Source organism: Periophthalmus magnuspinnatus, chromosome 12, assembly GCF_009829125.3.
Source record: "Periophthalmus magnuspinnatus isolate fPerMag1 chromosome 12, fPerMag1.2.pri, whole genome shotgun sequence".
NCBI classification, from domain to species: Eukaryota; Metazoa; Chordata; class Actinopteri; order Gobiiformes; family Gobiidae; genus Periophthalmus; species Periophthalmus magnuspinnatus.
In genome coordinates this window covers 16,690,356-16,916,252 of record NC_047137.1, presented here as the reverse complement: position 1 = coordinate 16,916,252, position 225,897 = coordinate 16,690,356, and the positions used below count along the sequence as shown (strand labels likewise).

The 225,897-nt window shown below is 39.7% G+C and overlaps 9 protein-coding genes across 13 annotated transcripts in view; 3 read left to right on the top strand and 6 right to left on the bottom strand.

Moving 5' to 3' along the window:
- LOC117379316 (fibulin-1-like) overlaps positions 1 to 22,646 on the bottom strand; it is a 28,536-nt gene extending 5,890 nt beyond the window's left edge. The window contains exons 1-15 of the mRNA XM_055225588.1: positions 22,589 to 22,646; positions 22,061 to 22,166; positions 17,111 to 17,246; positions 16,377 to 16,563; positions 13,948 to 14,229; positions 12,377 to 12,466; positions 12,157 to 12,294; positions 10,820 to 10,957; positions 8,983 to 9,126; positions 7,771 to 7,893; positions 6,153 to 6,278; positions 5,381 to 5,500; positions 3,945 to 4,076; positions 3,724 to 3,847; positions 561 to 914 (exon numbers count right to left, since the gene is read on the bottom strand). Of these exons, the coding sequence (XP_055081563.1) occupies positions 561 to 914; positions 3,724 to 3,847; positions 3,945 to 4,076; positions 5,381 to 5,500; positions 6,153 to 6,278; positions 7,771 to 7,893; positions 8,983 to 9,126; positions 10,820 to 10,957; positions 12,157 to 12,294; positions 12,377 to 12,466; positions 13,948 to 14,229; positions 16,377 to 16,563; positions 17,111 to 17,246; positions 22,061 to 22,166; positions 22,589 to 22,646 (2,258 nt within the window). The remainder of the gene's footprint in view (positions 1 to 560; positions 915 to 3,723; positions 3,848 to 3,944; positions 4,077 to 5,380; positions 5,501 to 6,152; positions 6,279 to 7,770; positions 7,894 to 8,982; positions 9,127 to 10,819; positions 10,958 to 12,156; positions 12,295 to 12,376; positions 12,467 to 13,947; positions 14,230 to 16,376; positions 16,564 to 17,110; positions 17,247 to 22,060; positions 22,167 to 22,588) is intronic.
- A 2,742-nt stretch (positions 22,647 to 25,388) lies between these two features.
- trim24 (tripartite motif containing 24) lies at positions 25,389 to 45,898 on the bottom strand. Of its 4 annotated transcripts, none has more exons than XM_055225610.1 (19): positions 45,221 to 45,878; positions 44,221 to 44,339; positions 43,547 to 43,694; positions 43,324 to 43,456; positions 42,272 to 42,388; positions 42,059 to 42,173; positions 41,848 to 41,994; positions 40,901 to 41,015; positions 37,118 to 37,257; positions 36,602 to 36,829; positions 35,345 to 35,407; positions 35,121 to 35,244; positions 34,990 to 35,047; positions 33,864 to 33,981; positions 30,793 to 31,079; positions 29,175 to 29,286; positions 28,571 to 28,645; positions 28,101 to 28,262; positions 25,389 to 26,970 (listed from the first exon to the last, which is right to left on the bottom strand). In XM_055225610.1, exons 1-19 carry the CDS (start codon positions 45,492 to 45,494, stop codon positions 26,302 to 26,304), a joined length of 3,204 nt encoding a protein of 1,067 aa, XP_055081585.1. In that variant the 5' UTR covers positions 45,495 to 45,878; the 3' UTR covers positions 25,389 to 26,301. The 4 variants fall into 4 exon arrangements, with proteins under 4 accessions (XP_055081585.1, XP_033832157.1, XP_033832156.1 ...); XM_033976266.2 differs by having other exon boundaries at positions 25,626 to 26,970; positions 36,602 to 36,850; positions 45,221 to 45,898; XM_033976265.2 differs by having other exon boundaries at positions 25,648 to 26,970; positions 28,565 to 28,645; positions 36,602 to 36,850.
- Positions 45,899 to 50,631: 4,733 nt separating this feature from the next.
- LOC117379379 (aldo-keto reductase family 1 member D1-like) lies at positions 50,632 to 56,953 on the top strand. The gene is made up of 9 exons (XM_033976080.2): positions 50,632 to 50,778; positions 50,866 to 51,033; positions 51,120 to 51,236; positions 51,314 to 51,391; positions 53,179 to 53,301; positions 55,067 to 55,176; positions 56,242 to 56,407; positions 56,479 to 56,561; positions 56,643 to 56,953. Exons 1-9 carry the CDS (start codon positions 50,686 to 50,688, stop codon positions 56,683 to 56,685), a joined length of 981 nt encoding a protein of 326 aa, XP_033831971.1. The 5' UTR covers positions 50,632 to 50,685; the 3' UTR covers positions 56,686 to 56,953.
- Positions 56,954 to 60,231: 3,278 nt separating this feature from the next.
- kdm5a (lysine (K)-specific demethylase 5A) lies at positions 60,232 to 93,415 on the top strand. The gene is made up of 29 exons (XM_033976361.2): positions 60,232 to 61,257; positions 62,951 to 63,028; positions 63,571 to 63,693; positions 63,762 to 63,932; positions 65,538 to 65,726; positions 66,130 to 66,208; positions 67,056 to 67,147; positions 67,961 to 68,119; positions 70,252 to 70,371; positions 72,080 to 72,238; positions 74,121 to 74,302; positions 75,539 to 75,701; positions 76,870 to 76,989; positions 77,146 to 77,340; positions 78,754 to 78,935; positions 79,128 to 79,252; positions 80,196 to 80,346; positions 80,792 to 80,912; positions 81,172 to 81,348; positions 81,924 to 82,102; positions 82,207 to 82,345; positions 82,430 to 82,609; positions 82,698 to 83,258; positions 83,340 to 83,498; positions 83,723 to 83,851; positions 83,977 to 84,124; positions 85,357 to 85,577; positions 86,425 to 86,892; positions 90,844 to 93,415. The coding sequence occupies exons 1-29, from the start codon at positions 61,111 to 61,113 to the stop codon at positions 91,147 to 91,149; spliced, it is 5,223 nt and encodes a 1,740-aa protein (XP_033832252.1). The 5' UTR covers positions 60,232 to 61,110; the 3' UTR covers positions 91,150 to 93,415.
- Positions 93,416 to 100,340: 6,925 nt separating this feature from the next.
- On the top strand, positions 100,341 to 159,914 carry LOC117379315 (sodium- and chloride-dependent GABA transporter 2-like). 2 transcript variants are annotated; one of them, XM_055225612.1, is made up of 15 exons: positions 100,341 to 100,519; positions 103,852 to 103,986; positions 104,055 to 104,195; positions 104,999 to 105,086; positions 105,260 to 105,392; positions 106,528 to 106,662; positions 108,265 to 108,368; positions 110,309 to 110,433; positions 112,213 to 112,325; positions 113,113 to 113,250; positions 114,278 to 114,380; positions 114,703 to 114,803; positions 115,331 to 115,501; positions 116,837 to 116,997; positions 159,890 to 159,914. In XM_055225612.1, exons 1-14 carry the CDS (start codon positions 100,402 to 100,404, stop codon positions 116,978 to 116,980), a joined length of 1,749 nt encoding a protein of 582 aa, XP_055081587.1. In that variant the 5' UTR covers positions 100,341 to 100,401; the 3' UTR covers positions 116,981 to 116,997; positions 159,890 to 159,914. The 2 variants fall into 2 exon arrangements, with proteins under 2 accessions (XP_055081587.1, XP_033831901.2); XM_033976010.2 differs by lacking the exon at positions 159,890 to 159,914 and having other exon boundaries at positions 116,837 to 118,861.
- On the bottom strand, positions 121,979 to 125,835 carry LOC117379314 (calcitonin gene-related peptide 1). The gene is made up of 3 exons (XM_033976009.1): positions 125,756 to 125,835; positions 124,123 to 124,248; positions 121,979 to 122,153 (listed from the first exon to the last, which is right to left on the bottom strand). The coding sequence occupies exons 1-3, from the start codon at positions 125,833 to 125,835 to the stop codon at positions 121,979 to 121,981; spliced, it is 381 nt and encodes a 126-aa protein (XP_033831900.1).
- LOC117379312 (solute carrier organic anion transporter family member 1C1-like) lies at positions 137,717 to 162,175 on the bottom strand. Its single transcript, XM_033976008.2, has 16 exons — positions 162,065 to 162,175; positions 161,734 to 161,807; positions 160,486 to 160,603; positions 157,217 to 157,358; positions 156,401 to 156,533; positions 155,817 to 155,938; positions 151,038 to 151,187; positions 150,043 to 150,141; positions 148,776 to 148,988; positions 146,849 to 147,013; positions 145,693 to 145,888; positions 144,134 to 144,296; positions 142,939 to 143,123; positions 140,309 to 140,373; positions 139,058 to 139,175; positions 137,717 to 138,184 (listed from the first exon to the last, which is right to left on the bottom strand). The coding sequence occupies exons 3-16, from the start codon at positions 160,579 to 160,581 to the stop codon at positions 137,833 to 137,835; spliced, it is 2,199 nt and encodes a 732-aa protein (XP_033831899.2). The 5' UTR covers positions 160,582 to 160,603; positions 161,734 to 161,807; positions 162,065 to 162,175; the 3' UTR covers positions 137,717 to 137,832.
- A 2,189-nt stretch (positions 162,176 to 164,364) lies between these two features.
- Positions 164,365 to 190,077, bottom strand: LOC117379382 (solute carrier organic anion transporter family member 1C1-like). Its single transcript, XM_033976084.2, has 20 exons — positions 190,040 to 190,077; positions 189,345 to 189,452; positions 188,884 to 188,929; positions 187,492 to 187,600; positions 186,659 to 186,795; positions 184,899 to 185,422; positions 184,261 to 184,347; positions 181,803 to 181,944; positions 181,103 to 181,235; positions 179,701 to 179,822; positions 179,238 to 179,384; positions 179,059 to 179,157; positions 176,652 to 176,918; positions 174,813 to 174,977; positions 173,086 to 173,281; positions 171,578 to 171,743; positions 169,753 to 169,937; positions 168,074 to 168,138; positions 167,112 to 167,229; positions 164,365 to 165,660 (listed from the first exon to the last, which is right to left on the bottom strand). Exons 7-20 carry the CDS (start codon positions 184,309 to 184,311, stop codon positions 165,447 to 165,449), a joined length of 2,070 nt encoding a protein of 689 aa, XP_033831975.1. The 5' UTR covers positions 184,312 to 184,347; positions 184,899 to 185,422; positions 186,659 to 186,795; positions 187,492 to 187,600; positions 188,884 to 188,929; positions 189,345 to 189,452; positions 190,040 to 190,077; the 3' UTR covers positions 164,365 to 165,446.
- Positions 190,078 to 191,297: 1,220 nt separating this feature from the next.
- On the bottom strand, positions 191,298 to 222,893 carry LOC117379242 (mucin-2). Its single transcript, XM_055225587.1, has 39 exons — positions 222,848 to 222,893; positions 222,704 to 222,748; positions 221,945 to 222,173; positions 220,857 to 220,986; positions 218,608 to 218,677; positions 218,434 to 218,519; positions 217,395 to 217,590; positions 217,200 to 217,319; positions 216,210 to 216,330; positions 215,322 to 215,457; positions 214,662 to 214,739; positions 214,501 to 214,570; positions 213,300 to 213,431; positions 212,645 to 212,797; positions 211,203 to 211,297; positions 210,105 to 210,237; positions 208,843 to 209,086; positions 208,128 to 208,168; positions 207,894 to 207,988; positions 206,978 to 207,126; positions 205,522 to 205,660; positions 204,934 to 205,038; positions 203,652 to 203,843; positions 203,431 to 203,503; positions 203,192 to 203,361; positions 202,091 to 202,247; positions 200,714 to 200,824; positions 200,468 to 200,586; positions 199,323 to 199,522; positions 199,203 to 199,270; positions 198,520 to 198,723; positions 197,134 to 197,369; positions 196,670 to 196,856; positions 193,078 to 193,279; positions 192,426 to 192,586; positions 192,276 to 192,345; positions 191,670 to 191,779; positions 191,465 to 191,496; positions 191,298 to 191,390 (listed from the first exon to the last, which is right to left on the bottom strand). Exons 1-39 carry the CDS (start codon positions 222,891 to 222,893, stop codon positions 191,298 to 191,300), a joined length of 4,998 nt encoding a protein of 1,665 aa, XP_055081562.1.
- Between the last annotated feature and the right edge of the window lie 3,004 nt (positions 222,894 to 225,897).

Sequence of the window (225,897 nt, the reverse complement as noted above, 5' to 3'; positions counted from 1 at the left end):
TAGCTAAAGGACCTGGATTAAGCTCAGAAATAGACCTGGAGTTGTGTTTTTCTGTTTCATTCTCACATGTTTAACACAAAAATCCTGCATATTTAGGCTGAGTTCTGTTCTCAAACTGAGTTCCACCTTGTGATGTCATCATGTGGCGATACAGGAAGTAGGAAGTGCGCCGCTGTGTTTTTAAACTCCGCACGCCTTCATTTCTAGAATCATTCCAATCATTTTCAGCCGTAGAATTGCCGATTTCTACTGAATTAAAGGTAAAACGTAGGCGTTCACTTGAAAACTACCACTTGATGACATCACGAGGTGGAACAGAGCGTTTTTGAGCTTTGGAGATGTAACAGACAATAAACTCAAACATAAATGAAACAAAAACACAACTCCAGGTCTGTTTTTGAGGAGGAAACAGCATTAAAACATGGATTAAAGCTCAAAAGAGTCAATTTTGCGTAATATGGGAGCTTTAAATTTAAAAAAACGTATAAAAGTTAAAAAAAAGAAGAAAAAAGCAGTAAGATTCTTAAAGATGTGCTGCTCTCGTGGGTCTGAAGCGTCGCTCGGGAGTCACAAACACCGCGATCTTGGCCATGTACAAATGCGACCTCCCGTATCGCACCAGCCTCATCTCCACCGTCAACAGGAAGTCCCGAGGTCCAGCCGGAGCGCGTCGCAGTGAAATCACTCCCCCGTGGGTCTGCGGCTGCACCTCAAAGTACCCCTCCTCATCTCCGGACGCGATGCTGATGTCCATCTGGTCCCCGGGGACGGAGTTGGAGGGCCCCATCCGGAACACGTCGGCCGGGACGGGGGTGTCGGCGGGGAAGGTGAGGTTGTAGTGGGAGATTCTCAGAGGGAGCAACGAACACGACGCGGGGCTACGTGTAAACTCACAAGTGACACGCTCGCAACGGCTGCAAAGGAGACATAGGGAGGTGCGGGTTCAATCCAGGAGTTTTAAGTGTAGAAAAATGGACAGACAAGTAGAGACGGGACAATACGCAGAAATATCGTTCGGGGGGGCCCATGTGAGGCGTCTTGCCCAAGGGCCCCCGAATTTCTGTGGACGGCCCTGCTCATTTATAATATTCCCGCTGGATCCTAGTTGTTTTCACTCGTAACAAAGTATAATCTTATAACAGTTGTTTAAACATTTAACTTATTCATAATATTTAAATTATAACGATTTACGGCCGTAACGTTTTAAAACTTTGATCGTTTTCGTGATATAATTGTTAATCACAGTTGTTTTATAATAATGGCTTACACGTGCGAAAATGCTAAAAATAACCAAAAAAATTAGAAAATAAACACAAAAAATAAAATAAAATAAAATAAAAACAACTAAAAATAAATAAATAAATAAAAATATTAAAAAATGATTAAATAAATAAACTTAAATATAAACACAAAAATGAACCCCAGGATCATGTAGAGGGTTAATACGAACATTTAAGACCAAAATGAGTCTGACAGCAGCAGAGACAGAGAGAGGACACAGTTTATCAATAAAAACAAAAAATAAACTCAAAATGACAAAAAAAAGAAGCTAAAAATAACAAAAAATAAAGAAAATAAACACACAAAAACAAAAAATAATAAAAACATCTAAAAAAAATTATAAAAAAAAAAAAAAAATCATTGTACTGCTCTTGTCAAAGCTCTACACTATAGTCATTATTCATTCATTTCCACAGCTGCCCTGGGGCAGACTGACGGAAGCGAGGCTGTCCATCTGCGCCATCGGCCCCTCCAACCACCACCAATCATTCACACACACCACTTTCATACTAGGCAATGTGGGTGAAGTGTCTTGCCTAAGGACACAACGACAGAACTTGGTCCAAGCGAGACTCAATCCCCCGACGCATTTTCCAGATTATAAATCGCACTTTTTTCAGTTTGGTCGGGGGTGTAACTTATACTCAGATGCGACTTATATGTGGAATAAATGTTTTTTTTCTTCATTATTATGCATTTTTTGGCTGGTGCGATTTATACTCCAGAAAATTCGGTACTTTTTCTTTTCCATCAGTCAGACAAAATATCATAGCGTTATAGTTTTACTCTCCTTGCACAGTGTTGCATTTTATGATTTTTTTTTACACCTTTTTGTATTTTTTAATTTTTTTTTACTATATTCTAATAATCTCATTGGGTTTAAATCTTTTTATACAATAATTTATATATTTTTTTATTGCACTTTTTTTCTCTCTTGCCAGAATTTCCCCCATTGTGGACCAAATAAAAGCTGGATTGGATAAAACTTAAGAAAAGTGATTCAAAAACACCTCCTTTTTGAATTTTATTATATTTTTTACTATATTCGAATAATCCCGTTAGGCGTGAGTCTTTTAATATAGTAATTTATATTTATTTTTAATTGCACATTTTTGCTCTCCTGCCGTTCGTTTACTTTACTGGAATTTCCGCATCGTAGAAGAAATAAATGTTCTCTCATCTTATTACATGATTACAGAGCCCCGCATAGGACATTTGCGAAATATAATATTAACGCGTGGCCACGAGAGAATATCACGAGTTAATTATCACGAGGGAACGAGATGTAATATGTCATTGTAGCTCATCCCCAGCATTTTTATTTTTTAAGTTAAATATCTCGTGCGCTCGTGAAAATATATGTATAGAAATTATTATTACATATTTTTGACAAGCAGGTGCAGCAGACGACCTCTTGGTGGCGCACATGTGCTAGAAGTACAGGTAGAAAAGGAAGCGTGGTAAAAAGAAGGGAAGAGAGGCTTGTATGCGATCGGGACAGGACGTCAAAATCAAACATTATTTTATGCTGGGGATGAGCTACAATGACGTATTAGCAACGCTCGATTTGGACGGTTATATTTTAAGCTAAAGATAAACGAATTATCTCGTTCCCTCGTGATAATTATCTCGTTCCCTCGTGATAATTATCTCGTTCCCTCGTGTTAATTATCTCGTTCCCTCGTGATAACTATCTCATTCCCTCGTGATAATTATCTCATTCCCTCGCGATAATTATCTCGTTCCCTCGCGATAATTATCTTGTTCCCTCGTGATAATTATCTCATTCCCTCGTGATAATTATCTCATTCCCTCGCGATAATTATCTCGTTCCCTCGCGATAATTATCTCGTTCCCTCGCGATAACTATCTCGTTCCCTCGTGATAATTATCTCATTCCCTCGCGATAATTATCTCGTTCCCTCGCGATAATTATCTTGTTCCCTCGCGATAATTATCTCGTTCCCTCGCGATAATTATCTCGTTCCCTCGCGATAATTATCTCGTTCCCTCGTGATAATTATCTCATTCCCTCGTGATAATTATCTCGTTCCCTCGCGATAACTATCTCGTTCCCTCGTGATAATTATCTCGTTCCCTCGCGATAATTATCTTGTTCCCTCGTGATAATTATCTCATTCCCTCGTGATAATTATCTCGTTCCCTCGCGATAACTATCTCGTTCCCTCGTGATAATTATCTCGTTCCCTCGTGATAACTATCTCGTTCCCTCAAGATAATTATCTCGTTCCCTCGTGATAATATCGTGTGGGAACATGGTATTATCTCGTGGCCACGCGTTAATATTATATTTCGCAAATGTCCTATGTGGGGCTCCGTACTTGATGCTTTGTGATGCTCCAGACTAAACCAGGATAATAAAACAAACAAACAGCAGAGACACTGGCCTTCGATTCAAAAACACAGTCCCGTCGCTCTCACCCTGGTGCTGCTTGGCGGAAGTTCACGGGACACTCAAACGACAGACAGCGAAACCCTCCCTGGACGTTAAAGCAGCTCTGAGACGCCGAACACGTGTGGCCTCCCGTGGCGCACTCGTCGATATCTGGAGGGAAGAAAAGATCAAATATTACACTAATGTTACGTACGATGCGTCTGCTCCGCTAACAAAGACATGAGCGGTAAATAGACGTAAATCCTACCCTGACACGAGCGTCCGTTGGGGGCGAGTGTGTATCCCGCAGTGGGGCAGGTGCAGTAGAAACTTCCAGGAGCGTTGGCGCAGCGGTAGGAGCAGACGTGACCTCCAGTCGGCAGAGCGCACTCGTCGATATCTGGAAAAAAAAACAACTAAAATGTGTGCAAAAAAAAAAACCATAATTGGTGGGAGTTGGAGTAGATACGAGTAGAGAGGAATCATGTTGTACTGTTTGATTATCCAAGATGGCGGCAGGGGACTAGCGTATTTTTGGGATTATAAGTCGCACTTTTTTTCGTAGTTTTTTCGTAGTTTGTTTTAGATTTATACTCAGGTGTGACTTATATGTGAAATATGTTTGTTTTTGTTTATTTTTTTCTTCATTATTATGCATTTTTTGGCTGGTGCGACTTATACTCTGGAAAATATTGTGTATATTGAGCATCTCCCTGTAGAATTAACTATTTTCATACGATTAATGAACGTTACAATATTTATCTCTTGGGTTTTTTGCTATAACTTATGAAAAATTACATAGATAGATAAGTCAGACTGTGAAAAGAAGTGGACTGAGTGACAGCGTTTAGCTCCAGTCAAATGAAGCTAATCGAGGCTAGCAGTTATAGCGGCTAATTTGGAGCAGAGTTTCATATTTGGAATCACGACCGTGGTAACATAGCAACCAAAGAGCCAATCCAGAGCGAGGCTGTTGAAGGTAACGCCTCTTCCCACACCACAACACTGGTTGAACAGGGAGCAGGCGCTTAGCAACGCTGTCAATCAAACCTGTTGCTAACGCTAACAGGAGCGACCTCAGGGAAAGAAGGCGCCTGATTTGTCTGTTATTAATGTTCAGATCTTGATTTACAGACACAATAGTGAAATAAAAAACCCACGGTCATGTAGAGGGTTAATACGAACATTTAAGACCAAAATGAGTCTGACAGACGCAGGTACAGAGAGAGGACACAGTTTATCAATAAAAACAAAAAAATAAACTCAAAATGACAAAAAAAAACAGCTAAAAATAACACAAAAAAAGAAAATAAACACAAAAAAAACAAAATAAAAACAACAAAAATAAATAAATAAATAAATAAACTTAAATATAAACACAAAAATGAACTCCAGGATCATGTAGAGGGTTAATACGAACATTTAAGACCAAAACGAGTCTGACAGAAGCAGAGACAGAGAAAGGAGACACAGATTTTCAACGTAAAAGGAATTGGAGCCAGAGTCGATGGAGCCGAAGTGCGCCCGTGATCACTTCCTGTTTGGAACGCGGCGGCTAGCAGGTTAGCTACGTCCATTTATATAAACAGTCTGTGGGATAAGCAGCTATTTCCTCTCCATCTCTTTTCAAACTATGATATGATCTGACGTCACGTGAATTTAACCCATTGATGATCTAGAAAGTTTAAACAAATGGATAATTACCGTCACAGGTGGTGCCATCGATGTCGCTGAGCTGGTAACCGCGGCGACAGTAGCACTGGTACGAGCCGTAGACGTTGGCGCATTCCTGACCGCAGGGGTTCGTCTCGCACTCGTTCACGTCTGTGCGTTCAGGACAAGGATAAGGAATAACAGCGTTTAAACTGTAATGTTCTCGTTCATAATGTGAAGTTGCGTAAATGGCACGTTTTTTTTTTAAGATTTACCCTAAAACACGCCCCCAAATTAAAGGAACACTTGTGTCTCGACCATTTCCGTTTCAAACTGACTCATTGTTTCTACTTTTACTTCACTACATTCGATCGCAGTATCTGTACTTTCCACTCCACTACATTTATGAACAGGACTGAAAACTAAAAAGCACTTTCCACCTGGTTCGAGGGGTTATTTTTACCGTATTCGTGGAAACATCCTGACTAAAGTTTTCGAGATCAAGAAAATGTATTCGTATTGTTACTGTCATCCAAAATATGTCTCATTTTACACTTTAATTAACCGCACTTGTGTGAAATGTTGTTGTTGACGTAGCTGCTTTTGTACGTGACACTCTGTTGCTATGACGACGAGTTATGTGAAGGTTTGATTGGTCAGATACTGGTCAGTTTTGTTCTTGTTTTGCCGTGGGTTATGGACTTTGTCGTGTTTCCTCACATCAGAACACTACAATTAGTACAACACTTTCATAAAGGGAACAAAACTTTTAGGATTGTTGGATAAAATGTCGTAGTTTAAACTTAAAACCATCTTCATTTACCTTCACAGCTCCTTGCGTCTGAGGCCAGTTTGAATCCTGAGGTGCAGCTGCATCTGTACGACCCGTCTGTGTTTTCACATTTATGAGCGCACAGTGTCCCGGGGTAATGTCTGCACTCGTTTATATCTGAACAAAGGTAAAAATAATAATAAATAAATAACTAAATAATAAAAACAATAATAATAATAATAATAATAAAAATACAAAAAATATATTAAAAAAAATAAAATAATAAAAAATAAAATAAAAAATAAAGTAAAAAAAAATTAAAAATAATAAAATACAATAAATACAATAAAATTATATAAAAAATAAATACAATAAAATAATAACAAATAAAATAAATAAAATGAAAAATAAAGTAAAAAAATAAAACAAAACAAACTGTCAGAGCAATTACATAAACATAAAAACATAAATTACTGTATTTTCCGGACTATAGGTCACTTTTTTTCATATTTTGTCCGGGGTTGCGACTTATACTCAGACGCGACTTATATGTGAAATTATTCAAATATATAACTTCACATCTTTGTTATTGTCACATCTACTTCCGGAGTTGGTGGAGTCGTTCAGAAGCGACACCAAGGATGAAAAATTCAGTGGATTTATTGATTTGGAGTGAGATCCAGAGTAAACGTGTTGCTTGTTTTTTCTTCTTTATTTATCTGATTAACTGTTAATATCTTACGTGAACAAACCAGACACGTGTTCAGTTCTGTCTGTGCTTCAGCTGAATAAATATAAATGTGTTACGTTAGCGTGATGTACCGATATTCAGCCTGTTGTTCCACATTTTATTATTATTATTATAACTTGACTTTAAAGATAAAATGTCTGTTTTTGGTCTCGGATTTTGCTAAATAAATTTTCCCCAAAAAATGCGATTTATATATGCGTTTTTCTTCATTATTATGGATTTTTGGCCGGTTTACCTTATACTCTGGTGCGACATATACTCCAGAAAATACGGTACTAATTCTTTTCCATCAGTCAGACAAAATATCATAGCGTTATAGTTTTACTCTCCTTGCACAGTGTTGCATTTTTACTCCTTTTTGTATTTTTTATTTTTTTCACTATATTCTAATTATCTCATTAGCCTTAAATCTTTTAATATAATTATTTTTTTTATTTTTTTATTGCATATTTTTACTCTCCAGCCGGAATTTCCCCCATCGCAGAACAAATAAATTGGATAAAACTTGAGGATTGTGTTTAAAATGGCAGAGAACAGCCACGTTTGATTCAAAAACACAGTAAAAAAACGTCTTTGTCACTCCTTTTTGTATTTTATTTTACTTTTGACTGTATTCTAATAATCTCGTTAGGCGTGAGTCTTTTAATATAGTAATTTATATTTATTTTTAATTGCGTATTTTTACTCTCCTGCCGTTCGTTTACTTTACTTAAATAAATGTTCTCTCATTTTATTATGTGATGGATTGTGATGCTCCAGACTAAACCAGAAAAAACAAAAAAACAGTATTGACACTGGCCTTTGATTCAAAAACTCCAAATACTCCAGAGCGACATAGACATAAAGATTAAAAACAGTGAGGGTTCAAAAGAATATCTAAAAAAACAAACGTGATCTGTGAGTGTTCTCGTTTCTCACCGTCGCAGAGTTTGCTGATGCTGTTGAAGACGTATCCCACTCTGCACTCACAGCGATAGGATCCGATCAGGTTCACACAGCCGTGACCTCCGCACACGCCTCCTGCTCGGCACTCGTCCACATCTGCACAGACGACAGGAAGCGGGAAAACACGGTCACGTCATAATCCCATCGTCAATACAAACGGACGTGCAGAAATAGTGTGTTTCTATGACGATGCTGCGGTTTATTTCCGTTAAAGAGTCCGATCAGACGTCTACAGCCTCCGTCCTCTTCCGTATCCCTCTTTTCCGTAATCACCTCAATGTGTTCTGCTCCTCTTAAGATTCCCCTCAACGCTATCACGAATTTAGCTAAAAACGCCGCGATCATCTGCCAATTCTTAAGCGACACTCGGTCATTGTGACGCTTGACCGACTTTAAAGGTCTTATATCAGGCAAAACTGACTCTTAAGAGGTTTAAGTCACGTTATAATGTTGTTACGTCATCAAAAACAGACCTGGAGTTGTGTTTTGTTTCATTCACGCATGTTTGAGTCGCACTTTATGCTCTGTTGCACCTTGTGATGTCATCAAGTGGTAGTTTCCAAGTTAAAAAGCTACGTTTAACTTTAGTTCTGTAGAGATGAGTGGCAATTCCAGAGGCTGAAATGATCCAAATGATTCTAGTCCTGTTACCTTCCCGTTACCGCGTGACATCACAAGGTGGAATTTCGACTGAACTAAAAATAAATCGCCCCACGAGTTGTTTCCAGAGGAGACTTGGAATGATTTCAGATTTATAAAAAAAAAAGTGGAATTGAACAGTAGTTGCATCTAAAACGTTCTTAGTAACAGTTTACATGCTTAATAATGTCTCTGTGGGATCAATTTGACATAAACATCATCAAATCATTATGAAAACACTCTGTTCCACCTTGTGATGTCATCATGTGGTGATACAGGAAGTGTATTTTAAGTATTTTTAAACTCCACACACCATTTCTAGAATCATTTGGATCATTTCAGACTTGGAATTGCCGCTTATCTCGACTGAACTAAAGGTAAAAGGAGGAGGAGTTAACTTGAAAACTACCACTTGATGACATCACAAGGTGGAACGTCGCATTTTGAGCTTTGGAGATGCAACAGACTAATAAAGTGTGACTCAAACACGTGTGAGTGAAACAAAACGCAACTCCCGGACCTTAAACTCCTGTGTAACGTCCGTACCTTCGCAGCGCGCGCCGTCCTCCGTCAGGTGATAGCCCCGCCCACAGGTGATGGTGTTTCTGCGACAGGTGAAGGAGCCCGGCGAGTTTATGCAGGTCTGACCGGGCGGACACGGGCTCGTATAAACCACACACTCATTTATGTCTGCGGAAACACAACGGACGGAGATGTTATTGCTTTAACCTCGATTGTCCCGTAGTACGGCATTAAACGTGTCCTGTTTCCATGGAGACGAGCACCCGACACCACCACCGCCAATAAACAGGTCGGATTCATTAAGACAGAATGTTTTATAGGTAGGATAGATACGATTAAAGCCATACTGCGGAACATACCGGGCAAAGCAATACCCCCCCCCCCCACACACACACCAGAAAAGTTACACAGTGCAGCTTTAACTCTGAACCCTCACACTCACCTCAGACTCACATTAATATGACATAAAGAGAGAATGCATTATGGATAAGATAAATACAAATAAAGCCATACTGCGGAACATTCCAGGCCAGGGGTCGATAACCTTTAACCCCCAAAGAGCCGTTTTTACCCAGTTTCCACGGAAAAGAAAACACTGGGAGCTGCAAACACTTTTTGACAACTAAAATGAAAATAACACAACATTTTATTTATGTAACGAACACATTTTGAACATTTTGAACTTCTAAAAAAATAACAAAAAAAAACAAAAAAAAAAGTTGAGTTGAAGGTCTGTTTCAAATGAATTAAAAAGCTGAACTTAAATTATCCATGTAGCAAAAAAAAAAAATGCCGCGAGCGTCGTCCTTATGTCGCCTTTGGGCTTTTGGAGCCTGGAGGAGCCTAAATACACGAAGTTATTTTAATATTTTCAAAATCACAATAATCTCCCAATTTAAAAGTACAATAAAAAAAGAACTAACACAAATAAAATACACTTCAATTAAATACTATTACTATTTTTCCAAAGTCATGTGGAGCCGCAGCGTGAGGACGAAAGAGCCGCAGTGTGAGGATGAAAGAGCCGCAGTGTAAAGACAAAAGAGCCGCAGTGTGAGGACAAAAGAGCCGCAGTGTGAGGATGAAAGAGCCGCAGCGTAAAGACAAAAGAGCCGCAGCGTAAAGACAAAAGAGCCGCAGTGTGAGGACGAAAGAGCCGCAGTGTGAGGATGAAAGAGCCGCAGTATAAAGACAAAAGAGCCGCATTGTGAGGACAAAAGAGCCGCAGCGTGAGGACAAAAGAGCCGCAGTGTGAGGACAAAAGAGCCGCAGTGTAAAGACAAAAGAGCCGCAGTGTGAGGACTAAAGAGCCGCAGTGTGAGGACTAAAGAGCCGCAGTGTGAGGATGAAAGAGCCGCAGCGTAAAGACAAAAGAGCCGCAGTGTGAGGACTAAAGAGCCGCAGTGAAAAGACAAAAGAGCCGCAGTGTAAAGACAAAAGAGCCGCAGTGTGAGGACGAAAGAGCCGCAGTGTGAGGATGAAAGAGCCGCAGCGTAAAGACAAAAGAGCCGCAGCGTAAAGACAAAAGAGCCGCAGCGTGAGGACGAAAGAGCCGCAGTGTGAGGATGAAAGAGCCGCAGTATAAAGACAAAAGAGCCGCATTGTGAGGACAAAAGAGCCGCAGCGTGAGGACAAAAGAGCCGCAGTGTGAGGACAAAAGAGCTGCAGCGTAAAGACAAAAGAGCCACAGTGTAAAGACAAAAGAGCCGCAGCGTAAAGACAAAAGAGCCGCAGCGTGAGGACAAAAGAGCCGCAGTGTGAGGATGAATGAGTTTACCAACCCCTGGACTAGACAAATCAATAACTCCCCCCATCAGAAAAGTTACACAGTGCAGCTTTAGCTCTGACCCCTCACACTCACCGATGCAGTTGCCGATGGCGTCCTGGACGTGTCCCGGGGCGCACGTCTCCTTCGGGCGACAGCGGAACGACCCGGCCGTGTTTGTGCAGCTGAACTCGGGTCCACAGTTATGAGAGCCCAGGACACACTCGTCTATGTCTGAAAAGAAACGTCAAATGATTCAAGACAAAAGACGTGTACAAACTGTAGTGAGGAGTACACGGGGATAGTACTGTGAGTTTTGGCTCGAGTACTTTAGAGACTGGAGGTGGATGAAGTACTCAGTGTTGTTATTTAAGTAAAAGTACAAATACAGAGGGGAAAAGTTACTTAAGTGAAGCTAAAAGTACAGTCCTGTTAAAAAAATGTAGTGCAGTAGAAAGTACAGGTACTGCTCTCAAATGTACTCAAGTAAAAAGTAAAAAGTACTTTAGAGACTGGAGGTGGATGAAGTACTCAGTGTTGTTAATTAAGTAAAAGTACAGATACAGAGGTGAAAAGTTACTCAAGTGAAACTAAAAGTACAGTCCTGTTAAAAAAATGTAGTGCAGTAGAAAGTACAGATACTGCTCTGAAATGTACTCGAGTAAAAGTAAAAAGTACTTTAGAGACTGGAGGTGGATGAAGTACTCAGTGTTATTTAAGTAAAAGTACAAATACAGAGGGGAAAAGTTACTCAAGTGAAACTAAAAGTATCACATGAAAAAATCAACTTATGTAGAAATATTAAAGTACCTGTTAAAAAATGTACTTTAAGAGTAAAAAGTAAAGGTGTTGTTCATTCGTTAAAGTGAAAATATAGAGATACTGATTAAAAATGACACCAAAAATGACACATATTTTGTTCAAAAGTAACAAAACGAATCAATTTGTTAATTTTTCTTCTGAATTTTGTGTGTTTATTTTTGTTTTGATCAAAGTCAAAGCTTAAACTCGGAAACTTTATTCAGGATGTTTCCGTGAACACGGTAAAAATAACCCCTCAAATCAGATGAAAAGTACTTTTTACTTTTCAGTCCTGGTCAAAAATGTAGTGGAGTAGAAAGTACAGATACAAGTACACACAGTAAAGCACAAATACAGTACTGCTAAAACAAGAACATAATTATATTCAAGATTTTACTAAAAAATGTAACTGGTTTATGCTAACGAGGCGAGTTTATACTTTTACTTCCTGGTTGGATGTGGGCGGAGTCTGAGCCAAATTCGTGTTTTATTTATATGTGAATTTTCATTTTAAAATCCCCAAATATTTACTTTTTCTGTATTTCTTTGTGATTAAACCTGTTTCCCCAGTAAACCGCACATGTTCCGTCGTGTTCCGTCGTGTTTACTCGTCATTTCTGTTTGTTTTTCACCTTGACACCTGTTGTTGTCGGTGAGTTCGTATCCGGTGCCGCAGCCCGTCTCCCTCTGACACCGAAACGACCCTTCAGTGTTTATACAGAACAGGCCAAAGATACAGTTGTGGTTTCCGGTCAAACACTCGTTCACGTCTGAGGGGGAAATAAACCTGATTTTAAAACACGTCCACCTGCCGTTTGTGACGTTTGTCACGTTTTCTTTGACACGACTCACCCTCACAGTTCACGCCGTCGTCTTTGAGCCGGTACCCGTCCTGACAGCCACACGTCCCGTTGCCCAAACACAACTGTGAGCAAATGGACTCTACAAATACACACAACAGTTACACAATATAAGAGACAATCAGTTAGACGGGCTGGATGATATCACAAAAAAGATCCATGTTTTTTTATTATTATTTTTTTTATTTATTATTATTTATTTTAATTTATTTTTTATTTATTATTATTTATTTTATTTTTTTATTTTTAATTTATTATTATTTATTTTAATTTTTTTATTCTTATTAAAATCTAATAAATATAGCTTTTTTAATTTTATCTTAATAGGCTCTTAAAAAAAAAAAAAAAAAAACATAAAATAAATTAATAAAAATACATTTAATTAAAAATCAAATTAAAATAAAGACTATCCAATTAATTTTATGTGTAAAATACTTCAGTTTGTGGAGTTGTTTAAATATTTATTCTGCCTCAAATTTAGCAGTTAGCTTCACTGTCTGCCCCTAACCCCCTGACCTCTGACCTCTGACCCCTAACCCATCCGCAGCTCCCTGTCACTGCCTCATCTTTAAGTATTTATTCATTTTAGCCTGACTCTGTAAAAACCTCAGATAAAACTGGACAAGTAGTGACATTAACAGAGAGGCAGATGGCGCTGTTGTGCACGACACACATTCAACCAGAGCCAATTAACACAAAATAGTCAAAGTTATTCCTTCAAAACCTAAACTTTGCTAAACACAAAAAACAAAAAAAATTTAAAAAAAATTAATAAATAAAATAAAAAAATAAAACATATAAAATAAAAAATAAAACATATAAAATAAAAAATAAAACATAAAATAAATAAAACAATAAATAAAACATAATAAATAAAACAATAAAATAAATAAAATAATAAAATAAATAAATAAATCTTTAACTGACAAAGTTTTGGCTGTAAATGTTACAGTGAAAAATCCCGTGCTGATCACTGACAGTTTGAAATGATCTCAGTTTAATTAAAATAAAACTTGATTACTTACCCCAGCCCTAATTGTTAGTTTTATAATAATTATCTTGTGAAAAATGAAATTACTGATCACATTTTATTTCACTATTAACCTGTAACAACACTTAATGCCATTGTGATTCAGCTCATTCACACATTTAACACACAAACCCTGCAGATTTAGGCCGAGTTCTTCTGTCAAACTGAAAACACTCTGTTCCACCTTGTGATGTCATCGTGTGGCGATACAGGAAGTGCTCCGCTGTGTTTTTAAACTCCACACACCTTCATTTCTAGATTCATTTGGATCGTTTCAGCCGCTGGAATTGCTAATCTCTAGTGAACAAAGGGTAAAATATAACTTAAAAACTACCACTTGATGACATCACAAGGTGGAACGTGGCATTTTGAGCTTTGGAGAACATGTGAATGAAACAAAACACAACTCTAGGTCTGATTTTGAGGAGGAAACAGCATCAGAACATGACTTAAAGCTACGAGAGTCAGTTTTGTGTAATTTAGGACCTTTACTTTTCTAAAATCCTGCTTTAAGAGACACTTTGTCCTTGTACCTTTGCAGACGTGTGTGTCGTCTTTGGGCTTCGTGGTCACGTTGGTTCCAGTTTTATCTTTCTCCGTGTTCTTGTGCAGATCTATAAAGAAACCAAAGAGCACGTGGTGAGTAAACGGCGCCGCTCTGGCCTGATTCACACGTTTTAAGTGTCTGTGCAGGTCCGAGCCAAAAGGCAGAGCGTTTGTCCCGGCGGTGACATTTGGCGAGGTGTTTAACGCTTTAAGCCGATCTCCCGGTGACCCAGACTCCTTCAGTCCGGCCCCAATCTGCTCCTCAGCTGCTGCGGGGACATTTGTGCGGAGGAAAAGAAATACTCAGATTACACGGGGCGTCCTTAAAGTCTATTGTCTCAGTGGGTTAATTAATTAATTAATTAGGATTTGAAAAGGTCGGACGCTGATTTGAGTCGATTACACAACAACAAGACGATGAAGAAACAGCACAAAAGACGAATGAAAAAAGAAAAAAAAAAGAAAAATCTAATCTGGAAACTGGACAAAAAGTTGTAGGAGTTGTAAAGCGTCCTCCACTCGCTTCCCTCTCCTCCTCGCCCCGGCTCTCCTCCTCCTCGCCCCGGCTCTCCTCCACCTCGCCTCCCTCTCCTCCTCGCCCGGCTCTCCTCCTCCTCGCCTGGTCTCCCTCCTCCTCGCCTGGCCCTCCTCTGCCCCCCTCCCTCCTCCTCGTTTGGCCAATTTTTCTTGTTTTGTCTGATTTTCCTGTTTCCGTGTGTTTTTGTGTGTTGTTTTGTTTTTGTGTGTTGTTTTGTTTTTGTGTGTTGTTTTGTTTTTGTGTGTTGTTTTGTTTTTGTGTGTATATCTCGGTGGCTGAGTGGCTCATGTCTCACAGCAGAGGGTTTGGTTCGATCCCCGGGTCGCCCAGGCCTTTCTGTGTGGAGTTTTTCATGTTTCTCCCCGTGTCTGGATGGGTTTCCTCCGGGTACTCCGGTTTCCCCCATCAACCAAAACATGAACGTGAGACAAGTGTTGTTGTGATTTTGGGCGTTACAAAAATAAAATGAATTGAATTGAATAAGAGTGAAGACCCAAACCAGGTCTAGACCAGGATTAAACCAGGACTAAACCAGGTCTAGGTCAGGACTAAACCAGGACTAGATCAGGACTAAACCAGGTCTAGATCAGGACTAAACCAGGTCTAGATCAGGACTAAACCAGGTCTAGATCAGGACTAAACCAGGTCTAGATCAGGACTAAACCAGGACTAAACCAGGTCTAGATCAGGACTAAACCAGGACTAAACCAGGTCTAGATCAGGACTAAACCAGGTCTAGATCAGGACTAAACCAGGTCTAGATCAGGACTAAACCAGGTCTAGATCAGGACTAAACCAGGACTAAACCAGGTCTAGATCAGAACTAAACCAGGACTAAACCAGGTCTAGATCAGGACTAAACCAGGTCTAGATCAGGACTAAACCAGGACTAAACCAGGTCTAGATCAGGACTAAACCAGGACTAAACCAGGTCTAGATCAGGACTAAACCAGGTCTAGATCAGGACTAAACCAGGTCTAGATCAGGACTAAACCAGGACTAAACCAGGTCTAGATCAGGACTAAACCAGGACTAAACCAGGTCTAGATCAGGACTAAACCAGGTCTAGATCAGGACTAAACCAGGTCTAGATCAGGACTAAACCAGGACTAAACCAGGTCTAGATCAGAACTAAACCAGGACTAAACCAGGTCTAGATCAGGACTAAACCAGGTCTAGATCAGGACTAAACCAGGACTAAACCAGGTCTAGATCAGGACTAAACCAGGACTAAACCAGGTCTAGATCAGGACTAAACCAGGTCTAGATCAGGACTAAACCAGGTCTAGATCAGGACTAAACCAGGACTAAACCAGGTCTAGATCAGGACTAAACCAGGACTAAACCAGGTCTAGATCAGGACTAAACCAGGTCTAGATCAGGACTAAACCAGGTCTAGATCAGGACTAAACCAGGTCTAGATCAGGACTAAACCAGGACTAAACCAGGTCTAGATCAGAACTAAACCAGGACTAAACCAGGTCTAGATCAGGACTAAACCAGGTCTAGATCAGGACTAAACCAGGACTAAACCAGGTCTAGATCAGGACTAAACCAGGACTAAACCAGGACTAGAACAGGACTAAACCAGGTCTAGATCAGGACTAAACCAGGTCTAGAACAGGACTAAACCAGGACTAAACCAGGTCTAGATCAGGACTAAACCAGGACTAAACCAGGTCTAGATCAGGACTAAACCAGGTCTAGATCAGGACTAAACCAGGTCTAGATCAGGACTAAACCAGGACTAAACCAGGTCTAGATCAGAACTAAACCAGGACTAAACCAGGTCTAGATCAGGACTAAACCAGGTCTAGATCAGGACTAAACCAGGACTAAACCAGGTCCAGTTCCACATGAGAGCTCAGTGTATTCGACCTTTGGCTGGTCCTTTTCCGTTCTCCGTGTCGTTGTTGTTTTTGTTGTTTTTGTCGTCGTTGTCGTTCTGGAGGCAGCAGGCTCTGGCCGTGACCTCACACAGTTTCCCCAGAATCATCCCGTCGAGTTCACAGCCCAAACCCTGACGAGCCGCCGTCTGCCCGAGCACACAGCACTCACAACACACCTGAAACACACACGCAAAGTAACACACACAAACGCAAAGTAACACATCTGTAGTGTGCGTTCATCTAAATAAAGACGCTCTTATGTTAAATACTGAAGTACAAAGTCAAATTACGTCTCTACATGTGTCAATAAAAACACTGTGGGTGACGTCACACTCAATTAATCCACTTTTTTTTAACATATTTTATGATAAACGCTGATGTTTACAATGAACAAAATGTAAAATGTGGATTCAGTTACACATTAAAACACCCTGAAAAAAGCATAATTCGTTTTTGTCATTGTATAACCCACAAACTAAACAAGATATTTGTTTATTTGGCTAGAAATTTACAACTTAACATTGACTTACAAGTTTAAATACACCTGTTTATTAAAGATTTTGATTTGCAGATGGACGACCAGAACGTTTTTACATGTTTGTTCCCAATATTTTGCATGTTTTGATAATATAATAATGATTAACGCAGTTTAAGACGAGAAAACCCGCCTCTTCTCCCTGGTATTTAACACTAGATACAGCACATTTATGGACATGTTTTTACCTTAGAGAGCTGAGTGTCCAGTAGCTCCCCCTGGAGGTAGGGTCTGTCACACGCCCCCTTCTGTTCGGCCATTTTCTTCCCGGCGTCACAAAGTCGGGCTTCGACAGTCGCCGCACAACACTGTTCTTGGGCAATCCTGAGTGATTTAAAACATAAACAAGTATTTAAAAACTGTAAAATTTCAGGTGGATTTGATGTTTGTAAAGAGGAAACTGTATTTACGCCACTGGTTTAAAAATATATGTGAATTTTAGTCATTTCTGAGGTTGATTTCGTAATTAAGAGAAGCAAGTTTACACCGTTTTCGATTATATTTATCTTTTTTCATATAAATGTTGAAAAGGAATGGGAAATATGAACAATACAGACTCTTTGTGCCACCTGGATTAACCAAAAAATAACCACAAACAGAAATATAACTTAAAACCGTGATTATTATCGTATTTTCCGTATTTTTCGTACAAGTTGCATCAGCCAAAAATGCATAATTATGAAGAAATAAAACATTTCACACATAAATCGCATCTGAGTATAAGTCGCACCTCCGGCCAACTATGAAAACTGGAAAATATACTTTTTTTTTTTTTTTTTTTCAGATTTTTATTGTTGCGGCTCCATCGACTCTGGCTCCAATTCACTTTCTATTGATAAACTGTGTCCTGTGTAACCTGCTCTACATGATCCTGAGGTTCATTTTTGTGTTTATATTTAAGTTTATTTATTTATTTATTTTATTATTTGTTTTTATTTTTTTGTTTTTTTGTGTGTTTATTTTCTCTATTTTTTTGTCATTTTTAGCTGTTTTTGATTTTTTTTTTTTTTGTCATTTTGAGTTTATTTTTTGTTTTTATTATTTTGGTTTTTTTGTGTTTATTTTCTTTATTTTTTTGTTATTTTTAGCCGTTTTTTTGTTTGTTTGTTTTTTGTCATTTTGAGTTTATTTCTTGTTTTTATTATTTTGGGTTTTTTTTTTGTTTATTTTCTTTATTTTTTTGTTATTTTTAGCCGTTTTTTTTGTTTGTGTGTTTTTTTTTTGTCATTTTGAGTGTATTTTTTGTTTTTATTATTTTTATTATTTTGGGGTTTTTTTTGTGTTTATTTTCTTTTCTTTTTTTGTTATTTTTAGCAGTTTTTTTGTTTTGTTTTTTGTCATTTTGAGTGTATTTTTTGTTTTTATTATTTTTATTATTTTGGGGTTTTTTTGTGTTTCTTTTCTTTTCTTTTTTTGTTATTTTTAGCTGTTTTTTTTTTGTTTTTTTTGTCATTTTGAGTTTATTTTTGGTTTTTATTGATAAACTGTGTCCTCTCTCTGTACCTGCTGCTGTCAGACTCGTCCTTTTGGTCTTAAATGTTCGTATTAACCCTCTACATGATCCTGGTGTTTTTATTTCACGTTTGCGTCTGTAAATCGAGATATGAACATTAATAACAGACTCATCGAGCTGAGAGCCTCGATGAGCTTCAGTCGACTGGAGCTGACAGACTTTGGTCTTAACCCAGGACAAAACAAGAGCAGAACCACATCAGTCCAAACTCGCTCGAGCCGGTGTCCAAAACAGACCAGGAACTGACCAATGGAACCTTCACGTCAACGCGTCGTCATAGCAACCATGTGTCACAAACAAAAGCGGCTACGTTAGCAACAACATAAACAGAACAAAGAAAGGAGTAAAGTCTGAACTAAACTCAAAATATCAGATTATTAAAGTGTTTATTCATATTCTAACCTGGATTATCCTCCACACGAGTCAGGTCTGGAGTTTGTGGCTGTCGCTCCACAATTGAACAGATCTATGTGTTTTAACTATTCCAGTATTTAATATATCGTCTGTCTCTAATGTTACATCATTTTAGTGTATTTTGGAAAAGGCGAGTTTATTTGTGCAGAACAATCAGTCCACGAAGTGATTCAAAGAGTTTTACAGAAAAAGAAAACTGCAGAAAACTGAACCACTGATTCACCTGGTTTAGTCCTGGTTTAGACCTGGTTTAGTCCTGGTTTAGTCCTGGTTTAGACCCGGTTTAGTCCCGGTTTAGTCCTGGTTTAGACCTGGTTTAGTCCTGGTTTAGTCCTGGTTTAGTCCTGGTTTAGTCCTGGTTTAGACCTGGTTTAGTCCTGGTTTAGTCCTGGTTTAGACCTGGTTTAGACCCGGTTTAGTCCTGGTTTAGTCCTGGTTTAGTCCTGGTTTAGTCCTGGCTTAGTCCCGGTTTAATCCCGGTTTAGTCCCGGTTTAGTCCCGGTTTAGACCTTGTTTAGCCCCTGTTTAGTCCTTGTTTAGTCCATGTTTAGTCCTGTGGTTTAGTCCTGTTTTAGTCCTGTTTTAGTCCTGTTTTAGTCCTGTTTTAGTCCTGGTTTAGTCCTGGTTTAGTCCTGGTTTAGTCCTGGTTTAGTCCTGTTTTAGTCCTGTTTTAGTCCTGGTTTAGTCCTGGTTTAGTCCTGGTTTAGTCCTGGTTTAGTCCATGTTTAGTCCATGTTTAGTCCTGGTTTAGACCTGGTTTAGTCCTGGTTTAGTCCTGGTTTAGTCCTGGTTTAGTCCTGGTTTAGTCCATGTTTAGACCTGGTTTAGTCCCTGTTCAGACTTGGTTTAGTCCTGGTTTAATCCTGGTTTAGTCCTGGTTTAGTCCATGTTTAGTCCATGTTTAGTCCTTGTTTAGTCCATGTTTAGTCCATGTTTAGTCCTTGTTTAGTCCTTGTTTAGTCCCTGTTCAGACTTGGTCTAGTCCTGTTTTAGTCCTGTTTTAGTCCTGGTTTAGTCCTTGTTTAGACCTGGTTTAGTCCCTGTTTAGTCCCTGTTTAGTCCCTGTTTAGTCCCGGTTTAGTCACATTTTTATAAAGCTCTTTACATCAGGACACATTCACACACTGGGGTGAGGTGGGTTAAGTGTCTTGCCCAAGGACACAACGACAGCATTCATCTGTGGGAATCGTAGGAATCACACGGCCTGTGAGTCGATGGACAAACGCTCTACCGCCTGAGCCGCTGTGGTCCTTCATTTCCTTTCACATGTGTGTTTCAGGAGCTCAAGTCTCAAATAACAAACGTCAAACAGGACACGGAGGAAAACTTTTACGACGGCTCCAGCGTCCCCCCAGCGTCCCCCCCAGCGTCCCCCCAGCGTCCCCCCAGCGTCCTCCTCTGACCTCCATGTGCGGACCAGGTGTCAAACTACCACCTCCGAGCGTGAGGGTCAAAAGAGGCTCTTTACGCGGGACGCCCCGGGGGACACTTAAGGCTTGTAGTTCCTGTGTAGTTTTTATGTGGCGTCCCCCGCGGCGGGTTAAGTCTAAGGCTCGGCTCATGATTTGGGGTTTGCTGCTCCGAGGACGTTTCCTGCTTTTTAAAGACGCCGTCAGTAGAGCTTCAACTGGAACGGGATAATTACACGGCGTCCCAGCAGCGAAGACGACACGTTTAAGGTTCATTTTTAGGTTTGAGCAAAAAAAGAAAGGAAAAACTGAACTTGTTAAAGGTGATTTCTCGTTTATATTTTAGAATCAGTGATGAGAAAATATTAAAAACTAAGCCAATAAGTGTCAGGATCTTCTCTTCTGCGGTTCTCCCTGGTGTCTTTCCGTCCCATCTGTGTCGTCTGTGTCTCTGACTCCTCCCACCTGGGCGTCGGCTCACCTGACCTGACCTGACACACCTGGACAGTTTCCCTCGTTCACCTGAAGTAAAACACGCCTGGTTTTTCAATCTACTTTTCACCAGTTTGTTGTTGATCCTTCGTTGTTTCTGGAAGCTGCCTGACTGTCCCCCTCGCCTGTCCCCCTCGTCCGTCCCCTCACCCGTCTCCCTAGTCTGTCCCCCGCGTCCCTCCCCCTCGTCCATCTACCTGTTTGCTTGCTTGCCCGTCCCCTCGTCCGTCCCCTTAGCCATCCTCTCATCCGTCCCCTTCGTCCGTCCCTCTTGTCTGTCTACCCGTCTGCTTGCTCGCCCGTCCCCTCGCCCATCTACCTGTTTTCTTGCTCACCTGTCCCCTCGCCCATCCCCCTCATCTGTCTATCTATTTGCTTGCTCGCCCGTCCCCTCGCCTGTCTCCCTTGTCTGTCCCCCACGTCCATCTACCTCTTTGTTTGCTCGCCCGTCCCCTCAGCCATCCTCTCATCTGTCCCTCTCATCTGTCCCCCTCGTCCGTCCCTCTTGTCTGTCTACCCGTCTGCTTGCTCGCCCGTCCCCTCGCCCGTCTACCTGTTTTCTTGCTCACCTGTCCTCTCACCTGTCCTCTCGCCTGCCCCCCTCGTCTGTCCCCCACGTCCATCTACCTGTTTGTTTGCTCGCCCGTCCTCGCCCGTCCCCTCAGCCATCCACTCGTCCGTCCCTCTTGTCTGTCTACCCGTCTGCTTGCTCGCCCGTCCCCTGGCCCGTCCCCTGGCCCGTCCCCTGGCCCGTCCCCTGGCCCGTCCCCTGGCCCGTCCCCTGACCTTCTGCACTACACTGATTAAACATTGGGCTGTAGGTCGTGAGACGCCTTTTAGGTCGTCCCTGAATCTGGTTACAATTATTATTATTTCCAAGTGCTGTTAAAATCTGAATTAAAAGTAGCCGTCACGGTTGCTAGACGACGTAACGTAAGCGCAAAGACAGAGGTCGACGTCCGCTCTGTGGGGCAGGACTGTCCCATTACGGCTCGGTCTTTGCGGTGGACAGAGGAGGACTCTTTTGTTTTTGCCGATGAAGAGTGGAGCTGTTGAATCGAGACACGGCAACGGTCAAAAACACCTGCGGCCATTTTCCTGTCGCTTTTATACCTGGGATTCCACTTAAACATGTAAAACCACAGCGCCCCCTGGAGGCTGGAGGAGCACAGAGGCAGTGAGAATGTTTGAAGAGGAGAGTTTGGACGAGACAAAGTCATAACTAACAGCGTCCAGAGGGAACATTTGCACAGACCGGGTGTGTCGTGTCATGTGACGTGTCGTGTCATGTGACGTGTCATGTGACTTACATACAGGTGTGATCCGACGACATGAGCGGCAGGACTGTGCACTCTTGTCTTTTAAGGCCTCGGTTTGTGCCGTCCTCGCAGCACTGTCTCACTGTGGGCTGCCTCTCTGCAAAACAACGCGACATAATCATAACGCTATACTATAAAGCTGCACTGTGGAACATTTCTGCTCGTTTCCATGCCGATATTACTCCTTTGCTTTGAACATTCCACAGTTATTGATCCACACAAACTTTAGTCTGTCTTTTGTTTATCCAGTTACAGATTTTTTTTTTTGTTATTATTCCTCATAAATGATCTTTAAAACTCCTCCACGCTGCCTCTCCACAGATCTGACCTGTAATGCGTCATCAGCTTGCCTCCATGTTAAATGCCATATTGTGCAACATTCTAGGCAAAGCAATGACATCTCCACGGAGACAAGCAGGTTTAAATGTGCAGAAATGAAGTGTTTGTTAAGTATTTCTCAGCTCAGACTCATCACAGAAAAACATCCACAGATTGAGTTTTGTGTCTGTTTTTTCTTACCTTGTCCCAGCGCCAGTGCGTAAAAAGCGCACAGAGCCACGGCCCAGAGCGCAGCCATGTGCGGGAAAATGAAGAGCCGCAAGGGACTGCGGGAAATCCAGCGACAAATACAAGATTATTTAGTTGAGAAATGCGCAAATTGAGAAGAGCGCAGCCCGTGGAGAGAGAAGAGAGAGGAGGAGTGCGCAGGAGAGAGGAGAGTGGAGGAATGTGGACAGAGAAGAGAGGATGAGAGCAGAGAAGCGCGCAGGAGAGAGGAGAGTGGAGGAATGTGGAGAACAGAGAAGAGAGGAGGAGTGCGCAGGAGAGTGGAGAGTGGAGGAATGAGGACAGAGAAGAGAGGAGGAGAGCAGAGAAGCGCGCAGGAGAGAGGAAGAGAGAGAAGGAGGAGAGCGCAGGAGTGTGGAGGAGAGAGGAGGAGTGTGGAGGAGGAGCGCGGGAGGCTGTAGCGCGCTCGCGTGGAGGGCAGAGGCGCGTGCCCGGGGACAGGACCGGACGTGGAGAGTGACACATGTTCAACTCAAGAAAACAAATATAATACTTTTTTTTAAATTTATTAATTACTTTTTTAATCCCCCTGTTAATTTGAATTATGTTGAGTGACTTTCATCTTTTCCCACTTGAAAACTGCAGATTTCACAGATGGATGGAAAAAATATACTGCAATATAAGTACAAGTAGAAAAGTACTGGACTTAAGTACAGATACGTAACAATTCTTCTTAAGTACATTTCACAGTAGGTACTTTTTACTTTTGAGTACATCTGAGAGCAGTATCTGTACTTTCTCCACTACATTTATGAACAGGACTGAAAAGTAAAAAGTACTTTTCATCTGATTTGAGGGGTTATTTTTACCATGTTCGTGGAAACATCCTGAATAAAGTTTAAAAGTTCAAGCTTTAGGTTTGAGCGAAACAAAAATAAACACAAAATTCATAAGAAAAATTAAGAAATTGATACATATTGTTACTGTTGAATAAAATGTGTCATTTTTAATCAATATCTCTACATTTACACTTTAAAAATGTACTTTAAGATTCAAAAGTGTTGTTCATTTGTTAAACAGGTGCTTAAATAATTTTACTTAAGTAGATTTTTTCATGTGATACTTTTACTTTAGCGACTTTTTACCTCTGCATCTGTACTTTTACTTGAGTACTGCATCGAGCACAGATAAACGGCTTCATAATGACACAGTAAAGAGGATTTGAGGAGTGACTGAGCCAAAGATCAGGGTTCACTGATCTAGGTCACAATTTTGGTTTCATCTCGACTACACACTGTATATGATCGTGACTCGTGCTACAATCTGTTATTTTTAAGAAGAAACCTGCTTCCTTGATAAAAACGTACACTTACTGTGATTGGTTGATTCCATCTGTCACTCACCCAGAGCAAGACACAGACTGAGCTAAAGGAAGAGCCAGCGATCTGAGGTCTGGAGTAAAGAGCTGTGCATCAAAAACAGACCTGGAGTTGTGTTTTGTTTCCTTTATTATTAGTCTGTTACATCTCCAAAGCTCAAAATGCAACGTTCCACCTTGTGATGTCATCAAGTGGTAGTTTTCAAGTTAACTCCTCCTCCTTTTACCTTTAGTTCAGTAGAGATAAGTGGCTATTCCAGGTCGGAAATGATCCAAATGATTCTAGAAATGAAGGTGTGTGGAGTTTAAAAACACAGCGGAGCACTTTCTGTATCGCCACACGATGACATCACAAGGTGGAACGGAGTGTTTTCAGTTTGAGAGAAGAACTCAGTCTAAATATACAGGTTTGTTTGTGTGTTAAACGTGTGTGAATGAAACAGAAAAACACAGCTCCAGGTCTGTTTGTGACGAGGAAACGACATTAGAACAGATCAGAAAATAGAGGAATATCGCTCTTTAAAGAAGTGAATCATGACGTGACGAGATCATCAGATGAGCATATTGTCACACTTGTGTAACAGTTATGGAAGAAGAAAAAAAAACAACAACAAAAAACAATCCCTGAGGCTGCTGAAGTGTCATAAATCCATGGTTAGTTTGTATTTTGTCCATTCTGTTCATTTTTATACAACACTTTTCCACCTTCAAGTCACTCAAAGCTCTTTACATCAAGGAACCACACACACATTCACACACCAGTGCACACAGACACTGGGGCGAGGCGGGTTAAGTGTCTTGCCCAAGGACACAATGACAGCATTCATTTGTGGGAGCTGGAATCGCATCGCACAGGAACTGATCATGGGCTGCGCTTACGGCTCAAATTCACTTTCTATTGATAAACTGTGTCCCCTCTCTCTGTCTCTGCTGCTTCAGACTCGTCATTTTGGTCTTAAATGTTCGTATTAACCCTCTACATGATCCTGGGGTTCATTTTTTAGTTTTTTTTTTTTTTTGTTATTTTGATTTTATTTATTTTTTTATGAGTTTTTTATTTATTATAATTTTTATTATTTTTTTGTTTATTTTCTTTAATTTTAAGTTTATTTTTATTTGTTTATGTATTTCAGTTATTTAGGTTTTTTTTGTGAGTTACATTTTTTTTTTTTTTTTTTTTTTGAGTTGTTTTTTTTTTTGTTTTTTATTATAATTTTTGTAGTTATTGAGGTTTTTTTTTTTGTTATTTTGACTTTAGTTTTCGTTTTTTTGAAAAACTGTCCTCTCTCTGTCTCTGCTGCTTCAGACTCATTCTGGTCTTAAATGTTCGTATTAACCCTCTACATGATCCTGGGGTTTTTATTTCACTATTGTGTCTGTAAATCAAGATTAAACATTAATAACAGACAAATCAGATGACCTTCTTTCCTCGAGGCTGCTCCTGTTACCGTTAGCAACAGATTTGATTGACAGCGTTGCTAAGACACTCCCTGCTAAACCAGATGCGCGGGCAGGAAGGGGCGTTAACTTCAACGTCCTCGCTCTGCATTGGCTCTTTGGTTGCTATGATACTCACGGTCAGAATTCCAAATATGAAACTCTGCTCCCAAATTCGCCGCTGTAACTGCTCTAGCCTCGAAGAAAAAGAAGAAATTAGACAAGAAAAGGGGACAAGGAAAAACAAATCCGGGTGTATTTCATATTTTCAAACAAGCAGCATATAATAATAAAAATTACATACAAAATAAAAAGATAGCAAAGACTATTCTGCATGCAACTCATCCTATGCCTCGTGTGCGGCGTTGGTGCGTCTGCCGAGCGTCTATGTACAGGTTTACACGCAAATACTAAAATTTATATTATTTTATGCAACACAAGACTTTCATCACCAAACAGTATGTCCTAGTTACATTAAACTTACATGGTACAAAGTGGGTTTTTTCTACTTATTATGTACAAAACGGCTCCTATTTGAAACATCGTACAAAAACTCAGGGTCCTATTGCAGCATTTTAAGTGGAAGACTCAACTAACTCACACGTCACGAACTTTAAAAAGACATACTATGGAACTTTCCCGGGGACAAGGTTTCGCCGCCCGCTTCTTTCCAATCCCGTGGACGTAAAATTATTCGTTTCTTTGCCTGGAATGTTCTACGTGGCGACATTAAACCGTTAAAATCGATCTGCGGCGAGGAGACGTCCGCTTGCATTAAGGTGTTTACTGGAAACACCTGTGGGTTTAATGCCTTAGTGTGGAATATTCTAGTCAAAACGTCTGCTGGAGACAAGCGGGTGGCGGCGGGTTCGTCAGAAAACACGGCGCTCCTTTGAATGACGGATTTAGACTAACTTTTTTCCTCTTCTTCTTCTTTTTTTTCTTCTTTTGGTGCGTTTACGTCGCTGGATTCCTCCGTTTCAGATTTAACAGCAGCAGGAGGAGGAAGAAGAGAAGGAGAAGGAGGAGGAGGAGAAGAAGAAGGAGGAGGAAGAGGAGGAGGTGTTGATGTTTCCTCTGGTTGTGCGACGGGAGGAAGTTCGTCGGTTTCTTCGTTTTTAACCTCAGGAGAGCATTCCGCATCCTTCATTTCAGTTTCAGTTTCAGTTTCAGGTGCAGGTTCAGCCTCTTTTATCATGGATTCCTCGTTTGAAAGTTCCGCGTCTTTTTCCGACACGTTTTGACTCGGTGAGCTCGGCTTCTCTTCCGTTTTCTCATCCGCTGCCGTCGTTTCTTCTTCTCCTCCTTCTTGTTTCCCAGCTGCCACGGCCTCTTCAGGAGCCTCTTTTTCTGCAGGACTTTCTTGTTTTTCATCACCGACCGTTGCGCTTTTGTCCATTATGTCCGCTTCCTCTTTTTCCGGCATGTCGGCGTCTTCCTCCTCGATCTCGTCCTCTAAAGGCGGGATCATTCCTTCTTCTCTTCCGCCCGGGAACACTTTGTCGGGGTAGACGAGCTTCAGCTGCTCCTCGAAGTATTCCTCCAGGTACAGCCCCGCACTGCCCACCTCTGAAGTGGCCTGTTAAAATGATATAATATATTTATTCTAAGTATTTATTAGTATTCAGTTATTAAATACATGTTATTCAAGTGGAAGGTCTGTCTGTGTAATCCCAAAGGTTGGATTTTTCCATATATGTTACGTGAAACGATATTTTATGGGATCAGTATTTATCACGTGTATAATTTCTTTGCATTTGGAGGGATATTTTGTCATTTTTTCTGCCCTGCGATAAGATTTGAGCTGTGGACAGTTGAATAAATAACTTTTATCATAATAGACACAAACTGATACTTAAACGCCAAGTCCTGTGGCTCAGAGAATAGACTGAGGGCTAAACCAGGACTAAACCGGGACTAAACCGGGACTAAACCGGGACTAAACCAGGACTAAACCAGGACTAGACCAGGACTAGACCAGGACTAGACCAGGACTAGACCAGGACTAAACCAGAGCTAAACCAGGACTAAACCAGGACTAAACCAGAGCTAAACCAGGACTAGACCAGGACTAGACCTGGTGAATCAGTGTTTGAGTTTTGTGCAGTTAAAAACTGGCACATTCTTCCTGAAGATGTGACTCAGACCTCGCTTCTGTTTATCTGCTGCGACTGAAAGGCTTTTATTCTGCCTCTTCTCTTTTATTGTCCCTTTTATGTTGATTATTTATGTTTTGATTCGTTGTATTGTGATTTTAATGTCTTTCTTATTCTGTAAAACACTTTGAATGACTTTGTGGACATATTATTGTGCCGTTTATCTGTTGCACCTCATCTTTTTTAACAACCTGTACATTTAGAACAGTTGCTCGGGGAGAGTTTCAATATTACCGTTAATTGTCTATATTTTATTCAGCAATATATCGTACTTCAAAATTATCTGGACAGGCCTATCCACGGGAAAAGAAAAATTCAAGCTGCTTCTTTAGTTGTGGTCAGATTGCTGCTGGACACTAGATTTGATTTTTTTTTCTTTTACTATGGATCAGACTTGTAGGACTGAGGGATTACACAGACATGTTGTGATCAGTCAAAGTAGTAATTATCATGACAGGTGGTGGAATACGCACAGACGCACATAACAGACTTAAACATATACAGAACTTTGACTGGTAGTGGTAAATGAACGTGAAAAATGAAAGTGAAATACCTTGTAGTATTTGGCGCAGTTGTTGAATATGAGCCTCACGTCTGAGACAAAACCCTCGGGACAGGAGTAACAGTCGGCGTCAGTGGACTTGGCCTCCAGCCTCTTCTTCACAATCGACAAATCCATGGGCGTCGTGATGAGCTCCTTGTATCTTTTACTTTCCTAAAAAAAAAAAAAACAACAAGAACTCGCTTTAGTTTTAGAATATTTATTAGGGACGGGACAAGACACAACAACCACAAGACTGTTCACAAGACAAGAACAGGTTTTGACATCATCAGGGTGTCTATAAAGTCTTTTTTCTTCTTCTTTTTTAAAATTATATCTGCTCAACCGCCTTTTTAAGACATATTTTAAACTGTAAACACTTTATGAACACCCTGTACATCATAAATAAAAAGCTCTGTTCTTGCGAGATCTTTTCCGATCCCGTAACACAACTGATAATTTTTTATTTTTCAGACCGTTACCGCTGGAGACGCCGGCTGCTGGAAGTCCGTGCTTATGTCATTGCAGAACATCCGCAGAAGAAGCCGCTCGCATTTCTGCAAAACAAGACTCAAGTTTTCAGCATAAACAATAGACTCGCATGGTAATGGTCACTTTTATTACAACTGGAAAAACATTAAATAAACAAGCTATTAAAATAAAGACTACCCCATTATTTTATACGTTTCATGGGACATCAAAACCCTGCAGAATCCCTGTAGTTTAAGGTCAGAACTGTGGGAGAATTTGTCATTTCACATTGTACATTTGTTGACCTGGTTTATGGTTGATTTTTCTGTAATTACTCGACCTACAAATTGGCACAAAGTTCAAAGTATTCACTGTTAGCACACATAATAAAAAGTGAAAAAATTCCCCCGAACAGCCTCAGAAAGTGGAGCTAACAGCCACTTTGATAAAAATCTGAAAAAATATAAAATAAACTATTACAATTCAAGTTAATTTAAATAAATACTACCCGATTAGTTTTATACGTAGAACACTTTGTGCACAACGTCGCCCAGAAACCTCACTAGAGTTTATTACAGAGCAGCAGTTGTAAGTTGTGGTAAATAATGATCTTACCCTTCTATCGACGACAGGGAATTTGTCGGTTCCGGGCTCGCCTTTCCGATCGCAGACGTATTCCATTTCCGGAGCCTCCAAATCTCGACAAAAAGAGCAGTACCACTCACCACTGCAGAGAAGCACGAAAAAGTTATGTTCAGACTCGTATAATCATCTGAAAGTGTTGATTATATTCACTCATGTCATGTTGTTGTTGTTAATCTTGTTTTGGATGTGAAGAACTTGGTGCCTCCTTGTGGTCAACCCTTGTAACAACACTTAAATTTGTTCCCTCAGCAGCTGGTTATAGTCGAATATAATATTTGTCAATGTTCAGTTTAACTTTAAAGGCATCAAAATTGTATAAAAAAACACAGTAAACATATGCATTCTTTACAAACTGTGTGAAATCCAGTCAGACATTTTTCATGTAATTAGACTGAGGTTTATACTACAGTTCTCTATGAAGAATTATTATTATTATTTTCATCTTGTGGGAGTTAGTGGGGAGGTTGAATAAACTGTATACTTTTTACTACTTAAAAATGTTCAAAAATGATCAAATGTCACTATTTACATCATTAGTAACAGTACTGCTAATTAGTGTTGTGTGCAAGAGTTTCACAGAGATGAATACAAACAAAAATGGGAAAAACCAAGACATACACGGAACTGGGAATAGTTTGTTTCACGGGACATCGCGACAATGTAGAGTCTCTATAGTTTAAACCTGGAGACAAGTCAGAACTGTGGTAGAATTTGCCATTTCAGATTGATTGTTGATTGTTGTTGACCTGGTTTATGGTTAATTTTTCTGCAATAACAAGACCTAAAAATTGGCACACAAGTTCAAAATATTCACTGTTGGCACAAAAAAAAACAAAAAACTGAAAGAACGTTCTCCCCCACTAGCCTCAGAAAGTGACAGTTGACAGGACTTTGAGCCGTATTACTTCTATCTTAGTCCTACGGCTCAGTGTGTGTGACGCCATAACATTAATATTACTGGTTTGTCGACCCAAAAACTATTTCTGTTTTGTATATTTCTTTCCAAAGCAGTAACTCTCCCATATAGAGTGACATAGGCCCTTACCCACCATCAGTCAAACGTGAACTCACCCCAAATTTTGGTTAAATTACCCCCAATGAGGCCGGCAACACCAGGCGATAATTACATTTAAAGAAGCCCCACTGTCCTTGTGTCGCTGTATAGTTAAAATCTATTACATTCTGTTATAATTTACACATTTTAAATCACAATATTCATCTAAAACGACTTAATAAAAGAAACAAATCCGCTGACTTCCTGGTTAGAAAACTGTGGAGCTGTCATTTGTACCAAAATAACGCTGCTGAATCCTACGCGTATCACAGATTAAGAAAATAAAACTGAAGAACGAAGTGCGTAAATCACAGTGGGTGTGTCCCGGTAGAGGTGAAAACGGGGACTGATTGGCAAAATGGCGTCTTGAAAATAAACGGTTAAAGATTACGCAAATATGAATCACTCCAAATACGACTTCAGAGGGTCAATAAGAAGAGAAAACGACGATAACACGGCTAAAACCTCTGAAAAGTCGATAGATCTGCGTTAAATTAAAGATTACAGTGACGTTGAGCGCGTTGAACTTGTTACCTGGGAGACTCGTTGAGCGTCGGGATGTGACAGTTGAGGTGAAACACTTTGGGGCATTTGTCGCAGCAGAGCAGTTCCCCTCCGTTCTGACAGACGGCGCACCAGTCCTCGTTGGGGTCGTCCTCTGGCTCCGCCCTCTTCTCGGTTTGGGGGGCGGGCTTTTCCGAGGCTTTACTGGACACCGGGAGGGTCACTTTCACCGAGGGACAGGTCTTCTGCTGCGGACGAGGTTTTGACTTCGCCGCCGTGCTGCTGTCGGGAAGACTGGAGCCTACACTGGACTGGACCTGCAGAACAAACGCAGGAACGTGAGGAGAACGTGAGGAGAACATGTTACGGAGCTCAACAGTTACCGTACGTTTCTCATTATAAGAGGCTACTTTTTTCCCACGCTTATGCAACAGTGCGGCTAATTTAAAGATTTTTACCGGCTAACGGCCACCGGGGGGCACTCTCCAGCAGTAAACGCAAAAGTTAGACAGACGTGGGGAAAGATTATACGTTGAGAACACACGAGTTTTGGGTCCTGACTAGAACCAGGAAGTACTTCACACATAAGTCCTGTACTCAGGTCTCTGCACTGACTCCTGTGGCTCAGAGAATAGACTTTAAAGCAGCTCTAAACCGGGACTAAACCGGGACTAAACATGGGGAATCAGCGTTTCAGTTTTATGCAGCTAAAACTTGGAATATTCTTCCTGAAGATGTGAGACAGACCTCTACTTTGACAATGTTTAAATCCAGGCTCAAAACGGTTCTGTTCAGCTGTGCAGACGACTGAAAGGTTTTTATTCTGCACTTTTCTCTTTTAATGTTAATTTTATGATGATTATTTATGTTTTGATTTGTGTGATTTTAATGTCTTTCTTATTCTGTAAAGCACTTTGAATTACCTTGTGTACGAATTGTGCTGTACAAATAAACTTGCCTTGATTTTGAACTGTCATTTTGCACATCCTGCCACGGCCTCATCATGGAAAACACACGAAGAAACGTAAATGACGCAGCTTTTAAGTTAAAGGCAACGGATCTGATGTCAAAGAAGGAAATAGAGCCACCGCACGTAAGTTTGGCGTTAAGGAATCGATGGTGCGATGTCGGAAAGGGCAGCGGAACTTAGTCAATGTAAAAAAAACAAAAGAGGAAATAAAAGCAGATGGCCTGTGTTGGTGCTGTTTTATTTTCTAAACCTGCAGGTGTGTTCATCCCGTGTTGATGCCGTACTGCCAATTTTCAGGCACAGTTTTTAAAAAAAGCGTTCTTAAGTTAAAAAAAAACAACAAAAAAAGCTTTCTCTGTAAAAATCTCATGTTACTTCTCACCACTAGTTACTGCATATCTTTCAAAACTTTTAATATAATTTTTTTCTGGAAAGTCTATGGGAAAAATAAATGTGACGTTTGCTTCCGGGACCAGGAGTGAGCGGTGACTGTTCCATAATGATGCAAAACTACTCACTACTACTAATATTATCGAAATCACAATTTGAACAGACACGACTTACAAATCTCAGGCTGCAGTTTTTGAAGTACTAGAATTTCCTCCACTATCAACAAAAATCCTGTCTTATTCTTCATAAAAAAACTGCTGACCCTGTAGTTTAGATCTCTACAAACATGTTCTGAAATACACAATTCTTGTATCAGTTTGTCAATTCACTGTTTTGCCGTTTTGTTTTTTTTCAGGAAGTATTTCAAAAGTGAAGTTTAAACAGAATCCCGCCGTTAAAACGCAAAGCTTGTCAGAAAAAAAACACAATTAAATATGGGTTTTTTTCCCTAAATTGTTCAGCCTTAACATATTAACAGTGCAAATTTCCTGGAACTTTATATAAACTGAGGGAGAGGAGACTGTTGCTGTGTCCTTCAGCAAGACACTTCACCCACATGGCACGGTATGAATGTGATCTGTGGCAAGTAGAGTAATTAACACCACCGAGTATGGAGTGAATAATGCAGTGGAAAGTGTTTAAGGCGTTTTTAAATCCAACACACCCTTCTAGTCGCCATGGAGATGTTATTTTTAGCCTGAAATAACCCGCAGTATGACTTGAAACTTACCATCTGCACGTAGACAAACAGGTGTCAATATTGGACACTGTGACAAAGTGCGTCTTTGTCCCTTTTTTAATATTACCATTTGGTTTGTTCACACTTTCACACGGTCATTTTCAATAATTTTGCAATACAAAACTAAATAGAACTATCCCGGGTTTGTTTTATTTAGTTTTTCATTTAGTTAAAATCGCCACACACTTGTTAGTTTAAATATATTTTATTTAGTTAAACGTGTCAGTTCGGTTTAATAAATCAATCCGCTTACCTGCATCTCCACATGGTCCAAACACAGAGGGGGCGTGTCCTATGTCGGCCATTTTTAAAGCCTTGGGTGTGGTCACGGGCCGGACCATGTGGAGGGAGAACTGTTTAAGTTTGTTTTTCTTTGTGTGTGTCTTATGTGTTTTGGTTTCAGTGTTTTAAGAGTTTATGGTTATTTTGTTAAACACTTTAGTTAAAGGACTTGGGCCTGAGAGATGGTTTTACATTTAAGATTCTGTTAATGTTACACCCACAGCACCTGGGGAAGAGATGGAGTGGACCAGGGGGAGGAGCTTCAGGTGGAGGAGGGTATTTTATCAGGGCTAATTCGACAGAGGGAGGCATTAGTGTAGTCAGGGCACATGTGGCTTTTTCCCTTAGTTGTTTAAGTTCTGTTGCACACCGTTAATTTTTGTAAATATATATGATTTTTTTTGTTCACGGGGGACCACAACGCTGGAAATAAATTTGGTCTAATGGGACTTTTTTTTGAGTCTGCCTCCTACTTCCTCACAGACACGTAACAGATCAGATCAGTGGCACATTCTCACAGACTAAGATTTGTTTTAGAATTTTCGTTTTAGACCGAAATTGGATGCGGCTTTGGGACTTTGGGGTTCGTTCAAAGTGTTAAAACCCAAACAATAAGCTCATACTAGGATTAGGTTTAAGGCTCGAGTTGCCGTATATATTAAGTGAGTGATCTCTGACACATTTACACAACATTTTAAGCATTCGAGCGCAGTATCTTACAAAGCTAACTTCATCCTCGTCCTCCGGCTCGTCCTTGATGACGATTATTGGCCCGGGCGATAACCTCCTCCGACGTTTCGCGGCAGGAGACGTCTCCGCCGGCTTCCATGATACGGTTCTGTGAAGAAACATGAGAAATATAATAAGACTGTAGGACAAGATGCTAATGCTAAAGGACAAATAATGCATTTATTTCGTTATTTCTTTTTAACTCGTCAAATAGCGATGACCAAGAGTGACGGGTTTTTAATTCATCTCCTGTTATGAAACGAAGAGCTGAGTAAAAGAGTGAGTCTAAAGGGCAAAGTAGAGGCTGAAATATGTGTGTTTATTATACCTCCGTAATCTGGTACAGAAAGAAAGACAGTTTGAACAGTTTCTTTCCTGTAATTCAATGGGACACACGATTTGTTTCTATAATAAAACGACAATTGTACATAATTCTGAGATATGTATTTTAAAGGATAAGTTTTCATCAAGCAAAAACCCAAGATCAATCAATGTACCATTTAGTGAATAAAGATTTGTAGCTTGTACATCACTTAAATGTTGTTTTTACTACACTTATTTGCATTCAGTGATAATTTAAGATTTTTAGGGACTTTTAGATTTCATTAAAATCTTGCTGCAGTTTTAAAAGCACCAGATCAGCAGAGGAAGCACTTAAATACAAAACAGCCTCATCTGCACATAAACATACGAGGCTGTGTCTTAAATTGCAACCAATGGAATAAATATAGTAAAAAGTAGTGGGCCCAAAATTGAGCCTTGGGGAACTCCTTTCCTTAAAGTTAAGAACTTTGATATAAACAAATGTTCTGCTATTGCCTGGGTTCTGTTTGAAAGATAATTTTGGAACCGATTACATGTAGCATTGTTAAATCCAATAAGACAAGAAATATGACGACATGCGCTTGAATGATTGGGGGTCAGAGAGGTCGATGGCACAGATTGGCAGCCTTTGTTCTGTCAGTCTACCCCAGGACAGCTGTGGTTATAGACGTAGCTTATCCCGACTAAGCGTGGGATAAACAATGTGTATACAGTATAAAAACATTATTATGATTAACTCCTCATTACACAGTCAACATTTTGAAACACTTTTGTCCTCGGTGATGTTTCTTACCCCGTTTGTCGGTCTGTCGTCGAGGGCTTGATCACCGGTGAACTCTGCATTCCCTGAACTACGGAGAAATCGACGAGTTTTACGTCTCTCATTATTAATACATGTTAATAGATAATAGATTTAACAGGTACCTGTGTTGAGAGCGGATGTATTCAAAGACTGGGCTGATAAAATACTGGGTTTTGGGACTGATATGGTCACAGAGGGAAGGGAGGCGCCCGGTTCACTCCTCCTCAGATAGTCGGCTTGTCCTCGCTAGGAGAGATCCACACAGTTAGATGTAAATAAATAAGAGTCTTACGAGACATCTAAGCTTGAATCGTGTTAAGAGAGGACCCGTAAACATGCTTTTCACCTGCTGTAATGAAGCCTGGGTTACTGTACCAGTTTGGAGCGGCTGTGTGTACCGGGGAAGACTCTGAAAATAACACAGTAGTTTGATTAGGAAGACGACTAGACACTTGTATAAAAGCTCTCGGGGATGGCATGTGAATAAAGTCGCATTAATAAGTCAAATCCCAAGCAGTTTTATAAGAAGTACGCACAAATTGGATCATTAACCAGGTGTAAATACAATATGTAAAATGAAATGAGGAACCAAAAAGCTCAAATCGGATTAATTACCGTTGTAACTGACTTATGCACTAACACTGGATAATGGTTTATGATTTATAGACGTCCAACTGTGCCACGTCTAAAGCTGTGGCTCTTATATTTACTACATTTCTTGAAACTGCTCAAATTAGTAGCTCTCTGGCATTTTTGTTTCGTAAAGCGGTAAGACAGCTGCAGTACAATCAGAACGCTGCTGCTCGGGTCCTGACTAGAACCAGGAAGTACCTCACACATGTGTCCTGTGGCTCAGAGAACAGACCTGGTGTCCTCATATGTGGACAACACATTTTGGGTTGTATAGGCCGCAGTGCAAATTTTTAGAAGAAGAAAAGCAACAAGAACAGCAACAACACAAATACGTTCAATTTAGAATATTTTTAAGAGTTTAGATTCTTCAGAATATTTTTTTTCCTGCTCCTGTCTGCAGCTCTTCACATGAGACACAATTATTGTTTCTCATTTTGTTTTTACTCAGGACAAATGTTGCTGTTTCAGGCTCTTGATAAACAGTTTTGGCAAATCATTACTCAAATGTTCTATCAAAAATGATTAAAATGTAGAATCTCATATGTGGACATCATTTTTTCTCAGACACTACATAATGTAAAAAGATAATTATTTGTTTTTACAATCACCAAAGTACATCTCATCATGTTAGAACAAGATAGGGCACTAAGAACTTCAGGGACCGGCCTCCTGCTGGTGGCCAGAGTTAGGATTAAACTTGGGGAATCAGTGTTTCAGCCCCTGTTTTAATGTTTAACTTGGACTTGTATACTTGTTTATTCTGTTTATTTTTCTGCTTGTATTGTATTTTAAGCAGGACGTCCATGAAAAGGAGCCTAAGTGTTCTCTTTGGGTTCCGATGTAAAGAAAATAAAAGAAAGCTTCATATTCCCTGGACCATTGACGCCATCAGCTGCAACGTCTCCATAAATGACACACATTTTGGACACTAAATGATCTCAAATAAAGCCGTGTTCATGCGTGCACTTACCTGAGGCGGGGGAAAACTGTTGCTGTTGAACATGGTGGAGGTGGGGCTCCTCGTGGCAGTCTGGGCGCTCCCGTACCTCCGTCCCATCTGAACTAAAGTGGGAGCTGCTCCGGACTGGGACGGGGAGCTGCCTCCGTGGACAGGTCTAGTGTTTGGAGAGCCGTGGGGTCCCGGGAGGCGCATATTTTGATACCACGGCCATTGGTTCGGGGCAGGCTGCCTAGGGGGCTGTTGGGAGATTTTGTCCACCTTACACATAGGAACAGGAGACATTGTATTCGCGAAATGTGCACAAAACCGTCAGAGTGCTTTGTCCCAAATAGGGCTGCACAATCTATCTGTGTTTAAATAGAAAACTCCAGTAGTTTAAACCTCAACAAATACGTTCTGAAATTCATAAGATTCCTGTATTAGTTTATTTTATTAATCTAAATGCGATCACAGCAACGTTTTTTTTACCAAAATCGTGCAGCCCTAGTCCCAATAAAGGCCAGTATTCCAAATGTAGACTTGTACCTGCATCTGGAGCTGAGCGAGCGTAGTCTGACGTTGCTGCGCTGACATCGCCAGTCCACCAGGGGGCGCCTCTATTCTGGGGCCGACTGTCGGGTTTGACAGAGGGGGACGAGCCGTGCCCCTCTCCACAACCAGAGTACCTGAAAAACAGTGGAGTATTTTTTAGACAGAATCAAAGTCAAGGCGAGTGTATTTCTGTAGTACAAAGTCATTCAAAGTGTTTTACAGATTAAGAAAAATGTTAAAATCACAACTGTTTCAGGTTTTAGCTGCACAAAACTGAAACACTGATTCATGTTTAGTCCTGGTCTAGTCCTGGTCTAGTCCTAGTTTAGGAGCCAGTGCAGAGACCTGAGCACAGGACACATGTGTGAAGTACTTCCTGGTTCTAATCCTGACCCGAGCAGAAGTTCTGGATGTTCTGTTCTGTCTTAAGGCTCGTTTGGAGAGTCCAGTGAGCAGGACGTTACAACCTACTAGACACAAATTAATGAATAAGTCTCTCTAAGTCTGGGTTTGACAGTTTACCTTTGATTTTTGACATGTTTTTAGATGGTAAAAAGCTGCAGATGTTACAGGATTTGATGTGGTTGTCAAAAGTTCAGTCTGAGTCCATTATTAACCTTAGATTTCTATCCTGATCTGAAGGTTTTAGAGAGAGAGAGACTGGAGGTGACTGCTGATACATTCTACACGGGGGATTGATGAGGGGCGCTGGCAGTTCTTTCTTGATATACTTCATGCCCAATCGCACCAATTCTGAAACGTACCGACGCTCCGACCAATCCCTTAAGGCATGAAAAAAAATCATGGAAAATCTGCCTACTGGCTACTAATGAGGCTCTGTGGACGGCCCAAACCAGGTATTATTCAAATTAAATAGAAGTAAACAAAAACAACAGCAGGTTTCTGTTCAGTGCTGTGGACAGACTGACAAACTGCCACAGCACAGATGAACCATCAATCACCGCTACGCTCAGCTGCCATGACTTACTTCAATTTTTTAACAACTAAATCACAACCGTAAGAGATAAATTAAAGAAAATGACTCCTACAGTTAATATTGACCAAGGCCCAGGCTGTAAATCTAGCATCCCACATCAATCCACCAGTGAGAACTTCAGCTTTTATGTCCTCAAAAACATCAACTTGTACGTTAGACCCTATTCCACTCCACTCCTCAAAGAAATCCTCCCTCTATTTATAGATCCTACCCTTAATATAATAAATATCTAATCAGAAAAGTCCTTTAAAGATGCAGTGATTAAACCGCTTCTGAAAAACCTCATCTTGAACCTGATCTTTTAGCCAACAACAGACGCATCTCTAATTCTCCAACTACAACTTTTTCACGGATTTTTGAGACGCAGCTTCGTCACCATCCATAGGCTAATCATTTATTTGAAGTTTTCCGGATTCAGAGCTCACACAGCATAAAAACTGCACTGCTTAAAGTCACGAATAACTTTTTATTAGTTGCTGATGATGGACTGGTCTCGGGGCTGGTTCTGTTGGACCTCAAGTGCAGCGTTTGACACCGTCGACCGCGACAATCTCCCGCAGAGGTTAGAATGACAAAGGTGACACGCGGCGTTAGCTTCCACCGCTACACCGATGACACGCAGCTGTTTTTAATCAATGAAACCGGATCAGACTGTTCCGAGCAGACAAACGTAGCGTCCGCATGAAGGACATAAAAACACGGATCATCTGCTTCTTCACCCTTCCCCTGGGACAGTTCGCCACGTGCTTTTCTGTTAATGTTGTTCAATCTTTCAGTTATTGACCAAAGCCTCATTCACTGTTGGGAGTCGAACTTTCTTTTAAAACAATGATCTTGTTCAGGCCTAAGAGGAAACTGCTGTTGTGATTTTGGGTTTTACAAAAATGAACTGAACTGAATATTGGTTAAAGTCAATTTTATATATGAAAAACTAATAAATACAGCTTTTAAAACCACTAACCAAACGAGTGTGAGTCCGTGTGGTTTGATAATTGCCATGTTTTAAATGATGTAATACTGATTGAATGATGTGATCTACTCCATTCAGTGTAGCGAAGACTTCTGTGAGCGTTATAAGAGAAACAAAACCGCCACTTCATAAGAGAACGTACAAACGCTGTCGCAAGAGCAGCTCAGGACCCCAGTCGGCTGTGCATCTCTTAAAGCCACGAACTGCTCATTTGAACATAGTGAAGTTCAGATTTTAGCCAAAGAAAAGAAATGGTTTGAGAGCAGAGTTAAAGAAGCTATTTTGTTTAGGAAAGACAATCCATCTTTGAACAGGGGGCTTAGACATAATTTAACTCCTATTTATAACTCCATCCTCAGACCTAAACCTAAAACAAGGAAACAACGGGGCTAGCCAGTATGCTAATAGGTGTCAGAGCGCTTATTAGGAGCTTCAATGATTATGTTAAAAGACTCAAGACACAGTTCACGCGTAAGGTAGTGCAAATAGACCTAACTAACAAACAAAAAGTGTAAACAAACAGGTGTGTTAGCTTCGGTGTAGTTAGCCGCGCTCTTCAGACAGATTTAAGGCAGCGTCCGACAGAAATCTGACCGCAACTAAAGAAGCGGCTTGGATGAGCAGCCAAACGTCTTCAACTTTTTGTCTGGTTGATAGATTTGAATACTCTAATACTGACGAACTGTTTAAAAGTGGATGTCTTGCACTGTACCTGATCAAATAAATTCAAATTCAAAGTGTTTGTGAACATAGCCAAGATAAACAGTTTTACTTTGACACGATTAAATCACAAAAAGATTCATTTGATTTGATGATTTGACTTTGATTAACTGCACAACCCTAGTTTCCCTTTTCACCACACGTGTAATCAATGGGTTTATTTTATTTTAGGAGGTTTCTACAGTCATTTGTCGAGTCGCCGTCTTCAAAGTTAATCTAAGAACCTCACACACAATGGAGACATGATCATAAATTAAAGTGAGATTATAAAAGGCTAGATTAGATTCATTTTTCAGAACCAGAGCAAAAATATGAGTGTACGACTAAGAACGAATAAAAAGTCAGATAAAGAGATAAAACAGGACGTGACAATGAGGTCATTTTTGTTCGTCAGCAAAAACTATTCACGTAAAACACCAACTCAGGAGCTACAAGACCCAAATCCAGAGGTGTAGAGTAGCAAAAAAAACTGTACTCCAGCAAGAGTTACTTCAAAATAAGATTACTCAAGCGGAAGTACAACGCAGTGGTCGAAAGGAATTATTTGACTAAGAGTAAAAAAGTATTTGGGCAAAGTACAACGCAAGTAAGAGTAACTTGAAGAGAAACTGTTGGAACGTAACATCTGATTTATAATTAAATTAAGTGTACCGGTAATAGGAGCCATAACCCAGCAACTGTGGAACAATATTCTTACTTGAGTAAAAGTTTTGAGTTATTTTTTCTAGAGTAAATGTAGGAGGAGTAAAAGTATGCAGCTATAGAAGTACTCTAGACCCATATCTAGTTACTCAAGTGTAGTATGTCAAGAGTACTACTGATCTCTGCCCAAATCAACAGAATTAAATTTGCGTTAATACGTCAAAAGAAAAGACAAAGTGTGACTGGAAGTTCAATGGAGCAACGATGGGATTTTTAGATACATTTTTCGATTTGGCAGAATTTCTCAAACAATTCTAGATATTTTTTGATGCGTTAAGTAAATTTAGCGTAATATTGTGCCTTTAAACAAGAATGAAAATGCTTCTTTGTTAAAATTATAACTGTCCAAACAAACTAACACATTAGTACTAAAAAAAAAAAATCTTACCAAGATCTACATTTGTGGCCCAGAAACCAGAGCGACACTGGAATCGAACTGAACTCTGCGGGATTAATGACGGGCTGCAATTAGATCGCATCAAGTAATGGATCTGATACAAGATCTGGGGAAGGAAAAAGAGAAAGATTAAGCCTGTGACTGAATTAAAAGGTTAATATAATTACTTTAAAGGTCCTATATAAACGCAAAATTGACTCTCATGAGCTTTAAATCATGTTTTAATGCTGTTATCGCCTCAAAAACAGTCCTGGAGTTGTGTCGTTTCATTCTCACATGTTTGAGTAACACTTTATTATTAGTCTGTAACATCTGCAAAGCTCAAAATGCGACGTTCCACCTTGTGATGTCATGAAGTTTTCAAGTTATCAGCTCCTTTTACCTTTTGTTCTAGTGAATGTTCTAGTGAAGATCCTAGTGAAGGTGCGTGTTGTTTAAAAACACAGTGGAGCACTTCCTGTATCACCACATGATGACATCACAAGGTGGAACAGAGTGTTTTCTGTTTGAATCTGGAGGGTTTGAGTGTTAAACATGTGTGAATGAAACAAAAAAACACAACTGCAGGTCTGTTTGTGACGAGGAAACGACATTAGAACAGCTCAGAAAGTGTAATTTAATGTTTAATACAGTGGTTCCCAAACTGTTTTTTGTTTTTTTTATTTTTTTACATGTGTGCATTAAACCTTCTCACTCTCACTCCCACAGTCAAACTTAAGTGTTGGCGCTTGCGGGACTGAGCCTTCGAAAATGCTGCCCCCACCCTCTAGAAATTTCTCCCCCTTTCGCATCAGAAACTCACTACAATCCTTCAAAATACTGTTTAAAAACTGACTCGTTCCACATGTTTGCACATAAATAATCATAATACATTTAAGAAAACTACTACTACTATTTTGAATGTTTTACAATAGCAAGATTATTGTAGCAAGTCTCACCAATCTTTTGCAGTAAAGCAGAGCTGTTCCGCTGTGACTGGCTGTGGCCCATTTGGTAAACCTGATCACATGGTCTAAATGTCGGCTTAAAGAGGCCACGTCGTCCTGCTGCTTTTTCAAACCCAGCTCATGATCCTTGGTCAGTGCCTGAGGATAAAACCAATGTTAATGAACTATTTATTTTTAACATTTCTAATAAACGTGGACTTACCTCCAGCTGGTTAATGAGTATCTTGCCCTTCCGGTTAATCTCCATTATGAGGTTACAGATGGATTTCTTTATTTCATTAGTGACGCCCTTTCGATTTTCTTCAACCTGTTGAAGTCTACAAAGAGAAAAAACACATATATTTGAATCAATGGAGGTAATATCCACACTTTTTATTAGTTTCATCATCTTCAACACCGTTATGTCTGGCCTTACCCATTCGTGATGTAGTTGGACACTTCCTCAATAGTTTTCCTTTTCTCTTGTAACTGTTGTGTCATATGTTCAAGATACTGCTTGTGGTTTCTGTATGCGTCTTCCAGGAACTGATAGCTAAAGGTAAAAGGTATAATAATTAACAATTTCAAATATATTTAGAGACAGAAGAAGTAGTGAATTAGTCTACAACTGTCTACAACTGTTAGAAGTAAAACAGCTTCAGCTACTTTTCCAAAAATTGCATTTACACCTAAAAGGGACCAAACATTAAACCTTGAACTAAACCTGGGCTAGACTATGACTAAATGAGGACAACTAGAGAAAGACTAAACCAAGTCTACATCAGAACTAAACTGGACTCAAACCACAAACACCAAACGTGCTCCTGCGCTCCCGTCAAATACTTTTTATCGTTGTTCCACAAAATGATGAATATTATAAAGAGATTATGTTTAATTATCATTTACAAACAATGCAGTAATAAACATCATGTATTGTGCTAGTGTGTCCCTCTCTATAGTTATAATCTCTGACACTCGTGGATCTTTCTGTTACAATTTGCGCATTTTAAATCACAATATTCATCGGAAACGACTTAATAAAAGAAACAAATCCGCTGACTTCCGTGTTAGAAAACTGCGGTGTCCAATGGGAGCTGACGTCGCCGTAAAAACGTCATCGCAACAAAGAGCCATGGAGCTGTCGGCGCCCCCTATGGACAGCTGCAGGTCATACTAGCGAGTAACAGATATTTTGTTTTCATCTTTACCAAAATGACTATGCTGTCAAATCCTGCATAAAGCACTGATCAAGAAAATCAAATTGGAGAACGATGTATGTACAGAGCAGTGGGCGTAGGCCGGTGACGGTGAAAATGGGGATCGAACTGCAAAATGGCGTCTTGAAAAATTGCTCAAACATGAATCACTCCAAATACAACTTCAAGTGTTCAACTGAAAAGGGTAAACAACTACACCATAATTAAAAGCTCTGAAAAGAATAGGTCTGCGTTAACATTTGCAAAAAACATCCATCCACTTTTGCCTTACTTGTGATCCTTGTGTCTGAGGAGCTGACAGTCTCGACATGTGAGCCGGTCACATGTTTCACAGAAGAGTTTGAGAGGTTCCTGTTTATGAATATCACAGAACACGGGCCGCTGTGTGGAAATGTCTAAAGACTCTGGGAAAAACGGATGTACAGGTTTTTGATTATTACAGTGTTTGAAAAATACACAACAAAAAAAAAACAAAAACATAAGAATCACACTACCTGGAGACATGTCTTGCTTCTGGCGAATTGTGTGATCCCTTGTAAATTTGACTCTTTGATGAGCCTCAATGCACGTAACACACAGAAACTCCACACACTCAATGCAGTAACCAGTCGCCTCTGTGTTGTCCTCACAGCTCATACACACCTACACAGAAACAAGGCGAGTTTATTTGTATACAATTCATACACAAAGTAACTCACGTACACAAAGTCAAAATTAAACATTTAAGTAACTCTTTATAATACTCCCTCTCCATTTTAAAGCTCCAATATTACACAAAAATGATTTGGAGTTGTGTTTTGTTTCATTCACACATGTTTGAGTAACACTTTATTATTAGTCTGTGACATCTCCAAAGCTCAAAATGCTGTTCCACCTTGAGATGTCGCGTAGTAGTAGTTTCAAAACACAGAGCATGACATCACAAGGTGGAACGGAGTGTTTTCAGTTTCAGAGAAGAACTCCTAAGCCTTAATATGCAGGTTTGTTTGTGTGTTAAACATGTGCGAATGAAACAAAACACAACTCCGGGTCTGTTTGTGATGAGGAAACAACATTATAACAAAGATAATTAAATAGTCTAATATGGTCCTTTAAAGAGGACGATATTTTATAAATGAAAACTAATACTGATGTTACAGGAAGGCAAGAGATGAGACAGTTATCTAACCTGGCTGTTTTTTTCCATCGTGCTGCTTGGTGCTTCTGCAGAGTCTTTGACAAAGAAGTTATCCAACACATCTATTTCCCAGCATTCCTGCTTGCACACAGGACATAGGATCGCACCAACTGAAACAAAAAGTTGTAGTTTGAAACGGTAACTAAGACGGACTACACCACTTTAAACACGCTTAGTCTACATGAATCTAATCCAGTGCAAATTGATTTCAAATGCTAAAGGTAATCATGTGTGTAACTGATTTTATATTACACTTACAATAATCGTTCCTTAATACACATAAACTCTTTAGATTCAAAATGCCTTTGACTGTTGATGTGCCCTCAGTCACATCACATAACACAATAACACAGGTCTTTGTTGATGTTATGGACTTGAAAATAGTGGTTTTCAAATTTGATTAGCACCTAACACCAAAGTACATCTCCAACATGTTAGTGTCATGTGAACCTTTCACACTTGGAGGACGTCAGGGACTGGCCTCGTGCTGGTGCCGAGAGTCAGGAGTAAACCAGGACTAAACTGGGGCTAAACCGGGGCTAAACCGGGGCTAAACCGGGGCTAAACCAGGACTAAACTGAACTGAAAGGTTTTTATTCTGCACTTTTCTCCTTTAACTTTAATGACGATTATTTGTGATCATTTATGTTTTGATTTATTGTAGTGTGATTTTAATGTCTTTCTTATTCTGTAACACACTTTGAATTAGCTTGTGTGCAAATTGTGCTATACAAATAAACTTGCCTTGCCTAGATTGTTTTCTTATTCATTACATTGCCCTTTGCCATGAAGTTTTCCAAAAAGCCTCTAAAACTCACTATATTATAACAGGAAACTGCATTTTAACAATATTAATTTGATCTACTCCCATCTGTAGTGCACATTATTGGCCTAGAGGAGCAGTTGTGGTGCCATCTCAAACCCAGTAACACAAAGTTTAACCCATCAGCTGTTGAAATGTGTTTTATGTGTAAGATGAATGACTTCTCACGTGGTTTGCTGTTCTCGGGATGAGTCTGCAGGTCCCTCCTCGGCTCTGCGCTTCTGTATGGGGCTGGGAGACATCTCTTGCAGAAGGAGTGAAGACACGGGAGGAGTTTGGGCTCTCTGTTGTGAAAACTCAATTTGCAGATGGGGCAAGTGTCCATCAGCCCAAAGGCTCCTTGCTGCTTGAGCCTCTCCTCCTCTGCGGGCAAACTCTCCGCTTCGTTCTCCACAATGATCACAATGTCGTCGTTGTCAACAGTCTCAGTCTTTGCTTCCATGTTTGAAAGGTCCCAAGGGTCCTGCTTCAGCCTTTGAACAATTAATATCTGTCTGAGGAAACGCGTCAGACAGTGGCTAATTTAACCGCTTTTACATGACATAATCCTGCATCACTTTATCCCGAGATGTGCGCTCCAAAGTAACAGCTGGATGTTTTCCTCCCGAAGCTAACTTAGCCGTTAGCTATGTGGCCATTTGCACAAAACTTACACAAGAACAATGACTTATCCTCTCGGAATTCTTTGCCGATACATATTTACAACTAATTAACCTTTACTTTTGAAACTAAAATCAAAATCCTTATTCATTCTACTGTTAATAAACCGTGACTGTTAGCATAAAACAGCTACCGTTTGTGTTGTTACCCAAACGACACCGCGGCCTCTCAGCTACGGAAAGGCGAACAGGACAAACATGAGGATTTTTCTTCTTCGCGTGAATTTCGGCGAAGGAGGCGCTGCAACCGGAAGTGGAGAAAAACGCCTGGAATGAAATGTATTTTCTTTTATTAATATTGGTAATAATAATAATAATAATAATAATAATAATAATAATAATAATAATAATAATAATAATAATAATAATAATAATAATAATAATAATAAAAAAGGTTAACAAACATTTGTGTCATAGTAGAAAGTCCGTTTTCTTTTCCATAAAACTTACAGATGAGAAAAAAAGACAGAGAAAGAGTTCTTTATGAACACCTGGAATCAAGTTTTTTCTTTGATTGTTTTTTTTGGTATTATTATTTTTTTTCAATTGTGTCACTGTAGAAAAGTTCCACAAGTAATAGTCAGAACAAAGTATTACGGCAGAATAAATAAATACATAAATATATAAATAAATTTTAAAAAATACTAGGGATTGTCCATAAGATTTAGATCATCTAGTTTTCATGAGAAAACTCAAACACTGATTCACCAGGTTGAGTCATGGTTGAGTCCTGCTTTAGTCCTGGTTTACTCCTGGTTTAGTCCTCATTTAGTCCTGGTTTAGTTCTCATTTGGTCTTGATTTAGTCCTGGTTTAGTCCTGACTCTGGGCACCATCAGGAGGCCGGTCCCTGAAGTCCTTAGAGTGCGACATAGTTCATATGGCACTAACATGTAGCGATTTTTAAACCCTAATATGGATCATTTTCAATTTTAGTCTCATTTTGAACACTCTGTGGCAGCCATTTGCAACCCTTTCTGAACACAAACACTTTATTTAATATGAAAAATCAGGTCTGTTCTTAGATATAAGCCGCCGCTGCAGTTGCTCCTGGTGAATTTAGGTGAATAGATGAATAGAAAAATAAATATGATGCTTTAGTTTTTTTTTTTTTTACGTTCAACCATTACATTTTTAAAAATCATTATTATTATTAGTATTATTATTAAATATTTATCAAATTATACAGGAGTTACAGCTTTTTGGAAGGCATATAAAGAAGCACATATTGTAAAAACAAAATTAAACTTGGACATTGATAAAACGTTCTTGGCACAGTCATATTTAAGCAATTTCAGGGAGTACAGTAGGGCGTAGAGTAGCTTAAATTGAGTCATAAAATGCTCAAAGTAGGAGGTAGAATCTCTCCATTTACAACAATGAACGTGGTATTTAGTCAGCAGGAAGATTGGTAAATATTCACACTGTCAGATACATTTTTATCCACATTAATCACAAAATATAAGATGTGATTAACATTTAAATCAGGGGCATTTGGGATTTTGGGGGATAATGTCACTCTAGAATTTCTTAGACACAGGACAAATTAAAAAAAGAGGCTCTATATTTTCTTCAGTTAAATCAGAAAATGCATGAAATGAACTATGGCATTTTGGATCAGGTGTATTAATGCTGCTTGAAAGACTTTACAAACTTTGATGTTCTCTGTAGGTACAAACCAAATGTATTCAGTCAATAATAAAACACTTTTTGATCCATTTAATCACTTACAAAATTCTCTTGTTAGCATTCCCCTGTTTTTCCATAGGACCGACCCATGCGGAGTGAAATTATTACTCATGGGACTTTCGGCTCCTTTGTGGGATCCATTCTTTTCAAAGAGCCGTTCAAAACTGGCTCTTTTACTGTTTGTTTATACGACAGAAGCCAACGTGAGAACTCACTGTATCTAATAACTAATCTAATCACAGAAAGAAATGACCGAGATGTGATTAAAATGGTTCAAACTGAGAGTGAGAAAGTGTTTATCCTGAGTAAATCATCAAAATCAAAATAAAATGTTGCACTACAGTAATAACAGGCTAATCATTGTTTTTATCTCACTCGTGTCGTCCGCTCTGCTTCTGTCCTGATTCTTTTGTTAGTTTACTGCACATGTGTCAAACTCAAGGCCCGGGGGCCAAATGCGGCCCGCCACGTCATTTTATGTGGCCCGCGAGAAGGTAAATAAAAAGGCATGACTGTCATTTTAAAATAAGTCTCTGCTGCTTTAATGTTTGCACTGACAATAAACTAATGAGATTTTCCCAACAAGTGGCACTGAGAAATATTTGCAAATAATCATCACAAAATGTTCAGGAAGAGGAAGGAGTTTCAAGAAAGATGAAGTCGAATACAAGTTTGTGCTTTAAGGAGAAAAACCTGTATGTTTTTTGTGTTATGAGGCGAGGTCGGTACAATCTACGTCGACATTTTGACACCAAACACGGAGCTAAGTATGAAAAAGTTAGTCTGTAAAAAAAACAACACATTGTCCAATAATTAAAAGGCTGTAAATGTCTGTTTTTGAAGCAGAGCTGAAGGTTCTGACCAGATCCACACTTTTAAAAATGTCACTTTATCACAGAAAAAGTTATTTAACAAGTTATAAAGTATTTACATTTATTTTACATGACATTTGTTTACATTTAGTGACATTTATCCGGCCGCACAGTCACATCTGGCCCTTGATGGCGGCCATTTTGCTGATGTGGCCCTCGGTGAAAATGAGTTTGACGCCTCTGGTTTACTGTAATCAGCCGTCACGGTTGCTAGGAGACGTAACATAAGCTACATAATGTAAGCACAGACAGTGGTTGACGTTCGCTCTGCGGCGTAGGCCCGTCACATTTCGCCACGGCCTTTGCGGTCAACGGAGGAGCACACTACGTTGGCCGGGTCCTTCGAACAGTACGTCGAAGTGCGCAGCCGTCGAACTGGGACACGACCTTTGACACGACCTTTGACACACCTTCAGCTTTGAACAAAAAAAAGTTTAAAAACTGTGACTCTTGTGAGTAACTTCCTTTTGGACAAGTGATTCATGTCACATACACTTTTCTATGCAACTTCCTCCATTTTTGCAAAACCTTTAGAAACTGTTGTCAGATAAGATAAGATAAGACTGCTTTTCAAAAATTCAAACATCTTGCAGAGTGTTTTTTCCAGTTTGAGAGAAGAACTCAGCCTAAATCTGCAGAGTTTGTGCGTTAAACAAGTTAAACAACAAAAAAAACACAACTCCAGGTCTGTTTGTGATGAGGAAACATTAGAACAGATCAGAGAGTAGCATAAAATGGGCAGTTTACAGAAGGGAACAGATCCTACTGACCTTATTCCGCCCCGCCAACTTTTACCACTAAACCGCACATTCTTTTTGGTGGAATTTCCAGTTAAGCAGGAATTACACTCGTTTCATTTGAGAATTTGGGAAAGGTTTTGCAGTTAACATATCACATGAAGTAGGTTGATTTGTGTAAAATGCTAAACGCCAACGAGTCAACTCTGCATCAGTTCACAGATTTGGATTATTCATTAATGACAAAGTAAGTATCCGTGTGGTCGAAGAAGTCATTTTGCAGAAATCGGACACCCTTAGCGAATCCCTCTTGACATGTTGAAGCTAGGAGTCATTCCCGATGCCAAAGAAATCAAAATACACAGCCCTGGTCAAAAATAAAGTCGCCATTTGGATTTAACTAAGAGAATAGGTCCGAGCCACCACAGAGTCCAGACCTTAACCCCATTGTGTTCTGCGTCCTGATTGGCTGTTGGACTGTAGACCATTGTGTCGTGCGTCCTGATTGGCTGTTGGACTGTAGACCATTGTCCATCAGTCTCCTCCGTGCCGTGTCTCCTGTCCAGTACAGAATGTGTTCAGACAAATTTACATAAACGTTGGATCTCAGTGTGACTCTGAAGTGCTGTACGTTTGCAATTTGTTTTCTCCCCGACAAAACCCACAATGTCGATGAAACGTTCTTGCCCCGACAAAGACGCCTACGAAGGTTTGAACTTTGAGTTTAAACGAGAGAGAAATGTGAGAAAATGTTAACGCCTGTGTGAGAAAAGTGTATAAAGTGTGTGGTGAGGGGTTTTACAGACAAAAACAGAGAATAATGTAAAAAATAAAGCTGATACTTCGCGGATTTCGCCTGTCGCGGGTTATTTTTTTGAACGATCCTCCTAGGACCTGGCATCCTCATATGTGGACAACACATTTTGGGTTGTTTAGGCCACAATACAGTTTTTTTTTCTCTACACGGTGCTGGTTTTCACATATGAGGACATTAAACTGTCACTTAAAGGCGACAGAAGAGACACATTATAGTTTAGATTAACATTAAAGGAGAAAAGTGCAGAATAAACCCCTTTCAGTCACATGCACAGATAAACAGAACCGTTTGAGCCTGGATCCAAGTGTCCAAGAGGCACAATTATAGTTTCTCATTTTGTTTTTACTCTGGAAAAACGTTGCTGTGTTCAGGCATTTAATAAATCATTTTTGCAAATCACGTGACTTTATTTAGTTCCATCAGAATCATTCAAAAGTAGCACGAACGCCCTCATAGGTGACATGATTTTTCTCAAGATAATTCTTCCTTTTTACACTCATCAGGTTCAAACCAGCCCAAAATATAACAAAGAGAAATGAATAAAGCATGTCTCGGGTCTTGGGAGGGTATGGAACCTTTTTATGATATTACAAAAACTATGACCAAAAAAAAAAATTGCTCAATCTTTTTAAAGTTTGAATATTAACGTCTTAAAAATCCCTCATGAAACCTGCGATCTCCAGTGTTGTCCAAGGTCAGGCATGTGTGTACCGTCTGTGTGTGTGTGTGTGTGTGTGTGTGTGTGGGAGTGTCCTGGGAGGAGCCAAAGCCAGAGTAAAATCAGTTTAAAATGCCTGTTCTTCTCGTAGCCTTATCAAGACCATGGTGTGACAGGACTTCACATCACACGGACGTCCAGTATGGAGCTAACAGCCGAGAGCCACTCTGTCCCTCTGAGCGACGGGAATAACATCCCACTGCTTGGACTTGGGACTTATGCGAATCCCCGCCAGGTACAGAGTTACAAACACGTTCCCGGTGAATGCTCTTATGTTTCCGACTGATAGATCCATAGTTTGGTTATGTTCATTCCATTGCAGACTCCTAAAGGAACGTCTTATAACGCCGTGAAACTGGCGATCGAAACGGGTTACAGACACATCGATGGAGCTATGGTCTACTTCAACGAGGACGAGGTGGGGCAAGCCATAAGAGACAAGATTTCCGACGGGACGGTGAAACGAGAGGACGTATTCTACTGCGGAAAAGTACGTCTGAACTTTCGCATAGTTACCGTACGTGTGGCGTTCAAGTTCGAGTTTATGAGACTTTGCACTTTGGATCTGCGTTTCAGCTGTGGAACACGTTTCATCCTCCTCATCTCGTTCGCCCGACGTTGGAAAAAACGTTGGAGTTGCTGAAGTTGGACTATGTCGATCTTTACATTGTGGAGATGCCCACTGCTTTCCAGGTTCGCTTTCACGCAATGCGCTTAAAAAAAACCTTAAGTTGCATCTAAAATGAACCGTTTTGCGTTTTGTCTTGCAGCCTGGAGACACATACTACCCCCGAGATGAGAATGGGAAGTATATTTATCATGAGACAGATCTACGGGCCACATGGGAGGTGAGTAAACAGTGGGTAAACGCTCTGCCGCTTAAAACCAGTTCACGTTGAGCTGTTGGGCAGATCTTATGGCGCGATCCATCTCTTCTACTGAGTTAAAAACACATTTGCTCTTCATTAACGTGAGCTTCTTGACCTGCTAAATCTCAATAATGGGTCGATTATTTATTAACACCATGAATGAAATGAGTAAAAGTGAAAAAAACGTGAAAAAAACCCATGTGTTGTAATCTTCTAAACTTGTTTGATGTCAATATTAGCTGCCCCTCGTCTGCAGATATCGTATTGTTCTGATGTAACAAAACACGGCAAATTTCTTCTGGGATTATTTTCTGAACAAAGGGGCTACTGTCGGTCGTAATCCGCCTCAAAATAAGAACAAAACAACATCAGTCTCAACTCGCAAGAGCCAAACGCCAGAACTAAACGGTAACTGATCGAAAGAACCTTCACGTTAACTCGTCGTCAGACAAAAGTAGTGACATTAACGACACATTAACCAGAAATAAACCTGAAGCAAACACAAAACATCAGATCATTACATCAAATTCAACTTTTGCCGCTTATATTTTAAACATTTTCACTATTATACGATTGAGAACCCGTGCTGAGACATGACCAAACTAAAAAAACAGACCTTTATCGACGCTAAAACGTACCCGAACCTGTTACTCGTGTTAATAATCAGTGATACTCAAAAAAAAACACATCTTTATCAATCGTCAGGCTCACTATCAGATGAAAAACAGATATGTGATGATGTTATGATCCCAGATGCGGCGCAAGACCCAGATTTTCCTATTAATTACATTGTACTTTGCCGAGAAACAGGGCCGGTTCAGACTATAAGCGGAATGGGCAGCTGCTGAGGGCCCCGAGGCCACTAGGGGGCCCCCCAAGACCCCATACATTTATATTAACAATAATATAATATGTAAAGTTTTATTACAAACAGGGCTCAAGTGTGTACAGCAGCCTAAATATCCCTTTCAAACAATTACACTTGTTTTTTTTGTTAATCTATAGCAGCAAAATATCAGTTTGTTTTTGAGATTTTATAAGTGTGAGCTGCTATGTGTGACTCGAAATAGTTTATTACTTAGTTGTCACTCTAAAATACATGATATGCGAGGATGAAACAGTGACGTGGGACGTTTATATAACACGTAAAGGATATATATCTGAGCGACATGAACAGATTCGATTGTCTTCTTTTGATTTTTGGTCTTTTCTTTCACAATAAACCATCAGCTCGCCTTCTGTGAACGTTTAAATGTATAAAAAGACACGTACGCAGTGTCTTAGGCCATCACAGCTGAGTGCGTACGTGTTTTTTTTATATAAATGTCTGGTTTCAGTTGTAAAACGCTGCTGTCGGGGGCCCCAGAGACACATTCAGCTTAGGGGCCCCCTGAAAGATGGAACCGGCCCTGCTAAATCTCACAAACTTTGAACCTGATCATTTCTGTTTGCGGCCGGACCCATTAACATATTATATTACGACAAAATTAGCGTTTTAACAGTATAAATGTCATCTGTATTAAATATTACTGGCCGATAGAAGGTGGTGATGTCGTCTGAAACACAGAAATTGCAAAAAAAAATGTGGTTTCAAGATAAAAAAAAACTGAAATTGTGTTGGAAATTGTGATATAACTAACGCTGCTCGAAACAAAGAGTTGTTATCAGGACACGCAAACAAAGATATACATACATTTGTGTTTGTGAAACGTCCAAAGTCTGTTAGTCCAGAGTGTGCGGCGCTTTTTTTTCTCTTGAACGTACAGGCTCTGGAGGCGTGTAAAGACGACGGGCTGGTCAAATCTCTCGGAGTGTCAAACTTTAACAAGAGGCAACTGGAGTTAATCCTCACCAAACCTGGACTTAAGCACAAGCCGGTGTCAAATCAGGTAATTATCGATCAACTTCAACTATTAGAACAAAAATGTGATGAATCTACTGTGGAATTTTGAGAACATACAGTATAAGAATGTTTAAAGGTTTTATATGACACAAAACTGACTGTTGTGAGGTTTAAGTCATGTTTTAAAGCTGTTAACGTGTCAAAAAAAAGACCTGGAGTTGGGTTTTTTTGTTTAATTTTCACATGTTTGAGTCACACTTTATTATTCGTCCGTCGAGATGTGCAAAAATACAGTTTAATTTAATGATACTGTATCGATATTTTATGAGGTTATTCAGTCACGGCGGTGCATTTGTGTGACTTGAGACTCGTTTATGCAGGACATTTGACGTTTGATTCACTGTTTTGGGGATTAAAACAGGTTTATTTCATGTTAACTTCGGTTTAACAAAGACTTTTAGCATCACAGTTGTTTTAGTCGATACGTTTTGATCGTTCAGGGTCGTTAAACTGCACATGTCCCTGTGTAAATGTAAATGTGGAGCTCGTATCGACTGTGGGTGAATAATACTGACCAATGGAACAGTCTGATGTGTTTTTATAGTTGGTAAAATGCACAAAACAAAATGCACTTGGTTATTTTCATTCATCTTTAGTGAACAGATCAATAAATCAATCAAACTTTTTTTCTAAAGCACCTTCCAACAACCAAAGCCGACCAAAGTGCTGTACAACATTAAAAACAAGTTAAAAAAAAACAATAAACATCATACAAATAGGTCAACAGAGCACATTACACCATTAAAATAAAGAAAGTCAATAGGTTTTAAGTTTGGATTTGAACAGATAAACATAAACGCACCATTAATGTTTATTTTTGTGAAAATGGGGCTGATCATTAAGGGTCACGAAAGCCTTTATTTTTCACTGAATCACATCGAATCCATTTGAAATATATCGTCTTATATTGTATCGAATCGAACAAGTACTATATCGAGATATGTATCGTATCGTGGCCTATGTATGTAGGAATGATACCCAGTCTTATTAGTCTGGGACATCTCCACAGCTCAAAATGCTCAGTTCCACCTTGTGATGTCATCAAGTGGTAGTTTTCCAAGTTAACAGCTCATTTTACCTTTAGTTCAGTCGAGATAAGTGGCATTTCCAGAGGCTGAAATGATCCAAATGATTCTAGAAATGAAGGTGTGTGGAGTTTAAAAACACAGCGGAGCACTTCCTGTATTGCCACACGATGACATCACAAGGTGGAACAGAGCGTTTTCCGTTTGTGAAAAGAACTCAGCTTAAATCTGCAGGTTTGTTTGTGTGAATGAAACAAAAAAAAAAACACAACTCCAGGTCTGTTTGTGACGAGGAAACGACATTAGAACATAGAACAGAGAACAGCGTAAAATGTAGTGATAAAAGTTAAAGCCTCAGACGTTTAGAGAAGGAAACACAACCTCTTGACCTTATTCTGCCCTGGCCACTTTTTCCCCTAAATGTTCCAAGCTGCGCCGTCTTTGTGGAGGAATTTCCAGTGCAGCGGAAATCCTATTAATCACAATTGAGAATTTAGGACAAGTTTTGCAGCTAAAATATCACGTAAAGTTGGTTGATTTGTGTAAAATGTTAAACGTCACGCGCAACAACAAGTCAACTCTGCGATGATTCTCTGTGGGGCTTTAAAACGGCTCCGTACAGAACGTATTTACTGTCAAAATCATCCAGAATAAGGTGAACAGGACAGGACTCAGGGAGAAGCAGTAACCCCGTTTTCACAATGTGTGTTTCGTTTTTGGAAACAGGTCGAATGCCATCCCTACTTCACTCAACCAAAGCTCCTGGAGTACTGTCGCCAGAACCATATTGTGATAGTGGGATACAGCCCCCTGGGGACGAGCAGAGACCCCACATGGTGAGAACACGTTTTTAATGAGTTACACGAGTATTTTCATCATCTGTGTTTGGGTCAGAACCAGAAAAATGGCAGAAAAATGCCCACACCCTACAGTTATATGTCTAGAGAAGTAATGAAGAGGCGAGGAAAGATGATTTGTGTAGAACATTTGGTAAACGAAGTAATGAAGTGTTTTATAGAATGAGAAGGACGTTAAAATCACAATACAAGAAATCAAAACATAAATGATCATCATAAAAAGTAACATTAAAAGAGAAGAGGCAGAAGAAAAGCTGAAAGTCACAGCAGATAAACAGAACCGATTGTGGAGGGTTTCACCCTGGTTTAGCCCTGGTTTAGCCCTGGTTTAGCTCTGGTTTAGCTCTGGTTTAGCCCTGGTTTAGCTCTGGTTTAGCTCTGGTTTAGCTCTGGTTTAGCCCTGGTTTAGCCCTGGTTTAGCTCTGGTTTAGCCCTGGTTTAGCTCTGGTTTAGCTCTGGTTTAGCTCTGGTTTAGCTCTGGTTTAGCTCTGGTTTAGCCCTGGTTTAGCCCTGGTTTAGCCCTGGTTCAGTCCTGGTTCAGTCCTGGTTTAGCCCTGGTTTAGCTCTGGTTTAGCTCTGGTTTAGCCCTGGTTTAGCCCTGGTTTAGCTCTGGTTTAGCCCTGGTTTAGCTCTGGTTTAGCCCTGGTTTAGCTCTGGTTTAGCTCTGGTTTAGCTCTGGTTTAGCCCTGGTTTAGCTCTGGTTTAGCTCTGGTTTAGATCTGGTTTAGATCTGGTTTAGATCTGGTTTAGATCTGGTTTAGCCCTGGTTTAGCCCTGGTTTAGCCCTGGTTTTGCCCTGGTTTAGCCCTGGTTCAGTCCTGTGCTGATTTACTCTGTGTTCACATTGTGCTGTACACAAACTCTTCTTGTCTTGAATGTTTTAACGTTACATTGTTTTACGAGTCAGTTCAGTTTGTGATTTTGGATGAAAAAACGTCGACTGTTTTTACATTGACAGTGTCGGGGCCATGTTTGACCCAGAGCGACATTGTAAATAATTAATAAATAATGATTTACCTGGTCAATAACAGTGTGTTCTCACAGGGTAAATCTCAAATGTCCCCCGATGTTGGAAGATGAGGTCCTTGTGTCCATCGCTAAAAAGCACAAAAAGACCTCGGCTCAGGTGGCCCTCAGGTTCAACGTCCAGAGAGGAGTCGTGGTCATCCCCAAAAGCTTCAACCCTGCTCGAATAAAAGAAAACTTTGAGGTTTGGGGGTCACATTTGACTTAATCTCACTCATGAATCTGTGTCCTAACATTCTGTCGTCGCTCTGACAGATTTTTGATTTCTGTCTTTCCGAGGATGAGATGAAGCAGATCGAGGGTCTGAACAAGAACATACGATTTGTTGAGCTGCTCATGTGAGTCCAAGCCTTTTGTTTTTCACACAGTGTCAGAGTTTTCAACCACAAAGTTCATGTTTTATGACTTGATCGACACAGGTGGGCCGACCATCCGGAGTATCCATTCCATGACGACTACTGACCGTCCACGAGGTCATCCCAGCACCACTTTGACTCCTGACAGAAATCTAAAGGGATTTTATTTTCAAATGTTGTTATTTGGAAAAAATACAACAGATAAAATAATGTCGTGTTACAATTGTCACAAGAAATGATGGCATTTTCCCACTGATTCCCATTGTCCCGTCTCCAGCTTTATGTACAGGCTAAACAAGCAAAAAACAGCACTTTACCTGTATGTCGACTTTTTCAAGTGTAGATTGAATTAAAATGACTTTTTTTGGTCCTGGTCCTGGTCTAGTCCATGTTTAGTCCATGTTTAGCCCTGGTTTAGCCCTGGTTTAGCCCTGGTTTAGTCCTGGTTTAGCCCTAGTTTAGCCCTAGTTTAGCCCTAGTTTAGCCCTGGTTTAGCCCTGGTTTAGTCCTGGTTTAGTCCTGGTTTAGTCCTGGTTTAGTCCTGGTTTAGCCCTGGTTTAGCCCTGGTTTAGCCCTGGTTTAGCCCTGGTTTAGCCCTGGTTTAGCCCTGGTTTAGCCCTGGTTTAGCCCTGGTTTAGCCCTGGTTTAGCCCTGGTTTAGTCCTAGTTTAGCCCTGGTTTAGCCCTGGTTTAGCCCTGGTTTAGCCCTGGTTTAGTTCTGGTTTAGCCCTGGTTTAGCCCTAGTTTAGTCCTGGTTTAGCCCTGGTTTCATCCTTGTTTAGCCCTGGTTTAGCCCTGGTTTAGTCCTGGTTTCGCCCTGGTTTAGCCCTGGTTTAGCCCTAGTTTAGCCCTAGTTTAGCCCTAGTTTAGTCCTGGTTTAGCCCTGGTTTCGTCCTGGTTTAGCCCTGGTTTAGCCCTGGTTCAGTCCTGGTTCATTTGCTTCTTAAATGTCGAAATTATTCATTTTTGTTGTTATGGTCGTTTTGTGTTCCGAGTCACAAAAATCAGCCAACGAAGAAACGTAAAAAACATGTTTCAGAGGTGGAGAAGTTTAAATATCTCGGGGTCTTGGCGTCAGGTGGATGGAGCATGAGATTCACAGACTTGGAGCTTCGTCTGTGCTGATGTGGTCACTGTATCAGACCATAACCACGGGAACGAGCGGGGCTGAGACGGCAAGAGCTGCAAGAAGAAGAACTATTGGGTGTGTAAGAAGGTTCGTTTCTGGAGTAAGTGTCAAAGAGGAGCAAGGGTCAGAAACAAAGTCAGAAGGGTTTAAATGAGATCCATGGATCCATCGCCGTTCAATATGTTTAATTCTTATCTTTGAATGTTTTTGATGTGAAATGTTTTGCCTTGTTACATCTGGCCTGGGGACAACCGATGAAAACTAGCTCTAGTCAGCTAACTCGGGCACATTTACATTTTTTTGTAATGTTGATTAATGTGCATTGTCCCCTTTTTAAATAAATAAAATAAAATAAAGTGAACAATTGTCGTAATGGGTGGGGTTGGGAGGACCAAAGACGTGCAGACTCGGGGCAGATTTACAAAATGGTGAAATTCAGTCTTTAATAGTTAATTTAACACACACATGGGGAGCAGGGAGCGGGAGGCAGACCAGACGGGCGTAGTGCAGAGCAGGGACGGGAAACCAGGACCAGAACGAGGACAGGATCAGGACGAGACCAGGGCAAGCCAAGCAGGGATGTCCAGAGCGGGCACGGAGACAGCCAGAGCACGACGGGACCAGGGACAGGGCCAGGGAAGACCCAGCAGGAGTAATCCAGAGAGCGGGAGACAGGGCAGGAGACGGGAAGCAAGCCGGAGACCAAGACGGGACAGGAGGCGAAGGCAAAGGGTGGACTGTACCGGAGCAGGAACGAGCGAGAGTAGGAATCTGGAAGGTGGCAAAAATCCAATGAGTAACAGGCAGACGGGTAACAAAATTGCAAAAACTAAGCTGGTGATGATTACCCTGATGGGACACAGGTGTGCGTGGGAGGAGCTGAGAGTTCCGCCCAGCTCCAGGTTCAGGCAGGTGAGGGAGGGGGGAGAGCACACAGGGAGGCAGAACAGGAGCAGAGATACATGCCCCATGACAACAATGAAGCAATGGAAGCAAAGAAAGGAAGAGAGCAGCGGATTCTCGGGAAAGGATAGGAAGAGAGTGCTGAGATGTGTATGTTGAGGGTTTTTATAGTGTCTCTGTGTGTATGTGTGTGTATATATGTGTGTGTGTGTGTGCTGGTCTGCTGTCCACTGGCAGCACATGTTATTTCCGTAAATCCAGATACCAGTTTGATGTAGTGCTGCTCTGTTGAGTGTAGATTCCTTACAGTTGTTGGACCTGCCCTGAGCAAAACTGGATCTATTCAATATAAACTCATTCTAAAAGTTCACTATTTGTGTTTAAATACGTTTCTGTTTTTACTTTATTGAATCGTTTCTGCAGTAAACTGTTTGCCTGAAGGTTAAACTGTGGATAAACTAAACCTGAGGCGATGCCCTGTGCTCATGTGCCGTGTGTCATTTGCTCCTGTGAGCACAGAGCAGTGACAGAGAGACACTTTGGACAAAAGAACGGAGAAAGGAACAACCCGAGACTGGATGAAGAGGAAGAAACAACAACATGGATCTCTAAAAGTTTGGACTTTTCTGGAGCTACAGCCTAGATTTCATGTACAGGACGTGTTTGTTTTAAACTAATGCATCATGACCTGCTGTTCTTAATAAAAAAAAACAGTGCTGGACTAAAGCACCTGTCCCCACATGTCCCCTCTGTCACAGGTGGATGTGGCTTCACCTGAGCAGGACAGCGTCGCAATGAGTAAAACTGATGATGTTACGGTGCGTCACGTGCCTTTATGGGCTGGACACAGACGTGCGTGATGACGTCAGGCGCTGCTTGTGATGCTGAGCAGATTGTGCAGGTGGACATCCAGGACACGGACATGTATTAGGCTCAGGAGGTCACACATGTGCTCAGCAGTGACATTGTTTCCACATGTAGAGGGCGAGTTTCTTTATTTATCTCACTCTGACGCGTGCTCGTGCTCGTGTGTGGTAAAGTGAGGCTGAGCGCGCACGCGGCTGAATCAGACTTTGCGCCTTCACTTTGTATTTGTCATGTATTTGTGCGTAGGTGACAAAGGCTGAAAGGCTGTTAAGTAGGCAGGATAATAATGCACAATCTGAATTCCTTGAAAAAACAAACAAAAAACAAAACAAAACAACTTTGCACTCTCATCCAAAATGACCCTCCCGCGGCTTTGTATCGAGCCGCTGTAAAGAGGAAGGAGCTGAGCTGAAAGGCAAAGCTCTCGATCTGCTCGTCATTCTACATTCCTCCTGTCATAAACCTTCCACAATGATCAAAACAAAAAGATGACGGAAATAATAAGCACTTGAAGATAAAACACACACATTTGTAGATAACATTACACAGCAAAAACTTAACTAACTCTAAAAATAGCATCGTTATTGTGTTGTACATTTAAATGTTTTTAAAATTTTGTTCTAATCTTAATACTATAACATCATATTCCAGTTTTATTTTTTATTCTTACGCTTTGGTGAATTTCCGGAGGTTCCTTGAATGCGTCACAGCAGCGCTCGTCTCTGATTGGTCACCCGCGGCTAACGACGGAGCTAACCGGCTAACGGCGGAGCTAACAGCTAACGCAGTCAAATGTACATGATGCGACGGTGGAATACTCACATATGCTTTGGCCAAACTGAATCAAAAACTGCCACAGCTTTTATATAACCACGGTAAAAAATGCGTGATACAACGGATGAACTCATGACGGCGTGTGTTAAAGCCAGCGCTGTCTGCGAAAAGAGAAGGAGCTAAGCTAATTGTAGCAGAAGCGGCTAAGCTAACGGCTAATGTCAGCGCTCCGGTTGAATGGGTGTGTTGTGTTGTGTACAAAGTGGATCACCTTCACTACACGGCTCCTTCTCGTCTCACCCGTGAGTTTAAACCAGCTGAGCTCTAAAAGTATAATTTATTTATAAGATGAGCTTTATCGGGCTGAGGAGTTTGCGCTGATCAGTGTTTACTCTGCGGCTAACCACGAGCTTCATTTGTTGTGGTTGCGCCTCATCTTGACCCTGAGTGAATTCTGTGCCACTATGAGACAAATAACACCACAAAAGACATTGGTTTTGTGTTATATGGGTCAACTTTGGCAACTTGGGACTTTGTGCAGTGTCTGAAGAGGAGTCTAGCCCACAGTCCCGTACGTGGATGCTGGGGAGGGGTGCACAGACTCACAGCTGCTATTAATCTGTACAGCTTCAGTCCAAAACCTGCCCGTGCTTTGATTTGGAGTCAGGTAAATAACTGATAACGCCTGTGAAACTTCAGTGGATGGATTTCGTTCAGGACACTACAAGGATCACTTTGGACATGGGGAATCTTGCTCTGTAACGAGACAAAAAAAAAAAAAAAGCATATGGACAAAACGTACCGGAAATGATCATGGCTTTGTAAACCTGCCCAGCTCTTTCTGCACAAACCAAGCATCATGTCTGCTTTCTCTGAGTTCGTGCCCCCCCCAGAGTGTCCTGTTTTTGAACCCAGCTGGGAGGAATTCTCTGATCCTTTGGGGTTTATCAATAAGATCAGACCCATTGCTGAGAAGACTGGGATCTGCAAGATACGCCCCCCAGAGGTAAGACTGATGAAACAGCCCTTCATTTGTGTGTAAATCTCAGCAGGGACTTCATGCCTTGTGTACATGGTTGAGTGTTTGGTAGTAGATGCATCGTAGGCTCAAAATAGTTGTCCTTTCGCTCAACTGTATAATAATAATATTAATAATACATTTTATTTATAACGCACTTTACATTTGAACAAAAAATCTCAAAGTGCTACAGTGCAAAAAAAGACATTAAAAACAGAAGACAATTAACATTAAAAACAGAAGACAATTAGGGTAAAAGCTATAAAACAATAGCTGGTGTTTATCTGTAGGCCAGGGTAAAAAGGTGAGTCTTTAGTTTGAGTTGAGTAAAAAAAAAGTAAAGACATATAGGGACAGACTTCAGAAATGTAAATCCATAGATAATAACGAATAACACCATATGATTTGTAATGTTTATCAACGAAATGAGCAAAAATAGTGTAACACTGAATGCTAATGCAACCCAAAAGTTTTTAAAATCATGTTTTCTTTGTAAATCTCACATTTTATAATTCACTCTGCATTCTCAAGTGGGATGATTGGCAGGCGCTTAAGGATGGATTCACACTTGCACATCCTGTTTGGTTTAGTCGTGACGTGGGTGTAGTTTAGTTCTGTTCTAGTCTTAATCCAGTGGAGGTGTCAAAAGTATCAAAAGTCAGATACTAATCGATACTAAAATTAGTATCAAAACTAGATACTTATTTGGGCAGGTATCAATACTAAAAAAGTCACATTCACAGGACAGAAATGAACTTTTCTTGAATAGCTTTAGAATGATCTTGAGCTGTATCAGAACAAGTATAAGACGCACAGACTAGTATACGCCCATGGACCACTGAGGGATTACACAGATATAAGGCCACATGGGAATAAAAGAAAATACAGATTTAATGTAGAAAATCACATTCTATTGTCTAAATAAAGGGTGTTTTTTATTAGTGTTGTAGTATCAAGTTTGAAATTTTAGTATTGGTCGACTGTGTATATAGTTTTAGTGCACTGTGGCCCAGTCAACGTTTAGCTATAAATTTATTTCAATTTTAGTCCCAATTTTAATATGGTGCTCGTGCAAATGTGAATGCAACTTAAATGGCTGCGCAGAGCAAACAAAAGAGGGACAGGTGGTCACGCAGTAAGTTGAAAACGATTCTTCAAATGTGTGTAGGCGTGTCTTAATAACAAATTTTAAAGCACAATAATTTGCTACAGAAGAATATCACAATAAACGATAATATTGGAACGACTTTATGCCACTGACGCAATAACAATAAAAAAAGGATAATTCAAATACATATACTGTATATATTTAAAAATACAATATCATTAAAAAGCAGGAGCTACAGCAAAGAAACGGCAGAAAGAACCAATAATCAGTCCTGGAAGTGACTTTTTCACCCCTCTACAGCTCAAATCTCACTGTATTACATAAAAAATACCAGAAAACTTGTCCACTATTGCAGCAAAAATATGCACACGATAAATATTGAGCCCCAAAATAAATATATTGTTCTACCTTTCGTTGTCTTTTGTTGCGTATGTGAAGCACTTTGGGCAGCTAAAGTTGTATTTTAAATGTGCTCTATAAATAAAATTGAATTGAATTATGTATTGAATGAGAAGGTGATAAAGTGATTATTATCGTGACAGGCCTAAACGTGTGTGTTTTGTTTTGAACCAGGACTGGCAGCCTCCTTTCGCTTGTGATGTTCGCAACTTTCGATTCACTCCAAGAGTTCAGCGGCTCAATGAACTTGAAGTGAGTTTTTACAGAATGACTGTTGGTAATAACTGTGTAATGTTCAGTTTTTCTATGTAAAATATGTGACAAATATGTGTTTATTGTACAGACCAGCTTCCTGCAGAGTGATCCATCTATGAACTTGTTACAGCCTTTAGAACGTTGTGTTAGATGTATTGTATCGCAATGAATATTTTTCTTATTTCTGCAACACAAATTTTGCAGAAATTAATGTAAAATGGACAAAAAGCCATATTTTATTCATGATTTCCTTTTAAAGTTATACTTGGGGTGGTCTTGGTTTAGTTTTTGTTTTGACAGAGTTTGACTAGTAAATGAATTCTTTTTTTTTTTTTTTTTTTTTTTTGCTTTAATTTAACTGAACTTATTTAGCCAAAAAAGCACATTTAAAGATCACATTAATATAGCTATCGCAGGGCTAAATATAGTTATAAAATATGGCTTTTTTTCTCGTATCGTAAAGCCCTCGTTGCCTGACAGTTCTTAGTGATTTGGTTTCATTTGGTTCACTTAAATTTTAACTCCACTTTCTCATACAGGCCCTCACTCGTGTTAAGCTCAACTTTTTGGATCAAATTGCTAAATTCTGGGAGTTGCAAGGATCCAAACTGAGATTTCCTCATGTTGAGAGAAAAATCTTGGACTTGTATCAACTCAGCAAGGTACATAAAGCTCTGTTACCTTAAAACTCTGTGCTCTCCCCTCTCATTCATGGTATCGCTCTTTATAGATCGTGTCTTCTGAAGGAGGCTTTGAGACCGTTTGTAAAGAGAAGCTGTGGTCTAAAGTGGCCAGTCGGATGGGTTTTCCACCGGGGAAAGGCACTGGGACATTACTCCGCTCCCATTATGAGAGAATCCTTTATCCCTATGAGCTCTTTGAGTCCGGGGCCACTTTAACGGTAAGACGTATAAATAAATCATTTTACAACTCAGAGAAAACAGACTGTGCACAACAAACACACACAAAACACAATTTTCCTTTTGAAGTGAACAGATTAAAAGCAAACGAGGCTTAACTAAATTTATGATAGAGTCCTTTAGGCCGACTGCGTGGAATGTGGGCGACGTCACACTCACTTAGTCCACTTCTTTATCCAGTCTATGGACTAAATATAACTCAAAAAAATCACTTTGCACTCCATTGGGACGTGGATTAAAACAGAATAAAATCAATGTCCAGGTCCAGAGATGCATTTCCATAGATTTATTTCAACGTGAGCAACAAACGAACAAGGCCGACGCGTAAAAACCGTAGGCCCAACCCAAGTGCATTCTGGTCTACGTGAACCACCCACCTGTTTCCCCCCGGCCCCACAGACTAAACCAGAAACAGAACAGGTGCAGAGGTAAACGAGAGCAAATGAGACTCAACAAATGAGTGAATATGAACAGAGCAAAAATATATGTTAAAAATGCAGATTATCCCAAAAATAAATAGCCAAATTAATTTCCCATAAACAAAAATAATAAACAAATTTTAGGACAAACATAAATAGGCAAATGGCTCCTGCAGTGATACAAATGTTGTTCATTTGAATCATTTAATCTGTGGAGTGTAAATGTCACTTACTGCTTTTATTTGCACTGTTTAAAGATTTGTCTCTTTTAATTTTTATGATAATACAATGAGCAACAAAGTCTAATTTTGTTATGTCAATATAGCCCAGGTTATTTTTAGACTATGGGGGGCTGCCAGAGTCTCCTGTATCAATGGGAAACACCGTGGTAGTATTTTTGAATCATTTTGGCTACTCTCCTATACACAGAAAACATTTGTATCTGTTACTTCAAAACGATATTTCTCAAATGACTCAACAACTGATAAAAAGCGATTAGCAAATGTACGAGCAACTGTTTTAACTTTATAATCTGTAATGTAATTGGAATGAAATGACAAAACCTCAAAGAATGCACAACATATATATATTTTTTTTCCTCAAAGTGTTGGAGGAGCAAGAAACACAAACGCACAAATCATTTCATATTGTCAACATAAAGATTTGTCACTTAGACTTGAGTAATAGTTATTGTCATTGTGAGTCTGAGTAAAAGTATAGCATCTGAAAATTAGTGAGAAGTACAGTTATATTAAAAAAAAAGTAGTTACTCAAGTATATTTTAGTATTACTGAGTACTACCCACCTTTGGGAACTAACTCAAGTCTTAATATGTGAACTAAAAATATAACTCCGCTCCCGTCCACCTCCCCTCTTCTCCAGAGTTTACCTGCTCTTCATAAATATTAAAATTATAATTATTCATATCCATAACATTTTCAAACTGTCACCAACGTATTATCGTGATATAATCGTTAATCGCAACTATTTTTCCCATGACAATCGTGACGCTAAATGTAAATATCGTCCAAACCAGTCACGCTCTTCATCACAATGTCCTCTACCAAAGATACTCCTTCATTTTTTGCCCGCGAATACTTTTCTTTCGTGTCTGTCTGAGTCTTTCCAGGTCGTAATAACACTATATCTAAATGTTTTTTCTACCAGGGCATCCAGCGCTTGTACGAGGAGGGGGACGAGGCTGAGGATGTGGACGAAGGCGTCGGCGAGGAGACCGTGGAGGAAGAGGAGCCGTACGAAGACGAAGACAAAGAGAAAGACAAAGACGGCGGAGACGCAGCTCAAACCAAAGACAGGCCTTCAGCAGAGAGACGCTCCCGGCGCCTCAAGTCGGAGGTGAACGGATTTAACGTTTTAATCTTTTGATGAATAAATTACTACTTTTATTTAGGATTTTTGCAATAATTACTGTACTGAGTCTTCTTTAAAAACAGGAGAGGTGAGCAGTTTTATTTTGGTTCGTTTATTTAACAAAAGAAAACAACATATAGCAAGAAAAAAGGCAATCTGCAGCGAAACTGTGGAAGGTAACGCCCCTTCCCAACCGCGCTTAGCAACGCTGTCAATCAAACCTGTTGCTAACGCGAGCGGGAGCAACCTCAGGGAAAGGAGACGCCTGATTTGTCTGTTATTAATGTTCATATTTTGAGACAGAGGAAATATTACACTTAAATGTTTTGTTTCTGTGACAGGCCCAGATTTACTTTATTATTTTGACTCTTGGCTGCTGCTTTTATAGAGAGAAAACAAGGATCCAAAGGGCATCAAGCTTTTTGGCACGAGTCCCAAGATGGTCGGCTTGGAAATCGTATCCACGGGTAACAATCATTAATACAACACAACACAATACAATATTATACAACACAACACAACACAATAAAATACAATACAATACAACACAATACAACACAACACAACAAAATACAATACAACACAATACAATACAATACAACACAATACAATACAACACAATACAATACAACACAACACAATACAACACAACACAATACAACACAATACAACACAACACAATGCAATACAACACAATACAACACAATACAATACAATACAATACAACACAATACAATACAATACAATACAACACAATACAATACAATACAACACAACAAAATACAATACAATAAAATACAACACAATACAACACAATACAATACAACACAATACAATAAAATACAACACAATACAATACAACACAACACAACACAATGCAATACAACACAATACAACACAATACAATACAATACAACACAATACAATACAATACAACACAACAAAATACAATACAATAAAATACAACACAATACAACACAATACAATACAACACAATACAATAAAATACAACACAATACAATACAACACAACACAACACAATGCAATACAACACAATACAACACAATACAATACAATACAACACAATACAATACAATACAACACAACAAAATACAATACAATAAAATACAACACAATACAACACAATACAATACAACACAATACAATAAAATACAACACAATACAATACAACAAAATACAATACAACACAACACAATACAACGCAATACAATACAATAAAATACAACACGACACGACACAGAAAAGGCTCTGTCTCATGTTCACATTCTAACATGTTGTTCCGTGTTGTTTTAGACGACGGTTACAGCAAAAAGCAGCGTTACCTAAAAGCCCAGGCCTTCGCCATCAAAATGAGGCCGCGTAAAGAAACCCTGGAGGTCAACTTTGTAAGTACAAGTTCAGTTTTATACAGTTTAAAAGGTACACTGTGTAACTTTTCTAGTGAGGGGTCTGCGTTATGTTATTGTATATATATTGTTTTGCCAGGAATATTTCACAGCATGGCATTAAACTTGTCACATAACATCTCCACTGTAACAAGTAACAAGTAATGACACCACCAGGTCAGGTTACAGGTCAGATCTGTGAAGAGGCGAGCACAATAACAACGCATCTTATTCAGCAGTGTAATTTAATAGGTACAAGGTAAATATGTTTAATGCCCTACCGTGAAACATTACAGGCAGTGCAATAGTTCAGTTCAATTTTATTTTTCACAATGGTCAATGTTGTCTAAGGCTCATACACACACACACACACACACACACAGCATATACACAGCATCTCCATGGAGACGAGCAGAAAAGTTCCATAGTGTACCTCTATATCAGGGGTGTCAAACTCATTTTCACCGAGGGCCACATCAACAAAATGGTTGCTCTCAAAGGTCCAGATGTAACTTTAAGATAAATGTCACTACATTTGAATCTTAATTAACCGTTTCTATATTTATTACCTATTCAAGTTAAAAATGTCGCATATAGATTTGCATAGACATGAAAAAATGGCTGTTTAACTGTGTATCTCCTGATAAACTTACATTTTAAGACAGTCATACCTTTTAATTTACTTTGTCGCGGGCCACATAAAATGACGTGGCGGGCTGAATTTGGCACACGGGCCTTGAGTTTGACATGTGTGCTCCGTATCGATCGTGACGACGACGCCTGACGATTACGATGCGCTTGCGTTTTGCTCAGATCGACTTGTACCTGTGCCTGGTGTGCGGGCGCGGCGACGAGGAGGATCGGCTCCTGTTGTGCGACGGCTGCGACGACAGTTACCACACGTTCTGCCTCATCCCTCCACTACAGGACGTGCCCAAGGGAGACTGGAGGTGCCCGAAGTGTGTGGCAGAGGTACAAAATAACACAGATTACGCTTTTAAATATTACATTTGAATAATTGTACCTTATGGAGTATAAATGTCACTTATTGCCTCGTCGTGTTATAACGTCTCATCAAAAACAGACCTGGAGTTGTGTTTTGTTTCATTCACACATGTTTGACTCTCACTTTATTATTAGTCTGTAACATCTCCAAACCTCAAAACGCTCTGTTCCACCTTGTGATGTCATCAAGTGGTAGTTTTCAACTTAACAGCTCCTTTTACCTTTAGTTCAGTCGAGATAAGTGGCTATTGTGGGACTGAAATGATCCAAATGATTCTAGAAATGAAGGTGTGTGGAGTTTAAAAACACAACGGAGCACTTCCTGTATCGCCACATGATGACATCACAAGGTGGAACAGAGTGTTTTCAGTTTGAGAGAAGAATGAAATGGAAAAAAAAAAGACAACTCCAGGTCTGTTTTTGATGAGAACGTGTGATTTTGTTTTGCCAGTTTATAGCAGTAGTTTTTGAGTAGGATTTTAAGTTAAGTTTTGTTTTTTTTTATTTTATTTTTTAGTAAGTTTAAGGAGCTCTTTTAACTGGTTCTTTTTTTTTTTTTAAGTCATACCGTTATCAACACCTTGTACCAATATTGTGTTAAGATGCTCATGGTCTGTTTGCGCGGTGTTATTTTAGTTTAACTCAATTTCAATTTACACTATTTTAATGTTTTCTTCCACGTTTCTAGAAGTTTAATTCCTTGCAAACAGTATAAAATTTTGAAGAATATGGATGTTTACATGTATTAAAGAGGGAATATTATGCTAAAGCTTTTTTTTTTTTTTTTTTTTTAAGTTTTCTACCATGTTATATTGTTGTTCTTTCATCAAAAACACGCCTGAAGAGGTTTTAGAGTCATCCACGCATGTTTCAGTAATTTATCGATCTCGCCTGAGCCTTATTCAAACCCACGTCACAAAGAGGCCAGTTCTACATAAATACACAAAAACATGATTCAAAACTGTACACAGCAACTCCACAAACCTGATGTGATGTGCAGTAGTTTCATTATTTATTTATTTTTTATTTAACCTTTATTTAACCAGGAAAGTCCCATTGAGATCACTAATCTCTTTCAACACAAAATGGAATCTTAAAAGCAATTACAAACCATAGACTTAATTTCCAAACCTTTCAACATAGATTTAAACTGAACTATTGAAGTCAGCTCTTGTAATTTCCAGACTTTTTGTAAATTATTCCCACGTTGACGGCGCAGAATATTGAAATGCCACTTTACCAGTCTCTGTGCGGACACTTGGGACAGAAAGAAGCTGCAGTTTTGTGACGTCCATCTGTTTTATGGTGTTAGTCTTAGTCTTTATTTATTAGAAGGGACAATGTACAGAGACATTATGCTCATAAAACAGAGATGATCTGCACCAGATTATAGCTCAACAGCTAGTTTTCATCTGCAGTCCCTGACAAACAATTAAAAAAAAAGAAAAAATTACACAGTGGAGATTCAATAATCATTAATTCCTATTAGTCAGTGCATGCATTACATAGTAAAAGACATACATTTCATATTAATTGCATATTATAACAAAGGAATAAAAAACTGTTATTTCAATACTGACAAGTCTGACTAGCCCATAACCATTTTTTGAGTTCTTGGGAAAAGGAATCATAATTTGATAGGCTCTTTATTTAGACTCTTATGTTAAATACACGTACATAGATATGGAGGGAGCAGACCCATAATCCCTTTGTAAACGAACATGTACCAGTGACTCAGCCTGCGAGTGTCCAGTGCTGCCCAAACAACACGTGTGCACAGTTCACAGTGGTGTGTCTTACAGTTTGTGATAAATCGCAGAGAAGCTTGATGGGAAATGGAGTCCAGCAATTTTAGTGCTTGGGTTGGGGCATTCATAAAAATAACATCTCCATAATCTAGAATGGGTAGTGGAAATAAAAGTTAACCTTATAAAACATGTTAAATACGCTGTTTTCGTCAAATATAACACTTTCAAAACAATAACTTGGCGATCTAAATACGTGCTGGCAGTTAAAGAGAGGGTCTTTTACTTCTTTGGGGTATTCTAGCTTATCTAACTTATCTAACTGGTGCATGAACAATCCTTCTTTTCCCACAGGAGTGCAGTAAACCCAGAGAGGCCTTCGGTTTCGAGCAGGCGGTGAGGGAGTACACGCTGCAGAGCTTTGGGGAGATGGCCGATCAGTTCAAGTCTGACTATTTCAACATGCCGGTTCATGTAAGTCGTATTAAATTACATGTTGCCTTGTGTTTGAGGATACTGTTTTTTGCAGCCCTACAGCAGTATATGTGGAATAGATGTATTTTAATTGTTTTTTTCAGACCAAGGTTTAGTTTGTTTTCATATTTGACAGTTTGGACTGCTCTTTAAGAGTGTTACCCAAAATTTTTTCCACCATGGACCAGGTTTTATTTTCACGGACGGGCCTTCTACGCGTGGCAAAAATAAGTTAAGCGCGTAAAAAAGTACAACTCGCCGTACTACTAAATCAGTACGAGTCCTGCGCTTGTTTTTTTTTGCGATGAGGTGATTTCATCGAGGAGTGATGGGAGACAATGAGCCCCTCAGTGTGTTTCTTATGTCCGATCTGCTCTGTAATTTTGTCTTGTTGCCGTCACTGCAGAAAAACACTCTTCACACAGACAGGATGTTGGAAATGGCAGTAAGGTTTTCAGTGCGCAGGATATTCTGGCTTGATTCTCATACAGAATGTCAGTACAGATGTTGTCTCAAAAATACTGTACTTTTAAGACCAGCGTCATTTGCAGTCTCCAAATGCTGATCCTCTTGTTGCACAGACATGTTCGATTCGCCCGGTTTACGCACAAATGGGTCAAGGGTCCATTCATACACAGTTCGTGGGTCTTTTTTTCATTATATATCTACGGACAACCTTGTCAGCGTGTTATGAGGGACGGGCGAAAGTTACGTCGGAGAAGATGCGGTCGCTAATAAATTATTTACTGTTGCAAATGCATAACGGACTAGTACTGTCCCCGCCGGGTGGTTTGGGACCACTGCTATAGACTGTGTAAAGAAGTGGACTGAGTGAGTGCGACGTCACCCACAGCGTTCAGCTCCAAATGAAGCTCATCGAGGCCAGAGCAGGTTATACAGGTGAATTTGGAGCTGAGTATCGTAGTATAGGGGCCCAATTAAAAGTGAATTGGAGTCGATGAAGCCAGAGGTGCAGCCCATGCTCTCTCTATTTTGAACACGGCGGCTAGCGGGTTAGCTATAGACCAGGAGTCTCAAATCGGTGTTTTGTGGCCCGCAGGACAATATGAAAGTTTAATGTTAGTGTGGCGTTACCATGTTGTGTGTAGAAGCTTCCTCTAAATCTGTAAACTCCAAAAACACGTGTCACTTGCGCTGTGGTCGGCTGTTTTGTACTCCCTCAGCTAATTTGAGTTTGAGACCCCTGCTGTAGACCCATAAATAGCTATATCTATGGGTCACGTGATGCTGCTGTGATGTGTCCAGTCCGAACTTTTTTACCGTTGTTAAAGAGACGACCACATTATGGACTGGGACGGAGCAAACATCACTGGGACAGACGACAACAAGCATCGTCATTGGATTAAGGAGGCAATGGAAGTACGGAAACATGCCCACAGGACTTTAAACCGGGACAAGGGGCCTTTTTACTGTCGCACACCTTAGAATACTGTCTCGAAGAAGTCGGACTGCAGATGGCGCTGTCGTCCTGCCTCCACCGGTAGAAAGACGGCATCAAAACCTGTTTAAATCAGCTGACCACACACGACACAGTGACATCACGTGACCACTCAGAGGCGCTAGTGAGCAGGACAAAGTGTCAAAGATGAAAACAAACTAAACCCTGGTCTGAAAAATAATTTAAGATACATTAACAGAAGACCAGATGAAGCTCGTTAGACAGCATAATGGATGTGTTTGTTTTCAGATGGTGCCCACAGAGCTGGTGGAGAAGGAGTTCTGGCGCCTTGTCAGCAGCATCGAGGAGGACGTGATCGTAGAGTATGGAGCGGACATAAGCTCCAAAGATGTGGGCAGTGGGTTTCCGATTAGAGATGGCAAGAGAAGGCTCCTGGGAGATGAAGAGGTTAGTTCCACATCAACAACCTGCTCAAAAATGACAGATGGTATAAATGTGGACTTTGTTTTGCACTCAAGTTTGTTATTGTTGTTATAAAAAGGGTTTGTGGGACATTTTTTATAATCATGATACTCGCCAACAGAGATAATCGCCTTTATATCACCAGAATGTTTCAAGAAATGTTACTTATGCTTAATGTTATCTTCTAGATCGTTGTTTTTTTCACTGATGACAAAGTACAACAACAGAAAGGCAGGAACAAAGGTGTAAAAATAAGTTTAAAAAAATCAAAAAAGGTAAATTAAAAAGGCTCAAATTAATACAATTATTAATACCAAAATAAAACAAACCCAAGACAATAACAGAAGTGTTTAAATACAACAGGACTAAAAATGAACACCAGAGGGCGGTAGTGCACTCAAAGATAAACTAAAATGACAAACTTGGGTAAAGTAACAATAAGGCAAATAATTATAACTATACAGAAAATAATAACAATGATTAATAAAATAGCCAAACTAGACAAATGAATTTGGCAAAAATAAACTTAATAGTCTGCCCAACTCAAAAGAAACAAGTGTAAGTAAATTTAGACAGATATTAACTAAAATTTTTGCATGTCTAAGTAAAATGCAAAGTGAAATGTCAAAGCAATTCAAGAAAAATACTGACACTGTGGTGCACAGGTCTGCACCACAAATACTGTAAGTTGTTTAAAGATGGAACTAATTTATAATATTCAAGTTATAATTATTACATTTTTTAAACTGTAATCTGAATAATTCTTGTGATATTATTGTTAATCAGTTATTTTGGCATTATTATAACTGTGATACAGCATTTCTATATGGTCCCATGCTGCATTTGAGCTGTAGAGAGTTGGATATTGATCTATGACTTTTTCAACTCACTTTGATCAATTTTTTAGTGCTGTACCAAAAACTTAAGAACACAAAAACAGAACTAGTGCAAGTTATTCCTCACTGACCTTATGAACTCACAGTGAGTAATTAGGGTGCTCTGATTGCGTAAGAGCTTTTCACAACTCTGACCAGTGTGGTAAAGCAACTAGCATGCCAATGTGTACTTTCTTTCTTTATCTTTATTTATACAAGGAAACCCAATGAGAACACTTGGGCTGTGTTTTTCATGGGCACACTGTTTAGAATACATTACAAGCAGAAAAACACACAAAATATCATATAAAACATTAAAAACAGGAGCAGGTGTGTGGATAAAAGTTTAGAGCCACAATCGAAATGTAATAATCTGGTGACAAAGTCGACAGTTTTGCTTTTCCTTGGAGTGTTTTCAATTTTTTGTGAAGTAAAACGGCTAAAATCCTCTTTCCCGTCTCAGTTTTGTTGCGTCTCGTCTTTATCCTTATGCATCGTGTGATCTGAGGTTAAATGTTCCAGTATCAATGATTAACAAACAGGTGATGCATTCTGGGAGTTTTTATAGACACATTTCATACAGGCCTGTTCTATTCTAACAGACGGTGAAGACACTGATGAGTTCCTTCCTGATTATCAGACAGTGAAAAGCTTTATAATTAGACACAGACATATTTAGATTTCAGTACTTTAATGATATTTAAAACACTTTTTCTTAAACTATATACCCTAATGGGATTTTCAGCACAGTTAAATTGTAGTTTCTTAAATATTACCACGTGGTCTTTTCTAATTCTGATATAAATCTATTCAGAAACTTCCTAAAATATTTGTTCTTGTTTCTGTGTAATGTTATTTTTTTTTCTCCTTGTGTTTCGACACCTGTACAAATATATATTCTATTTATCACAGTATCACAGTTCATGTTGTGTCGTGGCAGGCCTAGAGGTTTTGTGTTCGCTGATGGTAATCTCGATGTTTTTCTTATTTAGGATTACGCTAACTCTGGCTGGAACCTGAACAACATGCCCGTACTGGAGCAGTCGGTGTTGGCTCACATTAACGTGGACATATCTGGGATGAAGGTGCCCTGGCTTTACGTGGGCATGTGCTTCTCCTCCTTCTGCTGGCACATCGAGGACCACTGGAGTTACTCTATCAACTTCCTTCACTGGTGAGAACTAGACACGTCAAGATCGTTTTTTTGCTGTTCAAATGTTTGTTGCATGTTTGTTTCTTTTATTCTTTTATATTGAACTCAACAGAACAAAATCGATGAGACGTAACATTAAAAGAATTCATTTAGACAGTTTCTCATCACATAGAGCAATGCTGATCTGCAGAGTTTAACCGTAAAAGAGCCACACTGGCCCATTTCAAACCGAATGAAAGTGAGAAAGAACCACGTGGTTTTTTTTTTGCAAGTAACGTGACAAAGTGAAATGAATTTAAAAGAAGTAAGTCAACTGTTTGCAGTTGTTAACACGTTATAAAGAGGGTTTTGAGCAAATTATATGCAATTTCCTGCATTCTGGTGCATTTTATGTTTAATATTTACTCAAAAGGATCATTATTCTTCACGATTTTATGCATGAGATTTGCTTAGACCAATAGTAAACAAATATAAAATATAAAACAAATTTGAAAACTCTTTGGTTCTGCTACAAACACTGTCAAATGCAATCTTAATGAATAAAGTATACCACAAAAAATATCTTTATTCTCAATCAAAGTGCAAAGAGCTGCATTGGAGGCTTTAAAGAGCTGCATGTGGCTCTTCAGACAATGATTACAAACTCCTGTATTAGACAAATTGAATGAGGAAATCCACTGTTGTTTTTGCCCGACCAGCCAGTCCCTCCTACAGTCAGTTTGAATCCAGAAGGGTCTGGAACGGAAACATAAAGGGCCTCAAATATATGTGACAGTCCAACCAGATCCACTAATTTGTATCACTTGACTCTCAAATGCGAAGACATCTCCTTTCAAATATTCCTGCATCATTCACAACAAAATATATAACTTCTTTTGTATAACAGTTTAGTGCTTCTCTTGATTCTGCAGAAATCCACTCTGTTTGTCAGCTGGAGTTTTGCATTTCTCGTATGTTTTGACCCTAATGGACCCCCAAGTGTTTCTCTGATTGGTTAATCCGCCTGTCAGTCTCTGGAATCAGGGAGACAGGATACAGCTCCAGACCCACACATCTTTGTAAAGTTTTGACTGGCCAGGTTACTTTTTTTTTGGTTCTGGAGTCAATAATCATAAATAACATTGTAATATTTGTTCTATATTAAAAAAAAAAAAAGATTCTTGTGAACTTTAAGTCATGTTACCTCCTCAAAAACATACCTGGAGTTTTACTAAACCACTATAAAACTCTAAACTACACTGACACTCGTGTTTCCAGGGGAGAGCCAAAGACCTGGTATGGAGTTCCTGCCTCGGCCGCAGAGGAGCTGGAGGCAGTGATGAAGAAACTGGCTCCGGAGCTGTTTGACTCTCAGCCCGACCTCCTGCACCAGCTGGTCACCATCATGAACCCCAACGTCCTCATGGAGCACGGGGTCCCGGTGTGTAGACCTGAGCTTATACACAATACTTTCAAACAACAAAATATCGTTATGTTTATGAACGTCTAAAGTACAGAACTAGCTGGTTTTATTCACCTTATTCCAGAAGTTGCCGTGAGCGCCACCATCATCATTCGGGTTGTATTTTTCTATTTAGAGCTGCAGATTTTGGCTTTTCAAAGAATCGTTGCAGCGTTGACTTGCCGTTGCACATAAAAACTGAACATTTGACACGAACCAACCGACTTTATATAATATTTTAGCGCCAAACTTCTCGCAAATTCTCCATTGAAAGGAACAGGATTTTCACTTAACTGGAAGTGATACTACAAAGAAATTGCGGTTTAGTTGCATTTACGGAAAAATCGGGCGGGGTTGAATGACGTCAATACACATTTGCAAAAGTTTTACATATTCTACATGAACTGAATACATGTACGGACTACTTGTGTTTGTTAATCAGCTCTATATAAATAAATAAATAAATAAATACATCAGTGAAAGAGATAAATAGTAAAATCTCAAAACCCTCCTGGTAGGGCTTCATGATATTGGATTTCGCTGTTAAGATCTGTGTTATCAGCATTATTGTGATGTTTTTATGTAGCTTTTGTCTTAAAATTTCCGTTGTAGTAAAAAAAAACAACAAAAATGTCAAAATAAGAACTTAATAGAGACAAAACTAGGACTTTATCAATGGCAATTTTGGACTTAATGTGGAAAATCATAAAAATATTAGCTTTATTTAACCTAAGAACATGCATTATTATCAAATGGAGAACAGTGTTGTGTGTTGAACAGTATATTGCGATATTAGTTACTGCGTGAGTCAATGTCGTGATGTCGTTGCTTGTGTGTGTAATCTACAAGCCTACCTCCTCAGATCCCTGTATCAGATTGCTACGTGGACCTGTCCCTATTAAAAACGAAAGTAAAAGTAAGAATTAAAAAGTAAAGGAAAATGTATATCTGTCAACTGGAGGAAAAGTTGTAGGAGTGAAGACATTTGGCTGCTCATCCAAGCCACTTCTTAAGAATTAAGAAGTAAAAACTTAAAAACAGTTGTTGCGAACACCTGGCAGGTTAGAAAAATCACAGTTTGATTTTTTTCCCAGACTTTGTTATACCTTATGTGTGTATATGTTTTTTATATTTATATCTATTCCAGGTTTATAGGACCAATCAGTGCGCAGGGGAGTTTGTGGTGACGTTTCCCAGGGCGTACCACAGTGGCTTCAACCAGGGCTACAACTTTGCGGAGGCTGTTAACTTTTGCACTGCAGACTGGGTAAGAAAAGAGTGCGAGTGGTAGTGGTTTGTGATGAGGAAACTACATTATTACATAGCTCAAAAAATAGTGTAATATTGGCCCTTTAAATGCTATAAAACCCCCAACTTTCAGTAATTATTTCTGTTGTTTGACCGTGTTTTTCCTCGTCTTTAGTTGCCGTTGGGTCGTCAGTGCGTGGCTCATTACAGACGACTCCATCGATACTGCGTCTTTTCGCACGAGGAGCTGCTGTGTAAAATGGCCGCCGATCCCGAGTGCCTGAACGTCGAGCTGGCGGCTGCGGTTTTCAAAGAGTTGGGAGAAATGATGAAAGAGGAGACCCAGCTTCGACAGGCAGTGCAAGAAACGGTTTGTGTTGTTCTGCTTTGAATGTAAATATCCGAGCCTGCGACATAGTTATGATCTGCGTTATGTTATGGGAAACAACTTAATAAAAGAAACAAATTCGCTGACGTCTGCGTTAGAAAACTGTGGTGTCCATTGTACAAGAACGATGTCAGTTCGTCACAGGGGGCGTGGACCGGTGGAGGTGAAAATGGGGGTTGATCGACAAAATGGCGTCTTGAAAATAAGTGATTAACCGTCTAATGCATGAATTATGAAAACCTTGGTCAAGATTTTTTTCTGAAGTGTTTTTATTCTTCTCAGGACATGAAACAACATTGTGAGCTGCCTGTAAAAATGAATTAACTTGTGTTCTATTGTAAATAAACAGACATATGTTTCTTTTTATGCTTTGAAAAACCTTTGAACAATTTTGGGGAAATTTCAACACTGTATAGTAATAAGAAAACCAATCAAAAACCAAAGAAATTTACTTGCAGTTACACTGACTGACCACTGAATTGACCTTAATAGAGTGTGGCAGCAGAGAGCACTCTAGAGGCTGATGTGCAGCTCCACCATTTAAGATTGAATCACTCCTAATACAACTTCTGTAGGTTTGCTTTAAAGGAAACGTGTTATGCAAAAACAACACGAACTAATATTCATGTCATGATTAATACTAGCTTACTCTGTTGTATTTTGAGTAATTATTCATACACATTTGAGTTTTATTCGAGGCATCGGTGTGCAGAAAGTCAGTTTGCACGTATTTTATAGTACATATGCCGACAGCTGTGTACGCGCTTGAACCAGGAGCAACAAATACATCTGGCCATTTTGAACAAGCCAATTGACACGTTTTAAATTCTTAAGCAGTTTTAGACCAATATTGGGGTTTACAATGAACAGAACATAAAATTAAATAATGATCTATGTATGTGAGTTAATTCGCAAAGATGATCACATTTATATCTCCAGAATTTGCACAAAAAATTAATTATCAACAGGGGTGTCGACAAGGGGGGACAAAGGGGTCTGTTGTCCCGGGCCCCAGGGTCTTAGGGGGCTCAAACTTGGACCCTTTTCCTGTTAATTTGTTTTAGAGGGTGAGATTTATTGCCCAGGGCTCCCAAATTTCAGTTGACAGCCCTGCTTATTCGTACTAGTCTCTGCTAAATCATAGTTGTTTTCTCTGATAATAAAGCACAATATTATAAAAGTGTTTAAACATGGAACTTATTCATAATATTAAAATGAAAATGAATCATATCCAGAACATTTTTAAACTGGCAGCAACTTGATTAATTATCCTGATATAATCGTTAATCGCAATTATTTTGGCCATGGTAATCATCACACAAAATGTCAGTATCGTCCCAGGCCTAGAGTCACATGTTTGCCTTTTATTTTAGTAATGTTTTTGTCTCTATCCAGGGGGTTTTGTCATCAGAGCAGGAGGTGTTCGAGCTGCTTCCCGATGATGAGCGTCAGTGCCATAAATGTAAAACCACGTGCTTCCTGTCGGCCCTGACCTGCTCCTGTAGCCCCGATCGACTGGTCTGTCTCCACCACGCCAACGAACTCTGCGACTGTGCCATGGGCAGCAAATGTCTCAGGTGAATTCTGCCTCTTTTATCACATTTAAAGCTGCACTATGGTACTTTTCTGGTAGTGCTCACTGCTCTGTCCGAAGTCTAATTTGAGTAGTTTATAGAAGAAGACGGAAGTAACAGTTTGACCAAAATAATTCTTAGTTGCAGCCCTATTTGTGTTTTAATCATTCCATTTGTTTCCATGATTTATTTCAGATATCGCTATGACCTGGAGGAGTTTCCGAACATGCTGTACGGGGTCAAAATGCGAGCTCAGTCCTACGACACATGGGCAAAGAGAGTCACTGAGGCCTTAGGCGCAGACCAGAAGAACAAGAAAGGTAACGTGCTTTTATAGTTAGTTACATTTTAAATTTTTCACAAATTAAAACAAAGCTTATTCACAATACTGAGAAATGGCCTATTTTCCTTTCTTCTTCTTCTTCTATTTGAATTCGTGACATCTTTCTACTAAACCGTGTATTAACCATATTATTTAGGATGTTTTTCTGTATTTGATATAACTCCCACCTCTACAAGTGGTAGTTTATTGGAGTAAATCTATAAGACAGTTTGAGCGTTAACACAGCTGCAGTACATCCAGAACACTGCTGCTCGGGTCCTGACTAGAACCAGGAAGTACAAACACATGTGTCCTGTGGCTCAGGTCTCTGGCTCCTGTGGCTCAGAGAATAGACTTTAAAGCAGCTTTGTGTGAACAAGTCTCTCCATGGACCAGCACCAAAGAACATCTCCCACATGAGCCACATGAACCATCTCACACTCTGAGGACGAAACCCGGACGAAACCCGGACGAAACCCGGACGAAACCCGGACGAAACCCGGACGAAACCCGGACGAAACCCGGACGAAACCCGGACGAAACCCGGACGAAACCCGGACGAAACCCGGACGAAACCCGGACGAAACCCGGACCAACTTTGACAATGTTTAAATCCAGGCTCCAAACTGTTCTCTTTATCTGTGCATATGACTGAAAGAGTTTTATTCTGCACTTTTCTCTTAATTTTATGATGATTATTTGTGATTATTTCTGTTACTACGACTTTTGTTTGTATAGCACAGTTCACACACAAAGCAGAAGTGTCTTGCCTTACCATTAAAAATGATCCAGACGTGTAGTGTAATCTCCCCAGACAAAGATTTGAGGTGATAATATAAACTCAAACTCTACAAACAGCTCGGTGCACTACTAAACTGCCAATCATATTTTTGTATTCACTTTTACCTTATCATTATTGGTTCATCCCTGTTTTTCTTTAGATCTAATCGAGCTGAAAGTTTTGCTGGAGGACGCAGAGGACAGGAAGTATCCAGAGAACGCGCTGTTTCGCCGCTTGAGAGAAATGGTCAAAGAGGCGGAGACCTGCTCCTCTGTCGCTCAGCTGCTGCTCGGACGGAAACAGAGGCACAGGTCAGTGGAGCGTCGTCATGACTACACTGTGACGCAAAAATATAATGTACAGTTTTATTTATGGTCATTAAAACGTCAATGTGTCATAGTTTTCCCTTTTGATTACATGGTGTAGTAAAAACATCTTAGTTAAACGTTTGAAAAAACCTTTTGGATCTTATTCTTTATATTGAAAACCAGGCTCTTTGATAAGTTAAGGCCAGGGGAAATGCATTTGACCCATTCTTCAAAGCCACTGGGGTAATAATATGATTGATAACTCAGAAATTGTAATAAAACCAATATATTTAAATGATGTTATGAATTCCCACCATTATTTATCCAGTCTTGTAAAAATATCTGATCTTTATACGTATATATTGTGTTGCCGTAGTTGTTGTTTTCCTCATATCTTGCTGCCCTAGATTTTCAAAATGTCTCCATGTGTATTTGTGTATCTTTGCAGCACTCGTTTGCGCTCGGAAAGCAGCAAAAACCGCACGAAACTGACAGTAGATGAATTAAAAGCGTTTGTGGACCAGCTTTACCGCCTGCCCTGCATCATCAGCCAGATCAGACAAGTTAAGGTAAAGATACTCGATGGAATTGTATTTATTTGGGTACAGCGTAAACGTATAAATGTGTACTTGTCAAAATAAAGAAATACATTTACTAAAATACAACAACAGATCCTTGTACAATGCCAATAATATAGTCATTCAAAAACAATATTAAAATAAAGTCTGATCAGATTCACTCCTTCTAAACATAAACAAAGCAAAGAATTTGACCGTCACATTAATACAACCTCAACGGATCACTCAACAGTTAAAATATTTGTTCCAGGAGTTGCTGGAGAATGTGGAGGACTTCCATGAGCGGGCACAGGTGGCGCTGTCAGACGAGATGCCCGACTCGTCAAAGCTGCAGAGTCTGTTGGACCTGGGCAGTGGTCTGGACGTAGAGCTGCCCGAGCTGCCCCGACTCAAACAGGAGCTGCAGCAGGCCCGCTGGCTGGACGAGGTCAGCTACGGAGACTAAAGTCACTTTATAACAAGGCTTAGGATGATTTGGAATCTTTCTGTCAAGTCATGTGATTGTGATTTGATTTGTAGGTAGAAGTGGCGACGTGGTGCTGGCTAGAGCTTTCAAAATGACTAAAACAGTAGTAAACACTGTCTCCATGCTTGGCCCGTCCTTCTGTTGTACATCATGTTAATCAAAGAAACACATTTAACACATTTAGTACAGCTGTAGTTCGTTAGTTTCATTTTAAACATGTCCAGTTGCATTAACATTTGAGAAAAGACAGATATATTAACATGTTTATCAGAGGTATAAAGTCCAGGGTTAGCGGGGGGTTTTTTTGTTTGTTTGTTTGTTCTTTTTTACATAATAAGAGGATATTGTCTCCTGGGTGTTTCCCTGTTTTACCTGTGTGGAACATGCCGGCTGTAATAAGATCCTCATGTTTTGGGAAATTACCGATATTTTGTCATGTACAATGAAAATGGCATAAATAATTTCTATCTTTTGCGATTTGGTCGTTATGATGTTTCAATGGTTAAAGCTGATATCTACATCTGTCTAAATCACAGGTGCGTGTGACCTTGGCTGAGCCCTACAGAGTGACACTGGAGCTAATGAAGCGTTTGATAGACTCTGGTGTGGGGCTGGCTCCTCATCACGCTGTGGAGAAGGCCATGGCTGAACTCCAGGAGATCCTCACTGTGTCTGAGCGCTGGGAGGACAAGGCCAGGGCCTGTCTGCAGGCTCGGTAATAATCTACATACAGACAGTCATGAGGGCGTATCAGTGGCATGTCCATCAGTAACAAATAAATAAATATTGATTAAAAACTGTTCTTGTGTGTTGGTGTAGACCTCGCCATAGCATGGAGACTCTGGAGAGCATTGTGCTTGAAGCCAGGAATATCCCTGCATACCTGCCCAATATTTTAGCTCTGCAGGAGGCCTTACAGAAAGCCCGAGAGTGGACCTTCAAAGTGGATGCCATTCAGGTAGCACAGTTGTAGTAGTGCACTTATATTTTCAGTCTCTGCTGTATAATTTGTTAATAAGAGTTACCCCTTTGTGTCATACAGAGTGGCAACAGTTATGCCTACCTGGAGCAGCTGGAGAGCCTTCTGGCCCGTGGCCGCTCCATCCCCGTACGATTAGACCCTCTGGTCCAGGTGGAGTCTCAGGTGTCTGCAGCTCGAGCATGGAGAGAGAGGACCGCCCGCACTTTCCTCAAAAAGAACTCCACATACACTCTACTGCAGGTACGTTAATGATTCTTATTATGAAATAATGTATTTATGCCCCACATCATCCTCTTCTTAACTTGGCCTTGGTCCTGTTTTCTCTTAGGTCCTGAGTCCGAGAGTGGATATTGGCATCTATGGCAACAGTAAAAGCAAACGTAAACGTGTTAAGGAGTTGATGGAGAAGGAGCGAGCAGGCCTGGACCCCGAGGCTCTGAGTGACCTGGAGGAGAGTCTGGAGGAGGTCCGAGACCCCTCCACTGTCGTAGCAGCTTTTAAAGCCAAAGAGCATCAAGAAGTAGAGGCCATACATTCTCTCAGAGCTGCTAATTTGGCCAAAATGGCTATGGCCGATCGTATAGAGGAGGTGAAGTTCTGCCTGTGCCGAAAGACGGCCAGTGGCTTCATGCTGCAGTGTGAGTTGTGTAAGGACTGGTTTCACGGGGCGTGTGTCCCTCTGCCTAAAACCGGGTCCCAGAAGAAGCTGGGAGCGGGCTGGCAGAGCAACGGAAAAGACTCAAAGTTCCTGTGTCCACTATGTCAAAGGTCACGAAGGCCGAGGCTGGAGACCATTCTGTCACTGTTAGTTTTATTACAGAAGTTACCTGTGCGTCTGCCTGAGGGGGAGGCTCTGCAGTGTCTCACTGAGAGGGCCATGAGCTGGCAGGTACAAATCTAATGCTCTTTATTACATAATGAGTGTATCATACAGTTTAAGGATGTAATCCCCTGATCTCACTGTTTACAGGACAGAGCACGACAGGCTCTGGCCACAGAGGAGCTGTCCTCTGCCCTGGCAAAACTGTCTGTGCTGAGCCAACGCATGGTCGAACAAGCAGCAAGAGAGAAGACCGAGAAAATTATCAACGCAGAGCTTCAGAAGGCAGCAGCTAACCCTGATCTACAGGTATTACACACAAATACTGCGTGATAATGGTGTAAATGTGCCTGAGCAAACACACTATTTATTTGAGAATGTAAAGAGAAGCACGCATGAGTCACACATACATTTTCCTGAGGAGCTCACCTTTTTAGTCAACCACTATAAAATAATTTACAGATCAAATGTAATTATATTCAGGTAGAGTGGCTTTGTGTTTATAATCCATGTCCTCATCATGTCCATTTCAGGGTCACATTCAGACTTTCCAGCAGTCGGGCTTCAGCAGAGCCACGTCTCCGCGGCCGTCTGTGGACTACGACGATGAGGAGACGGACTCGGATGAAGACATCCGTGAGACCTATGGCTATGACATGAAGGTCTGTTCTTCTAAATGCACTGCTTGTTTAGTACTGACATCATTAGTTTAACCAGTAGTCAAAATAATTCAACTTTTATGTAAAAAACTCCAAACCTATATTTTTGATGTAATCTTCTTGTTTAGGACCCTGGGGAGGTGAAGCCTTACCTCTTCTGTGATGAAGAGATCCCAGTTAAATCGGAGGAAGTTGTCAGTCACATGTGGCCGACCACGACGCCCTCCTTCTGTGCAGAGCATGCGTATTCCTCTGCCTCCAAGTCCTGTGTTCAAAGTAAGATAAATATACTCGCTCATAACGGCACATTTAGTAGTACTGGAACAGCCTGAAGGTCTACAGTTTAATTCCTACTCTGACCAGTGCTCACTGTTGTTGTTTCTTTAGGCAATACATATACATTCATACATAAGGAAGGTGGATTATGAGTGTGAGATGCTGGTGGTGGTCAGAGGAACCTTTAGTGCAGGTTGGAAGCCTTGCTAGTTCTTTCCTTCGGCCTTTTTCAGGGCAGGCGTGGCTACAGAAGTGACTTGCCTTTGTCGTATGTGCCATTTGGCCCTCTGACCACCAACAGTAGCTCACTCACCCAACACATCTCCAAGCCACTAACCACTCTTTTGAGGATGGTGAAGTACCGATTTTAGCCAGAAAAAAATGGTTTGAGAGGGGAGTTAAAGAAGCACATTTTGTTAGGAAAGACAATCCTTCTTTGAACAGGACCAGGGCCTTGGACATCATCTATCCCCCATCTATAACCTCCATCCTCAGACCCAAAGAAAACAACGAAAACAGTAGAGCTAACCAGGATGTCAATGGATATGAAAGCACTCATTAAGCATTGAATGAATATGCTAATTATGACTCAGGCACAGTGCACACTTACTGTAGCTCAATAGACGTAGCCAAAAACAGAAACCGTAAACAAAGTGCAGATAGCTCCTGTCTTGACACAGATATTAGGAAGTGTCCAGCAGTAATCTGACCAGAACTGACGGCGCAGCTTTGTTGAGAAGGGAAAAGTCTTTACTCCTACAACTTTTTGTTCAGTTGACAGATTTAACTTTTGGCTTTTACTATCTAGACATTCATACAACAAAACAATGGTATACTGGTATGGACTTTTATTAGAAATAGTAAAGTGACAGGAAAGCTTTTTGTAAAGTAATGGGAAAGTTCTTAAACTGAGCAAGACAGTGTTTAAAGAGTGCGAGAGAGAGTTTTTTAAGGGTGCAAACGAGTGGGTGAGAGAGTTGCAGATTGGGTGATTATTTATGTTTTGATTTGTGTGATTTTAATGTCTTTCTTATTCTGTAAAGCACTTTGAATTAGCTTGTGTACTAATTGTGCTGTACAAATAAACTTGCCTTGCCTTGCCTTACACTGGTCTGAGCGGGAATTAAAATAACCAATAATCTAGCGCTTTCAAGATTTATTCATAAAATTGAGTTGATACTTCCTGAGCCCTCCTCTTTTAAACCCCGAATCCTTTCTCTGACCTGTTTCAGACGTGAGCACTCCTCGTAAGCAGCCCCGTAAGTCCCCCCTGGTCCCGCGCAGCCTGGAGCCCCCGGTGTTGGAGCTGTCCCCTCAGGCCAAAGCGCAGCTGGAGGAGCTCATGATGCTGGGGGACCTGCTGGAGGTGTCCCTGGACGAGACCCAGCACATCTGGAGGATCCTCCAGGCCACGCACCCGCCCTCAGAGGAGAGGTTCCTGCAGGTCATGGAGGTACAGTGTGTGGGGGTCAATGTGCAGTGAGATTTTGTCCATAGAGAAACTGTAATCTGTGTATTACAACTGAAAATCATTTTATCAGAGTTTTAAATGGAAAAAAACACATTATTTATTATATTACATCGTTGCTCACTCAAAGCGCGCTCCTGATTATTACATATTTGACTCATGGATATAGGGACATCGTTTGGTTTAATGTTTGGTTATTATAGGTCTGAAACTTTATACTGTATGTGAGGTTTAGTCAAGTGTCTTAAACTCCAGTTATAGGTTTTTTTTAAATATTATTATATATTGGGCAATGTTCTCATCACAAACAGACCTGGATTTGTGTTTTGTTTTATTCACACATGTTTAACGCACAAACCCTGCATATTTAGGCTTTTAAGTTCTTCTCTCAAACAGAAAAATCAATCTCTACTGGACTAAAGGTAAAAGGAGCTGTTGGCTTGAAAACTACCACTTGATGACATCACAAGGTGGAACAGAGCATATTGAGGTTTGGAGATGTAGACAGACTAATAAAGGATTACTCAAACATGTGTGAATGAAACAAAACACAACTCCAGATGTGTTTTTGAGGTGGTAACAGCATTATAACGTGACTTAAAGCTCACAAGAGTCGATATAGGAGCTCTGTGGATGGATGCAGGACACAGCTTTGACCAGCAGAGGGCAGGATTACTCACATATCGAGAAAACAATGTGTCATGGTTACGCTAAACTGAAGTTGAGCATAATATAGGACCGTTTAAAATCATAAAAATCTGAAATTACATTAAAAGTCACTCCTAAAGTGTCAGTTTTTCTTGTGAATAATTTGTCCACGTCTATTCCACAGCCCGACGACTCCCTGATGGAAAAACCCCTTAAAATCAAATTGAAGGATTCAGAGAAGAAGAAAAAGAGGAAGTTGGAGAGAGCAGAGCACCACCACATGCTCATGGCGGCCGCTGCTGGCACCTCGGGACTCGGCGAAATGAGACCACCCAAACCCAAAGACTTTAAACGGGTCGGTCTGGAGCTGGGACTGGGAGGGAAACCCAAAAAGAAGAAACTAAAACTCAGCCTGGACAAGAACAGAGAGATGAAGCAACTGGCCAAACGGATAGCCAAGGAGGAGAAAGAGAGGAAGAGGAAAGAGAAGGCGGCGGCTAAAGCGGAGGCCATAAGAGAGGGATTTGAGAAGAGGAAAGAGAAGAAGATACTGGACATCCCCTCGAAGTACGACTGGTCTGGAGCAGAGGACTCCAACGATGAGAACGCCGTGTGTGCGGCCAAGAACTGCCAGCGCCCCTGTAAAGACAAGGTAATGTGCAAAAGGACTCGAGGATTTTTAGAGCAATCGTACTCGCGCAGTTTACTGTTTAGGCCACTAGTTAATAATAATAATAATAATAATAATTCATTTTATTTATAATGCACTCTTCATTCCATAGAATCTTAGAGTGCTACAATAAAACAATAACTTTAAACCAATACGAATTGCTAAATGCTAAAAAAACATCAGCAATAGCCTTTTCTAAATAAAAAGGTCTTTAAGATATTCTGATTTACTTACTAGTTTTAAGTAATTCAGAAAAAAAAGTACTTAAAGGTCCTATATTACTCAAAATTTGACTCTCGTGAGGTTAAAGTCGTGTTCTAATGCCGTTTCCTCCTCAAAAACAGACCTGGAGTTGTGTTTTGTTTCACTCACACATGTTTGAGTCACACTTTATTATTAGTCTGTTACATCTACAAAGATCAAAATGCGACGTTCCACCTTGTGATGTCATCAAGTGGTAGTTTCCAACTCCTTTTACCTTTAGTTCAGTAGTTGACTGGCAATTTCAGGACTGAAATGATCCAAATGATTCTAGAAATGAAGGTGTGTGGAGTTTAAAAACACAGCGGAGCACTTCCTGTATCGCCACATGATGACATCACAAGGTGGAACTGAGTGTTTTCTGTTTGAGAGAAGAACTCAGCCTAAATATGCAGGTTTGTTTGTGTGTTAAACTTGTGTGAATGAAACAAAACACCACTCCAGGTCTGTTTGTGATGAGGAAATTAGAACAGAGATTAGAAATTACATAATATGGACCTTTTTAAGATGACTCGAATTCTGAATATTAATTTGGATTTGAGTAGTTTTGACCAATTAGATTATTTCAGTAGTTTAAACCAATCTGACTGGAGTTTGATGAGTCTTACCCCCTATATTTTTGCTGGTCAAAACGTCTGAAATTAAAATTAATATTCCAAATCAAATCCAACTTGAGATTTACATTTGAATATTATTTTTTACTAATCTGATGTAATGTAATTGTCATGGCGACCAAATATACACGGAGTCTTTTATACAATTTTTAAAAATGTAGTTACAAATCCAGTTGATGAGATGTATCCATTAGATTTTATCTCTTTTACTCAGTGGTTATAAAAGTTTTAATCACACTGGGGTCTGCGTGTTCAGGAGTTTCCTCAATCAAACGTTTCCAGAGCGTTTGATTGAAGAGACGGACCAGGTTCTCCGGATCTCACGATTTGTATCTACGGGGCTGTGTTAAAGATATCGTGTATGGAACAGCGATACGGGACATTACTGAACTAAAGCCAAAGATACAGATGTGATTGAACCGCTGATGAAGCTCTGATGCAGCGAAAAAATGGCGAGAAATCCAGTCCTAACACTTTGGAAACCTCTGAGTGCGACAGGACAAGTCTGAGTAACGCATCTGATCAACTGCCTTTTGTTATACATGTTTTAAATTGTACAGAGACTTTATGGACGCACTGTAATTCTCCACAAGTGATGAATCTGTAAACGTTATTCCCGTCCTGTCGGGGCTGCAGAAGGCTCAGTTATTGGGCTGTACATACCGTATATATTTTAGCTTATTTTCACAAAACTCTCCCTCCGGGTTATTTCAGGAGCTGCTTTGACCAGACCAGGCGAGTTTCGGACAATGACACAGAATATTTCAAAGTTAATAACGAACGTTTGTCAAATTGAACATGTAACTTTATTGAATATCAACAGCTGATAACCGCACTGGAACACCTTAAAGAGAGTTACACATAACGTATTAACAGGACTGTTCCATGCAGCTCATTTTGAGGAAAACTCAAAAAACAAGAGACTAAGTTAACTATTGGCTCGTCCTCTTTCCCTCTGCCTCCGTCGGTCAACCAATCAGAGCAGGGCAGTTCAAGCTGGTGGGACTGGGGTTTATGGGTTTATGCTATTGACCTCTTTTTAGGATTTTATTTTTATGTATTTACCTTTATTTACGGAGACCCAGTGCGCACTTAGACTCTCTTTTTCATGGGCGGCCTGTTCAAAATACAGAAAAAATACAAACAAACAACAAAACAAAACACATAAATCCATTTAAAACATTAAAAACGGGAGCAGGTGAGTGTACGAGTTCACTACCAGATTATGAAATTGTATTTGTGGCGCCAAAAGATCCAGTTTTGCTTGTCCTTGAAATACGATATGAGTTTTATAGCATAATTTAAAGATCGACCGTTATGGGCTGGAAGAGCTGGAGGAAGTGTCTGGGGTGAGGGAGGTCTGGGACTTCCTGGATAAGCAGAAGAAAATGGATGGATGGACAATATGGGTTTTTCCATGTCTGATACCAATTGTTTAGAATTCAGACCAACTTACCACTACCGATATTTTTGGGTCAATATTAAGGGGCTTTTTTTAGATTATTTTATCCAAATTAGGTCGTTTAAATTTACTAAAAACTCACCCACAGCCCGTTTTTTTTCGCCACTAACCCATAAGAGAGCTGTGTGTTCATGTTTTGTGCAGGTATCTCTTTGTGTTAAATATAAGATTTGTGTGTGTTTTTAGGCCAAAACAAAATATCGACCTGCCCTGGAAACTTGAGGCCAAAATCCCATAGGCTAAAAAAGTGCAGATATCGATCCATCTCTAGTATAATTCATATGTCTGTCTATGAGATTCACATTTTTGAACATAGATTGCGAGTCACATTACTGTTTTATATAGAATGTCCAAATGCTGCTTTTGGACTTTGACTCCCAATTATTTTAAAGAATTAAACACAAAGCCATTTTGCGAAAGTATTTTATGTGAAACTTCAGCAGGGTCAGACGCCGCGGCACAGTCCTCACGAAAGTCACAACCTCGAATAATGAGATAATGGGACCAGCAGAGACGATAGACGAGCACTTTTACCACCAGACTTCAGGGGAAAATACACAGACGAGTCACGACCAGGCAAAAGTTTGGACACACGCTCTCAATCAGTGTTTTCTTTTTTACCACTTTCTACGTTTTAGACACATACAGAAGACATCATTTTATAAGATATATAGTTTTTTTTTAATATTTTCTTCAAATCCTCAAAATATCCATCCTTTGCTTTGTCAAAAAATATTGAACAGATATTTAACTTTTCGACTTTACTACATAATCCCATATATCTTACTTACGTATATTTGATGTCTTTGACTTTTATCTAAAATGTAGATTTAAAAAAACACTGAATGAGAGGATTCTTTATTTGTACTACTTTCTATATTTTATATACACACAGAAAACATAATCAAATATATGAAATAAGATATATGGAATTATGCAGTAAAGAAAAAAGTTAAATAACTCTACAGAATATTTTTCAACCAAGCAAATTTGAATAGAAAATATAAATTAAAAAAATGTGTTATTGAACATTTTTCTTTTCTACATGCTTCCATGTATCTTGCTTCATATATTTGATGTTTGTGTGTGTATAAAATGTTGAAAGTAGTAAAAATAAAAAAGACATCAAATCTATGAAGCTAGAAACATGGAAAAAAGTGAAATAAATCTACTAAATATTTTTCGACGAAGCTGTTTATGTTGCTACATAACTCCATATATCTTGCTTTATATATTTGATGAATAAAATGTGGAAAGTAGTAAAAATAAAGGAAAAAAACACTGAACGAACGAGAGGGTGTGGTGCTGCTCTGATCTGTGATGTTCTCGTCCAGATCATTGTTTCACTTATGACAAAGCTTAATTCTATAATAGTTAAACATGTAACTTATTTAGCCTAGTTGACAGGTTTAAAAAAATTTAGCTTTTTATATTTTTTATATTAGATTTGATTTTGCCTTTAAAAAAAAAAAAAAAAAAAAAAAAAAAAAAAGTATTCCAACAAGTCTGACATTTATTATTATTATTATTATTATTATTAAAATTCTTGCGCTCTTGTTTCGTGTGTCCTTTTTCACGTCTGATTCGTGTCTCCAGGTGGACTGGGTGCAGTGCGACGGCGGCTGCGACGAGTGGTTCCACCAGGTCTGCGTGGGCGTCTCGTGCGAAATGGCCGAAAACGAGGACTACATTTGTGTGGACTGTTCCCATAAGGCCGTGGGGTCAGAGCTGGGCCTGGAGGGGGCGCTAGCGGTGGAGGAGGTGTCCGGAGAGGAGAGCCTACTTTTACTGTCCCACGCGGTTTGTAGCAGTATCCAGCCGTCTGCGTCAACGTCGTGGTCCGCCTCCAAAATGAGCTCTGTCCCTTCGCAACAGCAACCAGAGCCTCAGCAGGGCAGTTAGCATACATGCAACTCTAGCTACGTACGGACACTATGAACTATGGGTACTTTTCAAACGACATTATGCATTATTCCTTGGATGGCTAATTTCTATGGCAACGCTCGAAGTTCAGAAGTTACTCAAGTTCGAGTCAAGTTTTTAACCATAGACTGTATATATAAATGGACATGGCTAACCTGCTAGCCGCCGCGGTCCAAACAGGAAGTGATCATGGCGACAATTCACTTTACGTGGAAAAACTTACATTCCTCTAACCCGCTCTACATGATCCTGGAGTTTTTATTTCACTTTTTTGTCTGTAAATCAAGATATTAAAATTATTAACAGACAAATCAGGCGCCTTCTTTCCCCAAAGTTGCTTCTGCTAGCGTTAGCAACAAGTTTGATTGACATTGCTAAGCGGCTGCTCGATGCTAAACCAGCAATGTAGGTGGGAAGTGGCTTTACTTTCAGCAGCCTCACTCTGGATTGGCTCTTTGGTTGCTATGATACTCGCCAGTGGAATTCCAAATATTGAACTCGTCTCCAAATTAGCCGCTATAACTGCTAGCCTTGATTAGCTTCATTTGACTGGAGGTGACTTCACACTCACTCAGTCCACTTCTTTATGCAGTCTATGGTTTAAACGCAGTCGGACTCACCTGGAGCTGATTTGTGTCCTTAAACGAGTCCCTTTCAAATATCATGGTCAACTTGTGCTGTCAGCCATGTTTTTTCTGTTATCGATCACTGAATATATCACGAAATATGGAAACATGGCCAGCTATAGAGATTTTAAACACACAAATTATCCAAATGTGTTCCTCCGAAGTCTGAACTCGAAAAAAACTCCAAGCCAAGAATTGCGATCTACAACTGAAGTCTCGTTTAGGCGTTTTGTTTTTTGGGCTTCATTTAAGTGACGGACCACAACAAATATGAAGCTTAATCGTCCAATCAGTGAGGTTCATCTGGTCTTCCGTTAATTTTATTTTAATAGATTCTTTAGGCAGAAAGGACAGCACCAAACCTGTTTAAACCAGCTGACCGGACACGTCACCGCAGCATCACGTGACCACTGTGAGGCGCTAGTGAGCAGAACAAAGTGTCAGGTATGAAAACAAACTAAACCTTGATCTGGAAAATGAAACTATTAAAATAAAATATGAAGCTTATTCCATTTATTTTAGTATTCTGCAGGTTTAGACCATCTAAAAACGTCTTTGGCAGTGAGTAGACCTGTCACGAGAACGTATTTTGAAGTTCAATGTATCTCTAAAGTAAATATAGACGATAAACGGTAATATTTAAACTAAATTGAGTCCCAAGAGCAGATTTAAACCACAAAGATGACTCTAAATGTGTAATATCGTTAAAAAAATCATGAACTGCAAGAAATAAACAGCTGAATGAAACACTTCTGTTGTTATTTTGCATCTGTAATGAATAAAACAAGTTATAAATTCAGATTTTTACGGCTTAAATCCGATCATACAGCTAAAAAAAATGACCAAAAATGTTCCCTAGTGCAAAAAAACCCCAAAAAGATACTGATCCTACTTCATATATTGAACAAAAAGGCGATATAGTGTTTAGTAAGGAGTTCAGTGAGTGCAAAAAAATACAATAATTAATTAAAATGGTGTCTATTGATCTTTTTTCCAAGGAAGGTTTGAATAATGTTTTGAAATAATTGTGAAATACATAGGACTTTTAAAGCATCGCTACACAAACGGTAAACTGCAGGCCCACGACGCCTTTTTATAACGACACGTCTGTTTTTGGAAACCGACTATTTTACGTGCATCGAGTCGCCATGGTAACCGTGCCATCCAATGAAATGCAAACCGTTACAGCAGTGCACAAAACCCTCGGAAACGTTCTCATCACGCATTCTCAAGGTGCGAAACGCGTTAACGATATTACGATGAACACAAAACTTCATATTTTTGCTTGGGATAGATGTTTAGACGTCCACCAGCCGAACTCTTACTACTGTTCCTGTTAAAATACATGACATTTACTGTTGTATGTACAGACAAATAGACTGTTTAGTTTTTCCAGGCGATGTTTCCAGGCGATTCCACTCAAAATGTATTTCAAATGTATGGGATTTAATACTAGGGGGAAAAAAAAAACACATGTATATCTGTCCTGTTTGGGTGTGTCCATTTTATTTATATTGTAAATAATTTTTAATCAATGAAGATGATGGATTGTGGCATTTTGTTTTCTCACCTGTATTAAACTATTTCTTTAACTAGTCAAATTATAGTTAAAGGAGGGTACATTTTCTGCCTCATGTGAACTCATTTCAAACTATATATTGTAAAAAAGTGTATTTAAAGCCGCACCGTGTAACTTTCCTGGTGCAGGCTCGGCCGTCAGAGTGTCTCCATTTTGTTTTGCTTAAAAATGGCTTGTCTCGAACTCATTTGAATCTATACATTGCAAAAACTGATAAACTTATAAGTATTTTTGTTGATTTTTAAGGTGCACCATGTAACTTTCCTTGCAGAGCTTTTCTCTATTTTGTGTTGCTTAAAAATAGCTTGTCTCATTGGGATGGTTTTACTGCCATGAGGTGGAACATTCTGGTAAATAATAGAATATTCCGGCGATAACATCTCCATGGAGACGGTCAGGCGGTGGCTCCTCCATCAGGAAAGTTACTCATCCCCCGTTTCCACCAAGGTGCTGGTTCTGAGCTTTGTATTCCCACAGGTAAGACCCAGTGTCTTTTGCTACAAAGTTTAACTGCTACTTCTAATTTTTACTCGATTTTGGGTTGGGATGCGTTTGTTGTGTTCTTATTTACTTAAAGATCCGATATTTCGCTTTTTTTTAATCTGTTATAATGTTTCCTCATCACAAACAGACCTGGAGTTGTGTTTTTTCGTTTCACTCACACATGTTTAACACACAAAACCCTGCAGTTCTTCTCTCAAAACAGAAAACTCTCTATTCCACTTTGTGACGTCATCATGTGGTAATACAGGAAGTAATACGGGACATTTTAAACTCCAGACGCCTTCACTACAATCAATTTTCCAATCTCTACAAAATAAAAGGTAAGAAGTGGCTGTAGTGTTACTCAGGAAGGTGCGAATGAAGCAAAAAAAAAAACTCCATGTGTGTTTTTGACGATGTGAGTTTTAAGCCATGTTATAATCGTACAAGAATATAAGACGTTTAAATCCTTAACTGTAAAATGTAAGTCTGATCCACAGTAAAAAGAACAATTCAAATCTGTCACTGGACAAAAAGTTGTAGGATTCACCACTCGTCCATTTTCAGACAGTATGAAATTTCAGTCTATTTCAAACCTACGAACACTTTTAAGACAGAAAGTCGTTCACCCGAAGGACAAAACCCCCGAGCGTTGTGGTCTACTCCATTCAGCGCAGCGAGTGTAAACAGCCGCTTCATAAGAGGACGTACCAACACCGTCACAAGAGCAGCTCAGGACCACAGTCTGCTGTTCATCTCCATCTCAAAGACACTAACCACAACTTTGAAGAGAGAGAGGTTCAGATCTGAGCCAGAGAAAAGAAATGGTTTGAGAGGAGAGTTAAAGGAAAGACAATCCATCTTTGAGCAGGAGTAGGACCTTTATACATGAAAACAAACTAAACCTTGGTCTGGAAAAAGAACCTATTAAAATAAAATATGAAGCTTATTCCATTTATTTTAGTATTCTGCAGTTTTAGACCATCTAAAAACGTCTTTGGCAGTGAGTAGACCTGTCACAAGAACGTATTTTGAAGTTCAATGTATCTCTAAAGTAAATATAGACGATAAACTATAATATTTAAACTAAATTGGGTCCCAAGAGCAGATTTAAACCACAAAGATGATTCTTAATGTGTAATATCGTTAAAAAATCATGAACTGCAAGAAATAAACAGCAGAATGAAACACTTCTGTTGTTATTTTGCATCTGTAATGAATAAAACAAGTTATAAATTCATATTTTTACGGCTTAAATCCGATCATACAGCTAAAAAAAAATCACCAAAAATGTTCCCTAGTGCAAAGAAAACCCCAAAAATATACTGATCCTACTTCATATATTGAACAAAAAGGCGATATAGTGTTTAGTAATGAGTTCAGTGAGTGCAAAAAAATACAATAATTAATTAAAATGGCGTCTATTGATTTTTTTTCCAAGGAAGGTTTGAATAATGTTTTGAAATAATTGTGAAATACATAGGACTTTTAAAGCATCGCTACACAAACGGTAAACTGCAGGCCCACGACGCCTTTTTATAACGAAAGACGATCCATCTTTGAGCAGGAGTAGGACCTTTTATACATCATCCATCTCCTATTTGTAACTCCATCCTCAGACCTAAATCTAAACAAAGAATAACAACAGTAGGGTGAGGCAGTATGCTAAAAGCCAGGACGCTAATAGTTGTGAGTGCACCCATTAGGGGCCTGAATGATTACGCTAAATATGACTCATTAGACGTAGCCAGCAAACAGGTGTGTGAGCTTCAGTGTCGTTAGCGCCTCCTTCAGACAGATATAAAGCGGTGTCCAGCAGGAATCTGACCAGAACTGAAGAAGAAGCGACTTTCACAAGCAGCTAAACGTCTTCACTCCAACTTTTTGCCCCGTGACAGAATTGTTGAATTTACTTTTACTGCTCAACAGGTTCTGAAATGTGTACAGAACCAGCACCAGGGTAATGAAGCACCTGTTCTGCAAAATCGACTTTTCAGAGCTTTTTACCAGTTAAAGTAGTTTTCTTCGTTCTCCAAATATATATTTTTTAAATCGGTGATACGTGTAGGCTTCCCCAGTGGCGCATAGTTACTTCGGAGGGGTCAGATTAGAACTATAGAGCGACAACAAGCACAATAGGACTTTTTAGAGTAGTTTTGTCACGTTTAAATGTATTTAGTTTGTAGTTGTTGGTGTAAAACTTATTTCATGGACAGATAATAAAGTGTGAAATAACAATATATGAATACAAGCCAAACTACAGACCTAAAAATGTGTTGAATCAAAACTTATGAACACAGGGATATTTCTGACTGTAGTGTAACACATCACATAACAGTCACCTGCCCAGAGGTCACAGGTCAATCTACACTTTAAACTCTGCGTTTTTCCTGTCAATCATTAGCACCATTAGAAACATGAAGTGACCCAAAGCCTAAAACGACATTTTTAAAATAGTTTGTTTCTAAATTTTAACGATGAGTTTGTCTGTGGATACAAAAGCATTAAATAACATCACTGTTCCACACGCTATAGCATTTCAGATCTGTTTTATTTAAACGGTGTACTATGGAACTTTTCTGCTGGAGGTTATGTCATTATGGGAGATGTTATTGCATTGAAAGTTCTTTAGTATTCTTAGTAAAATGGTCAGATCTGTGGAGAGGTGACCCTGCTCACAATAAGGGTGTATGTTTTTCAATATATATATTTTTTTAGCAATAGATCCATCCGTCCATGTTCTTCCTCTTATCCGGGGTCGGGTCGCGGGGGCAGCAGTCTGAACAGGAACTCCCAGACTTCCCTCACCCCAGACACGTCCTCCAGCTCCTCCAGTGGGACCCCAAGGCGTCCCCAGGCCAGAGACATAGTTCCTCCAATGTGTCCTGGGTCTTCCCCGGGGGCCTCCTCCCAGTGGGACATGTCCGGAACACCTCCCCATCCTGAACAGATGCCCGAGCCACCTCAGCTGCTCCTCTCGACGTGTAGGAGCAGCGACTCTACTCTGAGCTCCTCCCATGTGACTGAGCTCCTCGCCCAATCCCTGAGGGTGCGCCCAGCCGCCACCGCTTGTATCCGAGACCTTGTCCTTTTGGTCATTACCCAGAGCTCATGACCACAGGTGAGGGCAGGAACGTAGACTGACGGTAAATCCAGAGCTTTGCCTTTGGGCTCAGCTCCTTCTTCACCACAACGGACCGATACAGCGACCGCATCACTGCAGACGCTGCACTGATCCACCTGTCAATCTCACTCTCCATCCTTCCCTCACTCGAGAACAAGGCCCCGAGATACTTGAACTCCTCCACTTGAGGCAAGGACTCTCCACCACTTGGAGGGGGTGCCACTTTTTTCCGGTCGAGAACCATGGCCTCGGATTTGGAGGAGCTGATTTTCATCCCAGCCGCTTCACACTCGGCTCAAACCGCCCCAGTGCTGCAGGTCCTGGCTCGAAGAAGCATCAGGACAACATCATCTGCAAACAGCAGAGATGAGATCCTCTGGCCCCTGAACCAGACCCCCTCCGGCCCCTGAACCAGACCCCCTCCGGCCCCTGAACCAGACCCCCTCCGGCCCCTGAACCAGACCCCCTCCGGCCCCTGAACCAGACCCCCTCCGGCCCCTGAACCAGACCCCCTCCGGCCCCTGAACCAGACCCCCTCCGGCCCCTGAACCAGGCCCCCTCTGGCCCCTGGCTGCGCTTAGAAATTCTGTCCATAAATATAATGAACAGAACTGGTGACAAAGGGCAGCCCTGGCTCCGGTCATACAGGCACAGACAGCCCTTAGCAAGGGCCCCGGACCCCATACTCCAGGAGGACCCCCCAAAGGACACCACGAGGGACACGGTCGAATGCCTTCTCCAGGTCCACAAAACACATGTGGACAAAGTTCGACTGCCCACCTCTGCACAGCTGTATCTTCTGTATACATTCAGCCGTCTTTCCCTCTGTGTGAGCACGAGTCCAGACCAGGACAGGCCCGATCCAGTGAGAACTGATCTCAGCTGCTTTTGTCCCTGATGGAGGGAGGAAAGGGGGGGGGAGGGAGGAGAGGAAGGAGGAGAAGGGGAAGAAGCCCGGTCACAAGGTCCTGGACGTGTGTGTTAATCTGGTGTAATGATACAAGAGGAATCGTTGTCATGTCAGGATTTATTTTAACTCATTACTACACAAACGCAACAGGCTCAGAGAGGCACCGAGAATGACGTCAGACATGTGGAAATCCTCCTCCATCAGATCCATAACTCTTGTGTTTACTCTAACCAAGAAAGAAAAATACATAAATAAATGAAGCACTAGCTGATAATAATTGACTTGATTAAACGTTCAGCGAAGGTTAATGTTATTTTAATAGCTCCATGGGGTCGTCTCTGACAAATATTAGGCCTAACACTTCGGCGCTAAGTGCAGTTACGACTTTTGAAACTTAAAAATGAAGTAGCTTGTTCTTTACATAGAGCAGTGTTTCAACTTTGCAGCCAACATGACATTTCCTTTATAAATATCTCTGCAGCTGCTTTGTTTCAGTTTATATTTATTCATTAACTGAAACGTTCCTCTGTTAGTGAGAAGTTTGTGTCTTTCTGAGGGAGCTCGTCGTCCGCAGTTGTGCAGTTCTTCACGTTTTGCAGTTCTTCATGTTTTGTTCTTTAACTTGTCTCAAAACGTCACAAACCTCTTTGCTTTTGTACCTCTGCTGTGTAATCCTGGTCGAATATAGACTTTTTGTTTCTATTCCGTTTGGATTTGGTTTCCTTTTCCTGGGGTTACGTTGTTCTTCTCTGTGCTGCCGAAGTGTTGTGGTCTTTCGATGTCTATGTCCAAACCACGGTTCAGGTTCAGGTTCAGCTTGGAGTGGATGAGTTCCTTCACAAAGCCCAACACTTTTTTTCTGATCCCTCGGGTATTCCATGCATCCTAATGTCTCGAAAAAGCGCTTCCGTGTCATTACATTTAGCCGTTAGCTTAGCTTCACTTTGCAGCAGGTGGACCACAGCCTTCTCCAGTTGTGCCGTTCATTGTTCTAGCTCAACCGTTCACTTTTCCACCACGAATACGATGCCGTTTTGTGTTTGAGAGAAGAACTCAAGCCTAAATATGCAGAGTTTGTGTGTTAAACATGTGTGAATGAAACAAAACGCAACTCCAGGTTTGTTTGTGACGAGGAAGCAACATTAGAACAGATCATAAAATAACCTAAGATGGCTTCTTTAAAAACAGCTGAACTAATGAATTAACGAATCAACACACAACATCATGTAATCTCCAAATGATTTCTTATGTTATAAATCCCAAATAGTCAGAAAATGATCAGTTTTCACCAACTTCCTGTTGCCGTCCTGTAATTTTGACTCTTTAGACTCGTTCAAACACATGATTTCAAAATGTCGCCATTAAAAGTAAACAAAAAAACAACTGCTGATTGCTTTCCAAAGTGTCAGCTTAACATTATGGACTGGGACGAAGCAACATCATCGATTAAGGAGCCAATCGAAATACGGAAACGTGCCGACGGGACTTTAAACCGGGATGAGGGGGCCTTTTTACTGTCACACACCTGGGATACTGTCCTGAAGAAAGACAGCGCCAAAACATGTTTAAATCAGTTGATGTGACCACTCTGAGGCGCTAGTGAGCAGGTCGAACTGTCAGGAATGAAAACAAACTAAACCTTGGTCTTTGAATGGGACGGCAATGCTTTTTTGTTGTTTTAGATCATCGTTTTAGCTTTAGGTCGGTGGATTCCGATGAGCTAAACGTGATCTTGTAAATGGGCTGGTACAGTTCTTTACTAAACACTTGGCTAAACCATAACGTGTCATCTGCGGGGGGGGGGGAGCAGGGAGCAGACTGGAGGCCGGCCTAAGTTTAGCAGTACACACCCCTCCCCACAGGCCGGTTAAATACTAAAACTTCAACTCGCCCTGGAACATCTCTACAGACAACTTTGAAGACACAACAAAGAAGCGAGCTCTGCGATGACAGGTCTGTTCATCAGAAGCTCAAAACTTTTACCTTTTGTGTGTTTTTGTGACTGTTGGAGTTCATATATACTCAGTGTGAGGAAGTAACTGAATACAGATACTCAAAATATATATCTGAATACCAATTTTGAGTACTTGTATTCCAGTACAGTTACTTTTTCAGATTAGAGTTTGCTTTAAAGTTCTTGATCACACAATTTTGGCTTTGAACTGCACAATACAACAAAAATGAAGCTGTTTATATTTATTATATGTCATATTTTTGCTATGATTTAAATGCATCTCGGTGTAAAAGTACTCCAAGTATTCAGAATACAGTACTCTGACTGGCCCATGTAACATAACACAAACGAAATACATTTTAATTTGGGTGTCCAGTACTGCATTCTGTGACTAAATCCATTTTCTAATCAAAGTATTCTTCCCAACACGGTATATACTTAAACTATATGTACTAAAAGTTGCACATTTGACCCTTGACCTTTGACCCAGCAGGAGAAATTACCAACTCCAGCCAGTCCAATGGGTCCAACGTGCAGCCGGCGTCGGAGGAGAAGATGGAGGAGCGGGGCCAGTGGAGTAACAAGATGGAGTTCGTTCTGTCTGTGGCCGGGTCCATCATCGGGTTAGGAAACATGTGGCGCTTCCCCTACCTCTGCTACAAAAACGGAGGAGGTCAGTGACGCGTTTACAGTTCAATACAAAACACTCCGTTCCACCTTGTGATGTCATCATGTGGCAATACAGGAAGTGCGCCGTTGTGTTTTTAAACTCCACACACCTTCATTTGGATCATTTCAGCTTCTGGAATCGCCACTTATCTCGACTGAACTAAAGGTAAAAGGTAGATGTTGACTTGAAAACTACCACTTGATGACATCACAAAGTGGAACAGAGCGTTTTGAGCTTTGGAGATGTAGACAGACTAATAATAAAGTGTTACTCAAACAACTCCAGGTCTGTTTTTGAGGAGGTAACAGCATTAGAACATGACTTAACGTTCAGAAGAGTCAGTTTTGTGTAACATAAGACCTTTTTAAAAACAACAAAATCAATCAAATATAATAATATAAGATAAAGTCAACGTCTCAAACTGTGGTAGAAGTTGAAGAGAAAAGACTCTAAATCAGAAAGTTTAAAACGTACATCTTAAAATCTTGGCAAATGAAGAAGAAAGAGAAGAAAAGAGGTCCTTCATTTGTCAGACGATGGAGAAATTTCAGTGTTGCAACAGCAAAGTACAATAATTGCTGGGTAATAAAAAATATGCACATAAATATGGATTCAAAAATAGTCTATTAAAGTGAGAATTATCTAGTTTCACCTAAAATGACCCGATCTTGAAATGGTAATTTTTATATTATCAATTATAAATTAATAACTAAAAAAATACAGCTTATGGAATTTTTTTTTTTTTTTCCTGTATTTTTGTAGATTTTTTTCAGTTGTTTTTTTTCCATAGAAATAATTCACTTTTTATTACACACATACACAATTTTATTTTTTTTTCTCCATGATTTGAAAATTAAAAAAAAATAAAATAAAAAACATTAAAAAATCCAATTAATCATTTGTCATCTTAAAACTACAATTCACAATATTGTCATAAAAATCCCTTGGCATTTATAAATAAAATAGAGCGTCGCATTCTCTAATTGTGAGGAGGTATTTTGCTGGTTGAGATTTGCTTGGTTAGCTGCTGAAGTGTTTTTCTGTGGGGGACATGGGTCAGAGTTTGTGTGTCGGGGTCAGACAGCTGTTGTTGCCTTTTTGCTCACAGCGTCCAGCCGGAAACGTGGCCATTTTAAACCGTATCCACAAACACCGAAAGATCAGACGGTCATGGAGGACACGGAGACTATATATACACACCTCTCCTCCCTGGCATTTAATACGAGCTACACTGGATATAATGGTGTTTTTGTGACTTTTATGCCAGCTTAAGTTGTTTTAAATGTGCTATAGAAATAAACTTGAACTGGAGATAAATTCTACGGTGAGACGTCGCATTTTCCTGTATTTGAAGTCGTCGTTCGTACAGATGTGTTTCAGTCCAGTCAAATGTTCTCTCAGTCTAACAACGCCGTGGTCCATGTCCTTTTAAAACAATAAAAAATACATTATTATTGATTATATGAAGAGAATAAACAAGCAAGACAATCTGTAGAAGTCTTGTGTAGTCATAGCAGCTTTAATATTCTTTTTTTTAATAGTTATTTATACAAGAAACACAATGAGAACACTCGGGCGCTCAGTTTAAATACAATGCAATGCAATACAAAAAGAAAAACTAACAAAACAGTCTATATAAAACATTAAAAACAGGAGCAGGTGTGTGTATAAAAGTTAATTTCCAGATTATTAAACCCTGATTGTGTCTCCAAAGTCTCCAGTTTTGCTTTTCCTTGGAGTGTTTTCCATTTTTTTGTGAAGTAAAACAGCTAAAATCCTCTTTCCCGTCTCAGTTTTGTTTTGTTTGTCTCGTCTTTATCCTTATGCATCGTGTGATCTGAGGTTAAATGTTCCAGTATCAATGATTAACAAACAGGTGATGCATTCTGGGAGTTTTTATAGACACATTTCATACAGGGCTGTTCTTTTCTAACAGACGGTGATGGACAACCCACTTTTTTGTTTATATCAAATCGATTTTATGACGAACAACAATGAAAAAAACATTCCGAATCAGAATGTTTTGTTGCTTCGTTGGAGACACTAGTATAAAATAAAATAAATGCAAACAATAACTTTACATAAACCTCTCACTGTTATAATTTAGAGGCAATTTAAAGGTTCTATATGACACGAAACTGACTCTTGTAGCTTTAAATCATGTTATAGTGTTGTTTGTGCATCAAAAACGGACCTGGAGTTGTGTTTTGTTTCATTCACACATGTTTGAGTCACACTTTATTATTAGTCTGTAACATCTCCAAAGCTCAAAACGCTCTGTTCCACCTTGTGATGTCATCAAGTGGTAGTTTTCAAGTTAACTCCTCCTCCTTTTACCTTTAGTTCAGTCGAGATAAGCGGCAATTCCAGGACTGAAATGATCCAAATGATTCTAGAAATGAAGGTGTGCGGAGTTTAAAAACACAGCGGAGCACTTCCTGTATCACCACATGATGACATCACAAGGTGGAACAGAGTCAGTTCAGTTTGAGAGAAGAACTCAAAAGCCTAAATGTGCAGGGTTTGTGTGTTAAACATGTGTGAATGAAACAAAAAAAACACAATTCAAGGTCTGTTTGGGACGAGGAAACGACATTAGAACAGATCAGAAAAGCGTAATACGGCCCCTTTAAAATATCACACTTATTATAATTATCTCAAGGTAAAAAAATACACCGAAAACATCCATTCTTTTTGCGAATGGGCTTGCCTGTTCACAGATCTGACCTGTACCTTGTTCTGCTTTTCTCCATACTGTGAAACATTCTAGGCACAATAATAAGAGCAGGTAGCGGACCCTCTCTCACACAGTTACATAGTGCCTCTTTAAGATGACAGTAGTGACTCTAGAACACAGGTGTCAAACTCGAGGCCCGTGGGCCAAATTCGGCCCGCCACGTCATTTTATGTGGCCCGCGATAAAGTAAATTAAAAGGTATGACTGTCTTAAAATGTCAGTTTATCAGGAGATACAGTTAAACAGCCATTTTTTCATGTCTATGCAAATCCATATGTGATATTTTCAACTTGAATATGTAATAAATAGAACGGAAATAGAAACAGTCAATTAACAAGATTAAAACGTTGTGACATTTATCTTAAAGTTACATCTGGCCCTGAGAGCAACCATTTTGTTGATGTGGCCTTCGGTGAAAATAAGTTTGACACCCCTGCTCTAGAACATGCTGCCATTGTGTCCTTGGGCAAGACACTTCACCCACATTGACCCCCACTCCGTACGATCGTGGAGTCTGTATAAATCCACTGGTAAAATGGTTAAAAAGTCACATTTTTACACAACACTTTTCCACCTTTCTACTTAATTCTGTGTGCAGGCGCGTTCCTTATCCCGTACCTCATTTTCCTGTTCACGTGCGGCGTTCCCGTCTTCTTCCTGGAGGTGGCGCTGGGTCAGTTCACCAGTGAGGGCGGGATCACCTGCTGGAGGAAGATCAGCCCCCTGTTTGAAGGTCTGTCCACGTCACAGCTGAATCGACTCGTGGATTTAAAAGTATTCACGCTCCTTTTGGCTCTGCAGGTCTGGGATACGGGACACAGGTCATCGTGACTCTGCTCAACTTTTATTACATCATTGTTCTGGCTTGGGGCATTTTCTACCTGTACTTCTCCTTCTCCTGGGACCTGCCGTGGTCTTCGTGCAACAACACTTGGAACACAGGTGAGGAAGGGACTGTTATAGTATTGTTATCGTTCTATACTGTTTATTTATGTGTTTAGGGCTGTGTTTTCACTTGGTTTAGTCTCGTTCTAGTCCTAGTTTAACCCCGGTCTAGACTCTGCATTTAGTCCCCATGTGGCTAGCAGTTATAGCGGCTAATTTGGAGTCGAGTTCCACGTTAGGAATTCTGACCGTGAATGTCATAGCAACCAAAGAGCCAATCCGGAGCGAGGCTGTTGAAGGTAACGCCCCTTTCCGCCTGCACCACTGGTTTAGCAGGGAGCAGGCCCTTAGCAACGCTGTCAATCAAACCTGTTGCTAACGCTATCGGGAGCAACCTCTGGGAAAGAAAGCGCCTTATTTGTCTGTTATTAAAGTTCATATCTTGGTTTACGGACAAAATAGTGAAATAAAAACACTAGGATCATGTAGAGGGTTAATATGAACTTTTAAGACCTAAATGGCAAGTCTGAAGTAACAGGTACAGAAACAGGGACGAGTTTTTCAATAGAAAGGGAATTGAGCCGGAAGTGCATCCATGATCATTTCCTGTTGGGAACGCGACGGCTAGCAGGTTAGCTATGTCCATTTATATAAACAGTGTATGTGTGTGCGTAGCCTTAAAACAAAGTGAACATTTCTGCTATTTATCCTTCAAATAACTACAGAACAAAACGGAACCAATAATAAAATACAAAACACATTATTCAACATCCAGGTCCAACAAGCTTATTTTAGAGATTTGCGGGTTTTCAGGGTTGATCAGGGTTCACCAAAAACATTATAAGTTTCATTTTTTTCAGCAAACTGTATGGAGTTACAGAGAGGAAACTCATCGGCCAATCAAACCTTCTACGTCAACGCCACATCGCCAGTCATCGAGTTTTGGGAGTGAGTTTTCATTGGATTCTAGAGCTGAAATTTCAACCAACTTTAGATCATGATCATTAGAGTTTAACCTCTTAAAACTCAGCGTTGTGTTGATTATTGTCGAGACCAAAAGAGTCTACAAACTGTTAAACTGATCCACTACGAATGTGTGTTTATTATTTATGTTTTTGCAGGAGGAGAGCTCTGAGGATTTCCTCCGGCCTGGACCACATGGGGTCTCTGAACTGGGACCTGGCTCTGTGTCTGCTCGTCGCTTGGATCATGTGCTACTTCTGCATCTGGAAAGGGGTCAAATCCACAGGAAAAGTATGTCGTCCCAGATACTTTTAAAATACAGCGTTCGTTTTGTTTGATCGGAAAGAAAATCGTGGCCGTATCACTTTATTATTGGGATTTATTTCAATTGCAGTCGCGTTTTCAGTTTAATTAATTATTAAAGCAACACGGTGCAACTTTTTGGAGGTGGCACCTGAATGATTCCTTGGAAACAGAAAGTTAAAACCAGAGACTGTATAAAGACCCACGACGTTCGGCTCCAGTCAACTGAAGCTCGTCGAGGCTAGAGCGGTTATAGCGGCTAATTTGGAGCCAAGTTGCATGTTTGGAATTGCGACCACGAGTATCATAGCAACCAAAGAGCCAATCAGGAGCGAGGCTGTTGGAGGTAACGCCCATTCCTGACCACACCACTTGTTTAGCAGGGAGCGAGCGCTTAGCAACGCTGTCAATCAAACCTGTTGCTAACGCTAACAGGAGTGACCTCAGGAGAAGAAGGCGCCTGATTTGTCTGTTATTAATGTTCATATCTTGATTTTACAGACACAATAGTGAAATAAAAACCCCAGGATCATGTAGAGGGTTAATACGAACATTTAAGACCAAAATGACAAAAAAAATACACTCAAAATAACCAAAATAAATAACTAAAAACAACTAAAAAAATAAACTAAATCAACAAAAAAGGGGAAAATAACTTATAAAAAATTATAATAAAAATAACTAAAAAAATAATAATAATAATAATTTTAAATAAACTCAAAAATCAACCCCAGGATCATGTAGAGCAAGTTTTAAAAAAAGAAAATAAACAAAAAAACAACAACCTTAAAAATAATCAAAAAGTACATCATAAAAATAACAAAAACAAAACAATAACTAAACAAAAAACAAAATAAACTTAAAAAATAAACTCAAAAATTAACCCCAGGATCATGTAGAGTGGGTTAATACGAACATTTAAGACCAAAATGACGAGTCGATAGAGCCGGAAGTGCGTCCATGATCACTTATTTAGAACGTGGTGGCTAGCAGGTTAGCTATGTCCATGACCTATGACCTTAAAGGTTCTGTATTCCACAAAATGTATTCTTATTTGCTTTCATCCATGTTATAATGTCATTACCTTTATTTATTTTTTGCACACCTCTCTTTTTCGTTCCAGGTCGTCTACTTCACTGCCACATTTCCATACGTGATGCTGATCGTGCTGCTGATCCGAGGTCTCACTCTGCCTGGAGCTGCCATCGGGATCCAGTTCTACCTTTATCCGGATTTGGGACGACTGGCCGACCCCCAGGTGCCATTTTAATTTGGTCGATATTTATATTTATTTATTCCGTTCGACTTTATTTATACAGCACATTTAAAAACAACTTAATACGAACCACAAAACACCTGTATATCCTGAGTAGCTAGTGTTAAATACCAGGGAGAAGAGGGGGGTTTTCAGTCTTTTCTTAAACTGTGTTAAAGACTGAGAGGATCTGACAGGCAGAGGGCGCTGTTCCATAGTCTGAGTGCTGCTACAGGCGATAGAGGGGGCGACAGTTTGCTAATTTTCAAATATAAGGTGAATTGGAGCCGGAAGTGCAGCCCATGATCGCTTCCTGTTTGGAGCGCGGCGGCTAACAGGTTAGCTATGTCCATTTATGTATACAGTCTATGATTCAAACCAGTATTTGTCCTGCTAAATGTGGGCGTAAGGGCGCATGATATGGACAAAATTAAAATCTTTTATATGTTTTAGCATTATCTTGATTAGGATAACGGCCATATTTTCACAACGCTTCAGGAAAGTGCTAAAATGTGCCCGTAATTGTCTTTGTTTAAGGTCAAGTTTAGCACAAAACATCAATAGATCATAAAAATAACCACAAACACACCTCTGTTTGAGTGGTTCCATGATATAAAGTGCTTTGAGTGACTGAAAAGTGAAAAAGTTTTACATAAAAAAGTGACCATTTATGATTTATTGTAGCAGTCTGAGATTCTATGGAATGAAGAGTGCATTATAAATATTTTAATTCATTCATTCATTCATTTATTTGTATTTATTTATTTATTTTTTATGTATTTTTATTTTTTTTTATTTATTATTGTTATTATTATCATCGTCTCTGTACATTTTATATTTTTTAAACAACAACAACAATTTTTTTATCCTGTCATTTATAATATTTTTACAAATTTTCAACAACATACTTCATAATTCTAACATTCTAATTCTGCATATCTCCAAAAATTGTAGTATTATCCATTTATTTTTATATTTCCCATTTGTACTATGTGGGTAAGGGTCCTGTCGTTTCCTGTTTAGTTCATCTGTTCCCCGTGAAAAAGCAGAACGAGGCTCCAGGAGACACGAGTCGAGTCACGAGTCCTTCTCTCACTCTTTACCTCAAAGTGCTACAAATCAGTCAACCATAAAGCATTCTTCACATGTGCCAGGTTTGATTCTTAACCGATGCCCTCCCGTAGTATTTTCCCTTCACGAAAGTCAATAATTAGCGTGTTAGCACCTAGCACGTGAACTGTACAATGTAAACAATGATTCAAACGTGCTTTCAGTGGTTAAATCTCCTCCGGTGTCGCACAAAATGGATTTCTGTGAGATTTAAGCCACGTTTTAATTAGTCTGTCTGCATCTCCAAAGCTCAAAATGCCCCGTTCCACCTTGTGATGTCATGAAGTGGTAGTTTTCAAGCTAACCAGCTCCATTTTCCTGTGTGTTTTCCGTTTGAGAAAAGACTACAGTTTAAATACGCAGGGTTTGTGTGTTAAAACGTGTGAATGAAACAAAAAAAAACAAAACTCCAGGTCCGTTTGTGACGAGGAAACGACGTTAGAACAGATCAGAAATGGCGTCATACGGGGCCTTTAACTTTTCGTTTCGTTTCAGGTGTGGATGGACGCTGGCACTCAGATCTTTTTCTCTTATGCCATTTGTTTGGGATCTCTGACTGCACTGGGGAGCTACAACAAGTACAACAATAACTGCTACAGGTAAACACTGCGACGGTCGATTACATGAGATATTCCTTTATTATTATATTGATATATATTCATTGCAACAGTCATCATGTTCTACTGGAGCGTACCTACCTTCCCACAGCCATTTTCTCGCCTTTAAAATGTATTTTTTGAAAGTAAATCCATAATCTCTACTCTCATCTTGGGTCTAACCTTAACCATAACCCTACATAAGGCTTTAATGTTGATCCTAAACTGAAACAAAACCTGATAACAAGGCCCTGGGGTTATTTACAAAACTTTAATATGGAATTCTGACAAAAAGACAAGGCGAGTTTATGTGTTATATAAGTGTTTTACAGAATAAGAAAGACATTAAAATCTAAATACAACAAATTAAAACATAAATAATCATCATAAAATTAACATTAAAACAGAAGAGGCAGAATAAAACCCTTTCAGTCACATTCACAGATAAACAGAACCGTTTGAGTCTGGATTTAAACTTTGTCAAAGTCGAGGTCTGAGTCACATCTTCAGGAAGAATGTTCCAGGTTTAAACTGCACAAAATTGAAACACTAATTCCCCGTTTAGTCTGGGTTTAGTCTGGGTTTAGTCCGGGTTTAGTCCGGGTTTAGTCCTCAGAGTGTGAGATGGTTCATGTGGCTCTGACATGTGGGTGTTTTGTGCTCGTTCTTCCTGGTTCTAGTCCTGACCCGAGCAGCAGTGTTCTGGATGTTCTGTTCTGTCTTAAGGCTCGTTTGGCCAGTGAGTCTAACCTCCTGGAGACACATGCTCAAACTTACTCAAACTTAGTCAAACTTACTCAAACTTACTCAAACTTACTCAAACTTACTCAAACTTAGTCACTTCTTGTCTTTGTACTACTTTGTCTTGTCTTGAAAGCCCCATCACGTAAAGCTCAGAGTTTTTGGCTCAAACCACACACTTCTATGTAGAGTTGTGTATTTATAGATCACAAACATAACCTTTGACCTCGTAGCTACTAGCCTCTACTAATTTAACCCTCCAAATGTCCAAACTATGCACAACACTTCTGCAGTGGTGCAACATAACCAAGTATAAATAGTAAAGTAATGTACTTATGTGTACATTCTAAGTACTGGTATCTGTACTTTACTTAAGTACATTTTTAAACAGGTATTTTAATACTTTTACTTAAGCAGAGCAGACATGGTAGTGCCATATGAACCATCTCACACTCTGAGGACTTCAGAGACCAGCCTCCTGCTGGTCCCAGAGCCAGGACTAAGGCAGGACTAAGCCAGGACTAAGGCAGGACTAAGCCAGGACTAAGCCAGGACTAAGCCAGGACTAAGCCAGGACTAAGGCAGGACTAAGGCAGGACTAAGCCAGGACTAAGCCAGGACTAAGCCAGGACTAAGCCAGGACTAAGCCAGGACTAAGCCAGGACTAAGCCAGGACTAAGCCAGGACTAAGCCAGGACTAAGCCAGGACTAAGGCAGGACTAAGCCAGGACTAAGCCAGGACTAAGCCAGGACTAAGCCAGGACTAAGCCAGGACTAAGCCAGGACTAAGCCAGGACTAAGCCAGGACTAAGCCAGGACTAAGCCAGGACTAAGCCAGGACTAAGCCAGGACTAAGCCAGGACTAAGCCAGGACTAAGCCAGGACTAAGCCAGGACTAAGGCAGGACTAAGCCAGGACTAAACATGGGGAAACAGTGTTAAAGATAAACTTGCCTTGCAGATTTTTTCATGTGATACTTTTACTTGAGTATTTTTGCTCCAGTATCTGTACTTTTACTCAAGTAACAAAACTGAGTACTTCTTCCACCTCTGCGTCTGTGATCTTGTTACAATATTGTTCTAATAGTCCATAGTGTAGACTAAAGACCCTTGTGTGTGTGTGTGTGTGTGTGTGTGTGTGTGTGCGTGTGTGTTTGTGTGTGGGGGTGTGTGTGTGCGTGCGTGCGTGCGTGTGTGTTGCAGAGACTGCTTGTCCTTGTGTTTTCTGAACAGTGGCACCAGTTTTGTTGCTGGTTTTGCCATTTTCTCCATCCTGGGTTTTATGGCGTATGAACAGAACGTGCCTATTTCTGAGGTGGCAGAGTCTGGTAAGTTTTTTGTTTTTTTAATTATATTGTTTGTAGATCATTATAATATATGTCTGTCTGTGTGTCATAATGTGAATCACTCTGGAGTCACTTTATTTACCTGTGTGCTATGTACTACACACTCATTGTTCAGAATACTTTTACACCTTTATATTTTTACTCTACTTACAGTGTTGTATTTTATTTTTGTATTATTTGTACGCCTTAACTCCTTTTCAAAGTATTTTATGGCTCTATGCACAGCAGTTGGCTCATGGTGTCTCAAAGCTAATGCTAACTCAACCTTTTTAAATCAAATGAATTAAAATAAAAACTACTCAATTATTTTTACATGTATAATACTTCAGTTTTATTATGCCTCAAAATTTGCATTAGCGTTAGCATTGAGACACAAACATCAGAAGTGTCTCTGGTGAAGTATTAATTTTATTTGTGTAGTGGTTAACAGCTCTCTGTCCACTGCCTCATCTTTAAATATTTATTTATTTTAGTGTGATGCTGCAAAAACCTCATAGAGATAAAACTGGACAAGAAGTAGTGACGCTAACAGGAAGTAGTGACGCTATCAGGAAGTAGTGACGCTATCAGGAAGTAGTGACGCTAACAGGAAGTAGTAACGCTAAAAACAGTGAGGTAGAGTGATGTTGTGCACAGAGCCAGTTCATTTGATTAGTTAAAGTGTTAGAAGTCTATTTTTGAACGTTGTTTATCTTTTATTTATTGCGTCCCACTGTTGTTAAACTTTATGCTGCAAGACTGGAATTTCCCCATTGTGTGACAGTAAAATTTCTCTTCTTCTCTGGTTGTTTTCACGTGTAAAGTTTCTCTTCTCTGGTTGTTTTCACGTGTAAAGTTTCTCTTCTTCTCTTGTTGTTTTCTTATGTAAAGTTTCTCTTCTTCTCTGGTTGTTTTCACATGTAAAGTTTCTCTTCTCTGGTTGTTTTCACTTGTAAAGTTTCTCTTCTTCTCTGGTTGTTTTCACGTGTAAAGTTTCTCTTCTCTGGTTGTTTTCTCGTGTAAAGTTTCTCTTCTCTGGTTGTTTTCACGTGTAAAGTTTCTCTTCTTCTCTGGTTGTTTTCACGTGTAAAGTTTCTCTTCTTCTCTCGTTGCTTTCTCGTGTAAAGTTTCCCTTCTTCTCTTGTTGTTTTCTTATGTAAACTTTCTCTTCTTCTCTGGTTGTTTTCACGTGTAAACTTTCTCTTCTTCTCTGGTTGTTATCACGTGTAAAGTTTCTCTTCTTCTCTGGTTGTTTTCACGTGTAAAGTTTCCCTTCTTCTCTCGTTGTTTTCTTATGTAAACTTTCTCTTCTCTCGTTGTTTTCTCGTGTAAAGTTTCTCTTCTTCTTTGGTTGTTTTCTCGTGTAAAGTTTCTCTTCTTCTCTCGTTGCTTTCACGTATAAACTTTCTCTTCTTCTCTGGTTGTTTTCTTATGTAAAGTTTCTCTTCTTCTCTGGTTGTTTTCATGTGTAAAGTTTCTCTTCTTCTCTGGTTGTTTTCACATGTAAAGTTTCTCTTCTCTGGTTGTTTTCATGTGTAAACTCTCTCTTCTTCTCTGGTTGTTTTCACGTGTAAACTTTCTCTTCTTCTCTGGTTGTTTTCACGTGTAAACTCTCTCTTCTTCTCTCGTTGTTTTCACGTATAAACCTTCTCTTCTTCTCTCGTTGTTTTCTCGTGTAAACTCTCTCTTCTTCTCTGGTTGTTTTCACGTGTAAACTTTCTCTTCTTCTCTGGTTGTTTTCACGTGTAAACTCTCTCTTCTTCTCTGGTTGTTTTCCCGCAGGTCCAGGTCTGGCGTTCATTGCGTATCCTCGAGCTGTGACCATGATGCCGTTCTCTCCTCTCTGGGCCACGCTCTTTTTCGTCATGATCGTGTTTTTGGGTCTGGACAGTCAGGTAAACACGAGACGCTCACGTTTATTTACATCTAAGTGTGGGGCAGTGGCTAAGCGTTTGCCCATCAACCACAGGGTTTCAAGTTTGACACCAAAGCACATACTGTTTGTTCTGTGTGTGTGAGGTTTTACTGTGTTTTGCAGTGTTTAGTTACACTGTATAATAACTACACCTTACTTAGCCTTAATTAATCATGAAGAAAGGCTTAATTTATATTGAACAAATGGTTTATCAATAGTTTAGTGGTACATAACAAAGTAAAAGTAGTAAAGTACATTTATTTATTTTCTTCTTCAGGTATCTGTACTTTACTTAACTAAATTTTAAAGTTAATATTTTTTACTTTTTCTTCCCTACATTTGAGAGCAGTATCTGTACTTTCTACTCCACTATATTTTTGAACAGGACTGAAAAGTAAAAGTATTTTTTATTATAGTCTGAGGGTTTATTTTTAACACGTTGATAATTTGAGCAAAAATAAAATCATACAAATAAAAACTGATAGAAAAATAACATTAAGTTTATAAGCTAATAAGATGAAATACTTTTACTTTTCCCCCTTTAAGTACATTTTTACGGATACTTTATCACATGGAAGAATCTACTTAAGTAAAAGCATTACTTCTAAGTTTACTTGAGTACTTTTTTCTGCTTTACTTAAGTAACAAAGTACTTCTTCCACTGCTGCTTAAGTCTAATGCCCTGTAGTGATTCTTAGTTGTTGTATTTTGTGTTATTTTGCTGAAGTCCTGTCTTCATGTTGAACCCGTCTTCTCTCGTGTCTCAGTTCGTGTGCGTGGAGAGTTTGGTGACGGCCATCGTCGACATGTATCCGGCCGTGTTTCGACGCAAAAACCGCCGAGAGATTTTCCTGGCGTTCGTGGTGCTGTTCTCGTTCTTCATGGGGCTCATTATGTTGATGGAGGTAAAACACACATTCAAAACCACGTAAAAGATCTTATTGTATTTGGTACTTTTTACTTTTACTTCACTACATTTGAGAGCAGTATCTGTACTTTCTACTCCACTACATATTTGAACAGGACTGAAAAGTGAAAGTATTTTTTTTTACTATTGTGCGAGATCTCAAACTAAAATATACAAGTAAAAACAATGAGGAAAAAACGATCAGTTCAGTTGTTTCTGTTAAACAAAATTCAGCTCAAATATTTATCAAAATCACCACATTTGAAGTTTTATAAGACTCAAAATCTGTGTGAAATACTTTTAATTTTTCACATTTTAAAGAGGTACTTTTAATTAATTAGTTTTTTTCATGTGATACTTTTACTTGTGTATTTTTTTTGCTCCAGTATCTGTACTTAAGTAACAAAACAGAGTACTTCTTCCACCTCTGTTGTACATAAAAACACGGTGGATTTGGCTAAAAATATTTGTGGCGTTCAATCTAAACTTTATTTCCTGTTTAAACAAGTTAAAGTTCTGATATTACACAATTTTCTGATCTGTTCTAATGTTGTTTCCTCGTCACAAACAGACCTGGAGTTGTGTTTTGTTTCATTCACACATTTTTAACACACAAATCCTGCACATTTAGACTGAAAACACTCTGTTCCACCTTGTGATGTCATCATGTGGTGATACATTAAGTGCTCCACTGTGTTTTTAAACTCCACACACCTTCATTTCTAGAATCATTTGGATCATTTCAGCCTCTGGAAATTGCCAAAAATCTACTAAACAAAAAGGTAGACGCTAACTTGAAAAATGCCACTTGATGACATCACAAGGTGGAACAGAGCGTTTTGAGGTTTGGAGATGTTACAGACTAATAATAAAGGTTTAAACATGTGTGAATGAAACAAAACACAACTCCAGGTCTGTTTTTGGTGCGGTAACAGCTTTATATCATGGTTTAAAGCTCAAAAGAGTCAATTTAGCGTAACATCAGACCTAATCCTAAAGTCCTGCTCTTTTCTTTGCGTTTCTAGGGCGGCATGTACGTGTTCCAGCTCTTTGATTATTACGCAGCCAGTGGGATGTGCCTCCTCTTCATGTCCATCTTTGAGACCGTGTGCATCGCCTGGGCCTACGGTAAGATCTGTGAAACTAAAGAGACGAGTGTTATGAATCAAATACCCACCAGAGGGCGCTGGTGCATGCAGAGATGAAACAGAACGTACCTGCAGCGTATTTGTTGGTGTTTTGTCACTTTACCACCAAGTTTTTCATTATTAAACTGAAGAACACGGCTATAGGAGCAATTCAGTAAAAGATTTCAGATATTTGTGGGGTTTTTTTTACATGGATTTTGTGTAAATTATAAGCAACAAAAGCAGAAACGTGACTTGAAGGTGGGAAAGCGCTGTATAAAAATGTGACTATTTACCAAACTCTGACTTTGTTGTTATTTCAGGAGCTGATCGGTTTTACGACAACATTGAAGACATGATTGGATATCGCCCTGGGCCGTACATCAAGTACTGCTGGCTGTTTCTAACTCCTGCCACCTGCATTGTGAGTTTAATTAAAGCTTCTATATGACACAAAAATAACTCTTTTGAGCTTTAATCCATGTTCTAATGCTGTTCCCTCCTCAAAAACAGACCTGGAGTTGTGTTTTGTTTCATTCACACATGTTTGAGTAACTTTATTATTAGTCTGTAACATCTCCAAAGCACAAAATGCTCTGTTCCACCTTGTGATGTCATGAAGTGGTAGTTTTTAACCTTTAGTTCAGTAGAAATTGACAACTCCAGATCTGAAATGATTCTATAAATGAAGGTGTGTGGAGTTTTAAAACACAGCGGAGCACTTCCTGTATCACCACATGATGACATCACAAGGTGGAAGAGAGTGTTTTCAGTTTGAGAGAAGAACTCAGTCTAAATATACAGGGTTTGAATGTAAAAAAAACCCACACAACTCCAGGTCTGTTTGTGACGAGAAAACAACATTAGAACAGAGAAAACAGCGTCACACCGGCCCTTTAAGAGACAGATCTAACGTGTTGTAATGTCCCGCACTGATGCTTTGTCTCACAGGGAACCTTCGCCTTCTCCCTGATCAAATACACTCCTCTGAAGTACAATAACGAGTACGTGTACCCGTGGTGGGGGTACGTGATCGGGTGGCTGCTCGCTCTGTCCTCCATGATCTGTATCCCCCTGTGGATGGTCTACAAGCTCAGCACCACACAGGGCACGCTCCGAGAGGTCAGTACTTCAGGAACAGTAAAAGTACACACACAGAGGGAAAAAGTACTCACATAAAAGTAAAAGTATCACACGAAAAAATCAACTTAACGTAAAAGTATTTAAGCACCTGTTTAAAAATGTACTTTAAGAGTAAAAAGTGAAAATAACTCCTCAAATCATACGAAAAGTACTTTTTACTTTTCAGTCCTGTTCAAAAATGTAGTAAAGTAGAAAGTACAGATACTGCTCTCAAATGTACTCAAGTAAAAGTAAAAAGTATCCACTGTAAAATGTATTTAAGTAAAGTACAGACACCTAAACTGTTTTACTTTACTACTTTTACTTTGTTTTCTTCACACAACAAGGTATTACTGCGTTACTGTGATTCAAACTACTGCATTAGTACTTTTACTGCCCCCTGGTGACCGGACTGCGCCTTGTATTTCTGCAGGATTTATTTATATTTGGTTTTTACATTCAGTTCAATTCAAGATTATTTCTTTAGCACATTTAAAACAACTTCAGCTGATCAAAATGCTTCACATAAAAAAAAAAAAACTTTAAAAAATAAATATACAGATCACAGGATACACAGCAAAAGAGCCTCAGTCTAGTCTTAAACTGCATTAAAGTCTATTCTGAAGTAAATATAGACGACAGACGATAATGTGCCACTGACAGAAGAACCCCAGAGCAGATTTAAACCACAAAAACTATTCTAAATGTGTCATATTGTTAAAAAGTCATGAGCTGCAATAAATAAATAGAACCAAACACTTCTGTCGTTGGTTTGCATCTGTAATGAGTCAAACAAGTTATTAATTCAAACGTTTACAGTTTAAATTTTAAGATATATCCAAAAAATAACCAAAAAATTCCCCAGTAGTGCAAATAAAAGTACGCATGATAAATATTTACCTGTGCACACAAACAAACGAATATTTATGTCTTGATTTTGTTCATGTGGAGACCAGAGACGGAGGGTAGAACATCACCATGAGCTAGGGAACAGGGATTTGTTATTTTATTTTATTTTTTATTTTTATTCATTTATTTATTTTTATTCATTTATTTATTTTTATTTTATTATTTATTTTATTTTATTATTTATTTTTATTGTATTATTTATTTTATTTTATTATTTATTTTATTTTTATTCATTTATTTATTTTATTGTATTATTTATTTTTATTTTATTTTTATTTTATTTTATTTATTGCAAGAGACATAAGACATGCAATCAGACGAATAAAACAATAAATCAACATTTTCTTTTTTGTTTTTGTTTGTTTTTCTTCTTTCTTCTTTCTCGTAATAAATGTTTATCCTCATCTTTACACTGTTTTCCCTCAGCGCATCCAGCTGCTCATCACTCCGTCCGACGACTTGCCCAAAACCAAAAGGGAACAGGAAAAGTTACTGGTCATTTTTGCTCCTGAAGACGTCGTGTCTAAAAACGGATACGTCCCTGTGTCAGAGACCGACTCCAACTTATAAAAGGTCAAACATTAAAGGTCCTGTATTACGCAAAAAACTGACTCTTTTGAACTGTAAGTCGTGTTTTAATGTCGTTGCCTCATGAAAAACAGACCTGGAGTTGTGTTTTGTTTCATTCACACGTTTGAGTACCGTATTTCCCAGATTATAAGTCACTTTTTTTTGTCATAGTTTGTCCGGGGGTGCGACTTATATGTGAAATGTCGTTTTTGTCACACTGAACCACACATTAAAACCGCGTCCGGAGCGTGGAAAATGGCAAAAATCAAGTAGTAAACACGCCCCGACATGGCAGTGAGTGGTGTCAAAAATTAGAACTCGACGAGCTCTAATTGTCACAAAAGACCCCGAGAAAAAATAACAAAAGATGACTCGGTAGCGCCACCTCAAACTTTGATTTTCATGGGGCCAATGGGAGCCCGCCTCGCAAAAAAGTCGACGTAAAAATCTGAAACTCACATAAAAAAATAGAACATGTCGGGACATGACAAAAATGATATTATGGCCCCGCCCTAAAATGTACAGGACGTCGGCCATATTGGATCAAACCCGGGAACGACAAAAGTGCACACCCTCACATTCAGGACATTTTCTCGCACAGTTTTCATCACAAACACTTCAAATTTGGCCAAATCCCACTAAACCCATGTGTGATTAAAGATTGGGATTGTGGGATTATAGGGAACTCTTTTGGAATTTTCTAAATTATAAAATGTGGGTGTGGCCAGCCTGGGAAAAAAAAGCCATTTTTTAAAGTTTTTAATTGCGTGTACCTCACACAGTTAGTGTCCTATTTCCCGGCATGAATATACTTTTTTTTTCAAAATGTTGATCTGAACACATAGATATACAATTTACACAGGTCACACATTATATTGCTCCACAGCGCCCCCTTGAACCTTTTAATGGTATGCAAAAAATTACTTTGTCACAAACATTTAAAATTTGGCATGGACATCCCAATTGACATACTGAACAAAAAAGCCAATGACAATATACCTCTATTTTCAAAGGTGTTGCCATGGCAACGTCTGACATTTGTCATTGAAATACATGGGTTTTGGTTAACTGGGATGAAAAATAATTACTTTGTCATAGACCATTGAAATTTGGTACACATATTCCTTTCATCATACTGAACAAAAAAGCCAATGAGAACATACCTCTATTTCCAACCGTGAAGGCGTGACAATGTGATAAATGGTGAATGGAGTAGTATAACTGAGACGCTGATTTTGGGGGGAGGGGCGATGTAAGCGGGAACGAAAGGCAGGATCTTCACTGTGGCCTGAATCCCGCAGTCGCAAGGGGTGGCGAGGGCCTTTATCACTGCTCCACTACTCCAGAGCGACTTATACTCCAGAAAATACAGTAACACTTTATTATTTACAAAACACAACTCCAGGTCTGTTTGTGACGAGGAAACATTAAAACACGGATCATAAAACGGCGTCATACCGGCCCTTTAACGCTCACGTCTCCCTCGGCTCCAGCTGTTTGTGTTTAAAGTGACGCAGCAGCACACGTTTTCTCAATGGTGTTTTCAGGGACAAATTTCACATATATAAATACTTTCAAATGTAAAATGTGATGTTACTGTTTCACAAAACGTAGAGAACTTTCTGGGCCGGTAAACTGTTTTCCAGAGAGTGACGCTGTCGACTTAAACTTGTGTCATAGACTTTTTGTACATCGTTGTGTCATATTTTGTAAAACTCAAGTTGAAAATGAGTTGTAAAGTAAGTAATTAAATCATGCTACACATTTTAGACTGTAAACTGCACAATGTCGTTGTTTTTTTTATGGTTTCAAAAATGACCTGTACAGATGTGATTGGTATAAATAAAGTGCTGTTGTGTTCTTGGGCAAGACACTTCACTCACCTGGGTTGTGTTTACTTGCTTAGTCCACTTCTTTTTCAAATGTTGAAAGATGGGAAAAAATGTGACGAAAAAGCAAAAAGAAAGACGTCACGGGAGCTTCTAGAAAGGGGGCGGGGCTATGGGTCGTTTTGAAGCGGCTCATTGGTCGAGAAGACGTCAATCACTATTAGTTGCTGACAGTAGTTTAATGAGACAAGTCTAGTTTAGCCCCGCTTTAGTCCCGGTTTAGTCCTGCTTTAGTCCTGCTTTAGTCTTGCTTTAGTCCCGCTTTAGTCCCAGTTTAGTCTTGGTTTAGTCTTGGATTAGTCCTGCTTTAGTCTTGGTTTAGTCCTGCTTTAGTCCCGGTTTAGTCCTGGTTTAGTCCTGGTTTAGTCTTGCTTTAGTCCCGGTTTAGTCCCGGTTTAGTCCTGGTTTACTCCTGGTTTAGTCCCGGTTTAGTCCTGGTTTAGTCCCGGTTTAGTCCTACTTTAGTCCTGCTTTAGTCCTGCTTTAGTCCTGCTTTAGTCTTCCTTTAGTCCCGGTTTAGTACTGGTTTAGTCCTGCTTTAGTCCAGGTTTAGTCCCGCTTTAGTCCCGCTTTAGTCCCGCTTTAGTCCCGCTTTAGTCCCGCTTTAGTCCCGCTTTAGTCCCGCTTTAGTCCCGGTTTAGTTCTGGTTTAGTCCTGGTTCAGTCCTGGTTCAGTCCTGGTTCAGTCCTGGTTCAGTCCTGGTTTAGTCCTGGCTTAGTCCTGGTTTAGTCCACGTTTAGTCCTGCTTTAGTCTTGCTTTAGTCCTGGTTTAGTCCTGGTTTAGTCCTGGTTTAGTCCCGGTGTAGTCCTGGTGTAGTCCTCGTTTAGTCCTGGTTTAGTCCCGGTGTAGTCCTCGTTTAGTCCTGGTTTAGTGTAGATGGCTCATGTGGCACTCGCTGTATAAAGTCTGATTTTTTGCTCTGATCGTTCCCAGACACATTTAGGACGCCATGTTTTGGTCTATTTTTATTTGTTTTTATTTGTCACCGGGTCATAATCCGTCCGATCGTTGAACCTGTTTGTCTCTCGTTCTTTCAGGACGTCGCTCTCACGTCGAGTGTTTTTCGGAGCGTGTTTATGATGATGTCATCGGTGCGGGCGTGCGCCGAGGTGGCCCGGGTCAGGCCTCATCAAACCCGGGCCCCCTCTTCAGTGTCATTACCCACAATGCAACGCAAAACTGTCCTCACACTCACGAAACACTAAAACCTCCGTGTCAAACTCTCACATAAATATTCATCGTTATCACAGAATCATCCCGTTTTCTCTTCTCTTCTGTCGGTTTGAAGTCACAGTGTGTTTTGGCGCACCCTACTGGCCACGGAGCGAACTGCAGCAACGTGTCCTTCACTTGTCATTGTTGATGCTGTTTCAACCTGTGCTTTTACAACCGGGAAAACAGACGATTGTTTTTAGAGTTTTGCACATAGACTGTATATTTCAGGCGTGTCCAAACTTTTTTTTTTTACCGAGGGCCGCGGATACTGAAACATATTTGAAGCTGAGGGCCACAAATCAGTGTCGATACAGCGAGTCAAACGGTGCATTTTTAGGTCTGTGTCACGATGAAATGCGATGTTATTCAGGATATTGACGTAGAATTGCTTTAATTTGTAGTAAAAAATACTTCTTGATCAATTGGGCCAGTTTAGGAGGAGTCGTGAGGGCCAACAAAAATTGGTCTGAGGGCCGGATATAGCCCCTGGGCCGTAGTTTGGACAGCCCTGGTTTATATAAATGGACGTAGCTAACCTGCTAGTCGCCGCGTTCCAAATACGAAGTGATCACAGGATTTGTTCGCACTTCCGGCTCCATCTGCCGTCCCTGTCTCTGTAAATTTGCGTCTTTAACCCTTTAAGGACTGAGCGCACTATGGGCCAGTACAGCTCGCTCAGACTTTTATTCTTTTTTTAGCCATAAAAATCATGTTAAAGGAAGTATCAGAATTTACAGCATTTTTTCACACAACTACCTCTATTTTACACATCCATCCGTATTTTTTCTTTTCCCGTAATGACAGTAAAATGTTTAAATAGCCCCATGTTTCTGCCATTTGAATTTACACGAGAGCACGACTGGTTGCGGAGTTACGCTGCTGGAAAGTCCGCAACCACGCTCCATCGGCGACGATAGCATCCGACGCTACGGGGTTAAATGTTCCTATTAACCCTCTGCATGATCCTGGGGTTTTTATTTCACTTTTGTGTCTGTAAATCAAGATATGAACATTAATAACAGACAAATCAGGCGCCGTCTTTCCCCGAGGTCGCTCCTGTTAGCGTTAGCAACAGGTTTGATTGACAGCGTTGCTAAGGGCCCGCTCCCTGTTAAACCAGTGATGCGTGCGGGAAGGGACGTTACCTTCAACAGCCTCGCTCTGGATTGGTTCTTTGGTTGCTATGATATTTGTGGTCGTGATTCCAAATATGAAACTCGGCTCTAAATTCGCCGCTATAACCGCTCTAGCCTCGATTAGCTTCATTTGACTGAATCCGAACGCTTCTTTACACAAGTCCGTGGGTTTGCGCGGGCACACGAAGGATAAAATGAGGTTTTCACAGCAGCAAATACCAGAAACTACACAAACGAATGAATCTGACGCTCTCACAAACCGTAAATGTGACGAGAACGGACGGGATTTGAATCATCGAGGCGATACATTAATAATCAAAGCTTTTTCGTAACCGTTTTACTCTGTTTACTTGAATAATTGATTACTTAACCCGCTGAAAAAGGTTGGCGTATTTATTTTAACATTTAATACTTTTTTTAACGTATATTTTTCATGTATTTCTTCCACAAATGTAATAATAATGTAATAAGACACAGATGTGGCACAGGACTGAACCCTTTATTGCAGTGTAGCATAAAAAGCAGAACTTATTTTTACACTTTTATTAGAAAAATATATTACTTTGCTTCACAGACATTACAGTTTTTATTTTATTGTAACTGTTCACATTTACCACCAATAATCACAGAAGACGACACGCGACAAAAGGCACTGCTCATTATTCAAATCAACATCAACACACGTGCCCGTTTACGTTACTTTAGTTTCATATTTTCACACTTTTTTATTTATTTTTTATTTTCGATGCAGCGTGCACTAGAGAGGCATGAACACAGGGGGCGACAGAGCGCTCCTCTTGCCGTACGCGGCCGATCCCACGTTGGTCGGGGCGTACACCGTCCCGATCGTGTTGCTGGAGCGAACCAGGAAGTCGGCGAGTCGCTGGGTGACGCACGTGGCCGTGTTGCACTTCCTCTTCTGAAGGGAGTGGCTGTGAAATAAAGATGTGGATGAAGATGTTTGACCGACACGAGACACAAATCGAGCGCTGAACAAAATATTACGGATTATCTTCAAAATTCGACTGTTACGAAATGTTTTTATCTGTTAAAGGCGTCGATCTTTGGAACAGTTGTACAGATGAAATGTTGTACTTCTTTCTTTTACTTTAAAATGACTTTTAAACCATAGACTGTATATATAAATGGACCTAGCTAACCTGCTAACCACCCGCTAACCACCCGCTAACTATCGACTCTGGCTCCAATTCAGTTTCTATTGAAAAACTGTCTCATCTCTGTAACTTTCCGACTCGTCATTTTGGTCTTAAATGTTGGTATTAACCCGCTCTACATGATCCTGGGGTTCATTTTTTAGATTATTTTTTAAGTTGTTTTTTTTTGTTTTGTTTTTTTTGTTTTATTTTGAGGGTTGTTTTTTTTTAAATTATAATTTATTTTTGTTATTTTGAGTTTTTTTAAATTATTTTATTTTTTTGTTTTTGTTTATTTTTTTAAAGCTATTTTTAGTTTTAGGATGTTTTTTTATTTTAGTTATTTTGAGTTGTTTTTTTTATTTTGAGTAAAATAAGATATCAAGATAAATCAAGATACGAACTTTAATAACAGACAAATCAGGTCATGTTACTATTAGCAACAGGTTTGATTGACAGTCTGTGGTTTAAACGCACAGCTCTGACACACATAAGTCCGTCCTGTGCATCATATTATCTGTAGATTTGTTTTTTATTGACTTTTTATGGTCGGCTCAAGTTGTTTTAAATGTGCCATACAAATAAACTTGAATTGAAGTGCAAAAAAACATCTCAAAAGTCACAAAATGCACCTTTAAATCCCTCGGTCAGTTGCACTACTTTTCTTGCCCAACAGAGGGAGCAAGTCCTACCTCATGTTTGGTTCAGTCTTTGTTTAGTCGCCTGTCGGTTTGAGTTCTAGTTTATTTATTTATTTATTTAAGTAATAAAACCATATTCCGTATTTTCTGGATTATAAGTCGCACTTTTTTTTCATAGTTTGTCCGGGGGTGCGACTTATACTCCAGTGCGACGGTGCAGCTTTTGACGAGTCTCTCAAAACGCACGACCGTAGATGTTATTGTTTCACACGAAAAATGCATCGCCACAGCTGCCCCGGGGTCAAGTGACAGAAGTGAGGCCTTATATGAAGAAAACAGTCTTCAGTTGAATGTATATAAAGTTTTTTTTATGCTGCAAATATGAAATCTGACATGTTTTTACGACATCAATTTAGCAAAACCTTAAACTTCTGTTGCGTTTGTGTCGCTCTATAATTTAAATCTCCGACACTCGTGGATCGTCCTGTTTTAATTTACACATTTTAAATCGCAAAATTCAACTAAAACGACTTAATAAAACCAACAAATCCGCTGAGTTCTGTTTTAGAAAACCGCGGCGTCCAACGGGAGCTGACGTCGCCGTAAACGTCATCGCAACGAAGCGGCGTAGAGCTGTGGCGCCCCCTGTGGACAGCTGCGCATCACACTAGTACAGAAATGACGACGCGACGCTGCCGAATCCTACGAGTGTCATCGATTAAGAAAATAAAACTGGAGAAGGAAGTGCGGACGTCACAGGTGGAGGTGAAAACGGGGATCGATCGACAAAATGGCGTCTTGAAAATAAGCGATTAAAGATTAAACTCAAACATGAATCACTCCAAATACAACTTTAAGACGGAAAATGAGAAGGAAACGACTAGAACATGGTTAAAATCTCTTAAATTTGAACTCCCTGAGCGTTTGTACTTGTTCCGTTTGATAAAGCTCTCACTAAACTAAGATATTAAAAACTAAATACTATGGAAACGTTTTATTTTATAGCCGTTTTGAATCACTAGCAGCTTCAGTTTTGGTTCAGTTTTGCCTTGAACACTCCTCAAAGTTCGTTCTCTTGTTTTGGACGTACGTCTGACCCTCGTTACCTGTTCGTCGGCGGCAGCTCCCTCTCCAGCCTCGGACCCAAAAGACCCCAAAACGGGTTAGAGGCCAGTTCCGACACGGACCATCCCGGCCCCACGTCCTGCTCGCTGGATCCTGAACTCGAGTACCTGAAACACACAAGCGTTTACGTTGATCCAAGAGCCACTTCTGTCAAATGGGCCTCAATCGTTTTCCCTCGTCCTTCAGCGTTTTGCACGTACGTGACCTGAACGCACCTCCACCACTTTACGAGCAATTTCACAAACGCTGCGCCGTTTTCCTCTCGTCCCGGGCGCCGTACGGAACAAATACACAAATATACATCAGATACTTTTGGCGGTTTGCTTCAGAAAGCTACAAAACGATGATATTTCTGCACGTACGATCCCGTTTTCAGCGTAGTACTTTGTTTTTGTGCCATATTAAAGAAATACTTAGTTGTTTATTGAGTAGCAAGAAAATTATTACAATATAGACGTCGTTTTGCTGTTTCGCCGAGCAGTTTTCACGTCAACGTTTAGCTCTATAAAGCAAAAATGTGTCTCCTGTCCAGTACAGAATGTGTTCAGACAAATTTACATAAACGTTGGATCTCAGTGTGACTCTGAAGTGCTGTACGTTTGCGATTTGTTTTCTCCCCGACAAAACCCACAATGTCGATGAAACGTTCTGCACCGACAAAGACGCCTACGAAGGTTTGAACTTTGAGAGAGTTTAAACGAGAGAGAAATGTGAGAAAATGTTAACGCCTGTGTGAGAAAAGTGTATAAAGTGTGTGGTGAGGGGTTTTACAGCAAAAACAGAGAGAATAATGTAAAAAATAGAGCTGATACTTCACGGATTTCGACTGTTGCAGGTTATTTTTAGAATTTTAAACGAGGGACCACTGTATACATGGAATTTTTTTTGTGTTTTACTTCAGACAGCTTGAGAATATGGTATTTCTGAATATATTTAGCGTATTAATGGGGGAAGTGTCTTGCCCAAGGACAAAACGACAGCGTTCGTCGGATCTAACAGCTCGACCGATGACGTTTATGTCGACAGTTTACGTTTGAACCGGTGCACAAACGCTCTACCAACTGAGCCACCGTCGCCCCATTTCTAGTTTGAAAAATCCGATTTGCGACGTTCTGAATCGTAGCGACTTTTCGCGCAAATAAACGATGTGGATTCGTTCGTTTACTCGTTTTTTTTAGAACAGAATTACACCGTAGCAGAAAGAGAAGTCACTTTCAATACAGAGAAATCCGTTTTATAAAAGGCTGAACAATAAAAAACGTAATATTTTTGTTATTATTCCGGTGACGTTGGAGAATAATCCTAAAAACGTACTCGGAAAAATCATGGTTGTGATTCAGAAACGGACTGAAACATGAAGCACAAAAGCACAAAAACATCACCGTGTTCTCTCGTTCCAAACATTACGCTGCAAGATTTAGTTTTATTTTGACTTTTTGCCGCATTTTTCGACAGTTTTATGTTGAATTATTACTTTTATTTCTATTCAAACTTCAAAATCCAAACTTTAAATCCATATTCTCCATCTCTATTTGAACTCGTATCAAAGAGAAGTGTTTTTTTTCTCCCGTTTCAACCCGGTAAAGTTGATATTTTGGAGTAAATGAGCCTCACCTGTGACTCGGAGCAGCAGAAACACAGTCTAAAAGAATCAACAGGGACAGGATCAGTGTGGTCACTCGCTCTGGACACATGCTGACCCGAGGTTTTGACTGAAATAAGAAGAAAAAAATACATAAAACACATGAAAAAACACACACCAGGTTATACAGATGACACATACAGGCTGTAAAATGATGTTAAATATGTTTTTTGTTGTTTTTTAGTAAATCACATAACTAAACAAAACTGAATATCAACAGAAAATATTTTAAAAAGCAAATTTATACATATACAGAAGACAGATAGTAACAAAACTGACCTCAAAATATGATTTCTCTTGTTGAAATTGTAAATAAAATAGAAATTATGATTAAAAAAAAGTGGTAAACAAAACTGAATATCAAAATAAACAAACAGAAGATACAGAAGGTAAATATTTAAATGAGGAAAATGACATAGTGGCCAAAAATCACTTCAGAATATTTTTTTGGCTTATATTGAAGTAGTAAATAAAATCTAAATTATGATAAAAAAAATAAAAAAAAATAAAATAAAAACACTAAACATAACTGAATATCAAAATAAACATTAAAAAACACATTTATTCATAAACTGAAGGCAGGAATTAAAAATGAGCGACAGAACAGACAGAAAGTAACAAAATTGATTTCAAAATATGTTTTCACTTATTGAAGTAGTTAAATAATAAATCATGATACAAAAGAACTAAACATTAAAAAACACATTTATACATAAACAGAAGGTAGATGTTCAAACAGAGTGAATGTGTCGACAGAACAGATAAAACAAAACTCACTTCAAAATGTTTTTACGCTTGTTGAAGAAGTAAATAAAATATAAATTATGATAAAAAACAGTACTAGACATAACTGAATACTAAAATAAACATAAAAAACACATATTTATACATATACAGAAGATAGATAGGGACAAAACTCACTTTAAAATATGTTTTTCTCTTGTTGAAGTAGTAAATAAAATATAAATTATGATAAAAAAAAAGTAGTAAATATAACTGAACACTAAAATAAACATAAAAAAATCCACATTTATTCATAAACTGAAGGCAGGAATTCAAAAGGAGCAGATCTACAGAACAAGATAGTAACAAAACTGACTTTAAAATATGTTTTCGCTTGTTGAAGTTGTAAATAAAATATAAATTATGATTAAAAAAGTAGTAAAAATAACTGAATACTAAAATAAACAGAAGATACAGAAGACGGGTATTTAAATGAGGAAAACGTCTTCAAAAGAGGCAGATAGTCGCAAAAACTAAACAAAACACCAAATAAAACATCACAATCTGTCCTTTATGTTCAATGATCTTTAAATCCTAAACTCCACAGTGAGATTCAGAATAAAAAACATCATCCTGTGACGTTTAAATCAGTGAAATCTACTCACTCGTGTGGCTCTGTGCGGCTGAGGCTCTGCGTTTGTGCGGCGGCTCCTCTCTCTCCGCACTTATACCTGCGCCTCCACTCGTGACATCACCCCTCGCTCCAAATATAGACGAGGAGAGAGGGGGATTGTGGGTAGGACCGTGGTCATAGAAGTAAAATAAATAAAAATGACAGTAGACTTTTTGGGAGACTTGGACTGGCACACGTCACTGCCTCCGTCGTGTCATTTTATTCAACTCTATTCACTATTTTTGGAAGAAATATGTAAAATTATGACCCAAAGTGATATTATTTTGTCAGGGCTCCACAAACGTCCTAACAGCTTTTTACGTGTTTTTTGTTGTGTTTTTTTGTTTTTTCCAAGGTCAGATATATTGTTTGCGCAGCTTGAGGTAAAAAAAAAAAGTTGAAATAAGCTTTTTCTTGTGCGATAATCAGGAAGTGCGCGTTACAATAACAGTAAAACTCCACTCTGGTCTCTGAAAGTTGTGAGAAGTGCTTATAAACTCATTGCGGTGAGTAATTAGAGTGTTCTGAATGCATAAAGTCAGTGAGGAGTGACTCTGGATCACTGAGCGTCTGAAAGCAACAGAAACCGACAGCAAGAGCGACCACGGGCGAAGAAGACGACTGATTTGTCTGTTTTTAATGTTCAAATGTTGATTTACAGACACAATATGGAAATAAAACCCCAGGATCATGTAGAGGGTTAATACGAACATTTAAGACCAAAATGACGAGTCTGAAGCAGCAGAGACGGAGAGAGGACAGTTTTAAAAAAAATTAAGTCAAAATAACATAATAATAATAATAATAATAAAAACAAAAACAAAAAAGCTACTAAAAATAGGGGGGAAAAAATCAACAAAAAAACCCTCAAAATAACATAATAATAAAAAAACTAAAAAGAAACCCTAAAAATAACTAAAAAATTATAGAAAATCAAGCTCATGTAGAGGATTAATATGAACATTTAAGACCAAAACGAGTCTGACAGCAGCAGGTACAGAGAGAGAGGACAGTTTAAAAAAAAATTAAGTCAAAATAACATAATAATTAAAAAGAAACTACTACAAATAAAAAAAAGAAAATCAACAAAAAAAATAACATAATAAAAAACAACAAAAAAATTTACAAAAAAAATAAAGAAAATCAACAAAAAAGTAAACTCTAAATAACAAAATAATAATAATAAAAAAAACAAAAAAACAAACTCAAAATAACAAAAAAAAAAAAAAAAGAAACAATAACTTAAAATAAATAAATAAACTTAAAAAATAAACTCAGAAATGAACCCCAGGATCATGTAGAGGGTTAATACAAACATTTAAGACTAAAATGAGTCTGACAGCAGCAGAGACAGAGAGAGGACACAGTTTATCAATAGAAAGTGAATTGAAGCCAATTCACTTTCGTAGCGCGGCGGCTAGCAGGTTAGCTACGTCCATTTACTTAACAGTCTATGGTTGTTTTCTAAATGTCCTTGTCAAAAGTGTCCGTGTACTCGTTCTTCCTGCGTGCCAGTCCACAGACGTTACTGATGACGCACTGGGCACGTGAACTTTGACCCTGCCGTGCCCCGGTGGAGTTAAAATCCGATAAATAAAACATGTAAAGATAAATGGTTGTTAATTATGAATGTGGGGCTCATTATTTTTGACAGAGCGGGACACAAACAGCAGGACTAATTAATGACGTGTTGTGAGGACGTGAGCCACAACTAAAACGCCAAAGTCTGAAGCATTTCCGTTTAGATTTGAATTAGAACGTTTTTAATTTTAACTTTGGATGTGGAAAGTTGATTTTGTAAAGCTGGAAACTCTTTAAGGCTGTGTTAAATGTTCATAATTTAAAATATCCGCAGTACGTCTGACACAATAACGAGGATTTAAGTGAAACTAGCTTTAAATCGAACGCTTAATTTGCAAAAATGGATAACGGACATTTTAAAACTCTTTGCGTCGTCATATTTTCTCAAAACTAATTTATTTTTTACAGCTATCAAAACTTAATTCCATCCTTTCTTGATTAAAATTAACATCTTTGTCTTAAGCGACGGTAATTTTGTCTCTTATGATCCACTAAAACTTTTACTAAACGACTTTATGTTGTAAATAAAACATTAGACACGTCATAATGAAACACAAACATCGTTACACAGTGAAAACCCCAGGATCATGTAGAGGGTTAATACGAACGTTTAAGAGCAAAATGAGTCTGAAGCAGCAGAGACAGAGAGAGGACAGTTAAAAAAAAAAAAAAAAAAAAAGTCAAAATAACATAATAATAATAATAAAAAAAAAAAAAAAAAGTCAAAATAACATAATAATAATAAAAAAAATAAATAAAAAAAAGTCAAAATAACATAATAATAGAAACAAAAACAAACAAAACTACAAAAAAAGTCAAAATAACATAATAATAAAAACAAAAACAAAAAAAACCTACTAAAAAAAAAAGTCAAAATAACATAATAATAAAAACAAAAACATAAAAAACTACTAAAAATAACAAAAAAAAGAAAAAAAAGAAAATCAACAAAAAAATAAACTCAAAATAACATACCGGTAATAATAAAAAACCTAAAAAAACCCAAAAGTTGTCGCTGAGTTAATTTATGAAATCGATGCAGCTCAAGGTTGGAGGTTTAAAGCCCGATTCCAGTCAGAGTGCGCTGCCGTTGTGTCTCTTGGCAAGACATCCATGAGTTGAGGTCGAGGCCGTTGTGGCAGAAGTTAAAGATAATAATAATAATAATAATAACAATAATAATAATAATAATAATAACAATAATAATACATTTTATTTGTTAGGCGCCTCTCAAAGTCGCCGTACATCAAGACAATAAAACAGTGTAAAATGATTAAAAATACATAAAAAAAACAAATATAGATTAAAAGACGGTGCAGTTCTGGTCAGAGAGGTCAGGGTAAGAAGGAGTTTTGAGTTTAGATTTGAAGTGTGAGTGTGAGTGTGTGTTTTGCGGAGGTCACGGGGGAGGGAGTTTCCAGAGCGGCAGAAGGCTCCACTCCCCATAGCGACGAGACGGGGAGGAGGGACAGGGAGGTGCAGGGAGGAGGAGGAGGAGCGGAGGGAGCGGGCGGAGTGTGGAGATGTGAATGAGGTCGGACAGGAGGGGCCAGGCTGTGGAGAGATTTGTACGTGAGGAGTGTGATTTTGTGGTGTGTACGGTGTGTGATGTCCAGTTGGAGTTTATGGAGTGACTTTTTGTGGGAGTTCGAACAGAAGAGAGTCGCAGTCGTCTTTAGGGGAAGTGACCCAGACTCTTTACCTGAGGGGAGGGGGAGATAGAGGAGCCGTCAATGTCAATATTTGTTTTATTTTATTTTATTTTAACGTATAAAGTGTCACTGTTAAACCCAATACAAATCTGAAATGTTCTTCGCCGTTACCGTTTTCATGCAGTTGTTCTTCTTCTTTTTCTGCTGATGTTGTTTTATTTTGAGGCCAAACACATTTTAAAATGTTTTATACTGACAGAGAAAATACCGCGATCAACTGTGGTAAAGTGGGCGGGACCATGTGGAGGGGAGAACTGGTTTATGTTTCTTTTTTTGTTTTTATGTCTTTGTGTGTTTTGTTTTGACGTTTAAGTGTTTAGTTTTATTTTAAACATTTTTGTTAAAGGGACTTAAACCTTCAACACTGTGCAGTTTGTTCTAAATCTCTGCTAAATTTAAACTCTACATATCCTGTGGAGTAAATGGCGTTTAAATGTGAGTAAAGATGGACATGAGGCGACTCGACCGACCAAACGGTGAGCAGAATCATCCCTGACACTCGTATGTTACTGTAGTGACCGTGATGTTTAATATTCATCCTTATTTAAGAATATTCTTTTGTCTTTAGGGAGCGACGAGCAGACGGCACAATTTATCCGTCTGAGGGAGAATTGGACTTATTCACCGGGAACAAATCCTCCGTAAGTGCACAGCCATTTCGGCACGAAGGCGGCTACACGGAGGAGTACCCTTCGACAGGCGGGTACTTCGAACGGCACTTCGACGGGTACTTCGAACGGTGCATTTGGCGAATTAGGACTTCAGTTTAGACTCCAGTGTCGTCGTGGCACATGTTTGTTTTGCAGATTTAGTTTAAGTTACTGACCCAATCACTGGACTTCAACAACTTTACTCGAGGTGGATGCATATGCAGCGGCTCAGTTGGTAGAGCATTTGCCCGTTGATCTGAAGGTCGGTGGTTCATAAACGTCATTGGTTGAGCGATCACATCCTTTGAAACACAGGTCGGCGGTGCGATTCCAACTCCAACAGATCAACGCTGTCGTCGTGTCCTTGGGCAAGACACTTAACCCACCTCGCCCCAGCGTCTCGAAGGTGGAAAAGCGCCGTATAAAAATGTATCACACTTCGACGAGCCGAGCAACACGACAATTTTACTTCTGCGGAACAAACGTAGGTCATGTCTTTGTCCCGCTCTTCAAACTGCTCAATAAAACATCCACTTTCAGACCTCAAACTGACATCATCTTCCACTTAATTATGATTATTTTTAAGCGAGAGCGTCGTCTACACGTCTACAAATGCTCTTACTGCTTTCTCTAATCCCTAACAGCTCCCTAATCCTCACCCGTCTCCTTATCCGTATCCACTGATGACCTCGGATGTGTCTAACGTCCAGTTTTTGGCCGGCGTCTGTCCCGCGTTCGCGTCCGCGGGGATGGTCTCTGTGCGTCCGACGGCCTGTAAGTGCAGCAGGTCTGTACCGCAGCAGTAAACACGAGCGGAGTCTTAATGGAATCGAACACCCGACGTTCCCATAAACAAACAAACTCCCGGCCGTTTCCCGTAATCTCCTGACAAACGGCCGTAAGTGCTTCGCCGTCAGCGCTCCGGGTTTAGACGACTGCGGCTAAAATGGGACTTTTAAAGGATATTTTTGGATATTTCGTTTGTAGAAAGAGTCAAAATGTGTGGGTCAGTGATTACAAAATGACGAGGTGAGAGGCTGGTCTGCGTTCTAAATCTGAAACGAAAATCTGCTGCTTCACAAGACACAACTTCAAATATGTAAATGGAATAAAAAAAGTCACATTTACGCTTTTTTTTTCAGTTCTGAAACCGATATAACAGATACCAGAGACTAAAAACAGCATGTATTTCCTTTAAACACAAATAAAATAAGACAAAACTGCTCCAAATTTGTTATGTAGCTGTTTCTTATCCCTCAAATAACGACAAAACAACTTAAATAAATAAAAATTCCAACATTTCTGGCCCGACTATGATAAACGATGAAACTTTTCTGGTGAAGTATCCGCCATCTGTTCGCCTCTAAGGAGATTTTTATTAGTTTAACCTTTATTTTTGTTTCACAGTTCCACAGAAAAGTCATCTATCTTCATGAAAACGAGCAAGTGGCCTCACCGAGCCAAGTTACAGGTCAGATCTGTGGAGAGGCGAGCGCGGTCACAGTAAGAATGTGTGTGTGATTTTTAAGGTGTTTTTGAACCAGTAAAACTCCTGTATGATATAAATGAGAAATGCAGGTGCAATAAAAACCTTTCCGTGCAGACAAGCAGGTGGCTGACCCTCCACAAGAAAAGTTACATAGTGCACCTTTAAGATCAAGATTAGATTGATTATTGATTATTTTATATTAAGCAAAACTGTTTCTTGTAGCTTTAATCCATGTTTTAATGCTGTAATGTCAAAAACAGACCTGGAGTCGTGTTTTGTTTCATTCACACTTGTTTGAGTCACATTTTATTATTAGTCAGAGCTCAAAACGCTCTGTTCCACCTTGTGATGTCATCAAGTGGTAGTTTTCAAGTTAACAGCAACATTTTACCTTTAGTTCAGTCGAGATAAGCGGCAACTCCAGAGGCTGAAATGATCCAGATGATTCTAGAAATGGAGGTGTGTGGAGTTTAAAAACACAGCGGAGCACTTCCTGTATCACCACACGATGACATCACAAGGTGGAACAGAGTGTTTTCAGTTTGACAGAAGAAAAACTCAGCCTAAATATGCAGATTTTTTTGTTTGTTTGTATGTTAAACGTGTGAATGAAACAAAAAAAAAACACAACTCTAGGTCTGTTTGTGACGAGGAATCGACATTAGAACAGAGAAAACTGCGTAAAATGAGCCCTTTAATAAATCTTTAGACGCGTTTTTTCATATTTTCCAATAGTTTTCTTTGATCCGTGACTCGTCTGGAGTTGAACCATTACGTTTAAACTCTCGGAGAATATTAACACAGATTTATTTAGGTTTAAGATGAATTAATCCCACATTTTCACTCCAGACACGTCCCAAACTGTAGCAGAGTCAGAGTCAGACTGAGCAGATACCGGACGCACAGGAGGGAAGGGGGCGGGGCGTGAGGGGAGCGAGCGTCTGGGAGGGCATCTGGACGGTGTGGTTACAGTGGCAGGAGTCAGGAGTCAAAAATGAACGAACATCGCAGTACGAGACAAGAATAAAAACGCACTCCGACAAATGAAACAGCCTTTTATTCGGTTTAGACCTGGGTAAGATGGTCACTTTTGTCGTATTTGAGCATTTCTGAGCGTTTATACTCACCTAAAATGTGCGTTCGATTAAATATTTGACCTTATTTGGCCTGTTTCTGTTCCAGCGACCTCTGATTTACAAATTGAGCCTTGCTTCTACCTTTTTCTCTCTGCGTTTGACTCCTCTGCGTTTAGTCAGGGATCAAACCCGTAACTCTCTGGTGTGAAGGCAAATAATCACTGACTGTGCCACTGTTGCGCTCGTGTCTCTCTGTAGTTATAATCTCTGACACTCGTGGATCATTTTGTTATAATTTACACATTTTAAATCACAAAAATCCATCTAAAACGACGTGGGCGTGTCACAGGTGGAGGTGAAAACGCGGGTTGATCCACAAAATGGCGGCTTGAAAATAGTCGATTAAAGATTAAACTCAAACATGAATCACTCCAAATACAGTTTCAATAGGGAAAATGAAAATGAAACGACTATAACATGATCAAAACCTCTGAAAAGTCCATTTTGCGTAACAGTTCTGCTTTAAATAACTCCACACATACGAAACCCGCGCCGACGTTTAGAGGCAAAACGGAGAATCTGAGTGGGACGAGATGTGGAGGACTTAAAAGAATCGGCTCTTGGGGAAATGCGTCACTGTTTTCTTGAAGGACAGAACTTAAATCACTTTGTACAATTCACTTTTTAATCATATTGCTGCTTTAGCGTGCAATTTTCAAACTCAAAAATCACAAAATGGTCCAAAAATATCGACTTTTTTCACGGTTAAAGATGCGGCGTAACTCCTGCCACGTGTTTGTCTCCATGGAGATGTTGTTTCTCTGCTTTTTATTTATTTATTTAACCTTTATTTAACCAGGAAGAGATTAAAAACTCTCACAGTATGACATAAACCGTTTGTATTTTGGATTTATTCAGTTACATACGTGTTTATTTCTCTAAAAAAATTGACCTTTCTTACTATGAGCCTCATTTGGAGATCGCCTTAGCATGTTCAACGCCGTACTGCGGAACATTCTAGGCGACGGCGTGACATCTCCGTGACGACGAGCAGACAGTGGAAGCGTTAAAACGGCGTAGCGAGCCTGTTTTGTGCGGATGGTCCGGGTGCGTCCTCCCATTACAGTCTCTATTTCTGGTATTTTTAATGTACTTGAGCATTAGCAGGTAAAACGCCGGCCCACATCTGATAAATCCACATAAATATTAGCGTTTCCATTAGCGTCATTCCCTCCTCCCACTGTTCATCCGAGAGCTCGTTAAATGTGTGGAAATCCGTGACTCCTCGGTCGCCGGCGCTGCGGTCTGTGAGTCAAAGTGATGACTACAGCGGCTTTTATTGAGTCTGGATGCGGCGCTCATGGCCCCGACGACACAAAAACGAGGATTTCGACTGTAATTAAAGTTCATATATGTTCTTTTATGGACACTGCTGTAGTACAATGTTTTTATAATGTGCTACGGGCAGGTTTCCGGAAAAATCACTGGATAATATCGGTGTAATCCTCAGACGTCCAGGTATTATCCACCGAAAATAATAAAAAAGGCTGTTTTGGCTACACTTTAGTCTGGGGGCGACGTATTAACGGTTAATTAGTAGAAATTGTCACGCTAAGTTAGAAATTTGGTATTTGTTAGTGTTTATAAAGTTGAAAAACCAATCCACGCGTTATTACACGTGTCAAACTGAAGGCCCGGGGGCCAAATGCGGCCCGCCACGTCATTTTATGTGGCCGCGAGAAGGTAAATAAAAAGGCACGACTGTCATTTTTTGCACTGACAATAAACTAATGAGATTTTCCCAACAAGTGACTCTGAGAAATATTTGCAAATAATCATCACAAAATGTTCAGGAAGAGGAAGGAGTTTCAAGAAATGTGAAGTTTGTGCTTTAAGGAGAAAAACCTTTTGCAGTGGCCGCTCCAAAACTCTGCCAAACGTAAAACTTATTTATTTAGAATGACTTTTAACACTTCGCCCTGTGACGCTTTCTTTATTTTACTGGTGTAATGTGCTCTGTTGATTTGTATGATGTTTATTGTTTTTAATCGTGTTTTTAATGTTGTACAGCACTTTGGTCGGCTTTGGTTGTTGGAAGGTGCTATAGAAATAAAGTCTGATTGATTGATTGGACCGACCTCGCCTCATAATCAAATCTACGTCGACATTTTGACACCAAACACAGAGCTAAGTGTGAAAAAGTTAGACTGCAAGAAAAACGACACATTGTCCAATAATTACAAGGCTGTAAAAGTCTGTTTTTGAAGCAGAGCTGAAGGTTCTGACCAGATACACACTTTTAAAAATGTCACTGTATCACAGAAAAAGTTATTTAACAAGTTTAAAAGTATTTACATTTATTTTACATGACATTTGTTTACATTTAGTGACATTTATCCTGCCACAGTCACATCTGGCTCTTGATGGCGGCCATTTTGCTGATGTGGCCCTCGGTGAAAATGAGTTTGACGCCTCTGCATTATTAGAATTGTTAGACTATGGAACAGCGCCCTCTGCCTGTCAGATCTTCCCAGTCTTTGATGCAGGGCTCATTGTACAAATTGTTTTCCAAATCCATTATTTTAAAAACTCGCCTTCGAAAAAAACGCTTGCATCTTTTTTTCTAATTTGAATGCCAGTAAAAAAACTTGCCTTGGGACTTTGATCAGCGAAAATATTTAGTTGTCCGCTCCGTATTAAACACTCGGCGCTCACTGTCCACTTTTATTTTCTTTGATAAACTCATTTTTGCAGAAGGGCTGATAAGAAAATAAAATAAAAGAGTAACACACGGACGAGGCTGATGTAGCTGAAGTGCACCATCTTTAGGGAAAAGTTTACCCTTACCTATTTTAATATAATTTGGCGGACCAGATTATTAAATCCAGTGGGCCGTGTGTGGCCCCTGGGCTGTAGCTTGCCCGCCTCTGTACTAGACCCGGCTCTTCTCCCTGGCATTTAACACAAGCTCCACAGGATACACAGGTGTTTTATTGTTCTTTTACTGTGTATCATGTTTTATCTCTAGATTTGTTTTGAGTTAACCTTTATTTGAAGCACTTTGTTCAGCTCAACTTGTTTTAAATGTGCTATAAAATTAAATTAAATTAAATTACTAATCCTCTGTTCTGTATAACTGTATTTTGCATTTAACTATTTTTCCGCAGTTAAACTCTTTTATACTGTTTATATCTTAATGGTAATTGATAAATGCTTTATAAACACAACCTAACCCCTGAATAACCCCAAACATACTAATTACCACGATTAATATATGATCCTTGAAGTGAAATACAACTTTACGACTTTTTTATAACGCTGTTTACAAACCTCTCAAAGCACAAAAGCTCAAAATGGCCGCCAACCTGCGCCGTCGGTCGATCCAAACGACACCGATGGACACGCGTAGACCCGACATGTGAAGTGTGGCTGTATTTTACTCACTTTTAAAATTACGGGACACTTTATAAGAGGCTCTGTCCAAAAAAAATACGCTAGCTAGCTCACTGTGACCCAAAGCTAACGGTCAATTTTATTAAAATTGTAAAACATAAAATAAACAACCTGTTAAAAGTCGTATTAATTCAAATAAACACTATCCGATTAGTTTTATGTAGAATATTTCAGTTTGTGGTGTTGTTTTAATATTTATTACGCCGCAAAATTAGCGTTAGCGTTAGCATTGAGACACAAATATGTCTCTTTTTAAACGCAGAAGTGTTATTTTTATTTATGTTGCGTTTAACAGCTCCCTGTCCACGGTCTTAGTTTTAAAATATTTATTAATTTTAGCGTAACTCCGCAAAAACTTCATGGAGATAAAACTGGACAGGAAGTAGTGACGCTAACAGGAAGTAGTGACGCTAACAGTGAGTTTGAGGGCGATATTGTGAACAGAGCCTTTCGAAGTAGCTTTATCTGCGGAATAACGTTCAATAATCTCTTCACACAAACGAAACAAATCTTAACTTAAGTCAATTTACACATTTATTAACAAGATCTATATATTATTATACATTTATTTAATCTAGTAATAATCTGTAGTAGCGTCCAGCACTAAAAACATCGGTATTAATGTGTTTTCTTCAGAACTTTACAAGAAAAGGAGTCGTAACGTGACTAACACAAGTCAAAACCCAAAGAGTTCATTTCTCGCTGACGCCCGTCTCCTGATTTTGCGACGTGGTTGCGCTGGTGCCATCCTCCGTTACAGGACTACTGCCCCCTGGTGGACGCTGGGCTTGCGCTGGTTTTGAGGCTTCTCTTGTGGCTTCTCTTGTGGCTTTTGCAGTACCTTCCTGTTGGAGTTTTGCAGTTTTGGGGACACATGAGCAGACTTGAGCGGAGGTTGTTGGCTTGCGGAGCTCGACGCCTTTGACGGGGTCTTGCTGTTCGGCCGTTGGTTTTTTGTACTGTCGTCTGAGGAGGACGATGACCGCGATGATGAAGATGTATGAAGAACCAGTTAGTCCTGTGGTTAAACCCAGAAAGATGATCCTGCGAAGAGTGAGAGCACGGGTTTATGTACTTTTATTATTACTTCTGTGGGGTATTAACTGTTAAATATATGTGTATAAATGGACACAGCTCCAGCTCCATCGATTCTGGCTCCAATTCACTTTCTATTGAAAAACTGTGTCCCTTCTCTCAGTAATTCTTCATTTTGGTCTTAAATGTTCGTATTAACCCTCCACATGATCCTGGGGTTTTTATTTTATTTCTTTTGTGTCTGTAAATCAAGATATGAACATTAATAACAGACAAATCAGGTCCTTCTTTCCCTGAGGTCGCTCATGCTAGCGTTAGCAACAAGTTTAATTGACAGTGTTGCTAAGTGATGCTCGCGGTTGGAATTCTAAATATGGAACTCTGCTTCAAATATCAAATTCATGTGGAGATCAGGATTCGAACCTCTAGCCCTGTTAGTTTGTCAGGTCATGTTTCAGTCTTTGGCCAGTTCTTAAAGCTGTGAAATTTGAACAGATCTTATAATTAAAGCATAAATAAAAATTTAATTAAATACCTAAAAAAATAAATAAATAAAATAAAAATAAAAAATAAAATAAATATAAAATAAAATAATAAAATAAATAAAATAAATATAAAATAAAAAAAATAAATGAAATAAAAAAATAAATAAAATAAATCTAAAATTAAAAAATAAATGAAATAAAAAAATAAATAAAAATAAATGAAAAATAAAAATAAATAAAATCACAATGCTTGTCAGAAAAATCACAATTCCTTTTGTTCCCCAGATCGTTCAGTCGTACTTCCACCTCTTTGAGCCTCGTACACTGTTATGTTACTGAACTAAAGCTGTTGTTGTTGACAATATTCAAATCCAGTGTTTTTGTTGTATTTTTGTACCTGTACATGTCAGAGTCATAAATGCGACACGCTCCTCTTCCTCCACACTTTTTAACGGCCCACTTCAGACAAGTCGAGTCGATCAAGGCTCCGAAATAAACAGGGGCAGGAATCCCACCTGGAGATAAAAATGTGTTTCACTCATTTACCTCACGAGATTATTTTAAATAGGGACAAAATGGCGGCTCGACTCTTTCACGACATTTTAAGGCCAAGAGTGTCTCATTTATTTAATACCATAATCTATTTAATACCATGTGTCTGTACTTTACATAAGTACATTTTACTGTGGATACTTTTTACTTTTACTTCACTACATTTGAGAGCAGTATCTGTACTTTCTACTGCACTACATTTTTGAACAGGACTGAAAAGTGAAAGTATTTTTTATTATTGTGTGAGACCTGCTGAAAAGTCTGAGGGTTACTTTTAACACATCATTTTTTTTATTTTATTTTTTCAAATATATAAAAATAAAAACAGGTAGAAAAAAATACTTTTAATTTTTAGTATTTTTAAATGGGTACTTTAATTCTTTTACTGAAGCAGATGTTTTTCATTTGATACTTTTACTTGAGTATTTTTTGTGGGCGAATGCAGTCACTGTTGGTTTTGCTGGTTTTGTATCTGATGAATGGTTTTGTTTTTCTTATCTTTATTGTTACTGAATTCAAAGTAGCTCAAAATAGCCCTAAACTAAACTAACTACACTACAAATTTCCCTACGGTGACAATAAAATGTACCTTAATCTTAAAGGGTCCATATTACACTATTTTCTGATCTGTTCTAATGTCGTTTCCTCGTCACAAACAGACCTGGAGTTGTGTTTTTTTGTTTCATTCACACATAAACTCTGCAGATTTAGGCTGAGTTTTTCTCTCAAACTGAAAACACTCTGTTCCACCTTGTGATGTCATCATGTGGTGATACAGGAAGTGCTCCACTGTGTTTTTAAACTCCACACACCTTCACTAGAATCATTTGGATAGTTTACGCGCTGGAATTTCCTGTTTCTTCTACTGAACTAAAGGTAAAAGGAGCTGTTACATTGAAAACTACCACTTGATGACGTCACAAGGTGGAGGTAGCAGCATTATAACATGACGTAACGCTCACACGAGTCAATTTTGTGTAATATAGGTCTTTAAATTTGGATTAATCTGAATGGAGCACTCCAAAACACTTGAAAAACCATAACTGTCGGCCCATGTCACTGAAATGAGACGCGGAAGGAAGGGCATCCAGCTCACCCAGAGTCCTCGCTACCAGCGTCTCTACACCGACAGCCAGCGATTTGAGCTCAGGGACGATGCATCTGCAGGAACAAAATGTATATTAGTGATTAATGAAAGAAAAACAAACTGCAGAGCTGGTGGGACATAGTCAGACTTTGATTCATGAGTTGAATTGACAAAGTTTGAGTCTAAACTAACAAGCGACACGAATCCGGTTAGCAAAATGACGCTAACCGCTCAAAATAAAGCCAAAGTCTGAGCTTCAGTCTCTGTGTGCGCTCACGGGGAAAGAGCGAGTGCAGCGGATTATTCTTAATTACTCTTTTCACAGCTTTATTATTACCAAACAACCAAACCTGGCTCTGTCCCAGTTGTTGGTGTTGAAAATCTGGCCACGCAACGATAATAAATAGGCCTGTTACTTTATAAAAGCTACTACTAAACTATAAACACAAATACATTCTGTAAATTGAGCCATGTTTATTTTAAGAGGTGAAGTTTGATTAATTGGAGCCTATGAATGTACTGGGAAAAACATGATTTTGTCAAAACTGGGACATGTCCGGTTGGGCTCTCAGACTGTATAAAGAAGTGGACGTCACCCATAGTGTCAACGAACCAGTTGCTAACCAGTTGCTAACGCTAACACGCCTGATTTGTCTGTTATTAATGTTCATGTCTTGATTTACAGACACAATAGTGAAATAAAAACCCCAGGATCATGTAGAGGGTTAATACAGAATATTTAAGACCAAAATGAGTCTGAAGCAGCAGGTACAGAGAGAGGACACAGTAAAAAAATTTAATAAATAAATAAACTCAAAATAACCCCAAAAAAGAAAGAAAAATAATTTTTTTTTAAATGAAAAAAACAAAACCAAAAAAACCCTAGAAATAACCCCCCCCCCCCTCAAAATAACAAAAAAAAGCCTAAAAATAACAAAAAAACTGAAAAACTAAAATAACAAAAAAATAAACAAAATAAATAAAAAACCTCCCTCAAAATAGCAAAAAAACAAAAACTCAACATAAAAAAACAAACTCAAAATAACTAAAAAAAAAAAAAAGAAATAAAAAAATAAACTCAAAAATGACCCCCAGGATCATGTAGAGGGTTAATACGAACATTTAAGACCAAAATGATGAGTCTGACAGCAGCAGGTACAGAGAGAGGACACAGTTTTTCAATAGAAAGTGAATTGGAGCCAGAGTCAATGGAGCCGGAAGTGCGCACATGATCACTTCCTGTTTGTAACGTAGCAGCTAGCAGGTTAGCATTTATAAATACAGTCTATGGTTGGGATGTTTGGTTCTCACTTGTGGGTTATAATCTGATGGATTTCTATCTGCTTTTTTTTGTCTTCTCATTTTCAAACACAGATTTCTGTATTATAGCTAAAAAAAATGGTGTCGGTGTGCATCATTTTGGGACATTTCTTGTATAAACCTTGGGCAAATCACTGGTTTTGGATAAATCTGCTGGGACAGGGGACACAGGGCTCCAAAGTGGGACTATCCCGGGTCAATAGAGACGTCCGCTCACACTATTCATGCAAATTGATGCAAAGGTGAGCAGCGTAGGTCGAGATCATGAGCCTTATAAATGTGCAGCTGTGGGTGTGTTATATTGTCCACGTTAATGCCAGTGCGCTGCTAATCAGTCAGGAGTTTTCCCAAAGCTCTGGGAGAATGAGGCGCTGCGCAGATGGTGGAAGCCGGAGATGGATTACATAGTTGAAGAGGGTTTTCCATAGTGTACAACCTCAAAAAATACTCAAAATACAGCACTGATCAATGGAGATGGGTTATTTCTGATTTATCTGTGTGTGCCAGCAGACTACGGGAGTGTGACGTCACCCTTAGCGTTCGGCTGCAACCAAATTAAGCTAACCGACGCTAGCATATTTAGAAATCTGAGCGGGAAATTAGAGCAGCCAATCGGGAGCGAGGTTTTTGAAGGTACACGCCCCTTCCCGCTGGTTTAGCAAGGGGGGGCGGGTGCTTAGGTGTGTGAAAACGAGCATCAGATTGGTTGTTGTTAACGTTCGTATTTTAGTTTAGTGACAAAATAGCGAAATAAAAACCCCAAGATCACGTGGAGTGGGTTAATACGAACGTTTAAGACCAATTTAACAAGTCTGACAGCGAGACGGACAACAGGTTTTTGATGTAAAGTGGAATGAAGCCAGAGTCGCCCGTGTTCACTTCGTGTTTGGAACGTAGCGACACGCAGGTTAGCTACATCCATTTATATAAACAGTCTATGGAAAAGTGTCATTCTCAGTTCGTCCTCGCTTCAGATTTGTCTTTTTGAACAGCCTCATGAGTGAAAAAGTTCATTTAAATCCGAGATAAAAGCATTCTGTTTTTATTATTACCACAAAAGTAAAAAGTACACTTCTAAACTACTATATCTTATCACAAATGTGTTTTTTGCAGTGGATTTTAGACGTTTTTTTGATCAGCCACAGCAGGAAGACGAATATCAGACATCGATAACGGCTCAAAAAATCCACATTGAACCATCTCCACTGATCGAACCAGGTCGTCGGCTTCCTCTGTTACCATAGTGATCTGAAACGTGCCCCGTCTCAGCGCCCCGTCTCCCTTTTCGTACTTTATCTCTGAGCTGTGCGTGTGCAGACCTGATAATGACCATGTATCCTGGAGTGATCCCCAGCGAGGCGATGAAGGAGCTGAGCACAGACACGGCCATGTAGGACTTAAAGCTCCGGGTGCAGTCTTTGGCGTGAGGACACTGGCCCAACTTCACCGAGCTGCTGCTGCCCGCCGGGTACGACATGTCCACGCAGCTGCAGTTATTAAACACCTGCGCGAGAAAAATCGTACGACAAACGTGTTGATCGAGAACTTACAAAAGGTTTATATCTGCGTCAATCCTTCTTTAAACAGACTAAACCTCATCTCTTTATAACTCTATCCTCAGACACAAAGCAAACAAATTAGACAAAGAGAACAATAGGGCTAGCTTGGATGCTAATAGGTGTGAAATCACTCATTAGGGGCTTGAATGACTATAGTAGGACTATGGTAGAAGGACTCAGACACAGTGCGCACTTAGGGTAGTACAATAAACCTAGCTAACAAACAGAAACCGTAAAGAAACAGGTGTGTTAGCTTCAGAGTCGTTAGCTTCTCCTTCAGACAAATATAAGGCAGAACTGAAGAAGAAGCCAAACGTCTTTACTCCTACGTTTTGTCCAGTTGACTGATTTTATTCTTCTTTTGTTATTAGTGATTAACTGACAAAAAAATCACAAACAAATGAAGAATACTTTTTAAAATTTTCAATATATTTGTTTAAAACGACGTAGTAAAAGAAACAAATCCGCTGACTTCTGCGTTAGAAAACTGCAGTGCCCAATTAGAGCTGACGTCGCCGTAAACGTCATCGCAAACAAAGAGTCGGCGCCCCCTATGGACAGCTGCACATCACATTAACGAGTGGCAGCTTTTTTTTTTCGTTGGCACTCAAATTACTACGGGACGCTGTCGAATCCTGCGCGTATCACTGATTACGAAAAGTAAATTGGAGAACGAAGTGCGTACGTCACAGTGGGCGTGTCCGGTAGAGTTGAAAACGTTGATCGATTGGCAAAATGGCGTCTTGAAAATAAGCGTGAATAAACATGAATCACTCCAAAAACGACTTCGAGAGGGTCAAGAAGCAACTAAAACATGGTTAAAGCCTCTGAAAAGCTGATTTTATCTTGGCTTTTCTCTCGTCTCTGGCTCGAATTAAAGTCTAACAGAGCCTCAGACAGAGCGGTGCCTCCTGTTAGCTTCACCCCAACATCAGACATTTGCATTATTATTTACAGTGTTCTTGCCGTATCCAGAGGAGCTGATGCATCCGGCCAAACACGGGGAGACGTATGTAATGCCACTGTCTGAACACACGGGGTCCCACTCCTCGGACGAGCACATGCAGTCGCTGTTACAGTCCGACAGGAGAGAGCCGCCCTGCTGGATGCCGTGGGTACTGCAGGGAGAGACAAACATGAGCTTTTCATTTTACATAGTGGGATTTTATGGGAAGAAATGAGTTAGCGTCCTGCATTATTTAAACAATACTTTAAAACAACATTTGGTACCGGATTCCCGAAGTTTTAAAGACCAGGAGATCGTGGACTGGAAATGGCCGCCCCAAGACTGTGGAATTAGCACGTTAGACCTCCAAATCACTCAAAGCGCTTTACCCCACAGAGAACGACAGGGAACTTTTGCACACGAGGGCGTAAATTGAATCAGAATTGCAATTTGTCTGGACATAATTAGCAAAAAGCAAAGACGAGGGACGGTCAGGTTTCGCTCCAACGTGCGTTTTGTGGTGATTTATCGCACGCACAGAGGGATCAGCAGAGCAGCAGAGACAACGGACATGGATGGACACAACAGGCGATGGTGAGGTGGAGGTGAAACTGGCGGTCAACAAAAATTACGGCTATACCTGCCCATGTGAGCCCCGCCCCCTCGGCTCTCGACCAACCAGACGCACACGCGACAAACACACAGTTCACCTTTGCCGTGTCCTACAGTGTCTCTAACTTGTACTCATTTGAAGCTGTTTAGAAGTTATTTAAAAGACACGTAACAGTTGTATCTTGTGTAAATTGTTAACTGTGTTTTAAGGACATTAGTGCCATTTTATGTCCCTAAACTGGTTAATTGATCGGTTAATATCGTAAAGTCAAGTAAAGTCAATATCGATAACGAAACTGAAAAAGCTGGATCACTGCGTCGCGAGCAAACACTGCAGTTTTTTGAAGTACTGCACCATCATTTCCCCCACGAACAAAATATCAAATTAAAATCTTATTCTGCATAAAAACTCCTAACCCTAAAGTTCAGATCGGTGCAAACATTCATTCTAAAATACATGGGATTTTTATAATATCGTCATATGTCAGTGTTTTTTGCCTGGACCCGTTTACTTTAAAACTCTGAACATTTATTAAACATAAATTGCAAATCTAATCACAATTGCAATGTTTTTTTTTTCCAAATGGTGCAGCCCTTTATCTGCCTAATCTGTTTTTTTCTTTACATTTTTTTATTTATTTATTTATTTTATTGTATTTTTTATGTATTTATTTTTATGTTTTATTTTTATTTTTTATGTATTTGTATTTTTATGTATTTATTTTTTATGTTTTATTTATTCTTTTATTTATTTGTATTTATTTATTGTTATTTATTCATTTATTTATTTTTATTTTATTTTATTATTTTATTTTATTTTTTATTTAAAGCCAGACAGACACACAATTATTCCCAAACACAAAATTGTAGGTCCAAGACACACTAACAACAAGACAGAACACATAACAGTTGGAAACAGAGTAAAAAACCCCAAAAATAAACCAAAATACACTGACCCGTTGTAGGAGATGGTGAGTCCGGCCACGGGGATGTTTTCACACTTGGTTCCAAACTGCAGCAGGAGCAGGAGATAAGCCATGAAAGACGAGGCGAAGGAGAGCTGTGCCCCCGACACGATACTCAGCTTGTACCGTTTCATCAGGAGACCTCCTAAGAAGATCCCCAGAGCCACAGCGGGAAGGTTCAGCACTCCTAAAAAACACAATATGACAGTATACGCACCCTACAAACTCAAACAAACACCACTACAATTCAGTTTCTATTGAAAAACTGTCTCCTCTCTCTGTACCTGCTGCTGTCTGACTCGTCATTTTGGTCTTAAATGTTCGTATTAACCCTCTACATGATCCTGGGGTTTTTATTTCACTATTGTGTCTGTAAATCAAGATATGAACGTCTGTGTGATCCCTCAGTCGTCCCAAGTCTGATCCAGCGCAAAAGACGAAATTAAATCTGTCACTGGACAAAAAGTTGTAGATCAGATTCAGTTCTGGTCAGATTACTCCTGGACACTGCTTTATATCTGTCTGAAGGAGGCGCTAACGACACTGAAACTGTAAACATCTATTATCTCCAGTTTCATTTTAAACGACCCTATTCAACCTTTAACGACCTGCTATTGTTCTCTTTGTTCTGGGTCTAAGTGTAGAGTTGTACATTGCTGAGAGATTATGTCTCAAGCCCCTATTCCTGTTTTAAGGAAGGATTGTCTTTCCTAACAAAAACAGCTTCTTTAACTCCCCTTCTTTACAGTTTCGGCGTAGTTAGACAGATATAAGGCAGTGTCCAGCAGGAATCTGACCAGAACTGAAGAAACGGCCAAATGTCTTCACTCCAACGACGATTTATCCAGCTGAGAGATGTAATTTCGTCTTTTTTTCCCTCAAGATATTAATAATAGACAAATCCGCTGCCTTCTTTCCCTGAGGTTGCTCCCGCTGGCGTTAGCAACAGGTTTGATTGACAGGCTCTTTTGTTGCTATGACACTCGCGACTCGCCAAATTCACCGCTATAACTGCTAGCCTCGATTAGCTTCATTTGTCTGAGTCCACTTCTTTACACAGTCTATGTTTTAGTGTTTAGTTCCACTTTAAACGCAACAAAAACATTAACTGATTCGTCTTTGCGCGAATAATGCTAACACATTTTACCGATGAGGAAGTTGGCTCGGGACGCGGACTGTCCAAACTGCTGCTCGATGTATTTAGCGGCGAAAGTGATGAGTCCGATCAGAGAGTTGGCCCTCAGGACGCTGCCGCAGACGAGCAGGAAGTAGGTGGGAGTCCCCAGCAGACGCTTCAGAGACGGGAGGAAGGCTGCACGGACGGAGACACGTGGATCAGAACAGAAACACAGGGAGATTACGCAACTGTCAGAGGAGGGGCGGAGGAGCCAAATACTGTTACTCAAGTAGAAGTACAAAGCAGTGGTCCAAGACGTTTATCAAGTAAGAGCGAAAAAGTATTTGGGAGAAATACGCAAAATTGACTCTTGTGAGGTTTAAGTCGTGTTCTAATGCTGTTTCCTCCTCAAAAAACAGACCTGGAGTTGTGTTTTGTTTCATTCACACATGTTTGAGTCGCACTTTATTATTAGTCTGTAACATCTGTAAACCTCAAAACGCTCTGTTCCACCTTGTGATGTCATCAAGTGGTAGTTTTACAAGTTAACAGCTCCTTTTAGCTTTAGTTCTATAGAGATAAGTGGCAATTCAAGGACTGAAATGATCCAAATGATTCTATAAATGAAGGTGTGTGGAGTTTAAAAACACAGCAGAGCACTTCCTGTATCGCCACATGATGACATCACAAGGTGGAACGGAGTGTTTTCAGTTTGAGAGAAGGAGTCAGGAGCCTAAATACGCAGGGATTGTGTGTTAAACGTGTGTGAATGAAACAAAACATTAGAACAGATCAGAAAATAGCATCATATGTGTCCTTTAAAGTAATTGTAAGGATAAAATATGAAATAATGCACAATTTAAAAAAAGAAAATCATATCTGAAGCAGCGTTACAGGAAACACAAATGTTCAAATCATTTCATATTGTCGACATAAAGCTTTTGTCACAGTGGGAAGAGGAACTGCAACTTTTACTCAAGTAAGAGTACTGTTACTACAAATATTACCCAAATAGGAGTGAATTATGCTGCTAGAAAAGAAAAGTACTCTGAAAAACCTTTACCCAAACTCTAATAACTTATTTACGCTACTCTTAGTTTGCAAACTACTTTCAAACAGCTGAAATTGTTATATTTTCTGATGTAAATGCGTCCGAATACACTCTACGTTCTACTTTACTGTGTGTACTGCTACTTTTATAAGCCATGTCGTTAATAAAACACGAAAAAATATGACCATTAACTCTGTAGCCTGGTCGGCCTGTCGCTCCTTCTCTCTGGTCAAAAGTGAGACGGTCTGGGCTCGAGCTCCCAGCGAATCATTTATACTGTAATGATCTGATATTTTGTGTTTATCTCAGCGTTGACCTGTCCTTTTTTTGTTCTTTTAACTGTTTATGTTGTTGCTAACGTAGCTGCTTTTGTATTTGACTCGTCATTTTGGTCTTAAATGTTCGTATTAACCCTTTTTATTTCACTATTGTGTCGGTAAATCAAGATATGAACATTAATAACAGACAAATCAGGCGCCTTCTTTCCCCGAGGTCGCTCCCGCTAGCTTTAGCAACAGGTTTGATTGACAGCGTTGCTAAGCGCCCGCTCCCTGCTAAACCAGCGATGCGGGCGGGAAAGGGGCGTTAACTTCAACAGCCTCGCTCCTGATTGGCTCTTTGGTTGCTATGATACTCGCAGTCGGAATTCTGCTCCAAATTAGCCGCTATAACTGCTAGCGTCGATGAGTTTCATTCACGTAATCCATGTTTTTTATACAGTTTATGGTTGAGATTGATGAAAATATAGCGTCGTATTTGCAGCATTTCGTTTTCTCTATCCTCATTAACCGCCGTTTGTTTTGACACAGACATATCATGCTTTTCTCTGATTGGCTACTCCGCCTGTCAGTCTCACTCACTGGAATAAGAAAAGCACGTGGTTATTTTGCACGTTTTTTTTCTTACCTTTAGCGATGTCTTTGAGTTTTAAATCTCGCTTTTGGTCCAGGAAAGGTTCGGACCTGCATTCGGACACAGCGGCGGGTTTGGCTTTGGACAGAGAGCGCGGCAGGAACCAGAACGGGATACTGGAGATGAGGAGGAGGCTGGAGCAGACGAGGAAGCCCAACCACCACGCCCCCACCCACCGAGAGTCTTTGGGGGTGATCGAAACGCTGTCTGAGGAAACAAGGGAGGCTCAGTCAACAGGACAACTATAAACGATCCGTATTTACTTATTTATGGGCAATGTTTATGGAAATGAAAGTCTCGATTACGACTGGCGAGATCAGATCATGATTTTTGATTTGATTTTATATCGTCTTTGCAAAAACAACATTAAAATGGCTCTGAGTGTTAATTTCATGAACATAAACAAAACAGATCTGGACCATTTAACACAAAAATATGTATATTTTTTCCCCTACAAAGTCTTGAAGTAGTAAAGTACTGTACTTACATCTGTCTGAAGGGAGGAGCTAACTACACTTCTCTTTGTTTCCTTTGTTTGATTTGGGTCTGAGGATGGAGTTATGTCTAAGGCTCCATTCCTGTTCAAAGGTGGATTGTCTTTCCTTTAACTCTCCTCTCAAACCATTTCTTTTCTCTGGCTCAGATCTGAACCTCACGATGTTCAAAGTTGTGGTTAGTGTCTTTGAGATGTAGATGAACAGCAGACTGGGGTCCTGAGCTGCTCTCTCGACGGTGCTCCTTTGAGGAAAGATAATCCTTCCTCGAACAAAACCTGACCAGAACTGAAGAAGTGACTTGGATGAGCAGCCAAACGTCTTCATTCCTACAACTTTTTGTCCAGTTGACAGATTTAACTTTTGGATTTTACTGTAAGTCTGAAGAAAAACTACGGGCCAACCACTATCTGTACTTTACTTAAGTATTTAATTTTACAGTGGATACTTTTTACTTTTACTTCAGTACATTTGAGAGCAGTATCTGTACTTTCTACTCCACTACATTTTTGAACAGGACTGAAAAGTAAAAGTATTTATTATATTTAGAGACCTGCGAAAAAGTCTGAGGGTTTATTTTCAACATGTTCAGAATTTGAGCAAAACTAAAATATACAAATAAAAACAGCTAGAAAAAAACAATTGATTTTCGATCGACTTTTACTTAAGTAGATTTTTTTCATGTTTATACTTTTATTTGAGTATTATCTGCTCCAATTCCACACGCCTGGTCCGCACTGTCTCTCCCTGAGTCGTACTTTACTTACCCATATCCACAAATCCAATGTCCACGTAGAGTTTGGCACAGAGCGACCCCAAAAGGAAACCGAACATGGGCCCGAGGACAGCGATGGTCTGGAGACAAGCTGCCAATCAACATCAGAACAACATTTAATCAAAGACAAACAGCAGCATCGATGGATCTTTAAAGTGTAAAATCAGGTGCTTTTTTAGGACAAGCCAATATACTGTTTTTTCAGAACTATAAGTGTCACTTTTTTTTCATAGTTTGTCCGGGGGTGCGACTTATATGTTAAATTATTCAAATATATAATTTCACATCTTCGTTAATGTCACAGTGAACCACACGAGGGCGCTCTAGACTTGTACCAGTATCTACTACGCGCCGTGGAGCTTCATCCACCTCCGGAGTTGGTGGAGTTGTTCAGAAGCGACTAACTGTCCTAAACGGAGCTACAGGAATGATTCTTTTACCGTCTCTATTCTGTTTGTGTTTAATCGCGGTGTTTGGTTTCATAATACTGTCTCTACGTAACCGTGTGGTCCGATCCGTGTAGTTTTGACAGGGATTTGTGACGTTTTCCTGAAGAAAACGTCCACAGATTCAAACCATAGAGTGCAAAAAGTACTATATCGACTTAATGACAGATGGACCAATCATTTTTGAAGGTGAATTTTTATAATGGTACTTTTTCTTTGCCCTGGTGGAGAACGTTTTGGTTACTTTTCTGTTTTACGATGGGATTTGAGCTTTAGAAAGTTGAACCCTGAGCTTCTATGACTCATTATAGACACAAACTCACTACTTATGTGTCGCGTTATCTTATTTATTTATTGCAGTTCATATTTTTTCATAATATTGTACATTTAAAATACGTTTTGTGGGATATTTCTGCTTGTCATCATTTTACTTCTACAGGGTATTAAAGAAGGGGTTTATATTTTCTTCAGACGTATATCAAAACTTGAAAATGTGTGCTCGTGACAGGTCTAGTTGTGGCGAGTCGTGCGGCGCTGGTACCGATGTAGAAGGGGGAGTTCTCGGCTTCAGCGAAGTCGTCGATGTAGGAGATTCCCAGCGGAGTGACTGGAGACTCTCCGATCCCACGTAAGGCATTTCCCAAGAACACGTACACCCACATGGAGGAGCCGGAGTCTCTCACACAGGCGGCTTCAACACGAGAAGAAGAAGAGTTATATATGAGACAGAGAGAGAACGAAACCTCGAGGCTGCATCAGAGACTGTGTAAAAGGAGTGGACTGAGTGAGTATGACGTCACACGGCGTTCAGCTCCAGTCCAATGAAGCTCAGCGAGGCTAGAGCAGTTATAGCGGCGAATTTAGAGCCGACATATTTGGAATTCCGACTGCGAGTATCATAGCAACCACAGAGCCAATCCAGAGTGAAGCTGTGGAAGTTAACACCTCTTTCCGCCCGCACAACTGGTTTAGCAGGGAGCGGGCAACACTGTCAATCAAACCTGTTGCTAACACTAGTGGGAAAGAAGGCGCCAGGTTTGTCTGTTATTAATGTTCATATCTTGATTTCTGAGCAAAATTGTGAAATAAAAATGTCAGGATTATGTAGCACGAGTTAATATGAACATTTTAAGACCAAAATGACAAGTCTGACAGCAGCAGTTATGGTGCATTCACACATCGTCAGGGGCATCGAGTTTAAACGCAAAGTCTATGGTGGACACGGGTTTTGGCCGCCCTGTGTTTTGAACTTTTTGGTGTTTCAATCCTGGGACCCCTGCTGTTCAATCTCTACATGCTGCCGTTAGGCCAGTTAATACGCAGCAATAATGTGTCTTACCACAACTCTGCAGACACTCAGATCTATGTCTCACTGCAGCAGGTGAATCTGGACCAGTGGATTCACTCACTGCATCAACAGATCAGTGTGTGGAGGAAAAACAACTTTCTTCTGCTAAACTCAGACAAGACTGAAGTCATCATCTTTGGTCCACAGAAACAGAGAAAGTGTCAGCGTCACCTCCAGTCTCTCTGTCTCTAAAACCTCCAAATCAGGCTAGAAATCTAGAGGTAACAATGGACTCAGACTTGAACTTTAACAGCCACATCAAATCAATAACATCTGCAGCTTTTTACCACCTAAAAAACATTGCAAAAATCAAAGGTAAACTGTCAAAGCCAGACTTAGAGAGACTTATCCATGCATTTGTCTCCAGTAGGTTAGACTACTGTAACTGGCCTCTCCAAACGAGCCTTAACACAGAACAGAACATCCAGAACACTGCTGCTCGGGTCCTGATTAGAACTTGGAAGTACTTCACACATAAGTCCTGTGCTCAGGTCTCTGGCTCCTGTAGCTCAAAGAATAGACTTTAAAGCAGTTCTGCTTGTGTATAAGTCTCTCCATGGCCTAGGTCCAAAGTACATCTCTGACACGTTAGTGCCATATGAACCATCTCACACTCTGAGGACTTCAGTGACCGGCCTCCTGCTGGTGCCAGAGTCAGGACTAAACATGGGGAATCAGCGTTTCAGTTTTATGCAGCTAAAACTTGGAACATTCTTCCTGAAGATGTGAGACAGACCTCGACTTTGACAATGTTTAAATCCAGGCTCAAAACGGTTCTGTTTATCTGTGCAGACGACTGAAAGGTTTTTATTCTGCCTCTTCTCTTTCAATGTTAATTTTATGATGATTATTTATGTTTTGATTTGTGTGATTTTAATGTCTTTCTTATTCTGTAAAGCACTTTGAATTACCTTATGTGTGAATTGTGCTATACAAATAAACTTGCCTTGCCTTGTTTGCTGCGCAGCGTCAACCAATCAGAGACTACGCTCTAGTGACAAAGCGACGCCATTATCCAGAACAAGTAGAAAGACATCGGCCACAAACTAGCAGCAACTTAACTGTGCTGGGCGCACCGGCATGAAGGCTAATCACGGACCCAGACACGCCGCCCTTCATGGTTTTATGTAATAAATACACTAAGGTCACTCTCTCAACCTGAGCTGCAGCGTTCACAAAGACACACACAAAACAAAACTTCCAAAGGCACTTGCAGACCACAACGAACCACAACGGACGCTCCAGGGTGTTTATGACGCATGTTGGAGGCTTCTACGGCGTTCAACTGGAGACGTTCTTGACGCTGTGGTGGGAACGCACCATTACAGAGAGAGGAGCCACAGTTTTTCAATAGAAAGTAAATTGGAGCTGATGGAGCTGATGTTCACTTTGTATTTGGAACACAGCGGCTAACAGATTAGCTATGTCCATTTATATAAACAGTCTTTGGTCGTGATAAACCCAAATGAAAAAGAGCCAAATTCATGTGTGACAACCAAAAATGTCACATGTTCCTAATAATAATTCTGAAATAATTTTAGCATCAACAGGAACTCTGTGGGAGACATGGATATTTCCATTTCCTTTGGGACATTCTGAGATTATATTAAAATGACATGTACGTGTAACCAAGTGTCCTTCATCCGTCAGGCTCCACAAACATAAACACACACTTGAAAAAACATTACGACCCTAAGATGAAGGTTTTGTTGAAACGGCTCAAGATATTCTCCATAAACTCTGAAGCACAGGGATGATACATGAACATAATACACTCTGAGAGAAAAATGATTACATCTGGCAACAAAACGACAAACACTGTGACTCTGAGTGAACGTGGGTTCGAGGAGAACGTCTTCTGTTCACACTGCAAATCCAATCATCAAAAATATATTACTCAGACGACTTTGTGTAATATTTGATATTATTTCTATTTCACTTCCATTTACATATCAGCCACAATATTATAACCAAAAGAGGAGGTATTTACATCTATGTTGTATTAAAGAGGAGGTATTTACATCTATGTGGTATTAAAGAGGAGGTATTTACTTCTATGTGGCATTAAAGAGGAGGTATTTACATCTATGGGGTATTAAAGAGGAGGTATTTACTTCTGTGGGGTATTAAAGAGGAGGTATTTTACTTCTATGGGGTATTAAAGAGGAGGTATTTACTTCTATGGGGTATTAAAGAGGAGGTATTCACTTCTATGGGGTATTAAAGAGGAGGTATTTACTTCTGTGGGGTATTAAAGAGGAGGTATTTACTTTTATGGGGTATTAAAGAGGAGGTATTTACTTCTATGTGGTATTAAAGAGGAGGTATTTACTTCTATGTGGCATTAAAGAGGAGGTATTTACATCTATGGGGTATTAAAGAGGAGGTATTTACTTCTGTGGGGTATTAAAGAGGAGGTATTTTACTTCTATGGGGTATTAAAGAGGAGGTATTTACTTCTATGGGGTATTAAAGAGGAGGTATTCACTTCTATGTGGCATTAAAGAGGAGGTATTTTACTTCTATGGGGTATTAAAGAGGAGGTATTTACATCTATGTGGTATTAAAGAGGAGGTATTTACTTCTATGTGGCATTAAAGAGGAGGTATTTACATCTATGGGGTATTAAAGAGGAGGTATTTACTTCTGTGGGGTATTAAAGAGGAGGTATTTTACTTCTATGGGGTATTAAAGAGGAGGTATTTACTTCTATGGGGTATTAAAGAGGAGGTATTCACTTCTATGGGGTATTAAAGAGGAGGTATTTACTTCTGTGGGGTATTAAAGAGGAGGTATTTACTTTTATGGGGTATTAAAGAGGAGGTATTTACTTCTGTGGGGTATTAAAGAGGAGGTATTTACTTCTGTGGGGTATTAAAGAGGAGGTATTTACTTGTATGTGGTATTAAAGAGGAGGTATTTACTTCTGTGGGGTATTAAAGAGGAGGTATTTACTTCTGTCCTTGTACAAATAAGCAAGAACTGTATCCTTCTTCCTTCATTGTCCTGCGTTATGGAAGTAGCACATGGAAATCTTGGATAATCCCGGTAAAACGGGGCAGAGGGTCAGTCCTGGATCAGTGAATTCCTGGAATAGTTGGACCAAAGCCACTGACGGACGACTTTAATCAGATTCAAAATAAGGTGCAATTCCTTTGGCAACTATGAAGCTCAACTCGGAAAGAACAATTTGAGGATTAAATAGGCTCTGTGTACAGTAGCACGCTAGCTAGCTCACTGTGTGTCAAAGCTAACGGTCAACAATCTATACAAATTCATTAAAATAAAGACTACCCGGTTATTTTTATATGTAGAATACGTCAGTTTGTGGTGTTTATTTGTGTAGTGTTTAACATGTTTCAGAGACGTCCACCTGCAGCTCTCTGTCCACTGTCTGACTCTAACCCCCTGACCTCTGACCTCTGACCCCTGACCCCTGACCTACCCGCAGTTCCCTGTCACTGTCTCATCTTTAAATATTTATTCATTTTAGTGTGACTCGGCAAAAACCTCATGGAGATACTGGACAGGAAGTAGTGACGCTAACAGGAAGTAGTGACGCTAACAGTGAGGTAGAGGGCGCTGTTCTCCACAGAGCCGATTAATTTACTAACTATAATCTAACTATAATCCTGCAAAATGTGTCTTATTTTTTACATTATTTATTTATTTTTTAGTTTTTTTATGGATAACTGACATGTAAAAACGTACAGGCTACACAATGCTATAGAACAGACAAAATATCAAATCAATAATTAAATAAATGCAAAAACGTCACAAAGGTGAACAAATAAAAAATGAGTGCGATTAATATTATGTCCAAAAAATGAATGAACCAAAACACAACTCCAGGTCTGTTTTTTGAGGAGGTAACGACAATAGAACACGACTTAAATCTACAAGAGTCCGTTTTGTGTCGTGTTTGTGCGTGAGTTTGTGCGTGAGTTTGTGCGTGCGCGTCACTGCTTTTACCTCTGTCTTCTTCTACTGTCTGGGTCTGGGTCTGAAGCTCCGGCTCCATCAGAGGATCCACACAGGCCGTCACACTCACACTGTCGTTATGTAAAACCTGAACCACAGAACTGTACTCGTACCTGAGGGAAACAGCACAGCCACAATCACAGATATACAGACCGGGTAGTTACAATCTGCTCATAATACTACATATAATAGGCTCTGTGCACATAGCCATGCTAGCTAGCTCACTGTGACCCAGAGCTAACAGTCATTTTTTATTAAAACTGGAAAAACTTAAAATAAACAACCTTAAAATTCAGATTAATTAAAAGAAAGACTACCTAATTACTTGTATATGCAGAATACAGTTTGTGTCTATGCTTCATGTAGCTGAATAAATATAAATGTGTTGCATTAGCGTTAGCGTTAGCGTGATGTACTGATATTCAGCCTGTTGGTCTATATTTTATTGTTTTTATTTTAACTTGCCTTTAAAGATAAAATGTCTGTTCTATCGTACTAATCAGGCCCATCCCTGGTTAGCTTCTGAAATGTGAAATGTTTTTTGTTTTTGTTTTTTTGTTTTTTTAAATATTTACCGTCCCATGAAGAAATGTGTGAGTCCAGTGAGCAGCGACCCCACAGCCATCAGGGTACAACCAGCAGCGATGAGCCTCGGCCGATGCAGTTTGGCCCCAAAATGGCTGACGACTGCTAACAATAACAGGTTACCTACGACAACAAGAGAAGAGTTAAGTTTGACCCGGTTTACTGTGAATATCTCTGTAATTACTGGGCCTATTCACATGAAACAAACACTAGCGCAAAGTTCAACGTCTTCTCTGTCAGTACCAACAAACAAACGTCAACACATTTTTTCACCATTGTTTAAGAAAATGTTGCTGAAAGAACTTTAAGTCATGAGATTAGCGTCGCAGATGAGCCAATCCCAACGAAATAATGATGAGGTTCAACATTTATGGATTTTTAATTGTTTTTTTCTTTCAAAAACATCAAAAAAATCTCTGAAAAGTTACATAGACCTGGCGTGTTTGCATTTGTTTTGTTTTAGTTTGTGCCAGATTGCGGTTCAACGGACGGGAGTTATCACGTAGCGCTGGTCGCCACAGTAACGCGTTAGCTTTTGCTGCTATTAACGATCCTAAAATCTTACGTTTTTGATTATTTACGTGTTATTTTATAGTCAGTTTTGCGTCTACTTTTACGCATAAACTGATATTTGAGATAAGGCTAGTCCGTGTCAAATTTGTTCTGTGTTAAGTAAACCAAAAAATATCCCAAACCGTAACCTTAACCCTGTTCCTAAAAACTTTACGACTCCAAACGACGCCTCCTGAGCTGGCGTCCTCGCGTTAACCCTTTCCCGCCGTCTCATCAAATCCTACACCTCGTACCCATTTCGAAGCTGCCGTCGATGAGTCCGACGTGGGAGGTGGAGAGGTCGAAGCGCCTCTCGATCTGCGTGATGGAGCTCTTCATGTACGACCCGGTCATCGCTTTGGAGAAGAACGAAAACGACAACGCCATGAGGAACAACTGGGGAAACAGAGCGGGAAGAAATGTGTAAGTTTATCAGCAAATGTGACTGAAACTTTGACTAAACTGCGTCAAAAAAGCGGGACATTTCTGGGCTTTGAACATAGACGGTGGAAAGAAGTGGACTGAGTGAGTGTGACGTCAGACGTGGCGTTCGGCTTCAGTCAGATGAAGCTTGTCGAGGGTGGAGCGGTTATAGCGGTGGATTTGGAGCCGAGTTTCGTATTTGGAATTCCGACCACGAGTATCATAGCAACCAAAGAGCCAATCAGGAGTGAGGCCGTTGAAGGTAACGCCCCTTCCTGCTTAGCAACGCTGTCAATCAAACCTGTTGCTAACGCTAGTGGGAGTGACCTCAGGGAAATAAGGCGCCTGATTTGTCTGTTTTTAATGTTCATATTTTGATTTACAGACACAATAGTGAAATAAAAACCCCAGGATCATGTAGAGGGTTAATACGAACATTTAAGACCAAAATGAGTCTGTCAGCAGCAGGGACAGAGAGAGGAGCGGCAGCTTTTCAATAGAAAGTGAATTGGAGCCAGAGTCGATGGAGCTAGAAGTGCGCACATGATCACTTCCTGTTTGGAACATGGCGGCGAGCAGGTTAGCTATGTCCATTTATATAGTTGTCCCTCACTATATCGTGGTTCACCTTTCATGGTTTTGCTGTTTTGCAGATTTTTCCAGTACAGTTTTACATGCTTTTTTTTTTTTAACATTGTTTGAACGTGCATTGTGTCCTGCGTCCTGATTGGCTGTTGGACTGTAGACCATTGTGTCGTGCGTCCTGATTGGCTGTTGGACTGTAGACCATTGTCCATCAGTCTCCTCCGTGCCGTGTCTCCTGTCCAGTACAGAATGTGTTCAGACAAATTTACATAAACGTTGGATCTCAGTGTGACTCTGAAGTGCTGTACGTTTGCAATTTGTTTTCTCCCCGACAAAACCCACAATGTCGATGAAACGTTCTGCACCGACAAAGACGCCGACGAAGGTTTGAACTTTGAGAGAGTTTAAACGAGAGAGAAATGTGAGAAAATGTTAACGTCTGTGTGAGAAAAGTGTATAAAGTGTGTGGTGAGGGGTTTTACAGACAAAAACATAGAGAATAATGCGGATTTCGCCGATTGTGGGTTATTTTTTAGAACATAACAGGACAGTATGGTCTGAACAAAGGCGACTAACTGAAAATAAAAGTGTTTGCTGTAACACTGTGACTTTCTGGAACTTTCTACGTGAACGCCGGGATTAGCCGCTGATGACTGATAGCTGCACTACTACAATCACATTCACTATTCAGTACATCGTTTACGTCATTTACAGTAAAACGTCAAGAGGAAAACGACCCGGGAACTGATTTGAACCGGATCTGAAGTGTTCCAACGACTCGGGCAAAACACCAAAACACGGCAAAGGTGCGTTTAAAGTGGCACGAGGTTATTACGGTATTTATGAGGTTCATGTTTTTAGAAAGACTTTTTAAACTGAAATGATCCATAGCACAGTTACACAACACGACGTACAAAACATTAAAGGGGACGTGTTACGCTATGTTCTGATTTTTAATGGTTTTAATGTCGTTTCCTCGTCACAAACAGACCTGGAGTTGTGTTTTTTTTTGTTTCATTCACACACGTTTAACGCACAAACAAACCTGCAGATTTAAGCTGAGTTTTTCTCTTAAACTGAAAACGCTCTGTTCCACCTTGTGATGTCATCGTGTGGCGATACAGGAAGTGCTCTGCTGTGTTTTTAAACTCCACACACCTTAATTTCTAGAATTATTTGGATCATTTCAGCCTCTGGAATTGTCAATCTCGACTGAACTAAAGGCAAAAGGAGCTGTTAACTTGAAAAAAAGTACCACTTGATGACATCACAAGGTGGAACAGAGCATTTTGAGCTTTGGAGATGTTACAGACTAATAATAAACGGTTACAAAAAAAAAAGAAAAGGGATTTTTCTGGTGAGGAGGTTTGGCCTTTTCTTTTGTCTATATATGTTTATTATATGTTATTATCTTAAATATTCCACAGTATGGCTTTAAACTTATCTATCTTGCATTTATTCAGTTCTAGTTGTTTCTAGGCCTATTGCTCAGAAATACATTGAAAAACGTGCATTCTGTCTTGCCTCGCCACAGATCTGACCTGTAACTTGGCCTGGTGTCGTCTGTTTGTCTCCGTGAGGACAGACACATTTAATGCCACACTGTGTAACATTCCAGACAAAGGTTTAGGGTGAACGGTCCTATATCACACAGTTCCACAGTCAAGTCATCTGTCTCCGTGAAGACAAGAAAGTGTAACCGAGCCAAGTTACAGGTCAGATCTGTGGAGAGGCGAGCACGGTGACAGTAAGAATGTGCGATTTTTAAGGAGTTTTTGAACCAGTAAAACTTCTGTGTGAAATAAATGAGAGATGCAGGTGCAATAAAAACCTCTCCATGGAGACGAGCAGGCGGCTGACCCTCCACAAGAAAAGTTACATAGTGCACCTTTAACATCAAGATTATCATTGATTTAAAGGTGCTATATTGCACAAAACTGACTCTTGTAGCTTTAAATCATGTTATAATGTTACGTCATCAAAATCAGACCTGGAGTTGTGTTTTGTTTCATTCACACATGTTTGAGTCACACTTTATTGTTTGTCTGTCCTCATCTCCAAAGCTCAAAATGTCACGTTCCACCTTGTGATGTCATCAAGTGGTAGTTTTTTTTCAACATTAACAGCTCCTTTTACCTTTAGTCCAGTAGTAGATTGACAATTCCAGAGGCTGAAATGATCCAAATGATTCTAGAAATGAAGGCGTGTGGAGTTTAAAAACACAGCGGAGCACTTCCTGTATCACCACACGATGACATCACAAGGTGGAACAGAGCGTTTTCAGTTTGAGAGAAAAACTCAGCCTAAATCTACAGGTTTGTTTGTGTGAATGAAACAAAAAAAAAAAAACACAACTCCAGGTCTGTTTGTGACGAGGAAACGACATTAGAACAAATCAAAAAACATTGCGATACGGCCCCTTTAACGACATCTCCATGGAAACGAGGCCTTCACACAGCCGTCATACTCAAACGGAGGTAAACGGAGAGTCGCCGCGGACGCAGAGGGGTCTTACTTTGAGGGAGGAGAGGCAGGTCTTGTTGGTGGCGTCGCTGGGGGCGCAGAGGGTCTGCTGGCTCGTCATTCTGCCTCTGTCCTCTGACTCCTCCATGATTCAGGTGTGTGAGCTTCACCTGAGCGAAAAAAGACGACGATCACGAGTTTAGACAGACACGCACAGGTATTTCATTGTGTCTATTTGTTGTGTGTATGTGTATTTTAAACGTGTCTCCTTATGTAAAGCGTCTTTGTCTATACGTGTTATATACAAGTGTTATTATTATTATTATTATTATTATTACATAGATTATTAGTGTCTATATCAAACTGAATATTTCCATTTTAACTCGTTTTAATTCAATTTACAAAACTACACGCTCCCATATGACACAAAATTGACTCTTGTGAGGTTTTAGCTGTGTCATAATAATGTTAACTCCTCAAAAACAGACCAGACAGACATCTCCAAAGCTCAAAAATGCCCCGTTCCACCTTGTGATGTCATCAAGTGGTAGTTTTTTCGAGTTAGCGGCTACGTTTTTACCTTAAGTTTAAGAGAGATTCGCAACTCCAGAGGCTGAAATGACGCAAATGATTCTAGAAATGGAGGTGCGTGGAGTTTAAAAACGCAGCGGAGCACTTCCTGTATCGCCACACGATGACATCACAAGGTGGAACGGAGAATCCAGGTTTTTTTTGGCACGAGGAAACAACATTAAAACAGATTTTTTTTTAAACAGCGTAATATGAGCTCTTTAAATGTTCAGCGCTTAACTTTTCTTGTGGAGCGCTTATTGTTTGGATTGTTCCGCAGTAGGGCATTAAACTTATCTATCACCATGGAGACAAACAGTCGTGCCACTAGAGGCTTTTATGGGTCAGATCTGTGGATGTATTTGTATTTCCAAACAATAATAATAAAAAAAAAAACACCTGTAATTAACGCAAGAAAGATCAGTTTAACGTCACACTGCGGAACATTCTGAGCAAAGCAGTACCATCGCCGTGGAGACAGACCCGGACTTCCACTCGAAAAGTTACGCAGTGCATCTTTAAACCTCACACAATGGTTCGAGATGATCGTTTAAGTTGAAATACTGAAATAAAACCACATTTTCATTTCGTTTTCTGATCTTGTCGCTAAAAAATGAGAAAGTGCTGTTATTTTTCTTTCTTTACAATTAAAAACTTTAACTTAAACAACTTTGCGGATTTGACAAACCCTTTAAAAAACATTCGAGAGAGACGTAACGTTGGTACTTACTTGGTATTCTTCTCCTCAGCCCTGAAGTAACCATCAGGATTTGAACTCAGCTCTCATTTTGCCGTCTCTTTGTGCTGCGGAAAAGTCGACACAAAGTTAAACAGTTTTTTTTGTAACTTTTTAAAAAACCCTGACGCCTTTTTTTTTTTTTTTTTTTCTGGGAAACTGACCACCCTCAAAACCATTTCTGCCCCGTTTCTATTCCATCTTATCAACATCGGACACACAGCACATGCCGGGACAGAAGGGGATGTCCACGAACAGAAGATAAAAACAAAAAGACACTTAAATTTACACATCGTCCTTGAATGCAGCGGGTTAAAACACCGACCTCTTCTCCACAAATCTGCAGCTCATTTCTCGCTCAAGTCGCCATGTCTGGAGTGGAGTCTTCGGTCTCAAAACTTGAATTGCGCTGTCCCGGGCCAGTTTTCGGGGGACAAAAGGCTTTGCACATTTCTATTCCACACACACAGATTGTCCCGTCCAGGAGGGGGCGGAGACGAGTGGACACAGGGGCCGGGGGAGGGCTGCACTGGGGCAGATTAGTCCCTCTGGTGCAGAGTTTCTCACAAAGGTACAATGGCAGGTGTTGTCCTGGTGCAGGTGGAGGAGGTGGAGGAGGAGGAGGTGAATGTGGGCTGGATGTTAGTAAAAAAAAAAAAAGGTGGAACTTTTTCAATTCAGTTTTAATTTGGTGTTTGTTGTGAAAAAAATCACAACAGCAGCAGAAGAGTTTAAGACCAACGGAAAATTAGATTAAACCAGGACTAAACCAGGTCTGAACCAGGACTAAACCAGGACTAAACCAGGTCTGAACCAGGACTAAACCAGGACTAAACCAGAACTAAACCAGGACTAAACAAGAACTAAACCAGGACTAAACCAGGACTAAACCAGGTCTGAACCAGGTCTGAACCAGGACTAAACCAGAACTAAACCAGGACCAAACCAGGACTAAACCAGGACTAAACCAGCACTAAACCAGGACTAAACCAGGACTAAACCAGAACTAAACCAGGACTAAACCAGGACCAAACCAGAACTAAACCAGGACTAAACCAGGATTAAACCAGGACTAAACCAGATCTGAACTAGGACTAACCAGTGTATTTAGGAGCGTACACTGACTCCTGCCTCAGCAAGTCAGATTTAAAATGTTCTTATTTTTAACTTTGGTTTGGTTTCTGACAGTGGCCAACAAGAACAAACTGAACAGAATCGTAAAGAAAAGTAAAAGGAGCTGTTCACTTGAAAACTACCACTTGATGACATCACAACGTGGAACAGAGCATTTTGAGCTTTGTAGATGTAACAGACTAATAATAAAGTGTGACTCAAACATGTGTGAATGAAACAAAACACAACTCCAGGTCTGTTTTTGAGGAGGAAACATCATTATAACACGACTTAAAGCTACGAGAGTCAGTTTTATGTAATATAGCACCTTTAAAATTGGACTAAACACCTAAGCTCCGCCCATAACCACATTTCAAGAGAGTGAGAGGGACGAGGGGCGGGGTTTAGAGACATAAGGAACAGCGTGATTGGTCTAAAATGTATCCACAGTTTAAACTCCGCCCCTACAGCCAGGTATTTGTGATCAGAAGCACCTGGCTGTGATCAGGACAGTCTTTTGTGATGTCATCAACTACTTGAAACTGCAGAGATACAAGCGTTTTTAAACCAGAAAGCTGCAAATTGACCTAGTTTGCGAAAAAATTGCCAAAGGAACAGTAGATGATGCTATTAAAATGTAATGTACAGTATTTTTCACGAGGCTCCTGCCGTCGGGGCCTCGGCTCAGGACAGAAAAGGATTTGTTAAAGTGAAAATTGATCCTGGTTTTATCTCATATTTTTCCTGATGGGTGGTAAAAGTCCTGTGCACATGACTCTGAGAACCAGGACAAAAACACATAACAGGAATGTAGAGGCAGGACCACACGGTGAGCCGCTCCAACCGCTAAAGATTAAGAGTAAAGCTGCAATATGTAACTTTTCAGAGCTGGAGTCACCGTGTGGTTTTCTGCATCGACATGGATATGGAGACGTTATTGCTTTTCTCGTAATGTTCCACAGTATGGGATAAAATGTATTTGTCTCCATAGAGAAAAGCAGGTGACGCCACTCAGCCCAAGTACGAGTCAGATCTGTGGAGAGAAGCCCCGCCCACATTAAAAAAATCACTTTTTTTAGTAATAAAACACGTGTAACTGACAGAATGTAAGAGAAATCAGATACAGTTTATTTATCAGTGCACCTTTAAGGAGGTTTATTCAAAACAAAAACAGCGACGACCACTTAGGCCTACTATGTTTGATACTACTACTACTACTACTACTGCTTTGTGTATATGTACTTCAAAGTTTCATGCCCGTGTCCTGCAGTATCTGCAGGTGTTTGCAGAGGTTTATCAGACCTTACACTTCCTCTCCTGTGTTAAACGTGCGGCATCAGTCGATGTGGACATTTAGTTGAAAACAGCACCGCCTGGTGGTGACTGTGGGTGTGGCAAAGACAAACTTGCAGCTGTCAAACTGTGATAAAGATTAAAAAACACACAGAAAACACACAGAACTATTAAAATGGCGACTCGTTGACCATGTGTCAAATCAGGACAATAAAATTTCACTTTCAATGTTTTTAATAAGTTTCAGAAACATATAAATGTGACACATGTATAAAAACACAATAATCACTTGGATCAGAAGGGGTTGGACAGTGGCTCTTTACTGTTTAAACAAACGTCCCTGACCTTTCTACTCAGTGAGGATGTAACATCTGTTACCAGTGAAACACTTTCTGAGAAACCACTGACCCTCCAGACACAAAGGAGACTGTGAAACAGTGACCTCATGTCCCACAACGTGACCCACGTGTCCTACAACATGTCCTACAACGTGTCCTACCACATGTTAAACAATGTGTCCTACAGTCTGTTACAACACGTTACAACACGTCCGAATGTGGGTCAGCGACATTTATGAGGTAATAAAGATGACTTATTAGACTGTTTACACTTAATGGGACGTTTTGTCTCTAGCACAAGTTTATCCATTTCCTAATGACTCACTTTCATAAAAAACAGAGTGATAGTGCACAAGCTTCACACAAACACTTAAAGGAGCCGTATTACACCATTTTCTGATCTGTGTTATAATGTTTCCTCATCACAAACAGACCTGGATTTATAAGGCACATTAGAATCATTCGGATATTTTCAGCTCTGGAAATCTGTGAATGAAACAAAACACAACTCCAGGTCTGTTTTTGAGGAGTTAACAACATTATAACATGGAGTCAGTTTTGTGTAATATCGGCCCTTTAACACGTCTCACTGTGACCGGACTATTATCAGGAAGTTTGTGTAAAAACAATGAGTCTGACTGCTACAATTTGTCTCTAAAATAATCTGCTAAAATTCACATTTGTCATGGGGAATATCTTAAAATGAGTCACAAAACATAGGTATTGTGTAAACTGTTTTGTGCGTTTGGGTTCTCCCTTTCAGCACTTGTGTAACTGTTTACCAGAGTGACAAAACGATTGCAGAATTATGTTGAGAAATTGCTTATTGACCTTGAAAAATGAAATACTGTAATAAATGTAATATGAAACATTTGTAAAGAGGTATACTGCTTAACCACCAGGGGGCGCTGTCACTGTACCATTGCCTTGTCTGGTCCAGTTTTCAAGCAGCAGATTTCACAGTTAAATAGTGCTCTCTTTGTCCGTGTCCGTGTTTGGGGCGAGGGTGATCTGAGCGTGTCCCGTGGGCGCTCCGTTGGCCCCGTCCAGTCCGTTCTCCTTCTCTCGCTGCCTCCGATCCAATTTCTTCTGTCTTCTCACGATGCGACAGTACAGAACGCCCCACAACGTGTTCCCGAGAGCGTAAAGACCGGTCACTAACCCCAAGAAAATCAACCTGCAAATCAGAGAGTGAAAGAAGTCCAAAGAAACACAGGAAAAAACGATGAGGAAAGCTGTATTTTGGTTGCTACTTGACAAAAAGAGGATCGAACAAAAGCCTACGTCAGTCTGTATCTAACCCAAACTGCACTCACACAGACACACCTGCAGGGGGAGCTCAAGCAAAAACAACTATTTAAACAAGAACTAAGAATCAATGTACTTGGCCAAAAGTCACTGACACTTTTAAATCTTCAGTCGCTCCTCTAATTCTTAAGTTACACTCACCAAATTTTAGCAGTAGATAAACAGAACCTTCTGAGATTTTTGGTGATATATACGGTTATATAATTGTTCACTTACACTTGAACTTATCACAACTTAAACTAGAGAAAGTAAAAATGACCTAAATTTAAAAAAAAAAAGCTTTTTAAGCATCCACCATTTTTTTTAACTTTTATTTCATTTTTTAAAGTTTATTTAATTTTTTAATCGTTATTATTTGTCTGTTTTCTCTATTTTTTGTGATATATAATTTTTACTTTTATTTCATTTTTTATTTTTATTTGTTTTCTGTAATTTTTTGTGATATATATATTTTTTTCCAGTTTTTTATTATTTTTATTATTTGTCTGTAATTTTTGAGAAATTTTATTTTATTTTTAAAAAAAGTTTATTTCATTTATTTATTTTATTTTTATTTCTTCCGCCATTTTGTGTTTGGCCCTGAACAGCCTGATCCAACACACTTTGCGTCACATTTAAATCATTTCCGGCTTATGTCTCTTATTTGATCCTCGATATGATCCACGTTTTAAGACGTTTTAAGTCGTTTATTAAGTCGTCTGAGGTTTATTCACAAACACCTTTTCTTTAAGATCAACCCACAGGAAGAAATCAGGACTAGTCAGGTCTGTGGAGATCACACACTGCCCCCTGTCTTTGAAAAACACTTATTATTCCTTTAATGGTGTTTACGCTCGGGGCATCTCTGGTATTGGGTCGAATTTGACCCATGTGACTCAAAGTCCCACTGTACAATGAGGGTTCATTCCTCGGTGCTGTTTTTACTCAGATTAATGTCGGAAGAGTCGTTCTAAATGCTCTGAGAGATTTGAACCAGCAAACCTTCAGATCAGTGGACAAAAGCTCTACCAACTGAGCCACTGTTGCTCCATATGTACGCTAGCTCGCTCCATACCCTTTCCCTTCTTCTGTTGTCCCATAAAACTCCTTATAATTTGAAGAAAATAATTAACCGACTCATAAAAACGACTTAAGGATGACACGGTTTGAGTTAAACGGTGGTTGGGTTGGGCTTCCTCCTGAAACCTCTGAAATGACATTCAAACAAAACATTTCCAGACTGAACATCTCTGACTGTACAACAATGATAAAAAGGTTTGGGCTGGGCCTGGCTGCTTAAGAGATGCTTCAGAGCAAAAACAATCCCACATATTGTTTTACCTGAAAGCATTGGAGTCATAAAGTCTGCAAGCTCCTCGTCCCCCACACTGTTTCGTGCCCCACTTCAAACACGTCCTGTCGATCAGCGCGCCAAAGTAAATGGGAGGAGGAATTCCACCTGGAAACAGAAAAAAAGAGAGATTTATATATATTTATACTGTACCATCGACTGTGTAAAGAGGTGGACTGAGCGAGTGTCCAGCCAAATGAAGCTCATCGAGGCCAGAGCAGTTACAGCAGCGAATTTGGAGCAGAGTTTCATCTTAGGAAATCCGACTGCGAGTATCATAGCAACCAAAGAGCCAATCAGGCGCGAAGCTGTGGAAGGTAACGCCCCTTCTCTGCCCGCACCACTGGTTTAGCGGGGAGTGAGCGCTTAGCAACGCTGTCAATCAAACCTTGAAGTCGTGTCTGTTGCTAACGCTAGAAGACACGATTTCAAGGAAAGAAGTCGCCAGGTTTGTCTGTTATTAATGTTCATGTGTTGATTTACAGACACAATAGTGAAATAAAACCCCCAGGATCATGTAGAGGGTTAATACGAACATTTAAGAGCAAAATGACGAGTCTGACAGCAACAGTTACAGAGACGGGCCACAGTTTTCTAATGTAAACTGAATTTTTTCTTTGTTTATTGTTATTTATGCAAGTATAAAACATTAAAAACAGGAGTAGGTGTGTGTAAAAGTTAATTATCGCATTATTCAATTTCGATTGTGTCTCCAAAGTCTCCGGTTTTGCTTTTCCTTGGAGCGTTTTCCAATTTCGTGAAGTAAAACAGCTCAGCTCCTCTTTCCCGTCTCAGTTTTGGTGCGGCTCGTCCTTATGCAGCCAGAATTGGAGTCGACGGAGCCATTTGTAACGCGGCGGCTCACAGGTTAGCTCTGTCCATTTATATAAACAGTCTACGCACTTTACTTTATAAATCTATACAAAACCTACATTTATTTGAAAAACCTTACCTAATGTTCTGACTATGAGCGTCTGCATCCCCAAAGCCAAAGACTTCAGATCACCTGGAATCGACCTATAAAAAACAAACAAAAACACACACAGATGTTTAATATGTTTGGCATTCGTATTTATGTCATTTTACCATTTCAATCAAACAAACAAATATATGTGTTTATCCCATAAGAGGCTTTTCATATTCAATAATCTTGCAATATTTCATAATTGCACTGCACCAATAAATTAACCTTTTTAAGAACCAGAGTTACGAGTTACAGTGTTATAATTAAAAATATGTTAGCTCTGGTTTCTCATCAGCTAATAAAGATAAAATGTGTTTGTAGTATTATATCAATAAAATAATTAAAAGGTTCCCTCTCAAACACGTGCATTCGCTGGCTCATTGTGTCTCAAATATGGATCTATTCAAATACCGGTAACTGGACAGTGCATTGCTAGTTTAGAGCTGTCTCGAGTTGGACTAGTGGTCGTTCATTGGTACTACAACAACAAAATCCCTCCTGCCCAGAAAGGGACCTATAGCTTTCACAACTCGTTAACAACAGATCGAATTTTGTGTCAATTTTGATCTATTTTCAGATCATAAACATTCTCTAAGCTCAAAACACTTTTTAACCGTTAGCTTCGACTGCGCTCTATGTTGCTCTGGCTAAGCTCGAGCTCTGATTGGTTAGAGCGGTCACGTGGTACGACATGAACGAGCCTGTGAGCGACGTGAACGAGCCGCAGGTTTAGAACATGGCTCAGAAGAAGCTCCTGGAAGCACAAACATTAGCATTTATTTATTATTCACTTCATCGTGGTCACTTCACTCGCTCTCATCGCTCAAAGTCTCACGGGGGAGTCGCTCAGGACCGGATGTACGTAGCGGCTAAAGGCTAAACTCACGACATGCCCCATTGACCACGGCCCATTGACTTGAACGGGCGGCCATATTTAGACCCCGGGGCGTGGTCTCAAAGCTAACAGTCACTTTTATTAAAATCAGTAAACATAAAATAAACAACCTACTAAAATTCAAACTAATTAAAATAAAGACAACCTGATTATGTTTACATGGAGAACACTTTTAATATGTATTATGCCTCAAAATTAGCATTAGCGTTAGCATGGAGACACAAACATGTCTCTTTCCAAACATAAACGCTCCCCGTCACTGTGTCATCTTTAAATATTTATTGTTTTTAGCGAGACTCGGCCAAAACCTCGTAGAGATAAAACTGGACAGGAAGTAGTGACGCTAACAGAGAGGTAGAGGGCGCTGTTGTGCATAGAGTCTATTAATTCCATTGCTTTTTAGTGAAATCTGAACTGCAAAACACTCTCCAATGGACTGGTGTTAAGAATTGCACCAAATTACACACCAAAATCTGATTATTATCTGATTTCTGGACCCTTAAGATCAAATTCAAATTGCATGTAAACAGCAAAGTGAGATGTCAGATATATAATAATCACAAAGAAATAAGATGATTTTAATAATTATAACTCCAAATATCTCTTCATAATCAGACTTGAGTGAGCGTGTAACTGTGACACTTCTGTGAATCAGATTATATCACTCCCTGTTTTTTTGTATCTGTATGAATAAATAAATAAATAAAAAAGAAACACAGGTACAATATTTTAGGGTAAAACGGTGTGTAGGACGACGGGCTGTGCCTCTGACCTCAGTAGGACGATGTACGCAGGAGTCCCGCCCACAGCCGAGATGAAGGAGCCCAGCACAGACAGGGCCATGTAGAACTTAAACACCCGATCACAGTTACTCTGTCTGGGACACTGACCCAGGACGGCCGAGCTGTTCATCCCTGGAGTCAACATGTCCTCCACACAGGTGCAGTTATGGAACATCTGAGGAGGGACGGTGCAAGAGACAGACATAGATTTAATGTTTAAAGAGTGTTTTTGTAAATGCAAGATGTTAATTAACCATAAACTGTGTAAAGAAGTGGATTAAGTGGGTGTGACGTTCAGCTCCAAATGAAGCTCATCGAGGTTAGAGCGGTTATAGAGGCCAATCTGGACTGGAGCCAGAGTCGATGGAGCTGGAAGTGCGCACATGCTCACTTCCTATCTGGAATTAATGTTACACTCCGGGCAGAGCTGTGGATATTTCTGTCTCGTTTTTGTATTTTTAAAACTTTTCAATTATAATAAAACAGGAACATAAGAGGGAGGAGTCTGTACATTTTGGCAGAACTGTGGTTATGTGTGTATAAAACTAATGCTGTGTTCATGTTTTTCCTGGTTTAGTCCCGGTTTAGTCCCGGCTTGGTCCTGGTTTGGTCCCAGTTTGGTCCCAGTTTGGTCCTGGTTTGGTCTAAGTTTAGTTCTGGTTTGGTCCCAGTTTGGTCCTGGTTTAGTCCTGATTTGGTCCCAGTTTAGTCCCGGTAGTTTAAAGGACGTGTGGACGATGAGAGAACAGCTCTGGTCTGTCCCTCTCACCCCCGACTGTCAGAGAGGGGCATAAAACACTCACCTAGTTCAACTTTGCCTAAATGTTCTTAATGTGTAACGCCGTGCAGACCAGAAGAGGACTGGCCTCATACGCACAAACACACACAAACACACAGCCACACAGATATAGTGACACTATAAAAGAACAGGCTCATCTCTGGACTCTCTTCCTGAGAGTCTGTTGCTTCCGTTGCTTCATTGTTCACTTTACCTGTGGAACTCATTAAACCTCCTGACTTTATGTTTCAGTCTCTTGGTCTTTGACACTTTCACCGGAAATTAACATTCTTAGAGTCCTGGTTTAGTCTTGCTTTGGTCCCGGCTTGGTCCTGGTTTAGACCTGGTTTAGACCTGGTTTAGTCCTGGTTTAGACCTGGTTTAGTCCTAGTTTACTCCTGATTTAGTCCTGATTTAGCCCTGGTTTGGTCCTGGTTTGGTCCTAGTTTAGTCCTAATTTTGTCCCAGTTTAGTCTCAGTTTAGTCCTAGTTTAGTCCTGATTTAGTCCTGATTTAGTCCTAGTTTGGTCCTAGTTTGGTTGTAGCTTAGTCCTGGTTTGGACCTGGTTTAGTCCTGATTTAGTCCTAGTTTAGTCCTAATTTAGTCCTGGTTCGGTCCTGGTTTAGTCCCAGTTTAATCCTGGTTTGGTCCTAGTTTAGTTCAGGTTTGGCCCTGGTTTATTTATTTATTTGAACACGTTTTGCGTTTAACAATTTCTTACTAATTATTGATGACTTTCCATCACCAAAGCATTAATACTTTGTTAAACTCATTCACTAAACGTTCTGTAAATCCTTTTCTGATTCTGGCGGCGTCTGATTAAGATTCTTCCGACAGCAGCAGTTACAGAGAAATGTGTGACAGTTTTCCGATGTAAAATGAGTCGATGGAGCCGGAAGCGCGGCCGTGTTCACTTCCTGTTTGGAAATCCTCACCTTACCCGCCGCTATTGTTGCATTCCGGTGAAAGTCGGCGGCATGGCGTTGTCATTAAACGTTCATTGTGTTGCCGTAGCACAAAACCGGCCCAGACTCACCATCTGCTTTCCCGTTCCAGTGGACGTTTGGCATCCGGCCAGACAAGGAGAGGCGTAGGTCATCCCGTTGTAGGCGCACACGGGGTCCCAGTGCTTCAGCGAGCAGGAGCAGCCCATGTTACACTGAGATACTAACGTCTGCTGGCTGTAGGACACTCGAGGAACGCTGCGGAAACACAAACACGGAGGTCAGAGGTCAAATGTCCATAACTGTTCATGTTTTTCACCTAAAGAAGTTTAATTATGACTCCATTTTGTTTCATTACTGTGTTTTTTTTTGTTTTTTTTTAGAGCAGATAGACTGGTGTTTTGTTCCGTTCACACATGTTTAACACACAAACTCTGCGGATTTACACTGAGCTCTTCCACTCTGCTCCACCTTGTGATGTCATCATGTGGTAATTCAGTTTATGATTCAGTTTTGTTTAATTATTGCACTTTTAAGGAGACAGACTGACAGAATTAAATCAAAATCAAATGTACAACAATAATTTGCAAAACCGCTGCATTTCAATAACACGGCACAGAATGTATTTAAAGAGGCACTGTGTAACTTTTGTAGGGAAGCGTCAAGGTGCCATGGAGAGACCAGGCCAGGTTACAGGTCAGATCTGTGGAGAGGTGACGCTATGGCACGTTCCAGAAAAGTTACACACTGCACTTATTTGTAAGATTAATCTTTTATTAAAGCTATAGTGAAATTTGGGCCCATGTTGTTTCCTCATTACAGTTATATTTGGGCTGAGTTCTTCTCCCAGACTGAAAACGCTCTGTTCCACCTTGTGATGTCATCATGTGGCGATACAGGAAGTGCTCCACTGTGTTTTAAACTCCACACACCTTCATTTCTAGAATCGTTTGGATCATTTCAGCTCCTGAAATTGCCAATTTCAATTGAACTAAAGTTAAAAAGGTAGACGTTAACTTGAAAACTACCACTTGATGACATCACAAGGTGGAACAGAGCGTTTTGAGCTTTGGAGATGTAACAGACTAATAATAAAGTGTTAGTTAAACATGTGCGAGTGAAGCAAAACACAAGTCCAGGTCTGTTTTTGAACATTAGAACATGACGTAAAGCTCATAAGAGTCAATTTGCATAATAAAGGACCTTCTTTAAAACAAATTATGCTTTTTGGGGGGTACTTACATGAAGGTTTTTGTCATTTTGTTCATTCTAAACTATGATTTCTTGTTCAAAACCGCAGAACCGATACGACCTGTCTCTTCATAGTGGCATGTCATGTTCTATATTTTCAGTGACTTGTTTATATAGTTTAAAATCAATGAAAAGTCAGATTTTTTTGGGATAAATCTCAAGTAAGCGCAAAGCTGTGGGTGGGGACAGGGGGTAGGTGAAAACAGCTATTTTCAGAGCACTCAAGCCTGGAGAGCAGGACTACACAAGATTACTCAAACATGCTAACGATGAGGGAGAGAACACGGTTAAAACACGAAGCTGATTTGACATAATGCGCCCCCTTTAGGTAGACGTTGGACATACTCACCCCTCGTACGTGACGGTGAGTCCGGCGACCTCCGCGTTGTCACAGTGAAGGAAGATCTGAGCCGAGAGTAAACCGAAGGAGACGAGGGAGGCGGAGAAGGACACGCGAGCCGCTCCGATCACGCCGAGTTTAAAACGTTTCATCACAAAACCTCCAGTGATAATGCCCAGCGCCACAGCGGGCAGGTTCAGGATGCCTACACAGAGAGGACGGACGCAAAGGAAGACATTTAAAGGGACGGGTCACAGTTTAAAGGGGCTATATTACACAAAACTGACTCTTGTGAGGTTTAAGTCATGTTCTAATGCTGTTACCTCATCAAAAACAGACCTGGAGTTGTGTTTTGTTTCATTCACACATGTTTGAGTCACACTTTATTATTAGTCTGTAACATCTACAAAGCTCAAAATGCTCTGTTCCACCTTGTGATGTCATCAAGTGGTAGTTTTCAACCATTTTAACAGCTCCTTTTACCTTAAGTTCAGCAGAGATCAGCAATTCCAGAGGCTGAAATGATCCAAATGATTCTAGAAATGAAGGTGTGTGGAGTTTAAAAACACAGCGGAGCACTTCCTGTATCGCCACATGATGACATCACAAGGTGGAACGGAGTGTTTTCAGTTTGACAAAAGAACTCAGTCTAAATCTGCAGGGTTTGTGTGTTAAACATGTGAGAATGAAACAAAAAAACACAACTCCAGGTCTGTTTTTGACGAGGAAACGACATTAGAAAAGATCAGAAAATAGTGTAATATTTTTTCTGGTGGATGTTATTGCTTTGCATGGAAAGTTCCACAGTATAGAATTAGACTCGTCTATCTCCATGGAAACAAGCCGGTGATGCCCCCAGGCCAAGTTACAAGTCAGATCTGTGGAGAGGTGATGCCGCTCACTTTCTGTTTTTGTGTAACCAAAACACTGAAAATTGAATGAATGCAAAATAGATTAATTATGCCATACTGTGGAACATTTAAAGCAAAGGAACAACTTCTGTGGGAACAAACAAACTTTGGACTCTTCACCAGAAAAGTTACATAGTGTAATTTTAAATAGTGATCATTTACAGGTCCTATATTACCCAAAATGACACAAAGATTTTAATAATTTTCAGTTTTGGAAAGAAGTTTTACATCATGAAACACCAAAAGCAGCATATTATGTCATCGTTTTAATGTTTCTTGAGTTATTTTATTACCTTAAACCTATTTTTATTTTGTATTTTGTTGTTTTTTTGTGTTTTACTTCCTGTCATATTGATTGTTTGCCCCGCTCATATTAGGAACTGCGAACGTGAGTATCATAGCAACCAAAGAGCCAATCAGGAGCGAGGCTGTTGAAGCTAACGCCCCTCCAGGACCTGTTCTTCTTCGTCCGTTCGTACATATAACCCCTGTGCTCTCTTCTGCCCTCTGTTGGTCCACTGTCAGAGTCACGTCTTCTCAGTTACCATTTTGGATTTTTGTTTTTGATTTTACTTCTGGTCGCTGTTTATGTTACATTAAAGAACTTTTCTAGAGTTAATGTGCCATTGTCGTCCGCAGTAAACACAAACACGGGGACAGCGCTGCTCGTAAAACTTATATAGCTGGATTTCCTCAAAGCAAACCGCTGTGTCACCTACTGTGTGTTTGAATGCGCCATTATCTTCAACAATCACATTTCCCTCAAATAATATCATTGTTTCGGCCGCAGCGTTGCACAAACAGGAAGTCGTAGCTGCGTTGTACCTATGAGGAAGATGGCCTTGGACGCCGATTGGCCGAAGGTTTGCTCCAAGAACTTGGGCTTGAAAGTGATCATGCCGATAAACCCGTTCACGATCACGAGGTACATGAGAACGAGCAGCGAGAAGATGCTGTTTTTGAACAACCTCCTCAGAGACGGGATGAAATCTGCAAAACAAGAGACATTTGGAAGTTACGAAAAGTGAAATGGACTTTATTTTGAGGTAACGCTCACATGACCAGTTTGATTTATTAAAGATGCAGTATGTAACTTTTCTACTGGGGGATTTGCCACCTGCTCGTCTCCATTAGGATGTTGTTTGAAGGTCCTATATTAAGCAAAACTGACTCTTGTGAGCGTTAAGTCATATGTTATAACGTTGTTTCCTCCTCAAAAACAAACCTGGAGTTGAGTTTTGTTTCATTCACATGTTTGAGTCACATTTTATTACATATATGTCAAACTCAGGCCCAGGGGCCAAATCTGTCCCGCGGTATAATTATATTTGGCCCGTGAGATCATATTAAACGTGCATTAGAGCTGTCCCGCTGGTGTATAGTGCATGTACCACTAATACTACACATCCCAGAATGCTTTGCTAATGCGCTGTTGAGACCAATGCACAGTAACTAAATCAAAGTGTAGAAAATTGAGCTTGAATATACGTTTTCTCTATACACTTTTTATACTCTGAGGTTTGGACTGTTAATAGTTTGAAAATCAAATTTTCAGTGAACAAAATCTTTTTTTTTTTTGGCTTGTGAAAAAAAGACCACCTTGTGATGTCATGTAGTGGTAGTTTTCAAGTTAACAGTCTCATTTTATCTTTTGTTTAATAGAGGTCGTTAATTCCAGGACTGAAATGATCCAAATGATTCTAGTGAAGGTGTGTGGAGTTTACAAACACAGTGGAGCACTTCCAGTATCACCACATGATGACATCACAAGGTGGAACAGAGTGTTTTCAGTTTGAGGGAAGAACTCTAAATATGCAGGGTTTGTGCATTAAACACGTGAGAACTAAACAAAAAAACACAACTCCAGGTCTGTTTGTGATGAGGAAACAACATTATAACACAGATCAGGACATAGTGTAATATGTGTGCACTTTAATATAATATTGTGTCATCTTGGAGTGTCCTAAACAAACCTCTGAACATTACAAAATCCAAACACAGTGACACAAACAGTTTGCACAGGACTTTTTTCTCTCCTGGGATTCATTTGATTAAGTTTTGCTGGAGCAGATTTTAAATAAACAAAAGTGCGCTGCAAAACTCAAACTCAAAAACATTTAAAAACACTGTAATAGTGCGTAGAAAACAGCAACGATGATCCAAACACGATTACGATCATTTTAATAGTCGACTAGTCGCGATTATTCTGATTAATTGCTGCAGCTCTGTTGACATGGCCCACATTTTTTCCTCAGAGATACTTTATTATTAGCTATGTCCATTTATATATACAGTCTATGAGAGTGAAACAAAAGTTATTCTATTCTAATGCTCTGATATTTCGTGTTGACTCCTTTTTTTGTTCTTGTAATTGTTTATGTTGTTAACTTAGCTGCTTTTGTCCTGTTTGTCACGTTTCCTTACACCAGAACACTACACTAAATATACACACACTTATATTTCAACTTTTCAAAGTCCTTAAACTGCCCCACAGGGATAAATAAAGTGATACTGTCCTTGAGTGTAAAGGTTTCACGTAGTAAATATTGTTGCACGTGTTTTTAGTGGAGGAAATCTATATGTACACAGAGAGAACATGCAAACTCCCCTCGGAAAAGGCCCTACCAGATCTGGGAATTGAACCCAGGACCATGTGGCACTCACCTTTGGCCAGCTCCTTAAACGTAACAGGTTTTTCTTTGGGGTCTTGCTCTGGCGACTCGGGCGGTAGGAAGCTCTCCTGTTCAGCCACGTACGTCATCTCCGTTTCCTTGGTTTCGGGCGTCGTTTTCTTTTGGCCCTGTTTCGGTAAAGACTTGGGCAGGAACCAGAAGGGAACGCTGGACATCAGAACCACCGTCCCTGTGATGATGAAGCCGAGCCACCAGGCCCCCACCCACCGGGAGTCCTTATGGGTAATCGTCACCGTTTCTGGGAAGTAAAAAAACGTGAACAAATGAAAAACCCAAATATGCCAAATATGAAAACATTTTGAGCTGGTCCAGTCGTGGTTGCGTCCTGGTTTAGTTCGAGACCTCTCCCGTCTTACTTTGGTAAATATTAGGGTAGATTGATGGCGCACTATCTAACTTTACCACAGGAGGGCGTATTACCTGCTTGTTTCCATGGAGATGTTATTACTTTGTCTGGAATGTTCCGCGATATAGCATCAAACTCATCTAGCATGTAATAATTCACTAATTAATTCACTTTTGCTAATAAAAACACTTTGAAAAACACGCATTATGGCAGCGATTGGACTCGCTTCTCCACAGATCTGGCCATATAACTGGATATGGTGGTGCCAAATGCTTGTTTCCATGGAGACGGAGTAGTCAAATGGCGTGAGCTCAGTTAGTAAAGTGTTTTCCCACTGATGCTACTAAAAAAAAACAAAATGCATCTTTTTCACAGTGAAAAAGATGCATTATAGCAGTGGTTGGACTCGCTTCTCCACAGATCTTGCCTGTAACTGGACCTGGTGGCGCCACGTGCTTGTTTCCATGGAGACAAATAAGTTTAACGGGGCAAGCTCAGTCTGTGGAGCGTTTGCCCACTGATCTAAAAGTGCGAATGTGCGTGTGAATGTGTGAGTGGTTTCTTGATGTAAAGCGTTTTTTAGGTGGAAAAGCGCTATATAAAAACCAATGACCATTTACTGTTTTACTAATGCTACACTGCGGAACATTCCAGGCAAAGCAATAATATCTCCATGGAGACAAGACGAACCAGGCCCTCCATCTGAAAAGTTACACAGTGCACCTTTGCTTGCAGTACGTTTCCCTTACACATACATGACCCGTGTTATTAACGTAGAATCCAGGTCGAACAATTACCTAATACGTATTGACTTAATGCCATAATTGTTAACTGGGTTCAAAGGGTTAAATACAAAATGTTTATGGCCGGATTTTACGTCGATAGGTCAGAGATGTGCAAACAGACTGTTACACAAGCCAGCGCCAAGAGGGTTTACCTTAAAATACATGTGTCAAAGGTTTGGTTGATCTAGAAATAGTGCGGCTCATAAGTTAATGATTCAATTATAAAAAGTCCGTCCCCTGTGATCCGTTTGCTCAGAGCGGGGTAAGTAAAAGATCTCAGACATGTTTTCTGGGCAAAGAGTTAAACAACAAAATAAAACAGCACAGTTCCTAGAATGCAAAATCATCTGAGCAAACAGAAGCTACGGTAGCTCAGAAGGGACAGACTGAAAGTGCAGCCACACAAGCTCTGGACTGGGCCTGGTTTGAGCAGTTTGTCTTTATAGAGATTTGAGTTGGTTCTGTCCGAGTCCTGGTTTAGTCCTGGTTTAGTCCTGATTTAGTCCTGGTTTAGTCCTGGTTTAGTCCTGGTTTAGTCCTGGTTTAGTCCTGGTTTAGTCCTGGTTTAGTCCAGATTCAGTCCTGGTTTAGTCCTGGTTCAGTCCGATTCAGACCCAGTTCAGTCCTGGTTTAGTCCTGGTTTAGTCCTGGTTCAATCCTGGTTTAGTCCTGGTTTAATCCTGGTTTAGTCCTGGTTTAGTCCAGATTCAGTCCTGGTTTAGTCCTGGTTTAGTCTTAGTTTTGTCCCGGTTTAGTCCCGATTCAGTCCCGATTCAGTCCTTGTTCGGTCCTGGTTCAGTCCTGGTTTAGTCCTGGTTCAGTCCTGGTTTAGTCCTGGTTTAGTCCTGGTTCAGTCCTGGTTCAGTCCTGGTTCAGTCCTGGTTCAGTCCTGGTTCAGTCCTGGTTTAGTTCCAGTTAAATCTCAGTTTAAAATCTGAATCCTTTATAACTAAACCAGGTAGAACACGTCTTCATGTTGACTTCAAAATAAACTTTAAACCTTTTGAATAATTTTGGTTCATAAACATCTTTACACACAAGAATTATAATTTTGTTTTTATCCGTAAGTGCTTATTTTAGAACTTTTACTCACCCCCAAGAGAAAATGATTTTGTTTAGGGATATGAAGCAGAAGAATAAAACTCAAAAATAAAGTTGAGAAGTTGAAATAAACAGCTCTCATATAAACACTATGTAATTAGACATTTAAACTGATAAAACAAAAGAACACATAAGAAACTTCATACCTAAATCCACAAACCCAATGTCCACGTAGATTTTGGCCAAGTACGAGCCGAGCATGAACCCGAACATGGGCCCCAAAATCCCCACAGTTTGGATACAAGCTGCAAAAACAAACCCGTCATAAACACATGAACATCCAAACGTCATAATCACTTTGTGGATTTGTGAGCGCAGCACCAACCCAAGTAGAAAGGCGTGTTTTCCTCCCTGGAGAAGTCATCGATGTAGGACACGCCCAACGGCATGATGGGAGTTTCACCGATGCCCCGCAGCATGTTGCCCAGGAAGACGTAGATCCACATAGGCGAACCGCCGGAATGTTCACAGCCTGATGGGAACGATGAGGAAACGACAAATGGAATTAAAGATAAATATTATTAACAGAACGATCGTTTTTGGGCGTCAGGATTTATCGTGTAGACTGTTAATAAAAATGGTTAAGTTAAAATAAATAAAAGTGAACCCAAAGTCTTCTTAAAATATTTAAAACAGCCACGTTTCATTAAGACGAACTCCCATAAATGTATGTCAAGTTTTTTTAACAACACATTTCGTACATTTTGAATACTTTTTTGGGGTAATTCTGCTTTATCCTCTATATTTACTTGAGTCATATATGACACTTGAAAACATGGACACTGCACCTGTCTTAGCCTGCAGACTGGGGCCATCCTCTGTCTCCAGGCTGTGGTTGGACAGACACGGCAAAATGGTCTCTGTGCTGTTAGCTGCAGCTCTGTGGGACATGCTGGTCTCATATTTATAGCTGAAAACACATTTATTTATGAGGTTAGACGAGGTCAGTTTATTTGTACAGCACAATTCATACATCAAGTAATTCAAAGTGTTTTACAGAATAAGAAAGACGTTAAAATCACACAAATCAAAACATAAATAATCATCATAAAAGGGACAATAAAAGAGAAAAGGCAGAAAAAAAACTCCTTCAGTCACATGTACAGATAAAAAGAACCATTTGAGTCTAGAGTTAAATATTGTCAAAGTCGAGGTCTGAGTCACATCTTCAGGAAGAATGTTCCAGGTTTTAACAAAACTGAAACACTGATTCAACATGTTCAGTCCTGGTTTAGTCCTGGTTTAGTCCTGGTTCAGTCCTGGTTCAGTCCTGGTTCAGTCCTGGTTCAGTCCTGGTTCAGTCCTGGTTCAGTCCTGGTTCAGTCCTGGTTCAGTCCTGGTTCAGTCCTGGTTCAGTCCTGGTTTAGTCCTGGTTTAGTCCTGGTTTAGTCCTGGTTTAGTCCTGGTTTAGTCCTGGTTTAGTCCTGGTTCAGCCCTGGTTCAGTCCTGGTTTAGTCCTGGTTTAGTCCATGTGGTTGATGTAGATTAGATGAGTGTGTCGCTGCTTTGAACATCAGGAGCCAGTGAGGAGCAGTGTCTTTAGGCACAGCAAAAGAAAATTTAAAATTCTGTCAACTGGACAAAAAGTTGTTTTTTTTCATCCAAGCTTCTTCAGTTCTGGTCAGATTACTCCTGGACACTGGTTTATATCTGTCTGAAGACACTCAAACTAACACACATGCTGGTTAGCGTTTCTGTTTGTTGGCCTGGTCTGTTAAACTGTGCCTGAGTCATATTGTGCATAATCGCTCTCTCAAACTGTAAACAAAGCGTTGTGTTCGCTTCAGTGTCGTTAGCTCCTTCCTTCAGACAGATATAAGACAGTGTCCAGCAGGAATCTGACCAGAACTGAAGAAGAAGCAGCTTGGACGACAGATTTGAATTTTGATTTTGCTGTGGATCACACCTGGACGACTGAGGGATCACACAGACAACTTAGGCAAGACACTTGACCCACATGGCGTAGTGTGTACTGTATGTGGTGTGTGTGGTGTGTGTGTGTGTGTTGTTGGTTGGTAGGGCAGATGACGGAGCTTGTCAGCCTCAGTTTTCTCAGTCCAGCTCTGGGCAGATGTGGCTGGAGTGGATTAGAGTGTGGAGTGAATGGAGCTATATACAGTAAATCCAACGCGTTATTATGTGTGAGTGATTTTGACCCCGTGACCCCGTGTATTAAAAACATGTACTCACTGTCCCTGGAAGAAGTGCGGCAGAGCAGTGAGATAAGCTCCGACTGCCATAATGAGACACCCCGCCCCGATCAGCCTGGGCCGGTGGAGTTTAGCACCAAAGTAACTCACAAACGCGATCACCAGAAGGTTTCCTGTTCAACCAAAACACGTCACTTTAAATAACTTAAAGGGCCCGTATGACGCCATTTTCATGATCTGTTTTAATGTCGTTTCCTCGTCACAAACAGACCCGGAGTTGTGTTGTTTTTTTTTGTTTCATTCACACATGTTTAACACAAGTTCTTCTCTCAAACTCAAACTGAAAACGCTCCGTTCCACCTTGTGATGTCATCATGTGGTAATACAGGAAGTGCTCCATTGTGTTTGTAAACTCCACACACTTTTACTAGAATCTTTTGGCTCATTTTAGGTCTGGAATTGCCAATCTGTATTAAACTAAAAGGTAAAAAATGTAGCTGTTAACATGAAAACTACCACTTCATGACATCACAAGGTGGAACAGAGCGTTTTGGAGATGTAACAGACTAATAATAAAATGTTACTCAAACATGTGTGAATGAAACAAAACACAACTCCAGGTCTGTTTTTGAGGAGGTAACAGCATTAAAACACGACTTAAACCTCACAAGAGTCTATTTTGTGTAATATAGGACCTTTAATAAACTGGAATAAAGTAGAAGATGGTTTGTGATCTTTACCCATTTCAAAGCTGCCGTCAATGGCCCCGATGAGGGAGCTGGGGATGTCGAAACGCCTCTCGATCTGAGTGATGGAGCTCTTCATGTACGCTCCACAAAAAGCTTTGGAAAAATACACAAAGGCCATAGCAGCGAGGAAGAGCTGCGGAAGAAAACACAACAAGACACAAGACACTCAGTGGATTAGGTACAGGCTCTAGAAATGTTTTTGATCCAACTAGAACATGACAATTATCACTTTAACACTGGATCTGCCTGTCTCCATGGCGATAGCTAGCTTGTTTAATGCCATACTGTGGAACATTCCAGTCAAAGCAATAATATTTGGATACAAGAAGGTGGCAGATCCTTTAAGTTTCATAATGCACCTCAATCTGACTTCATTTCTTTTACCATTTAAAGATGCACTATGAAGCTTTTCTGTTGGGAGGTCCTGCTTGTCTCCATGGCGATGTTTTGTTATTGCTTTGCCTGGAATGTTCCACTGTACGGCATTAAACTTATCTGTCTCGCATCTATTCGATTTCAGATGTTTGCTGTTGCTTAAAAATACAATGGAAAAACAAACATTCTTGCGGTGAACGGGGTTGCCTCTCCACAGATCTGACCTGCAACTGAGACTGCCTGTCTCCATGGAGATAGCTAGATTGTTAAATGCCATACTATGGAACATTCCAGGCGAAGCAATAGTATTTCTATGGATACAAGAAGGTGGCAGATCCTCTAAGTTTCATGGTGCACTTAAATTGGACTTCGTTTGAGCCGTGTTTTCTTTTATCATTTAAAGATGCACTATGGAACTTTTCTGGTGGAAGTGTCCTGCTCATCTCCATGGCGATGTTATTGCTTCGCCTGGAAGGTTCCACCAAAGCGACACTATTTCTATGGATACAAGAAGGTGGCAGATCTTCTAAGTTTCATAATGAACCTAAACTGGCCTTTAAAATCCCTTTTTTACTCATCCAAGCGTTTCAGTGATAAAAAATGTGTCCGTTGTCATAGCAATTTCTTTAGTTTTGAACATGAACGATCAAAAGTCCTCAAAATGGCTTCTATAAAAAGCGTTAAACTAATCACTGTTTCTTTTCTTTGATTTGCCTCTGTTAAAATGACGTTTCTTCACTAATAAACGTCTTTTTTGGTGTTTTTATTTCATTGGTTCAAACTGACGCTGCTCCTGAGCCGTTTGTGGCTCAAAGTCCTTTTCTGTGACTTGGTGAAAATGGGTCAAACTTTAACTACTTAAGGTTTTTAGACCAAACACCATAAAAAAGATAGTGTTGGTGATATCTGTCCAAATGAGGGTTAAAGATTAAAACACTTTCACAATGAGAGGTCAGGGGCGCAAAAAAACAAAGTCTCCCAACATAAAAAGCTTAAATGATTCAACTTAAAGACGCAATGTGCAACTTTTCTGGTGAAGCATCAACTGAGGCTACTTGTCTCAATGGAGATTTTATTACCTTGACTGCAACATTTCACAATATGGCATTAAAATGACCTGTTTGACCAATTAAAATACCACTAATGAGTAAAATGCTAAAGGTCACTTGAAAAACATTCTTGTGCTTGGGGTCTCCTCTCCGTAGATCTGACCTGTAGCTCGGTCTGGTAGCGTCAGTTTCTTTTATACACGGAGATAGATACGTTTAATGCTACACTGTGGAACATTCAAATCAAAGTACTGGTAATTGCATTTCGATGGAGTCAAGACTAGAACAATTGCGTAGTGCGGCTTTAAATACTGACCTGGTACGAGAAATACAGAGATATCGCACCTGCGCCTGTTTTAAATGTTTTAAATTGACTTGTTTCGTTTGTTTTTTGTTTATATTTTTCTACATTTTGCAGCGGGCGCTCATGAAAAAAGTCGAAAATGCTCCTCCTGTCTAAAAAAAAATGAAATAAAATGTTTAGATGTTCACTTCGTCAGACGTTTTAAACTGACTTCTGAATTCAAATCATAGACTGTTTATATAAATGAACATAGCTAACCTGCTAGCACTTCTGGCTTCAATTCAGTTTCTATTGAAAAACTGTGGCTTCTCTCTGTGTCACTGCTGCTGTCAGACTCGTCACTTTGGTCTTAAATGTTCATATTAACCCAGATATGGTTCAAACACTTATTAGCTGTGTAAATAAATATCTAATAAATTCTGTGTTAGACGTTTTGACAGTGTTGGGTGCAGTTTAAGACTTAAAACCCACCTCTTCTCCCTGGTATTTAACACTAGCAACACTGGATATCTTTACGTTTTGTTGTTCTTTTCCTTTGTACCGTGTTATATCTGTACGTTTTATTTTGTGTTGACTTTTATGTGAAACACTTTGCTCAGCTCGACTTGTTTTAAACGTGCAGTAGAAATAAACGTATCAATTCTCTAATAATTAAACAGTTCTTGATCATTGATGTTGACTGAAAGATACTAAGTGTAACCAGAGTTCATATTATTCCGACCTTGAGCTTGGAACAGCAGCTCTCACGTGGAGTTTTGGCTGCCACGCTCATGATGCCGGTGAGACCAAGAGAAGAACAAAACGGGACCTGCCATTCACAAAAAGATAAGGCTTCACAATGAGATCACAATTTTTTCCTTCCGTTAGACCTGTGTCAATGTGAACTGGCTTATTAAAGGCTGTAAGGACAAGCCTTTTTGAATTTTGAATAGGAACTGTGTTTAAAAAGTTAAAAAAACATAAAAAATGAATCAAAATCTGCAATAATAATAAACACATAATTGAAATTTTTAAATAAATAAATAATGAAAAAAAAATCTTAAAAAAATGAATTCAAAACTGGAAGCGACAGTAGTAACATAATGAACTCATAAGATAACATAGTAGAGTTTAGACATCTCAAAATAGTAAAAAAGTAAGATTTTGAGACCAGATATCTTCCAGATCAGGGGTAAATGCTCACTCTTTAACCCAATTAAATCTTGTCATAGAAACCTCCAAAAAAAACTGTTGCAATCTTGCATGAATTGTGGTAAAACAGTCAAATTTGGAAGCTCAAATCTTGCATTAAAAGCCAGATTTCTTTCATTGCATTTGAAATTTGTGCAAAAATAGTGAATGCATTGAAGCTACACTCACCTGAGAAGCAGCAGCGGAGGTCCTGAAGGAGGTGATGGGTGAAGGCTCCCTGAACGCACCAGGACTTTGGGCTTAAACCATAGATCTTATCACAAACAAACTATAAGCTGTAATGAGTAACCCAGTCTCTCCCCCTTTTGCCTTTTCCCTCTCGTGCCTGTTGATCGCGTCAGCTCCAAACTCTCCAAATTACACAAAACTACACGTGACTTCGCTGCGACGTTATGCAAAAGCAGAAATAAGGGTTCAGCGAGGTCCGGAGAGGTCCCGTACATCCTCTGCGGCGGACATCTTTGACCTGTCCTTTTGAATACACCACAAACAAACTCGGGACAGTGGGACGTTTGAGGCCTGTTGACTCTGAGCTGTTTTCAAAGAGGTGAATGTTTGGCTCCTCTCGTGTCGAACCGCTTTTACAACCCGAGGGTGTTTCCCATCTCTGATCAAAGTCTTCCTGTCCTATTGAGAGTCGCTAACAATGGCTTTCTCCTGATAGCGCTGTAAGGTGCTGCTAACGCCTGGGTCTGTGAAGCGACATTAGCATGACTTTAGATGACACAATCTTCTTCATTAAGCGACATAATTAAAACGTAATGCTTTCACCGCGATGCGAAAACGAGATTTGCAAACAGACACGAAACAGCTGAGTATTTTAACTGATAAGAATTTAATTATATTTTATGATGATATTAAAATAATTTCTCCCATAGACTGTATAAAGAAGTGGACTGAGTGAGTGCGATGTCACCCACAGCATTTAGCTCCAGTCAAATGAAGCTAATCGAGGCTAGCAGTTATAGCGGCTAATTTGGAGCCGAGTTTCGTATTAGGAATTCCGACCACGAGTATCATAGCAACCAAAGAGTCAATCCAATTCAAGGTAACGCCCGTTCTCGCCTGCACCACTGGTTTAGCAGAGAGCAGGGAATTAGCATCGCTGTCAGTCAAACCTGTTGCTAACGCTAGAAATAAGGCGCTTGATTTGTCTGTTACTAATGTTCACATCTTGATTTATGGACAAAAAAAGTGAAATAAAAACCCCAGGATCATGTAGAGCGGGGTAATACGAACATTTTAAGTGAATTGGAGTCAGAGTCGATGGAGCTGGAAGTGCGCCAACGCTCACTTCCTATTCGTAACGCAGCGGCTAGCTCGTTAGCCATGTCCATTTATATATACAGTCTATGATTTCTCTACATAAGCTTCACTGACTTTTGATTATTTACATTTGATCTGGAGATTTGAGATCTGGTTGCACAATTGTAAAACAAAACATTTATATATATTTTTCACAATAAAAGCTGTAAAAAAAAAAAAATTGTAAATGATTTTTTGCAGGAAACATTGTTCATTGTCAGAGGGGCACATCCTGTTGTTGTTGGACTCCTTCCACAGAAAAAGTGAGCGATAAAAATCTAATCTGTATCGTTTATAAACTACTCGACAGCACATATGAACACATTAGTTTATATATATGTTCATTCACACATGTTTAAGACAATAAAGTGTGACTCAAACATGTGTGAATGAAACAAAACACAACTCCAGGTCTGTTTTTGAGGAGTAAAACAACATTAGAACATGATTTAAAGCTCACAATAGTCAAATTTGTGTAATATAGAACCTTTAAAGTAAAAAAAAAAATGATTTAGAGTTTAGTAAACATTTCCAATCTTACATCAGTTGGTATTTTTGAGGTTTTCAGAACAGTTAGGGGAGATAATCGATGACGACGCCCTGTTCACATGGGGAGCACTCACAGCGGGTGATGTGGGAGTAGGTGTAGGTGCGGTTGGTGCGGTCAGAGCACTGGAGGGTCACTGCTCTGGGCACTGAGCTCGTGTCTCTGCAACAGCTGCTGCTCTGCTTCACCTGCAGATCTCCAGACAGCACCACCCTGCAACACACAGACAGACCTCACATCGGCACAGGGCTCAGGACACAGAGGTTTTCTTATGTTTAACTGTATGTGTTTGTGAGAGTGTTCAGGAAGTGTTAGCAGTGAAAGGCTAACGCAAGAAGGAGCTACTTTAAAATGGTTCAAATGAATATTATGAACTGGAGACTTCAAAAACTACGACACTTACCCATCACATGACATATAAACAGATAAAAGGTTGTTTTTTACAATATATAATTACCAAAAATGCCTGACCTGACCCTCTGGCATAGACTGTATGTATAAATGGACATAGCTAACCTGCTAGCCGCCATGCTACAAATAGGAAGTGAGCATGGGCGCACTCCCGGCTCCATCTTTCGCCGCTCTCTCTGTAACTGCTGCTGTCAGACTCATCGTTTTGGTCTTAAATGTTCGTATTAACCCGCTCTACGTGATCCTGGGGTTTTTACTTCGCTATTGTGTCCGTAACTCAAGATATGAACGTGAATAACAGACAAATCAGGCTGACTTAGTCCACTTCTTTATGCACTCTGACTACACAAACTTTTGCAATGTGTCACCCAGATTAGGAGCCACAGCGCGACGTCCCCATGAAACACTGATATTAGAATAGTCTTTATATGTTTTACTTCTTAACATTACTCATCGTGTTTCAGTGCAGTGTGTGGAGGTGTTGTGTTCCTCTCTGACCTGTGCTGGCTGTGGCAGAGGCCGTCACACACGGGGACCTGCAGCTCAGAGAAACACTGCTCCACATAAACACTCAGAGTGGTCATCACAGGAGCACAGCGACAGACGCCTGCAAAACAGAAACAATGTTCAAATGTGTGGAGCTGTATATACTGCCCCCAAGTGGACACGCTCTGGAAACACACCTCAGGAACGTGTCAATATTTAACTGATACAAACTAAGATACTGATGTGAACTCACACTCAGTACTGATTTCGTTGTTTGCATAGAAGTTAGTGAAGTCCTCAGTTTTATTACTCAAGTAAAAGTACATATACAGAGGTAAAAAGTTGCTCAAGTAAAAGTATCACATGAAAAAAATCGACTTAAGCAAAAGTATTTAAATAAAAAAAAAAAGTACTTTAAGAGTAAAAAGTAAAAGTATTTCACACAAGTGTTCATTTGTTAAAGTGTTAAATGTATTAATATAGATTTAGACATATTTTGTTCAACAGAAACAATACGAATCAATGTCTTAACTTTTCTTATAAATTTTGTGTATTTATTTTTCGCTCAAAGCCAAAGCTTGAACTTTCCACGAACACGGTAAAAATAACCCCTCAAATCAGATGAAAAGTACTTTTTACTTTTCAGTCCTGTTCAAAAATGTAGTGCAGTAGAAAGTACAGATACTGCTCTCAAATGTAGTGAAGTAAAAGTAAAAAGTATCCACTGTCAAATGTACTTAAGTAAAGTACAGATACCTTCGTCACCTTCCACCACTGTAAGTAAGAGAATCGTTCAAAAGATGATACTTAAAAAAAGCTTGCAGTATTCGTCCTAGAAATTACTTGTCATGATCCGCACTGTCCGCTCCTGGTTTTACTCCTGTCCTGCTCTTTCCCTCCCTCACCTGCCAGATCTGGGCTGGGCTCCTGGCTCCTCCTGCGCGCACCTGCAGCCCATCAGTGCAATCAACACACCTGCTGTGCATAAAAGGAGCTGGGAGAAGAGACTCAGCGCGGGATCATTGTTGTGTCACTTCTTTCCTGTGTGCGTTCCTGTCGTGCGCCGGTCCTGGATGTCTCCTGCCTGCTTTGCCCTATGCCCGTCTGGTCTGCCTGTCGTCCTGTGGTCCCTTCATGTCCCCGGTCCCTGTGTTTCCTGTGTTCCTGCTCACCTGCTCACCTCCGGATCACCCACTGTTTGTACCTTGTCTATTTTCTACAATAAATCCTGTAAATATTCCCCGAGTCTGCATCCTTTGGTCCGCTTCACTCACCCGCTACGACATTACTCAAAAAACAGATTTGGGAAAATATTTACATTGAAAAAACAGGAATTACGAAATCTGGTGTTTCCAAAGGATAAGACACAAAAAATGCGAAAGAAAGTAACTGAGTACTACTCACCTCTGCAGGTGAAACAGCAGCGCTGCTCGTCCCAAATCCTGTCCTCCTGAAAAGAACAAACATGTGTTCAAATTTTTGATCATAATTTGTCATAATGGCTTTGAACTATCATCACACACACACACACACACACACACACCCCTCTACAACGAGATAGATTTACATTTGAAAAAGGAAATCTTAATATTATAAAGTCTACAAGAAAAATGAAAAAAATACTTAGTAACTAGGCCTGTCACAACAAAAAAATGTTAAAGTTATATATAATTGCTGACGTAAATATAGACAATAAACAATGATTTATGGTCCTGAAACAAAACTAACTCAAGAGACGATTTAAACCACAGAAATATAGTATTATCCCGACAGGCCTAACTGTAAAACTATAAGGTGTATTTCAGTTTGTATTTCTGATTTAAGTTAGCGTTAGATCCGTCACTGAGTAAATACTGTGCACAGACCTCGGGGCAGTGATGTGACGGACACACTCTCGTTTCATTCTGGATTCCTTCAGCGCTGCACGTGAACGACACACACGGCTTTTCAGCATCTCTCCACGTTTCACCAATCTATAAAATGAAGTACTTATACTTTAAAGGTTCTATATTACACAAACTTGACTCTTGTGAGGTTTAAGTCATGTTATAATGTTGTTACGTCATCAAAAACAGACCTGGAGTTGTGTTTTGTTTCATTCACACATGTTTGAGTCACACTTTATTATTATTCTGTCAACATCTCCAAAGCCCAAAATGCAACGTTCCACCTTGTGATGTCATCAAGTGGGAGTTTTCATGTTAACAGCTACATTTTTTACCCTTATTTCAGTAGGTATTGGCAATTCCAGAAGCTGAAATGATCCAAATGATTCTAGCGAAGGTGTGCGGAATGTAAAAACACAGTGGAGCACTTCCTGTATTACCACATGATGACATCACAAGGTGGAAGAGGGCGTTTTCAGTTTGAGAGGAAAAAGAACTCAGCCTAAATCTGTAGGTTTGTTTGTGTGTTAAACATGAGTGAAGGAAACAAAAAAAACACAACTCCAGGTTTGTTTGTGACGAGGAAACAACATTAAATCAGATCAGACAATAGTGTAACACGAGCCTTTTAACAAAACACACAAAAAGTCGGGGTTTAATAACGGAAAACTTACTGTATAATTGTGTCCTTTGTAGAAGCAGAACTTTTCAACTAAAAAATAAAAAATAAATAAGATGATTCAATGAAATGTATACACAGCAGAGTCAGGTGACCAGTGTCAAACAGTTTATAGAACATAAGCAGTTTTTAAAGTGGCTGTTCCTTGTTTCTTTAATCATAACAGTAGTAGCAATAATAGTAGTAGTAGTAGTAGTAGTAGTAGCAGTAGTAGTAGTAGTAGTCAGAATCAGAAGACTTTTATTGCCATTGTCAGTGAACACAACTCACAAACTAGGAACTTTCTTCAGTGATAAAGTGCAACATAAAACACTGTATAATAATAATATACAAGTTAAAAAAAGATAGAGTAATAGTAGTAGTAGTAGTAATAGCTGTACTGTTTTGCTGTCCCTGTATGTATATTTCTGTCATCTCTTACCACAATGGTACAGTCCACAGCAGCTCGTCTCTAAGACCTGGGTTGGTCCACATGTGGGAGGAGGAGGGGGGACGATACTTCTGCATTTGACCTTTACAGGCTGAAGGACACCGAGCGCCTAAACGTGACACAAAACACATGACAGAACGACAAACTCTCCAAACAGACAAGAAGGCGGTGCGCTCCCAGTTAGAATGCAAGGTTTTCAAGGTAATTTTGAGCAAAAAAAGAAATAAGAATCAAACGAACGCAAAAGACAGATTTGTTGAACGAGCAGATGACAGGAATAGTGACTGTGAGTTTGAATTATATATATATTTATGTATAAACACCATTTGCCAGTTTTTAGCTGTAGCTAGGCCTATAAATTGGTGTGTGCTGCATCAAATGTTCCACAGTAAGCCATTTAAATTGTCCATCAGGTTTGTTTTTGTTTTGTTTTTTAGTGCTCAAAAGAGGAAAAAAAACAACAACAATACTCAAGTCACTTTACGGAGATGTTACATTAGAATCTATATTTAGTTTATCTTTAAGTCTATTTTTTAAATTATTTTCAGCTATTTATCTATTATCTTGTTTTATTGCATGTGCCATTTCCCTTCTGTTCTTTAACTGTGCGGTGCAATACTGGAATTTCCCCACTGTGGGACTAATAAAGGCAGATCTTATCTTATCTTAACAACAGGAACCTGCTTGTCTCCCCGGACGTAGATAAATTTAGCATCTCTATGAAGACAAGCCAGTGGTGATATCTCCATAATGTAACTTTAATACATGTTTTGCATTTGTGTTTTATATTTCTTGACATTCTTCTCCTCTTTTCACAGATGAACTAAGTGGTTTTCTTTCTCACCTTGCAGCTTCTGACACTATAGTCTGGTTCACACGAGCACATGTGACAGTTGGAACGCCACACTTCACCACGCTGCCAAATAAGAACACACATTTAGATCTTTGGGTTTTTATTGTGATTACCCTTTATATAATATGAGATCTTACTTGTTTAGGTTCTCCCACTGGTCCTGGGCAAACTGAAAAAAAAAAAATTTCTGTTACATTGCTCCTCTGTTTGTATTAACGTGTGTATTTGTGTATTTAACAAGGAGGAAGGGGAATTTACTAAAGCAACATGCATTAGAATTTGAGTTATATACACTTTTGTTAGTTTGTAAGTTTGTTTTAATAGTTTGTACAGCACACTCACAGTCACAGTGGTCTAGACAGACGTTGGAGTCGATACTTGCTCTAGTTCTGTTGCCTGGACAAAAACATCCGGCAATAGTGTCCGTCACAGTGCTCCCTTTCTGTCTCTTGCTGCAAAAAAAACAAGATTTGTAATTCTTAACTTTTTTTTTTTTTTATTTCACACCATAGACTGTCTAAAGAAGTGGACTAAGTGAATGTGACTCATCAAAGCTAGCAAGTTATAGTGGCTAATTTGGAGCAGAGTTGATGGAGCCAGAAGCACAGCCCATGATCACTTCCTGTTTGGAACACGGCGGGTAACAGGTTAGCTATGTCCATTTATATGAAGAGTCATTGTTTCACACACACACACACAAAAATCTGTACAAAAATGTGCACATGTGGTCTAAGAAATGTCGTAAGTAAGAGTAAAAAATTATTTGGGGAAAATACTGAGAGTAATTGTGAAAGTAACTAAGTCTGAGTCTGACTGAGAGCACCCAGACTCTCCTTTTTCATAGACTGTATATATAAATGAACATAGCTAACCTGCTAGCCGCCGCGTTCCAAAGAAAGCAGCGTAATAGGGGCTTCTTAAAGTGTGTGTACTGCAGCACTTACTTACCTTCCAAAGCAGTAGTCATCCATTTTAGGACTACACTCTTTGTAAACCAAACCGTCTGAGCAGTTTAAGGCTGAAAAACACACGCACGGTTTCAAAATAAAGCCAATATTTAGTAGATACGAGTAAAGAAAACGCAGAAATGATCTTCACCACAGCTTCCGTTAGTGAATCCTCTCCACTCCACGCACACGCCTTTTTTTTTACAGGCATCTGCAGCTTTCTCCAGAGAAGAACACGGAGGATCTGAGCCGCAAGCGTCAAACCGGCAGTTAGCAAAGATTTGGCTCAGATCACCGCACTGTGCAAAGAGCCTAAAACACAACAAATACATATCCTTACAGATTTAAAGTTTATTACAGATGAGTCTCACCGTTTTCAGAGTCTCATAACTGCAACTGCAACACTTAAAGAAGATAAGGTTTTTGGTATTTAGAAATAAACTGTAACACAAGTTTAACAACATAAGTAGATCATTATGTGTTTTCTGCATCGTAAATCTCATTATATAAAAACAATTTCTTAGTGTTTATTTTTAATGAATTTGAATTTGAATAGATTGTTTATTTTATGTTTTCCTAATAAAAGTGACTGTTGGCTTTGAGACACAGTGCGCTAGCTAGCAGGTTTTAGCCCTTGTTGACATTACGGTTGCTAGGTAACAGAACTGGAATCACCTCTGTCTGTAATAAAAAAAAAAATAGACGAAACTAGGTAGATCAGTTTTGTAAAATCTTAAATATAATTATGTTTAAAAACAAATAACTTAATGTGTTTTATTTGAATAACTGTGTGTTAGACTTACGGCTGTCTGAGCAGGTCACAGAGTGGATGTGAACAGTTGGGTGGTGGGGGAGGAGTCGCGTGACATGGTACATCTTTTGGACCGGAAACACAATTTGGTTTTTGGGGGTCGTCATAAATCCAATCGTGAGCCGTTTTCTCGCAGCAGCTGTCGTCTTCAGCGTGCCCCCCGAGTCTAACGCAGGACGGACCCCCGCACACGCCTGTACAGACGGAGAACACGGAGTCAAAGGCGTGAAAATAAATAGAAAGTCCAGTGTGTCGAGTCAGACGTGTCTTGAAAAGTAAGAGGACGTCAAACTAGATCTGGTTCTTTGAGCGAGTTGACTGGATTTGCAGGTCCCTCCCCCTCCTCTCTCCATCCATCCATCTCTCTCTCTCTCCTTCCATCTATCTCCCATCCATCCATCCATCTACTCTCTCTCTACCTCTCCATCCATTCATCTCTCTCTTCATCTTTCATCCATCTACCTCTCTGTCCATCACTGTTCCCACCCATTCAGCTCTCTCCATCTCTCCATCATCTACTCCCTCATCTCTCTCCATCTTTCCATCCATCCATCCATTTCTCCATCACTTTTTCCACCCATTCAGCTCTCTTTCTCCATCTCTCCATCCATCGCTCTCCATCTCTTCATTCATCTGTGAGTCTCTCTCTATCCATCCATCTACTCTCTCTCTGTCCATCCACCTATCTCTCCTTCCATTACTCTTTCCATTCGGCTCTCTCCATCTCCGTCATCTAGTCCCTCCATCTCTCTCCATCTTTCCATCCATTTCTCCATCACTTTTTCCACCCATTCAGCTCTCTCCATCTCTTCATCATCTACTCCCTCCATCTCTCTCCATCTTTCCATCCATCCATCCATTTCTCCATCACTTTTTCCACCCATTCAGCTCTCTTTCTCCATCTCTCCATCCATCGCTCTCCATCTCTTCATTCATCTGTGAGTCTCTCTCTATCCATCCATCTACTCTCTCTCTGTCCATCCACCTATCTCTCCTTCCATTACTCTTTCCATTCGGCTCTCCATCTCCATCATCTACTCCCTCCATCTCTCTCCATCTTTCCATCCATTTCTCCATCACTTTTTCCACCCATTCAGCTCTCTCCATCTCTTCATCATCTACTCCCTCAATCTCTCTCCATCTTTCCATCCATCCACCCATTCAGCTCTCTTTCTCCATCTCTCCATCCATCGCTCTCCATCTCTTCATTCATCTGAGTCTCTCTCTGTCCATCCACCTATCTCTCCTTCCATTACTCTTTCCATTCAGCTCTCTCCATCTCCGTCATCTGCTCCCTTCATCTCTCCATCCACCTATCTCTCGATCCATCCGTCAGCCTATGTTTTCATCCATCTCTCTCTCCATCTTTCCATGCATCCATCACTCTTTCCACCCATTCATCTTTCTATCTCCATCTCCAAAACCCCAGACAGTATCACCCCTGTCAGATCCTCTCCACATACGGTTTTCAAAACTTTAATAATCCGCTCATATATGCGAACATCTGTCTACTATTTAAAATTATTCACGGTGTTGCTAGGGCGCCCTCTAGAGGAGAGTGCAGCAGTCCAAAACATGGGACGTCTTTCGCTAAATCGTCTTTCTCTGTTGTTGCTGTGAGTCAGTGGAATAGTTTGTCAAATGAGATTATAACATGCACAAGTTTTCAACAGTTTGCACAGGTGACAAAGAAATGGCTAATATCAAAGCAAATCTGCACTTATTAGTGAACGCGTATGAAAGAAAGAGTATTTGTATATCTGAAACTCAGTGTATGTTTGTGTATGTGAATAATTTGGTATGGAAGTGTGTGTGTGTGTGTGTGTGTGTGTGAACTGGATGTTTTCAGTCGTATTTGAGGGTGAGATGTGTTGTATTCGTGGTAAGTTCCGTATATTTCCAGGTTTTTCGTCCATCTACACCAAACTTATTTTACTAAACATCAGTCTGTCCAGGGACGACAGGTGGAAATTAGTATTTTTGCTGTAACTTGACACCAAACATCTTTCCTGTTTTTTTAAGGTCAATGTAAAGTCGTGCACTGTCCCTGTTCAAATAAAAGCAGACCATACCATATTTCTTCATCCATCTCTCTCTTCATCCATGTCTCCATTTCTCCACCCATCCATATCTCTCTCTCATCCCTCTACTATCTCTACCTCTCCATCGTTCTCGTTCTAAATCTCTCCATCTCTCCAGCTATCACTCCTTCATCACTCTTTCCACCCATTCAGCTCTCTCTCCATCCATTACTCTCTCTCTACATCTCTCCATCCATCTATCACTCCATCACTCTTTACACCCCTTCAGCTCTCTCTCCATCTCTCTATCCATTACTCTCTCTCTACATCTCTCCATCCATCTATCACTCCTTCATCACTCTTTCCATCCATTCAGCTCTCTCCACCTCTCCATCCATTACTCTCTACATCTCTCCATCCATCTATCACTCTTTCATCACTCTTTCCATCCATTCAGCTCTCTCTCCACCTCTCCATCCATTACTCTCTCTCTCCATCTCTCCATCCATCTATCACTCCTTCATCACTCTTTCAATCCATCCAGCTCTCTCTCCATCTCTCCATCCATTGCTCTCTCTCTACATCTCTCCATCCATCTATCACTCCTTCATCACTCTTTCCACCCATTCAGCTCTCTCTCCACCTCTCCATCCATTACTCTCTCTCTCTACATCTCTCCATCCATCTATCACTCCTTCATCACTCTTTCCACCCATTCAGCTCTCTCTCCACCTCTCCATCCATTACTCTCTCTCTACATCTCTCCATCCATCTATCACTCCTTCATCACTCTTTCCACTCATCCAGCTCTCTCTCCATCCATTACTCTCTCTCTACATCTCTCCATCCATCTATCACTCCTTCATCACTCTTTCCACTCATCCAGCTCTCTCTCCATCCATTACTCTCTCTCTACATCTCTACATCCATCCATCTATCCCTCCTTCATCACTCTTTCCACCCATTCAGCTCTCTCCCCACCTCTCCATCCATTACTCTCTCTCTACATCTCTCCATCCATCTATCACTCCTTCATCACTCTTTCCATCCATTCAGCTCTCTCTCCACCTCTCCATCCATTACTCTCTCTCTCCATCTCTCCATCCATCTATCACTCCTTCATCACTCTTTCCATCCATTCAGCTCTCTCTCCATCTCTCGATCCATTACTCTCTCTCTACATCTCTCCATCCATCTATCACTCCTTCATCACTCTTTCCATCCATTCAGCTCTCTCTCCATCCATTACTCTCTCTCTACATCTCTCCATCCATTTATCACTCCTTCATCACTCTTTCCACCCATTCAGCTCTCTTCACCTCTCCATAAATTACTCTCTCTCTACACCTCTCCATCCATCTATCACTCCTTCATCACTCTTTCCACCCATTCAGCTCTCTCTCCACCTCTCCATCCATTACTCTCTCTCTCTACATCTCTCCATCCATCTATCACTCCTTCATCACTCTTTCCATCCATCCAGCTCTCTCTCCATCTCTCCATCCATCGCTCTCTCTCTCCATCTCTCCATCTCTCCTTCTGTCCTCCGTCCCTTGTACCCACCACACTGTCCCTGTGTGTTGTTGTCAAACTTCTCCATGGCCAGACTGATGACCAGAGAGAAACCGGGGCTGAGGCTGATGAAGGAGCGGATCTCGGGCAGGACGAGGGTCATGACGTATCCCGTCGACTCAAACCTCATCCCAAACTCTTCAAACGGGGCATCGATCGACACGTTGTTCAGTGACGCCTACGGGACAGAATGGAAAGAGAGAAATGTTGACTTTGATGTGTTTTAGTTTCACGTCTTTATGGTTCTCAACTTGTCTGGAGGTTGACTCTACCAGGCAAAATTACACGTCAGATCTGCGGAGAAGTTACCGTGCTCATAGTAAGAACGTTTAAAAGGTGGATCATTCTACATAATACAATAACAGCCGGAATTAAAAACTCGGTACTGCTGAAGTATCGAAAGAAACTGAGAATTATCCAGCTGAGAATTGCCAAACCCAAAAACCAAGTCTCACCTGGATTTCACTTGATTCGATGGCGAGTGTAGCGGAGTTTCCTTTGTATTTGACTATTATGCCTTTCACACAGGAGCCGTGCAGGCCCTCGATGCAGAAGAAGTTGTCCACAGTGATGGTTAAGTTGTACTGAGGCGTCTGCTCCTCCACCAGGATGTACGTGCACTCATCAAGGAAGTCAAATGTAACGCCATCAAAGGAGATGTAGTGCGGGTCTCCATAAAGCTCACAGACACCTGGAAGAAAGACAGGAACGTGAGACCACACAGGGACGTAGAAGAAAGACAGGAACGTGAGACCACACAGAGAACAAGAAGAAAGAAGGAACATGAGACCACACAGGGACGTTGAAGAAAGAAGGAACATGAGACCACACAGGGACGTTGAAGAAAGAAGGAACATGAGACCACACAGGAACGTGGAAGAAAGAAGGAACATGAGACCACACAGAGAACAAGAAGAAAGAAGGAACATCAGACCACACAGAGAACAAGAAGAAAGAAGGAACATAAGACCACACAGGGACGTGGAAGAAAGAAGGAACATGAGACCACACAGAGGCCTAGAAGAAAGACAGGAACGTGAGACCACACAGAGAACAAGAAGAAAGAAGGAACATGAGACCACACAGAGAACAAGAAGAAAGAAGGAACATGAGACCAAACAGAGAACAAGAAGAAAGACAGGAACACGAGACCACACAGAGAACAAAAGAAAGACATGAACATGAACAAGACAGACTTTTAATCTGTCACATTTCAAATTTATTTCTTTCCACTTTGCGAAAAAAATGTTTTTACTGACAGAGGACTGACTGTGCCTAAGGACACAAAGACAGAACTTAGTCCGTGGGGAAATTGACCCTCTGATTGATCTATCCATCTCCTCCACATCTACATCTATCTATCCATCTGTCTCTCCCTTCCCATCTATCTATTCATGTATCCTTCTCTCTATCTCAGCATCCATCCTTCCATCTATCTCCATTTCTCCATTCAACACCTATCTCTCTCTATCCATCCATCCAACCATCTCTCTCCATCCATCTGTTTTGTCATCCATCCATCCATCTACAGCCATCTCTCCATCCATCTCTATCTCTCTCTGTGTATATAAAATGTATAAAGTGCTAAAAATAAAGACAAAAAACACATTGAATGAGCCGTGTCCAAACATCTGACTTGTCCTCTATGTGTCTTTCGGACATCCTGCCATCAACAGGTACTTTCTGAACCACATCTCAAAGTATGACCTCACACTAACATCTGGGTAAACCGCTCAAGTCCCAGTTGCCCAGCACCAAAAAAAAAATCGAAAGTTACCCAGGTCTATGAACCAGGTGGGATTTTCTAACCTCACATAATTGTACGATTTGGTTTGACTTACAGTCACATGACGGCCATTCGCAGCATCCGTCAGACACGCTCACGCCCTGACCTCTGGGGCAGGTGGGACGGGGACGTGTTGGACATGACACTGGAGTAAGCTGCAGGGATCCGTCTGTACAGGTCACATGATTACAGTCCTCTGTCCAGTTCGCTCCACACAGCCAGGTCTGCTTGGTCTTCAGGTCAACACACTTACAAGGTGCTAAAGAGACGCAACAGAATCTTTATGAAGCAGAAAATGATGTACATGGAGACACCCTGATATAGAATATTTCAACTCAATTATAACAAACAGCGTAGTATTTTCCATGTTTGATTTAGTATTGCATTATGATACACAGTTTGTCAAGTGAATTAACCAGAACCAGACCTGTCTGCGCTGGTTATTTAAATGTTAAAAGTCACATTTTTATATAGAGCTTTTCCTCCTTCAAGTCACTCAAAGCTGTTTACATCAAGAAACCACTCACACATTCACACACCAGTGCACACAGACACTGAATATGTGAAATAATAATATAATATGAAATACTTTGTAAACATATATTATTAAAAATCATATAATCATACAAGAACTAGTATTATGAGTGTAATAATATTTGAAAATGGCTGAATTTCTTTACTTTCAAATGTTTTTTATGTAGATGTTGAAATGAAAAAAAAAAACAACTGTTAGCTTACATGCTGTCGTTGGGGGAATAGTTGAAATAGTTGTTGTCCAATCTGGAGTAGTTGTAGTACTTGCAGTGCTTTGCTCCGTAGATGGTAGTATAGTTGTAGAAGTAGGCGAAGTCGAAGTACCCGTGGTAGTTGAAGTAATGGTGGTGGTTGGTAAAGTTGTGGTAGTTGCAGTTATGATTGTGCTCGTTGCACTTGAAGTAGTTGGTATCATAGTAGTGGAAGTTGGTGCAGTAGTAGTACTTGATGTCGTTGGAGTACTTGGAGTAGTAGAATGTGAAGTAGGAGTAGTGGGTGGTGAAGTTGTAGTGGTCGTTGTAGTGCTAGTTTCTGCAGTTGTAGTAAGAGTAGTTGTAGTTGGCGGAGTTGTAGTAGTAGCTGAAGTAGTTGATTGAGTTGTAGTGGAAGTTGAAGTAGTGGGTGGTGCAGTTGTAGTAGTAGGTGAAGTAGTGGGGGGTTCAGTTGTGGTTGAAGTAGTGGGTGGTGCAGTTGTAGTAGTAGATGAAGTAGTGGGGGGCTCAGCTGTGGTTGAAGTAGTTGGTGCAGTACTGGTGGAGGATGTAGTTGTAATAGTAGTAGCAGTAGTGAGCTTGGTAGAGGTGGGTGGTTCAGTTGTAGTAAAAGTAGTTGATGAAGTACTAGTTGTGGGTAGTGCAGTTGTAATTGAAGTAGTTGGGGGTGCAGCTGTAGTAGAAGGCGGAGTCCTGGGTGGTGCTGTTGGGGAAAAGAGATCATAAAAATTTGTAAAATGTAGTAAATTATGTTAAGTTATTTTTACAATCCTGCACATTTGTAAAGATGCTGTATAACTTTCTTTTTTTTGGGGGGGGGGGGCTTGTCTCCATGGAGAAGTAACACGTAACCTTACTGGTCAGATCTGTGGAGAGGCGGCAGGTAACGAAGCAATAACATCTCCATGGAGACAAGCAGGTAGCACAACGTCCACCAGAAAAGTTACATAGTGAATCCTTAAATACTTTATAGTGTTTTGTACAGTACAGCTCAAATAAAATAAAATAAAATAAAATAAAATAAAATAAAATAAAATAAAATAAAATAAAATAAAATAAAATAAAATAAAATAAAATAAAATAAAATAAAATAAAATAAAATAAAATAAAATAAATATACACTTACGGCATTTAACTGTTCCATTTTGACAGGAGCTATAAAATAAAAATATATAAAGTTCAGCCATTTTACTTTTACTTTCTTGAAATTTGTGATATATTTCTCATCACTTACCACTCTTTCAAATCGATTAAAACCTGCGTCCCCGGCTCTAGGACAGTACCATTAAAATAACAAGTGCAGTTTTTCAAATCCGTGCATTTCCCGGTGTGTTCATCATAATACGGCTCGTCTTCAGGGCATCTGGGATAACAACCTTAGACATTATTTTACAGATGTCAGTGTAATATTAGAACACGCTTCCTTCTTGAAAAAGTTATTGTTTGACACATAAAATACACTGGATTTATAAAAATATGGTTTTGCATTTTGAGCCTTTGTACCTTCCAGTTTATGAGTGAAGTATTGATCGAGGCCACAGGTGAGCAGCTGACCACAGGCTTCATAGTGCCACACACACTGGTCCCGCTCATTGTAGAAGTCACAGTAGACCGCTGAACGCAAACCAAAACGTCACGTGTTAATATTCGTTAGTTAACAGAAGTGCAGTAACCAGAACAGCAGACCAAGTTATTCAACAGATATCGTACCAAACTGTTCCTCAAGTATTTATGCACACTGTTGTTGTATAAAGAAGTGAGTCTGACGTCACCCGCGGCGTTCAGCTCCAGTCAAATGAAGCTAATCGACGCTAGAGCAGTTACAGCGGCTAATTTGGAGCAGAGTTACATATTTGGAATTCCGCCTGTGAGTATCGTAGCAACCAAAGAGCCAATCCAGAGCGAGGTTGTGGAAGGTAACGCCCCTTCCAACCGGCAAAGCTGGTTTAGCAGGGAGCGGGCGCTTAGCAACGCTGTCAGTCAAACCTGTTGCTAAGGCAGCTAAGTGGTTCATATCTTGAGTTACAGACACAATAGTGAAATAAAAAAACAGGATCATGTAGAGGGTTAATACGAACATTTAAGACCAAAATGACGAGTCTGACAGCAGCAGGTACAGAGAGAGGACAGTTTTTCAATAGAAAGTGAAGGGGAGCCAGAAGCGCAGCCCATGATCACTTCCTGTTTGGAACACGGTGGCTAGCAGGTTAGCTACGTCCATTTATATAAACAGGATATAGTGCAAAATGGTGCAATGGATGGAGATTCCCTCATGGATACAATTAACATACTTAAGTCCCTCCGAGTAAAAACAAAAACAGACTTTTCCAACTTTTGAAGGGTCCTAAAAATGTCACCTGTAACAGAAAGCCAAAAGCCATAAGTAGGGACCATATTTGCATGTTTTTTGGCCCAATGCGAGCAGAGATACACAGCAAATCAAAAGTTTGGATACACCATCTTATTCAATGTTGTTTTTTTGTTTTTTTTATGACTTTCTAAATTTTATACAAACAGAAGGCATCAGATATGTGAACTATGAGATATGGAGGTTTGCAGCATTTTATAAGCTATTCGACTTTTGACTGGTAGTGTATCTCTGCTAGTATTGGACAAAACAAAAAACAAAAAAAAACAACAAAATAAACATGATCCCTATTTATGGCTTTTGGCTTTCTGTTGCAGGTGACATTTTGAGGATTTTACCTTTCAAAATATGGAAAATTCTGGTTTATTTTTTACTCAGAGGGACTGTATTCCACCATATTTGCACTCACAATCACACTCCTTCATACAACAACAGGCCAAGGAGGACATGTGCCTCATATAAGTCCAATAGCATTATAATGTGACAGTTAAAGTGAATGAACTCAAGCTCACGGCACAGATCCGGAGTTCTCCAGTCCACGCAGACGTCCCAGTCGCTGCAGGCCTCGGCGTAAGCAGCCACAGCCGTACAGAAACCCAAGAACCTCCCTTCAAACTCACAAGAACATGACTCTTGGACACAGGCCTGGTAGTACGGCTCTGGGTCCACCTGAGAAAAACAAGATCGAGATCCCCAAAGTTTAGTTTGTTTTCATACCTGACAGTTTGGACCGCAGCGCCATCTGCAGTACGACTTATTCAGGACAGTGTCTCAGGTGTGTGAGAGTAAAAAGTCCCCCCAGCAAACATTAAGGAAGAAAGAGAAATACAGAAACATGCCCACGGGACTTTAAACCAGGACGAGAGGACCTTTTTACTGTCACACACCTGGAATACTGTTCTGAACAAGACGGACTGCAGATGGCGCTGTAATCCTGCCTCTACAGGTAAAGAGACAGCATCAAAACCTTTTAAATCAGCGGAACATTTTAATCTGACTTGATAAATACTTAATACCATAGCCGTAAATCCTAACCCTAATAGGCTCTGTATACAGTAGCGCACTAGCTAGCTCACTGTGCATCAAAGCTAACAGACACTTTTATTAAAATTGGAAAAACATAAAATAAACAACGTAATTAAAATTCAAATAAATAAAAATAAAGACTACCCGATTATTTTTTTTATGTGTAGAATACATGAGTTTGTGGTGATGTTTTAATATTTATTATGCCTCAAAATTAGCATTAGCGTTAGCATTGAGACACAAACATGTCTCTTTCTAAACACAGAAGTGTCTCTGGTGAAGTATTCATTTAATTTGTGTAGTGTTTAACATGTTGTCAGTGACATCCATCCACAGCGCTCTGTCCACTGAATCATCTTTAAATATTTATTCATTTTAGCGTGGATTCAGCAAAAATATCAGAGATAAAACTGGACAGGAAGTAGTGACGCTAACAGTGAGGTTGAGGGCGCTATTGTCTATTAAGCCTATTAAGTAGTTACTAAGCCTAAAAAAATGATGAATTAAGTTGTTATTCTTGATTTTTAAGTCTAATTAAGGTGTTTTTATTAAAAAGTGTCATCTTTTTATAGTATTAATGTTTGTACTTTGAGATGACAGTCCTTGAAAGTGTCTCCTGTGATGATCCGGCAGCGTCTTTGGGCCCATTTTCCGCAGTACGAGTGGTGCTCACAGGGAAACATCTCCGTGGTGACGTCGGAACAGGCGCGGGAGGGGCTTTTCCAGCTGTTCCCAAACACAATCGGACTCAACGCCACTAAAACAAACACACACAGTTAAACTCAGGATGGTACAACGCAATATAGAGACACACAGTTAGATTTACCTGATGAGGCTTTTATTTGAAGATCGTTCATCTCATTGGAGTCAAAATTCCCACAGAGGCCACACACTTGTTTCTAAAGAACAATAAACGGAAGTACAGCAGGTTTAAAATGATATGCAAGAGGTTCAAAATGTACTAAACAAGAGTTAATTTTGCGTAATATAAGACCTTTGACTGGACTTTTTTTTTTAAATTTGGCTAACTAACGTCGTTGTCCTCACCTTCAATTCCGGCTGTAGTTCTATCGTGATCCAGGTGTGTTTGTCCCAGATCAGGGTGATGCCTTTACTGGGGACGTTTATGATGATGTAGAGCCCCACTGTTTGAACTGTGTAGAGAGGAGTGGGCAGGGCCAGGGCTCTGTGGACAAGCTCTGTCACCTTCATGTCGCTCAGGGAGAGGCTCAAAACATCCTTCAGGAAATAGAACATGTCATTAATGTAGAGGTGGGTGATTTGGGCAAAAATTTACTTAGTGCTTTTTAGAGTTGAGTTAAAGATATTTAAGCTGTATTAATAACAGAAAAGTGTTAACACCAGTGTTGGAAGATGTAATCAGTTTGGTTACTTAAGTAAAAGTACAAACACCAAAGCAAAGAAATATTCAAGTATAAGAAAAAATAGCACATGAAAAATAAAAGTATAAACATGTACCTGTTTAAACATGTACTTGAAGAGTAAAAAGGAATTTCATGCTGATTTTGAAGTTTGATCTTCAGTTGTAGTGATTTTGACAAAGATTTGTGCTGAATTTTGTTCAACAGAAACAATTGAATCAATCTTTTTTCCCCCTGTTTTTATTTATATATTTTAATTGTCGTCAAATTACAAATGCATTAAACATCAACCCCCACCTTTTTCAACAGGTCTCAGACAATAATAAACCATACTTTTACTTTTCAGTCCAGTTAAAAAATGTAGTGGAGTAGAAAGTACAGATACTGCTCTCAAATGTATTGAAGTAAAAGTAAAGATTATCCACTTTAAAATGTACTTAAGTAAATTACAGATACCTAAAATTTATACTTAAGTACAGTACTTTACTACTTTTACTTTGTTACGTTCCACCACTGGTTAAAATATGACTTTAAATGTATCAGGAATGAATAAATGGTCATTTTTATACAGCGCTTTTCCACCTTGAAGTCACTCAAAGTGCTTTACATGAAGGAACCACTCCCCCATTCACACACACATTCATACACCAGTGTACACGGACACTGGGGGCGAGATGAGTGTCTTGCCTAAGGACACAATGACAGTATTCATTTGTGGGAGCTGGAATCGCAACCTGTGAGTCAGTGGATCTGATCACTCAACCCACTGAGCCACTGTAAAATGGGAGTTTACAACATGTTTTTTATGAGCTCTTTACTCAACATTTTTTTATAATAAATGAAATACTCGATATTCAAACTTAGCATATACTCAAAACAACATTCACAATATTACCGATTTTTAAATAATCTGCTCACTTCTATATAAATGTCTGAATAATTCTTACCTTGACGTCCAGTACGATTGACCGAGAACAAGTCAGAGCCTCGTCACAACAGGGAACACTTTCCACTCGGACAGAGAATGTACCATTTCCTGAGCCGCAATCGTCCTAAAAAACAATTTGGATTTATATCATTTCAAATAAACTCGCTGTACATTATTATTGTCTACTACTGACTTCATTGTCATATCTCTTCAAAACTGGCACTCAATCAGATCTACACCTTAAGTTTCTTTGTCCAAAAACTCACTCTATAAGACGACTGAACGAGTGAGTTATTTGACAAATATACAGGGCGTCCGTAAAGTCTCATTACAATTTTAAGATTTAATTACAAAGGCAGGTGATAAGATACATGAATTAGATTTGTTCTGTTGTACTCGGTGGTTATAAAAGTTTTTAATGAACCCCTAAGAAATCGCTCCTCCTCAAGAGAAGACACAGTGTGGATCACGGTTCAATGAGACAAAATCAGATACGCAGACTCAACGACACTACAGAACAAACTATGGAAGAGATACAAGTCTGATCAATATATCTGATCAACTGGCGTTTATGGACACCCTGTATATTGAAGTTATGTAATCTTACCTGGACTAAAGTGTACTGACAGTGTCCATCAAAGCGAAACCATTTGGAGTCAAACGTTTGGTAATGTCCATTCCCAAAAACCTGACATTTACTGGAGCAAGGTTCATCTGTGCAGAGCCACTGGCCATGAGAGCACTCACTGAAAAATACATGTGTGCTTTAAATATATGTTATACACTGGGCTCACGTTACATCACTGCATTCAAAAATACACAGTTTAACCTTGAGCTGAAGGGCAGGTACAATCTGCCTTTTAACAGTCAAAATGCAGATGTTTTGACCTGGTTTAAACGGAAAATTGTAACTTTTTTTTGTTTTTTTTCCACCTTCAAGTCACTTAAAGCACTTTACATCAAAGAACCACTCATCAAATCACACACACATTCATACACCAGTGTACACAAACACTGGGGGTGAGGTGGGTTAAGTGTCTTGCCTAAGGACATAACAACAGCATTCATTTGTGGGCGCTGGAATCACATCGCCAACCTGTGGGTCAGTGGATCTGATCGCTCAACGAAGAATCTTTATGGTTTATACCTCTGTAAATACTGGGTTTATGCAGATGATGAAACAAAAACTGGTATGAATTATGTGTCTGGGATTGTCTTGTTCATTTTTTTCAGTAGAATATAGTAAAAAAAATGAAAAAAACAAACAAAAATAAAGCAAAAACACATGGAAAAACAAAGGAATTGATCAAAACTGTTTCATCACAATGTACCTACAACATATTCACACATCTGTTTAGTTGGTTTACAGATTGTTTCAATGTGTATTTGCCATAAACTGTGTAAAGAAGTGGACTGAGTGAGTGTGAAGTCGCCCACAGAGTTCAGCTCCAGTCAAATGAAGCTCATCGAAGCTAGAGCAGTTATAGCGGCGAATTTGGAGCCGAGTTGCATATTAGGAATTCCGACCACGAGTATCATAGCAACTAAAGAGCCAATCCGGAGCGAGGGTGTTGAAGGAAACGCTGGTGGGAGCGATCTCGGGGAAAGAAGGCACCTGATTTGTTTGTTATTAACGTTTATGTTTTGAATCAGGGACAAAATAGTGAAATAAAAACCCATGTTCACTTCCTATTTGTAACATGCTGGCTAGCGCGTTAGCTATGTCCATTTATATAAACAGTCTATGGGATTTACTAGTTCCACTGCATGTAATAAAAGCAAAAATATTCTCAAACTCATAGTATTTCTTCTTTGTTAGCAATTAAAAATGAAATCTCTTCACTGTTGTATTAACGAACACTATGGAATGAGTTTTGTTGTCAGTTGAAATTATTTTAACCGTAGAAGGACCAAAAAATGGAATTAACTTTGTGAACTGAACTCAAATCACCCATAGATTTACACAAAGCCCGATCTCCCCCATCATAAACTATAATATTAAATTAAATTATGAAGTGAACTTGTTCCTTTTGAACCGTGTAGCTCTAAATACAGATTCGTACCACATTGTGCAGGAGCTCTGGACAGTCTCTCTTGCATTATAAACGTTTCCGCTGTACGAGCAGGTGCAGTTGTCCAAAGGAACACAGTCGCCATGGTGATTCTCAAACTGACCAAACGGACAGTAACAGCCGCTCTCACAAGAAGAAGACTGGAAAAGGGTGGATTTAAATGAAAAAATCAAATATTCATGATCACATTTTCATTATGTCACTGTAAACCTTTTCACATTTGCACTTTTCAGCACAGCAATAATATGATAATAGGGTTGGGGTTAACGTGTCGCCTAATTAAAACTTAAAACATAAAAATATCTGTACATATTTTCATGGTACTTATGTTCCTGGGGCAATTTTGTATCGTTTAAAAACACAGAAAGAGACATGTCTGTGTCTCAATGCTAACGCTAATGCTGATTTTGAGGCATAATAAATATTAAAACAACACCACAAACTGTGTTCTACAAATAAAAATAACTGCCTAGTCTTTATTTTAATTAATGTGAATTTTAATAGATTTTTTTTTTTATGTTTTCTGATTTTAATAAAAGTGACCGTTAGCTTTGTGCACAGCAGCATGCTAGCTAGCTCACTGTTTTCTCAGAGACTAAATCTCGGTAATAATATGAAAACACAGTAGCTGAAAAATGCTATCCCTCGTTAATCCAATTACCATGGTATTTAATGAATAATAATACTACAATTTACATTTCTATATTGATAAACTTCTTTTCTAGACACTCAATATTGTCATAGAAAGAAAGAAAATTTAAAACATGCAAAAAATATGGAAAAAACATAAGAACATGTGGGGGGACAGTAGCGGTTCTTGAGGTTCCAGAGGACGGGGGAGGTTCTGTCAGAGCTGATTTTTATTCAGTACAACAAAATTAATGTTATGTAAAGTGGGCATCAATACACTTACTGTGGGTTTGCTGAGACTGGCACAGGTTTTGTGAAGAGTGTCCACTTTAAAATCAGAGCAGTGGACACAAACCTTCCCATTTGTGCATCCTGGTGAAAGGTAGAAATTATGCTTTGTTTTTTTGTTTGTTTGGGTTTTACATAATTGCAAATAAACAATCAAATACATCTTCCAAATAAGAATGTTTATATAATCTGATGCTCTGAGAAAGCTGTGTGTAATATTTACCACAGTCATCTGAACACTTCAACTGCCCGTCTTCACAAAAACTATAAAACAAACAGATCACTCGTCATGACCTGCTGTGTGAAATAAAATATACACGTAATGTTAGTGTGACATAAAGACAACTATATATATGTTTTTAGTAAATTTTACACTTAGGGCGCGTTCACACTTTGGTCCACTTTGAGCCAAATTTAATATTGATGTAGTTATGTAATTATACTTATCTTGGTCCAATTCTAGTCCTGGTTTAATCCATCTTTAGTTTCGGGTTTAATCCATGTTTAGTGTCATAACGAGCACATATTGTACTTGTGTCTGTTATATACTTATAATCTATGACACCTGTGGATCATTGTGTTGTAATTTGCACATGTGAAATCGCAAAATTCATCTAAAACAACCTAATAATGAAACTGCGGTATCCAATAGGAGCTGTCATTGCTGTAAACGTCAGCATAACAAAGAGCCGCGGAGCTGTCGGCGCCCCCTACGGACAGCTGCACATCATCGTAGCGAGTGAGCAGATTGTTTTTCATTTGAGCCAAAAGGACAAGACAATGCTGCCAAATCGATTAAGAAAATAAAATTGGAGAATAGAGTTTGTACGTCACAGTGGAGGTGAAAACGAGGATTGATAAGCAAAATGGCGTCTTGAAAATACACTACAGGCTCTATGAACACCAGCTTTTGCTTTTAAATCAGTTTTCCAGCTCACCATTGCCTCCCGTCGATGACAGCAGGTCCCGGTGCTGTGGTGCCTCCGTTGTAGTGACATTCACACTGAGACTTTGGGCTGCAGGTGAGATCTTTGTTCAGGTGGGTTCCTTCAGGACATCCACAGCCCTCCACCGGGACGTCCTCCGCCAGACAGCACAGGTCCGGCAGCGACAGGCAGCGACAGGTGCTGTTACACGCCACAACATCATAGGAAAACTCAAGATTACCTGGACACTCCACCACTGCAACATAACAACGCAGAGAATTCAAATTAGACAACAGCCAACAATGGAAACTCCACGAACTGCTACAGGGACAAACTGGAAATAAGGCAAGTTTATTTATACAGCACAATGAAGACAAAGTAATTCAAAGTGCTTTACAGAATAAGAAAGACATTAAAATCACAATAGAAACAAATCAAAACATAAATAATTATCATAAACTTTACATTAAAAGAGAAGAGGCAGAACAAAACCCTTTCAGTCGTATGCACAGATAAACAGAACCGTTTGAGCCTGGATTTAAACATTGTCAAAGTCGAGGTCTGTCTCACATCTTCAGGAAGAATGTTCCAGGTTTTAACTGCACAAAACTGAAACACTGATTCCCCATGTTTAGTCCCGGTTTAGTCCCGGTTTAGAGCTGCTTTAAAGTCTATTCTCTGAGCCACAGGAGCCAGAGACCTGAGCACAGGACACATGTGCGAAGTACTTCCTGGTTCTAGTCCTGACCCGAGCAGCAGTGTTCTGGATGTTCTGTTCTGTCTTAAGGCTCGTTTGGAGAGTCCAGTGAGCAGGAAGTTACAGTCGTCTAACCTACTGGACACAAATGAATGAATAAGCCTCTCTAAGTCTGGTTTAGACACTATCAGGACTAGAGCAGGACCAAACCAAGTCTATATCATGACTAAACTGGGCTTAAGCCAGGACCAAATGTCTCGACCCATTTAACTCCTACTTCTCTTCATAATGACTGCCCTTGTGTTTATGAGACAAGAACGATGAAACGGCTGGACTTCAAACTGTCACCGGTCAAACTGAGTGACAGCGATGTGACGTGTGACCAAAGCAAGATTAGAAATGGACAAACTTTATTCATCAAACAAATAGAAGAGTAACTAATAAGAACAATAAAAATATACATAAAAATAAGCAAAAATGTATAGAATCAACGTGCAAATTTAAAATATAATGACATATATTTGATCTGTAGAGCTATGAATGTGTTTGATATGCGCTCGGTTGAGATAAAACTTACTGCAGTCGGTGGCCGTCCTCCAGTCCCCCACCTCCACCCCCAGACTGGAGCATTCTTTGACATAACTGGACAAAGCGGAGCAAAAACACTGTTGCGGGTCAGAGCTGCAGCTGCATGTTCTCAGGAGACAGGCCTGAAAGAGAAAAAAAACAACACCATTCAAAATCAAACTTTATTCAGCTTTTATGGACAACATTTACAGTGTAATCAGGAGCAAAACAACAAAAGCACATCGATCAACAACCTACCACACCATAACGCACTAAAAGATGTTCCCAGTTGTAAACACACCACATCAAACAAGGGACTAAACCCTGAACTCAACTTAGACTAAACCAGGACTAAACCAGGTCTACACTACCAGTCAAAGTTTGGACACACCCTCTCATTCACTGTTTTTTTCCCCTTATGATTTCTACTTCTACATTTTATACATACGGAAGACATCAAATAAAAAAAGTTAGTTAAAATTATTTGCCTTTTTTTTGCTGCATAATTCCATATATCTTACTGTTCTGACCCAAAAGCAGATCAAAACATATTTAATAAAGGCACGGGTAAAAAAAAATAAGGATAATGGTTCAATACTTTGTCTTACTTTTTTTAAACTTTCTTCCCAATTTTTAAAGACGTTGGAAAAAAAAAAATAAATAAATAAAAATGTAACAAACCCCTGTGCCCAAAAACAACAAAAAAAACAAAACAAAACATAAACTATCCCTACACAAAATACAAACAAAAAGAAGCTACGCTGATAAAAAGCTAAGGCTCTGGTGTAGACGTGCCAGCAGGGGGCAGCGTGGAACAAAGACCGGTGGACAGCGGCGAGTAGAGAGCGAGCACGCCGAGCTCACGATATTTAAAGGCTCCTGGGCACGAAAAAACACGACCGGGAGCAAAGCTATGAAAATAATGCTTTACTAAATATAAACACATATAGGCAATAAAAATGATTTGAAATGACAAAAATATACAGGAAAAGGAAAGTTCCTTGAATGAGGGTGTGTCCAAACTTTTGACTGATGGTGTTTGTCCGAGTCCATTCTTATATAAACCTAGAATTACTGTTACGTAACTAAAAAAGAATCCACTTCTCACCTGGAGGTAATAGTCAGTTGGAACTTGGCTGTGACATGCAGCAAAAATCCCATGTGGATCAGTTAAAACAGGACATTTCTCACCAGCAAAGATTTCTGTAATAAAAAACACCAGTTTAAATACTCGTTACAGGTTACGGTTACAAAATGGTTGCCAAAAGTCGTCACAGTCAACAGTTATTATGTTTACACCAGTGTTTCCTAAGCAGGGGTGTGGGGACCCATTGGTGTACGCGAGCATTTAGCTGGAATGATTTCAGATTTGATTTTGAAAGTAAAGCTATTTGCAGTCAGTTTTATATGTTTTAGAATTATTTGGATGAGTGTAGACAACAGATTAACTTAAATATGTATGAATAAAGAAAATAATTGACAGTAACTCAAACCTAGCACTTGAGGTAGTGGGTATTTGAAGTGAGACAAAGCTCAGGGGGTACTTCAGGCAAAAATGGATTGTATTTAAATGTGTGCACTCTATGGGTCCTCTTTATTTGAGGGAGTTACTGCAGCCCAATATTCCACCCAGAGGAGTTTAAGACTAGACTGAAAACCTACCTTTTCTCCCTGGCATTTAATACTAGACTAGGATATTGTGGTGTTTTATTGTCCTTTTCCTACGTATTGTGTTGTCTGTACGTTTGTTTTTGTTGACTTTTATCTGAAGCGCTTTGGGCAGCTGAAGTTGTTTAAATGTGCTATAGAAATAAACTAGAATTGAATAAAAAAAAACATTTAAACAATTAAAACCTTTGCGGAAATGCATTTGATTCTTGGTATTAGTTTAACTGTTCATATTTCAGTCTTTTCTCAATTGCTAAAGCTCCAGAACATGTTTAAAACTGCACAGTGAATCATGATTTTAAAACATTAATTGTGAATCCGTGCTAATCAGATGAGACGGTGCTTGGATAGTAAAAGAAAAATATAAAATCTGTCAGCTGCACAAAAGGTTGTAGGAGTGTAAGACGTTTAGCTTCTTCAGTTCTGGTCAGATTCCTGCTGGACACTGCTTTATATCTGTCTGAAGGGAGGAGCTAACGACACTGAAGCTAACACACCTGCTTGTTTACAGTTTCTGTTTGTTAGCTAGGTCTAATGAGCTACACTTAGTCTGAACTGTGCCTGAATCATATTTACTATAATCATTCAGGCCCCTAATGAGCGCTCGCACACCTATTAGCATACTGGCTGTTAGCATACTGGCTAGCCCTGCTGTTTTCTTTGTTTAGATATAGGTCTAAGGATGAAGTTAAGACTTTCAGATGAATATAAGGCAGTGTCCAGCAGTAATCAGACCAGAACGAGCCACCAAACTTCTTTATTCCTACACCTTTTTGTCCAGTTACAGATTTGAATTTTTCTTTTAACTTCACACGGACAACAGAGATTACACAGACATGGCTATTAGATGTTTTCCCAAACTGTTCTATTACTGTTACGTACCATATTGAGTTCTTATGCAGGGAGGAGGTGGGTTGATTTTGTTACAAGGACCAACACTCCAGGACTGAGCAAACGCCTGAGGTGAGTTCTCGATAATACCATAACTCGTCCTGAAGTCGTCTCCTGTGTCTCCGTTGTTATTCCCACAAAGACCTGAAGAAAAACGCATTGTAATGTTCAACTTTAACCCTCTGGTGCACAGCGGTCACTGCAGTGGACAACAACTAAAACATAACTTTCTCTTTAATGCATCGGTTTATGTGGTGGAACTGCATATCAGTGTCTACAGTGCTCTCTGCTGCCACACTCCATTGAGGTCAATTCAGTGGTCAGTCGGTGTAACTACAAGTAAATTTCCTCTAATTGGTTTTCTTATTCAGGCCTATACAGTGTTAAAACTTTCCAAAAGTTGTTTAAATGTTTTTCAAAGCCTAAAAAGAAACATGTGTTTGTATATTTACAGTATTTACAATAGAACACAAGTTAATTCATTTTTACAGGCAGTTCACAATGTTGTTTCATGTCCTGAGAAGAATAAAAACACTTCAGAAAAAAATCTTGACCAAGGCTTTGATAATTCATGCACCAGAGGGTTAAAAAGAATGCCACGTTTCAGGCTAAAAATCGTGTTATGTTCCCGATAATGTTTACTCACCAGAGACAGTGTAGTTTGAAGGGAGGGTGATGTAGAGCTGGATTTCTGGAGACATCTGGATTTGTAGTTTAAGTCCAAAAGCTGTGTAGACTCCAACGAACATCGAAGACTGCCAGAAAACCAACGCATGTTCTGGAATAAAAGTGCAAAAACAAACTAATAAAGCTCAACTGTAAACTTTTTTTTTTTAAACTGAAAGGTCCTACATTACACAAAAGGCGAGGAAATATTATTTGTATAGCACAATTGGTACAAATTAATTCAAAGTGCTTTACAGAATAAGAAAGACATTAAAAATCACAATATCAGTGCAGAGACCTGAGCACAAGACGCATGTGTGAAGTACTTCCTGGTTCTAGTCAGGACCAGAGCAGCAGTGTTCTGGATGTTCTGTTCTGTCTTAAGGCTCGTTTGACGTCGCTCCAAGTCTGGTTTTGACAGTATACTTTTGATTTTTGCAATATTTTTTAACGGCTGCAGATGTGGCTGTTAAAGTTCAAGTCTGAGTCCATTATTATCCCTAGATTTCTACCTAAAATGGACTCTTGTAGCTTTAAGCCCTGTTATAATGCTGTCACCTCCTCCAAAACAGACCTGGAGTTGTGTTTTGTTTCATTCACACATGTTTGAGTCACACTTTATTATGAGTCTGTAACATCCCCAAACCTCAAAATGCTCTGTTCCACCTTGTGATGTCATGAAGTGGTAGCTTTCAAGTTAGCAGCTACCTTTCACCTTTTGTTTAGTAGAGATTAGCAATGCGAGGTCTGAAATGATCCAAATGATTCTAGTGAAGGTGTACGGAGTTTAAAAACACTGTGGAGCACTTCCTGTATCACCAAGATTTGTGTATGAATGAAACGAAACACAACTCCAAGTATGTTTTTGATGAGGAAACAACTTTAGAACATAGATCAGAAAATAGCGTAGTATGGGCCCTTTAAATATAAGACAGATACATATTTCAATTTGGGGTTTTTTAGTGTTTTTTTTTTTGTTTTTACAGGTGTATTTCCCAACATTTATCCATAATGCACTTTTATTTTTAGGCCTAGGTCTGAAGCAGGTTGAAATCTGCCCAAATTATAGTGAATGGGGCTGGAATTCCATTGGACCAGGAAGTAGTTCTAGTAGTAGTAGTAGCAGTAGTATAGCAGTAGTCCTATAGATAAATATATAGATTAGTATATGTGTTTCTCACCAGACTCGTGAAGGTCAAAGATCGCCTTGTTGTCAAAGGTTACCATGTTGTCTGCAAATGTGTATCTCTCCTGTAAATTACACAAATTGTTACTGATGCGTACATTTATAAACGTGATCATTTACGCCTTATTACTATAAATTAATTGCATATTTTAGTACCTCGAAAATCTCAAAATGCACAGAACTGGTAGAGGTTGCTCCGTCTGCATGCTCCACGATTATTTTCCAGTCTGAATCCTGCAAGAGGTTTATAAAATTTAACTTTAAAGTGTTCATATTTCGCTGTTTTCTGATCTGCTCTAATGTTGGTTCCTCATCACAAACAGACCTGGAGTTGTGTTTTTTTTTCATTCACACATGTTTAACACACACACACACACACACAAACCTGCATATTTAGGCTGAGTTCTTGTCTCAAACAGAAAACACTCTGTTCAACCTTGTGATGTCATCATGTGGCGATACAGGAAGTGCTCCGCTGTGTTTTTAAACTCCATACATCTTCATTTCTAGAATCATTTGGATGATTTCAGACCTGGAATTGACAATCTCTACAGAACTAAAGGTAAATGGTAGCTGGATGTGAAAACTCCCACTTGATGACATCACAAGGTGGAACAGAGCATTTTGAGCTTTGGAAATGTTACGGACTAATAATAAAGTGTGACTCAAACATGTGTGAATGAAACAAAACACAACTCCAGGTCTGTTTTTGCGGAGGTAACAACATTATAACATGACTTAAAACTACAAGAGTCAATTTTTGCGTAACACAGTATAGCATCTTTAAGATTTAACTCAAACAGAAAGCAGTTTTACCTGTGAGGCCATGAAAACACATCCACTGCCCACTGTGTATCTCTTCCCATCAAAAGTAGTGACAAACAGCCCTTCTATGACACAAACAGGTGGAAGTCCACTAGGTGTACAGCTCCACTCTCCATCAACACACACACTGCAATAAACATGACATTACAATTAAAATCACTGCACATTTTACATATAATTATTAGGAATGTGCCGATACCAATTACCACTATCAGTCCGATACCAGGCCCCAGTACTCGCGCTGCAAGCTAATATTGCTAACGTTGTTGCTAAGTGGCGCTGGCGATTATATTTGCTTGTTCACGCATTGTAACTTACTGTAATTGACAAACACATATAACGACTGAATAGAGCGGGTTTAGAGCTTTAAAATGACGTACAGCATGTCTATATTTATCAAAATGTGGCCGTAGTAAAAGTAACAACCCTCACTCTTATGCAAAGAGTGCCGTTAGCTCGTTAGCCGTTAGCAGTTAGCACGGTAGCAGTTAGCTCAATAGCTCTAAGGCCGTTAGCAGTTAGCCCGTTAGCCGTTAGCAATTACCTTGTTAGCTGTTAGCTTGTTAGCAATTAAAGACAAAGCGTTAAATATATAAAGCCAGGTGTTTAAATAAATAAATTATGCTGGAATTGTACCAGTTTTATAAGAATACTTATTTGAGAAATCGTTTTTTAAATTTCTAAGATGAAAAAATAAGATGTACTATAAAAATCCAATGAAATTAATCAGATTTACCACTGTAATGAACAACAATAATGTGGGATCAGGATCAGTACTTGGTATGGGCGAGTACTCAAAATAAAGTACTCATACTCTTTAAAAGTGGTATTGGTATCCCCTAATAATGATTAAACATTAAAGGTTATAGTTTATGTTACCAAGTCTCTCTTTTATTGCTGCGTGTGTCTCCAGGTTCATAAAGGATGTGTCCAAACACACAGTGGCAGCTGGACGGACTCACACACCGAGAGCCTTCCTGATGCTCATCCACAACCAGACCTGCACTTTCAAACACATTTATTTAGTTTAAAGTCATAAAATAAACACAGACACTTTGGGCAAAGGTGGGTCAAGTGTCTTGCCCAATGACACAACGACCGTATTTAACTGTAGAAGCTGGAATCGCACCGCCAACCTTCAGATCAGTGACGACATGCTCTACCAACTGAGCCACTGTCCCCTGTCCTTCAGTGAGCGCATTCAATAATCCAGAACAGACAAACCCGTAGTCCCTCTCAGATTTTATTTTATTCTAATAGTTCTGTTATGTGTATTCAAAAATATATTCTGAAATTTTAGATAAACACATTTCACTGCTGCTATTCTTTGCTGTTGCAACACTGCATTTTATGTACTGTACTCACATTATTTTATCCTATCACAAGCTGCAGGTTATATTTATGTTCTGTTGAATTTCAGACAACGTTTTTATGCATAAATGTTTAAATATGTGCATTCTATGGGTCCTCTTTAAATGTGTGTACTCTATGGGTCCTCTTTAAATGTGCACTCTATAGGTCCTCTTTAAATGTCTGCGCTCTATAGGTCCTCTTTAAATGTGTGCACTCTATAGGTCCTCTTTAGATGTATGCGCTCTGTAGGTCCTCTTTAAATGTATGCGCTCTATGGGTCCTCTTTAAATGTGCGCTCTATAGGTCCTCTTTAAATGTGCACACTCTATGGGTCCTCTTTAAATGTCTGCACTCTATGGGTTCTCTTTAAAATTCCTTCAAATACATGTAAGAAAATCTAATCTAAAAACATGTTTTTAATGCACTATTGTCTAAGTTACACATTACATTTGCGTCACTAACATCAGGTGGCGATGTTTCTCAAACTGGACTTTAAAATGACATAAATGCTCTCACCAGCGGGGCAGACACAGGAGCTGGTGAGTTCATAGCTGTCGATTTTTGGATTTAAGCAACTGGGAATGAATGCTGCTCCCTCCTCCACATAAAGCAAGTCACCGGGACATGTAGGCTCCCCTAAAACAGAATCAAAAACTCAAAATCACGTAAAAAGAATATACTATTGATTACTGATTGGTTAAAAATACTCACTACACTGTGTTATGCGTCTCCACTTGTCCCCTATATGGCCCATATGTTTACATTGTCGGACCACCTCTTGGAAGAAGGAGCAGCGGATGAACTCGTTTTGTTCATAGTTATACATGTTTTCTTCACACACATTAATATAATCTGAGGTCATGTGCGTCAGACAATCCAGAGTGAAAGACAAAAACTGCCTGCAGCCCTGTGAGAAGAGGACAAAGTGGGTAAATAAAGAGAAAATTCTTTAAAGTTTCACTATATACTGTATTTTCCGGAGTATAAGTCGCACTTTTTTCATAGCTTGTCCAGGGGTGCGACTTATACTCAGATGTGACTTACGAAGAACACAATGGATTTATTGATTTGGAGTGAGATCCAGAGTAAACCTGTTGCTTGTTTTTTTTGTGCTTTATTTATCTGATTAACTGTTAATATCTTACGTTAACAAACCAGACACGTGTTCAGTTCTGTCTGTGCTTCATGTCGCTGAATGAATATAAATGCGTTACGTTAGCATTAGCATGATGTACTGATATTCACCCTGTTGGTCTCAGATTTTGTAAAATAAATTTCCCCAAAAAATGCAACTTATATATATTTTTTCTTCATTATTATGCATATTTTCACTGGTGCGACTTATACTCCAGAGCGACGTACACACACAATGGCATTACGTTTATCTATGTTCATTCATGTTTTTGTTGCTCAAATATGTCTAAAAATAGGTATTCTGACTGTAAGTGGGCTTGCCTCACCACAGATCTGACCTGTAACTTGCTTTTCTTTTTTTATGTAATGTAGATACAACTTCTCTGTGCACGTTTTGGTTGCGTTATTGAATTGACGTCCTATTAAGGGTCCTAGTTCGATGCTTGGTCCGGTTCTAGTCCTGATTTAGTCCTTTTTTATTCCTGATTTAGTCCTGACTTAGTCCTGATCTAGTCCAGGTTTAGTTCTGGGTTTAGTCCCACTTTGGACGTGGTGCGTTTGAGTGAACACAGCCTATAAGACCGTTTTTTTGTTACTACTTAATAAACAAACCTACCATGTTAATAGCAGAAACTGGATCCCATATTTTGCATGTTTCTTCAGATCGGACGCTTTGTAAAATCAACTCCTTTGTGTTGTCCTCTGAAAAAAAAACAATATTAATAACATATTTCAGTTTTTAACGTTAACAAACTCAACCTAAACTCGCTAAAACCAAAATGTGTCTCACTGGTGATGCTTCTGAGGTGGGTTCCACACAGTCCTTCCATGTCAGTGTCCAGCTCTTGTTCAATCTCAATCTTAAAGTGCACATGACAGATTAGACCACTCCCTGCTCAGAACACAGCTAACATCATTATATTTAAGATTTCACAACAGATTTTTATAAATAGATTTGAAAATGTTCTGATATGAAGTTGATCCAAATTGCCTCGTCAGATGAACGTGTCAAACTGCAGCTCTGTGTCGCCTATACATTGAAATATGAGTGATCCAAGAGTGTTTTTGTGGTGTGAAAGTGACCTAAATTACATAATGATAATGATTAAACTAATAAAAAACAATCACTGCTCATTCGGCCCTTGTAAATGGTCCTACCTTGGGTCAGGCTCTTTCTGTCCCTTAATTTTGTGCCCTACAGACTTGAACTCTATCTGTAAATGAATGTGCATTAGTCCTGGACACATCTGCAGCTGCCGGCCCTGGTTTAGTCCTGGTTTAGTCCTGGTTTAGTCCTGGTTTAGTCCTGGTTTAACCCTGGTTTAGTCCTGGTTTAGTCCTGGTTTAGTCCTGGTTTAACCCTGGTTTAGTCCTGGTTTAGTCCTGGTTTAGTCCTGGTTTAAACCTGGTTTAACCCTGGTTTAGTCCTGATTTAGTTTCTGGTTTAGCCCTGGTTTAGTCCTGGTTTAGTTTCTGGTTTAGCCCTGGTTTAGTCTTGGTTTAGTCATGGTTTAAACCTGGTTTAACCCTGGTTTAGTCCTGATTTAGTTTCTGGTTTAGACCTGGTTTAGTCCTGGTTTAGACCTGGTTTAGCCCTGGTTTAGTCCTGATTTAGTCCTGGTTTAGTCTTGGTTTAGACCTGGTTTAGACCTGGTTTAGTCCTGGTTTAGACCTGGTTTAGCCCTGGTTTAGTCCTGATTTAGTCCTGGTTTAGTCTTGGTTTAGACCTGGTTTAGACCTGGTTTAGTCCTGGTTTAGTCTTGGTTTAGACCTGGTTTAGACCTGGTTTAGTCCTGGTTTAGTCTTGGTTTAGTCCTGATTTAGTCCTGATTTAGCCCTGGTTTAGTCCTAGTTTAGCCCTGGTTTAGTCCTGGTTTAGTCCATGTGAGTGGACCTCTCCTTCACTGTGGTTCTCCTCGAGTTTTCCCTTTTTCCCCACTGGGTTTTGTAAGTTCTTTCATGCCGAGAAGGAGGGTCTGAGGACAGGGGGCGCTCTGGGACACTTTCCTTGTTTCTGTTGATTAATTTGCTCGTCTGTTTCAGTTTCATTGTTGATTTTCTAACTGTCTGTTGGTTAAATCATTTCTCATGTTCAGCCCAAAGAGGCGATTTTGGGCTTTACAAAAATAAATTGAATTGAATAAATTGTCCTTGTATTTTGGATGGAGTTTTCTGTGTTCATGATGTAAGTAGAGGTAAAACTCAGCACCACTTCCTATATTTTTGTCCTTTTCTTAACTTTTTTCCACAAACTGCCACTTTTAAGTTTGATTGACTTAAAACCATGATAAATGTTTAGATATTCTATCCCATAAAAGAAAAGAAACGGGATGCGAGGGGAGGTAAAGAGGCCATTTTTGGAAAAACAAGCCATCTTTGAATAGGAATGAGGGGCTTAAGTCACAAGGGACTTTGAACTGTGCCGTGCTCAAGAACGATGGCGTCGGGTTTTATGGCTCATCACACGCCGCTGTTTGTTTACGTGTCGCGCAAAAGTGAGGCAGATAAGATAAGATAATATAAGATCTGCCTTTATTAGTCCCACAGTGGGGAAATTCCAGTATTGCACCTCACAGTTAAAGAACAGAAGGAAAATGGTACATGCAATAAAACAAGATAATAGATAAATAGCTTAAAATAATTAAAAAATAGACTTAAAATAGACTCTAATGCAACATCTCTGTAAAGTGACTTGAGTATGTGGCCTTCTGTGATGCTCCTCTGAGTTTATGGATTAAAAAAAAATGTTGAGAGCTCCTATGAGGGGCCTGAACGATTATGCAAAATATGAAGCAAACAAACAGAAACGCTAAACAAACAGGTGTGTGAAGAGAAATAGTTTGAGGGCAGAGTTAAATAAGCAATTTTTGTAAAGAAAGACAATCCAGGTTTGAACAGGAATGTGGGCCTCGATACTCAGACCCAAAGCCAACAAAGGAAACAAAGAGAACACGCAGAAAAACACTATAGATAGAAATAGAATAGAACAGAATAATTACAGTGTATATAGTAGAATAACAGTGTTGATTTTTGTCTCACCCATAAAGTGTCGATTCCTCCGGGGACACTGTGCCACACGACGGACAGAGGAATCACCGAGCTCCTCAGTTTGGTGTAGATTCCAAAGGGGAAAATGTGCTGGTACATGTGGTCGAACGGCAAAGGGACGCTGACGAACACAAACGAACACAGCCATGAACACGACCTGTTTTTGTCGTAGTTCAGCCAACGTACTGTACATATTTATATCAAGTATCACACTGCTAACACCACGTAAACATATGTGTCAAGTCAGAAGAAATACTACGCTCGTGTTTAAGCGTTTCATAACAGGAGATGAGTTTAAACCATCACTCTGTGGAAAAGAAGGTCGTCCATCACATCAGAAGAACAACACTGTGGAAATGTAATTATAAAGTGTATTTATAAAGTGTATTTATAAGAGACGACAGACTGACTCAATATGTCATGTGTTTGTTGAACTTTGAGCTTTTAATACAAGATCTCATGATTGTCTACGTCTAAAAACTGTCTGAACTAGAACTGAAATGGGAAAAAAAAATATTTTGGTTATTTTGCTTCCCAAAAATGGGAATAATAATAATAATAATAATATATCAAGGACATGTAAAACTGGATAGACTAGTGCCACTAATGTACTTTAATAATGTGGTGCAGCAGCAGTAGTAGTAGCAGTAGCAATAGAAGCAGTAGTAGTAAAAGTAGTGGTAGTAGTAGTAGTAGTAGTAGTAGTAATAGCAGCAGTAGCAGCAGTAGTAGTCGTAGCAGTAGTAGTAGTAGTAGTAGCTGTAGTAGTAGTAACAGTAGTGGTAGTAGTATCAGTACTAGCAATAGTAGTAATAGTAGTAGTAGTAGGAGCAGTAGTAGCAGTAGTAGTAATAGCAGCAGTAGCAGTAGTAGGAGAAGGAGGAGCAGGAGTAGTTGAAGCAGTAGTAGTAGTAGTAGCGTAGCAGTAGCAGTACTAATGCTTTTAATAATCTGGTGATACACATTTATATTCACACCTGCTCCTATTTTTAATGTTTTAAATGAACCGACGCAAAATATAAATACAGAAAAATGAAATGACTAAATTCAATAAATGACAGTGTCTTCATGTAACGTACTTTTTCGTCTCCTCCACCTGGATACTTCCATTGTGCAAAACGGTCCTGATTCTGTTGATCAAGATCTCGACATGTTCCTGGAGCCCGTTGCGCCCCCTCCTGGTGGTGATGGTACAGTCCACTCTGTTATGGGTGAAGCTGGTGAGGGTGCAGGTGCAGTCGGAGCGAACGTGGAAGAGAGTCCCATTGAACGGCTGCACCGCCCCACTGCCGAAGCTCCTGCAGGAGTCTGGATAAAATCTGGCTGTTTTATTTAGTGTTTTTGCTTTTTTTTTTTGCACAAATTACTTTGACGATGTTTAAATCCAGGCTCAAATGGTTCTGTTTAGCTGTGCAGCTTCTTTTTAAATGTTACTTTTATGACGATTATTTATATTTTAATTTGTTGTATTGTGATTTTAATGTCTTTCTCATTCTATAAAACACTTTGAATTACTTTGTGTACAAATAAACTTGTCTTGTTTTGCCTTTATGAACTGCCTTTTCAGCAGGTCTCAAACTATACTGAAAAATACTTTTACTTTTCAGTCTTTTTCATAAATGTAGTGGAGCAGAAAGTACAGATACTACTCTCAAATGTACTCAAGTAAAAGTAGGAAGTCTGTATTTTAAAATCTACTTAAGTAAAGGAAATATACCTACATTTAAAAAAAGAAAACGTAAATACAGAACTTTACTACTTTTACTTAACTTTACTTAAACGTTTAGTTTAAAGTGTAAATGTGATCATATATAGTTTTAAACATTGTTCTTACTTACATGTTTTGTGTTCTTCCAGTGTCAGTCCATCTCCAGTCTCCAAAACTATCAAAACAAACAAAAACAGACACATTACAAACAGGACAGACACAAACAGAGACAGATTCATTCAAAATCCACACATTTGAGCTGTTTTTTTAATACCTAAACTAAGTAGAGCGCTTAAAGCCAGCACCCGTCTGCAGCTCATGGTGTTTGCAGAAGGTCACAGCAAAGGTCTGTGCGAGGACCCTCCACCCTGGGCTTATATACCCCCCTCCCCCTGATGCCCCGCACGGGTCCAACGGGGAAAGAACCAGGAAACAATACAAAAAAATACACGGCGAGATTAAACATTCACCCAAATCATTATCATTAAAGTTTCATCAAGAAAGAGGTTCCATTAGCCACGAGTGATCAAATAAATGACTGACTTTGAATGTTGATATTAAGATACTGTACGTGGAAAGAATATGTAACACGGATGATGTCACCACATTCAATAAATTAAGATGTTTATCGTTAAATTTCAGGTTTTTGCTGTATCACGCTGAGTTTTTGGGTCGAGTCACGAATAAAAACCATCAGGTTCAACCATAAACTGTTTATATAAATGGACATAGCTAACCTGCTAGCCGCCTCATTCCAAACAGGAAGTGATCATGTGCGCGCTTCCGGCTCCATTGACTCTGGCTCCAATTCACTTTCTATAGAAAAACTCGTCCCTGTTTCTGTACCTGCTGCTGTCAGACTCGTCATTTTGGTCTTAAATGTTCGTATTAACCCGCTCTACATCTTTTTAAAATGTATTTGTTTTATTATTATTATTATTATTATTGTAGTTATTTTGATTTTTTTTTAATTTATTTTCTTAATTTTTTTGTTATTTTGATTTATTTATGTATTTCAGTAATTTTTATTTTTTTATTTTTTTTGTTATTTTGAGTTGTTTTTTTGTTTTTTATTATAATTTTTGTAGTTATTTTATTTTTTTATTTTTTTGTTATTTTGAGTTTAGTTTTCGTTTTGGGGCTAAGCGGGCAGAAAGGGGCATTACCTTCCACAGCTCCGCTCCGGATTGGCTCTTTGGTTGCTATGATACGCGTGGTCGAAATTCGGCTGCAAATTCGCCGCTATAACGGCTCTAGCCTCGATGAGCTTCATTTGACTGGAGCTGAACGCTGTGGGCGACATCACACTCACTCAGTCCACTTATTTACTCAGTTTATGCGCTCAACATTTGTGAATTTACCTTTTGGATATTTCATGGCAAAGTACAACATAATCAATAGGGAAATCTGTCTCTTGCGCCCCCATCTGGCCGTATGACATCATGACATCTACAATCTGAAAAGCACCAATAGAAACATTAGAACAAAAGTACAATTACTTTTTCATTTGGTGGTACAGTTACTTTTCTAAACTCGATTAATCTGCCTCTTGCGCCCCCATCTGAGAGTATGACGTAACCCGGGTACTTTTCTCTGCCTTGGGTTTTGCCCCGAGATTAAGTCACAAGTATCGTGAGACTTCGTACACGTGCCGCGAGATTTGGTGCGCACTGTCTCTTTAAATATGGCGCTCGGCTCGCGAGTGTCGTGGGTCTGGGGAGTGTTTGAGCTGCTGCAGGTAGGTATTTAGCATTTAGCATTTAGCTCTTTAAAACTCACTGATCTCGGCTTAAAACGGTCTCTAAGTAACTGTTATGCTGCTAACCTTTCCAGATGCCTCTTGTTGCGTGTCGATGCGCTGTGAGTGACTGTATTAAGTGGAACTGGTGAGTGCTGATTTGTTATTGTTTGTTTGGAGCTACCATGCTAATGCTAACGCTCCTTTGTAGCTGGTGCTGGCGCGAGCTGCACTTGGTCCTGTGAAGATTAAGACAATCATTTCTTAAAATGCTGTATTTATTCTGTACTGTTTTGAAATGCATTAATATATTTATTGCACAGAATTTATTGACATTTTCTACATAATGTTAGCACTGAAACTATTGAGTGATGTTTACTATTTAAAGCTAATGCACTTTGAATTATTGTGCTAATGATATGACCTTTATACAAAGAGTACTCTGTGATGAAACAAATATTTATACATGTACATGGGTTTGAATTATGATCATTATGATGATTTATTGTGACAAATTGTTGTACTGTCAGTTACTTTTTGTAACTTAGCTGTGATACATGGTTTATGGTTTTACTTATTGCTGGTCCTGTTTTGTACAGACCAGGTTCCAGAACTGGATGGCGAGCTAGAAGGCCTCGAGCCTGGAGAAATATTGAGTGCGCCCGTCCGCCAGTGCGGTAGGAGGCGCTGCAGCCACTCCCCACACACACACACACACACACACTTGCACGCACACCTACAATCTCTGCTGGTGATGGGGTTCTGGACTTTGCAAGTATCGCACAAACCCACAACTGGTTCACCGATCCTCCAGATCTGAACTCTTTTTGCGCCTATGTGGATTTATGGAGCCTTTTTGCGCTTACGTGGATTATGAACTCTTTTTATGAACAGTGGGAAAAAATCTCAGCTTGCACACTCAACCTAAATAACTCCTTAAATGCATTGGATCCATTTTTGTTCTACATCACACACACATCTTGTAAATTATTGTACATAATGTCTGTTTGTCTATGGCACTTTTGTAAATGACATCACAACTGAGCTCAACTCCAATATTTGAGTCTGGTTTTCATTGGGCGCCCCTTTTTCCTCTGAGCCGACCTATATCTTCTGATCCTAGCCCATTTTATTGTACTATTATTATCATCGGTAGTTATTATATGATTATCATATTTTAGCGTTATACATGCTACAATGACGTCATGACATCTCCATCCATCCATTTTCTTCCACTTATCTGGGGCTAACCAGGGGACTCCCAGACTTCCCTCACCCCAGACATGTCCTCCAACTCCTCTGGTGGGACCCCAAGGTGTTCCCAGGCCAGACAAGAGACACAGTCCCTCCTGCGTGTCCTGGGTCTTCCCCTGGGCCTCCTCCTGGTGGGACATGCCCGGAACGCCTCCCCAGGACTCCTCTTGACGTCATGATAATGTTTAAATAAAATGTAAATAAAAGATACTTACATTAAAGTGCTGGGAGGTAACTGAATACATGTACTCAGATTACATATTCTGGTACCGTTACTTTTTCATTTGGTGGTATTCAGAGTCAGAGTACAGTTACTTTTCTAAACTCAAAGG

What these genes read in the sequence shown, in the direction of transcription:
- trim24 (XM_033976265.2), bottom strand. Translation starts at nt 45,494, where the DNA reads ATGGAAGCAAAGACTGAGACTGTTGACAACGACGACATTGTGATCATT. An exon ending in TCCCGAGAACAGCAAACCAC is followed by an intron (nt 44,340 to 45,220) that starts GTGAGAAGTCAT and finishes TTTTTGTTTCAG; the next exon opens with TTGGTGCGATCCTATGTCCT. An exon ending in ACAGTTTTCCCCCGCCTCAG is followed by an intron (nt 35,408 to 36,601) that starts GTAAGTGCACGC and finishes TGTTATTTTCAG; the next exon opens with AGTCTTCCCCGGTACACACA.
- LOC117379379 (XM_033976080.2), top strand. Translation starts at nt 50,686, where the DNA reads ATGGAGCTAACAGCCGAGAGCCACTCTGTCCCTCTGAGCGACGGGAAT. An exon ending in ACGTATTCTACTGCGGAAAA is followed by an intron (nt 51,034 to 51,119) that starts GTACGTCTGAAC and finishes TCTGCGTTTCAG; the next exon opens with CTGTGGAACACGTTTCATCC. An exon ending in ATCTACGGGCCACATGGGAG is followed by an intron (nt 51,392 to 53,178) that starts GTGAGTAAACAG and finishes TTGAACGTACAG; the next exon opens with GCTCTGGAGGCGTGTAAAGA.
- LOC117379314 (XM_033976009.1), bottom strand. Translation starts at nt 125,835, where the DNA reads ATGTGTCCAGAGCGAGTGACCACACTGATCCTGTCCCTGTTGATTCTT. An exon ending in TCTGCTGCTCCGAGTCACAG is followed by an intron (nt 124,249 to 125,755) that starts GTGAGGCTCATT and finishes TGTGTGTTTCAG; the next exon opens with GTACTCGAGTTCAGGATCCA. An exon ending in GAGCTGCCGCCGACGAACAG is followed by an intron (nt 122,154 to 124,122) that starts GTAACGAGGGTC and finishes TTTATTTCACAG; the next exon opens with CCACTCCCTTCAGAAGAGGA.
- LOC117379242 (XM_055225587.1), bottom strand. Translation starts at nt 222,893, where the DNA reads ATGAGCTGCAGACGGGTGCTGGCTTTAAGCGCTCTACTTAGTTTAG. An exon ending in CTTCACTCATAAACTGGAAG is followed by an intron (nt 200,587 to 200,713) that starts GTACAAAGGCTC and finishes ATAATGTCTAAG; the next exon opens with GTTGTTATCCCAGATGCCCT. An exon ending in TGTGACCTGCTCAGACAGCC is followed by an intron (nt 192,587 to 193,077) that starts GTAAGTCTAACA and finishes GTTGTGTTTTAG; the next exon opens with GCTCTTTGCACAGTGCGGTG.
- LOC117379312 (XM_033976008.2), bottom strand. Translation starts at nt 160,581, where the DNA reads ATGGAGGAGTCAGAGGACAGAGGCAGAATGACGAGCCAGCAGACCCTC. An exon ending in CATTGGATTTGTGGATATGG is followed by an intron (nt 148,989 to 150,042) that starts GTAAGTAAAGTA and finishes TTGTTTCCTCAG; the next exon opens with ACAGCGTTTCGATCACCCCC. An exon ending in CTGGATACGGCAAGAACACT is followed by an intron (nt 143,124 to 144,133) that starts GTAAATAATAAT and finishes TTTCTCGCGCAG; the next exon opens with GTGTTTAATAACTGCAGCTG.
- kdm5a (XM_033976361.2), top strand. Translation starts at nt 61,111, where the DNA reads ATGTCTGCTTTCTCTGAGTTCGTGCCCCCCCCAGAGTGTCCTGTTTTT. An exon ending in GCCCGAAGTGTGTGGCAGAG is followed by an intron (nt 68,120 to 70,251) that starts GTACAAAATAAC and finishes CTTTTCCCACAG; the next exon opens with GAGTGCAGTAAACCCAGAGA. An exon ending in AGGGCCTGTCTGCAGGCTCG is followed by an intron (nt 82,103 to 82,206) that starts GTAATAATCTAC and finishes GTGTTGGTGTAG; the next exon opens with ACCTCGCCATAGCATGGAGA.
- LOC117379315 (XM_055225612.1), top strand. Translation starts at nt 100,402, where the DNA reads ATGGAGGAGCGGGGCCAGTGGAGTAACAAGATGGAGTTCGTTCTGTCT. An exon ending in CCAGTCATCGAGTTTTGGGA is followed by an intron (nt 105,087 to 105,259) that starts GTGAGTTTTCAT and finishes ATGTTTTTGCAG; the next exon opens with GAGGAGAGCTCTGAGGATTT. An exon ending in GTGCATCGCCTGGGCCTACG is followed by an intron (nt 114,381 to 114,702) that starts GTAAGATCTGTG and finishes TTGTTATTTCAG; the next exon opens with GAGCTGATCGGTTTTACGAC.
- LOC117379382 (XM_033976084.2), bottom strand. Translation starts at nt 184,311, where the DNA reads ATGAGCGTGGCAGCCAAAACTCCACGTGAGAGCTGCTGTTCCAAGCTC. An exon ending in GTTTAAGGAGCTGGCCAAAG is followed by an intron (nt 174,978 to 176,651) that starts GTGAGTGCCACA and finishes CTTGTTTTGCAG; the next exon opens with ATTTCATCCCGTCTCTGAGG. An exon ending in CTCACCGTCACGTACGAGGG is followed by an intron (nt 171,744 to 173,085) that starts GTGAGTATGTCC and finishes GTGTTTCCGCAG; the next exon opens with CGTTCCTCGAGTGTCCTACA.